The sequence below is a fragment of the Sparus aurata genome, chromosome 1 (assembly GCF_900880675.1).
Source record: "Sparus aurata chromosome 1, fSpaAur1.1, whole genome shotgun sequence".
Classification (NCBI taxonomy): Eukaryota; Metazoa; Chordata; class Actinopteri; order Spariformes; family Sparidae; genus Sparus; species Sparus aurata.
In genome coordinates, this window is record NC_044187.1 from 8436662 (window position 1) to 8725019 (window position 288358).

General features: G+C 42.2%; 13 protein-coding genes and 2 long non-coding RNA genes across 42 annotated transcripts; 4 read left to right on the forward strand and 11 right to left on the reverse strand.

Moving 5' to 3' along the window:
* Positions 1 to 206: 206 nt before the first annotated feature.
* On the reverse strand, positions 207 to 4517 carry LOC115578688 (dynein light chain 4, axonemal). 2 transcript variants are annotated; one of them, XM_030411816.1, is made up of 4 exons: positions 4396 to 4517; positions 3797 to 3876; positions 1511 to 1594; positions 207 to 1308 (listed from the first exon to the last, which is right to left on the reverse strand). In XM_030411816.1, exons 2-4 carry the CDS (start codon positions 3866 to 3868, stop codon positions 1144 to 1146), a joined length of 321 nt encoding a protein of 106 aa, XP_030267676.1. In that variant the 5' UTR covers positions 3869 to 3876; positions 4396 to 4517; the 3' UTR covers positions 207 to 1143. The 2 variants fall into 2 exon arrangements, with proteins under 2 accessions (XP_030267676.1, XP_030267759.1); XM_030411899.1 differs by having other exon boundaries at positions 4330 to 4406.
* A 6331-nt stretch (positions 4518 to 10848) lies between these two features.
* cbx6a (chromobox homolog 6a) lies at positions 10849 to 38765 on the reverse strand. Its single transcript, XM_030429843.1, has 11 exons — positions 38553 to 38765; positions 37278 to 37321; positions 37008 to 37073; positions 36370 to 36436; positions 34537 to 35814; positions 22033 to 22171; positions 21104 to 21837; positions 18089 to 18479; positions 17087 to 17328; positions 15174 to 15353; positions 10849 to 13399 (listed from the first exon to the last, which is right to left on the reverse strand). Exons 1-11 carry the CDS (start codon positions 38619 to 38621, stop codon positions 13154 to 13156), a joined length of 3456 nt encoding a protein of 1151 aa, XP_030285703.1. The 5' UTR covers positions 38622 to 38765; the 3' UTR covers positions 10849 to 13153.
* An 18224-nt stretch (positions 38766 to 56989) lies between these two features.
* LOC115570786 (circumsporozoite protein-like) lies at positions 56990 to 60391 on the forward strand. 7 transcript variants are annotated; one of them, XM_030399693.1, is made up of 5 exons: positions 56990 to 57148; positions 57369 to 57434; positions 57508 to 57597; positions 57872 to 58775; positions 58824 to 60391. In XM_030399693.1, exons 1-5 carry the CDS (start codon positions 57094 to 57096, stop codon positions 59044 to 59046), a joined length of 1338 nt encoding a protein of 445 aa, XP_030255553.1. In that variant the 5' UTR covers positions 56990 to 57093; the 3' UTR covers positions 59047 to 60391. The 7 variants fall into 7 exon arrangements, with proteins under 7 accessions (XP_030255553.1, XP_030255826.1, XP_030255915.1 ...); XM_030399966.1 differs by having other exon boundaries at positions 57872 to 58622; positions 58779 to 60391; XM_030400055.1 differs by having other exon boundaries at positions 57872 to 58622; positions 58803 to 60391.
* Positions 60392 to 62979: 2588 nt separating this feature from the next.
* On the forward strand, positions 62980 to 78960 carry pla2g6 (phospholipase A2, group VI (cytosolic, calcium-independent)). Of its 4 annotated transcripts, none has more exons than XM_030431253.1 (19): positions 62980 to 63092; positions 63733 to 63953; positions 64959 to 65168; positions 66340 to 66520; positions 67253 to 67440; positions 68221 to 68317; positions 68597 to 68779; positions 69499 to 69607; positions 71015 to 71122; positions 72077 to 72158; positions 72270 to 72433; positions 73365 to 73515; positions 73671 to 73807; positions 74051 to 74128; positions 75827 to 75981; positions 76122 to 76173; positions 76265 to 76380; positions 76586 to 76659; positions 77701 to 78960. In XM_030431253.1, exons 2-19 carry the CDS (start codon positions 63739 to 63741, stop codon positions 77843 to 77845), a joined length of 2445 nt encoding a protein of 814 aa, XP_030287113.1. In that variant the 5' UTR covers positions 62980 to 63092; positions 63733 to 63738; the 3' UTR covers positions 77846 to 78960. The 4 variants fall into 4 exon arrangements, with proteins under 4 accessions (XP_030287113.1, XP_030287137.1, XP_030287128.1 ...); XM_030431261.1 differs by lacking the exon at positions 62980 to 63092 and adding an exon at positions 63101 to 63256; XM_030431277.1 differs by lacking the exon at positions 71015 to 71122.
* Positions 78961 to 79100: 140 nt separating this feature from the next.
* LOC115586959 (B-cell receptor CD22-like) lies at positions 79101 to 87859 on the reverse strand. Its single transcript, XM_030426458.1, has 10 exons — positions 87622 to 87859; positions 87029 to 87334; positions 86715 to 86948; positions 86447 to 86551; positions 85707 to 85928; positions 82318 to 82656; positions 81750 to 82095; positions 81603 to 81660; positions 81063 to 81254; positions 79101 to 80680 (listed from the first exon to the last, which is right to left on the reverse strand). The coding sequence occupies exons 1-9, from the start codon at positions 87674 to 87676 to the stop codon at positions 81063 to 81065; spliced, it is 1857 nt and encodes a 618-aa protein (XP_030282318.1). The 5' UTR covers positions 87677 to 87859; the 3' UTR covers positions 79101 to 80680.
* LOC115586975 (platelet-derived growth factor subunit A-like) lies at positions 79378 to 214531 on the forward strand. 17 transcript variants are annotated; one of them, XR_003984939.1, is made up of 12 exons: positions 79378 to 79634; positions 80366 to 80496; positions 178363 to 179275; positions 179784 to 181360; positions 181666 to 181762; positions 186792 to 186899; positions 187479 to 187672; positions 189808 to 189934; positions 190868 to 191006; positions 205322 to 205445; positions 210896 to 211013; positions 214021 to 214531. XR_003984939.1 is itself a non-coding variant. In XM_030426531.1 (10 exons), exons 5-10 carry the CDS (start codon positions 181298 to 181300, stop codon positions 190876 to 190878), a joined length of 600 nt encoding a protein of 199 aa, XP_030282391.1. In that variant the 5' UTR covers positions 79378 to 79634; positions 80366 to 80496; positions 129517 to 129580; positions 178363 to 179275; positions 179784 to 181297; the 3' UTR covers positions 190879 to 193517. The 17 variants fall into 17 exon arrangements, 14 of the variants coding, with proteins under 14 accessions (XP_030282391.1, XP_030282379.1, XP_030282383.1 ...); XR_003984940.1 differs by lacking the exon at positions 205322 to 205445; XR_003984942.1 differs by lacking the exons at positions 205322 to 205445; positions 210896 to 211013.
* LOC115586972 (B-cell receptor CD22-like) lies at positions 90139 to 109028 on the reverse strand. Its single transcript, XM_030426485.1, has 9 exons — positions 108847 to 109028; positions 108242 to 108547; positions 107928 to 108161; positions 107659 to 107763; positions 106441 to 106662; positions 92247 to 92585; positions 91633 to 91978; positions 91482 to 91539; positions 90139 to 90457 (listed from the first exon to the last, which is right to left on the reverse strand). The coding sequence occupies exons 1-9, from the start codon at positions 108899 to 108901 to the stop codon at positions 90434 to 90436; spliced, it is 1689 nt and encodes a 562-aa protein (XP_030282345.1). The 5' UTR covers positions 108902 to 109028; the 3' UTR covers positions 90139 to 90433.
* On the reverse strand, positions 116508 to 126235 carry LOC115589151 (uncharacterized). The gene is made up of 8 exons (XM_030429884.1): positions 126100 to 126235; positions 125786 to 126019; positions 125513 to 125617; positions 124798 to 125019; positions 118289 to 118654; positions 117661 to 118006; positions 117510 to 117567; positions 116508 to 116798 (listed from the first exon to the last, which is right to left on the reverse strand). The coding sequence occupies exons 1-8, from the start codon at positions 126233 to 126235 to the stop codon at positions 116661 to 116663; spliced, it is 1605 nt and encodes a 534-aa protein (XP_030285744.1). The 3' UTR covers positions 116508 to 116660.
* LOC115586967 (B-cell receptor CD22-like) lies at positions 127636 to 134636 on the reverse strand. The gene is made up of 10 exons (XM_030426470.1): positions 134480 to 134636; positions 133894 to 134199; positions 133224 to 133457; positions 132955 to 133059; positions 132178 to 132399; positions 129909 to 130247; positions 129296 to 129641; positions 129143 to 129200; positions 128601 to 128792; positions 127636 to 128272 (listed from the first exon to the last, which is right to left on the reverse strand). The coding sequence occupies exons 1-9, from the start codon at positions 134532 to 134534 to the stop codon at positions 128601 to 128603; spliced, it is 1857 nt and encodes a 618-aa protein (XP_030282330.1). The 5' UTR covers positions 134535 to 134636; the 3' UTR covers positions 127636 to 128272.
* On the reverse strand, positions 140756 to 141364 carry LOC115587044 (uncharacterized). The gene is made up of 3 exons (XR_003984955.1): positions 141230 to 141364; positions 140962 to 141066; positions 140756 to 140829 (listed from the first exon to the last, which is right to left on the reverse strand). It is a non-coding gene; the product is annotated as an uncharacterized LOC115587044 (long non-coding RNA).
* Positions 147206 to 148743, reverse strand: LOC115589241 (uncharacterized). The gene is made up of 6 exons (XM_030430055.1): positions 148665 to 148743; positions 148092 to 148397; positions 147778 to 148011; positions 147509 to 147613; positions 147281 to 147376; positions 147206 to 147222 (listed from the first exon to the last, which is right to left on the reverse strand). Exons 1-6 carry the CDS (start codon positions 148717 to 148719, stop codon positions 147206 to 147208), a joined length of 813 nt encoding a protein of 270 aa, XP_030285915.1. The 5' UTR covers positions 148720 to 148743.
* Positions 150982 to 153366, reverse strand: LOC115589251 (B-cell receptor CD22-like). The gene is made up of 4 exons (XM_030430066.1): positions 153177 to 153366; positions 152133 to 152481; positions 151982 to 152039; positions 150982 to 151300 (listed from the first exon to the last, which is right to left on the reverse strand). Exons 1-4 carry the CDS (start codon positions 153364 to 153366, stop codon positions 151163 to 151165), a joined length of 735 nt encoding a protein of 244 aa, XP_030285926.1. The 3' UTR covers positions 150982 to 151162.
* LOC115589261 (B-cell receptor CD22-like) lies at positions 157556 to 163826 on the reverse strand. Its single transcript, XM_030430089.1, has 10 exons — positions 163772 to 163826; positions 163181 to 163486; positions 162867 to 163100; positions 162605 to 162709; positions 161827 to 162048; positions 160214 to 160558; positions 159654 to 159999; positions 159507 to 159564; positions 158965 to 159156; positions 157556 to 158648 (listed from the first exon to the last, which is right to left on the reverse strand). Exons 1-9 carry the CDS (start codon positions 163824 to 163826, stop codon positions 158965 to 158967), a joined length of 1863 nt encoding a protein of 620 aa, XP_030285949.1. The 3' UTR covers positions 157556 to 158648.
* A 1166-nt stretch (positions 214532 to 215697) lies between the features above and the next one.
* On the reverse strand, positions 215698 to 222027 carry LOC115589674 (uncharacterized). The gene is made up of 3 exons (XR_003985572.1): positions 221935 to 222027; positions 220396 to 220488; positions 215698 to 215860 (listed from the first exon to the last, which is right to left on the reverse strand). It is a non-coding gene; the product is annotated as an uncharacterized LOC115589674 (long non-coding RNA).
* Positions 222028 to 223068: 1041 nt separating this feature from the next.
* LOC115596049 (dnaJ homolog subfamily A member 3, mitochondrial-like) lies at positions 223069 to 230127 on the forward strand. 2 transcript variants are annotated; one of them, XM_030441212.1, is made up of 12 exons: positions 223069 to 223313; positions 224697 to 224833; positions 225007 to 225090; positions 225171 to 225380; positions 225490 to 225642; positions 226524 to 226671; positions 226831 to 226895; positions 227008 to 227136; positions 227342 to 227457; positions 228376 to 228470; positions 228606 to 228753; positions 229331 to 230127. In XM_030441212.1, exons 1-11 carry the CDS (start codon positions 223109 to 223111, stop codon positions 228737 to 228739), a joined length of 1476 nt encoding a protein of 491 aa, XP_030297072.1. In that variant the 5' UTR covers positions 223069 to 223108; the 3' UTR covers positions 228740 to 228753; positions 229331 to 230127. The 2 variants fall into 2 exon arrangements, with proteins under 2 accessions (XP_030297072.1, XP_030297910.1); XM_030442050.1 differs by lacking the exon at positions 228606 to 228753.
* The last annotated feature ends 58231 nt before the right edge of the window (positions 230128 to 288358 follow it).

The window sequence follows — 288358 nt, forward strand, 5'->3', positions numbered from 1 at the left end:
ACCACAGCAAACCAAATTTGCTCTTAAATTACCAGAAATCTTTTTCACACCTCGGTAGCAATTATTCTTTCCCTTGCTGGGGCTACAAAAATTACATTAGCTTGTGATAAATTTGACATAAATTGCCGCGTCAAAAATATAATGAGCGTAACTGAACACCTGTAGCGAACATTAAGTATCATGAAGAACACAGACGGCGATTAAGGTTCGTATTTCACCACATTTCAGAGTTTATTGTACAATCAGGTCAAGTCACACAAAATGATCCATTGCACTGGATCATTAAAAACTGGCATCAACATGAAAACAATCACATTGCTAATATCACCCAGCGAGGGGGGGATATTAATAGGGATTATTACAAACACCTTTACAGGGAGAAAAGGTGGATCAGGTGTAGTGTTCGCTCGGCTCAGGACACTCTTGAGCCTTTCAGTTGTAAGAAGATGACACTGGTATTTAAAAAGAAGTTTTTCAAGTCGCATCAAAATATGTACACATAAAAAATATTAAAAATCTTATTGAAAGACTAGTGCGGTTGGAGAGAGAGAGAGAGAGAGAGAGAGAGAGAGAGAGAAGAGAGAGAGAGAAAGACACGTGTGAAAAGTCACAGATGATGTGGACAGTTTACTGTTGCACAAACTGCTTTGAGGGAGGTGACGATGAAATGTTATATTCAAAAAACAGGTGTGTGTCCAGCACACACAAACATATAAACTCACTCGCACGCACACACGCTCCCTGAAGAGGAATGAGGATAAAGGACTTTGGAGACCCTGGCTGGCTGTATTGTTTGTAAAAGTTGAGCTCGCGTTCTTGCACATGCACGCTCACAAACGTTCAGGACCATGGGCGCGGCTTCAGAGACGGACGGAGAGTAGAAAACAAAGAGGAAAAAGGAAAAGTGACGGACAAGGCAGGAAGCTATTTTTTAATGCCTACCAGCCAAAGTGACTGCTGCACTCAAAGTTTACTTTCGAACTGGACAAGATCTCCAACTGATGGTTTATTATCTGCCACAGTGGCTGGCGGTGTGATCAAACTAACCCGCCGACAGAAGTGTGACCAGCATCTGGCTGGCAGCTGGTGTTCGTTCCCAGCCCAGAGACCAGGTCAGAGGGGAGGAAGGACCGCGAGGAGGTGCTACGAGCACTTCCACACACAAACAGCCAGACTCCCTCCGAAGAACATGTAGAGCAGGTTCTTCACTTCGTGCGTGACCTCGAAGCCGAAGCCTTCACCGATCACCACGTGCCACGAACTGCCAAACTTCTTGTCCATTGACTCCTTGATCATCTTCGCTGCACTCTGAGAAAGACGGCGGGGACAAAAAGGGAAAATCTTTATATGTAGGAGGTAGAGAGTGAAGCCGTGCAGTGCGAACAAAAAGCAAAAAGTCCAGGCACAACACCGCTGACAGCGTGTGATTTAATTTTCTTGCAAAAGCCATTAACTGCAGGCACAGCGTGGCAGGGAAAACAATTTCCGACCACACGAAACGTTCACTCACCTCATTGTTGGTGGCAAACTTCTCACAGGCTGTGACACAAAGCTCCATCGTCTCAACCCTCATTTCCTCCGGCATGTCCGTGTGCTGGAGACAAACACAAAGGTTAAATGTTAGACTCAAGATATTAAAAAACAGAAATCTAAATATAAGCCCGTAACACACTCTGAACATGTCATACGAGCACAGTGCGGTAGCTGGTATGTACTCATCCAGGAGGCAGATAATGAAACTGCTGCTTTTCTGACTCATGTTGGTGCTGGGAAATAGGACAATGGTGTATTCACACAAGCTGGCGTGTGTCACCATGGCGATGATGCACGTCCGGACAACATAGGTGTGTGTCGCCCTCAAGACTCAGTCAGAGAAGTCATAACTGTCTCACATCCAACTGACTCTTCTGATGGTAAAATAAACCTCCTCCACCCACAGATGTGTTCGCAAACATTTCTGAAACTTTCTGAAACGGACAATCTGACATCCACGCTCGCTTCACACCATAACTGACCAGCTGTGCAGAGGCGGGGAAAGGAGCCGGGGTTTGAACTTCTCTATCCATCTCGTGTCAACTATTTCTGTTGCTCTTCATATGTACGACCAAGTGCAACACGACGAATATCTTCCAGGAGAGAGGATCTGATGTTGCGTGCAGTTGTAGCCATATTTAAACAACATCTCCCATCTTCTACCTTTATTGTGCTTGTTCAGAATAAAAAAAACAAAAAACACAAACCTTCAGTTCCTGGTGTTGCTGCTCAACATTCCCGACAAATTATAAATTTACGTCAAAAAATTGCGAGTGATTATCAACAATGTGACAGGAATTACCTCCCCACGTTTGTTTCTTGTGTCATATTCACTCGAGATAAGCAAAGTTCACATTATCCACCGGATATGATGTCATGGCTAGATATAACATTAACATTTCCGAAGTGGAGGTTTATTTTATTCCCGCAGCAACAGTAATGATGAATTTAAGGTTTCTGCCTGCTTTCTTCACATGTTACAAGCATAAATATATATAATTGCAGCACATTTGGATCAAGTAACAGATGTTTTGCGGTTGTACTTTAATATGACAAACTTTTTGTCGCTCCTAGACTTCTCTGGCATCTCACAAATGTCGTACTTGTTCAGTAAAAATAATTTAATACGCCAAAGCAGAGAGATGCCGATTCTCACAGGACTTATATTACTTCAGGACTTTTGACTTTGGTGAAATATTGAAGGTAATTTGTGTTGGAATCTTTAGTTCACAAATTACGGTCATGGCAGAAACACACAGGATTAAGATCATGTAGCAGGTTTGCACCTTTAAAGTCGGTTTGCCAACTAGCAATAAACACAGAGAAGAAGAACAACATGCTGTTGTCGCACCTGTGTAGAGCTACATAATGTAGACAACACACACATATATTGTCGCTGGACGGTGTTTTTTTAAATTCAGAAGAAGACGACACAAATTGCACCTTGCAATACATGTTCAGCAAGTTTTTGGAGTGGATGGAAAAATCTGAGTTCATCGCAATAAATCTTATTAGAGCCATGAATACTAAATCATAAATCATCCATCTTTGCCTGCCACAGCTTCAACTTTTTACCCTCAGGGGTGCATCAACTACAGGTTCTGAACTTATTTTTAAAAATACAAAAATGTGACATTATTATCCATTTCAGCCATGAGAAGCAGGTATTTATCAGTATCGGCTGACAAAAATCCATATTGGGCATCCCATTGTAAAGCATGTGTTGTCTTGTTTGCTAGTTAAATAAACTTTTAAGGATCTTCCATCATTTAATGTGTGAGGATGTCGTCAAAGTACATAAAAGTTTTCCTGTCTTTTACGACAAGGCATGGTTTCTAATATACACTGGTTACATATTCTGTAAAAAAAAAAAAAAAAGAAACATACTCTCATGCATTGAAACTACAGATGAGTCACTATTGCATCTGCTAGTGAACTTGTTTGTGCTTTAATGGCTGAGTCAGCACACAAAGCAGCAATTTGGCCAATTGGGAAGTTGTCTGTCATTTCCAAAAGGCAATTTTAGAGAGTTGACATTTATTTTTGCAGGTACATTTCATGTCCCCGTGAAACAAACACATCTTTACTATAAATACTAAAACCCAGCAGCCTAAAATTTGGAGCCTAAAATTTGGAGCCTACACAGCACAAGACAACAATCAAAATGTGATCTGGACGCTGTCACTGCAGAACAAGCAGCTCCCAACCACAGTCAGGATGTTCTTGTCCTGTATCAAGAGGCACTGTCCCGTTTCTGTCCTACCCTGATGAGAGGGAAGCTGTGCAGTCTCTTGTAGTCGGCCTCCTCTTTCTTTCCCTCGCCAGTCCCAGCCATTCCGACTCCTGGGGAAAAAAAGACATTTCCTGAATGTTTAAAAAGAACCCACGTAGAAACAAAGTCAACAAACAGCTTGACAACATAAAGCGTTTCATCAAGGCGCGCGGACAGACTTTCACATCTGTGGCTAAACACTCTTGTAACATGACCCAGCTAGGTTCACTAGCTTAAAAAACACTTAGCCAATGCTAACTAGCTACAACAAGTATCTGTTAGTAGTTTGAGTAAAAATAAGCCGAGTCTCCTTCAGTCCGCATCGACAGATGTCGCATGTAACGGTCGGTTCGTTGACGTGACCAGGCGCCGTCAGGTTAGCATCCGTTACCAGCGAACCAGGGTTTTACTAGCTGGCTAATTAGCTTAGCTTGTTTGGTAGCAAACAGCTGATGCTACCGGTTGATGTCTCCTATCTACAAAAACGGCTTCTTTAAATCGTCAGTCGCAGTGATACGACTTACAGTGGGTCGTCGGTGGGTCATAAAGGCGGAGTGACGGAGGCGAACACACGGACGTGAGTTACTTACGAGGCCTTTGTCCAGCGAAAACTTCTGCTGTTGGACTCCCAGTTCGGTTGTTAGGGAGACATTTTAAACAACTGATGTTCAAGGGAAGCCCCGCCCACTACAGCCAGGCTTCATTCCTATTGGTTCAGAGTCTGTCAATCAAAAGAAAGACTATAAATGCATCTAGCAAAGGACTCATTATTCATTCATTTTAACTGACATATTTCACATTTTTTAAAAATATACATATATTTTTTTAAATGTAAATCTTTCCGTTTCCATTAGTTTTTTTTTTCTTTTTTCTTTTCTCTTACTCTGTTTATTGTTATGCATCAAAATACCGAGGCAAATTCCTTTTATGTGATTCTGATAATTATTGGCAAAAAAAAGTACTTTCATTATTTAATATTGTGTTTTATTGTTTAAGCTATGGATCTTTATATCTGATGCATAAACAAAAAGTGTGCCTAAATGTTGCTGATGGAAGTGGAGCTAAATTTAATGACTTGAATGGCTGGTGCAATTTTATTCTATAACAATGCAGTGTATTTGATATCGAATAGAATAGAATAGAATAGAATAGATTGTTTTGATTGATATGTTATTATTGTGTCATGTACAAATAGTGTGCCCTGCCTGAACGGCCTCACAAGGCACCATTGTCAGTAAAAAGAGCAAACAAGAATAGCACAGAATAGAATGGAATGCCTTTATTGTCGTTGTTTGCTGTGCAGTGCCTTAAATCAATAGATTTCACAGACACACACACACACCTGTCACTAAAATAAACACAAATACAAGTACAAAAAAAGCTTTAGAGCACTAATTGTTAGTTATTAAACATAAAGTACATAGAGCGTTTTGTGTGTCAAATCTTAGTCTGTAAATTTGAAAGAATTTGCCTCAGAAATGTGTGAAAGTAGAAGCCAAACAGAATAAAATTGAAGTCAACTTGAGTAAAAATCAGAATCTATGCACCATTGTTGAGTGAGTACACTCAGTAACTGTGCACCACCGTGTATCTGTCCATCTGTTCTAAAATTAAACCGCTGTCTTTTGCTCTGCCTGTGAGTAAAACCTCTTTTTCTATCCTTCCCTTCTCATCCCTCTTACTAAATCTGACCCACATTCGGCTGGAAACATCTGGGCGGGATCCCCAGGTGGAGCGTTTTGACCCAGAACTGTCAGTCAGCTCTGCACGCAAAACCACAGACATCACACCCAAAACCACGCTCAGTCCCACGCTGTCCAGGTGAGGCTCGTGTCCGTTCACCTGGTTTAATCGTGTGCATTTAGCCTCACGCGCCTGCTTGTAATGAACTGAAGCATCTGGATTAATTACAAACAATGACTCTCCTCTCGATTAGAATTGATTATCTAACACTGGAGAGACGAACGGATCACGTGGTAATCGTTCTCTTCTTCTTCTTCTGTCTCCTCTGTCCTTGTCTGTAAACTCTCTTTATGCAACCACGAGAAGGATGCGGCTAAATTTAAACCCCGTCGCTCACCTCTACTGCCTCCCTCCTCTCAGGAGTGCGTTAGCTCAGAGAAACAGGGAGCCATTAACTGATTGCACAGCGGCAGATTACGTTATGAAATGTTTTGGCCCAATTTGGTTTGGTAGCATTGGTACGCGAGCCAAGTAAATACAGTTTGACACAACAGTCCAGATTCAAGGTCCACTCACTCTTCAGCTCATCATCTGTCTGCCTTCTTGTGTCTCCTGTCTCCCTGGACGGTGTTTTGACAGAGACGTAAAGAAACAAGGAAATCATAAAGAATTTTAAAGGAAGAATTTACCAAAAGATTGACATTTTTCTTTTTTTTTTTTTTTTGTGGAAAATCAGGTAAAGTTTCATATTCCACAAGTTTCCGAAGCAGCAAAACTGCGTTACAGCAATCACATAAGCAGCTGAAGAAGTTTTTTAAAAAACAAACTAAAGTCTCCAGAAGCCCAGAGATCCAAAATGTATTTAAAAAAAAAAGTCTTCTACACCCACAAAGTGCGGTTGAGCTCATGGACCCACTTCAGAAAGCCAGAAAACCAGCTTTTTTTTTTATCAATTTGGGATCTTGGATTATGCTGGACAAGCTGTGCAAGCCGTCTACTTCAGGTGTTGACAAGAAATGTTTTGTGGACTACATCCAACTTTCCATTAGCTTGAATTTTCATCTTTGTGTGACGTGTCCCTTAAAAATGTCGTCAGTCTGCTGGTGTCGGCTACAGGCTACAGGTCGTCATCAGTGGAAGGTGGCAAGTTAACATGAACCTTGAAAATCTTGGATCAAATGAAAGTTCAGCGGCGACCATGACAATGCAGCTGACTGCGCTCGGCCGATTACCTTCGCTCGAGGCGTGAACATTACAGGCTACCAGGGCAACCTTAGAAATAGTCAACAATAGTATTCTGACAATCACACTGCATCACACAGCCTTCATCATCTTCATCATCTCCATCATCTGCATCATGGACCTTGAGTTGGAATTTGTTTGTCAAAGTATTGCCAAGGTCAAAAATAAACCTCAGTGCTCATCAGATAAATACGTTTGTATAGCTCGTCTATGCCTCATGAATGAATCACTGGGGTTTTTTTGTTCTTCTCTTTGTCCTGTTCTGAGGATGATTTGACAAGTGAATTATGTCTATTTGGCGTGAAGGACACCGCTTAAACGCTACGAGAAGAAAATCACTGTTTGGAACAGGCTGAATAACAACAGGACAGAAAAGATAACTGTAAAATGTTATTTAATATACATACTGTGTAATGCTGCTGCTACACCGTAATTTCCCAGCTTGGGATCAATAAAGTATATCTATCTATCTATCTATCCATACGTGTTTCATTTCATCTCCATGGGAACACATGTTTAACACCTTAGTTTATATTGTTATGTCAGCGGTCCCCGTCCGTCTCGATCGCGTACACAAGCCCGTGGACGTTTTGTTCAAGTTGTTTAATGTGGATTTCCCGCGACGCTCGACTGGATGCGACTTCATAAATCTTCTCCGGAGCCTCGTCTCAGTTCCTCGTCCCTGCTCCGCCAACAGAGACCAACAGTGGCTCGACGTTTGGTTTAAAAATTTGATTCCACCAACACAAATTAACGACCGGCCTCCAGCAACAACACAGAGGCTCCGCGGGGTCCCTTTAACACGCGAATCCTAATCAGAGTGCGCAGAAGGAAAAGTGAAATGGGGGTTCATTACGGCATCTGTACAAGAACAAGAAAATATCTCCCTATTGTCAACGAAACGATTTTTATTAGTTTGATTGCTACATCTCACAACAGGAGAACTGACTATATGTGATTATAGCCACTTGCGTATGTGGGTGTCTGCAGCCATCTCGGATCAAGCGCGAAACATCTTGAAATACATTGAAAGACAGCGAGCGAGCGGGCGTATGATACCCGGGTGAGAGACTTGCAAAGAGACGTGCCAGAGGGCTGGAAGCTAAGCAGAAATAACGAATGTCAAAACAAAGCAGGAGGCCGGTAGAAACGGAGACGGAGGTGTTTCTGACAGACGGCGCGGTGAAAAGTCTCAAAACTGCTGACGAGAGGTTGAAAAAAAAAGAAAGAAAAACACAGAAGAGGAGAAGAGTGGCGGCATGAAGACCTTGAGGAGAGAATTCATCAGGACGGGGAAATAATCGAAGAAACATTTTGTGGTAAATAGAAGATGAGGCTTGAGCGAGCACGCTGCCACACACGTGGGAAGACATTCAAGGTAGGAATGTTTGGATGATGGAGGAGAGGGTTTGAGGGTGAAGCGGCTCAAGGTGAAGTAGTGATCAACAGCGAAATCACAGAGCAGATATGAAGGGACGTGGACAAACTGCTTGACTGGAGAGCTCGCTGAAAAGAAGCGATGCTGTGCAAAAGAAAAAAAAAAAAACCTCTGGTAATCTGTTTGTGCAGTCAAGAGGAAGGCTGACACACACTGCCAGCATCTGCTCTGCAGGGGATGAAAACACTGGAGAGATATTACGAAAGGAATGAAGATTCGAGGTAGAAATTAATATGTGAGTCGGTGTATTTGTGTACTTGTGCATGTGCGTGAGAGAGAGCGGTGGTGGGCGGCAGCGGGGGCGAGGGTGGCGGTGGGTCACGTAAGGATTTCCATAAATTCTGCCTGCCTCAGAGAGAGGTAATTAATGTGTATCTATAATTCAACAAGCGGAGGAAGCAGATTGTCGGGGAGGGGAGCGTAAGAAGACCCCATGTGACGCCGCTAACGAGCTGTGACAGAGATCAACGGGGAGATGGAGCCGAGAATCAGCGAAGAAAAAATGTTCCCTCGCCGGATGACTCACTGACTGTAGGCCTGACTGATTACCTCACTGACTTGCAGTGTTTGATGACTCACTTACTCATGCACTCATTGATTGATTTGATTTGTAACTGATCAATGGGCCACCCAGCGTTGTTGAAATATGGAAACGACAGCCTTGCTGAATTTGAAAATATCAGAAATAAGTTCAACATCCTCAGTAAACTCTGATCCTGGCCAACATCCAAGATGCTGGCCAAGATGCTGCTGAAATGTTCTTCAAATGGGTGATAATGCTACATTTTCGCTAATAATGCTAGTTGTGCAAACTGCACCAAAGCTGGAGACCCAGACTGTACATTTATAACATAAACTTAATATGTCTTGGTTCAAAATAGGGCTCTATAAGACAGCAAGCCAGTTAGCATGCTAACTTCATAAATATCAAGCGTGTTGACAAGGAGAGCTGCAGGAATGATGTGTTTTTGTACGCTAACGCAAAAGTTAGCATCACCCCTGGGTCCCTCGACAAAAAGCCTATGAGAAATTTGAGCTGGATTTTGGATTTTTGCCTAAAATAAGTGACACAAGTTTATGATACTTACAGGTTTTGTTCAGCAAGAGAATCTTCACAAACACCAATTTCAGGGTTTCCGATGTAAAGTAATTCTCTAGCCGTAAAAAGCTAACGTTAGGCTATAAACAGGCTACGCTGCGGTCGCATGATTTAAACGCCAGAGTCTTACCACCGTTACTATGCATGTTTTCTATAAACTGATCAATCTACAGTTTGTGAAGATGGAACTGGAATCGTTTGCAGCTGAAGTCGGCCTGTAAAGATGGACGAGTGAGGAGATGAGTCTCCCTGTTCGGCATGATGATGTTTAATGTCCCTGAAAACTCTCGTAGTCTCATTTTGCCACTTTTCAAAACACGTAGGCGCTTTATAATTCACCTGTGGGACTTTTCAACGTGTTTTTATGTCGCTGAAAAAACCTTGGCAACCACACACCTCATTCAGGCCATTAAACAGACACCAATCAAAAAAACACTTGACTTTGAGACGAGGTAACCGGAGGTGCAAAACTGCTAACTGATTTCTGGGTTTTAGGACTCATTACTAACATCAAAACTCTTATTTCTTCACGTTCTGTTGTTTATTTTAGTCCATTTTTCCATGTTTCTTAAATATTGCACCTTTTAATAATGGGTAGCTATCATTTTAGAATAATGAGTGCAGAAATCTATCATTTTTATGAGTGAAGAGTACAGAAATGGAGTTACTTCCACTGGTTTTTTTAGTATTTGCTTTTTTAGCAGCAGCTGTAGTCGTGGTAGTCATGGTGGTGGGATTTCTACAAGTGGGATTGGAAAAAAAAAATACTTGGACTTTTATAACTTCAGAACTAGGCAGAGATTTTGTGCTCATACAGAAAAGTCAGGAAAATCAAGCGCAAGTGAGACAAATAACATTATGAAATGCTCGCAGTGGGAGGTTACACATCGGATCACAGTTCAGCTGAGACCATCGCCAAGAAACGGTTGTGTGGGCAGATCAGTAGTCACGAATCATCGTGGTCTTAGTTAAAACTCTGAGTCATCTATTTTGTCTACATCAAGGATCAGACTTTCTCTGATGTCTCTGCTGAAAGCTCACCTCCCTCGCCGTCCATATTAACACACAGGCACACGTGTCGGCGGCGAATTCATCCCCACGTCTGAAAGATGCAGCTAATCTGACAGCAGCTAAATGAGATTAGGCTTCATACAGTACCCGTGTGTGTGTGTGTGTGTGTGTGTGTGTGTGTGTGTGTGTTTGGGTGGGAGTACAGCTTGTGTGACAGGTCTCTTTACACCTGTCAGATCATCTGGATTACACCTCAACTAAGCAGTAGCTGGGATACTTTAAGCCGCCATGACCCTAACACACACACACACACACACACACACACACACCTATACAATCTTGTTTTCATCACTTGTGAGGTATTTACATAGACTTACATTCATTTCTTAGAGCCTTACATAACACTAACAACAGCCACTGCTTGCCTACCTGTGACCTTAACCCAAGACTTAACCCCAAAATTAAATGATGGACGTCGGGGGGTCCTGGTCCCCACAAATCTGTCGGACCCCAGATGGTGAGTCAAATTCTGTTTTTTATAGAAAAAAAAAACAAACCAGAATCCAGGAATGTTGTCATCACCATTTTATTTGTATTATTTGTATCCACCTATTTCACAATATCATAGAAGATCCATGAAGAAGCAACTAAAGACGAGCGCAACACTGTCACAGCCTTCAACAACCAAAAGCAAGAGAGAGAGAGAAAGAGAGAGTAAGACAGAGAGTAACGGAGAGGCGGAGAAGAAAGAGACGACGAAGCAGAGAACATAAAAAAAACAAAAAAACATTTCACTATTATTCCGGGCGTGAGAGCCCACGCAGGCACTTCACAACTGGGTGTCAAATCATTTGCGGGGCGGATGTCTTGAGGTAATAAGTGAACAGAAGCACTGACTGTATTTCGCTTGACTGCACAGTGTTGACTGGATAACTGCTTCAGTGTAGTTGGTCTAAGTGGGAATCGAACCCTCATCGCTGACAGTGGGTGGTCTGCACGAATCAAGAGATTACAATTCTTTTTCTGGTTATGTGTGACATGATGATCACGCAGTCGCCTGACTGAACGACAAAAGAACCAAGCTGATCCAATGACATCACAGTTCAGGGTGATGTATTTTGGTCGCTATATAACGGCTAACCAAGAAATGGTATTCTGGCTCGTTGTCCTTAATTTAACCATCGTTACTTTGGCGGGGAGACACTTTTGTAATTATTTTGGCGTTAATAATGAGCCTCAAGTAAAAAAATGCTCTAATTTCTTTCCCCCAGCTTTGCATCTTATTTCAGCTGTTAGATGTCAGGTGGAAGATCCATCAATGTCTGTGAAACACGATATGCCTTCGTGAAAACTATGACCAGAGACTTTGGATTATTTAAAAGGTCAAATATAACCGACTTTGCTGCCAATATGTCCCTGAAAATCAAAGTAACATAGGTGGCTCGCATCAGAGAAAAATCCATAATTCAGCTGACTTCACTGGTCTCATCACTATTTTTTGATCATGGCCAGATTTTTGTTTTTTTTTACCACCTTCTTCCCAGCTCTGAGTGCAACATTACACTCAAAAACCTTGAAAGCACCGACCAAAGATATCTCTCCTTTCATGTGAAGAGAGCATTAGATCTTATTTTTGGCAGCTTTGGCCACCTACATTGTTCAGGGGAATAGAGAGACGGGGAAAAAAGGCATCGAACTTGATGCTGCGATGTAAATGCATCCCGAGTTTGATCGATTTATTCACATCAGTACAACATGGCCACAGTAGAGTCAGTCCACTTCATACATCTCCGTCCCTGTCGGGTTATTCTGTCAGGATCTTAATTACCAGAGAGACATCTGTGTGCTTCAGAGTGTGGGGCAGTTCGGGGACACCAACACTGCAATTTACACATTTTGACACTGTTTTTTTTTTCTTTAGTGACAGGAAATGTGACTTTGCTCATGCAAATACACCTACATTCCATCTGGTTTACATTCAAGGATACAACACAAGTTCACCAAACTCACTCAGGTTTGTCAGTGTCTGAATGGTGCTTCGACAGACATCAAGTGTTTTTTTCCAGAGGTCGATTGAGAGCACCGCAACTTAAGTTTGTTGGATTTTAAGAGGCGTGAGAGGCTACAACAGGGGAGGGGGGGAAGCAGACTGGCACAAAGCAACATTAGCAGAGATACAATACACAATATACATTTATAAGACCACTGTTTTACCAAATCATGGTATGTAGAAAACTTAAAAGTACACAGACATTACTCGACAGGATAATTTACAGTTTGAGCTGAATAGAACTCATTTTGTTCCCAATCGAGCGCTGAAACCAGTAGAACCATGATAGCATCTCAGAATTCAGTTTTAGCATTAAGCACAACCAACCGGACACAAGATGAGAAAGGACAACACTTTGTGTCACTTTGTTGTGAAATTAACAAAACCCTAAGATATGGCATCATTTAAGGTTCATTCCATAACTGTACTCACACCCATCGAACCCATGTATGATCAACTGGTCCAACAGATTCTTACCTAAACCGGAACCAATGATACATCTATTATGGAACGCTTCCATAAGAGTCCAGTTCAGGCCATGGTTAGATCCACCCATGCAGTCTTTACTAAGGTGATTCTGTGACTAAACTTGCTGTATCTCACTGCAGAAGTAAACACATGAGCGTGGACACCAGCACTAAAAACGAAACAGATACACCGCTCTTAATGGCTTAAAAGCTCCATTACACATTTCAGTCCACCGGCAAGCTTCCCATCCCCAACAATTATACTTTGAACCCCAATGTGATACATCATTAAACATCTGCTAAATCGTCTCCTAAATCAAAGACATCCACCCGTTGGCTGACCTCTCCCAGTCACCCTTCACTGTTTGGGGCCGGAAGGGTTGGATCGCTGTGCGGCGTGACACGGATCCAGGGACTCCTTGGTGGCACCGCCGTAGACGTCCACGTCGTGGTCGGTCCAGGGGGCGATGTTTCCCAGCGCCGAGGAGCTGCACTCGGCCAGGGCGGCCACCTCTGCCGGCTTCAGCACCCGGTCCCACAGGTTGAACTGGGAGAGCTCCCCGACCAGGGCCTGGGAGGCATCAAAGTGCCCGCCCAATGTATCCTTGGGTAGAAAACAAAACACAGGGCTGTATATCAGAATGATAGCATGGAGAGCCAAAAGACCAAGCTTTGGGATAATGTCCAACAGGCAGGCATTAGGCCTTCTCCAATCCTATACATTTTTGAGGAATGTAGGAACTTCCCCCAAGAAGTCCCTGCTTTCCGACTTGACCTGGAACTACTGGGGCAAAGCTATTAATCCTGAACATTGATACCTTACCAACACGTCGAAGATTGAGACAGTAAGCATGTGGTGATCATTGTCACTCTCAAATGGAAAGAAATGTCTTTTGTTTGTTGGTGTTTAAACAAACTTCTCCAAAAAATAGTGAGATAAAGAACACAAAGAACAACTTATTACTATGTTTGATCGTTGTGAATCACGGTTCCTCAGATGCAATGAAAATATAATGAAATATCTTTCAGTTTAGTTCCTAGAGTGTTTTATTCTTTGGAATTTGCCAGTAATACATTGATAATGCCAGCTATCATTGGAGCAGGGAATGTTCCTTGGTTATATAAGATTGAAAAAGCAGCAAAAGCTTTATTCATACACAGAAATATTGTGTTTTGATGATAAGATTAAAAGTGCTTATCCCATTTGAGAAAACCCTTGAGAGGGGGATGTCCTGGGATTTTCCCCCCATAGAAATCTGGTCACCACAGCAACACACAGCAGCCCATCATTCATCAACATGGATTAATAAAGTGCTCGCTCTCCCTCTAAAAAATATCCATTAAATTAAGTCTTGTTGCATCATTGCAGAGTCTTGCAGAAGTGGACTCTCAGCTCTTTGCTTTTCATCCTTAATGAAAGGACGACGGGCTGCAGAATGAGCTTTGGGTTGTTCTTTTGACACCGGGGAGGAGGATAATGTCAGATTTCATAATGGTTACATAATGTGGGTTTCTCACTAATGAAGGAGAGGCAGCCCAGTGTGCGGATAAACACAGTTAGGTTCCATGACTGTTCATGCGTCAAAAAGCTAATGGTGGCCGCTTAAAATTGCACTCCCTATCTCACTATATCGATCCGTCCATGTATCAAACAGACGCCCATTAATTCATCCATCCATTCATCCATGTATCCATTTATCTGTCAGGCATCCCTCCATCCATGTATCCGTAAAATCAATGCATCCATCCAAACAATCTAATCATAAGGGTTGTTCGGGGTCCCAGCAGTGTTGTGGACACCTGTACGCAACTTCACAGGTTTCTAGTAGCAAATAACAAATATTCATAGTGGTTTCAGAACATCTCAACCATCCATCTTCCAATCAGTCCATCCATTCAGACATGCATCTATCTGTATGTCCATCATTCATACAATCATCCATCCATCCATCCATCAGTTTGATCAACCATCCATCAACTGTTCATGCTATCCATCAATGCATCCATGTATCTTACCATCCTCGATGCATCCCTTCATTGGAACACTTAGTCCATTCATCCACCTACCTATCCATCCAGTGGTAATACATCCACCCATCCATCCATCCAATGGTAATCCATCCATCCATCCATCCATCCAATGGTAATCCATCCATTTATCCACCAATCTATCATCCAATGGTAATCCATCCATTCATCCATTCATCAACCAATCTATCCATCCAATGGTAATCCATCCTTCCACCAATCTATCCATCCAATGATAATCCATCCATCCATCCATCCAGCTGTCCAACTATCCATTGATGCTCCCATTTTTCAATCCAGACATCCATCTATTTGTTTTATGTATGTATCCATCCATGTGTATATCTCACCTGTTCCTGCCCCAGTATGAGGACACCTCCTGGTTTGATGGGATGCCAGGCAGCCAGCCCCTCTCCCCTCCCCTTCATCTTCCCCCCCTGGTAGGCCTTCCACACGCCGTCCCTCAGGGTCCAGCTGACACAGATGTGCTGCCACTCGTCCTGTGGTAGGGTCAGAGGCAGCTGCGCCACCTGCAGGCCGGAGGACACGGTGACTGTCGTTACACTTTCTTTTTTGCAAACTGAGTGATTGATTTCAGGCCTGCTGAGCCATGACACATCAAGCTTGGTTTCTGCTTGGATACGGGACAAGTGTGGGCAGTAATCATTGCAGAATGTGGACACGCTGGTGGTTTATGTCAGCAGAACTACACTCTGTGGACACACTCAACCTCCCTTCCACTACAGTTACAGACCCCCACTCCTCTCTGCCAGGGGAACTATAAGTGTAAGCACTATGAAAGGTAAGCGTTTATCCACTATATAAAACCCTGGCTGCAAAGAGCGTCTCTGTGCCGTCTCCCTTCAATAACATATGTTTACTGTAAGCCACAGCGCTACAAATGTGAAAACACAATCTAAGAACACGGGCTTCTCTTTCTCCGAGTGCTACTTAATGGTTTTCTATCACATGAAAAACATTTGATCATTTGAATGGATATTTTCATTTTTAATGATTTTCAATATTTCTTTCTTTGCATGACTTTGAATGCGTGATGTGTTGTTCAAGGGCAACATCTGTTTTAGCCATTTTCTAAAGGGACTACATGTTTTATATCCAAATTAACGGTAAGGCTTGATGGAGGATCGACACACGCACATTCGGCACAGACCAATTTTCAGCATTTTTCCATTTACTGGTAATGGGGATTTTTCTGCCAGATTGCAGGTAAAATAAAGTCATTCAAAAATGGCTCTCATGCATCATCCTCTTACACAATGCCCCACCCACAACAATATCTGACTGGTTACATGTCACAATTAATATCCTATAAACACTAAATAATTCTAATCTATTAACTAGTAACTAAATGTATCCAAAAAATGTAGGATAAAGTAGCAGTACCTTAAATTGTACGTGTACTGTTCTTAATTGTACTTAATTTCATCACTGGTTGTTCCAGATTTTGACACTAACATTTTCATTTTTAATGCAATTGGTGTCCTTGATTTTCTTCTGTTTTTGACACTTTTTCCCTTTATTTGGTTTCCCGTCTTGACAACATTTACACAATCATCTTTAGATATTTCCTCTCATTGAGTGAACCATTTTTTAGGGAAGAAATACAAAGCAGCCATTAAAAAGGTTTCATAAATAATGTCGTACCAGTTCTCTACAGATGGGGCATCTGGAGCAGCGATTCTTGGAATTTTAAATAAGTGTTTCGTTCAAATATTTGTAAAAAAAGACCAAAGAGGAGTTCATCACAGTTAAATGTAATTCATGTCCCTGATATCTAATTATCAGTATCGCCTCCTAATGCGCACCTTAGGCTATAATAGTGCATCCAGAGACGAGACCCTAACCTTAATTTAAACTCTAATCCGCAGCATATTGACTGAAACAACAACTGGATGCTGTGACACTTTCAATTAAACTGTTTGTTTCATTTCATCACAAGAAGAAGTTGTTCTGTCACAAGAATGAACGCGTTCTCATCACTCATTTTAATAAATGAATTACCACGAGCCATCAACAGCTCGCTTGCAATGGAATGTGAAACGGCATATTAGGCTAATGATTTCCTTATCAGGCTGCTTCGGGTTGATGAATGAAAGGAGACCTTCAGGGTACAAAATACCCATTCTTTTTTACCACAAAAAGGCCATTAGTTGACACTATATAAATGAAAATTACATGAAAATTGACTTCACTTCACCTTTAAACCACTTGATTCAAAGCTCCAGGTCTGAGAAATGATTACCTTGTCGTTGATGAGCAGCTCCACGGGGTTGTGGACTCCCTGTAGCAGCACCAGCTCGTTGGGCTGCCCCGGGACCGAGTAGGAGAAGGGGGTCCCGATGCCTCCCTCTTTGGCCTTCAGCCATACGCAGGCGGTGAAGGCGTACATCTCTGTTATCTCTTTTCTCACCAGGCCGTACATGTAGTTGGTTCGCATGGGGAAGGAGAGAACGAAGCCATCGGGGAACGACGGCTCCGTCAGCGCTGTGGAGGCACAGAGGATAAAGGAGATGAACAGAGGCAGTCAGAGCGAGAAAATGGAGAAGGACGGCGCTTTAATGGCGAATTCAACGATCAGCCTCTCTAACTGGAGGCCACACTGCAGCTCTTAGGGGAGAGAGAGGATGCAGAATCCGTCTGAGAGGTCGGGAGAATGACGGGGCTAAAAAGAGAATAGAGAAGTGCTTTTTTTTTCTCTTTCCTTTTTCTAACCTTCCTCTTCGCAACCTCATGAACTCTTTAGTCGCATCCTCCAGGCTTCCACTTCTCCAGTTATCAAACATGTCTCCCTCTTTACACTCTCGGCATCACTTCTGGAGGACAGCCAGGCCCACGGTTACCTAGAAGGCTCGATATACAGGTTTCAAGTAAGAGAAGCAGATGATTTTAAGGCGATATCTTTTCTCATCTCGCTCCTTCCCTCTGTTGCATTATGTTTCCTCTCAGCTCTCGGCCCTCTCTGACATTTCACTACCTCCAACACTCATTAATCATCTTTTTTTAATCTACTGCTTATTCTCCACTGCTGTGATGACCTAGTTCACCCACAGCGCTCATTAAAGTTTCATTTGAGCCTTCTCTCGCGTTGCCCTCATGCACGTCAGTGTACTAATGCAGTTGTTTGCCTCCCTGCGTGTGCGTATTCATCCACACATCCCCCTTCTTTTTCTCTTTCATTCAGCCACCACCCCATGTCTGTACTCTCCTCCTCCTCCTCCTCTTCATCTCCCCCCAGGATACTCACTGTGTTCCAGCTCAGTGACTCGGTGGCTGACGGTGTCGATGCCCTGGTTTATCTTCTCGTGCTGGCCCTGCGTCTCCTTCCGCATCGCCTGGCGCTCCTTCTCCAACATCTTTATCTTCCTCTCCAGCTCGCCCTCCAGGTCCTCCACCCTCCAGGTGCCCTTTCCGCGCCCAGGGGAGGCCTTAGATGGGGACTTGGGGGCAGGGGAAGCAGGGGAGGCAGGGCGGCGACCCCCTGGGGCAGCCGCTGCAGGTGGGGAGGAAGCACTGCCGACAGGAGGAGCGGGAGCCTTGCCGGCGTTACCAGTCGGGCTGCTGCTGCCACCGACGCTGCCACCTGTACCAGCAGGTGTGTCGGTGAGGTTCAAGGCAGCAGGGCCGATCTCTGCCTGCAATAGAGGGAGAGAGAAACAAGGTAAAGTGGGTGTAAGTGACTCAAAGCAACACTGTGCAGTTTTTTTTTAGAAAGACAAGTGATTGCTGAGTCTCATTAAATCAAATACTAATGCTTTGGGTCGGTGGATCTGGTTCAGCACCAACCCAAAATGGCAGTATTTGATGACCTGGGAACGAAACTCAACCATCATCTTTCCCCCAAAAAAGCTGCGTACTGTTGGCTGGAATAATCCCAAAGAGGGATGAACAAAGACACAATAAAAGAACTGCTGTGGAGGGGAGAAAACAGCTCAAGGGAGAAGGAAGCAGCAAGAGTTTTAACAATGTTAGACACAAACTTTCTGTGGAATCAGGATTCTGGTATGTATTTTTTTTGAAAAGGCTTGTGGAATCACCTAACAAACACAGTGTTGTTCCGACAGCCAGTTGGTCGGTTCACAACTTTGGGTCCAGACAAAATGAATGAAATATTCATGAATGAATAAATTACAGAAACCTTAATGGAAAACACAACTTCATACGGTTTAACCGCCTTTTACCTTCCCTAGCTTCAGAAAGCGTTCTAGACTTTATTTTCCTCTGAGAACAGAACATTTATTCAGTTTTGGTAAAAAAAATAAAATATTTCTGAGTTTGTATCATTGCCTCATTAATATTGTTAATTTTAGAATTCTGAGTTTGAATTTCTTTAAGGTAATGAAGCTTAGGGTTAACAGCCCCCTTTATGCTGATAAATATTAAATTTTTTTCATCATCCACGCATTGTTCCCTCAGAAAGTAACGAAAATAACGAAAAAGATTCCCAGATCCACACCAAAATTTACTGAGCTCTATTCTGGGTCGACACCCACCCTTCAGCAAAGTTTCGTTGAAATCCACTCAGTAGTTTTTGTGTAATCGTGGTTACAAACCAACAAACAAACAAACAAACACGAGCAGAGGTGATTAATAGCTCATAAGAGGGCAGCCTCAGTCATGACATTGTTGCATCCACGGAGTCTGTTCTGCATTTTAATCTTAGGAGGTACAATTTAGAGCCACGTTTCCCATTCGTACTTGCGTTAAAAAGCATTATAAGCTCTGAGATTCCCTTGTAATTTCTCACTAATGAGGGTCTAAAGATCAAAAGCTGGGCTTCTTAATTCAACACGCGCGGCGGACCTTCTCTCAAGATTAAATGAGGAGCAGCAGTCGGCCTCGACACGCGGACATCTTGTGTGCTGCCTTCCAAAGTGTTTTATTTTCAGTGATTAAAGTCATTGATTTCTTTGAGCATAGTCTTGTGAAAGACTTCCAATGGAGAGAGCTGGCGGACCTTGCGCCGTTTGCTGAAGGCACAACATGAAAGTCTGCGTTTAAGTGGATTACGAGTTTCGACTTAATGAGAGGAAAATGCAAGAGAACAACATCTGTCGGTGCTGCTTATTTAGGGAAGTTTGGATCTTCGTCCCCGGCTGGTGGAGCCCGCAGGACTTCAAGTAAAAAAAAGATTAAAAGCTACGAGAGGAGCACGTTCTTGTCTTCCTCGTCGTGGCACAAATAGTAGCACAGTTTCACCAGTCGTTTCAGTCATAGTGTAAAAGGAAAACGCAGGAAATTGACTGAAACGACAAAGCAGCTGTGCGACGAGAGGTGTTGTGTCGATGACAGCAGGCTGCCCGGCAGTGTCAGTATTAGTATTCATGGCAGAAGTTGGCAAAATAAAGGTGTTGGGGAAGCAGCAGTAAAAAGAGAGACGCTGCTGTTGTTAAACTGGATGAGACGGCTGCGAGGGGCGATATATAATATCAGGAGAGTTGCTGAGGCAGGAGTGGATGTGGACGTCCTGGATATAAATTCACTCTGAGGGAGACAACCTTGTAACCGACTGTGCTTAGAGAGGGCTGGCAGTGATGCAGCGCTCTGTGTGTGTGTGTGTGTGTGTGTGTGTGTGTGTGTGTGGTGTCTCAATCTCAGCACACACACACACACACCACCACCACCCTCCTTCCTGTCCAGCCAGCTTCATCTTTTATTTATGTCCCTATCCTGCTGTCGGATGCGGAGGTACAGGGTGGAGGCGGCTGACACAATGTGTGTGTGTGTGTGTGTGTGTGTGTGTGTGTGGAGGGATGTGAGGGCCAGCGGGTGGTAAGATTTCCCATGGGGTCCATGGGCGAGCGCGTGTGTGCAAGACACGAGGAGCGCCTTGTGTCACGAGTCGCTTGTCAGAGGAGAGGTGAGGGGGGGATAAAAAGGGGGGAGGGAGGAAGATGAAGGCAGCTGAGATGATGAAGAAGTCACCGCACAGGCCTTTAAACCATCCCACTGACATGAAATCGTTACTGGCACTTTTCTAATCTGATTTTTTTTTTTTTTTTTCATTTTGGTAGAGAAATTCTGAGCGCATTATAAACACCTGGAGGGTCTAAACTTCACACTGGACCTCATGTTTGGACTCCTGGACCAGAATCAGGCTGAATGTGGTCACCTGAGAGCAGTGGCTCACCTGGCTGATTCATGGATCAGGTTCCAGTCCAGATACCCTGCTGTCAGACAAAACTCACACAGCCAGAACAACAGGTTTTGTTTTTGCCAAACTTTGTCTCGCCCCGTGCTCAGCAGCCATCTTTCCATTTACCTCGAGTTTCTCAATGCGGTCCTTCAGGTCCATGATGGCCCGGGCCAGCTCCTCCACGGCCCGCGCCGTCTGCAGCTGCGCCGCGGCGGAGGAGCTCACGTCGTCCCCGGCCATGACGCGCCGGTTGCCGCTCCACACGCCGATGCTCCGCTCCGGGACGTTCCTCTCGTCCTCCAGGCCGCTCTCGCACTCGCTCAGCTTCCCGGTCAGCTCCCGGATGGTCCTGTGGTCCATGAGGATCTGGTCGTTCTGCTGCAGGACCATCTGCCGGAGCTCCTCCGCGGTGGTCCGGAGGTCTTCATCCGCGGCTCCGTACAGCGGGTCGTCCGCCTGCTGGTGCTGCTGCTCCCGCCGCTGCCTCAGGTCTTTGCTCTTGCATTCCCCGACCGGGACGGGCGTGCAGATCAGCCGGCTGAAGCTGAACTGCTTCGCGGACCCTCCTCCCGTCTCCCCCCCGAGGTTGAGCTCGTTCAGAGTGGGAACCTCCAGGCCGATGCCGCCGAGCCCGTTCCCTCCACCGTAGGACTCGGAGCCGTGCAGGGCGCCCAGCGGCCCGGCGTGAGCCACCGAACCGGGCTCCAGATCCTCCAGCAGCGTCTCCGATGTCAGCGTGCCGTTGTCGCCGAGAGGCGCGGCGCGTTTCCGGGGGTAAACACTGGCGATGATGCAGATGACCGCGCCGAGGAAGGCCAGGGTGCCCGCTCCCACAAGCACCACCACGAACTTCATTGTGACTGTGGGGATCGATGCGAGAGATTAGACATGCACACAACTGCAAACAGAGAGGAGCATCACTCCGGAGGAAGAAGAAGAAGAAGAAGAAGAAGAAGAAGAAGAAGAAGACCTCTCACCAGAACACAATCACGACCCACTTAGACTCGACTCATGAACCTCCAGCTGTGGATGTAAACGTAAATGTGGTCACTTACGTTGAGGAGGTGTCTGCAGTGTTGCTCTCGCCGCCCTGTTGTGTGTGTGTGATATTGATGGCTCCGCGCTGTCTGGACCAGAGATGATGCTCCTCTCTCTCCTCCGGCTCCGTGTTGCTAAGCTGCTCTCCTCCGCGCGTTACCATGGGGACCGCGGGGAGAGGAGGAGCGAGGATGTGGGCATGCGTCAGTCAGAGCAGAGGTGAGGTGAAGCTCCAGCAGCAGCAGCAGCAGCACAACAAACAAGGCTGCGATGGATCGATGTGTGTGTGTGTGTGTGTGTGTGTGTGTGGATAGTAAGAAACCTAGAAGAAAGAGGAGATGAGTGAGGAGGATGCAGCATACAAAGGGTCTTCTTTCCCATTTCTTTTTATTCTGTATTATTTTATTTCACCTGTATTTTACCTGGAAGTCCTACTAAGATCAAAGTCTCTTTGACAAAGGGAGGGAGACCGACCCAAGCTAGCAGCCAAACAACCCCACAAATATTAAAATGCAACATATACATGTGTGATTGACAAAAAATCCACGATTAAACCACAAGTCTCTTTCACAACTTCCCAAACGATACACTTACATTCATCAACCGTATTTCACGACCAAGGTGCATCGTATAAAGTCCAAAGTTCTGTATCGTACGCAACTGGACGTGTTTCAGTTTCGATCCAAGAGGCTTCTTCAGTTCTAACTAACTGGAGGGGAGAGGCAGGTGTTTAAACCCTATGTGGGAGGGAGGGTTTAAACACCTGCCACTCCCCTCCAGTTAGTTAGAACTGAAGAACGTCCAGTTGTGTACGATACAGCTCTTAAGGCCCCCACACACCGCCCAGACTCAAACCAACGGCCAACTGCCTTTATCCGACCACTCCGTTGCCTCTCATCTGACCCGTTCAGGGAGGAAAAGTTGAATTGAAACATACCGCCTCGACTGCCAACTACACAGCAGCGTGTACGTTCTGCGCTTGCGCGAGACGCAATAAGTCTCTTTGACATCGGTTGGCGCTAGTCTCGTGCCAGTAATCCAAAACATGAAAACAGGAAATGACAGAACAGAGTGCAGACCATCGTCACTTCTGCCCCTCCTACACTACGCGCTGATTCGCTAGCACACCGCCAATCAGAGTATCTGATGGCGTCCAATCCTCAGACCGCCAACACTCTCAGACTTTGCAAGTTTAATCTGACCATACGCCATCCGCGTGGTTCCAAAAGCTTCCAACACAGCTGAGCATATCGAACAGATTTGTTCCCGAACTCGTCCGAGTCTCCCCAAGCGGTTCAGATGTCCAACGTGTGTTCCTGCCTTTAGTATTACCGTGATCTGGAGGGCTGAGAACCCTCATCAACAGGGTATGAAGTCAAAACCCGGGGTCCACCGATTGCAAGACACCGCTATCAGAGAAAAGAACAGACTGGAAACGAGAGCAACCACGTGCAGACTACAATTAGTAGCATTAGAAATAACATCAAACAACCATTCCCTTATTCTATTATCATCCTCGTCCCAAGACATTTCTGGGTGTTGAAAAGATGTTTCATCGTCATGATAAGACCAATACAGAGGAAAATGTGATTCCATTAATTCATATAATTCACACAGCTTGTTGTCCTCCTGGAAATGTTTAAATCTGCCAACATCAGGAGCCAGAGGAAGGATTCCTGCTCTCAGCCGTGCAACCAAAGACCTTTGACTCTTTGCCATACGAATGCTTGATTTGAATGTTGGTTTTAACAAAACATAGTTAAACAAAACGTCTCCAAATCTCGCCAGTACCTTTCCTCCAGTTACGCTCACGTTACAAAAGGAAATGTTACGATGCAGATATCGTAACTGAGCTTCCTTAAACATAGCAAGAGTCTTTGCAGGTGATGGAGAACTGTGCAGTTTACCCCACCCACAGTGAAACCTTTTTATTGACCCTGTTTTCAGACATCAAGCAAACGACTCCACAATCCGAACATTTCACATTTTCGGCTTATTGAACCAGGAATCCAGCCCATATCACCCTGAACGGCCAAAGAGGGGGCAAACTTATGAATATCCAAGAGGCATCGTGCAGCCCTGTGCTGCATACAGTCTGCTAAATATCCAAGTGAAATATCCAAGATCTGTAAAAAAGCAACAACTTGGAGGAGTGGTGATAACTCAGAGTAGCAAACAGAGATATATTGGAAGTCTACCTGGTATCGCTTTATGGATAAAATATGTTTCAGTGCAGTTGTCTGAGAGTGATCAATGATGTCCGACCGCCAATCATAAAGAATGCAATGGCGAGTGAGACTTTGTTTTTGTACACTGCGGGAGAAAACGGAGGAGGCTGCATGCATATAACTTCACTCTCATGAGTTTTTTTCTCAGTTTTGCGGGTCGCAAGGCCGATAAACGTCTGCAATCTGACAAAGTGTTATAGTATCGCTGCTTCCTGATTGTTCAGATCGAAAAAGACAAAGGATGGGGAGAATCTGGGGCGACTTCTGAGGCCGTATTGCAAGTGTTACGGCCAGCGCCTGGAGGGGAACCGCGGCGCAACATGAAAGCAAGCCTCGCCTCTAACCAGCTCCCAAGAGCCACCAGCTGCAAAAGGATCCTGCAGCCATTTTTAAAAGAGTTCATTTCAAAACGCAGAAACTGAGATGCCAGCAGTCTGGAGTGGAGAGCAGAGAGCCCACAGTGAACCGGGAGGAGACGGACTCACGACTGCTGGCTCGGAGGCCGGAATCAATCAGCTTCCCTCGGCAACCTCACACTCACACTCAGGCATCATCAGTAAACCAGACACACCTGCAACCAATCACACACTCACACACTCAGGTAACACAACAGAGGGATCCCAGAGGAAATAAAGCACATACATTCATAAAGATGTTTATATGACCTCCGGCGTCGTCATAATTAATTTACACCTTTCACGTCATGTGGAACACGATCAAACAGTAATGTTAGCCAAATGCTAACGTTAGCTGCTGTCTAATAGAAGCTAATGGGTTATCAAATACATATTTTACCTTGAAGTGTGTCTTTTCACTTGCTGGTGTCGAAATTATGACAATTTGTCAGATTCTTATCTTGCGGCCTGAGACGACATTTGAGCTTCCCCACCCTGAGCGTGACATCAGAGGAAAATGGCCGCCGTGCGAGTACGGCACATACGTATGTACAGTGTTGCAATCGTTAGCAAGAGCTGTCACGGAAACATCAGCGCAAAACTGTTGAAATAAATCGAAAATAAAGAAACTCAGCTCCGTGTCACAGTGCACACCCTCACCCTTACGTGCACTATTCCCATGATGCAACAGGAGACCCCCGTCAGACTCACAATAATAAGTGACAATAACATAAAACGAGGTCGGTTTAAAGTGAGACGCAGAAGAAAGTAAGATAAAGCCGTAGGAGAGGAAGGAAAACACTGAAAGCTGGGACCTTAGACACTGACACTGTTTTTTTGACTGAGTGGGAGGAAAAAGATGTTTTCCCTGAGAGACAGAAAATCTCTCCGCCAACAGAAATGTTCCGACCCTGACACCGCGGTCCTCTGTGGCTTTGTTCAACAAACGTTCTCTCTCAAAAGCTTTCTTTTCAGTGGATGGATAAACCGCTCTTAAAGGGTTCGCTTGTTGAAATGAGTACAAATTGAATAGAGCAGTGTTCCTCAAACTTTTCACAATGTGTACCACCTCAAAAACAATCATAACCGTCATTAAAGCGCAGTAGTGTACCAGCGTTTCCATTTGGTGTGATTGATGGAGGACAACTGGATCATTTCAGTTTTCACAACACGGGACAAAACATGAAGTCATTCAGTGGATAACGGAAACGGATCGCCAGGTAACCCTCCTTTTCCCGGGTTACGGCAAAAAATTGTTTGGCGATAGCAAAAGTTTATAGGGAACCACCGTAAACGCAGAAATATTCTCCTCCTGCTCCGCACCTCTCCTCCAGATGCTTCCAGTTTTTTGGCGTCATGTTTTAACATTTCATGTTACCTCAGCTTACTGCCGTGCCGTTGCAGTTTGACTTTAGCTCGAGAGCAATCACTGATGACTAGCGACATGCACGAACATGACTACAAATACAAACAAATTACAAGAAAGACATAACAAATTTTTATATTAAAGGGATATTCTGGTGTAAGTTTAATCCATGGTCTAAATCACCGTGAAGGTGTGTTAGACTCCCTCTCGAGAGATCAAGTTAGCAGACGGCTAATTTACGGAGTTTTATCAACCTCAGAAACGACCGCACGACAACAATACACTGCAGTAAATGGATCCAAATATAAACCGCCTCCAAAAAGCCACAAATAATGCTCAGAACAGCACCAAACTTCAGCAACAGTACAAATAGGGTCTCAGCACATAGTCCGGGGCATCTAACCTCCGCTAGCTTAGCTGGATTTCTATTGTGAAGCTAAAAACAGATTTCAACTCTCCTCCATCAGCTTCCGGGTCGGGGAAGTCCCGACACGACGATTACCGAGTGCGGTTAGAAATGCTCAATTCCGTTCTTTTCCCTGTCCGCTCTGGATAATAACTGTTATAAACTGGCAGGTAAGACACATATGAACTTTGATTGCTTTTCCATGGAGTCATAATCATACATTTTCATCCATGAGCCGCGGAACTCTACTGCACTCGGTAATCGACTCGTCGGGACTTCCCGTCAACAGGAAGCTGCTGCAGAAGAGAGGTAAATTTAGTCAGCTTTTCAGTAGAAATCCAGCTAAGCTAGCGGAGGTTAGATGCCCCGGACTATGTGCTGAGACCCTATTTGTACTGCTGCTGAAGTTTGGTGCTGTTCTGAGCATTATTTGTGGCTTTTTGGTGGCGGTTTATATTTGGATCCATTTACTGCAGTGTATTGTTGTCGTGCGGTCGTTTCTGAGGTTGATAAAACTCCGTAAATTAGCGGTCTGCTAACTTGATCTCTCGAGAGGGAGTCTAACACAGTTTCACGGTGATTTAGACCATGGATTAAATTTACGCCGGAATATCCCTTTAAATGGACTTGCACTCCTATGGTGCTTTTCCAGTCTACACCTCGAAGCGATTTGGGGTTCAGCGTCCTTCCGAATGCAAGATGACCCACTCTACCTCCTGAGCTACAGCCGCCCCTGTTACATTTCAGTTTAAGTATTTTAATTTCAGATTCTGCAGTGATTTTATTGTTTTTTTTGTTTTTTTTAATTAGTCGTTGGATTCCTCTGGATGCCACTAAATGGAGCTCATGTTCCTCCAGTACACAGTCGGAGAATGGTGGAAATAGAGGCCCGGCTGACTCAAGTGTTTTTCAGGCGCTGGTATGTTTTTGTTGTCCGATTGCCAATGAATTACTTTCAAAATGTAATACTTTGGCTCTGATGTAGCATTCTTCCTCTGTCTGCAGTCTCAGCTCTGTGTTATCAATCAATCTGATGGGCAACACGTCACAACTTACAGCCTGTCAACACCAAAGAATCTGAATCAGCAAAGTATCAAGTAAAATTGAACTTAAGTACAGTAAATTGCAGTAAGTCATAAGTTATATAACATATTGGTCGATACCTACATGTGACTGCACTGCATTCAGTCCTCTGAGGCGACTACATGCTGCAGAACTCTTCGTCTCTACATCTTCTCTGTTTCCTCTCTCCTCGCTTGACTCCTGCACTCCTGTAGAAGTCTACAGGGAAGATGTCGCTCCTTGATTCTGAAGGACTGATTTTTTTTAGAGAGCTCAGTTTTTCTGTTTCCTCACATGAACTAACCTCAGGAGGAAAGATTTGGTATTTTTAACCTGTCTTCTTCATCTTCTTCCTGCGAAGTGTGATCTGTAGCTACCGGCCAGGAAATAGTCAGATTGCCCCCATAAAACCATAAAAGCTGTGGTATTCACACTCTGCTTTTTGTATGGATGCAACAAACCAGATATAATGTATGTTAATTAGTGAGTGTTAGAGATGCCTGTGGGCAGATTGTGTTAGGCTGCCTCCCTGAAGTTTCCCAGCCTTAGCATCATATTGATACGTGTGGTATCGATCTTTCCATCCTAACTTTCAGCGAGAAAGCAAAATAAGAGTATTTTCCAAAAAACTTATCTTTATGCCATTGCAACAATTGAAGAAAGTCACAAAAGTGTTGCTTTGCGTCCTCGAATCAAACTCAAAAATAACAAATATCACATTGAAATGACTGGAAATGACGTTTAAACATCCACCGCAGTGAGAGGCTCAAACACCAGTACAGTCTGGCTTTCCCTGCAGAGACCAGTAGCCTAGATTGTGGATTAATCTCCAGAGGTGGCTGATGTTGCGTGCACACACACACACACACACACACACACAGATGTGGGCCGCTCGCATCTAACGACTATTTTAGTTCCATCTGGCTTCATAAGCCCGGTGTTATCCTGCCGGCGAGGGAACAGACGAGAGAGAGAAGAAGAGACGAGGTATCTACGAATCACCTCTCTGTGTCAGTCTGTCTCTTCTCTCTCTCTCTCTTTTTTTTTAAACATCCATCACAGCAGCGCGAACAGACGAAGAATGAAATAAAACGCCGCGTGTGGAGGAGATGGAAGGCGTTTGAACTAGATGTATGTCTTCATCACAGCATCAAAAACGCTCAGAGACGAACGCCGAGGCATGATGACCTCAATATCACCCCAGCCTGAAAACACACTGAGGCTCTGCGACTGGAAGCTCCACAGTGGCTCAACAGCGCCTCCGTGTGGGGCATTTGGAAACTACAGCAAAACAGTTTCTTCCTCTCCTCTCCTCTCCATTCCCTTCCCTCCCTTCCCTTCCTTTCCTCTATTTCTTTCCTTTCCTTTCCTTCCTCTCCTCTCTTGTCTATTCCGTTCCTTTCCATTCCTTCCCTTTCTCCCCTCTTTCATTCGCTTTCTTGTTGTGGTCAACTTTTAACCTCTCCTCTCTTCTCTATTCCTTTCCTTCCCTTCCTCTCCTCTCTTCTCTAATCCTTCCCTTCCTCTCCTCTCCTCTTTTCTTTTCCTTTCTTGTTGTGGTTATATTTTAACCTCTCTTCTCCCCTCTATTCCTTTCCTTTCCTTTCCTTCCTCTCTCTTCTCTATTCCTTCCCTTTCTCTCCTCTTTTCTTTTCCTTTCTTGTTGTGGTTATATTTTAACCTCTCTTCTCCCCTCTATTCCTTTCCTTTCCTTTCCTTCCTCTCTCTTCTCTATTCCTTCCCTTTCTCCCCTCTTTTCTTTCCCTTTCTTGTTGTGGTTGACTTTTAACCTCTCCTCTGTTTTCTTCCCTGTTCTTTCCTTCCCTCCCCTTCCTCTCCTCTCCTCTTTCTTTCTTTTTGTGGTTAACTTTTAACATAGATTTAAAAAGTACCTCAAACAAGTACAAGATATCACCTTAAACTAGTACTTGGGTAAAAGAGTACCCGATATTAAATGTACTTAAGTCTAAAAGTACGATCAAATGAACATTACATATATATATACTGTATATATATATATTTACATGATTATCAGGTGCAATATTCTGCAATTTTGTAATCATTGGGATCAGTGTTTTTTTTTTTTTATCTTTATCTGATTGTTGATCAAATAAACTAATTTAACTTAAATGATCAAATAAATGTAGCAACAAGTCAAATATTTGCATCCTAAATGTAGCAGAGTGGAAGTAAAAAGAGGCAGAAATACAAAGTACACACATACAAATACCTCAAACAGGCAAAGTACTTACTGTGAGTACTGTCCTCCATGTCTGGCTTTCACTCCGCTCATCAGTCTTTGCTGTAACTGCTTTATAAGTCGATAATATGTCAGTTTTGTGTTCTTTTCCTCTGCCAAAAACCCAAAAACTGCAGTTTCAACGTGGATTAAAATGTTCCAACTCCAAGGCTATTTCAAATTCAAAGCCACCCCGAGATGAAAAATTGACCCTTTGGCTTTCTTTTTATTCACTCGGCTCATTTTCCTGCCTGTTTTCACTCTTCTTTGGACGGATACGACTTGTCAAACTGGGGCAGTTCGCAGTTGTGCAAGTTTGTTTCTGACAAAGAGAGCGACTGAAAAGTTTTATCTCGCGTTAAGATTTAAAGCGCTCCATGAGATAACCTTGGTTAAAGCTTAATCGATTTGTTCATCTTTAAAATTGCGCTTCATTTCACAAATTTGTAACCTGCAGCCCACCGCCCAAACAAAAGGGGGCTTCTCCACCAACACACCGGGCTGATGAGCTTTTCTGTTGGAGATCTCAAAAGATTTAAGGACTTTTGAACGCCTCGAAACAATGAGGTGTTGAAAGATTAACAAAACCAGAATCCGCCGAGCCAAATTAAAAACTGTTGGAAAAGTTTCAAGACTGTAGTCTCTGAAGGAGCGCCGACCCGACCCGTGTCGAGGTTGGCGAAGTTCTCACTCTTATTCCTCTGTTACATTTTAGAGACTTCACAGCACTTTGTACATGATTAAAGCCACAAAATGTAACTTTCTAGAGTGGATGTTTGGGTTGAGACTCAAAAATCAACTCTCTCTCTCCAGGAAGTCTATTTTTTTTTTGCTTTAAATGCTTTGAAACGGATATGCGGATATCAGATGAGAGGTATTTAGTCTCTGTGTAAACAGTAAGAATCTCTAATCAGAATGATTTCAATCACATTAAAAGAAATAGTGTCCATGTAACCACCGATCATGGCTCCAGTTTAAGGAGGAGGTCAAATTTAGCGAAGTCAACGGAATATGAAACAGCAGAGAAGAAGAGCAAACAAAAAAACAGAGCGAGCTGCTTTTTGAAGAGCTTTTAATCAAAAGCCTTGTACAAGAAACACACAGAAAGCAACAACAGTAACAGGTAACATGACACTGAATACATAATCTGTACAATAAGGGTTTGCAAAACATGCTTCAGAAGTTCAGATACATTACAATGTCATCATTATCCTCCGCCTCCTCGTCATTACCATCAATACAATGTACATAAGTTATATAAGCATTAAACCGGACAAAACTGCAGTCTTGACACATTAAAAATCAGTCAGTTTGCCTTCTGATCAAACCCATATTGAACTATCAAAAAAATGGCATTCAAATAAACAGCATCACATTAACATTATTATGCATATTTAAAAAAAAAAAAAAAAAAGGTAATAAAGTACAGTACAAAGGGGAAAAAAGGCTTAAAAAGCACAAATTCATTGAGCATCTTTATCCATACATTTCATCAAGGATCCTTCCTTTTTTTCCAATTAGTGCCACGTAAATCTAGCACTTAAAATTACATCACATATAAACGTAAAACAATTCAAAAGTGGGGGGGGAGAAAAGCTTTAAAAAGGTCAAATAATAAAATAAAGAGCCCTATTTGGTTGAAAGATAGGCCACTAAGTTGAGTTGTGCTACCCGATATGAGAAAAGCAAAAACAGAAGAAAAACGTTGCTATCAACTGTTGGAAACATCGCCTAGCAGCCTAATACCTTACACATCTACCAACTGCAAGAGTCACTTCTATCCACCACTTAAAGATATCAAAGATATAGTAGATGAAATAAATCTATTCCAAATCATGAGATATCCATTGGGAGAAGAAAATAATCCTTCATCTGTTTCTGGGAAAATACGAAAAGGACTCGGTGTGTTTTCACTTCGTCCAACGAGGATTAGAGTTTAGTTCTGTCCTCAATCTGAATTTGAGCTGGAGACCATTTCATTTCTTCCTATAATGGATGTGTCATTTTGGAATAAATCCTTCCACATGTAACCTATGAGAGTATTGAAACAGCATCGACGACAACGAGAACCATCCAGTAACATGACAGGAGAGGAGGCGGCATCTTCCTCGTCCGCGCTAACGAAAGACATTGAGAATGCTGCGTTTGCAGCGCCGGAAAATGAGACATCAGAAACCCATCGAGGTTATTACAGTTTGTGATATTTTGAAATCTTCTTCTTTACCACTGAAGCCCCCGCTCGTACGAAAGTTTTCCTTTTCTTTTTTTACCGTGTAGGAGGCTGAGAAAGACGAGATAAACGTCGCCTGGTGTGCAGCTGGGGTTGTACGGAGCAGCTATAAGGCAACACATGCGGAAGATTTTTTTTATTTTTTTTTTTTAAATACTGTAACACACAGGTACACCAGAGTAAGAGCCACGGTCTGGGAAGGTCTACAAAGAGCGGGCAGCACCAGAAAAAAGGTTTAAAGTTTGAGTATAAAGGGCCAGGTTTCTTTTGAAGAACCTCAGGTGCACTTGAAGGTCAAAACCATTGAACACTTTCAAGCTTGCAGGAGTTTAGCTGAAAGCAACCTGCAGTGAATGAGCTCGGCAGAAGTTCACAGGCAACGGTTTGTCAAAGATCACACCTGATCAGATCAAGAAGTTCGCTTTCTTCTCTCGCCGCCAGATTACCTGACACGCGTCCTGACTGTAACATGATGCCAATGAAAGACGGCACACCTGAAGTTTCTGGAGAAAACAACCGTGCCAACATCCCATGCTTTCCTGTTAGAAAACAGCGGGTACTAAGTGGTACATTTTGGCCTCACAGCATGGGCGGTAACAAATACCGGCAGCTGGAATGCTAAAAAAAAAGCAACTGATCAATTGTAACCTGATAAAGTGGCTGCAGAGGCAGAGAGCAGATAAATTCATCAGCCACGGGCAACAGATGATTTGTCTCGAGGTGGTTTCTCGCAGCAGGAACAGAGGATGTTTTTCATGTTTGGGCCTGGTACGTCAACACACCCCTGGGTCTAATTCCTCGAAGTTCCTCTCCATGTGTCGAGAGCACTGCGTAAGGAATCACGTCAAAAGTGTAAAGCCAGAACATGGAGCTTTGCTTAAAACCTCAACAGCAAAGAACAAAAAAACAAAGAAATGCAACATGGTTTTCTCATTGCTACAGACGGGCTGAACTTCCAAAGGTGATGCATTTTTTATGAGTTCCGATATCAAGTTAGCATGCCGTTAGCTGCTGTCGACCACAACAAAAAACAAAACCTGTCAAACAGTTGTGACTGAAACCACAGAAAGTATCTGGTACAGAGAAACGCTGAAGCTGTGTCCACATGGTTTAGAAAATAACGCCTTTAAAAGGAAAGTTCTAGAGAGAATCCAGAGGTTCTAAAATCTAGTGAATTAGATTTAGTGAATTAATTGACAGAAAACAGGCCAATCTTTGTCCTCATTCATGGTTGGGTTCGATTTCTCTAGCCCTGTGGGTAGCAGGAGGCTGGACCATGCTACACGAACCACTTCTATTAAAACATGAGACCATACTAATAAAGCACTGTTAGCTTAAACACTGACCAGAAACATCCAAAGGAACAAAGCAGGGTGTAGGGCGCGTTTGCTCTACCTGCCAAAGCTCAAGGTAAACAGGCAAACTTACCAGCCTACATTGATTTTTACAAGTCTAAACCGCCTGGAAACACGTTTCACAGACTTCGAACAGCTGCCAAGTCGCTCAAAGATTCAACAACCTGCTATTTTTAGCTGCATTTGGTTGGTGGCTTCAGCCTGAAGCGTGTTCAACTCATGGACCTTCTATATACCGTGACAAGTTGAGAATCTGGCACTAAGAAAAAAGTTCTGAACTAACTTCAGGCCAGTTTAGAGTCTTGGTGGACGTCACAGAGTCATGATGAAGGTGGTGGGTTCGTGAGAAAAACAAGGCAAGCAGGGAAAAGACGGCAAGGACAGCAATAACTTAAAAACTACAGTTCTGTATATTCTTTTGCAGCTTTTAAGGTTGTGCGTGCACATAAATACTTACTCATACTGTATGTACTGTATATGCATGTGCGTTCAAGAGAGCAAGAGGAAAAGGCCTTGAAAAATTGATGAACTACATAAAATAGGTCATTTTCTCGATGCAGTCAAGTGCATTGCATTTACCTCGCTGTATTGATGCAATATATGAGTCCAACTGTGTTACGTGCAAAAACACATCACCTAATTTATTATTAACAAGCTGGACTTCCAATGAGACAAGGGGTGGTGGGGGGGGGCAGGAAATTGGCATAACACCTGAAGGCCGTCAATAACGACCTTCACAGCAGGGCCTGAATATAAAAAACGATTTGTTTCTTTCACATACAACAAGTGCGCTTGATAAACACTCAAAACACGCACCAGATGGGTGGGTGACGGGCGAGTGTTTCGCTTGTTGGAAAATTTTACACCAAACAAGCTAAAGTCAGCCTTTCTGAATGCAAGTGAAAGAAAACAAATGGCGTTTCCATCCAAGTCTGCTTCAAAGAGCCAGTGCTGTGCAAGTGGACAAAATATGGCAATTTAAGTGACAAGGAGGGCGTATTAGCTGCCCCTTCAAATTTATACAATTCTTCTTCTTTTAAAATTTTTTAAACAAAAATATGCTCCTTTCTTTACTATTCAATGACTGGGCGGTGTTATGTTACATCACATTTCATTAATTGCTACACAAATATGGACACACCTTTAAGGAAAAGGTAGGAGGGGGCTGACGTGGCAACACTGGCTTGACATTTTTTTCCTATTATCAATGGCAATCGACTTCGTAACATCTGATCTCCTATGGCTTGGCTGGAGAGGGGTCATCGGCGGTGGTGCTGGGGGGAGGGGAGGAGGCGTCTTCGGGGCTGGCGGAGGGTGAGGCAGGGCCGGAGGCAGGGGAGGGGAACTCTTTTATGGTGACGGTGACGAGGTTGGTGGTGACGTCGGTGACCACCACATCTTTGCAGCTCGGTGCCATTTCGGGGTGCCAGTCAGGGTCTCCCTCTGCAGGCACCCGTTTGGCTTCGGTCGGGGTAGCGCTCTGATCCCCAGGGGTGACAGCAGAAGGGGTGGCAGGCGGCTGGCGTTTCGCCCTGCGTTGGCGAGGATTTTTCCTGCCTCCGTCTGGGGCCACAGAACGGTCCAGGGAACCTTCCTCCCCCTCGTCTTCTAAGGAAGAAGAGGGTGAGGAGGGGAGGAAGGGAGATGCTGACGCTGCGGGGTCTGCATCTGAGGACGGGGCGGGAGCAGGTGACTTAGCGCTCTGGCTCTTCTGTGTCTCTGTATGAGGTTTAGTGGACTTTGGAGCCCCGCTGGAAGGTGAGGCTCCTGTGGAGGGCTGCGATTTAGCAGCTGAGGCGTTGGTGGAAGATTTTCCTTCGGAGCCGCTTGAGCTGGAAGGAGAAGGAGGTGACTGGTACTGGGAGGAAGAGGAGTGGGGGTCCCTGGCCCCTGTGCTGGAGCATGACTCTGGGTGGGAGTGAAAGGGCAGAGGGCCTCCACATTGCAGCCCAAATGGCTTCCCGTACATCGGAAACCCCAGCATCTTCAGAGGGGGCTGGAAAGGTCTATAAGGTGCCTCTCCCTTCTTCCCGATGATGCGATTACGGGAAGGGATGTTTTGGCGTCCGGCTGTAACATTCCTGCTGCCTGCAGCTGTGCCACCCCGGCCTGGCTTATCAATGACCTTCAGGTTGAGGATGATCCGGCCTCTCTTGACCTCCCGGGGTTTGACCCTACGGTTGAGGATGCGGACGGTCTCAGAGAAGGGGGACACGTGCACCCGGGAGGGGAAGCCCCCAGGGTTGGAGAAGGTACTTGCCAAGGGGTCTGTGCGGGGCAGAGGGCGCCTGGACATCCTGTGGCAACGGTGAATGTCTTTCTTCAGCTTGTGGGTGGCTGCAAGGGAATTGAGCTTAGGGGTGGGTGCCGCAGCTGAGGAGGAGGACGAAGAAGCTAATTGATGAGGTGAGGCGGATGAGGAAGGAGTCGCTCGGCTGGAAGTGGACGAGGAGGAGCCTGATGCAGTCTGGCGGGCGTTTAAGGCTCTGTTGCTGGGCCTTCCTTTCTGAGTGCGAGCCTGAGGGAGATGAAACAGAATTAAGAAACCATCTTTGCAGTGGGAGCTTTACTTTTGTAGAACATTTCATCACCACAATTTGTAAATGTATGTTGCAGAACACCCAATTTGTTTTCAACTTGTGCTCACAGCTGGTAACCAATTTGCATCAAGGCAACGGGTGCAAAACATTTCTCCGTGGAGCGTTTTTCAGACTGGCTTTCACTAGGTTTTCTGTCAGTTTTGTGTTGTCATGTTACTGACAAACATAAAAGAAAGATCTTGTGTTTGTCATGCTTGTAATAATTAGGCTGATATGAGTACATGTGTAAGAATTCACGTTACAAGCTTAAAAATAATCTGCTTCATGTGTTTTGACCTTATTCTTACTTAAAAAAAAAATGGAACTTCACCACTTCCTGTAACGTGCTGCTGGATGAGCACTGGTAGGTAATGTATTAATAAATCATGGCTACAATTAAAAAATATGCTCATTGGAAGGATTCTATTTCAGCTGCTGATGTGTTGAAGTGTCCACAAAATACCATTTGAACCAGTAAGTATACAAAAGTGTACCTTCAAGACAAAGTTTTTGGGTTTTGGCCCCCGTTTCTTCGGCCCATGCAATTCTCTGTCCCGTTCCCTGTGAAAAGGAAATGACAGTTACGAGAATACAGATTACAAAAGTAAAGACGGTCTAAAAAAAGAGACCGCCATGATAAAAGCAAACTTAACGAATCAAAAGAGGGGATGGTGGTGAAAACTGTGGGTGTGTGAAAGTAGAGCAGTCGAGCACAGAGAACGTTTGAAGTCTCGTTTGAAGGCAGACAGTTTCTGTCCTCACGTGGACTTGTTAGTTTCCATTTGATGCATTTTCAGCTTTTGTTCGTTTTATGGTGTCCATTTTAGTTTACTGTAAACATCTTCTCTGTGTGCAGCACAGGGCTTTTAAGTGGCTTGGCAGTAGACATAAAGGACTTAATCAGGAAGAGAAGAGGAGGAGGAATGACACAACCCTAACAGATGAGGTAAAAGCAGAAGCACTCACCAGCAAGATACACAGGAGTTAAAAAAGAAAGTAGGGGCACGCAGTATCGAAAGACACACTTTAAACATTTGAAGTAAGAGGCCCAAATCCTGCGTGTAGCAGACAATGACTGACTCCAAGCACAGACTGTGGAGACACTCATCATTCCACATGGGAGTTAACTCACTTTTGCTCAAAGCCAAGTATCAGCCTGTCGTCCAGAATATTCTCCTCTGGCTCCCAAGTGCTGTGCCTACATAAAGATGGAGCAACATTAAATTCACACATCAAAAGACAACTTTCTACCACGAGAAAATGTTGCGACGAAGTGGAATTAAGTCACATTTTCTGTTAAATTAAAAAATTGCGTAAAAAAGAACAGACAAATGCCTCGAATTAAAAAAGGAGTGAGGTTTGTAAATTTCAAATTAAAGTCAAGGTTAAGAGAAGCACTTACTTCATTGCCCATCCTTTCCATTTCACCAGGTATTCAAGCTGTCCCTGCAGGGAAGAAGGCAAATGTTGGATTAACAAAAACAGCTTGCATATGAGAACACAAACAAGTATTTAACAAATATTTCTCTATGGAGCTACTTTGCTGATTGTTTGCCGTTTTGGTCCTGAGTTTTATGTTAATCTACGTTGGAGAGTTGCTCTGCTCTTTACACACAAGAGGCCAATCCTGTATGCAACCCGTGTAAAAAAACAAAACAAAGACTTTATTAGTTTAACCATGTTTCAGCCCTGCAGACTCCATGCCTGGCTCAATAACAGTCTGGAAAATGTCATGTCATAACTTGATTAGTTTCATGGAAAAAACTGCACTTCTTGTCTTTGATTTGATTGCGGGCGCTTCACTGTTCTTATCTTAACGCGAGCTCGTCCTGGTGCTCAAAGTTAAACTGACATGAAACATCAATAACACAAACTATATTTGACATTGGGAATTGTACTATTACATAACACTGTTAATGTGATGTTTTGAAAAAGATCAGTGACTCAACATCTGTGTGATGAACTCATCTTTAACCTGAATATGATATTCCTGCTTTAACGCAAATGCAACTATGAAGCTCTGGCAGGCAAATTCAGAAGTAACTGGAGGCCTGCTGGGCCTGCTGGTAAACTATGTATACCAGCCACTTAAGATGGTACCCCACCATGATTTATGGGGTCTTTTTTTCCAAGCCTTACTACACTGATAAAACACTGAGAAAGTACCAGAAGTCCTTCATCAACTGTGGCTAATAGACTTCCTTCTTTCACATCTCAGAAGGCGAGAACTAATGTTTTGGTAACCATCTGTAGAAGAAAAGCAGTAGTCTCCAGCAGCCTTTAATGTGGCTGCTACACACACACACACCTCTTCAACATAAGACTGTGTAGCTTTAGCTGCCATTAGCTGGCAGAAAAATCAGGCCCCTCCATTTCATAGCACAGCCCTCATCTGCTCGCCTGGGCTGCCTTGTTCCGCAGCTAGCCCCTTCTTTGTGTCGCTGTTTTTATTACCCTGCTAATGCCTGAATATACGAGCCATGACTGATAGCCTCGCTAGTTAGCTTCTAGCTAGCCCTGGCTAGCAGGGTAAAAGGAGCCTGCGAGGCCTCCATAGCATAGCATAGGGCGCAAGAAGACAGCCCGGAGCCTATGGACCGGAGCAGAGCCGAGCCGAGCCGAGCCGCGGCCAAAACATCTGCGGGAAGTCAAAACACGCGGGACGGCTGTAGCTCACCTTACGGACGCGGCGTTTCAGTATGGCTTCCGCGGCGAAAACACGATCTCCCACCGCCGAGAGCTCCATCTTTCATGCCCGAACGAACGCTACCTGTGTGTGTTTTCCTCTCTCCGGACGTCAAGCACTGCTGTCTGCTCGAGCCGACCACAGCCAAACTGTGCGAGAGGCACACACACATGCGGACACATGCGGACACACAACCACACACTCACGCACACACACACACCACCGCTACAACAACAGCAGCGGCGGCGGCGCGGACAGCCCGCTATCTGTCACGTGGCCCGGGTCAGCCCCCTCAGTCGTCCTGGCAACGATGAAGACACTCACGAGGATGCGAATAACCGCGCGCTTCTTCTGCTCATCATCCCTGTTGGGTGACAGGCGGCGCCATGTTGACTCCTCCCTGAAAACACAGGACAACTCTCCCTGTCACAGTGATAGAGGTGCTAATGTTGTTGTTAATTAATCTGTTGTGTCACATAGGCAGCAGCAGTGAGAAGAAAACAAGTTTTATTTCCAAACACACCACTGTTCTGGGCCGTAGCCATCTTTTTAAAAACACAGAGGACATGAGTTTAATTTTTGTAGAACATGGTGTAATGTTTCAATACAAACATTTTGTTAGCATAACTTTCATCACTAACTTTTCATCATACATGCTATCACTGTCTCTTCCTGTCTGTATCTCTATTCCCGCTTCATGTGTTAGATATTTCCAAATGAAACGGATAAAAAAGGAAAATAGTCAGGGTCTCCTCAGACTGTGGAATAATGGCGCTGCGCCCCTGTACTGCTAGCTAAGCGCCACTATACTCATTTTCAAATTAAGGGTGTTTATTTTCTATTTTCCCTCAGGATTTTGCTAAAATCTAAATTTGAAAACAGCACCACTATACTAAAAATTTCTGGGGTTTCTTGGTATCGTAAAATATGCATGGGATTAAAGGAGTCATCACCCGGAAAACGCAATTTCTCTCGTTAAATCATGCATATTGGTGTTGGACCTCTGTTGAAACTTGCCTGAAAAGCTGGAGTTTGAAAGTGGCTTATTTTTTCGCATTGGCTCTTTTTCCGAACAGGAATAGCGCACAATAGTGTGCGTTCCTAAAAAACGAGATTTTGACTCTGCTCCTGTGGTGACGTTACCACAGGAGGCTACTTGCATATTAAGCATCGGCTCACAGCCGTCCTCAGCCAGACTTTCTGAGTGAGCACGCCGAATCTGCTTATTTCTCTGTCATTTTCACGCCATACATCGTGACCGCCAGCATTGAAACTCAGGTCTTACATGTAAAACACGAGTGTGAAAAGTAAGAAGGAAAAAACAAAGAATTTACCATTCAGAGACGTCCTGCTGTAAACGTGTCTCTCCCACCGTCTCTGCCTCTTCACTCTCCCGTTCGGATTCCGACTCCGGCTCGTACATAAATGCCTGAATTCCGTAAGGTTCGTCATGTAGTGTGTGCGCCATGACAGCGGGCTGTTTATGTTTTGGAGTCTGTGTGTGCATGCAGGATAGCCCCCCATTCCGGCTCTGTCCTTCCTGCGGCCAATCAACGCGCGCCTCATTACATATTAATACAATGCACATCCGGACCGGTCAAAACCTCGCGCATAATCTCGCGTGAGAAAGTCGCGGTATGAAAAAGGGTCAGAACAAGCTCTCTGTTTGATTTTTTAATTTTTTTTTTTTCTAATAAGTTTTAAGAATTGATCCAAAGCGATGCAAGAGGGACTGGATATGTAAAAAACCAGGTGATGACTCCTTTAAATAAATAATCTTCATCTTTGTTCCCTTTCTCTCTTTCCACAGGAACAGCAAAAACACCCAACCAGGACTGACGGACACTAGCCCCATTCACACTGCCATTTGGATGCGGGGATTCTGCGCCAATTCTCCGCCTCCGCATGAATTTGTCATCCGATAGTACTGCTAACACTCACTGGTAATGATTATGATATTCTTTTTTTCTTACATTTTGTTTTGCAGACAAGCAGACAGGGAGCTCAATACAAATTTGAGGGTGTGTGGCTTCCATTTCCCAAATGGCATGTAAAAGGGCCCATGTCTTTTCTGATGGTCCAAGACTACCCCAGCCATCCAATTCGTACATCTAGCCAGTTCCCTGACCACACCGACCACACATACTGCAAGGTGGCAGGATCCGAGACTGCAGCGGAGCCCAACCCAGAACCCAACGGAGGTGAAATGGAGGAGTCAGAGGACGTCATCTGCCAAGAGTCTAGGCCTGTCAGTGGAAACTCCATTGTCTACTCTCCTGCAGGTCTGACAGACGACGTCATAAGGATGGAGACTGGCTTACCGGATAAGGCCGTGTTCAGAAGGGTGGTGGGGCTAGTGAAGCACTTTGAGGGCTGCATCGTCTATGCAGGTGGCTGGAGGGTTGAAGGAATGGCGATGGAGTCCCAGGTGTTCATGGCGCTTATGAAGGTTCGCTAGAACTACACCAACCTGCACCTGGTCCAGCTGTTCTCCTGCAGCACTGCATCAGTAGGAAATGTGGTTTAGACTTTCATCCATTTGCTACATAACCTACTGTTCAGGACCATGATGGCAGCATACTTTCTACCCTCTGCCAGCAACTGCAGGATTGTAAATGACTGTACAGACATCCAAGTTACTGCTCCAAAAGGAATAGACAAGGCCAAAATGGTCTATTCAGGCTACAGAGGGACACACTTCTTTAAAGTGCTGACTGCTGTTGCCCCTAACGGGTGATCACATTCTGCAGCTTCCTGTTTCCGGGCTCTGTCGCTGACAAGGCCATTACAATGCAGTCAGGCTTACTTGACCACCTCAAGGCTGGCGACATGGTCCTGGCAGACAAAAGGTTCCTGATACCTGACATTGTGCCAGGGGGTGTATCTGTGAATATCCCTCCTTTCCTCAACAAAGGGAAGTTCACAGAGAGTGAGGCGAGGGCAACCAAAGAAGTGGCATGTAACCACATACATGTCGACATGGCCAGTGCCCGCATAAAAGATTTTTTAATCTTAAATATGATCCCCTCCCACCTTAGGAGTTCAGCCAATGTACTGGTGCATGTGTGCTGCGCATTGGTGAACCTGCAGCAGCCACTGATTAAGAAAATATGCAGCACCCTTTCTGTCACCTAACTGGTGACATTCCTCTCCCTCTTTTTCTCTTCTTCCCCCGCTGTCCATCTCCCTCTGTAAATAAATGTGTTCTGAGTTTTGTAACAAAAAATTGAGTCTGACTGAATCACTGAATCACTAAGTGACCACATCTTTATACCTTTATGTTACATTTAGTTGGTATAATGTACTGTAAATGTAATGTAAAGGTTAATAACTCTTTCCAATGTTTTGTATTTTTTACATATTCCAACAGATTTTAGTTTACGAGACCAATAGTTTGTGTCTCGATCATTAGCTTCATTATTAAACAGGAAAACGTGAAGGGAACGCTGATCCACTGTCTCCCAAAATGATTGGAACATGAACAAAATAACTAATTTAATATAAAAAAAATAACTATGTACGGCTTAAGTCCTCTCTACTGACTAACACTGGCAGAATGTGCTGCCGGTAGTACTCCTCAAGATGTGGTTGTCCCCACGCAGGGTCTTTGGGGATTGGGATGACCACTGCCTCCTTCGTGGTCCACACCACAAAGCAGCAGGTCTTAAGTTACATTTAGTTTGGTCCCAAATATGTACGTTCATTTACCACTTCTTTCGTCAGCTTTTTTTTTAGTTTTTTTTCCCCGTTTCTGCTACAACTACGGAAAAGTGTAAATTTAACAAGCGTTGGCTTGAACAACCAGAATTCAGTTGCTTAAAAGCCGTACTTAATAATGGATCTGAAGCGCAGTGTACGCTCTGCAAGAGAACCATAAATTTGGTGTGAAAGCACTGGTGCCACACGCAAATTCGGAAAAAACACCAGTTAGCTTCTAAAAGACTCCAGCGAAGTCACAATATCACACACTTTTGTACACTTTTGTCACCAGTTCCCGGTACAAGTTCATCCAGTTCTGCACGGCCCGAACTCTAAGCCGCCTCATAGTTAACTCAATTAAATTAAATTCCTAGTTAAAAACTAAACTAAAACTCTTAATCACTTGTTAAACTAATTAAAACTGAACTGAAATAAAAAACAAACAGAAAAACTAAATAAGTTAATTAAAAACTAATGCAAATTAAAATTTTATAATAATCCTGACACACTCACTCCATTCTTCATTGTTTGAGTTGCTCTGTAAATGGCAATAAATTGAGTTATTTCTTAAAGTAATTCTGGGAGCACATTTTTCCTTACTTTTTCGTACTTTGTGTAGGTCTTAAATTTAGTTCAAAATGGTCTTAAAAAGGTCTTAAATTTTACTTGTCCAAACCTGCAGAAACCCTGGAAATGAGATGCGCACAAAATACAAAATCTGATGATAAATGTTGAATATAATCATTGAAATCCTCACATTCATGTTTTATGATGATTTCAGCATCCTTTGGACATCTTTGATTTCACCCAGTTTCACCGGAAGTTAGGACTGTTCTCTTAAAAATCTCGGGAGATGTCTTACCGTATAGGCTCCAGAAGTCAATCTGCAGCAGCAGTGTGTCTGCTTTTAGTTTCTAACGTAAGACTGCTGAAAGGGAAGTTTGACGCTGCGAAACCACAAGAATAAGTTGAACTTCATGTCACAAACACAAGACTGACCAAAGAACTGTGTGTAATAGTTCTGCTGTGAAAACTCACGTCTCTACGCAGGACAAAGCACGTACGCTGACCACAGTGACTGTTTCTCTCTGTGCATATTAAACCACGTTCTTTTTTTTTTCTTTTCTCTCCTCACTCATCAGCCTGTCGAGACACAACAAACCCAGGTTTAACAAAATTACACTAGAACTAAAACTCAAGATGAGTGACCGAGTCACAGCTTTTCACCAGCCGGCTCAGTGTTTGATGATCGCTGTCTGAAGTCATTTAATTCACCTTACTCATTTTAAGGGTTTTTCATTTGCTCATTAACCCTCTATTTTCCTCCCAGGCAGTTCCAACCCCTGTCTGTTTATATTGATATTATATCAACCAACTTTCTTTCTCTTTATCTTATTGTATTTTTTGTTTATCCGTTTATTCTTTCTTTAGTTGTTGTTAAGTCTCTTAGTTATTGTTAAGTGTCCTTGGGTACCCTGAAAGACGCTATATAAATTAAATGTAATATTATTATTATTGTACTTCTGGTGAGTCAGTGATCTGATATCAGGGGTAAGATTATTAATATCCTGTTTAAATATGCGGGAAAAACAAAATAATAGGTTCATGATAAATCACAATAAGCAATGAGTTGGTTTGATTCATGAGCAGTTGCGATGAAACAAGCTGACCTACGTAGGAACAGTTAGACGTTACTACGTTACAGACAAATGCAATGTGATTACAGTACACACAATATGTAATTTGAATATTAAAATTTGTACTTCACTTAAAATATTTATCACAGAAGTTCAGACATGAACAACCTGATGAAAAAGGACTGAAAATGTTTAACAGCAAACAATTTCAGTGCACTGAAACTGTAAACCTCACTTGCAGTTGAATAATTATAAATCAGCGTGACGATGACGGAAAGATGCTGAATACTGTTTATTTTCAATCCTCTCCTGTGTTTTCATCCTGACCCACAGAGCTCTCTTCAAATGGTGGTCAGCCCCAGACAGAAAGGTCTCCAGCATCCCAGGCCTGTCTCCTGACACGATGCAGATCATCACAGAGTTTGCATACACCAACTCTCTCTGTGTGACGGATGAAAATATACGGGAGCTGCTGCTGATGGCCGATCGGTTCACCATAATGGACATTGTTCGAGTCTGCTGCCACTTTCCGGAGGAGCAGCTCAGCCCGCAGAACTGCATCCGCATCTGGCAATTCGTCAAACTGTGCTCCTGCTTTGAGCTGCGGGGCCTTCCAGTTTATCCTCGATCCCTTTCGAGGAGGTCGTTTCCAGTAACGAGTTCCAGAACCTCACTGTGCAAGAACTCACTCACATCCTGGAAAGAGACGACCTCCATGTGAGAAAGGAGAGTTCTGTGTTTGAGTCCATCCTTCACTGGATCAACCACAGACCGGAAGACAGGAAAGCAGTGGCGGTTTTAGACCAGTTTTAATAGGGGGGCCAGGTCGGGGCCGGCTTTTTTGTTAGGGGGCACATACAACCCGGGAAAAAAAGATAAATCCCTCATTCAGACAAAACAGTGTTTACAATTTCAGCAATTTTGATTGGGTAGTAAACTGCTGAGACACTTTATTTCAGCCTTTCCCTTCAAAACAAAATCATTGCAAGAAATCTGTCATTGTATTATTAATGCAGACTCCCTGTCAGGGGGGCCACAGGATGGTCCAGACTCAGGAGCTGTCCACACTAGCCCGGTTAATTTTGCAACCGTTAAGTTATGTTCCCGGTTTTACTGTTGTGTCCACATGCAACCGTGCTTTTGCAACACTGAAACCGTGGTTGTTTGAAACCGGGGTCCAAGGTGAGGTTTTTGGCCAGTTCGGGTTTCAGTGGTTGCGTGTGGATATGACAACCGCGAATATTTCCATTGCTTACGTCAGAGCTGAGCGCATGCTGCGCGCGTGCCTCTGTAAATATTGCACGCACAGCAATGTAAACACAGAGCAACGACAGTTAGAAGGTGGTTAGAGGTTAACTAGCTTCGCTTGATAACTTGGCATATATGAACGTGACAAAGTTGTTGTTTATTGGCTTGCTGTCAGCTGTGTTCGGCTGCCATTTCCAGCTGCTCAACCTGATGCAACAACGGCGGCACCTGGATGAGCAACGAAGGAGACTGCTCCTGTTGCTAGCAAACAAACGACGCACCCTTGCGAGTCGCCATTGTTGTTTGTGTTTTGGTATTGGCCACACTTCCCCTTTCCGGTTTTAAACTATTTTCATTGGTTAAAACAGCCTTCCTGTTTTACCTTACATCGCCACCTATTGCTGTGGCATATGTATTACACGTATATTGCATCACTTGGTGGCGGATTTACGGTTGCGTGTGTACAGAGTTATTCTCGGTTATTTTTATTACATCCCTCGTGTGGACGTGGTTTTTTATTTAACAAAACCTCGGTTGTAAAATTAACCGGGCTGATGTGGACAGGGCCTCAGAGTTACGGGGGCACTGGCCCCTGTTGGCCCCCCCCTAGAACCGCCCCTGCAGGAAAGGACATCTCCACGTTCTCTTGTCTACGGTAAGTTCTGCTATTTGCTTTAGCTTGGATTTAGCTGACAGCAAAAAAAATACTGTAAGATCACCTGGGTGCTTTCAAACCTGTAGCTCCACTACAAACAAAAAAGTCATGTTAGACCACAGACTGTATACAAAGAGGGCAGAGTTTCCACAAGGAAGAGTGAAGCCACTGCAGTTCAATTCAGATTTTCTCTTGTATTCTCCGAGTACGTCCGGCTGGCCTTGATGAGACATCAACTTGTGACAACTGTGATCTCCAATAAGCTGGTGGAGAGCAACACAGAGTGCCCTCAAATGGTGGAGGAGATCATGAAAAACAAAGGCAGCCTCATCGTAGCCCGCCTAACGCCATCCTGTTGGCCATGGGAGGCTGTAACAGAGGTCATCCAACTAACGGCATTGAGGCGTATGACGTCCGCGCTGACTGCCGGATCAACCTCACATGAACAGTACATGAATGTCAACCTCTTTAGACCAAATGTCTGTACCAAATTTGTGCTAACCTGTCTTGTAGACTGTCTCCATCTTCATTTAAACACCATTTATTCAACATTTCATCTCACAGGTCAGTGGATTCGATGGCAGCGCCCGTCTGCGCAGCGCTGAGCCTACAATCCCTTTTATGCCTCTGTAAAGAGTACATAGTAACTGTTTAGGAATTAAAACAAAAAAAATATTTATGGTATATTTTGGCGTATGACATCCGCGCTAACATTGATCTTCCTTAAAGGAGTCATCACCTGTTTTTTTACGTATCCAGTCCCCCTTGGATCGATTCTTAAAACTTATTAGAAAAAAATAAATAAAACAAAAATAAAATAGAGCTTGATTTGACACTTTTTCATACCGCGACTTTCTCGCGCGAGGTTTTGACTGGTCTGGATGTGCATTGTATTAATATGTAATGAGGCGGGAGTTGATTGACCGCAGGAAGGACAGAGCCGGAATGGGGGGCGAGCCTGCATGCACACACAGACTCCAAAACATAAACAGCCCGCTGTCATGGCGCACACACTAAATGACGAACCTTTCAGAATTCAGGCATTTATGTACGAGTCGGAGTCGGAACCCGAACGGGAGAGTGAAGAGGCAGAGACAGTGGAAGAGACACGTTAACAGCAGGACGTCTCTGAATGGTAAATTCTTTGTTTTTTCCTTCTTACTTTTCACACTCATGTTTAACATGAGAGACCTGAGTTTAATGCTGGCGGTCACGATGTATGGCGTTTTTGTAAGGGTCTTCCTAACAAATGGATTATAGGAAGTTCTTGGATTTGTCACTTTTTGAAAATTAACTGCGTATTACGTTGTTTCGGTGTCTGACTTCTTGTCTGCTCTGTGCTGAATTGAAGTCTCTGGCATCCGGCAGAAATAGAAGGCTTGCGTATCTGCTACGGAAGGGTCCAGACTGCCTGAGCTGCAACGGATACGTAACTCAGCGGAGCCAGTGGAAGTACATACGTAGACCGGAGTGAAGCCCATCAGCATCCTGGAAAAAGACAACCTCCGTGTGAGAAAAGGAGATTACTGTGTTTGAGTCCATCCTTCACTGGATCAACCTCAGACTGGAAGACTGAGAAGGACATCTCCATGTGCTCATGTCTATGGTTCTGCCACTAGCTTAGCTTGGATTTAGCCAACGGCAGAAAAGTACTGTAAGGTCACATGGATGCTTGAGAAGAAATTCTCTTAAGTTTGATTTGGATCTGACATATTTTACCTCACATAGACAATATATAAACAGCAATGTAGGAAATCTATTTGGCTTTCAGCTGATGATATTATTTCAGATTTCAGCAATGTCTGCCATTACTCACTGTATGGATATTTTCTGTATGACCATTACTTTTTTTTTTTCAAACCTCGCAGGAGTTTGGGAGGTTTTCTTTTTCTATGTAATTAAAAAAAATTTTCATTCTCATCAGAAATCTTTCAAATGTACTTCTACCACTTCTACTTACGTTGCGCTAGAGAGACCCTTTTCCGTTGTCAAAATGTTTCAGATTTTTAATCACTTTCAGCCTTGTACTTTACAGCATTTCTGACTTTTCAGCTATTTCAAAAGAACTTGACAATGGAAGTAAATAGAAAGAAGATTTTTAGTTTTCTCCTCATTCTCTCTCAAGGAAACTGCAATTTCCAGCCTGACCCAGGAATTACACTGGTGCACGCACGTTGCGGAAGGGCTTTGCTACAGATTTGCTTTCTCGCCTCTCTAGCTTTGTCTCTTTAAAAAAATTAACTGGATGTTATGTTGTTTGGTGTCTGACTTCTTGTCTGCTCTGTGCTGAATTGAAGCTCCGGCATCCAGCAGAAATAGAAGGCTTGCGTATCTGCTACGGAAGGGTCCAGACTGCCTGAGCTGCAATGGATACGTAACTCAGCGGAGCCAGTGGAAGTACATACGTAGACCGGAGTGAAGCCCATCAGCATCCTGGAAAAAGACAACCTCCGTGTGAGAAAGAAGATTACTGTGTTTGAGTCCATCCTTCACTGGATCAACCACAGACTGGAAGACTGAGAAGGACATCTCCATGTGCTCATGTCTATGGTTCTGTCAGCGGAGCCAGTGGAAGTACATACGTAGACCGGAGTGAAGCTCCACAGTTGCCAAGTCTGCTTATTATAAGCGACTTTGGGCTTGTTTTTCTGTAAAGTCGCTTATAAACATTGGTGGTTGCGGGTTTTTTGGCTTGTTGTTAAAGTGTTCCTCTTCCTATTGTATTTTATGTCATATTGTTCTGAAGTCCTGGAACTAAAACAAAAAAGGATCATTACATAAAAACAATAATAAAAACAATGATATTTCTGGATTCAGGGTAATATTTGTGTGTGTGCAAAGTGTAATTTTTTTTTTTTTTTTTTTTTTTCCACGAATGGAGAGGCCGCTTGTTTTGGGCTTGTTTTCATAGGCCTGCTTGCTTGTTTCTCTCGCAATATCTGGCAACACTGATCAGCTCCACTGCTGTGACGGCTCGGAGGCAGACAGAACAAGGATCTGTTCCTCTGTTCTGATTGGTGGACTGATGTTAAGCTCTTTCTAGTGAGTTTAATTGTTAACAAAGTCAAACCTCAATGTGTTTCAGATGACATTTACATTTCAATCGTGTCTTGCTCCGTCTCTTTTTATTTTTTTCTTTCCCTCTCCCTTAACTCTCTCTTAGGCCCTGTCCACCCCAGACCAGGTTATTTTGCAACTGAGGTTTCATTAAATAAAATTCAGCGTCCATACGAGTGGTGTAATAAAAATAACCGAGAATAACTCTGTACAAATGCAACTGTAAACTCCATTTCATCCGGGATTGAAACCAGTGAAATTAACGACGGACAGACCGCTACAGAAGATCCTGAAATCAGCACCACAGAAATGTCCGAGCAGGAGGATTCAATTCCAAAATGAGCTTTTGTTAATTATTAGTTTATGTTCTTAAATTAATTTCTTTTGTGCGTTTTACTTTATTTTTAAAATGGTTTTACTGTTCAGATATTTAAATAATTTGTTATGTTATGCTCGTGTTGTTTTGAACGTTTTATATGTTTGATAAATAAATCAATGTTCATACACAAGTGTTGAAATTGGCCAAATTATTTAATTAAATGTATTCATGGTCAGGTGCATAACAAAGCGCTGCCATACTATTACTCTCCTCAGCTCCAGAGACGGTGCCTGGGGGTGCTGCCTCCCGTCCTGGATCCTCTTCCTCTGCTGCTCCAGCCACGCTTCCTCGCCGTCCTCAGGGTCCAGCACGTCTCCCTGGCTATAGCAAATATTGTGGAGGATGGTGCAGTAGAGGATGACCTCCGGGACGAACAGGATGTCCACCTCCAGCGCCTTCAAAAATATGGCCCTCCACCTGGTCTTCAGGATCCAAAAGGCCCGCTCCAACACTACTCGGGCCTTTGTCAGCTGGCTGTTGTACGCTGCCTGCTGCTGGCTCCCGAGAGACTGATGGTAGGGGGTCATCAGGGTCATGGGGTTGGACAGGCAGGGGTACCCACCATCCCCGATGAGGCAGTAACCTGGTGGAAGACGTGCACTGACCCGGTGTACCCCACACACACATCAATAAATTTAGCCGTGTGGTCAACCACAGCCTCGAGCTGAACCGAATAAAAAAGCTTCCGGTTAAGGTAGCAGTTTGCATCTTATGCAGGTGGCTTTACTCGGACATGGCAGCCGTCAATGCTCCCAACCACCCTGTTGAAGGCCGCTGACCCTGCCATACGAGCAAATCCTGCTCCCACAGTCACCAACTCTTCCTCTGTGGGATGGTGGACTGTTTGAGCGAAAAAGGACGCAATCTTTGCACTGGTGGTGTGGATGGCACGGTGGACAGATGTTCTTGGCATGTTTAAAGTCTGGGAGAGGACACGGTAGGATGTACCACTGGCCATCCAGTACAGGAACACCAGGCAGGCAGTTCCCGGGTCCCAGCCATGATCCGCGTCGCTCCCCATGGCTTCCATTAGGGCATTAAGAGATCCCCTGGACAAACGGAAATCAACCTGCAGGTCACTCTGGCCATCAAAAAAAGCTTGAGAATTGGCACTGTAGCATTTAGCTGACAATACCGCCTGGGGTTGGGAGGCTGTAGAGAAAATGGACGTACATTTATTGATTATCATTGGTTTATTATTTAAGTCTAATTCATTTCATTCTTTATGCGTCAGGAGGAGGAGGTAACGTTGATGACGACGTCGGCGCATTCTCCACATTGCCTGCGTTAACGGAGCCATACTGCAGGATTGTAGGATTGTAATTGTTAAAAAGTTAAGTCGTAGATATCTTTTGTTCACCGTTCAAAGCAAAGAAATCTGCATACGTTTAAGTGTACTCATGGAAGTATGAATATCGGAACACGACGCTGAGGCAGAAGCAGAGAAGAGCTCTACTGCAGGTATTCATATGAAAGTTATTGCACTAAATAATCACTGTTAAAGAACTGTTAAACAATCTCAGCATACCACATTTCTCTCCTTAGTAAACACATAAGCCTACATGTCAACGTATTTCACACTGATAGGGTACACAATTGTAACAATAACATACAGTGAAATGTTGTCCTACCTGTCAAAGTAATCACCAGAGTCAGACACTGACTGTTGGATGTAAATGTGTGTGCCGTCCACCGCACCGATACATTGGGGGATGACATGGGCTTTTACAAAGGCTGCTGTCAGTTCTTGGACTTGTTCATCCGTTTTAGGCAACTGAACGTATTGGGGGCCCACACGTACGGTTATTTACGGTGGCCCTGAAAGGTCACAACGCTGCAACTTAAGAAAACACATGCAAAAAGTCAAAACACAAGCAAATTGAGAAAACATTTTTATCAATTTGACAACACATGCGCAGCATTTACAAAACGCGCTGCAAAGACCACAATACAACACATTAGAAAAACGCGCTGCAAAGACCACAACACAACACATTAGAAAAACGCGCTGCAAAGACCACAACACAACACATTAGAAAAACGCGCTGCAAAGACCACAACACAACACATTAGAAAAACGCGCTGCAAACAGACCGCAACACAACGGAAGTGTTTCCAGAGGACATTGAAAAGTGACGCACATGTCCGGACATGCTTGTTGGCTGTGTCCAAATTCAGGGGCAGCATCCTTCGGAGTGCGTATTTGAAGTGCAATTACGTCACTAGGCCGTGCAAAGCCTGTCCAAATTCGAAGTGTGCTCCAAATGCTCCCCACAAATGCCTCCTTCTTTCCCCTGTTCCTGGAGGACACACCGCTACTATCCTTCACGGCTATAAACTGCACAATATTCATTGCGCGCCTAAAGAGAAGAAATAAATATATAAATAATGGCGACCTCAAGTGGCTCAGATCTCTCATTTAAATGTAAGTATTGGGTTTATACTCAGTTTTTAGTCATTTGAGCGTTAAACGCCAGATATGTTAAACTTCAATGGACCTTAAAACCTCAAAATATCAGTTAAAATACGTTGGTAATGCTCATCTTTATGCCTTTTACTTTCAACCATTAGACGTTCAGAGGTTGACTTATATCTTACATCGTATTTTGACTATGGAGATGTTAGGCTCGTTTTACTTCATGTACAGAAATGGACCAAGATGAACAGATCTAGATCAGGCTGTGATCCGTGTAAAGTCTACTTAAACGTTGGAATAAAGAGCTATGTTTATGATTATCCTTATGATGATGATATTTTTTTAGCCGTATTAGAATTCTTTTGTCTGTTAAGATAACACAAAACATCTTTTACATTTCATCGTGTTTTAGGGAGCAAACAGAGAAGCTTCATCACTGTCCGAGGTCAGAACAACATTAGTTCACAGGGTGAAACATTCCGCCAGCTGGATGGGAGTAAGGCTATAATATATAATAATAAATAGACGATTTGTCAGTCCTGATGTCACTTTTTGTAAATCTTTGCATTGATGTGTTAATGTGATCTGATGTTTACCTTTTCTCTTGCTTCGAGGATGAAGGAGGATGGAGAGGCTCTTCTCTGCTCCAGAGGACAATCCTTACATTATTTCTGTTATTTAGTTAATTTATGAGTAATTTTTAAACTATTTGTTCATAATTGTTCATTTGATGTAATTCATGAAATAAAATATTGTTCTATTGTTACACGTTGTCTATTCCATTAAGTATTTACAGCTGTAGTGCAATTTATAACAGCAAACGACATCAAGTGCGACTTTTCAGGAACAACAAGGAGTTGAATGTTTTCTTTTATTATTAAGGTCTTAACATTTACAACTATTTACAAAATTACAGCATAAATAACTATTTACAGATTATTCACTATCAACAAGAACAATTATTATTAAAAACAATGTTAAAACAGTTACAGATGATGTACAGTAACAGGCTGAGCAGGAGATCCTGCAGTGCTGCTGGGCTGGATGGTGTCTGTGGGACATCATCTAGGTCGGTACTCAGGGTGTTTGGGGGTCCAGTCTCCTCTGTCCACCACATCGTCCATCTACTGGGTCTGCAGTTCTGACTCGATCCACGGTTGCAATGTCATTAAAGGAGAACTTCGGTCGATTTAAACATGCAGCTTCATTGCTCAAGCTACCCTTGACTTGCCAGTACCGAAGACGCGAACAAATTTGGTCCAACCATTACAGCGCTCCGTGAACGGAGACTTAGCATTGAACGCTAACAGCATGGGGTCAGAACTTTACACTTTTGTTTTAAGCGTCTTAACATGCTCCACATCTCACACCAAAAGTTATGCAACAACAGCAGACACCTTAGCACACAGCACTGTAGCGTGTATGACTCAAAATGAATAAAAAAGTAGTTAAAACAGTGTGTTTGTGCAAGCAGCTACTTACCTGTTTGTTGACATCCGTGTGTTCCGGTAGCTAGACCAAACTAGCATATCCATCGAGTGTGCACTTAACAGGCTTAACACGCTATTGTAAGGCTCATGGCTCATGACAGGCTGTAACATGGACATGTACATTATGAACATAAACACGAAAATGCTGGATTACGTTTCCGTCTCCGGCAGTGAGGGAGTAAATGCACGCTCGACGGATTGACTAGTTTGGTCTAGCTACAGGAAGACGCCGATGTCAACAAACAGGTAAGTAGCTGCTTGCACAAACACACTGTTTTAACTACTTTTTTATTCATTTTGAGTCATACACGCTACAGTGCTGTGTGCTAAGGTGTCTGCTGATGTTGCATAACTTTTGGTGTGAGATGTGGAGCATGTTAAGACGCTTAAAACACAGTGTAAAGTTCTGACCCCATGCTGTTAGCGTTCAATGCTAAATCTCCGTTCACGGAGCTCTGTAATGGCTGGACCAAATGTTTTCGCGTCTTCGGTACTGGCAAGTCAAGGGTAGCTTGAGCAATGAAGCTGCATGTTTAAATCGAAGTTCTCCTTTAAGAATGTTTTAAGAAAGAGGCAAGAATTATAATTACATACTCCAATTATAATAATCATAATAAATTACAGCAAACAAAACTATCTACCAAACATTTTAAATACAATGCCTTTAAAATCATAATAAAACCATAAGTGGCGATCAGCAGTTTACATGTCAGCATTAACGTAATGTATCGGTATGTTAATGACCCCAAACTGTTAGTTAGCTAATAATGATAATATTGATAACATTACTTATTACTTATTAAGAACAGTAAGCTATATATCGAACCTACATTTCAGATAAAATATGTTACATTAAAGTGTTTCATTCGCCCATGATGAATAAAAAAACACTCATTATAATTTTTTTTTACTGCTCCAGTGTGGAGAAATGCCAAAATAAAAGTCCCATATTTATACCTGCAGATTGCATGTTTTCTTACGTTTGATGTACTTTAAAAACACATTACTCAGTAAATTCCTGGCCATGGGTGGTACATTTGACTTCCACACATAATTGACTACAACCATACTTGATATCAAGCATTTTTACTGCACCAATGTGGAGAAATTCAACAATAAAATTCCACATTTGTACCTCAACGTGACATATTTTCTTATATTTGAGCTACTGAAAAAACACATTGCTTAATAATTCACAATAGACAATACAGCTATACTTGAAATCAAGCACTTTCACTGCACCACTGTGGAGAAATTCAACACTAAAAGTCCAATATTTATACCTGGAGATTGCATATTTGACCATATTTAAGCTACTGTAAAAGCTGTGTTGTTGTTTTCTTAAGTTGCAGTGCTTTGACCTTTCAGGGCCACCGTACGTATGTGTAGTCAAATTGATGAAAATGTTTTCTCAATTTGCTTGTGTTTTGTTTTTTTGCATGTTCAGTGCTGTGACCTTTCAGGGCCACCGTAGCTATTGCCCGACATACTTGTCGCACTATTTTCTTGACAAGCCAAATGAGTGCCCTGTCTTTCGCATCCTTCCCTCATCTGCCAGATAGAAGAGAGTGAGGGCCACTTTTTTCACTACATCGACAGGCGAACACATTACTGTGAGCTGTCCTTGGATGTGCGGGCGAAGCATCTCGCTCAACGACAGTAGCGCCGTTCGGGACATCCGAAAGTTCTCTCGCCATTCCTCTTCGATTACCACCTGGTTTTCGAAATTATCCCACCAGACAGAGGTCCGACCTGGCCTCGTCCAGAACCTCCTCTGACGCCGGGCGCCTCGCTGCTGTCTCCTTGAGAAAGTTGCTGATGGGGTTGCTAGCAAGAGGAGCAGTCTCCTTCGTTGCTCATCCAGGTGCCGCCGTTGTTGCATCAGGTTGAGCAGCTGGACATGACAGCCAAACACAGTTGACAGCAACTTTGTCACGTCCATTTTAGCCTATCAAGCGAACGTTTAATCTAGCTAGATAACAACCTCTTACCACCTTCTAACTGTCGTTACTCTTTGTGTTTACATTGTTGCGCGTGCAATATTGACAAAAGCACGGTTGCATGTGGACAGAACAGTAAAACCGGGAAAATCATTCACGGGTGCAAAATTACCCTGGCTGGTGTGGACAGGCTCTTAGACACACACTTTGTCATCCATATTCTATTTTTTTTTTCTCTCTCACTCATCAACCTGTTGAGACACTGAAGGACAACCAACCTGAGTCTAACTAAAGTAAAACTCAAGATGAGTGACAGAGGCACAGCTTTTCACCAGCCAGGCTCCGTGTTTCACCTTCGTGATGCAGTCGTCAGCATCCTGGATGGTGGGTTTCAGATCCACAAGGCGATCCTCTGTAAATGCAGCCCGTACTTTTGGTGAGTCTTTAAACTGATATCAGGATTAGGTTCTAAATTAATATCCGTTTTGTGTTCGGTAAAGTATGATAGGACATTTGTGGTGGATTTTTTTTTATTTATTTATTTATTTTTTTACATCACAAAATTAAGTACATGGCAGATTTTGATGAGATAAAGATCACAGACAAGCTCCACAATCCACCCATAGTACTAGTTCTGTGCAAATACAGCTGAAAACGTGTAACAGAGCAGGATGTTGCACAGCTTAACAGCAGACAGTTTGCCCAAAACGACATCAGTGCACTGAAACTGTAAACCTCACTCGTAATTGAATAATTATATATCAGTGTGACGATGACAGAAAGACGATGAATACTGTTTAATTTCAATCCTCTCCTGTGTTTTCATCCTGACCCACAGAGCTCTCTGCAAATTGTGGTCAGCCTCCAGACAGAAAGGTCTCCAGCATCCCAGGCCTTTCTCCTGACACGATGCAGATCATCACTGAGTTTGCATACACCAACTCTCTCTCTTTTTTGCCAGGCGAAAATATACAGGAGCTGCTGCTAATGGCCGATCGGTTCACCATAACCAGCATCTGGCAATTCGTCAAACTGTGCTCCTGCTTTGAGCTGCGGGGCCTTCCAGTTTATCCTCGATCCCTTTCGAGGAGGTCGTTTCCAGTAACGAGTTTCAGAACCTCACTGTGAAGGAACCCACTCACATCCTGGAAAGAGACGACCTCCATGTGAGAGAGGAGAGTACTGTGTTTGAGTCCATCCTTCACTGGATCAACCACAGACCGAAAGACAGGAAAGGACATCTCCACGTACTCTTGTCTACGGTTAGTTCGATATTTGCTTTAGCTTGTATTTAGCTGACACAAAAAGACTGTCAAGTATAACCTGGGTGCTTTCAAACCTGTAGCTCCACTACAAACAACCAAAAGTCTGGTGTGATACGAAAATGCGGCACGGATATGCGGACTATCTGTGCAGCAATTTTCCGCATGTAAAGCATGCACACTGAGTCCGGTGTGAAATGTTTGCATTCTTGAGTTGTAATTTTGCACCAAACGAAAAAAAAGTCGCGGTTCATTATCTGACAGGAGTGCTCAAGCTCTTCAGCACCCGCAGAGCCGGCCATTAACAACAGTCGCTTATCCTGGATGTCTTAATCCTACTTTTGTGCAATGGGCCCCAGATCAGGGCCGTCCGTTTTGTTTTTGTACTTGCCATCTTCCCTATTATGGCCTTTAAAGGCTTCCGTAGCTGTTTGAAGAGGACAGATAACTCTTTTTTTTCCCTTTCTACTGGAGCTTTATCAGTGTTTGGATCTAATGTGAGATTGAATTTATATTGTAATGTCTCACAAACATACAACCAAAACAAGGAATATGAAATTAATAAATCCAAAATGTATCACTATAAATAAATGCAAAGGAACACATGCTTGTCACAGGAGGGGCTGAATTGCAGCGCCTCTGAAGAAAGTTAATCAGAGCTGATCAGAAATAGGTGTGCCACCTGCATGAGAGGCTTTTTCAGACCCAGTGTGTGGCACAGGTAGCATTTCCTGCTGGTGACTGATGCAATGGGAGCCATGTGGGACTTCTTCATTTGTGTCTTAACTGTTTGGCTTGCCAAAGGTTTTAACATTTCATTCTATTTCAAGCTTCTGTTTTAAACAAATAAATGGAGTACAGAAACTGTGAGAGTAAGTTTACATGATTTCAGGCAAAAACTTGACATACTAGAGGATGCTTTGGCACAACTTGATATGTGAAATTTTAGTTGTGACTGGTCTGTGATATATCGTGCCCTCAAACGGCATGAACGCCTGATTAACAGCAAGTGTGCTATCCATAGGCTCTCGTTTGCCAGTTGGTGGGACAAATAAAAGAAATGAGCATGTGCTTCAGAGGAAGATGGAAGGTAAGAAGATTTGTGCCCAAATCCTTTTGTGAGCTTCTTTCTGACACTAACATAATTTCCTTTTGTTCAAAAGATTTGTCTCCCAATGAGCTCTCATTAAAGACGGCCGTTGCACTTCTCCAGTCAATGGAGTCCATGTTGGGGGAGCAAGAAGCTAAAGAAGGTGAGCAGGTTCAGCAAAATCCTACTGGTAGAATGTGTGTGGAGCCTTTTTTATTAGTCTCACAATGAGATTTTTTCAGTTTAATGCATCGTTCGGTGTTGCAACAACATGCCTAACTTTATCGCCATACAATGTCAAGCTGCTTTGACACATGGATACACTGAGGGCCAAATGTTCTCTTGGACTGGTTTTCAATTAGCTGTGAATTTTACAGCAATGTCAGTGTAGAGAACATCACCCAGTTCCTTTCACTTGAATTGTTTTTGGTAATCAGCTCTTTCAGTACAACTGGAAACCAATGATGTGGAAGGTGAGTCATCAGTTGGCCACATGAAACCTGTACAGCTCAAAACTGAGAAAGATGTCCCTGTAGGCACGGCCGTGGACCGCGGCACCTTAACCTTCACCTTCACCCTCCCCTTTGGCGGCGGCACCGTCAGCGGCACCTTTCCCGCAGGCGGCAGCGCGAGCACCAGCGGTGGCATCAGCAACAACAATGGCAGCCGCAGGGTGGCCAACGACCGCGGCGGCATCTTCGCCGGCAACGGCGGGGGCAACAGCGGCATCTTTGGCGGGAGCAACAGCGGCATCTTCGGCGGCAACGGCGGGAGCAACAGCGGCATCTTCACCGGCAACGGCGACATCTTCGCCGGCAACGGCGGGGGCAACAGCGGCATCTTCGCCGGCAACGGCGGAGGCAACAGCGGCATCGTCGCGGGCAACGGCGGGGGCAACAGAGGCATCTTCGCCGGCAACGGCGGGGGCAACAGCGGCATCGTCGCCGGCAACGGCGGGGGCAACAGAGGCATCGTCGCCGGCAACGGCGGGGGCAACAGAGGCATCTTCGCCGGCAACGGCGGGGGCAACAGCGGCATCGTCGCCGGCAACGGCGGAGGCAACAGCGGCATCGTCGCCGGCAACGGCGGGGGCAACAGCGGCATCGTCGCCGGCAACGGCGGGGGCAACAGCGGCATCGTCGCCGGCAACGGCGGGGGCAACAGCGGCATCGTCGCCGGCAACGGCGGGGGCAACAGCGGCATCTTCGCCGGCAACGGCGGGGGCAACAGCGGCATCGTCGCCGGCAACGGCGGGGGCAACAGCGGCATCGTCGCCGGCAACGGCGGGGGCAACAGCGGCATCGTCGCCGGCAACGCCGGGGGCAACTTCCTCCCACCCAGTTTGGGCAACTTCCTCCCACCCAGTTTGGGCAACTTCCTCCCACCCAGTTTGGGCAACTTCCTCCCACCCAGTTTGGGCAACTTCCTCCCACCCATTTTCGGCAACTTCGCAGGTGACAGCAGCCACGTCAACGGCAGCCACAGCGCGGGCGACGGCAGCAGCCATGTCAACGGCAGCCACAGTGCGGGCAGCGGAAGCTACGTCAACGGAAGCGCCGCCGATGGCGGCATCATCGCCGGCAACGGTGGCATCTTCGCATTCCCTTCCTGAAGTCGAAGGGAGAGGACACCTGAAAGTTGGGCAAAAGCTGCAGAACAAGGCAAAGGCGGAGTCATCCTTGCTTTAGATCTTGGGACCCCAGAACTGATCATAAACTCCTGTGACAACACCGATGAGTAGGGAATAAGTTTGTGGAATCATGCAAGAGTTAAGTTGAAGAAATTTCTGTATGTCCCAAGTTTTCTCTGCTTTAAATAAGTCTTAAATGAGATGTTTACTTATTTCTTTTCCAGATATGGGTTTTGGAATGGATTATAAAACATTACTGGGTTTTTGTGCAAAGAAAATGAAACTTGGTTTTGTTTGCGCAAACATTGAGACCTTATGGCCACGGTTATATCATTAAACGGTGTTGCCAGGGCAACTCGGACAGTTTCTTGCAGATGGATTTAATTTTTAATCACCATTTTCTCATACAAGTAATTCTATAGTTTCCCTATGCTCACATTGGAAGTGCTAAAATGCTATGAATTCCCACAAACAGTTCAAGCATTTTGTCATTAGCCGAAGTAGTGGACAACTTAACATTTTGACCTGGTCATGGCTCAAGTTTAAACGTCAACGGATCACCAGAATCCTAGTCCTGCGTAGCCACTTCTGCCAGCACTCACAGACTGGCAACGTGAATTTGCTTTGGCGAATTTGGCGTTATGTAATGGGAGGGGATGTGCTCATTATGTGAAGTAGAAACAAAATCCAGCAACTTTGCTCACAAGAGGGTCATTGTGTTTTACGCGCCCAGTCATGCCTATACAATCTGCTCATGGGTTGTAGGGTTGTAGCGCACACACGGGCAGACTGCGGCCATGCGTTCAATCCCAGTGTACGTCACCATCACCCATGAAAGGTTGATGTGTAAACACAGGTGCAGAGCAGAATACGGTTAAAAAATGTTTATTTCTGTAATTATTACTAATGGAACCATTGCAGCTATCATTGTATCGCGTACACCACAGGGTTATCTGAGGTATCATTTCTTGGTAGTAGTCTGTGTCTCTTTGCAGTTGATGTTTGATGTCAAATCCAAACCCACAGAAAGTCCCAAAAACTTTACAGGGCTTCATCAACCCATCGTTACTAATTAGTACATTGGTACAATCATTACACAAAGGCATGAACAAATTATGACCTGTGCTTACCGCTCTACATTGGCTCCCCAATAGTTGTATAATTGATTTGATCAAATCATCTCTTCCTAAAATCTTCCTTTTTGTGCAAACTTTGGGAAATGTATGATGCATGACCTTGTACTTACTGATACAGTTTATTACATCTTTGTATTTAAATTTGTATTGTTTTTACATCTTCCATGTTATTATTCTCACTTCATCTGCCATGTCTGAGTTTCTTTTCTTTTATAAAATACTAATTATGAAATGTTCCATGTAAAAACAGATCTTTCATAACAATAACGACAGCAACATGTCCTGGGGGGTATTGTTAACCCTGAGATGAGAGAAACTCTGAGTTTTCAGTTCCAGAAAGAGAGGTAACTTAAACTCTGGGTCTGTTTCTGCGGTAACTTACTCTGTGAATATAACCTGCTCACTGGCAGGTTTACCTGAAGAAACCCTGAGTCTGACGGAGCTGTCTGACAGTGGCTATCCTTCCCTTCTCAGTCCGATCGTGTTGAAGCAGAAGTGATTCACAAAGTTTTACACCTGGAGGAGAATTTAGATTCATTTAGATGAGCTCTCACTCCCTGACGAGGACTGAACCGAACAGCAGACCGCTTCTCATCAGTCCGTCATTTATATTCTCCGGCTGCACAGCGAATATCAGGCTACACGTCATCGCTGACGTGCACTCAGATCTGAACAATCCTCTTCGTTTTTTTTTTTATCACTTCACAGGTTAATCAATCACCTTCCAGTAGCCAGAAAAAGAGAAATAACTCACATTTCATTTAGCTTTCTTTATTTCCCACAGATAACTACAAAAGTAACCATCAGTATAGCCTATTTTAATCTTTTTTTTTACAACAACGTAATTTCAAAGTCTGCGTTTCTAGTTTGCTGCCACATTGAGTCTGTGGTCTAACATGACATCAAGCTTACAGCTCTTAAAGCCGTTTCACACCAGGGTGGTGACCAGAGGCTGAGGGCGTCACTCACCCCCAGGACCCAACATTAGAGGCAGACACACACTTACTGTCTACAGATTGAACTAGAAGTCATTTAATCTTATTTAAATGACTTATATATACAGCATATCCTGTGTGTGTGTGTGTGTGTGTGTGTGTGTCGGTCACTTATATGTATATAAGTCCCTTATATGTGGACCTAAATTTAGTCAGTCCTGATGGTTGTAACTCTTGCTGGTTTCAACCTCACCAAGCCTGAAGAACATTTCCTTTTCTTTGTCCAGTTCTTTCAATATCCAGAGCACCTTAATCTTGCTTTGGTCACTGCATTCATCCCATTAATTATTAACTGTTATTAACAGACTCATGTGACCGCTGGATCAGCTGATGATGTCTAGGAGCTGGACTTTTACATTCCAGATGTCTGACCTGTAAATCTTTGAGTTTAAATAGTCAACAGAATGCACTTTTAACTATTTTTCTGCTTTGATGATTAGTTTTTACAATTGAAAGCGAAATATTGTACAATGAAAAGGAAAAGGCAATAACCCCTTTTTTTTTATTTAGTTAAACAGGTTGACAGTTTGATATTCATAAATACCGCCTGCTTAAAAGTGTACTATGTAGTCTTGGGGAAGACATTATGACCAGTAAAGAAAGATCCACAATGACCTTTTTTTTTTTTTATTCCTAAACAGTTACTATGTATACATATGACACACACATTTGCAATAATGCGATCAAATAGTTCCAGATAGATATCTCGACTTGATCATAGTTGGGTTTATTTTGGGGGATGGGAATGATAGAATATGCAATGAAACATTTTACACATTTCAAGCATAATATCGATATTACTTAATAGATATTATAATATCTATTATAATGTTATTTATATTTTAATCCCATTGTTGTATATAAATGTGTTTTTCCTATAATGTGCTTGATGTATATGTCTTGATAGAATTTAATATTAAAGGAAGTTTTACTCTTGCTGTTGTAACCTAATGTTATTTATTAAGGGCTGAGGTATTGTTCTCAATGTGTTGTGTCTCAATATGTCAATACCCCCAAGTTAATTAGTGATGTTGGGATATATTAGTGACTTTAGACTTTTATTCATCCCACATCGGGGAAATTCACTTGTTACAGTAACGGTTAGACATACAATAAGTACAAGACTTAAAATATACTAAAAAAGATTTTGATAGGAGAGAAAGATACAAAATAGAAAGGACTATGTGCATTATATACAGGAAAAAGAGGCAATGTGCATTGTATACAGAGGTAAATGTGCATATTTACATTTAAATAAAGTGTAAAAGTATTGCCTTGTTGAAGGCTGGATGCATAAATAAATACAGTGTTTGAATTACAGAACAGACTTAGTTTAAGAATATGAATATGTAAGAAAAAAATGAAAATAAGAATAGTATCATAGCACAGGATAATTGCTTATGGTGTTTCACTTGATTGTTTATTCTGTAACATATCTTAATTTTTATTTTGTGCTGTGTGAATATTAATGGTCCCCCCCAAAAAATGCAATATATTTCATTTGACTCTGATTGCATATCCATTCATATCTGTACCCATATTCCATTCAACTGACTTCTGAGTTGTGCATAATGTGTTCTTTTTCATGTTCCTTAATTTTAAATGCTGAATTATCAGTTTCAACATAATGTTCCCCTTCATCACATTATAGAGCCCGGGGTCACAGGACCATCAGAGGTCTCCTCACTGCTGGTGGGACTTTCCAAAGAGAAGCAAACCAGGGCGAGGGTTGTTAGTGTTCTAAGCCCCACCCCCTTTTATCGAGCCCCTGCTGGTTCTTGAGCTCTGATTGGACCAACTCAACGTCAGTCAAGCTTTGGAGCACGTTCGGTTGCAGTGCGGCGGTTGTTGATGTCGCTGTCAGGAGTCAGCCAGCAGCACAGAGGAGAGCTAGCAGGTAAGCAGGGACACATAACGGAAAGGCTGCTTTCACACGACTTAATGCGATTAGCTCCACTTCACTGTAGCATTAACTGATAGATTTGGGATTTTTCTGTCAGAAACATGAGCTGAGGGGATTTTTGTCGACAGGGTGTGCTGCTTCTCTGCTCTTTAGCGTTGGTAAGTTAACGTCAAAGTGACTCAGTGTAACTAGAAACTGAAAGAAGCCACTTTTTCATCGTTTAAATAAAGACCAGATCCGTTTTTCTCTCCGTTAACAGGAAGTCTTCTAGTTTAATAGAAAGTGGAGAGCAGACCACTAACCCGAGCTGTGTATTAATGACGTTGCTGAGCTAGTTCTGAACTACTGAACTAGCTATAACATTGCTTTGGGCGGTGCAGGTCGTTGATAACAACAGAATACAGATTGTCAGTAGCCACAATATATAACATGTGGGGTGTTACACCTGTTGCTACCCCTGAGCCCTGTCCTTGGGATGCAATAAATGATTCATTAATGTTGAAAGTAATCCCCTTGGCTGACAAAGAGGGCAGGGCTGAACAGTTTTTGCATGTTTACATCAGTCAGACATGATAGAGACTGTTGCTGGAGATTGTCTGAGTCTTCCTTGAGCTCTCTTGTTGTTTTGCCTCAGGTGACCATGCAGTTCCTCGGCCGGCTGTTGGACACAGTGTCCTCTGTGTCAACCCTCTTCACCAACCCCTACAGGGTCAGGGATGTGCCGCTGTCAGACTACGGTGGAGGAGGCAGAGTCATGCTGAAGGAGGAGGGACGGATGGTCCTGTACAGAAACACCCAGTGTCAGTCATGGGACTGTCTGCTCATGTGCCCCGAGACGCCCACTATGACTCTGAGGTCAGTATTGATCACGCAGCGCACAGGGAGGGTGGTGTGATACGTGTCATAATCAAGCGACTGGCCTAGATTTAAATGTGCAGATATAAGCTGAAATGCTCCTGCAGATTTGGTCAATACTTGCAGCCCTCCACCTTGTGATTTATGTTAGATTACTGTCGACATACGCCACCATCTTCACTGCGTCTAAGCCTTTTATCTTGAATGACTCAGTGCCAGGGTCATTCAGTCATAGATATCAAAAGCGCTGATAAACTGTGAAGATAAGATTATTCTTTTATGGTCCAAGCAAAGTTATCATCAGCATTTTTAAAAACTCCACTGAATATTTACCACTTGTGTGCAGAGAATTGTCAAAGCTACTTTCAAAACATGACCTGCGGAGCATTTGTATTGCAGATATATAGTTACGAAAATCAATGGGGAACCAGCTACGTCTCATTACAATATGGGTAATATAAGCCACTGAACAATGTTTATCTTCCTCCATGTTGCCTGCAGCCAGAGCCACCCACTCGTTTGCTGGCTCTAGAGCCTGTTGTTCAGATTGTGCGTACGCAGTGTATTTGTGGCCATTGTTAAGATGTGGATGATTGTACTTCCACGTTTTTAGTTGGATAGAAAGAGAAATGAACTCAGATCAAACTGTCAAAAATAAGCAGTGCTGATGGAATATGAATCAAGACTGTTACTGTGTTGCCTATTTTACTTCAGTTTCTAGATAAGATTTATTGTTGATACCAAAGTTTTGAAAACTTATGAAACCTGACAAGCTTAAATCAATCATTGCCCAACTTACAGATTGTCTCCTACCAGTGGGTGTGAAAAATGGAACTATCTCTGGATTTATCTTCCTCAGTGGAGAAAATGCTGCCGATAATATTTATTTGATATGTAATTTGTACCAGTGTTACTATATTCCCAACATTTTCCTTCATTTAGATTTTTCGTTTATGACTCTTGTAAAATGTAACCAACACGTAATCATTGTGCTGTGTTAACCAGGCTGTTTCAGGTGCCGTCAGAGGAAGATGCCATGAACTGGTTCCCCCAATATGCCCTCAAGCTTCGCCCCTTCTATGAGACGCTTCCTCTGAAGGCAGAGACCGCCCAGCCTATTGTGGACTGCATCCGAAGCCACCCGGACTGGAGTTCGGCCCACATTGCTGTGGAGACGGGCCTGAGAGATTGTCTCAAACACAACTATGTCCAGAGGTAAGCGGAAAGGTGCTGATTTTGATTTCTGCTTGAGAAAGTTCTCATGGTTGTGGCAGTTCTCTTGAGTCCAAAATTATATTTGATCATTTCGGCGTCAAAAGAAACAAAGATATCAACAAGGATTCTTACAGTTCATTATCAACATTATTTCTGGCAGTGGACTAATCATTTCAGCACTAGCTTCTGGCTCAGGGGCCGCTTCAGGATAAAGCTGAATGAAAAGAGGATTATAATGTGTAAAGTTATTCTACAGAGGCATTAAATGTGAGGCAGTCAATGTGAAGCTGCCGGCTAAATGCATACAGTGCAACACATGGTATTAAATATTTATCATTAGATCATAACAACAGGACTTTGAAACCCTTCCAGGTCAGTTTATACCACACATTTGCCTTGCTGCAACTGATTTTCATTCATTTCAGGACAGCATGATAATCAACTTGTATTTACTTGAAAGCTACTTGAGACAGTAAATATTACAACACAATAGAAACATTTATTTGCAATATTTTTGCCTTTAGTTGACAAGATATGCAAGATGTGTCTGTCTTCTAAAAAGCATTCACAAACATTGTTGTCGAAGAATTTAATGTCAAAGACACAATAAGGCAACAAGAACAACATGAAAAAGACATTTGAAGAGAAGACCGATCTTATCTTGTAATGAAGAACGAGTGATTTGCAGCCAAATCCCAGATCTGGGATGTTGTAGTTAATTGAAAACATGCTACAAATATTTTTAACTGGTTATGAAAGTTTTATAACGATGCCTCTATATCAGCTACGTAAGCAAACAAGACCATTAGCAGGAAGACTGGCTATTTCTGTATAGTTAATATAGTTGTTATTAATGCCTGTCAGCAGTTGAAATTCCAACTTGTTAAGGTTATGTAAATCATAAAATTTAAAAGTCTTACAGCCTGAGAAAAAAGCTGCTCTGCTCTATAAAAAATAGTTAGTTGTAGTAGCAATACTTAACCCCACTGTAGTGGTTATCCTGTAAATCTCAAACAACTCTGAAGTCACTTCACCTCCATGCTGTACGACTGGAAAACAGTGGCTGTCTGGACGTAGAGAGGTCAATCCAAACCAGCTGTATACCAAATATTCACTTTAGTGGCTAAGCCTTGCTAATCGACCTGTTTGGTCATCTGGTTTCTGTCTCCAGTCAGATCAATGCCCGGGATGCATCAGGTCAGACACCGCTGCACCGGGCATGTGAGCGAGGCGACTCGGCGTGTGTGAAGGAGCTGTTGGAGGAAAGCCAGGCTCGCACCGACATCAAGGACCACAACGGAGAGACACCCCTGCACTTTGCTGCTAAGCAGGATTCTCCTGCCATCATCCAGGTGAGACTCAGCAGGAGTGAAGTCTAGGGCTGGGTATCACCAGGTACCTCGCGATACGATACTATCACGATATTTTGCCCACGATAACGATAATATCACGATACAGCGATTCTGCGATAATCGATATATTGCAAGGAATTTCATCCACTATACATCACGATATCTGTGTCACTGAAGAAATTCAGAATTTATTGACTGCACTGAATCCATTTCACAGGAATTACAAAACATTGTGAATCAGTTTCACATGAATGACAGCCAAGTAAACAAAGAGTTTATTGCACAGTGTCTCTTCTTAACACACACTGACTACAACTATCATTAAATAACTATATGTGTGGGTTTCAGAACTACTTAAACCATTTTTTTTATTTTATTTGGTTGTATACCTTTGTTTGAATAAAGATACAGCTGTCCTCCGAAAAGGGGTGGTGGGCCAAAAAAAAAAAGAAATTTTAAATATCGATATTTGGCACCAGTGTATCGATAATGTACCTCAAGACGAAATGTCGCGATATATCGTAGTATCGATATTTTGGCACACCCCTAGTGAAGTCACAGTCACATTTCCATCTGATGACATTTTGCCCACTGCGTTTCTATGCTCTAAATATTGTTTGCCCAAAGTAGGTAGGTTAATATTTCAGGTCCAGAATCTTAAATTATTTAACCCGTCATGTCCTCTAAACAGTAACAAGCCGCCGTCCATCATTTTCTCCTTTCCTCATTCAGGTCATGTGTTCGCGGTTGTGCTCGGGGGTGAATGAGCTGAACAAAGACGGGGAGACGCCTCTTCACGTCTCCTGCCGCCTTGGACGCATTGAGTCCGTCAAAGCTCTGTTGGGGGGTGGAGCAAAGTGTGATGTCGTCGGTGGAGCTGGCTATGCCATCCACAGTGCCATGAAGTACAGTGAGAAAGGGTGAGTACTGCTGGCACATCACATTTAAAAAAAAAAAAAAAAAAAAGGTTTCTGTTGGCTGCTATCAAGCCAGGACAATCATATTGTGTGATTTGTGTTCAGATTATTATTATAAAGGTCATAAATTGATACAAAGTTCCAAGTAAACCCTCTCCCCAAACAAATCAATTAAAGATCTTTGGCACTTTTATCAGTTTTATTCGATTTAGTTCATCCCCCGTGAGTAAAGCCTCGTCTCAAAGCCATCAATGAAGCTTCTCTGAAACATCTCAGATGCTGTTGGAGTTTTCTCTGGACTCAGTTATGCAGTGTCCAAAGTTACTGTCTTCAGTGACACAAAAGAGCATATGGTTTTGTAGTAATGGTTTCCCTGGTGATCCTGCTGCTGTGCCTCTCTTTTAAAAAGACTTTCAGCTGCAGATACAGTAAATGCTTTTACTCTTTTGCAATATGCCTCCAGTATCTGGGTTTATTTACCCTGAATAAGGCAGCACATGAAAGTGAAAATGAGTACCTCTAAGACAACTACATTAACTCATACAAGTAATATTGTGTCTCTGAATCATCATTTCTGTTTAGGTTACTAAATTCTTTTCCAAAAGAGTCGGTACAGTTTATTTAAGAAATGAAATCTGTACAAAAATTGCAAACCGGAGACAAATTGTGGAGCCTCTTTGATTTGTTGCCACTCAAAATAAAACAGCATGGATTATATGTAAGTGATGTCCTTGAGTTAATCCATAGTAAATATCCCTCCTTTCGTTTGTGTTTGACTGTCAGCTGTGTGGAGGAGATCCTCAAAGCCGACCCAGGCCAGCTCCAGGCTGAGGACTCTCTGTATGGAGGGACGCCTCTGCACTGGGCCAAAACTGCTGAGGTGAAGAATGTTTCATTTTGTGTGGTTGGATATCCATAATGAGCCGTTTGAATTACAGCACATGTTTGAATCTCAGTGGTACACATCCACAGGAATTAATGTATTAGAATGGGATGTTACAATGAATTTGTGACTTTGTAACTTTTACAAAACAGTAATTCTGTTGCTGTGCATTCTCTGGGCTACCAAACCCCCCCAAAAAAAATCATGTTAGGAATTAGAAATGTGTCAAGAGGATTTCATACAGATGTTTAAAAAGATCTTCCCTCTCCCTGCCAGATGTGCCGTATACTGTTGGAACACGGCTGTGCAGTCAACTACCTCAGTAAGACCGGAGAGAGCCCGCTCCATATTCTGACCAAGAAGGGCCGCTTTGAGGCGGCCATGGTGCTGCTCACCCACGGAGCGAATGCCAACCTGAAGGGCCAGGACGGAAACACAGCTCTGCACTTAGCTATGAAGGTCCGTGTGCAATATATCATGTTTCCTTTCCTCTTATTTTCCTGATGAGAACAATAATCTCTCACTGATGATCAAAATCGTCATAAAAAGGGACGGAAAAGTGAAGAAATGATTTTGCAATGTGGTTGCAACACAGGCCCCTTTCACACTGGGCAACAATCCACACTAACACCCACCAACATCTGGCATTTGTCTTCACTGGGGAAGGGTACAATAATCACTCAGTCTGTTAATACGTATTTTTCCTTCTTTTCCGTCCATCTTATTGAAGCAGCGCTTGGACGTCATTCAGATGGCGTTGAGTTTGAAAGAGAGACTGAACGAAGATTTTAAAAAAGTAACAATAGACTGTACGTCACTGTGGTATCCTTGTTCAGAAGCCTGATTCATACTGCGCATGTGCAACTCAACAGAGATGAGAAAGATGTGAGGTGTCCATCTTCGGCTACATCCATCATCAGCTTAAAAAAACCCAATATGTCTGAGTCGATCTAGATTTTAACTTCTTCTAGATACAGATGAGGTATATGATCTGCTGTTAATGCTGCGACACATTCATGACACCAAAGACGAAGTACCAGGAAAAAAAACACATACACGCAAAGGCAAACTCATCCACTGGCCGTGTGAGAGGAGTAAGTCACCTTTTATAAGCTTGTTAGATTGTAACCTCTTAAAAAATATTACTGCACCATTTAATGTGCCTCTCTTTTCTTTAGATGGACCACATGGACTTGATCAAAGCACTGATTGTGTTCGGGGCTGATGTGGAGATCCACAACGACCTGGGAGAAACACCTGGACTCATCGCTGCTCGCACCAGCAAAGGTAAGAAAGAGAGAAAGAGAAGAAGATCAGGGAGGCAAAGAGGTGTACAGTGGAGGATGGATGAACGGAAGAGAGAAAGGAGGGAAGTAAGGAATTGTGAGGGGTTGACTGAACTTCGATTGCATGACCTAACTGGTCCGTTTGAATGTTATAATAACATCTTAACACGTGTCTCCTTTTAAACGCCTGTGAAACGGTAAAGCTGCATGAAAAGGGCTGAGTATGTAACGATAGAGTCACAAAATTAGAAACTTTGCCTTGTGTCAATATGTTAAATCTTGTTTTACAGCTCCTTGCAATAGGCAAGATTATTCTGCCACTGAGTAAAATGGGATAATAAGAAAGAAAACAAACAGGAAGGACACAAATAAAGAATTGTTCATAATAAAACTAGTTGTCTGGTCAGTAAAAAACTGTTGTTAGTCTCCTCTACCCACTACTCTTGTGTTCACCTTCAGAACAGTAGAGGGCAGTACTACATTAAAAATAAAAATCTTTGTTCTTACACTTTTGTTAGTATTTGAACTGCCCTTCAATTTCTTAAACTGGCATTTTAACTACACTAAGCCAATTTTGCCTACTCGGCACGAAATCTGTCAGGAAAATGAAGGCTGACTGATGATCCAGTCAGACATCAATGCCATCTTTCTTTGTGCGTCATGTTCCGTTAAATACTGAATGAATAAATTAACACGTGTGTTATCCTGTGTGGCTGGCGGCGGAAGCAATCTATTTGTCTTTGTGACAGTGACATTTATGACACAGTCACCTTGTAGTTGTGAAATTCAGAAGCAGCTGAGTTGCTTTCTCGACACATCAACTCTGTAGTGGATGTTAGCACGATTGCGCCAGAGATAAGTGTTATTTTTGCACTTCCTAGCAGCTGATAGAAATCAGTGACTGAATGTATTTTAATAATTGTATGAGATATTTCATTTTGATGGAGGCTTCTGCCTGTTAAATGGCAGTGTTAGTTCACGGGGGAATGTTGGGTCTGCTCTAAATAAAAGGTGTCATGAGATAAACTTTGTTAATTGGTGCTATATGAAAAAAACAAAAAACTGGGAAAATTCACAGATTGGAATATTGTCACTCCTGAATTTGTGTTTCTAATTAAAAAGAACATTATTGTACAATCATATTTGTTGTTTGCATGCAGAGATGGATGATCATGAAACCACTCACTTGATGCTCTGAGGCAGAAGTGATGGGCTTTATTGATACATTCATTGATTTTTCATTGAATGCATGATAATTGCTAACAGCTCGCTCTTGTTTTTGCTCTCTCTCTCTCTCTCTCTCTCTCTCTCTCTCTCTCTTCCTCTGTCTTTCTCTCTGCTCATTATTGTGTGTGTGTGTGTGTGCATGTCTAACATGTTGCCTGCTTGTGTGTGTGTAACATAAAAGGTCCTAATAGAAAGATACTGCTGGACATGCTGTGTAATGTGGGGGTCCAGCGGTGCCTCCCACCCTCCCCTGGCAGTCCTCCCCCCATCTCCAAGCCTGGAGGCATAGGTAACGCCACCAGACGTCCTTCTTCCCTCCCTCCACTGTGCTGTTACGGCCTTCATTTAAATGTCTCCCTTTGGTATTATGCGTCATATTTGATATTTAACTTCTGTGGAAAAATGTATTTACAAATTCATATTTACCTTTAGATTGTTTCGGTGTGATTTGCCAAGTTTGGAAATAAGTTCTCTCCAATGTAATAGAACTGGATGGCACTCGGCTCGTGCTTTGTTATCAGCAGTTTCATGTGGAAACTATTATCTTTGCATAGAAGTACACTTAGCACCCAGATCGCTGCCCACAGGGAAGCATCTACTCATGATGTAATCATTAATGAGTCCCCCCCGGCCGAGCTACAGCCTTAGCTTGCTTTGTTGTCTTAATTAGCCAACCTCTTGTCCATAAGTAAATGCGCTCTTCTTTCTGCTAAGTGATACGGAAAATAATAGATCTTAAATGAAACTGCTCATAACAAGGTCTGTGGATTATCTTAAGGAGCCAGGTCATGTATTTTTTGGCACTTTGAGCACCACAAGTCGAGTGCCGTCTAGTTCTGTTGTATTTTAGAGAAGGCAAATATCACGACGATCGTTTTCTTCAAAAATGAACACCTCACTCCAAAACAATCTAGATGGATAAACAGCTCTACAGTTAAGAGGATAAATCTGTGTCTTTAATTGGAAATGTCCCTTTAAATCATGACCTATGCTACGTTAAAGACCCAACAAGATCTGAGTTTTCTGTGAAACTAGAGCCACAAGTGTTCATGTTTGTTTGGCAAGTCAGATCACTCTGGTCCCTTCTTTAGCCAACATACTGTCGCAGAGAGTCGCTGTGCTAATAATGTTATGATAGTTTGGTAGCTTGTAGAAAGCACAGAAGCCCCTTTTACTTTTGGTATCCCTTACGTGTGAGTTTGATGCTATGTGTTTGATGCTAGCTGTTGTAATTGGCTGACAGGGTTTGAGGACATCATGTATGTGGGAGCTGCAATCGGTGCAATGAGCAGAGGCAAGTCTGAAGTGGACGGCCCCAAAATGAAGTGAGTTAAAAAACGTCTGCTCAGTTGTATTTTTTAATGAGCACTTTCAAATGTTTAACTTGAGAAAATTGCAGTTCTGGAAACAGCAAAACCGTCTCCTCTTCTCTGCAGGATGGACCGGCTCCTGTGTCTGGATGGTGGAGGCATTAAAGGCCTGGTGTTGATCCAGATGTTGATCGCTCTGGAGAGAGAGGCCGGTCGGCCCACCAGAGAGCTCTTCGACTGGGTGGCTGGCACCAGCACTGGGGGCATTTTGGCCCTCGCTATAATCCATGGTGTGTATATGTTGTTTTCACTTTTTTTAATAATGTAGCATTAAAAATAACATTGATGTGTATTTTAATGTAGATTAGTAGGGTTGTCACGATACTAAAATTTTCAACTCGATACCGACACTCAGGGAAAATATTCGATACTCAATACCATTTTCGATACCACAAGGATAAAAAAAGACCCCAAAATTTACAAGAAATATTTTTATTAACAAGAAAAATGCAAAATAACCTGTAACATGTAACAATTAACAGAACCACATGTTAAATATTTAGAATAAAAAACAGTTGTGCAAAAAGAAACTGCAACTATGATAACAAGTTTCAGGTCTGAGGTAGAGCAAAAAATAAATAAATAAAATAAACAATAACAATTAGAACAATATTTTGAGGTTGTATGCTGTGCACATCTAAATATTAGGCAAGCCTGGTAAAAACTAAATTAACTTAAGTGTTCCTTCCTTGGCTTCCTTGGTATCGATACTTTTGAAAATGAGTATCGTATCCGGATACAACATTTTAGTACCGATACTTTTTTGAGTTTCGATACTTTTGACAACCCTATAGCAGGGTTCGTACGGGTGCTTGAAATCCTTGAAAGTGCTTGAATTTTAATGTTGTGTTTTCAAGGTCTGAAAAGTACTTGGATTTTAGTTAAAGTGCTTGACATTATAACTCTGTCTTCCACAAAATTGGGATCAGACTGGATAATTAATTTCTGAAGTTTTCGCTATTATGAAACATAATTTTAGATGTTTACAGCATAATACAATGTACATAATTGTAATAAGAAAAAATCATGAGTATATATATTCCTGTAGATACGTATTTTACCCCAGCAAAAAGGTGCAGGAAAATCTTGAAAATGACCCTTAAAAGTGCTTGAAAAGTGCTTGAATTTGACCTTGAAAAATCTGTACGAACCCTGCTATAGGTAAGTCCATGGAGTACCTGCGCTGCCTGTACTTCAGGATGAAGGAGCAGGTGTTCAGAGGTTCACGGCCTTATGAATCAGCACCGCTGGAGGACTTCCTGAAGAAAGAGTTTGGAGAGAACACCAAGATGGCAGATGTCCGATACCCCAGGTAACTATTCATGTTGAATGTCTCCATTGCCAGATTATAAACAGTATTACATTTTTGTTTAATTTGTTCCCTTTGCTGATTTTCAGGCTTTAAAGAGAAGTCAAATGTCTTTCTTTTTCTATTCTCCTTCCACTCATTTACTTGTTTGTGTGCAGGGTGATGGTGACCAGTGTTCTAGCAGACAGACATCCAGGCGAGCTGCACATCTTCAGGAACTATGACCTCCCCTCCGTCCACAGAGAGCCTCCGTATGCCACCACTGCCACATTCAAACCCCTCACCATCCCACAAGGTACTTGAGGACAGGGAGTCAGTTATGTTGGTTGTCTCATTGCTCCGGTGCTCTCATGTTGCAGTGCATTTATACTACCACTGGGTGGTGTCAAGGTAAACGGCTTTCAAACCCCACACTGGGTGGCTTTACATCCTGGGATTGGGTAACAATAAAGCTACATCTGAGTATGTGTGTTGTCATGTTCCTGAACAAGCTCAGTTCTGCCGTGTTGTCTGAGTGCCAGCCATGTTGTTGTTCCAGGATGGGAGGATGAGGATGTGTTGATAGTAGGATACACAGACGAGCCACCCAGAAAGCGTAGGAAGGTGACAGACGAAGGTGTGTGTCTGTGTGAGTGAGAGACTGAAGAAACAGTTCAACCCCAAGTCATTTTCTGTCTGCCTCATGCTGACGGACAGTTGGGTGAAGTTTCGCAGTCCAGGAAACAACCATGTGACGTTGTTTTGCTGTGAAGCTCCTGAAACGTTTTCTGGATTATGAAACTTAACTTGACTTTCTGTCGGCATCGGGGCATGACAGGATTTTCTTTTTTTGGTGAACTGTTTCTTGAAGTATTTTAAAGAAACAGATTCACAAAGATTTTCATTTGTCAGTCACACCATGTCAAGTGGCAACGCTCCACAAATTCCCATATTTCCATGTGTAGAGGAATAGTTTGACATTTGGGAAATCATCTTATTCTCCTTCTTGCAGAGTTTAATGATAAATTGATACCATTCTCATGTCTGTAATGATATACGTAAGGGATAATGCCGGACGAGTTGTCCATAATCAGGAATTAATGGACGACGCAGAGGCCTTTAATTCCTGATTATGGACACCTCGTCCGGCATTATCCCGCTTATACCATGGCCCCTGCAAAAGAAAAGAAATTAAGACCAATAATTTATATTTTCATGCGTTTTATGATCAAAATATAAAGTTTTTCACAAGCCATAACTAAGTTTCCCCGCTAACGCCTGAGGGTTTGACTAATACCTGGAACAATCATTACTCTCCCGTAAGATTCTTATGCAACGGAAACATTGTTCACTCATCCAGTAAATAGGACGGACCATAGATACGACTTGGCAACGGGAGATATTCTAGTCTGCTCAGCGATGAGCCAGAAAGCTAACGCTATGCTAGCAAGATTGAAGGTCAATAACATTGCGTACGGTTGACAAACAGTAAATATAATTTGACAGTATGTTTAACAACAAGACTAGCTAGCTAACCAGTCATGTCATTGTCCTAAAATCAATATCAAGATTTTCTTGAACAAATGATCGCCGTGTGTGACATTACTGTGGCCGCAGCCTGAGAGCTGAACAGCGAACGTGAGATTACTGCGTATCAGTAAGTTTAGAGGGGAAGTGAACTTTCTGCAGCTTGTGTGTTACAGTCGCCACCCTGTGGTGTTCAGAGGATAAGACACTGAAGGACTGACGGTCTGCACTCAGTGTTGGAAATAAAATATTCAGATTAGATACGCCAGCTAGCGCATTGATTTAGAGCGGTGAACAGTCAATTTGACTGGAACTACTTAGTAGGTGTCCATATATCAGGGATTAATGGACACCCTGCAGCCAATCAGAATCGAGTATTCCCCCAGACCATGGTATAATACATGTTAACAAGCTGTAGATGTTTTCCCTGTTTCCAGTTTATAAGCCAGTTTAAGTTAGCCGACTGCTAACTTCTGATTGCTTCCTGTAGCTTCATCATTCTGTGCACACATGAGAGTAGCGTCAGTCTTCTCATCTAGCTCTCAGCACAGAAGCGAATAAAAGTGTTTCCCAAAATGTCAAACTTTTGAATGTGATGTCATACAAAACACATGCTTTTAATAGCATGACAGCAAAAAAAACATATGTCAGCCCTTTGGCCTTTTCAGCATGAATGAAAGTGAATGCTACGTGAGCGCTAACATGCTTTCTCTGCAAACTGGTTATAAAGTCTGCACCCAGAATCAAAGGATCTGATTCATTGTTTCACGCCTTTTTAAAAAATTTAATATATATGTTTTTGCACCAGAACAACTTGTTTGGCGAGCTGCCCGCTCAAGCGGCGCTGCACCCACCTACTTCCGACCAATGGGACGCTTTCTGGATGGAGGGCTGCTGGCTAATAACCCGACGCTAGACGCCATGTCAGAAATCCATCAGTACAATAAAGCCTTAAAAGCAGAGGTAGGCAACCTGACAGCTGCATACTATTTTTGCTAGTATTAGTTCACTTTCAAACACTAACGTTTACGGACTTTTTCATTTGATTATTTATTTGTCTCCTTTTTTTTTGTTTAACTCCTCTTAACCCTCCTTCCTCTCAGGGCCACGGGAACCAAACCAAGAAGTTGGGCATAGTGGTCTCTCTTGGTACAGGTACGCCACTTCACTGCGTCTTGTGTGCTGTTTATCCAAGGTGCCGTATACCGCTCTGAATTCCCACACCGTGCTCCTGTGTATCCTCCAGGTAAACCCCCTCAGGTGGTGGTGAGCTCTGTGGATGTTTTCCGACCCTCCAACCCTCTGGAGCTGGCGAAGAGCATCGTAAGCGCCAAGGAACTCGGAAAGATGCTGGTGGACTGCGTGAGTACAGCCTGCTCATGGTCACATTTGTCCTTGGTTAAATCAGTGACTGATAGATACTCACAGTGTACTGTTTTTCTGTTTTCCACCTTCACTTGTGGAGCTTTCTAATGTGTCTGATATTTTGGGTGCAATAATTGGTAACAGTAGCATTTCAGACACTGTCTTCTTGTTTCTAATTCTACAAATGTCTCTGAATGTGAAGTGTACAGACTCTGATGGCTGTGCGGTGGACAGAGCCAGAGCGTGGTGTGAAATGATTGATACCATCTACCACAGGTCAGCTGACTGTGAATCTGCTTTATTTTGGTTCTCATTTCCAGCTAACTCTGCTTGCAGTGGTGACCCTTATTTTACCTTCCCATCTTCCGTTTTTCTGACTAAACCTCTTAATCACACCATCTCCCCACCTACAATTGTCTCTCAACCTCTCACACACTTCCTCTGCATTGTTTTATACCATCAAAGAGACAAGTTAAGCAATGTCCTGTGTTTACTGACACGGATCAGATAGATATGTGTCAGTCAAGAACATACACCACTAAGACACAAACATAAAGAACAAAGGGCCTCATTCACCGATATCTTCTTAAGAATCTTCTTAGATTCTTTCTTAAGTTGTTCTTAAGAGGTTCCTTAAGAAAACCCAAAATGACCAAGAAAGAAATGACCAAAAATATGAAATAAATAAATAAATGAATAAATATGACAGAATTATCACTGTAATATTGCATTTTATTGAACTACACAAGAGAAGAAAACACAACCATGCCAACATTTCGGCACTGAAATGTGCGTAAGAGTACTCCTGAGTGTTCGTAGGATTTGTTCTTGCCTAAGAAAAAATCCTAGATAAGAAAAAATTCATGAATGCCACAATCTTCGTAAAATCTTCGTAAGTGGGACTTAAGAACAAATTTCTTCGTAAGAACGGTTCATGAATGAGGCCCAAAGTTAGCTATTGAAGCCCTCACTCTCAGTTTCTTTTTTAACCATTACTTTTATTAGTTTGGATGATTACCGTTTACTAACAGTCTAAATTGTGTAGATATGGAAAGTCAACAGAAAGATGACACATGTGGTTAACCCTTAACAGTAATCTTTCCTACCAGTCCAGTTGAATTACTTATTTAAACTACCTATATTGGTATGGAAACTATGGACAACTATGGATGAAGCTATGTTCAACACTATATTCAAACACAATTAGGCAGGCGTTCTTGTTTCCAGTTATTTGTGATTCCCACACAAGCTTTTATTTCACTTCATTATCTCTTAAGTACTCGATTCAAATCACTGTGTTTGTTGTCTTTTGTGCAGATTAAGTCCCCAGTTGTCTCAGGAGGTGTTGTTGGATGAGGTGAGTGACTCGGTCCTGGTGGACATGATGTGGGAAACACAGATGTACCTGTTTCAGAAGAGGGAAACCCTCCAGTCCCTGGCAAAGCAGCTACTGGACAATTAAAGGTGCGAGGAAATCACAAGGAGCGGCTTCGAAGATGGGACCATGAGAGTAGATGTGTTGGAGAATACGAGAGCAAAGGGCAGTCCCACGAGTGCCTGGACGAGGGACAAAGATTAGCGAGCCATGTGTCTGATTTAAGACTGTAGTGTCTGTGTTGGTGTGCTCTTCCTTTCAAACATCCTTGAGATGACGTGACCACAACGACTATCCTTTTCCAGCTGAGATGTCAGAACACGGTTGCAAGTATGTGAAACAAGACTGACACTTCACGTAGCCTATTGAAGGCAAGTTATGTAGCATCATGTGTCCTTAACCCTGACCTAATCACCATCATGGTGAAGTGAGTTTACTCTTTGTGTGTAAACCAGTGGAGGAGAGTGTGGAGTGTTTCCCTCGTTTGGTATGTGGATAACAAGGGAAGCGTAGGAGGAAGTGTCGCAACCAAATAAAACTGGAAGTGGCACAGACTGACTGTGATGATGTCAGCTAACTGTCAACCTCCCATGGTCTATTATGTGGGTTACAAATTGAGTCAGAGCATAACTCATGGAGATAAATCTCCTTACTCCCACTTATACTCATGTTCGTCTTTTTCTTTTTTTTAACCAAAGTAGCCGCACTGACAATAAATAAACTGACATTTCCCATGAGGCCATATCATCAACAGGACCCTGTAGTCCTTCTGTAGCACAGCTTGGATAATGGTGATGATGAAATCTGCCTTGTGTGTCTGGGACCCAAACTTGTACCTTTCTTTTTCTCCACAACACACTTTCATGCCTTTACTCTGTAAGTTATTTATTCGTCTTGGCTTTTAACACAATATTTAACTTATTGAACAACCACTGATAGCTTGCAAACTGTATACACTCATGAATCCTCTTTGTCTAATGTGAAAGTGACTTGAGCACATGTTTAACATGCACTGTTACAACTGGACTTGAAATTAAAACTTGAATTTTCAATTAATGGAAGGAGGAGGATAAAAAAGTATCACTGCTACTTGCACAACATAAACGAGAGGTTACACATTTCCTATGTTTGGTTTTTTTTGTATTCAGAATAATTATTGAAGTGTATACAGCTCTGGTAATAAAACATTAATGTGGACCAAATCTTGTGCATGAATTGTTGAGTTCTTTGTTGTAGCATTTACTGCTGCTTTTTTTTTTTAATCGGAGCTAGATCTGACAACATGTTAATAAGTGAGGCTATACAAACAGTTAAGAGAACAAGGAGGAGACAGGTGAGTCAATTTTATTTAAACCTACAACCTTTAATCAATTCACCAAAAGTCAAAACACATTATTGGGTCTTGTGATCTACTTTATTGATGAATAATTGAGCAGAGTGGCTGTAAGACAACTAAAACTTAAAGCTTGATACTGTTTTAGTAGAACAAAAGCAGTAAAATGGCTTACATTTACAGCAGAAACAAAAACATTTGTGAAAGATTGCAATATAGGTAAATAGATAAATACATAGGTTATTTACATCGTTAAAAAAAAAGATCCACGCGGGGTTGAACGTTCATATAAATGTAGCTCGTGTAGCTTTGGCACACATACAGACCTCCGGCGGCCATTTTAGGGCACCAACGGTCAAGTCGACAACAGTTTGCCGTGCAGTCAGGTAGGGTTGTTGAAAGGCTGCTGTTTAAAACGACATGGAAAGCAAGTAAAGGAAAACATGGCAGGTGAAAGACGACCTGGCAATTATTGGCAGCAAAAAAAATCATCAACGTCTTCACAATGGACTCTGTTAAACCGCATACATACTTTTATTTTGGGTGAGTAAGTTATTTCATTATTAACTTTATTTCTGTTACTAACAAATGTTATCATAGTAACACAAGTTTAATTAAGTTTAAATACATGACATTTCATTGACAGAAGTATGCTAGTTGGTGCTATCGAAGCTATAGTTAGCTCACTTAACTGGTGTTAGCATACGGTAACCATTGATACCATGTATAGTAGACAACCGTTAGTTGACGTCGCCGCCATATTGGATGTAGCCGGTTTATCCGGTAAACGAATCGAAAAGTAGAAGTGAAAACTGTTTTCTGAATAAAAACTACCAACGTAAACATTTTACTGATTTTGATTAACTGTTTTTATATTCAGAGATTTATGTTAATTTCCGTACGGTACTAATAATGACAATCATTGAGACATAAAATTAAAGTCTGCAAATCAAAATAACACACTGCAACTGGCAGGGAGGCTGTTTTCTATTCTTTCAGCAGTGAAGTGATGTACTCCATGGCAGAGAATTATACACTACTCATAAATATAAAATGTAAGGAACATGTTTGAATTGTGGATGAGTCTTGTAAGAATCATCCAGGTAATGTGGATGATATTGACCAGTCTTTCAGCTGCTGACGTTACTTGTTTGTTGTAACTTTCTTAAGTTTCATAGAAATTGTAAGCAGTTTTTAAAAATATAGTTGTTGCTGTACATTGGAAAGTACCAGTGTCTACTTCTCGTATTAAACACAGCTATATGGTTTAACAGACTGGACCAGGGGTTAATCGGACCAACTCAAAGATCCTGGTTTGACTTCCTAAAACAGGCAGCTGGTGTTCCATCATCGCTCTGAAGTGTGCCCCTGAAATAGATGCTGGGTGTCTACCTGCTCATTCACGGTAAGCCTGTATAGAGAAGCTCATCAACTGAAGTCTCTAAATGCAAATACAATGCAGAGTAAATGAACAGAACAGTATCAAAGTTCTGTACATCACAGAGGCAGGTGTGTTGTTACATTCATTTGCTTTATGTTTTGTTTGTTGTGTTGTACACTGGTAGGAATCCTCTGCCTGGCCATGATGCCTGAAAGTAAAGAGAATAATGTATTACTGTCTTGTGGGTTACAACATCGAACAGCAGTTTTGTCCGTTTTTTGTTTTTTTTTAATAGGATTACATTTAGATTACAAGGGCACCTTTTAAAGTAAGCAAGTTTACTTTTCAACTTTTCATTAAAATCAGATTAGTTATGTGTTTATTGACAATGGGCGTTAATATCCTTGAATTTTACTTTTGATGATCATCCTAACATGGAGGTCTTGATGTGATATCAGGACCGCAGTGTTTAAAAAGTAATTTCCTACAAGTTTTGTCAAAATAGTACAATACACCCAACCTGTAATAAGCTATATCATTTTTACATTGTGTCCCTCAAGAGAGACGATGTTATAACAAGAGGTGCTCACTCAGGGGGCTTTGTTGGATTTAAAGTGGACAACAGCATAGGGGACGTGCTCTTGTTCTCGGGCCTGATGTGGCTGGAGGGTGCTGTAGACAGCATCTGTGTGTTTCTGATGGAAGTGGACACTGCTGTAGTGAAGATCATCCTGCTCTGTTGGTTGAGCTGAGATTTCGTCATACACAGGACCAGGGTTTAACTGATTGTAAGACAAGAGAAATGATATTATTTTATGATACACTGTATGTACAAAGCAAGCTCTTAGGTACCTTTTGCTTTTACAGTTAGTGAGTAAACATCATGTCTGTGATGAGTAACAGGATAAGTAGATAACTAATGTTTTACAAGACTGATGAGCCTGATACGGACTGCAGTAAACGTTTCTGTGTCAACAGACTAAATGTGTTAAGTTAAGAAATAAGAAATTGAGAGAATGATTGTAACATGATTTGTGAGTTTGAGCTGCTGTTCTGGCTCAGATGAAAGAGAAATTCTTTCCACAGTTTCTCTATTAATGTAGCAGAATTGTTCAAATTATTTTCTTTACCTGCTCCAAGTTGTTTGAGGTTTCACTCCGTGGAGATTGGCTGGGTGTCTTCTTTTTTCTTGTTGGTGACATTAGTGAATATAAGAATTAATTGGTGATACCATGTTAGTGTGTCACTGCTTAGAAACAGAGATCAGTGTTGCTTACCTAATCCAGCAAAAGACAGCGAGAAGTATTAAAACCAGGAGAGCAGCACACACTCCTGCAGCTGCTGCTGATGTTTGTTCCTGTTCAACATTTTGGACAGTCAGAGTTTTTTCACTTGAGCCAATGGTTCTTCTGCCAGTTTTGACCATACAGGAGTACCTTCCTTCATGCTGACTGCTGACTGGGTCTAGAACCAGGTGTTTGTTTTGGCTCTCTGGCAGGTTCAGAGGTCGACTGTTGAAGGTCCAGATGTAGTCTGTGTTCAGAGGACAGCTGGTGTTGCAGGTCAGTGTGACTCTCTGACCCTCTGTCACCACTGCAGAGGGAGTGAACGTCACTTTAAGACCTGAAAGATAGTTTGATCAGCAAATATGAAAGAGACATACTATCTCACAAGGTCTCATAACTATTCATCAAAATAAATTGTTTGTCAGTGTCTTCTAAAACAAGCCATAGTTAAAGGAGCATTGAACCTGCCTTTCAGTGTGCTGACTGCTGAGAGTACATCACATGGTTTGGAATCAATAATTCACTATTCAAAAATAATGTATTCAATCTGAAGAATTACCTGTTACAACCAACGTCACTCCAGAAAAATCTGACTGTTTCCATCCGTCTTGTGTCTGGATCTTGAATTTGTATTCTGCTGAGTCATTCCTCGTCAGGTCTTTAATTGACAGGGTGTGATGATTGTTCATGTTTCCATGGTACTCAACGCGACCTGCAACCTCACTCAGCTTTTCAGGATCCTTCTTACCACTTCTGATTATTTTATACCATAATTTAGACTGGGGCTGCTGGTTGTCAGGATGAGAATATTCACTTGAAATGTCCACTGAGGAGCCGTGAGCAGCACAGATTCTCCTGCTGACATAATTCACACTCCAACAGTTCTTATCCTCAGCACCTGAAATATAGATGAAGGACAAGAGACAGTTTGCTTTAAATGTGCTACAAGAAACTTTTTACCAGTTATGAACAATTCTAAATTTAATATTGATGCCACTATATGACGTATATAAACAAATGAGACCATAAGCAAGAAGATGAGCTTTTTTTGTAACTGATATGATTATTCTTCATGTCTGTCACTGGGTCAGATTCAGGCTTATTAGGGATAGATCAATTACGAAAATAGAACTATGAAGGATGAATTAAGGAGTCTCACTGCTGACACACTGTTGGTATGTCGCTAAAATAACGTTTTTTTCCCGTTTGTCTACGAGAATCCTTGGAGTAGCTTTAAATATTATTTAAACTAAAATTCCTCTGTTGAAGATGATGTCAACTTTTTAATAAATATATTTGTATACATTTTAGTAATACAGGCCTATAAGTCTCAATTTTGTATGCTATATGTAAGGGATAATACCCGGTGAGGTGTCCATAAACAGGAGTTAATGGACAACGCGGAGGCCTAAGAACCGTCGCTGCGCTTCGGACGGTTGCCTCTGCGAAGTCCATTAACTCCTGTTTATGGACACCTCGAAGGGCATTATCCCGCTTATACCATGGTCACTTGCCAAAGAAAAGAAATTCGGACCATTGATTTACATTTTCATGCGTTTTACAATCAAAATATAAAGTTTTTCACAAGCCATAACTTAGTTTCCCTGGTAACGCCTGAGGATTTGACTGATACCAGGAACAATCATTACTCTCCCGTAAGATTCTTATGCAACGGAGACGTTGTTCACTCCTCCAGTAAATAGGACGGACCATAGATACGACTTGGCAACGGGTGATATTCTAGTCCGCTCAGCGATGAGCCAGAAAGATAACGCTATGCTAGCAAGATTCAAACTCAATAACATTGCATACGGTTGACAAACAGTAAACATAATTTGACAGTATGCTAGCTAACACGATTAGCTAACTTACCAGTAATGTCATTGTCCCCAAATCAATAGCAAGATTTTCATGAACAAATGATTGGCTGTGTGTAACGTTACTGTGGCCGCAGCCTGAAGCAGAGAGTTGAACAGTGAACGGGATGAGAGATTATTCGCATATCAGTAAATTTAGAGGGGAAGTGAACTTTCTGCAGCTTGTGTGTTACAATCGCCACCCTGTGGTGTTCAGAGGATAAGACACTGAAGGACTGACGGACTGAACTCAGTGCTGGAAATAAAATATTCAGATTTCATACGCCAGCTAGCGCATTGATTTACAGCGGTGAACAGTCACTTTGACTGGAACTACTTAGTAGGTGTCCATATATCAGGGGTTAATGGACACCCTGCAGCCAATCCGAATCGAATATTCCCCCAGACCATGGTATAAGAATAATTATTACACACATATTTCTCTTTATTTCATGTCTAACAAAAATGATCATAAGACTGATGCAAAGAAATTTTTGTCGAGTCTCAACATCACATTGTGTGTGGTGTTATTAGCTCGGGGCAACACACCACTGCCCAAACTACTTAGAAAAGAAGACAGAACAAGAAGAGAGCGAGCTGTTTGCAGATACAGACACCACCACAGACACACACTTTTAGTGGATCAAATGATGATTGAGAGGAATAAACCTTGTATGAGTCCATACATGTTAATTTTCATCATCCTTTAAGAAAATGAACAAAGTCTTTGGGATCTAACTGTGAAAACGTATTTACAATTCACAATTAAGTTTTCAACAATTATAACTGTGTAATGATGCTGCATGTCAGAAAACCGAACCTCTAGACAAATACCAGTTAGCAGTATGTGTCAACTCAGTCTCTCTCTCAATCCCTGTACAATTTTTGCTCCCATATTAGCTCATACACTTATACCGTATTGACTCGAATATAGGACAAGGTTTTTTTCGATGAAAATTATGTGGAAAAAGTGGGGTCGTCTTATAATCGGGGTCTAACCGTTGACACATGCTGATAGTTGTCTGGGTCGCTACACGACCGCAACAGCAGAGGGCGCCAGCTTATTGTAGAGACGTCACTGACACTGTGGCTGCGGTTATCTGTCAATCACAGCGGAGAAGAAGTGACAGGAGATGAAAAATGGAGAGACGCGGTGATCTTACGGAGCAAAGTGGATTAAGTGTGGCAAGTTAACAGACATCTGAGGCGGAGCTATGATGCTGATTTTAAGATAATGAGATCAACGCAGCGGAGGGGCCAAACAATTGTCAGCCAGCCAAGAAATATAGAGTTATGGAGTGTAACGTCCGAAGATGGCAGGTCCAAAAAGACCGTCTGAAAACACTAACAGTTAGAGAAAAGCTTAACAGTAAGAGAAAAGCTTATCCTCAGAGTCTTTTTCTGAAGTCTTGAAAAGAGGGGTCGTCTTATAATCAGGGTCGTCCTATATTCGGGTCAATACGGTATATAAGAATGCAGGTTTCTTTTTTTTCAAACATAAACCTGATAAAAGTTGGCAGTTGGTTCTATCCTTATTGCCAGTTTGCAGGTTTACCTTTTTTGTTGTTGTTTTTGCATGTGTGCCACATTCAACGTCAACAACGCATTGTCACCGTGGTGACTTTTTGTATCTGTTAAATTCAATCTCTCTCAAACTCAGCGTTGATTGAAAAATCATTGAGTGCTGCTTGAATGGAGATGGATGGGGAAAAACGTTTCCATCCATCATAGCATCATAACAGGGGTCATGTTTACATCTTTGCCAACGGGAGCTGGAGCCGATAAATACCATGACCTGATAATACATGCCCTTTGTATACTGAAGTCCAATCAATTGTCTAGTGTGGAAGAGGTAACAGTGACTGACAGACATTTAACAAGATATTAATGCTGCAACTGCAGCCTAGAAGTGAAAAGTTAAGTTTACACTTCTGTCTGTCTGTGTGGTCCTCAGGAAGTGCTCTTGAGAGAATGTCACGTATTTCTACCCTCTAAAGTTGATATCTAGATTCTCACCCCTGCTTGTTGCAGACAGATGATTCAAAGACCCCATTCTATAAGTTACAACAGACCATGTTTGGTTTATACTCACAGACTGCAGCAGAGTGTAGATGTTTGAGGCCTTTTACGGCACAGGAGAAGCTTTCAGGAGATGAGATGGGAACTACATTCTTTATTACCTCATTCTGTCCCTCTGAGTTACTGCTCTTGTACACTCTCAAGGCAGTCTGAAGATCAGTCTGAGGACAGTTGGTGTTACAGGTCAGTCTGACATGGAATGGTGCAGCTGCAGGAGTGTTTTGAACATGCACTTCTGTTGGGAGAAGATGAAATATGTTTTACATTGATTCACTTGTTCTATGTCTATTATATAAATTACAGCTGTAACAAGCTGATTACATAAATTATGAAATACACCCTCACAACATGATTAGTTAAAAAGACAGAACATGATGAACTGTAGTTATTATGCCATCAACAAAGTAAAAACTAGATAAAAAGAAAGCAAAGACATGACAGTGTGCAGCGACACACACAGACATTTTGAGGGGGTTTTGCTGTACCCTTGTGGGAAAACAACTCTACAACAACTCTAACCCTGTTGCCTATATGTGAGCCAGCTTGGTTAATGTGATAGCATAACAAAAGACAATAATTCATGACATGATAAAACATGACATAGCATGTGTGGAGTTGTTTGGTTTGTTCTGTACAGTTTGATGACTATTTCGACATATCTCTAGATATAATGATCTCTAATGATAAAATACCAGTTTAAAGGAATTAGAGGCAGGGATGGAGGAGGATGATCCATGTCAGTGGAAACTACACCTGTTGGATATATGATGGAGCAGGGCTCATCCACTGATGTCTGCTTATAAGAACACATTTTCCCTTTAGCATAGGTCACACTGAAGCAGGCTGATGTGACAGAATCTGGACAAAAAGAAATTGTGTCAGTTTTTAGTGAATTTAGTTGATTTTTCATTTTGTGTCATAAGTGTTATAGTTTAATTTTCTGGTGCAGGAATATTTCTTATTAACACATTTAGTCAGTTTAGTTTTCTAACATGATAAGGAGTTACTGGTTGTCACTCACCCACTGAGACTTGAGGGGCTCTGAGATCCTCGTAGCCTTTGATAGCACAGGAGTATGTGACTGCTTCCTCACTGCTGACCAGCTGTTGGTACCAGGGAGACCAGTCCTCATAGAGAAACTCTCTGTTCTTGTACCAGATGTAGGCTGCAGGGTTTTCAGTCAGAGGGCAGCTGGTGCTGCACATCAGTGTTACTGTGTGTCCCTCTGTGGAGGGAATCACCTTCACCTGCAGGTCTGAGGGGATGAGGAGGAAAAGTAAGAATTCATATATTTATGTCAGACTTAAAGTAATTCATTACTGACGGTCACCGTACCTGCAACACGGAGCTCAATCATGCCTTGCTCACTCTGTCTGGATGTTCCTGCATCCTCTTTGCTGCTGCAGCAGTAAAGCTTTGCATCTCTCTCTGTCAGATCTTTGATTGTTAGATTGAAGTTGTTCTCTCCCAACATGTACTTAACATGACTGTCATCTGCAGGGAGGTTCTTCAGATTAAATGTAGATCCAATCAGCTGTACTTTGTACCATTTCATGCTTGTAGGTGGATGTTCAGCTGAGCAGGGCAGATCCACTGATGAACCTTTTAAAGCACAGATGCTGTTTGCTCGTCCCTGAACCCCTTTAACAGAAGATTATATCATCAGATATCTGGACACTTTTTGAAGTCTTGTATCAGTTCATATTCTCTGCAATAAGTCCATAATAGTCTGATTGTGAGGGATCATACTCTTATTCTGTAATGCATAAAAAAGCTAATAACAAGAAGAATTGGTGAAAATCCTGCCAGCTAACATTGATTCTATTGTTGCCTTATATCTTACTTTCACTCGTACACTCCTGAAAAACTTTAATCTATTTTTTTCAGTTAAATATTGTTATATAAGGAGTAAAAATGATTATTCCTACCTGAGAAACACAGCATGAAACCCATAAACACACATCCAGCTTCTGCCAACAACATGGCTGTCGTAGTCTTCAGCTTCTCATCAGAAAGTTGACTGTATTGAATTAACTTGTAGCAGCTGCTGTGTTTAGTAAAACGGATAAAACACAAAGAATATAAATAATGTTTAAAATCAGCAGCAGTCTTCTTACAGAGACAGAATGAACTGTTGTTCAGTGTAAGAGCGGCAAACACACACAGCTCTGCAGCCAGAACGTCACTTCCTTCCTTATTATCATTCTTACTACAAAAGAGACCTCTAATGAAAAATCTATGTACTGCAGTACTTATTTGATATCATTACTTGAGGTTATAGTTTCTATCTGTATTTTATCACATTATATATTTTTCTTTGATAATTCAGCAACGTGAAGCTAGAGTAAACTTTCTGTAGTTTTAAAGTTGGCACAATGAGAGCAGAGAGATGTGAAGCTCTCTGTGGTTGGTTTGTGGTGGAAAATTCATAATCACTGAAGGAAACTGAAAGTCTATGATCTATTTTATTGACTTCATTACATGCAGATCATCAAGTATTTTGACTGGACAAATAATTTGACAAAGAACATTAAGAGCACTGGAAACAGTCAGAAAGTGTGTCATGAGTCTTTCTGTCAAAGTTATCTGTGCTTTACATTACCTATGGGCCAGCACTGAGAGTAAAAGGAAACGTGGCTTTTAAGATCCACATCATCATAAAATGGACACTTAAAGACACACGTCCATTAAGAAGCAATTGATTTCTTGCCTTTAATTTTATCACGTTTGGCTCCAGCAACTCAGTCAAGTTTCTTCCATTTTTGTTTCACAATCATTTTTAAATCCTCGCGTGTGTTCTGTTCTGACAGATTAGAGAGACAGTTCAACACAACATTACATCACTAACACAGTCTTCATATATTCTTTGATTTCAAGGTTGAAAATTGAAATGATGAATTTATCTCTAGTTGTGATACTGATTCACCTACCACTGATAGGGCCTTCAAACGGTCTAATTTCAACAGATAAAAGGTCGTCAAAGAATCTGATCTGTGGCCTCTTTGCTTTATAAAATGATAAGTCTTTCTTCAAAACAATTTAGGAGTTTTCATGCAGTGTTACATGTTGTATTTTACTCACTAGTTGCTCTTCACCTGCTAGTCCACTTGCATCCTGCACACAGACACCTCCTGTTTGAGGATGTCGTCTAAAGAGCTCTTAGTATGCCCTACTTCTGCTTGTGAGTTTCAGTACGTTTGGTAAACTGGTGGTCCACATTAGCATGTAGTGGACTGAAAAGGTGCTGGAGATTAGACGGCTGGAAGAGTGAAAGTAAATTCTGGGATGTCAGGAAGGAAATTTTCTAGGGATACACGACATATATCAGATTGAGAAATTATTGACCCGATAATGAAAAAAAATGACATTATCTGTTATAGGCAGATCATGAGATTATAGCCTATAAATTCAACCAAAGCTAGAGCTATGAAGAACAAGTCATCCATCTTTGCCTGCTACATCCTAGCCTCTTTACCCTCAGGGCTGCATAATGTACAGGTTATAAACTTCTTTTTAAAATAATACTATTATTGGTTATCATTGTTTGCAAAGAGCATTGAAATTAGTAAGTCACAAAGTGCTGTAATGAGACTTTCTATCATAGTAATCCAAACTATTGATTAGCTGTGGGCAGCCACTGAGAGTAAAAAGATATAAAACTGTATGATTTAAGAGCCACATCATCATAAAACCCACCAACATTTTTATTAAGATGCAGCAGTTTTTTTTCTTGGATGTAGGTAAAACTATACTCAGTTTATTTTCTTCCATTATTTGTTAAATTCTGTCTTGTAATCTGTGTTATGACTAAAAGATTAGTAAATACACATCAATGGAACATTCACCAACAACTTAATCTTTAGAAATTTGATGATTTTATAGTTATTGAAATGGCTCATTTATTTGTAATTGATACACTGATTCATGTGCCAGTAATGGGTCTTTCAAACTTTGGTGTGACAGGTCAGTCTGACATCAGTCAAAAGAGGAATCTTTCCAACAGTAATGGGGCTTTCAAACTGTCAAATTTCAATAGTGAAAAGGTCGTGGGGCGCCGTTTAGCTCAGCCCGGGTTCGACTCCCGGCCCAGGTCCCTTTGCTGAGCATCACTCCCCCTCTCTCTCTCCCTGTTTCCTGTCATATCTTCAGCTGACCTATCAATAAAGCAAAAAAGGCCAAAAAAATATTTAGAAAAAAAAGAAAAGGTCGTCAAAGAATCTGACCTGTGGCCTGTTTGCTTGTAAAATATGGAATCTATTCTTACAACATCTATTCTCTGTTCTCACACAGTGTTGCATGCTGCGCTGTCTTTACTTAAAGTTTGGATATCAAACACTTCTGACAAAGATATGCAATGAAGATGAGGGCAGGATATTTTAAAGTTTAACTATCAACTTTATTGTTAAAGATTACAAGAGTGCACCATCACATTAAACAACACTTAATCATGAATCACACCAGGGCCTTTTATTCTGCATTATGTTGCGTAGAAAGTTTTGTAATGGACATTTTGGATAACATATAGGTGGATATCAATATATCCCAGATATATCCATGATAGGTTAATATCGACTGATATATTGGTCAGGCTCTAACTGCAAAATACAATGACAACAAACTGTAGTTCAGTTGGAAGCTGCTTGATGGATGGTGGAGTAGAGATCATCTGTGTGGTTCTGAGAGAAGTGGAGTCTCATGTAGTGATGGTCATCCTGCTCTGCTGATGGAGCTGAGATGTTTTCATACACAAGAATCAGGGTTTGGCTGAGGAGACGAGAAAAATCTTTTTTTTTTAGAACTCAATGGATGAATGTTGTCTGAAGAATTTTCAGGTATATTTTGCAAATGTTTGGTGTCTTGAGTCGATAGCCACATAAAGACATACTTCTGTTACACTCCTTGACATCTGCTTGTTGTGTGAGCAATCTTGGACATAAACTTTTGTTAACTACAATTCAGATGCACTGACTACCACAAATAAACGTTTATACAATATATTAAGAGGGCTGTCAAGCGATTAATTTTTTTAATTGCGATTAATCACATTTTGTCCACAGTTAACTCGCGATTAATCGCATATTAATCGCACATTTTTTGGCACATTTGTTTCTGTTCTAAATGTACCTTAATGTATTTTGTTCATGTTCTTAATACTTTTAACAACATAAGAAAGGGCAAATATGCTTGCTTTATGAAAATGTTTATTCAACACTTCAAATTATGCAGGAAAATAAAAGGCTCCAAAAATATCCCCTCACCCTAAATGGGATCAAAACATGGACCGAACCATCTGGCAGTGTTTTGAAAGTGAATTTGCCGTTCATAAGTCCTTTCTCCATTTCCTTTCACTTTCGCTTTTCAGTCCACCGTGTTTTTCCCGAATGCCAACCCTGCTTCTTCTTCCTCTGATTCCCTTTCTTATTCTTCTGCCGCCCTCTGGATCAAGACTACAGGTGCCACTGATGGCCGTAAATCAAACAATGCGCGTTTCTTTTTTTTAAATACTGAGCATTAATCACGCGTTAAAATTTTTTATATAAATTATATAAAAATCTGAGGGAAAGCATAGAACAGTTTATTAGGAACATGACCAGGTGCAAGTGAAGAGAAAAACTAAAGAGAGGCTACATGATTAATAGAAGATGATTCAGGTGCTCACACCTGACACGGCTCGCTAGAAGCTACTGCTGAGCTGTCACTTTCTGCCACCTTTTTGACTGTGCCAAAAAAAATGTCATCACTGTATACAAACACAACTCTTGTCTATAGTTTAGATTGTTTTCTCTACCTCCTCCGAGTTGTCTGAGGGTTCAGTTCGAGGAGATTGGGTGGATGTTCTCTTCTTTCTGGTTAGTGACACAAGAGAATATACAAATTAATTAGTGATTCCGGGATTGTGTGTAAATGTCATTAGTCAGGAACAGCACAGTGTTGCTCACCTCATCCACCAGAGGACAGTGAGAAGTAGTAAAACCAGGAGAGCAGCACACACTCCTGCAGCTGCTGCTGATGTTTGTTTCCCTTTAGTATTTTGGACAGTCAGAGTTTTTTCAGCTGAGCCAATGGTTCTTCTGCCAGTTTTGACCTTACAGGAGTACCTTCCTTCATGCTGACTGCTGACTGGGTCTAGAACCAGGTGTTTGTTTTGGCTCTCTGGCAGGTTCAGAGGTCGACTGTTGAAGGTCCAGATGTAGTCTGTGTTCAGAGGACAGCTGGTGCGGCAGGTCAGTGTGACTCTCTGACCCTCTGTCACCACTGCAGAGGGAGTGAACGTCACTTTAAGATCTGAAAGATAGTTTGATCAGCAAATGTGAAAGAGACATACTATCTCACAAGGTCCCTTAACTATCCATCAACTAGATTGTTTGTCAGTGTCTTCTAAAAAAGCCATAAAGCCAAAGTCAGTACATTTATTTTGATAAATACATGAACTGAATTGAGTGAAAGGAGCATTGAACCAGCCTTTCAGTGTGCTGACTGCTGATAGTACATCACATGGGTTGGAATCAATAATTCCGTATTCAAAAATAATATATTAAATCTAAAGAACTACCTGTGACAACCAACGTCACTCCAGAAAAATCTGACTGTTTCCATCCGTCCTGTGTCTGGATCTTGAATTTGTATTCTGCTGAGTCATTCCTCGTCAGGTCTTTAATTGACAGGATGTGATGATTGTTCATGTTTTCATGGTACTCAACAGGACCTGCAACTTCAATAGGCTTTTCAGTCTCCTTCTTACCACTTCTGATTATTTTATACCATAATTTAGACTGGGGCTGCTGGTTGTCAGTATGAGAATATTCACTTGAAATGTTCACTGAGGAGCCGTGAACAGCACAGATTCTCCTGCTGACATAATTCACACTCCAACAGTTCTTATCCTCAGCACCTGAAATATAGATGAAAGACAAGAGACAGTTTGCTTTAAATGTACTACAAGAAACTTTACCAGTTATGAAAAAGTCTCAATTTAAGATTGATGCCACCATATGACGTATATAAACAAATGAGACCATAAGCAAGAAGATTAACTGTTTCTGTAATTGATTTGATTATTCTTCATGCCTGTCGAGGGGTCGATTTCCAGCTTAAATGGATGGTTTAATCATACAAATCAAACTATAAAACATGACTTAAGGAGTTTCACAGCCTAGGGAACGTAGTAGCTTTTGAATCTGTTGGTACATAGCTCAAAAAGAGTTTGTTTCTTTTTGTCCACAGGGGCCGCCAGCATCCTTGTAGTAGCTTTAAGTAACATCAAGTTTCTTTAAATTGTATTTACACTAAATTCATCTGTTGAAGAAGATGTTAACTATTTAGTTTTTCTATGTGTCCACATTTTAGACAAACATACCTGGCAGTCTCAAACTTGTATGTTTTATAAATCTTTTTTAAACAAATATTTATCTTTATTTCATGTCTAACAAAAATGATATAAGATTGATTGGATCTATACAGAAACACAGACCTGCAGGTCTTTCTACATCTGGTTGCTACATTATTACTCAAGCATTTTTACTATGTAATCATGCTGCATGTCATAAAACTGAACCTCTAATACCAGTTTGCAGTATGTGTCAACTAAGTCTCTCTCAATCCCCGTAACATTTTGCACCAAAATTAGCTCATACACTTATATGCAGGTTTCTTTTTTCTTTAATATTTTTAATAATTATTATTTTTTTAATTTAACCCTGATAAAAGTAGGCAGTTTGTTCCTTCCTGATTGTAAGTTGGCAGGTTTGCCTTTCTTTTTTGTGTTGTTTTTGCCTTTGTACTGCATTTATGGCCAAGAATGTGTTGAAAAATGTTCGAGTGCTGCTTGAATGGGGAAAAAAAGCACTTCCATCCATCATGGCATCGTCACAGGGGTCATGTTTACATCTTTGCCGATGGGAGCTGGAGCCAATAAATACCTTGACCCAAGAATACATGCTCTTTGTACACTTCCCCGCGAAAGTCCAATCAAGATGTTCGCGGGTGTTAGTGGGTTTTTTGTCTATTGTGGAAGAGCTAACACTGACTGACAGACAGACATATAAGATATTTATGCTACAACTGCAGCCTAGAAATGAAAATCAGATTAAGATGACATGTCTGACTGTCTCAAAATCAAAAATGACTTCTCACAGCTGGTGCTTAGTGCATAACAACTGTATTACACTGTAGTCAGTTTCTGTTTGGCGTTAATCCCAGGAGGGACTGGAGGAACATGATCCGACTAATCTGGGAAAAATATGATTTGTACCCCCCAATATATTTCTGAAAACACAACATGTAATTTCAATATTATTATTAACTGACAATAAATGCATCATGTGCCACTATAGCCCTCAGCAGTGGCACATGATGCAGGTAGACCCAAAGTGCATGTTGGGGAATCTGAGCCTGTCGTTGGTGCTTGACCACCAGTGACTGGACAAACAAAAGATATGTTAGACAGAATTGTGCTAGTGTGCCACACTAACATTAACTAATAGATTAGATCTGCAATACTGGAAGTGGCCACTGGGACAGATTAGAATCAAGGGTGAGCAGTAGGGGTGGGAATCTCTTGGCACCTCACGATCCGCTTCAGAGGTCAACGATTCGATTCTAAATCGATTCTCGATGCATCTCGATGCAACATTTTTTTCATGCACATTTCCATGCATGATTTAAAAAGATTAATGATAATTAAAGTTTGCTAATCACTTCATACTTTTTTTCACTGTGTGACTACTTGGTACTTTGAAGGCAAAGTATTTTTAATGATCCATACTTAATTTACTTACAATATATTTAATTAATAAAACAAATTAAAGAAATGTGGCAAGTCAACTGGAAGGTTACATTTGCTAGCAACATCCAGTTTAACAAAGAACCAAAAGGAAAAGAAAAGTGTTCCTGTAGCAGCATACATGTCGTACATTAATACAGCTGCAGCTGGTCGACGGTCGCTCCAGGTGTTTGTATCACAGGTTGATCTTGACGTCTCACGCTTTGCCACAACTGACTGACCTCACGCTGAGTTCGGGCCGGATCTCAACATACTGTGTTGGCTGTATGACAGTGTACAGTTTTCACATTGACTTGGATTCAGCTTATTAACGATGTATGTGGCTGGGAACGATGGCTTTAAGTAACCATTTGAACGCACCGCGGAGTGACGGAAATTCCTCGATAGTTACAGGTGTTACAAGTTAACCCGGACACTGTGCACTCAACGCCACAGCTAACAGCCAACAGCGGTCTCCACGCTGCTCACGAGCTGCTCGGCTTGAACAAATGCCACGGACTGTTCCACCCATGAGTTGTTTGTTAGTACAGACATTCACGACATTCCCATGTTTTTTGTTGTGTGCACGCCGGCGATTGTCCAGGCGCTGCACTTCTGCACTGCCTAGTTCCGCCTCTTGTGTTCCGTCAACATTACGTTGTCAATTAGCATGTAGAAAATCTATTTCTGACATTTGTGAATCGATTCGGAATCACCCACATCCGACTCGTGATTAATCTAAGAATCGATTGTTTTTCCCTCCCCTAGTGAGCAGCACCTTCCAGGGGCATTAACCAGTAATGGCAGTAACAAATGTAGCACTGTAGTTTTACTTTTTTCCTGACTCAAAGATCACATTCTATAAGTTACATTATACAACAAGTAGTTTTGACCAAGCAATCTGATTGGTCAACAAGACATTTTGACCGTGCTCAAATCAGCATGACAGCACGCCTGACTCATTACTCAAAATATTACTCCGCCATGTCTGTGTATCCATCTCCATGGCAACATAGTTATTGTCAGAGCTGGAGCAAAAAAAATAAAAAGTACGGCTTGAAATTCAAACTTTCTGCCGTAAAATATGCAGAGGAAAAGTCGGGAGAAGCAGCCGCCGTTTCTCTGTCGACCCCAAGAGAGTGAGAGATTGGCGATAAAATAAAACGGAGCTGTCCGAGGAGGACAGCAACACGGCCAGGCTGCCTGCTGGAGGGAGGACGAAGGCGAGCGAGAAGCCTGAGATAAACATGCGGGAATAAGTTATCAGCAAACGGGCATGCCACGAGAGAGTGTCCCGCAAAATTATCAGGGGGATGGAGAAACAAATGTACGCCACCGTGAGTGACAGCAGCGATGAGGAGTTTGCCGCGAGTGCTGATAGAGAAACTCTCTGTTCTTGTACCAGATGTAGGCTGCAGGGTTTTCAGTCAGAGGACAGCTGCTGCTGCACATCAGTGTTACTGTGTGTCCCTCTGTGGAGGGAATCACCTTCACCTGCAGGTCTGAGATGATGAGGAGGAAAAGTAAGAATTCATATATTTATATCAGACTAAAAGTAATTCATTACTGACGGTCACCGTACCTGCAACACGGAGCTCAATCATGCCTTGCTCACTCTGTCTGGGTTTTTCTGCATCCTCTTTGCTGCTGCAGCAGTAAAGCTTTGCATCTCTCTCTGTCAGATCTTTGATTGTTAGATTGAAGTTACTGTCTCCCAACATGTACTTAACGTGGCTGTCATCTGCAGGGAGGTTCTTCAGATTAAATGTAGATCCAGTCGGTTGTACAGTGTACCATTTCATGGTTGTAGGTGGATGTTCAGCTGAGCAGGGCAGATCCACTGATGAACCTTTTAAAGCACAGATGCTATTTGCTCGTCCCTGAACCCCTTTAACAGAAGATTAAATTATCAGATATCTGGACACAGTTATATGTATATATGTCTTTTTTTTATGGTTTACTCGTACTTCTACAATCCTGGACAATTTTAATCTACAGTTTTCACTTAAATATAGTTATATAAGGAGTAAAAACAATTATTCCTACCTGAGAAACACAGCATGAAACCCACAAACACACATCCAGCTTCTGCCAGCAACATGGCTGTCGCGGTCTTCAGCTTCTCATCAGATCTGCTATGTCTATGAAAACTAACAAAACAGACAGCAGTCTTCTTACAAGAACAGAATAATCTGTTGGTCAGTTTGAGGAAGGTAACTGCATGCAGCTCTAACATCAGAACGTCACTTCCTTTCTCCAGTACTCTTAGTACAAAGAGACCTCTAATGAAGAATCTATGTAATACAGCAGTTATTTGCCTTTATATTTCGTTTTAATTTAACTTGAGGGTATTGTTTCTGTCTGTATTTCATCACAATCATCATAATAGTTTGTTTTTCCTGTACCCATGAGCAGCTGGACATTTTTTAATTATGTTTTCAACAAAATGTTTTTATGGAGTTTGCCGCGTGAGAACAGAGTGATGCGAAGCTGTCTGTGGTAGGTTCATGGAAAGGTCATCACTGAAGAGGAAGTTGCAGTCACAGTGACTATGAGCTTTTTGATGACTGCAGTCAAACAGTCACATAGTGCTGCAATGAGTCTTTCTGTCATAGTAGCTATTGCTATTGATTACCTGTGGCCAGCCAATGAGAGTAAAAAAATATAGATGTAAAAAGCACACTTACACAAACTTTTTCACTAAGAAGCAAAAGATTTCTTTCGTTATTATTTTCTTACACTCAGCTCGAACTATGTTACTGTTTCGACAGACAGTAGTAAAGACATTTCAACGCAACATTACATTACAGACACAGTCTGCTTAGATTCTATAATTTTAATGTTGAAAGCTTAAATGGTTAATTTATTGGTTGGAATTTTCGTCATTTTAGTAAAAAACACAGCACCTTCAGTATTTTTATTTTTTTTTCTTTCTTAGGGCCATCAAGGCCAGATGACAGGGCTCAAAGGCCATCCATCCATACATTGTCTGTAATCGCTTTATCCCTTTCATGGGGTCGCTGGGCTTTTTGCTGAGGCCAATCCCAGCTGTCTCTGGGTGAGGGCAGGGTACACCTTGGACAAGACGCCAGCTCATCGCAGGGCCCTCACTGATGGCAGAGGCTGCCATGCAAGGTGCCAACTGCACGTCAGGAGCAATTTGGGGTTCAGTATCTTGCTCAAGGACACTCCGACATGCAGCTCAGCTCAGCCCAGAGCTGGGATTTAAACCAGCAACCTTCCGATCACTAGCTGACTTGCTCTACCCACTGAGCTACAGCCGCCCCGGCACAAAGGCCATTGAGTAAAATTCAATGGTTTTTACCTTTCAGATTGAAACCATAATGTCCTAATTTATAATAAGACATGGACTATGTATTAAAACATTTTTTAATACCAACATCAAGTTAATGTTACATTAGAAAACATTTTTTTTTTTAAAGTAGAGTTAGGGTTAGTAGGGCTGGGTATCACCAGGTACTTCGCGATACGATACTATCGATAACGATAATATCACGCAACAAATTTCATCCATGATACATCACGATATTTGTGTCACTGAAGAAACTCAGAATTTATTGACTGCACTGAATCCATTTCACAGCAATTACAAAATATTGTCAATTTCACATGAATGACAGCCAAGTAAAACAAAGTGTATACTGCACAGTGACTCTTCTAAACACACACACACACACGCACATATCGCGATATATCGTAGTCAATATAAATATTTTGGTACACCCCTAAGGGTTAGGGTTAGGTGATTTTGGTGACTGTTACAGCCCGGGCCTAGGGGAAACCCTGGTGCAACAAAAGTGTGAGACTCCCCCTCTTCCCGTCCCGTGATTTTGTTGACATTACACTGAATAATACTGAAGTTACTGAATATTCTTTGTAGTATCTCTTTTCGGTGTTTCACTTTGTTGACCGCCCCTGCGCTCTGGTCTCACAGACGGCTGACCATAGAGACCAGTGTTATTTGTCCAGCCTGGAGGAGCGCTTGTTTTGTTGAAAATACGGTTGTAGCTCGTTGTCTACCTTACTACGGTAGGAAAGAGTCATTGTTTGTGTTTTAAAAATGTTTCGCTTATGTGTTATTGATCTGGGAATTTCCAATCTGTGAATATATTTCCAACTTTACCGAACTAAATCCTACCACATAGCTCGCTTGCTGTGCTGTTAGTGTCGTTCTTCTGTTTTGAGATGCTGCTGCTGTTTAAGAGACTCATGCTTACATGTGAGATCATCGATGTGATGATGAGACTCCACCTGTACGAACTGCCCCATGGCCACTGTGGCCGCCATGAAATTTTCACCCTGGTTGAGACACTGATTCACCTGCCACTGATGGGGCTTAAACTGTCCAGTCCAATCAACAGTGGAAAGGTCATCAAAGAATCTGATCTGTGACATGATCAGTGAGGAACATATGTGTTGCCTTTTTTGCTTCAGATCATGGAATGTGTCTATAAAACAATTTGTTGCATACTGCTGCTGCTTTTTGCGTTCCAGCTGCTAGAATTCTCGAATCTGATGAGGAGATGCATAAGATCTCTTTTTAAAGATTCATCATAAAGAGCTTGACAGGATACATGATTCAAAATTCCATCAACATTTTCAGCTTCTTTTTTTTAAGTTAAGTCTGACAAAATAACGCGCCTTGTCCTGCAACAATCCACAAAACATCTAAAATCCAGGGGACGTTAAAAGTAGTCCTCGTGCATCTCTTAGAACATTGCAGCTAAAAGTTAACATAAAGTGCAAAATCATGCCACGCAGTAACTGAATACAGCTGTTAAGAATGTTAATGTATAAACCATGCATACAGACGAAAAATGTACTTACGCCACTTTCCACGCAGATTTCCAAATATATAAAAACCCACATGACTGTGCTTCCTGGTACACACATCTTTGACACCACAATGACTGTGCAACAGTGTGTTCAGTCTGATCTGATGTTGGATGTTGTGAGTTGGCAAAAAAGTAAAGGAAAAGTGTGAATTTCTGTCTCATTTTATTTCGATTTACATTGTGTCAGGATTACACCGGTAGTTTAAAAAAAGCATCACTATGAAAAACTATAAAAAGCTACACCACCTTTATATAGATACAGATTATTCTCCTGTGTTATTGGGGAGTAAAACACCTTCAGGTTTAAACGGCACTATATAAAAGCTGTAGCCTAAATAATGGCTTTGCTGCTTGATACAATAATTGTGTTGACATTGCCAGAGGACATTGCCAATTCACAATTTAAGAGAAAGCTAGTTTTTTTAGGGCCTGTACTGATGTTCTGGCCCATGCTCTCACAATGACCTCTGACCTCACAGCGTCCTGACAGTGTCACTGAGGCAGCATTTTACACATGTGTCTTTGCTGTATGTTTTTTTATGGTCTTCAGAAACACTCTGCTTTTTGATGAGCTTTTGCTTGTGATGCTCAACACTTTCAGGGCATCCAGACCTGCAGTAGTAAAAAGTCTGGCTCATCAAGCAGAAACGGTGCTCACAACACATCGCTGTGGTTGTACCATTGACTAAGATGAAGAAAGGCACTCAGTAGATCCTGAAGCAGCTGTGATACTAAGAGGTGCTCACTCAGGGGTCGTGTTGGATCTGAAGTTGACAACAGCATAAGTGGTGTTCTCCTGTTCTTTGGGCTGATGTGGTTGGATGGTGGAGTACAGAGGAACTGTCTCAGAGAGGTGTACTGGACTGCTATAGTGAAGATCCTCCTGCTCTGCTGGTTGAGCTGAGACGTTTCCATACAAAGGATCAGGGTTTAGCTGAAGAGGAGACAAGACGCAAAATATTAGTTTACACTTTGTGGCACAAAGATGGCACTGCAAACTGGATTGATGTCATCTTTTTGGAGGCAGAGCAGTGTTGAAACAGAGCTTTTCAGTGGTGAATGACATGGCCTTTAAGTTTATTGTAAAACCAGCCCAGTCAGATTTTGTCTTAAAAAAGTATTTTTCCATTTGTTGCATTTGCCGTTTCTGTGCGTACTTTGAAATTGAATCCTGGCGGCGCCACTGGCTGGTGTGACAGGTCAGTCTGACATCAGTCAAAAGAGGAATCTTTCCAACAGTAATGGGGCTTTCAAACTGTCAAATTTCAATAGTGAAAAGGTCGTCTAAGAATCTGACCCGTGGCCTGTTTGCTTGTAACATATGGAATCTATTCTTACAACATCTATTCTCTATTCTCAATAAATAGACACTTAATCATGAATCACACCAGGGCCTTTTATTTTGTATTATGTTGCGTGAAAAGCTTCCTAATGGACATTTTGGTTAACATATAGTAGGGGTGGTTAATCGGCCCAATTTCCCGATTCGATTCGATTCCGATTATTGAAGTCTCGATTCGATTACAAATCGATTTTCGATTATTAACGATTATCGATTCGATTTTCAATTATTAACGATTATTGATCTTCCATTTAACATCAGTCAGCTGCTGAATTATTTTACTTATCTTTTGAGTAACACCTCACAGCACCTTCAATATTGTATAGTGTAACTGTAATATCAAAATTATTATTTTTTAATTTGTGTTAAATGTAGTCTTTCACTGTTAAAAGAAAGCTGCCAAGCTCAGCAGCCGGACTCATGTTAGAAGCATTGTTGGTGACGAGAACCAGGGCGTGTTTCTCTATTCCCCACTCGTCTGCCATTGCTTTGAGAAACTCACACATATTTGTTCTTGTGTGGCTATCATCCATAGCTTTCGTCTGAAGTACGTAGGACATTAGCTTCCATTAACTGCTGACATAATGAGCTGTAACGGTCACGCAGACTGTTGCTCTGGATGTCCAGGCATCACACGTTATTGCTACCCTGTGAGCAGAGTTGAGGGACACTTGCACGGAAAGGTTTGTCTCCTTGTAAAGATTTGGAATCGATTTAAGTGTGAAAAAGCTCCGGGATGGAATAACATATCTTGGCTCCAGACTGTGGACCATGTAGCGGAAGCCAGTAAGAGGAGGACGCCAGTTTGTATTACTATTTTAAAAAAAAAAAAATTTTTTTTTTTTTTTTATCGATTTTTGGAAATTTAATAATCGAATCATAATCGTCAATATCATAATCGCGATTAATCAATAATCGACTTTTTTCACCACCCCTAACATATAGGTGGATATCAATATATTCCAGATATATCTATGATGGGATAATATTGACCGATATATTGGTCAGGCTCTAATCGCAAAATACAATTTCAGCCAACATTAATTCAGTTGGAAGCTGCTTGATGGAGGGTGGAGTAGAGATCTTCTGTGTGGTTCTTAGAGAAGTGGAGTCTCATGTAGTGATGGTCATCCTGCTCTGCTGATGGAGGTGAGATGTTTTCATACACGGAATCAGGGTTTGGCTGAGGAGACGAGAAAAATCATTTTACTTACATCATACTGATTGAAAATGTTTGGCTGATTCTCCTATCAGATGATTATAAAATGCAACTAGAACTCAATTGATGAATGTTGTCTGAGGCATTTTCTGGTATATTTGCAAATATTTGGTGTCTTGTAAATGTTTTACCCTCAAGGTTTTTTTTGTTCTAAGTTTTATTTTAATTGTGCAAACAAAATACTCTAACCAACATGTTAACTTCTGTTAATATTGAAGGTCATGACTGGTCAATGAATTACAAGAGCCTGATATTATCTTAATATATTGTATAAATGTTTATTTATTGTAATCAGTGAATCTGGTTTGTAGTTAACAAAAGTTTATGTCCAAGATTGCTCACACAACAAGCAGATGTCATAGAGTGTAATAGCAGTATGTCTTTATGTGGCGATCGAGTAAAGATAAAATTATATAAAAATCTGAGGGAAAGCATGGAACAGTTTATTAGGAACATGAGCAGGTGCAAGTGAAGAGAAAAGCTAAAGAGAGGCACTTGATTAATAGAAGATGATTCAGGTGCTCACACCTGACACGGCTAGCTAGAAGCTACTGCTGAGCGTTCACTTTCTGCCACCATTTTGACTCTGCCAAAAAAGGTCATCGCTGTATACAAACACAACACTGGTCTATAGTTTAGATTGTTATCTCTACCTGCTCCCAGTTGTCTGAGGGTTCAGCTCGAGGAGATTGGCTGGATGTTCTCTTCTTTCTGGTTAGTGACACAAGAGAATATACAAATTAATTAGTGATTCCAGGTTTGTGTGTAAATGTCATTAGTCAGGAAGAGCAGAGTGTTGCTCACCTCATCCACCAGAGGACAGTGAGAAGTATTAAAACCAGGAGAGCAGCACACAGTCCTGCAGCTGCTGCTGATGTTTGTTCCTGTTCAACATTTTGGACAGTCAGAGTTTTTTCACTTGAGCCAATGGTTCTTTTGCCAGTTTTGACCATACAGGAGTACCTTCCTTCATGCTGACTGCTGACTGGGTCTAGAACCAGGTGTTTGTTTTGGTTCTCTGGCAGGTTCAGAGGTCGACTGTTGAAGGTCCAGATGTAGTCTGTGTTCAGAGGACAGCTGGTGCTGCAGGTCAGTGTGACTCTCTGACCCTCTGTCACCACTGCAGAAGGAGTGAACGTCACTTTAAGACCTGAAAGATAGTTTGATCAGCAAATATTAAAGAGACATACTATCTCACAAGGTCTCATAACTAAACATCAAATTAGATTGTTTGTCAGTGTCTTCTAAAAGATGCAATAAAGCCAAAGTCAGTACATTTATTTTGAGTAATAGATCAGTTGAATTGAGTGAAAGGAGCATTGAACCTGCCTTTCAGTGTGCTGACTGCTGATAGTACATCACATGGTTTGGAAACCATTATTCACTATTCAAAAATAATGTATTTAATCTAAAGAACTACCTGTGGCAACCAATGTCACTCCAGAAAAATCTGACTGTTTCCATTCGTCGTGTGTCTGGATCTTGAATTTGTATTCTGCTGAGTCATTCCTCGTCAGGTCTTTAATTGACAGGATGTGATGATTGTTCATGTTTTCATACTCATACTCAACACGACCTGCAACTTCAATAGGCTTTTCAGTCTCCTTTGTACCACTTCTGATTATTTTATACCATAATTTAGACTGGGGCTGCTGGTTGTCAGGATGAGAATATTCACTTGAAATGTTCACTGAGGAGCCGTGAACAGCACAGATTCTCCTGCTGACATAATTCACACTCCAACATTTCTTATCTTCAGCACCTGAAATATAGATGAAAGACAAGAGACAGTTCACTTAAGACGTACTACAAGAAACTTTTTACCAGTTTTGAAAACGTCTCAATTTAATATTGATGCCACTATATGACGTATATAAACAAATGAGACCATAAGCAAGAAAATGAGTGATATGATTATTCTTAATATCTGTCAAGTGGTCGAATCCCAGCTTAATTGGGATGGTTTAATCATACAAATCAAACTATAAAACATGAATTAAGGAGTCTCACAGCCTAGCGAACGTAGTAGGTTGTCAGTCTGTTGGTACATCACAAAAAAGAAAAGTGTGTTTCTTTTTGTCCACAGGGGCTGCCAGCATCCTTGTGGTAGCTTTAAGTAACATCAAGTTTCTTTACATTTGTTGAAGATGTCAACTATTTATTAATTCTATGTGTTTACATTTTAGAAAAACATAGCTGGTATTCTCAAACTAGTATGCATTTCTACACAGATATTTATCTTTATTTCATATCAAACGAAAATGATATAAGATTGATTGGATCTATACAGAGACTCAGACCTGCAGGTCTTTCTACATCTGGTTGCTACATTTTTATCGAGTCTCAACATCACATTGTGTGTGGTGTTATTAGCTCGGGCCAACACACCACTGCCCAAACTACTAAGAAAAGAACAGAACAGGAAGAGAGCGAGCTCTTTGCAAATACAGACACCACCACAGACACACACTTTTAGTGGGTCAAGTGATGATTGAGAGGAATAACTCTTGTTTGAGTCCATACATTGTTTTTTGGGAGAATTCCTGCAGCTGCTAATTTCCATAATCCTTTGATAAAATGAACAAAGTCTTCGTGATCTAAGGATGATAACGTATTTTTACAATTAGCAATTACATTCTCAAGCATTATAACTATGTAATCATGCTGCATGTCATAAAACTCAACCTCTAGACAAATACCAGTTAGCAGTATGTGTCAACTAAGTCTTTCTCTCAATCTCTGTAAAATGTTGTACTAAAATTAGCTCATACACTTATATGCAGGTTTCTTTCTTTTTATTAAAATTTAACCCTGATAAAAATAGGCAGTTGATTCCTTCCTCAGTGCCAGTTGGCAGGTTTGCCTTTCTTTTTTGTTGATGTTTTTGCATGTGTACTGCATTTATGGCAAAGAATGCATTGTTACCGTGGGGACTTTTTTGTATCTTTTAAATTCAGTCTCTTTTTAAAACTTTGTGCTAGGGATGCACATGGTTAACCGTTTAACCGTTAACTGTTAACCGATAACAGGAACTTTGACCGATCAATAGATTAATACTATCGGTAAAACATTTTCGTAGCTACTTGTCAATCAACTCATGGGAGCGTGTCGACGCGCGCCACACGTGCAACACGTGCCTTTACGTGCTTTTCGCCACAGCCCACTTCACAGCAAAAATGAAGCGAGCAAAAAGGAGTTCTGTGTGGGACAATTTCGACCGAAAAGGAGATGAGGTTATTTGCAAACTATGCGGTACAGCACTGAAATATTCAAGCAGTACCAGTACAATGCAGTGCCACTTGCGAAGCAAACATCCAGGATCAGATGATGGAGGACCATCACAGCAAACTTTGCCCTCCATGATGGCAGGGAGAAGATGCGATGCGCGGCGGTCTGAGGAGATCACACTGAAAATTTGTTCAATGGTGGAAAAAGACAAGTCCCGACAGGACGAACCGGACCCCGACGTGAAGCGGAGGGGTCTGATCCGTCCTGAAGGGACTTATTTTCCCGATAATGACCGCCGTTCTATAACAGTTATACGAAAAACTGAGTTATACGAAAATAACTGACTGTCGAACGTTGGGAAGCCCCATTCAAGTGAATGGAGCTTTCTGCAGCATTAAGAAGAGCCGTGTAATAACGGTTATTAATCGGTTAATGAGCGTTGGTTATCACTCATAAAAAAATTTAAAATGTGCATCCCTACTTTGTGCTGCTTGAATGGAGGTGTATGGGGAAAAAAAGTGTTTCCATCCATCATGGCATCGTCACAGGGGTCATGTTTACATCTTTGCCGATGGGAGCTGGAGCCAATAAATACCTTGACCCAAAAATACATGCTCTTTGTACACTTCCCCACTGAAGTACAAACGAGATGTTTGTGGGTGTTAGTGGGTTTTTTGTCTATTGTGGAAGAGCTTACAGTGACTGACAGACATTTAACAAGATATTAATGCTACAACTGCAGCCTAGTAATGAAAATCAGATTAAGATTACATGTCTGACTGTCTCATAATCAAACATGACTTTCTCACGGTTGGTATTTAGTGCATAACAACTGTATTACACTGTAGTAAGTTTCTGTTTGGCGTTAATCCCAGGAGGGACTGGAGGAACATGATCCGACTAATCTGGGAAAAATATGATTTGTACCCCCCAATATATTTCTGAAAATACAACTATGTAATTTCAATAATATTATTAACCAACAATAAAAGCACTTGTGCCACTATAGCCCTCAGCAGTGGCACATGATGCAGGTAGACCCAAAGTACATGCTGGGGAATCTGAGCCTGTTGTTGGTGCCTGACCACCAGTAACTGGGCAAACAAAAGATATGTTTGACAAAAATGTGCTAGCGTGCCACAGTAACATGAACTCATAGATAAGATCTGCAATACTGCGAGTGGTCACCAGGTCAGATTAGAAGTAAAGTGAGCAGCACCTTCCACAGGCATTAACCAGTGATGGCAGTAACAAATGTTGCACTGTAGTTTTACTTTAGTTTTACTGACTTAAAAATCCCATTCAATAAATTACAACCGACCATATTTGGTTTATACTCACAGACTGCAGCAGAGTGTAGATCCTTGAGGCCTTTTACAGCACAGGAGAAGCTTTCCGGAGATGAGTAGTGAACTATATTGTTTATTAGCCCATACTGTCCCTCTGAGTTACTGCTTTCGTACACTCTCAAGGCAGTCTGAAGATCAGTCTGAGGACAGCTGGTGTTACAGGTCAGACTGACATGGAATGGTTCAGCTGCAGGAGTGTTTTGAACATGCACTTCTGTTGGGAGAAGATTTAATATGTTTTACATTAATTAGCTTGTTCCGTGTCTATTATATAGATCACAGTTGTAACAAATTGATTACATAGATTATGAAATAAACCCTCACACCATGATGAGTTAAAAAGACAGAACATGAGGAACTGTAGTTATTATGGCATAAACAAAGTAAAAACTAGATAAAAAGAAAGCAAAGACATGACAGTGTGCAGCGACACACACAGACATGTTTAGGTTGTTTTGCTCTGACCTAAAAAAACATAACTGTAACCCTGCTGCCTAAACAGTATATGAGCCAGTCAGCTAGTTAAGACTTTTTCACGTGATGACATGATAAAGACAATAATTTATGAAATGATAAAACGCAACATTTGGATGCTGCAGTGTCACATAACAGGGAGCATAACAATCACTTTGCGTTATGTTTTTTGTTATTTTTTTAATCCTCCTGGACAGCCCTATTTCTTGTTCTGGAAAGCATTGTGAATTTGATTGTAATAAGAGTTTGGATGATAGGGCAATTTAATTTGGTCAGACTTTAGAAATTGTTGGCTATTCATGCAGGCACTAAAAATAAAACATTTTTGTCCCTCAAGGAGGGCAAATGTGCTGGTGCTCAGGCAACTTTAACAGGGTCTTCTGCAGGTCCTCCACAGTGTGAACACAAAGTATACATTAAATATAGTGATGGGATCAAACCAGGTGCGACACATTTCAACATGTTCACCTTCTGACCCATGACTACTCTGAATTCATTACTATATTATTACATGAGTACTCAGTAGTTAAAGCTGCATTATTACATTACATACATCTTAGAATTTGACCATCATTTGATCTCAACTACACACCTGTACAGTTTGCTGACTGTGTCTTTCACAGTTGTAACTGGTAATGATCTATTTTGGCATATCTCTAGATATAATGATCTCTATTGATAAAATACCACTTTAAAGGAATTACAGGTAGGGATGGAGGAGGATGGTCAGTGTCACCTGTTGGATATGTGATGGAGCAGGGCTCATCCTCTGATGTCTGCTTATAAGAACACATTCTCCCTTTAGCATAGGTCACACTGAAGCAGGCTGATGTGACAGAATCTGGACAAAAAGAAATTGTGTCAGTTTTTAGTGAATTTAGTTGACTTTTCATCATGTGTCATAAATGTTATAGTTTAAGTTTCTGGTGCAGGAATATTTCTTATTAACACATTTGGTCAGTTTAGTTTTGGTAACATGGTAAGGAGTTACTGGTTGTCACTCACCCACTGAGACTTGAGGGGCTCTGAGATCCTCGTAGCCTTTGATAGCACAGGAGTATGTGACTGCTTCCTCACTGCTGACCAGCTGTTGGTACCAGGGAGACCAGTCCTCATAGAGAAACTCTCTGTTCTTGTACCAGATGTAGGCTGCAGGGTTTTCAGTCAGAGGACAGCTGCTGCTGCACATCAGTGTTACTGTGTGTCCCTCTGTGGAGGGAATCACCTTCACCTGCAGGTCTGAGATGATGAGGAAGAAAAGTAAGAATTCATATATTTATATCAGACTTAAAGTAATTCATTACTGACAGTCACCATACCTGCAACATGGAGCTCAATCATGCCTTGCTCACTCTGTCTGGATGTTCCTGCATCCTCTTTGCTGCTGCAGCAGTAAAGTTTTGCATCTCTCTCTGTCAGATCTTTGATTGTTAGATTGAAGTTGTTCTCTCCCAACATGTACTTAACATGGCTGTCATCTGCAGGGAGGTTCTTCAGATTAAATGTAGATCCAATTGGCTGTACTTTGTACCATTTCATGGTTGTAGGTGGATGTTCAGCTGAGCAGGGCAGATCCACTGATGAACCTTTTAAAGCACAGATGCTGTTTGCTCTTCCTTGAACCCCTTTAACAGAAGATTATATCATCAGATATCTGGACACTTTTTGAAGTCTTGTATCAGTTCATATTCTCTGCAATAAGTCCAGAATAGTCTGATTGTGAGGGATCATACCATTATTCTGTAATGCATAAAAAAGCTAATAACAAGAAGAATTTGTGAAAATCCTGCCAGCTGACATTGATTCTGTTGTTGCCTTCTATCTTACTTTCACTTGTACACTCCTGAAAAACTTTCATCTATTTCTTTCACTTAGATATTGTTTTTTAAGGAAAAATGATAAAAAAAAAAATAATAATTATTACCTGAGAAACACAGCATGAAACCCATAAACACACATCCAGCTTCTGCCAACAACATGGCTGTCGTAGTCTTCAGCTTCTCATCAGAAAGTTGACTGTATTGAATTAACTTGTTGCAGCTGCTGTGTTTAGTAAAACGGATAAGACACAAAGAATATAAATAATGTTTAAAATCAGCAGCAGTCTTCTCGCAGAGACTGAAGTAACTGTTGGTCAGTGTGAAAGCAGAAAACACACACAGCTCTGCAGCCAGAACGTCACTTCCTTCCTTATTGTAATTCTTAGTAGAAAAGAAGACCTGTTATGTACTGCAGTAGTTATTTGACATCATTACTTGAAGGTATAGTTTCTATCTGTATTTTATCACAATTATATATTTTTCTTCTTTGATAATTCAGTAATGTGATACAGAAGTAAACTCTCTGTAGTTTTAAAGTTGGCAGTGAGAGCAGAGAGATGTGAAGCTCTCTGTGGTTGGTTTGTGGTGGAAACTTCTTCATTACTGAAGAAGGAAACTGAAAGTCTATGATCTTTGTGTTGACTTCATTACATGCAGATCATCAAGTATTTTGACAGGACAAATAATTTGACAACGAACATTAAGAGCACTGGAAACAGTCAGAGCACAGTTATCTGTACTTTACATTACCTATGGGCCAGCACTGAGAGTAAAAATAAATATGGCTCTTTAAGATCCACTTCATCTTAAAATGGACACTTAAACACACACGTCCATTAAGTAGCAACAGATTTGTTGTCTTTAATTTTCTCACGTTTGGCTCCAACAACTCAGTCAAGTTTCTTCCATTTGTATTTCACAATCATTTTAAAATCCTAGCGTGTGTTCTGTTTTGACGGATCAGAGAGACAGTTCAACACAACATTACATCACTAACACAGTCTTCATAGATTCTTTGATTTTAATGTTGAAAATTGAAATGATGAATTTATCTCTAGTTGTGATACTGATTCACCTACCACTGATAGGGCCTTCAAACTGTCTAATTTCAACAGTGAAAAGGTCGTCAAAGAATCTGATCTGTGGCCTCTTTGCTTTAGAAATCATCAGTCTTTTCAAAACAATTTAGGATTTTTCACGCAGTGTTACATGTTGCGTTCTACTCACTTGACCTGTTAGTCCACTTGCATCCTGCACACAAACACCTCCTGTTTGAGGATGTGGGCTTAACAGCTCGTGTTAGTTGGCCCTACTTCTGCTTCTGAGTCTCAGTACGTTTGTGGAAACTTGTGGTCCACTTTAGCATGTAGTGGAAAGAAAAGGAACTGGAGATGAACCTGGAAGAGTGAAAGTAAAGTCTGGGATGTCAGGAAGGAAAGTTTCTAGGGATACACGATATATTTCGGATCGAGAAAATATTGGCCCGATAAGAGAGGTGGGGGACTCAAGTCGCAAATTTGAGGACTGGAGACTTACTTGACTAACACCGATGAACGACTCGACTTGACTTTGACTTGGCGTTCATTACTTGAGACTTGACTCAGACTTGACACAGATGACTCGAAAGTCTTGGCTTTTCTTTCTTCCTTTTCCTAGTTTCGTTTTTGATACTATGCTCTCTGCCACTGTATGACGCGGTGCGTGCCAGAGTGGCACTTTGGCGGACAGGATCAGAGGAGGAGAGGCAGCATGAAGGGAGCTCCAAAAATCATCACATTTGGATTCAAAGATTATTTCATGCCTGGGGGATTTGGCCGCCGTCTTGGTTAAAGCGCGTGTGTATGTTTCAGATATAGTATCTTCAGTGCGCTCAAAGCCATTATTTTAAATGTAGGCTTGCATTATGCGCGCTCACAACCCAACACGACACCGTATCGGCACACATTTGGTGCACTTGTCTTTTTGTGCACGTCCGCGACGGACCATCTTCTCTCTCAGGTGTTGTTTCTGTGTCTCTACTACTGTTACCCACGGAGCTCTGCCCCCGAGATGTAGAATGTGTTTTATAGAAGAGAAACACAAATTTCAGGACAGAACAGACATGTCCTGTGTTTTCAGCCTCCTTTTATAGAGGGGGAGGGGGAACAATACCTGAGAGTAATATTCTCAGCTGTCAGGATGTGCAGTATGGTGCAGTTCCAGGGTTGATATTAATCTAATCTTATTCTTGTATTCATGGGTTTGAAAAAAAATTACTGTGTCTACAGATATGAAGAATACATTCATACGAACTTCTTGTGACTTGTTTTACCTTAGCCATGACTGGACTTGACTTGCTTGAGAAATAGCAATGACTTGACTTGACTTACTTGATTTTCATCACAGTAACTTGGGACTTGCTTGATACCACAGTCTTGAAAAGAATACAGGTTCCAGACTTACACAAGCATAAATATAAATATGCCAATGGACTTCCTGTGGTCAATAAACATAAAAAAGACACCACATCCTCATTTGTAGCGCATTTGGTAAAAAATTTGTAGCCAAAACCCTTTTTCGGACAGTGGCCATATTGAATTTTGGGAATTTGGGGGGTCCTGATATACCCAATCATAAATGTAAGTATTCCAATGGGTTTCCTTTGGTCAAAACAGGTAAAATAGACATCAAGTTTGTATTTGTATCTCATCTGACTCAAAAGCTATGGCCAAATCCCTTTCAGGCGGTGGCCATATTGGATTTGGCCGCCATCTTGGGCCCAAGACCAGGGACCATTGGCTCGGGCACCCTGGCTAAATGATTTCAGTATGCCCTCAGCTACATCTGTGCCAAATCTGGTGCTGGAAGATGAATTGGCGCAAACAATGCGGTGTAAGGCCCATACTATAAATATATAATTTCCCAGTCTGGGATCATTAAAGTAATTCTATCTATCTATCTATCTATAGCCAAAACTGCTTTTTTGGACAGCGGCCATATTGGAATTGGAGGATTAAGGGGTCCAGATGCACTGGGTCATAAATATTGACATTCCTATGTGTTTCCCATGATCAATTAAGCTGAAAAAGACATCAAGTTAATCAACGCGTTAATTAGATTAATTAATTACACAGCAAATTAACGCATTATGAAAATTAACGCAATTAATTCTGAGATTCTGAGTGGCAATTCAATGCGCGAGCATTTTAAATTTGGCCCATTGAATGATCCGTAGGCTACTTGGCAGTGGCATGTTATGGTAGCCATAGACATATGTCTTAGAGCTTAGATCGGGCCCAAAATATCAAGCCTGACCCGACACGAGCCCGTGCACATTGTGTCTGAGCCGGGCCTGGCCCGGCCCATTAACTGTAATTATGAGCCCGAGCCCGATTTAAACCCGACATTTTTTTAATACGTGGGTTGTTATAGCTGACGTTCTCAAGCCCCTTGTTGCACTTACAATCAGTGACGCTGGTAACGCGTTACTCTAACCTGACCACCTATTTCAGTAATGAGTAATCTAACGCGGTGATATTTCCAAACCAGTAATCAGATTAAAGTAACTAATTCAAGTCACTGTGCGTTACTATTATTTTTGTAGTAAAAATATATATTTTGCTTTCTTCTTGCGTCTCGAGGAGTGACGTCTCGTGCGCGAGAAGTCACGTTTTCAGCACGAGGACACTCACTCATGTGTAACACCATGCAGCGACACAAGCATCTTGGAAGGAGGAGAGAGATGCGCGTTTTCTAGCTGGAAATACAGTCATTATTTTGAGTTATTAGAAAAACACACACACAAATGCTTGATCAAGGGCCCGGCCCGAGGACAGTGACGGGAAATATCGGCAGGGTCGGGCTCGGGCAGAGAATCTAAACTCTAATATGTCTATGACGGTAGCACCAAGGAACTTGTCTGGACGTATTCGTCACTTCCCACCTGCGTCGCTAGTCAAAGCAGGGTGACAACAGACACCCTGGACGCGACTCAGGGGAGCGAGGCAAGCACATCGTTGCTAGGGCCTTTGAACGGCAAGTTTATTTATAAAAAGAACGAAGACGGGACTATCAACAAGAACGCGGTGATTTGTAGCTTTTGTAAAAAAGAATTCTCCTGTCACCGAAGCTGCTCCAGCTTGACTTATCATTTAAACGCTAAACACGTCGGGATTAAGAGTCTGCTTAAGTGCCTATTTGAGATTCAGCCTTAATTTATTTCTGAATTTTATTTATATAAGTGTATTTGTATTGCATTTTTGAATAATGCACCTTGCCTAATTGGTTTGCTGGGATGTGCTTGACCATTTTCTTTTAAATTTCATTTATGAAACGCACTTCACAAATAAAAATGTGGATTTCAGATCTTCTCTTCTTAGTGTATTCAATTGATTAGTCATGCAATACAATTTTGTAATGTCCTAGAATTCGAATTCTTTATTTGGGTACCTTTAGCAGATATGAGATTAAAATGCGATTAATTAGATTAATTAATTACAAATCCTGTAATTAATTAGATTGATTTTTTTAATCGCCTGACAGCCCTAGTCAGAACCCTTTTCGGGCAGCGGCCATATTGGATTTGGCTGCCATCTTGGCCCCAAGGGTCACTTGCTCTGGCGCCCTAGCTAAATCATTTCAGTATGACCTGAGCTACATCTGTGCCAAATTTGGTGCTTTTAGATGAATTTGCGCAAAAATGTGCTTAAGGCCCCCAACTTGAAGGTTAAGACTTGAGACTTGCTTATGACTTTCACGTATGTTACTTACTCCCACCTCTGCCTGATAATGAAAATGACATTATCGGTTAACGGCAGATAATGAGATTATAGCCTATAAATTCAACCAAAGCTAGAGCTATGAATTGCAAGTCATCCATCTTTGCCTGCTACATCTTAGCCTCTTTACCCTCAGGGCTGCATAATTTACAGGTTATGAATTTATCGTTGTCGTTGTTTGCAAAGAGCATTAACAATAATTACAGTCACAAAGTGCTGTAATGGGACTTTTATCATAGTAATCCAAGCTATTGATTACCTGTGGCCAGCAACTGAGAGTTAAAAAATATAAAACTGTATGATTTAAGAGCCACATCATCATAATACACACCAGCATTTTTATTAAGATGCAACAGTATTTATTTTTATATTTTCTTGAATGTAGCTTAAACTACTCAGAAAAACTTCTTCCAATCATTTGTTGCTTGTAATCTGTTATGAGATTAGTCAAAGATACAGATCAGTGGAACATTCACCAATGACTTAATCTTAAGAAATGCTACGATTTTATTGTTATTAACATGGCTCATTTATCTGTAATTGATACAGTGCTTCACTTGCCAGTAACGGGGCTTTCAAACTGTCAAATTTGAATAGTGAAAAGGTCGTCAAAGAATCTGACCTGTGGCCTGTTTGCTTGTAAAATACGGAATGTATTCTTACAACATCTATTCTCTGTTCTCACACAGTGTTGCATGCTGTGCTGTCTTCACTTAAAGTTTGGATATCACTTATGACAAAGATATGCAATGAAGATGAGGGCAGGATATTTTACACTTTAACTATCAAGTTTATTGTTAAAAATTACATGAGTGGAGTTAATAGAGGAAATCTATGTAATGGAAAAATTGAAACATCGCTTAAGATGCAAAAAAAACACAGCTAGAGGACAAATGGCTGAAATTGAATTTTTTCAGGACAGTGACAAAGACTAGGACGAAACTGAGAGAACTAACGAATGAACAAGAAAGAATGCAACTCCCAACAGGACTGTATTTTTGTTTTTATTTTTCTGTTGTGGCTTTGTTTGGTTTCTTTATTGTCTGATGTGGTGTGTATGCATCGGTGGATGCTCATACAAAATGTGAAAAATCAATAAAAACTTAAGTGATGAGTGCATGCACAATAAACAACACTTAAAGGGATATTCTGGTATAAATTTAATCCATTGTCTAAATCACCGTGAAACTGTGTTAGACTCCCTCTTGAGAGAGTAAGTTAGCAGACCGCAAATTTACGGAGTTTTATCAACCTCTGAAACGACCGCACGACAACAATACACTGCAGTAAATGGATCCAAATGTAAACTGCCACCAAAAGCCACAAGTAATGCTCAGAACAGCACCAAACTTCAGCAACAGTACAAATAGGGTCTCAGCACCATCTAACCTCAGCTAGCTTAGCTAGGGAAGTTATTGGGATGCTAAAAACAGAGTTCAACTCTCCTCCATCAGCTTCCGGGTCGGGGAAGTCCCGACGCGACGATTACCGAGTGCGGTTAGAAATGCTCAATTCCGTTCTTTTCCCTGTCCGCTCTCGATAATAACTGTTATAAACTGGCAGGTAAGACACATATGAACTTTGATTGCTTTTCCATGGAGTCATAATCACACATTTTCATCCATGAGTCGCGGAACTCTACTGCACTCGGTAATCGACTCATCGGGACTTCCCGTCAACAGGAAGCTGCTGCAGAAGAGTGGTAAATTTAGTCAGCTTTTCAGTAGAAATCCAGCTAAGCTAGCGGAGGTTAGATGCCCCGGACTATGTGCTGAGACCCTATTTGTACTGTTGCTGAAGTTTGGTGCTGTTCTGAGTAGGGGTGTCAACGTTTACAATTTGTTCTACACGTGTAAACGGGGCTTCTAACCGACGTGTACACGGTTACACGTCGGAGATTTATGATCTCTTTCTATCGCAGTTGTGGTAGCACCGATGCCAGCAGCAGTCTCTCCCTCCAAATTGTTCGGGTGTTTCCATCACAGGTGGTTTAGCATGGATCCCGTGCTGTTGTTGTAAGCCTGACATAGCCTACACTCAACTTGATTTCCACTGGCAGTTTGTTCAAAAAACACACAGTGCTCCGCTTGTTGACCTGCCGCCATCGTGTCCCCTAGTCAACTTGAAGTGACGTGACGCGACACTGGCTGTGGCTGCAGGTTTTTTTTTTTTTTTTATATCAACGTAACATTGTGCCCCATTCATCTATTATGTATGCGGATAACTGCACTAGTGGGAACATTTAAGTGTATAGTTAGTTAATGTTATTATCTGAAGCTTTCAGGTAACATTATCTTACTTTCACTTTTCAAAATTGCGTCCGTCCAATTTTCCTTCGGGCGTCGGTATCAATTTATAGCGGGTCGGCTCTGGTACGGAATGTAATCTGTGCTACTGTCGGATAACGGGTCGGATGCGGTGACCAGTGCAGGACTCTGGTCTAAGTGACCATTTTAATCCTCTAGCCAATTATCAAGCTAAATATCCAACATGCTAGTTAACGTCAAAGACTGCGGTGGAAGACAACGGTAAAATATTTCCACTGGATTTATTTATGCCTGAATTTTTAAGGTGTGGCGGCTTTTATTTTTTGCCGTGGCGGTGCGCCACAGTCAATTACATGTAGGGGAAACCCTGAATACTATATATATTGATGAGAAATGAACGAGGAGGAGGAGGAGGAAGAAAAAAAGACTTGTAAACGGTTATTGATTTTTCTAAACGGTTATGATTTGTTATCCGTGTATCCGTTTACACGTGTAGACGTTGACACCCCTAGTTCTGAGCATTATTTGTGGCTTTTTGGTGTCGGTTTATATTTGGACCCATTTACTGCAGTGTATTGTTGTCGTGCGGTCGTTTCTGAGGCTGATAAAACTCCGTAAATTAGCGGTCTGCTAACTTGATCTCTCGAGAGGGAGTGTAACACAGTTTCACGGTGATTTAGACCATGGATTAAACTTACACCGGAATATCCCTTTAATCATGAATTACACCAGGGCCTTTTATTCTGCATTATGTTGCTTGAAAATTTGTAATGGACATTTTGGGTAACATATAGGTGGATATCAATATATCCCAGATATATCTATGATTCGTTAATATCGAACAATATATTGGTCAGGCTCTAATGGCAGAATACAATGACAACAAACTGTAGTTCAGTTGGAAGCTGGTTGATGGAGGGTGGAGTAGAGATCTTCTGTGTGGTTCTTAGAGAAGTGGAGTCTCATGTAGTGATGGTCATCCTGCTCTGCTGATGGAGCTGAGATGTTTTCATACACAGAATCAGGGTTTGGCTGAGGAGACAACGCAAGTAATTTTACTTACATCATACTGACTGAAAATGTTTGGCTGATTCTCCTATCAGATGATTATTAAATGCAACTAGAACTCAATTGATGAATGTTTTCTGATAATTTTCGGGTATATTTTGCAAATGTTTGGTGTCTTGAAGATTTTTACCCTCAAGGTTATTTTAGTGTACGTTTTATTTTAATTTTGCCAATAAAATACTCTAACCAACACAGGTCAACTCACACAGGGTGAGATTTCTATTAATGTTGAACATCATGACTGGTCGGTGAATTACAAGAGCCTGATATTATCTTAATATATTGTATAAACGTTTATTTATGTAGTCAGTGAATCTGGATTGTACTAAACAAAGGTTTATGTTCAAGATTGCTCACACAACAAACAGATGTCAAAGAGTGTAATAGCAGTATGTCTTTATATGGCTATCGAGTGAAGATAAAATTGTATTTATTTATCATATAAAAATCTGAGGGAAAGCCTGGAACAGTTTAGCAGGAATATGAGCAGGTGCAAGTGAAGAGAAAAACTAAAGAGAACTACATGATTAATAGAAGATGATTCAGTTGCTTACGTCTGACACGGCTAGCTAGAAGCTACTGCTGAGCTGTCACTTTCTGCCACCATTTTGACTCTGCCAAGTCATCGCTGTATACAAACACAACACTGGTCTCTGATTAGATTGTTTTCTCTACCTGCTCCGAGTTGTCTGAGGGTTCAGTTCCAGGAGATTGGCTGGATGTTCTCTGCTTTCTGGTTAGTGACACAAGAGAATATACAAATTAATTTGTGATTCCAGGTTTGTGTGTAAATGTCATTAGTCAGGAACAGCAGAGTGTTGCTCACCTCATCCACCAGAGGACAGTGAGAGATAATATAACCAGGAGAGCAGCACACAGTCCTGCAGCTGCTGCTGATGTTTGTTTCCCTTTAGTATTTTGGACAGTCAGAGTTTCTTCACTTGAGCCAATGGTTCTTCTGCCAGTTTTGACCATACAGGAGTACCTTCCTTCATGCTGACTGCTGACTGGGTCTAGAACCAGGTGTTTGTTTTGGTTCTCTGGCAGGTTCAGAGGTCGACTGTTGAAGGTCCAGGTGTAGTCTGTGTTCAGAGGACAGCTGGTGCTGCAGGTCAGTGTGACTCTCTGACCCTCTGTCACCACTGCAGAGGGAGTGAACGTCACTTTAAGACCTGAAAGATAGTTTGATCAGCAAATGTTTAAGAGACATACTATCTCACAAGGTCTCATAACTACCACAAAGTTGAGTGTTTGTTAGTGTCTTCTAAAAGAAGCCATAAAGCCACAAGCCAAAATTTATTGATTGATTTGTTCTGATAAATACATTAATTGATTTGAGTGAAAGGAGCATTGAACCTGCCTTCCAGTGTGTGCTGACTGCTGATAGTACATCACATGGTTTGGAATCAATAATTCAATATTAAAAAATAATGTTTTTTAATCTAAAGAATTACCTGTGACAACCAACATCACTCCAGAAAAATCTGACTGTTTCCATCTGTCGTGTATCTTGAATTTGTATTCTGCTGAGTCATTCCTCGTCAGGTCTTTAATTGACAGGATGTGATGATTCTTCATGTTTTCATAGTACTCAACACGACCTGCAACTTCAATAGGCTTTTCAGTATCCTTCTTACCACTTCTGATTATTCTGTACCATAATTTAGACTGGGGCTGCTGGTTGTCAGGATGAGAATATTCACTTGAAATGTTCACTGAGGAGCCGTGAACAGCACAGATTCTCCTGCTGACATAATTCACACTCCAACATTTCTTATCCTCAGCACCTGAAATATAGATGAAAGACAAGAGACAGTTTGCTTTAAATGTACTACAAGAAACTTTTTACCAGTTTTAAAAACATCTCAATTTAATATTGATGCCACTATATGAGGTATATAAAGAAATGAGACCATAAGCAAGAAAATTAGTGATACGATTATTCCTAATGTGTGTCACGTGGTCGAATCCCAGCTTAATTGGGATGGTTTAATCATACAAATCAAACTATAAAACATGAATAAAGGAGTCTCACAGCCTAGGGAACGTAGTAGCTTTTCAGTCTGTTGGTATTAGGGGTGGTTAATCAGCCCAATTTCCTGATTCGATTCGATTCCGATTACTGAAGTCTCGATTCGATTACAAATCGATTTTCGATTATTAACGATTATCGATTAGATTTTCAATTATTAACTATTATTGATCTTCCATTTAACATCATTCAGCTGCTGAATTATTTTACTTCTCTTTTGAGTAACACCTCACAGCACCTTCAATATTGTATAGTGTAACTGTAATATCCAAATTATTTTTAAATGTAGTCTTTCATTGTTAAAAGAAAGCTGCCAAGCTCAGCAGCCGGACTCATGTTAGAAGCATTGTCGGTGACGAGAACCAGGTCGTGTTTCTCTGTTCCCCTCTCGTCTGCCATTGCTTTGAGAAACTCACACATATTTGCGCTTGTGTGGCTATCATCCATAGATCTCGTCTGTAGTACATAGGACACTAGCTTCCATTAACTGCTGACATAATGAGCTGTAACGGTCATGTATGAGACTGTAGCTCTGGATGTCCAGGCATAGTACGTTATTGCTACCCTGTGAGCAGAGTTGAGGGACACTTGCACGGAAAGGTTTGTCTCCTTGTAAAGATTTGGAATCAATTTATGTGTGAAATAGCTCTGGGATGGAATAACATATCTTGGCTCCAGACTGTGGACCATGTAGCGGAAGCCAGTAAGAGGAGGACTCCAGTTTGTATTACAAAAAAAGATTTAAAAAAAATTAAATCGATCTTTGGAAATGTAATATTCAATTCATAATCGTCAATATTATAATCGCTATTAATCGATTATCGATTTTTTTCACCACTCCTAGTTGGTACATCACTAAAAAAAAAGTGTGTTTCTTTTTGTCCACAGGGGCCACCAGCATCCTTGTGGTAGCTTTAAAGGGATATTCCGGTGTAAGTTTAATCCATGGTCTAACACACCGTGGAACTGTGTTAGACTCCCTCTCGAGAGATCAAGTTAGCAGACCGCTAATTTACGGAGTTTTATCAACCTCAGAAATGGCCGCACGACAACAATACACTGCAGTAAATGGATCCAAATATAAACCGCCACCAAAAAGCCACAAATAATGCTCAGAACAGCACCAAACTTCAGCAACAGTACAAATAGGGCCTCAGCACGTAGTCCGGGGCATTAAAACTCCGCTAGCTTAGCTGAATTTCTACTGAAAAGCTGACTAAATTTACCACTCTTCAGTAGCAGCTTCCTGTTGACGGGAAATTCCGACGAGTCGATAACTGAGTGCAGTAGAGTTCCGCGGCTCATGGATGAAAATTTATGATTATAACTCCATGGAAAAGAAATCAAAGTTCATATGTGTCTTACCTGCCAGTTTATAACAGTTATTATCGAGAGCGGACAGGGAAAAGAACGGAATTGAGCATTTCTAACCGCACTCGGTAATCGTCGCGTCGGGACTTCCCTGACCCGGAAGCTGATGGAGGAGAGTTGAAATCTGTTTTTAGCTTCAGTATAGAAATCCAGCTAAGCTAGCGAGGTTAGATGCCCCGGACTATGTGCTGAGACCCTATTTGTACTGTTGCTGAAGTTTGGTGCTGTTCTGAGCATTATTTGTGGCTTTTTGATGGCAGTTTATAGTTGGATCCATTTACTGCAGTGTATTGTTGTCGTGGAACCGTTTCTGAGGATGTTAAAGCTACGTGAGCTAGCGCTCTGCAAACTTTATTTCTCGAGGGGGGGTCTTACTTGGTGTCACGGTGTGTTAGAACATGGATTAAATTTACACCGGAATATCCCTTTAAGTAACATAAAGTTTCTTTGAATTTGTTGAAGAAGATGTCAATTATTTATTAAATCTGTGTGTTTACATTTTAGAAAAAACCCATCTGGTAGTGTCAAACTTGTATGCTTTATAAATCTTTTTTACACAAATATTTATCTTTATTTTATGTCTAACAAAAATTGAATAAGATTGATTCGATCTATGCAGAGACACAGACCTGCAGGTCTTTCTACATCTGGTTGCTACATTTTTATCGAGTCTCAACATCACATCCTGTGTGTTGTAACTAGCTTGGTACAACATAACACTGCCCAAACTACTTAGAAAAGATGACAGAACAGGAAGAGAGAGAGCTCATTGCAGATACAGACACCACCACAGCCACACACTTTTAGTGGGTCAAGTGATGATTGAGAGGAAGAACTCTCGTATTTCCTGCAGCTGCTAATAGTCATAGAAAATTAACAAAATCTTTTTGATCTAACATATGATGATGTACTTACAATTCGCAATTCATTTCTCAAGCATTTTAACTGTGTAATCATGCTGCACGTCATGAAACTGAACCTCTAGACAAATACCAGTTAGCACTATGTGTCAACTCAGTCTCTCTTTCAATTCCCTGTAACATATGAATACAGTTGTTGTTTTTTTTCCAAACATAAACCTGATAAAAGTTGGCAGTTGGTTCCTTCCCCATTGCCAGTTGGCAGGTTTGCCTTTCTTTTTTGGTTGTTGATTTTAAATGTTTGCCACATTCAATGTCAAGAATGCGTTGTTACCATGGTGACTTTTTTGTGTCTTTTAAATTCAGTGTCTCTTTCATACTCAGTGTTGACTGAAAATGTTCGAGTGCTGCTTGACTGGAGATGAATGGAAAAGTTTTTTTTCTCATCTATCATAGCGTCATGGCATCGTCACAGGGGCCATGTTTACATCTTAGTTGACGGGAGCTAGAGCCAATAAATAACTTGAACCAAGAATACATGCCTGTTAAGGGGGTACACACAATGATAATCGGGCTGAGTTTTACCCCTTCCTGACCACGGAAGATTATCTTCTGTCTTATAAGATTATCCTATACGATTATCCTGTGGTCTGTGGTGTGTTAAGAGTCAATTTGTCACCTATAATTTGCTCGGAAACGGGTCGCGGCCGACAATCGTAAATGTTAAACTTGTTCAATATTTACGACGAAAAATCTTCATGCGTGTGGGGAAAGCCGACGACTCCTGAGTCACTACTCCGTGAAATGCAATGTAGCCAACCAGCTGACTGAGGAACATGGAAGCGGCCGGAAATAAAAACAGAGGTGAGATCTAACTTTTCCTATGGGAAAAATAAACAGTAAATCTACTTACCACTAGCTCGCTCAGTAGACTATAAAGTCCTTGTTCCCGCTGTCTCCAGGATTTTTTCCACCCTCTTCTCTTTTTTTCTACTGATTTTTCGGACAGCAATAGTCTGAGGAACACCATCATTCCTCTATGTTTTTCATGTATTAAAACGTTTATTTACTCTTTTTTATATACAGTCTATGCTCTTTTCCGTTTATGAAGAGCCCGTTGACGCTAGGGTTGTTGCCATTGGTTTCTGTAGATCACGTTTGATCACGCGATATTTCTGGCTCGGAGGACTAGATCCTAGATTGGCCGTGAGACAGATGAACTTTATGGGTGTGGTGTCTTGTACTGAGAACATCGGAGCACACCACACACAGTACGATCAAAGCTGATATTTTAATCTTCATGTGTGGGGGCTGGCTCTACAGATAAAAAAATCTCTTAAAGGAGTCATCACCTGGTTTTTTACTTATCCAGTCCCCCTTGGATCGCTTTGGATCAATTTTTAAAACTTATTAGAATGTTTTTTTTTTTTTTAAATCAAACATAGAGCTTGTTCTGACACGTTTTCATACCGCGACTTTCTCACGCGAATTTATGCGCAAGGTTCTGACTGGTCCGGATATGCATTGTATTAATTTGTAAAGAGGCGCGCGTTCATTGGCCGCAGGAAGGACAGAGCCGGAATGGGGGGCTAGCCTGCATGCACACAGACTCCAAAACATAAACAGCCCCCTGTCATGGCGCACACACTAAATGACGAACCTTACGGAATTCAGGCATTTATGTATGAGCCGGAGTCGGAACCCGAACCGGAGAGTGAAGAGGCAGAGACGGTGGAAGAGACACGTTTACAGCAGGATGTCTCTGAATAGTAAATTCTTTGTTTTTTTTTTTTTCCTTCTTACTTTTCACACTCGTGTTTTACATGTAAGACCTGAGTTTTAATGCTGGTGGTCACGATGTATGGCGTGAAAATGACAGAGAAATAGGCAGATCCGGCGTGCTCACTCAGGAAGTCTGGCTGAGGACGGCTGTGAGCCGATGCTTTTGCGAGCTTATGCAAGTAGCCTCCTGTGGTAACGTCACCACAGGAGCAGAGTCAAAATCTCGTGCTTTAGGAATGCGCACCCTTGTGCACTATTCCTGTTCGGAAAAAGAGCCAAAGCGAAAAAAATTAGCCACTTTCAATCTCCAGCTTTTCAGGCAAGTTTCAACTGAACCAATGCACCAATATGCATGTTTTAACAAGAGAAATTGCGATTTCCGGGTGATGACTCCTTTAGACACTTTCCCACTAAAGTCCAAACAAGATGTTCACGGGTGTTAGTGGGTTTCTTTGTCTATTGTTTTTTGTCTACTGACAGACAGACATATAAGATATTAATGCTACAACTGCAGCCTAGAAATGAAATCAGATTAAGATTACATGTCTGACTGTCTCAAAATCAAACATGACTTCTCACAGCTGGTGTTTAGTGCATAACAACTGTATTACACTGTAATAAGTTTCTGTTTGGCGTTAAACCCAGGAGGGGCTGGGGGAACATGATCCAACTAATATGGGAAAAAATATGATTTGTACCCCCCAATATATTTCTGAAAACACAACTGTGTAATTTCAATATTAATACCCCACAATAAAAGCACTTGTGCCACTATAGCCCTCAGCAGTGGCACATGATGCAGGTAGACCCAAAGTGGAAACATGGAAACTGAGTGTGCCATTGGTCAAACGAAAGATATGTTAGACCGAAATTTGCATGTGTGCCACAGTAACATTAACTCATAGATTAGATCTGCAACACTGCAAGCACCTAGGGGTGGTGAAAAAAATCGATTATTGATTAATCGCTATTATAATATTGACGATTATGATTCGGTTATCAAATTTCCAAAAATCGATTTAAAACCCCCCCCCCCCCTTTTTTTTTTTTTCTTTGAAATAGTAATACAAACTGAAGTATTCCTCTTACTGGCTTCCGCTACATGGTCCACAGTCTGGAGCCAAGATATGTTATTCCATCCCGGAGCTTTTTCACACTTAAATCGATTCCAAATCTTTACAAGGAGACAAAGCTTTCCGTGCAAGTGTCCCTCAACTCTGCTCACAGGTTAGCAATAACGTGCTATGCCTGGATATCCAGAGCTACAGTCTCATATGTGACCGTTACAGCTCATTATGTCAGCAGTTAATGGAAGCTAGTGTCCTACGTACTTCAGACGAGATCTATGGATGATAGCCACACAAGCGCAAATATGTGTGAGTTTCTCAAAGCAATGGCAGGCGAGTGGGGAATAGAGAAACACGACCTGGTTCTCGTCACTGACAATGCTTCTAACATGAGTCCAGCTGCTGAGCTTGGCAGCTTTCTTTTAACAGTGAAAGACTACATTTAAAACAAAGTAAAAAATAATAATTTGGATATTACAGTTACACTATAAAATATTGAAGGTGCTGTGAGGTGTTACTCAAAAGAGAAGTAAAATAATTCAGCAGCTGACTGATGTTAAATGGAAGATCAATAATCGTTAATAATTGAAAATCGAATCAATAATCGTTAATAATTGAAAATTGATTTGTAATCGAATCGAGACTTCGATAATCCGAATCGAATCGAATCGGCCGATGAACCACCCCTACAAGCAACCACTGGGCCGGAGTAGAATCAAGGGTCAGCAGCACCTCCCACAGGCATTAACCAGTGATGGCAGTAACACATGTAGCACTGTAGTTTTACTTTCTTCCTGACATAAAGATCTCATTCTATAAGTTACAACAGACTGTAGTTGGTTTATACTCACAGACTGCAGCAGAGTGTAGGTGCTTGAGGCCTTTTACAGCACAGGAGAAGCTTTCAGGAGATAAGGTGGGAACTATAACCTTTATTTCACCATTCTGTCCCTCTGAGTTACTGCTCTCGTACACTTTAAAGGCAGTCTGAAGATCAGTATGAGGACAGCTGGTGTTACAGGTCAGTTTGACATGGCCTGGTGCAGCTACAGGAGTGTTTTGAACATGCACTTCTGTTTGGAGGTGATGAAATATGGTTTTCATAAATTAACTTGTTCCATGTCTGTTATATCAATTACAGTTGTATCAAATTGATTACATAGATTATGAAATAAACCCTCACAGCATGATTAGTTAAAAAGACAGAAAATGATGAACTGTAGTTATTATACCATCAGCATGTTCACCTTCCAACCTATGACTACTCTGAATTAATTTCTACATTACTATATGTGTACTCAGTAGTTAAAACTGCACTATTACATTAGTATTTAATACTCATGAGTTGGACCACACACATCTTCGAATCATTTCGAAGATGTGTGTGTTTTTTTGATCTCAACTACACATCTGTACAGTTTGATGACTGTATCTTAAACAGTTGTAACTGTTAATGATCTATGTTGACATATCTCTAGATATAATGATCTCTATTGATAAAATACCATTTTAAATGAATTACAGGTAGGGATGGAGGAGGATGATCAATGTCAGTGGAAACTCTACCTGTTGGATATGTGATGGAGCAGGGCTCATCCACTGATGTCTGCTTATAAGAACACCTTCTCCCTTTAGCATAGGTCACACTGAAGCAGGCTGATGTGACAGAATCTGGACAAAAAGAAATTGTGTCAGTTTTTAGTGAATTTAGTTTATTTTTCATCGTGTGTCATAAGTGTTATAGATTAATGTTCTGGTGCATGCATAATTCTAATTAACATATTTAGTGAGTTTAGTTTTCTAACATATAACGATAAGGAGTTACTGGTTGTCACTCACCCACTGAGACTTGAGGGGCTCTGAGATCCTCGTAGCCTTTGATAGCACAGGAGTATGTGACTGCTTCCTCACTGCTGACCAGCTGTTGGTACCAGGGAGACCAGTCCTCATAGAGAAACTCTCTGTTCTTGTACCAGATGTAGGCTGCAGGGTTTTCAGTCAGAGGACAGCTGCTGCTGCACATCAGTGTTACTGTGTGTCCCTCTGTGGAGGGAATCACCTTCACCTGCAGGTCTGAGGGGATGAGGAGGAAAAGTAAGAATTCATATATTTATGTCAGACTAAAAGTAATTCATTACTGACGGTCACCGTACCTGCAACACGGAGCTCAATCATGCCTTGCTCACTCTGTCTGGATGTTCCTGCATCCTCTTTGCTGCTGCAGCAGTAAAGCTTTTCATCACTCTCTGTCAGATCTTTGATTGTTAGATTGAAGTTGTTCTCTTTCATTATGTACTTAACATGACTGTCATCTGCAGGGAGTTTCTTCTGCTTAATTGTAGATCCAACTTGTTGTACAGTGTACCATTTCATGGTTGTATTGGGATGTTCAGCTGAGCAGGGCAGATCCACTGATGAACCTTTTAAAGCACAGATGCTGTTTGTTCGTCCCTGAACCCCTTTAACAGAAGAGTGTATCATCAGATATCTGGACACATTTATAAGTATATGAAAGTCTTCCTTTTTTTCTATAATAAATTTCGTCAACGATGATTGTATGATATTGTAAAGGATCATACTTTCATTCTGTAATGACAATCCTGCCAGCTAACATGACATCTTTTTTTGATATAGTTTACTCTTACTTCTACACTCCAGGAAAACTTAAATTTACAGTTTTTAGTAAAATATTGTCATATAAGGAGTAAAAACAATTATTCCTACCTGAGAAACACAGCATGAATCCCATAAACACACATCCAGCTTCTGCCAACAACATGGCTGTCGTAGTCTTCAGCTTCTCATCAGAAAGTTGACTATATGATTGAATTAACTTGTAAAAACTGCTGTGTTTATTAAAAGTAACAAATCAAGAAGTAAGTCAACAGCAGTCTTCTTACAGAGACAGAATTATCTGTTGGTCAGATTGATGACAGTAACTGCATGCGGCTGTAACATCAGAACGTCACTTCCTTCCTTCAATATTCTTAGCAAAAAGAGACCTCTAATGAAGAAGCTATGTGCTACAGTATTTGATTGATGTCATATGTTGTCACTTCAAAGGTTGGATTTAACTTGACGGTGTTGTTTCTGTCTGTATATTATCACAATAATCATTATAGTTTGTTTTTCCTGTCCTCATGTGCAGCTGGAAATGTTTTATTACATTTTTAACAAAATTATGTTATGGAGTTGGCAGCGTGAGAACAGAGTGATGTGAAGCTGTCTGTGGTTGATTTATAGAAGAGTCATCACTGAAAAGGAAGTTGCAGTCACAGTGACTATGAGCTTTTTGATGACTGCAGTCCAACAGTCACAAAGAGCTGCAGTGAGTCTTTCTATCATAGTAATCCAAGCTATTGATTAGCTGTGGCCAGCCACTGAGAGGAAAAAGATATAGAACTGAATGATTTAAGAGCCACATCATCATTAAATGCACACACATTTTTATTAACATGCAGCAGTTTTTTTTCTCTTTTTGAATGTAGCTAAAACTACTCAGTTTAACTTCTTCCTGTAATTTTTACATTTTGGTTTGTAATCTGTGTTATGACTGAAAGATTACTAAATACACATCAATGGAACATTCACCAATGACTTAATCTTTAGAAATTCTACGATTTTATAGCTATTAAAATGGCTAATTTAGATATTTTGCACGAAGATATGCAATGAAGATGAGGGCAGGATATTTTACTGTTTAACTATCAACTTTATTGTTAAAAATTACAAGAGTCCACCATCACAATAAACAACACTTAATCATGAATCACACCAGGGCCTTTTATCCTGCATTATGTTGCGTAAAAAGTTTAGTAATGGACATTTTGGATAACATATAGGTGGATATCGATATCAATATATCCCAGATATATCTATGATGTTTAATTTCTAACAAGATATTGGTCAGGCTCTAAGCTCTAAATACAATGACAACGTGGTGATTATGAAACCTGCCTTATGTGTCTGGGACCCAAACTTGTACCTTTCTTTTTCTCCACAACACACCTTCATGCCTTTACTCTCTAAGTTATTTATTCGTCAGCAGAAACAAAAAAATTGTGAAAGATTGCAATGTACAGGAAGTATATTAATACATAGGTTATTTACATCGTTAACACAGGGTTGACCCTTCATAAAAATGTAGCTGGAGTAGCATTTAGAACACACTGCTTGAGAGGCATCATATAGAGCTCCGGCGGCCATTTTAGGGCACCAACAGTAAACGCAACAACAGTTTGCTGTTCCGTCTTGTAGGTTTAACATGTTTATGTTTTGTTTGCTGTGTTGTACAATTTTTAGGAATCCTCTGCCTGGCCATGGTGCCTGAAAGTAAAGAAAATAATACATTACATGTGGGTTACAACATAGAACAGCAGTTTATCACCCTTACTTGTCATGAAAGTCAGATTTGTGATGTATTCAGCGACAATGGGCGTAAATATCCTTGAATTTTACTTTTGATGATTATCCCAACATGGAAGTCAATGTGATATCAACACCTCAGTGTTTAAAAAGAAATTTCCTACAATGTTTGTCAAAATAGTACTTGTTAGTTCTAACACACCATATAACCCACCCAACCTGTAATCAGCTACATCATTTTTACATTGTGTCCCTCAAGAGAGACGATGTTATAACAAGAGGTGCTCACTCAGGGGGCTTTGTTGGATTTAAAGTGGACCACAGCGTAGGGGACGTGCTCTTGTTCTCGGGCCTGATGTGGCTGGACGGTGCTGTAGACAGGACCTGTGTGTTTCTGATGGAAGTGGACACTGCTGTAGTGAAGATCATCCTGCTCTGTTGGTTGAGCTGAGATTTCATCATACACAGGACCAGGGTTTAACTGATTGTAAGACAAGAGAAATTATATTGTTTTATGATACACTGTATGTACAAAGCGAGCTCTTAGGTACCTTTTGCTTTTAAAGTTAGCAAGTAAACATCATATCTGTGATGAGCAACAGGATAAGTAGATAACTAATGTCATACAAAGGACTGATGAGCCTAATATGGACTGCAGTAAACGTTTCTGTGTCAACAGACTAAATGTGTTAAGTTAAGAAATAAGAAATTGAGAGAATAATTGTAACATTATTTGTGAGTTTAAGCTGCTGTTCTGGCTCAGATGAAAGAGAATTTCTTACAGCAGTTTCGCTATTAATGTAGCAGAATTGTTCAAATTATTTTCTTTACCTGCACCAAGTTGTTTGAGGTTTCACTTCGAGGGGATTGGCTGGGCGTCTTCTTTTTTCTGGTTAGTGACATTAGTGAATATAAGAATTAATTGGTGATACCATGTTAGTGTGTGAGTGTCACTGCTTAGAAACAGAGATCAGTGTTGCTTACCTAATCCAGCAAAAGACAGCGAGAAGTATTAAAACCAGGAGAGCAGCACACACTCCTGCAGCTGCTGCTGATGTTTGTTTCCCTTTAATATGTTGGACAGTCAGAGTTTTTTCACTTGAGCCAATGGTTCTTCTGCCAGTTTTGACCATACAGGAGTACCTTCCTTCATGCTGACTGCTGACTGGGTCTAGAACCAGGTGTTTGTTTTGGTTCTCTGGTAGGTTCAGAGGTCGACTGTTGAAGATCCAGGTGTAGTCTGTGTTCAGAGGACAGCTGGTGCTGCAGGTCAGTGTGACTCTCTGACCCTCTGTCACCACTGCAGAAGGAGTGAACGTCACTTTAAGACCTGAAAGATAGTTTGATCAGCAAATGTGAAAGAGACATACTATCTCACAAGGTCTCATAACTAAACAAAGTAGATTGTTTGTCAGTGTCTTCTAAAACAAGCCATGAAGCCAAAGTCAGTACATTTATTTTGATTAATAAATTAGTTGAATTGAGTGAAAGGAGCATTGAACCTGCCTTTCAGTGTGCTGACTGCTGATGGTACATCACATGGGTTGGAATCAATAATTCACTATACAAAAATAATGTATTTAATCTAAAGAACTACCTGTGACAACCAACGTCACTCCAGAAAAATGTGACTGTTTCCATCCGTTGTGTGTCTGGATCTTGAATTTGTATTCTGCTGAGTCATTCCTCGTCAGATTTTTAATTGACAGGATGTGATGATTGTTCATGTTTTCATGGTACTCAACACGACCTGCAACTTCAATAGGCTTTTCAGTCTCCTTTGTACCACTTCTGATTATTTTATACCATAATTTAGACTGGGGCTGCTTGTAGACAGTATGAGAATATTCACTTGAAATGTTCACTGAGGAGCCGTGAACAGCACAGATTCTCCTGCTGACATAATTCACACTCCAACAGTTCTTATCCTCAGCACCTGAAATATAGATGAAAGACAAGAGACAGTTCACTTTGAATGTACTACAAGAAACTTTTTACCAGTTTTAAAAAAGTCTCAATTTAATACTGATGCCACTATATGACGTATATAAACAAATCAGACCATAAGCCAGAAGATTAGTGATATTTGATTATTCTTCATGTCTGTCAAGGGGTTGAATCCCAGTTTAACTGTGATGGTTTAATCATACAAATCAAACTATAAAACATGAATTAAGGAGTCTCACATTTCATGTCTAACAAAAATGATATAAGATTGATTGGATCTATACAGAGACACAGACCTGCAGGTCTTTCTACGTCTGGTTGCTACATTTTTCTCAACATCACATCCTGTGTGTTGTAATTAGCTTGGTACAACATCACACTGTCCAAACTACTAAGAAAAGAAGACAGAACAGGAAGAGAGCGGACTCTTTGCAGATACAGACACCACCACAGACACACACTTTTAGTGGGTCAAGTGATGATTGAGAGGAATAACTCTTGGATGAGTCCATACATTGTTTTTTGGAGGTTCCTGCAGACTTTAGTTTTCATCGTCTTTTGAGAAAATGAACAAAGTTTTCATGATCTAATGATGATTATGTATTTACATTTTTCAATGAATTTTTCGACTATTTTAACTGTGAAATCATGCTGCATGTCATAAAACAGAACCTATAGACAAATATCAGTTAGCAGTATGTGTCAACTCAGTCTCTGCCTTAACCCCTGTAACATTTTTGCACCAAAATTAGCTCATACACTTACATGCAGGTTTCTTTTTTTTATTTTTATTTAAATTAAAGTAGGCAGTTGGTTCCTTCCTCATTGCCAGTTGGCAGGTTTGCATGTGTAGACGCATTCATGGTCAAGAATGCGTTGTTACTGTGGTGATTTTTTGTATCTTTTGAATTCAGTCTCTCTTTCAAACTCGTTCGACCCGCTGGCTGAAACAATTTGAGTGCTGCTTGAATAGAGATGATGGAAAAAAACGTTTCCATCCATCATAACATCATAACAGGGGTCATGTTTACATGTTTGTGGACGGGAGCTGGAGCCAATAGATACTTTGACCCAAGAATACATGCCCTTTGTACCCTGAAGTCCAATCAAGATGTCTTGTCTAGTGTGGAAGAACTAACATGGACTGACAGACATTTAACATGATATTAATGCTACAACTGCAGCCTAGAAATGAAAATCGTATCAAGATTACATGTCTGACTGTCTCAAAATCAAACATGACTTCTCACAGCTGGTGCTTAGTGCATAACAACTGCATTACACTGTAGTAAGTTTCTGTTTGGTGTTAATCCTAGGATGGACTGGAGGAACATGATCCAACCAATCTGGGAAAAATATTATTTGTACCCCCCAACATATTTCTGAAAACACAACTACGTAATTTCAATAATGTTAATACCCCACAATAAAAGCACTTGTGCCACTATAGCCCTCAGCAGTGGCACATGATGCAGGTAGACCCAAAGTACATGTTGGGGAATCTGAGCCTGTCGTTGGTGCCTGACCACCAGTGACTGGGCAAACAAAAGATGTGTAAGACAGAAGTTTGCTAGTGTGCCACAGTAACATTAACTAATAGATTAGATCTGCAATACTGCAAGTGGCCACTGGGCCGGAGTAGAAGCAACGCTGAGCGGCACCTTCTGGGGGCATTAACCAGTGACGGCAGTAACAAATGTGGCACTGTAGTTTTAATTAGCTAGCAGGGTGATGCAGAGTTCGTTAATAGAGTTACAGAAATGATTTGGGTGCCCCCTCAAGAAGTGCTCTCAAGAAAATTTCAGGTAGTTCTCCCCTCCAAAGTTGTTATGTAGATTCTCACCCATGCATATTGCAGACAAATGACTCAAAGATCCCATTCTATAAGTTACAATAGACCGTAGTTGGTTTATACTCACAGACTGCAGCAGAGTGTAGATGTTTGAGGCCTTTTACAGCACAGGAGAAGTTTTCATTAGATATGTGGGGAAATACATCCTTTATTGTCCCATACTGTCCCTCTGAGATACTGCTCCTGTACACTCTTAAGGCAGTCTGAAGATCAGTCTGAGGACAGCTGGTGTTACAAGTCAGTCTGACATGGCCTGGTGCAGCTACAGGAGTCTTTTGAACATGCACTTCTGTTGGGAGGTGATGAAATACATTTTTCATTAATTAACCTGTTCCATGTCTATTATATCAATTACAGTTGTACAAATTGATTACAAAAATTATGAAAAAACCCTCACAACATGATTAGTTAAAAAGACAGAACATGATGAACTGTAGTTATTATACCTTCAACAATGTGTAAGTTGGAAATAAAAGAACGCAAAGACATGACAGTGTGCAGCAACATGCACAGACATTTTGAGGTTGTTTTGCTGGAACCTAAAAAAAAACACAACTCTTACCATGCTGCCTACACAGTATATGAGCCAGCTCGCTTGTTAAGATTGGTTCATGTGATAGCATAACAAGAAAATAGTTCATGACATGATAAAACATGACATAGCGTATGTGGAGATGTTTGGTTTGTTCTGAACAGTTTGATGACTGTATCTTAAACAGTTGTAACTGTTAATGACCCATTTTGACATATCTCTAGATATAATGATCTCTGTTGATAAAATACCAGTTTTAAGGAATTAGAGGCAGGGATGGAGGATGATGATCAATGTCTGTGGAAACTACACCTGTTGGATATGTGATGGAGCAGGGCTCATCCTCTGATGTCTGCTTATAAGAACACATTCTCCCTTTAGCATAGGTCACACTGAAGCAGGCTGATGTGACAGAATCTGGACAAAAAGAAATTGTGTCAGTTTTTAGTGAATTTGGCTGATTTTTCATTGTGTGTCATAAGTGTTATAGTTTAATGTTCTGGTGCAGGAATATTTCTTATTGACACATTTAGTCAGTTTAGTTTTGGTAACATGATAAGGAGTTACTGGTTGTCACTCACCCACTGAGACTTGAGGGGCTCTGAGATCCTCGTAGCCTTTGATAGCACAGGAGTATGTGACTGCTTCCTCACTGCTGACCAGCTGTTGGTACCAGGGAGACCAGTCCTCATAGAGAAACTCTCTGTTCTTGTACCAGATGTAGGCTGCAGGGTTTTCAGTCAGAGGGCAGCTGGTGCTGCACATCAGTGTTACTGTGTGTCCCTCTGTGGAGGGAATCACCTTCACCTGCAGGTCTGAGATGATGAGGAAGAAAAGTAAGAATTCATATATTTATGTCAGACTTAAAGTAATTCATTACTGACTGTTACGACCAGGGCCTAGGGGAAACCCTGGCGAAACAGGAGTGTGAGACTCCCCTCTTCCTGTTCCCCAAACACCACCAGCAGCGAACATTTTAACATAGTTTTATTCAAAACAAAGCGTGTACACAGTCACACAACTGACAGCAGAGGAGAGCCCCCTGGAACTGGGAGGAGCCGTCCTTTAAACTTATGGCTCCAGGAAAGCAGCCAATCAGCTCCACAGGGCAACCTACAATCAGACACACCTGCAACCAGTCTCACACACTCATACTCACAGGTAAAAGAGGGACATTAAAAAGAGACAAATAGAAACATTTATGACCTCTAGGGTCACACAGGGTCACACCAACACTGACGGTCACCGTACCTGCAACACGGAGCTCAATCATGCCTTGCTCACTCTGTCTGGATGTTCCTGCATCCTCTTTGCTGCTGCAGCAGTAAAGCTTTGCATCACTCTCTGTCAGATCTTTGATTGTTAGATTGAAGTTATTCTCTTCCAACATGTACTTAACATGACTGTCATCTGCAGTGAGATTGCTCAGATTAAATGTAGATCCAATCGGCTGTACTTTGTACCATTTCATGGTTGTATTGGGATGTTCAGCTGAGCAGGGCAGATCCACTGATGAACCTTTTAAAGCACAGATGCTGTTTGCTCGTCCCTGAACCCCTTTAACAGAAGATTATATCATCAGTTATCTGGACACTTTTATAAGTCTTGTATCACTTAATATTATATATAATAAATCCATCATAGTCTGATTGTGAAGGATCATACTTTCATTCTGTAATGTATACAAACGCTCATAATAAGAAGAGTTAATAAAAATCCTGCCAGCTAACTCACTGTTTTGTTGTCTTATAACTTACTTTCACTTGTACACTCCTGAAAAACTTTACAGATTTCAGTTAAATATTGTTAAATAAGGAGTAAAAACGATTATTCCTACCTGAGAAACACAGCATGAAACCCATAAACACACATCCAGCTTCTGCCAACAACATGGCTGTCGTAGTCTTCAGCTTCTCATCAGAAAGTTGATTGTATTGAATTAACTTGTAGCAGCTGCTGTGTTTGTTAAAACAGATAAAACACAAAGAATATAAATAATGTTTAAAATCAGCAGCAGTCTTCTCACAGAGACAGAATGAACTGTTGGTCAGTGTGAGAGCGGCAAACACACACAGCTCTGCAGCCAGAACGTCACTTCCTTCCTTTAACATTCTTAGTACAAAGAGACCTCTAATAAAGAATCTATATACTACAGTAGTTATTTGATTTCATATTTTGTTTAATTTTAACTTGAGTTTATTGTTTATGTCTGTATTTTATCACAATCATTATTATAGTTTGTTTTTCCTGCCCTCTGTGCAGCTGGACATTTTTTTATTATATTTTCAACAAAATGTTTTTATGGAGTTGGCAGTGTGAGAACAGAGTGATGTGAAGCTGTCTGTGGTTGGTTCATGGAAATGTCGTCACTGAAGAGGAAGTTGCAGTCACAGTGACTGTGAGCTTTTTTTAAAGTATTTTTTTGGCCTTTGTAAGGATTTATTGATAGTACAGCTGAAGACGTGACAGCTGCTGTTTCTTTCCTTATTGTTTTCTCACACTAAGCTTCAACCATGTAACTGTTTCGACAGACGTATTGGTAAAGACATTTCAACACAACATTACATTACAGACACAGTCTGCATAGATTCTGTGATTTTAGTGTTGAAAGCTGAAATGGTCCATTTGTCTGTAGTTGAGACACTGATTCACCTGCCACTGATGGGGCTTTTAAACTGTCCAGTCCAATTCAACAGTGTAAAGGTCATCAAAGAATCTGATCTGTGACATGATCAGTGAGGAACATAATGTGTTGCCTTTTTCACTGCACATCATGGAATGTGTCTGTAAAACAATTTGTTGCATACTGCTGCTGCTTTTTGCATTCCAGCTGCTAGACTTCTTGATTCTGATGAGGAGATGCATAAGATCTCTTTTTAAAGATTCATCATAAAGAGCTTAACATTAACATTTTCAGCTTCTTTTTTAGAAGTCAAGTCTGGCCAACAACAATACACAAAACATCTCAAATCCAGGGGGTGTTATAAGTAGTCCTAGTTACTCTCTTAAAACATTGCAGCTAAAAGTTAACATAAAGTGCAAAATCATGCCACGCAGTAACTGAATACAGCTGTTAAGAATGCTAATGTATAAACCATGCATACAGACGGAAAATGTACTGAGGCCACTATTTCCAAATATTTAAAAACCCACATTGGGTGAGACTGCTTCCTGGTACACACATCTTTGACACCACAATGACCGTGCAACAGTGTGTTCAGTCTGATCAGTGTGATGTTGGATGTTGTGAGTTGGCAAAAAAGGATAACAAAAGTGTGAATTTCGGTCTCATTTTATTTCGAGCTACATTGTGTCAGGATCACATCGGTAGTTTAAAAAAAGCCTCACTTATTAACTTATTAACTATAAAAAGCTACATGACCTTTATATAAATACAGATTATTCTCCTGTATTATTCAGGAGTAAAGATACCTTTCTGGCCCATGATGATGACTCCTCATCAAGCTGAGAGAGCTCTGGGATTCCCTCTCCTCCTCCAGGAGCTCTCACAATGACCTCTGACCTCACGGTGTCCTGACAGTGTCACTGAGGCAGCGTTTTACACATTTGTCTTTGCTGTATGTTTTTTTTATGGTCTTCAGAAACACTCTGCTCTTTGTTGAACTTTTGCTTGTGATGCTCAACACTTTCAGTGGATCCAGATCCGCAGTAGTAAAAAGTCTGTCTCATCAAGCAGAAACGTTGCTCACAACACATTGCTGTGGTTGTACCATTGATTAAGATGACGAAGGGCACTCAGTAGATCCTGAAGCAGCTGTGATACTAAGAGGTGCTCACTCAGGGGTCGTGTTGGATCTGAAGTTGACAACAGCATAAGTGGTGTTCTCCTGTTCTTTGGGCTGATGTGGTTGGATGGTGGAGTACAGAGGAACTGTCTCAGAGAGGTGTACTGGACTGCTATAGTGAAGATCCTCCTGCTCTGCTGGTTGAGCTGAGACATTTCCATACAAAGGATCAGGGTTTAGCTGGAAAGGAGACAAGACTCAAAATATTAGTTTACACTTTGTGGCACAAAGATGGCACTGCAAACTGGATTGATGTCATCTTTTTGGAGGCAGAGCGGTGTTGAAACAGAGCTTTTCAGTGGTGAATGACATGGCCTTTAAGTTTATTGTAAAACCAACCCAGTCACCAAAATAAAATGCTGGCACTATGTTTCATGATACCCTCATGTTGATCAGTGGTTAAAGAAGCATCTGTACATATTCTTTTTCCCTGTAGTAATGATGAGGAATCCCCTCTAATAAAGCTCCGCTTATATGATGATAAACACCTCTTATCTCCAATAAGTCATTCACAATAAAAGTCCCCTGTTATGTAGTCATTAAAAAGCTTTTATTATGAAGCTGTAAAATCAGGAAGTGTTGGGTTTTCACCAGCAGCAACTTTACACGACTCCTGAAACAACTGAATGTGAAATGTGAGTTACCAGTTGCGAGCCAGGCTGAGACGTCAGCTGCTTTCAGTTTAAATGTTAACATTTTGATAACCCTCTGCAATCAGTGTGGAGTTTGAAGTAGTCTGGATAAGTTGCTCACACGACAACTGCAGTGGCCAATATCAGGGGCCAAGCAATTGATTAGGGACATATTTAATATATTTTTTGGGTCCTTTTCAGCCAAGAGTTTGAAACCCTACAGCCATGTTTTAAAGACCTAACTGTTGTACAAGAACTTTGTTGAAATGTCAGATTTTTACCTGCTCTGTGTTGTCTGTTGCTCCAGATTCAGCAGATTGACCTGAAGTCCTCCTTCTTCTAGTTAGTAAAACAGAACATGAATAAACATGAACAAGTGATTTTACATAAACATTGAATACCATTGATTAGGGCTGGGCGATATGGCCTAAAAATTGAATCTCCGATTATTAAAAGCATTGCATTTATTTTAAATGCTATGATTCTAAACAAATTTGCCACACTGTTGTAAAGAGTGCAGCTTCAAACTCATTTGAAAAAATAAATAAAACTGCATCCATTTGAAAAGAATGTGTCCCTTTTTGATAAAAAATGCTTTTGTAAACATATTTAACATGTCAGATTGCTTGCTATTATAAAAACAGATCAGTCTCCATATTGGTATTGATAAAGTGTTAACATAACTTTTATGAAATACTTTATTTTGCAAAAGGTGCCTTTTGTTTCCAAATAGTATTTTATATCCCTGTAGATATGTAAACTAAATCAAACATCTGCATGCATTGCATAGTAAACACTGCATGTTGGTAGATGTACAGGACATCAGGTGTGTGCTGGCTGTCTTTTTAAAACATTTTTGGCCAGGATGACGAGCCTGTCTGCTTCCTCTGGCTTGAGACATCATGCCCCGTTGTGGCTTTGTAGCACAAACCTGGGGGTCGAACATTTTCTGCATGTGGATGAACCTCCGGCGTTTCCACTGTAAATACGGGCACCATATCTTTAGCGATATGCAACGTGACTGCATCCGTAACAACTGTCCACCAGGACCCTTTCTTCTCATACGGGACACAGTGATTAAATGATTCTGCTAATGTTGGTTGCTTTATAGCAGGTATTTGTGGGCTGCCGCGGTCTTCTCGTAGTAACAAGTGTCCCACTGTGATACATGCGTCTGTTTGAGAGGCTGAAATAAATGTCGGTCCGCTGCCTTTAGTAACAACAGCCTTTGAACAAACTTTGCAGCGGACGGTGGTTTGTTCGAGGACCGACGCTACAAAACCAAACTACTAACGAGACGGTGCCGTGTTAGGAACGAGCTCGCTGCATGTTGTTGTGTTTGTTTCTCAGTGGAAAGTCAATGCGGGGAGCGGAGTCACTATGAACTATGGGAGCCCATGAGGAGCGGCAGCGGAGCAAGTTAAATAAAAACTCGATTTTCATTTTTTACAATCGTCCTAAACCAAAAACTCGAATTAATCGATTTTGCCGATTTATCGCCCAGCCCTACCATTGATCAACAACAGAGCACAGTGTTGCTCACCTAATCCAGAAGAAGACAGTGAGAGCTATGATGACCAGGAGAAAAGCACTGACTCCTGCAGCTGCTGCTGTTAGTTTCCCTTCAATATTTTGGACAGTCAAAGTTTTTTCACTTGAAGTAATGGGGGTTTCACCAGTTTTGACAGCACAGAAGTAGTTTCCTGCATGATGACTGCCAACTGGATCCAGAACCAGGTGTTTGTTTTGGTGCTCTGGCAGGTTCAGAGGTCGACTGTTGAAGGTCCAGATGTAGTCTGTGTTCAGAGGACAGCTGGTGCTGCAGGTCAGTGTGACTCTCTGACCCTCTGTCACCACTGCAGAGGGAGTGAACATCACTTTAAGACCTGAAAGACAGTTTAACATGTGATCAAACATAAAAAAGTCCCCTGTGCATATAATAGCTAATATATCAGTGCCCTAAAAAACCCTGTTCCGTAATTTTTCCTAAAGTGACTCATGAACTTTTCTGTTCTTGCACACTGAGGAGTCAATTCATACTAATTAAGGCTTTAGCTTTCAGCAAAAAAGCTAGTTTATAACACCAATCCATGCATCCATCCATCCATGATTTTCTGAAATTATATAAGAACATCTCACTAGTTCTGTTACACATTTGATCCTGTAAGAGGGCAGGTGTTTATTACCAAGGAAGAACAACATTTACTTTACTCCATGGAGCATCAACCAGCCTCAAAGGTCCAGCGTGAAGGATTTAGTGACATCTAGTGGTGAGTTTTCAGATTGCAATCAACAAAATAACTTCACCCTCCCCTCTGATGGCTGCTAAAAACTTGAAAGACTCTCTGGAGCCAGTGTTTTCTTGTTCAGTTCTAGGCTTCTGTAAAAAAAAAAAAAATGCAGTGGAAGAGGACCTGCTCGCTCTGTAGATATGAAAGTTTAACTTGAAGGTAACCAGGACAAAACAATTCTTAAATTCAGGTGATTATACACTAATAATATACAGTATTTATTAGTCGTGAATTCCATTCCTGCCAGTAGATCCATCAGAATCCTTCTAAAGCCTTCACACTGGACCTTTAAAATGCTAGAAACAGGCTCCTGAAGATGTCAGCATTTGTGAGTAAAGCTGAAGACTTTGGAACAATGATACCATCTGCATTGTATTTACAGAATTACCTGTGACAACCAAAGTTACTCCAGGAGAGTCAGATATGTTCCATTTTCCATTTTGTCGTTTGAGGATGAATTTGTATTCTGCGGAGTCATTCTTCTTCAGGTTATTGATTCTCAGGATGTGGTGTTTCTCCATGATGTCATGATGCTCCACACGGCCTGCAGCCTCAATCAGCTCCTCAGCTTCTTTCATCCCACTTCTCTTTATTTTATACCATGACTTATCCTTTGGTGGCTCGCTGTCAGGATGTGAGTATTTACTTGAAATGTTCACAGAGGAATCTTCCAGTGCACAGATTCTCCTGCTGATATAATTCACACTCCAACAGTTCTTATCCTTAGTACCTGAAATAAAGACAAAATAAAGAAACAGCAGCTTTTTAGCTTGAATGTCCTTTCTCAGTGGTTTTTTTTTACTTCAGTCACTTTGCAAAATAGGAACCAAACCCCCCAAAACACCTATCAGTTTTAAATTTTTTAGATTTTTGTGGGCATCAAAAGTAGTTATTTTTTTCTGATCTCAAGGTGGATAATGAAACAAACAATAAACCAGAACAAAAAATAAGCCTTATTTCTCTTTTTCTCAGTGTGAACACCCTCAGTCAGTCATGTTCTGCTCCTCATGGGTAAAACATGTCCAGAAAGTTTCTGCACGATGTCCAATGCAAAATGTTTTCATTTGTCAAATTTCTAGTTTAATGAAGAGACGGCGCTCCTTTTTTCCCTGACCGACTCTAATTCAACAGCGGCATCTCGTGGCCACAAGTTGTCGTCATATTGTTTTCATATTTCTTGCTGCTTAGATCTGGTTAGATTTATGACCTCAATGTTAAAACACACTACGCAGTATGTCGGTGGCTCATACTCACAGACTTCAGCAGACATCAGCTCCTTGAAGCCGTTTACAACACAGGAGAAACCTTCAACATTGAAGATGTTAGTTAGATACTGCTGAATCTCAAGGTATCTAACTCCACCTCTGTACCACCTGTAGGCAGTTTTGGAGAGAGGACAGCTGGTGTGACAGGTCAGTCTGACACCAGTCAGAAGAGGACTCTGTCTAACATGTACTGCTGTTAGGAGATAATAAATATATTTACATCAGTTATTGTAGCATGATACAGAGTATGAATTAATGAATCTGTTAATTAAAAGGATTTGATGTCTGAGGTGGAGCAATTTGTAAATATTTACAGAAACTACACCTGTTGGATATGTGATGGAGCAGGGCTCATCCTCTGATGTCTGCTTATAAGAACACATTCTCCCTTTAGCATAGGTCACACTGAAGCAGGCTGATGTGACAGAATCTGGACAAAAAGAAATTGTGTCAGTTTTTAGTGAATTTAGTTTATTTTTCATTGTGTGTCATAAGTGTTATAGTTTAATGTTCTGGTGCAGGAATATTTCTTATTAACACATTTAGTCAGTTTAGTTTTCTAACATGATAAGGAGTTACTGGTTGTCACTCACCCACTGAGACTTGAGGGGCTCTGAGATCCTCGTAGCCTTTGATAGCACAGGAGTATGTGACTGCTTCCTCACTGCTGACCAGCTGTTGGTACCAGGGAGACCAGTCCTCATAGAGAAACTCTCTGTTCTTGTACCAGATGGCTGCAGGGTTTTCAGTCAGAGGGCAGCTGCTGCTGCACATCAGTGTTACTGTGTGTCCCTCTGTGGAGGGAATCACCTTCACCTGCAGGTCTGAGATGATGAGGAAGAAAAGTAAGAATTCATATATTTATGTCAGACTTAAAGTAATTCATTACTGACAGTCACCGTACCTGCAACATGGAGCTCAATCATGCCTTGCTCACTCTGTCTGGATGTTCCTGCATCCTCTTTGCTGCTGCAGCAGTAAAGCTTTTCATCACTCTCTGTCAGATCTTTGATTGTTAGATTGAAGTTGTTCTCTTCCAACATGTACTTAACATGACTGCCATCTGCAGTGAGATTGCTCAGAATAAATGTAGATCCAATTGGCTGTACTTTGTACCATTTCATGGTTGTAGGTGGATGTTCAGCTGAGCAGGGCAGATCCACTGATGAACCTTTTAAAGCACAGATGCTGTTTGCTCGTCCCTGAACCCCTTTAACAGAAGATTAAATCATCAGATATCTGGACACTTTTTTGAAGTCTTGTATCAATTCATATTCTCTATAATAGTTAAGGATCATACTTTCATTCTGTGATGCATAAACAAAAGCTCATTACAAGAAGAATTGGTGAAAATCCTGCCAGCTAACATTGATTCCATTGTTGCCTTATATCTTACTTACACTCGTACACTCCTGAAAACGTTTTCTCACTTAAATATTGTTATATACGGAGTGAAAACAATTATTCCTACCTGAGAAACACAGCATGAAACCCATAAACACACATCCAGCTTCTGCTAACAACATGGCTGTCGTAGTCTTCAGCTTCTCATCAGAAAGTTGACTGTATTGAATTAACTTGTAGTAGCTGTTGGGTTTAGTAAAATGGATAAAACACAAAGAATATAAATAATGTTTAAAATCAGCAGCAGTCTTCTTACAGAGACAGAATGAACTGTTGTTCAGTGTGAGAGCGGCAAACACACACAGCTCTGCAGCCAGAACGTCGCTTCCTTCCTTATTGTAATTCTTAGTACATAAGAGACCTCTTATAAAAAATCTGCATTCTACAGTAGTTATTTGATTTAACTTGAGTGTATTGTTTCTGTCTGCATTTTATCACAATCATCATTATAGTTTGTTTTTCCTGTCCTCATTCGCAGCTGGAAATCTTTGCATTAATTTTCAACACAATGTTTTTATAGAGTTGGCAGTGTGAGAACAGAGTGATGTGAAGCTGTTTGTGGTTGGTTCGTGGAAAAGTCATCACTGAAGAGGAAGCTGCAGTCACAGTGACTGTGTTTTTTTTTTTATAAGTATTTTTTTGGCCTTTGTAAGGCTTTATTGATACTACAGCTGAAGATGTGACAGGAAACAGGATGAGAGAGAGGGGGAGTGACACACAGCAACGGGCCCCATGCCAGGAATCAAACCCGGGGCCACTGCAGCGAGGACAAAGCCTCTGTACATGGGACGCCTAATCTACCCACTGAGCTAAACGGCGGCCCAGACTATGAGCTTTTTGATGACTGCAGTCAAACAGTCACAAAGAGCTGCAATGAGTCTCTTTATCGTAGCAATCCAAGCTATTGAGCCTCAATATCATAAAAGCACACTTGCACAAACATTTTCACTAGAAAGCACAGTCATTATTTTCTTACACTAAGCTTCAATTATGTAACTGTTTCGACAGACGTATAAGTAAAGACATTTCAATACAACATTACATTACAGACAGAGATTCTGTGATTTTAGCGTTAAAGCTGAAATGGTTCATTTATCTGGAGTTGAGACACTGATTCACCTGCTACTGATGGGGCTTTTAAACTGTCCAGTCCAATTAAACAGTGAAAAGGTCATCAAAGAATCTGATGTGTGGCCTGATCAGTGAGGAGCATAATGTGTTGCCTTTGTTGCTGCACATCATGGAATGTGTCTGTAAAACGATTTTCAAACAATGTTGCATACTGCTGCTGCTTTTCGCATTCCAGTTGCTAAAATTCTCAAATCTGATGAGGAGATGCATAAGATCTCTTCTTAAAGATTCAGAGTTTGACAGGGTACATGATTCAAAGTTCCATTAACTTTTTCATTTTCTTTTATAGAAGTTAAGTCTGTCCAAATAACGTACCTTGTCCGGCAACAATCCACAAAATATCTAAAATCCAGGGGATGTTATAAGTCCTCATTCCTCTCTTCGAACATTGCATCAAACAAAGCATCACTATGAAAAACTATAAAAAGCTACACCACCTTTATATAGATACAGATTATTCTCCTGTGTTATTGGGGAGTAAAACACCTTCAGGTTTAAACGGCACTATATAAAAGCTGTAGCCTAAATAATGGCTTTGCTGCTTGATACAATAATTGTGTTGACGTTGCCAGAGGACATTGCCAATTCACAATTTAAGAGAAAGCACTTTTTTTTTGGGCCTGTACTGATGTTCTGGCCCATGCTCTCACAATGACCTCTGACCTCATGGTGTCCTGACAGTGTCACTGAGGCAGCATTTTACACATTTGTCTTTGCTGTATGTTTTTTTATGGTCTTCAGAAACACTCTGCTTTTTGATGAGCTTTTGCTTGTGATGCTCAACACTTTCAGTGGATCCAGATCCGCAGTAGTAAAAAGTCTGTCTCATCAAGCAGAAACGGTGCTCACAACACATCGCTGTGGTTGTACCATTGACTAAGATGAAGAAAGGCACTCAGTCGATCCTGAAGCAGCTGTGATACTAAGAGGTGCTCACTCAGGGGTCGTGTTGGATCTGAAGTTGACAACAGCATAAGTGGTGTTCTCCTGTTCTTTGGGCTGATGTGGTTGGATGGTGGAGTACAGAGGAACTGTCTCAGAGAGGTGTACTGGACTGCTATAGTGAAGATCCTCCTGCTCTGCTGGTTGAGCTGAGACATTTCCATACAAAGGATCAGGGTTTAGCTGAAGAGGAGACAAGACGCAAAATATTAGTTTACACTTTGTGGCACAAAGATGGCACTGCAAACTGGATTGATGTCATCTTTGTGGAGGCAGAGCGGTGTTGAAACAGAGCTTTTCAGTGGTGAATGACATGGCCTTTAAGTTTATTGTAAAACCAGCCCAGTCACCAAAATAAAATGCTGGCACTATATGTTTCATGATTTCCTTATGTTGAGCAGTGGTTAAAGAAGCATCTGTACATATTCTTTTTCCCTGTAGTATTGATGAGGAATCCCCTCTAATAAAGTTCCTCTGATATGACTATAAACACCTTTTATTTCTAATAAATCCTTCACAATAAAAGTCCCCTGTTATGTAGTCATTAAAAAGCTTTTATTATGAAGCTGTAAAATCAGGAAGTGTTGGGTTTTCACCAGCAGCAACTTTACACGACTCTTGAAACAACTGAATGTGAAATGTGAGTTACCAGTTGCGAGCCAGGCTGAGACGTCAGCTGCTTTCAGTTTAAATGTTAACGTTTTGATAACCCTCTGCAATCAGTGTGGTGTCTGAAGTAGTCAGGATAAGTTGTTCACAAGACAACTGCAGTGGCCAATATGGGGCCAAGCAATTGATTAGGGACATATTTGATATATTTTTCAGGTCCTTTTCAGCCGAGAGTTTGAAACCCTACAGCCTTGTTTTAAAGACCTAATTGTTGTACAAGAAGTTTGTTGAAATGTCAGATTTTTACCTGCTCTGTGTTGTCTGTTGCTCCAGATATAGCAGATTGACCTGAAGTCCTCCTTCTTCTGGTTAGTGAAACGGAACATCAATAAACACGAACAAGTGATTTTACATGAACATTGAATACCATTGATCAACAACAGAGCACAGTGTTGCTCACCTAATCCAGAAGAAGACAGTGAGAGCTATAATAACCAGGAGAAAAGCACTGACTCCTGCAGCTGCTGCTGTTAGTTTCCCTTCAATGTATTGGACAGTCAAAGTTTTTTCACTTGAAGTAATGGGGGTTTCACCAGTTCTGGCAGCACAGGTGTAGTTTCCTGCATGATGACTGCCAACTGGATCCAGAACCAGGTGTTTGTTTTGGTGCTCTGGCAGGTTCAGAGGTCGACTGTTGAAGGTCCAGGTGTAGTCTGTGTTCAGAGGACAGCTGGTGCTGCAGGACAGTGTGACTCTCTGACCCTCTGTCACCACTGCAGAGGGAGTGAACGTCACTTTAAGACCTGAAAGACAGTTTAACATGTGATCAAACATAAAAAAGTCCCCTGTTCATGTAATAGCTAATATATCAGTGCCCTAAAAAACCCTGTTCCGTAATTTTTCCTAAAGTGACTCATGAACTTTCTGTTCTTGCACACTGAGGAGTCAATTCATACTAATTAAGGCTTTAGCTTTCAGCAAAAAAGCTAGTTTATAACACCAATCCATCCATCCATCCATGATTTTCTGAAATTATATAAGAACATCTCACTAGTTCTGTTACACATTTGATCCTGTAAGAGGGCAGGTGTTTATTACCAAGGAAGAACAACATTTACTCCATGAAGCATCAACCAGCCTCAAAGGTCCAGCGTGTAGGATTAAGTGACATCTAGTGGTGAGTTTTCAGATTGCAATCAACAAAATAACTTCACCCTCCCCTCTGATGGCTGCTAAAAACTTGAAAGACTCTCTGGAGCCAGTGTTTCCTTGTTCAGTTCTAGGCTTCTGTAAAAAAAAAAAAAAATGCAGTGGAAGAGGACCTGCTCGCTCTGTAGATATGAAAGTTTAACTTGTAGGTAACCAGGACAAAACAATTCTTAAATCCAGGTGATTATACATTAATAATATACAGGATTTATTAGTCGTGAATTCCATTCCTGCCAGCAGATCCATCAGAATCCTTCTAAAGCCTTCACACTGGACCTTTAAAATGCTGGAAACAGGCTCCTGAAGATGTCAGCATTTGTGAGTAAAGCTGAAGACTTTGGAACAATGGTACCATCTGCATTGTATTTACAGATTTACCTGTGACAACCAAAGTTACTCCAGGAGAGTCAGATATGTTCCATTTTCCATTTTGTCGTTTGAGGATGAATTTGTATTCTGCGGAGTCATTCTTCTTCAGGTTATTGATTCTCAGGATGTGGTGTTTCTCCATGATGTCATGATGCTCCACACGGCCTGCAGCCTCAATCAGCTCCTCAGCTTCTTTCATCCCACTTCTCTTTATTTTATACCATGACTTATCCTTTGGTGGCTCGTTGTCAGGATGTGAGTATTTACTTGAAATGTTCACAGAGGAATCTTCCAGTGCACAGATTCTCCTGTTGATATAATTCACACTCCAACAGTTCTTATCCTTGGTACCTGAAATAAAGACAAAATAAAGAAACAGCAGCTTTTTAGCTTGAATGTCCTTTCTCAGTGTTTTTTTTACTTCAGTCACTTTGCAAAATAGGAACCAAACCCCCCAAAACACCTATCAGTTTTACATTTTCTAGATTTTGTGGGCATCAAAAGTAGTTATTTTTTTCTGATCTCAAGGTGGATAATGAAACAAACAATAAACCAGAACAAAAAATAAGCCTTATTTCTCTTTTTCTCAGTGTGAACACCCTCAGTCAGTCATGTTCTGCTCCTCATGGGTAAAACATGTCCAGAAAGTTACTGCACGATGTCCAATGCAAAATGTTTTCATTTGTCAAATTTCTAGTTTAATGAAGAGACGGCGCTCCTTTTTTCTCTGACCGACTCTAATTCAACAGCGGCATCTCGTGGCCACAAGTTGTCGTCATATTGTTTTCATATTTCTTGCTGCTTAGATCCGTTTAGATTTGTGACTTCAATGTTAAAACACACTACGCAGTATGTCGGTGGCTCATACTCACAGACTTCAGCAGACATCAGGTCCTTGAAGCTGTTTACAACACAGGAGAAACTTTCAACATTGAAGATGGAAGTTAAATACTGCTGATTCTCAAGGTATCTAACTCCACCTCTGTACCACCTGTAGGCAGTTTTGGAGAGAGGACAGCTGGTGTGACAGGTCAGTCTGACATCAGTCAGAAGAGGACTCTGTCTAACATGTACTGCTGTTAGGAGATAATAAATATATTTACGTCAGTTATTGTAGCATGATACAGAGTATGAATTAATTAATCTGTTAATTAAAAGGATTTGATGTCTGAGGTGGAGCAATTTGTAAATATTTACAGAAACTACACCTGTTGGATATGTGATGGAGCAGGGCTCATCCTCTGATGTCTGCTTATAAGAACACATTTTCCCTTTAGCATAGGTCACACTGAAGCAGGCTGATGTGACAGAATCTGGACAAAAAGAAATTGTGTCAGTTTTTAGTGAATTTAGTTGATTTTTCATCGTGTGTCATAAGTGTTATAGTTTAATGTTCTGGTGCAGGAATATTTCTTATTAACACATTTAGTCAGTTTAGTTTTGGTAACATGGTAAGGAGTTACTGGTTGTCACTCACCCACTGAGACTTGAGGGGCTCTGAGATCCTCGTAGCCTTTGATAGCACAGGAGTATGTGACTGCTTCCTCACTGCTGACCAGCTGTTGGTACCAGGGAGACCAGTCCTCATAGAGAAACTCTCTGTTCTTGTACCAGATGTAGGCTGCAGGGTTTTCAGTCAGAGGACAGCTGCTGCTGCACATCAGTGTTACTGTGTGTCCCTCTGTGGAGGGAATCACCTTCACCTGCAGGTCTAAGATGATGAGGAAGAAAAGTAAGAATTCATATATTTATGTCAGACTTAAAGTAATTCATTACTGACGGTCACTGTACCTGCAACATGGAGCTCAATTATGCCTTGCTCACTCTGTCTGGATGTTCCTGCATCCTCTTTGCTGCTGCAGCAGTAAAGCTTTGCATCACTCTCTGTCAGATCTTTGATTGTTAGATTGAAGTTATTCTCTTCCAACATGTACTTAACGTGGCTGTCATCTGCAGGGAGGTTCTTCAGATTAAATGTAGATCCAATCAGCTGTACTTTGTACCATTTCATGGTTGTAGGTGGATGTTCAGCTGAGCAGGGCAGATCCACTGATGAACCTTTTAAAGCACAGATGCTGTTTGTTCGTCCTTGAACCCCTTTAACAGAAGATTATATCATCAGATATCTGGACACATTTATAAGTCCTGTATCACTGTATATTCTCTATAATAAGTAAGTTATAATATTATCATATTGTAAAGGATCATACTGTTATTCTGTAATGCATAAAAAAGCTAATAACAAGAAGAATTAGTGAAAATCCTGCCAGCTAACATTGATTCTATTGTTGCCTTATATCTTACTTTCATCTATTTTTTTCAGTTTAATATTGTTATATGAAGAGTAAAAACGATTATTCCTACCTGAGAAACACAGCATGAAACCCATAAACACACATCCAGCTTCTGCCAACAACATGGCTGTCGTAGTCTTCAGCTTCTCATCAGAAAGTTGACTGTATGATTGAATGAACTTGTAGCAGCTGCTGTGTTTATAAAAAAGGTTAAAACACAACGGAAATAAATAATGTTTAAAATCAGCAGCAGTCTTCTTGCAAAGACTGTTGAATTAACTGTTGTTTGGTGTGAGAGCAGCAAACACACACAGCTCTGCAGCCAGAACGTCACTCCCCTCTAACACCAGATCAGATCACTTCCTTCCTTATTGTCACTCTAACTACAAAAGAGACCTCGAATAAAAAATAGGTGTACTCATGTATTTATGAATCTATGTAGTTATCTGATATCATTACTTGGAGGTATAGTTTCTATCTGTATTTTATCACACTTACATATTTTTCTCCTTTGATAATTCAGCAACGTGCAGCTGGAGTAAACTTTCTGTAGTTTTAAAGTTGGCAGAATGAGAGCAGAGAGATGTAAAGCTCTCTGTGGTTGGTTTGTGGTTGAAATTTCATAATCACTGAAGAAGGAAACTGAGAGTCCATGATCTATTTTATTGACTTCATTACATGCAGATCATCAAGTATTTTGACTGGACAAACAATTTGACAAAGAACATTAAGAGCACTGGAAACAGTCAGAAAGTGTGTCAGAGTCTTTCTGTCAAAGTTATCTGTGGGCCAGCACTGAGAGTAAAAAGAAATATGGCTTTTATGATCCACATCATCATAAAATGGACACTTAAACACACATTTCCATTGAGAAGCAACAGATTTTTTTCCTTTAATTTTCTCTTGTTTAGCTCCAACAACTCAGTGGAATTTCTTCCATTTGTATTTCACAATCATTTTAAAATCCTAGCGTGTGTTCTGTTCTGACAGATCAGAGAGACAGTTCAACACAACATTACATCACTAACACAGTCTTCATAGATTCTTTGGTTTTAATGTGGAAAATTGAAATGATGAATTTATCTCTAGTTGTGATACTGATTCACCTACCACTGATGGGGCCTTCAAACTGTCTAATTTCAAAAGTGACAAGGTCGTCAAAGAATCTGATCTGTGGCCTCTTTGCTTTAAAAAAAAATCTGTCTTTTTTCAAAACAATTTAGGATTTTTCACGCAGTGTTACATGTTGCGTTCTACTCACTTGTAACTCTTCACCTGCTAGTCCACTTGCATCCTGCACACAGACACCTCCTGTTTGAGGATGTGGTCTAAACAGCTCGTGTTAGTTGGCCCTACCTCTGCATGTGAGTCTCAGTACGTTTGTGGAAACTTGTGGTCCACATCAGCATGTAGTGGACTGAAAAGGAGCTGGAGATTAGACGGCTGGAAGAGTGAAATTAAAGTCTGGGATGTCAGGAAGGAAATTTTCTAGGGATACACGACATATATCAGATCGAGAAATTATTGACCCGATAATGAAAAAAAATGACATTATCTGTTATAGGCAGATAATGAGATTATAGTCTATAAATTCAACCAAAGCTAGAGCTATGAAGAACAAGTCATCCATCTTTGCCTGCTACATCTTAGCCTCTTTACCCTCAGGGCTGCATAATGTACAGGTTATGAACTTCTTTTTAAAATAATATTATTATTGGTTATCGTTGTTTGCAAAGAGTATTAACAATAATTACAGTCACAAAGTGCAGCAATGAGTCTTTTTATCATAGTAATCCAAGCTAGCCACTGAAGATAGAAAGATATAAATCTTTATAATTTAAAAGCCACATCATCATAAAACCCACCAACATTTTGATTAAGATGCAGCAGTTTGTTTTTTTTTCTTGAATGTAGCTAAAACTATACTCAGTTTAACTTCTTCCTATAATTCTTAAATTCTGGTTTGTAATCTGTGTTATGACTAAAAGATTAGTAAATACACATCAATGGAACATTCACCAACAACTTAATCTTTAGAAATTCGACGATTTTATAGTTATTAAAATGGCTCATTTATCTGTAATTGATACAGTGCTTCACTTGCCAGTAACGGGGCTTTCAAACTGTCACATTTCAATAGTGAAAAGGTCGTCAAAGAATCTGACCTGTGGCCTGTTTGCTTGTAAAATATGGAATGTATTCTTACAACATCTATTCTCTGTTCTCACACAGTGTTGCATGCTGCGCTGTCTTCACTTAAAGTTTGGATATCAAACACTTCTGACAAAGATATGCAATGAAGATGAGGGCAGCATATTTTACAGTTTAACTATCAAGTTTATTGTTAAAGATTACAAGAGTGCACCGTCACATTAAACAACACTTAATCATGAATCACACCAGGGCCTTTTATTCTGCATTATGTTGCGTAAAAAGATTTGTATTGGACATTTTTGGTTAACATATAAGTGGATATCAATATATCCCAGTTATATCTATGATTCGTTAGTATCGACTGATATATTGGTCAGGCTCTAATTGCAGTATACAATGACAACAAACTGTAGTTCAGTTGGAAGCTGCTTGATGGATGGTGGAGTAGAGATCTTCTGTGTGGTTCTTAGAGAAGTGGAGTCTCATGTAGTGATGGTCATCCTGCTCTGCTGATGGAGCTGAGATGTTTTCATACATGGAATCAGGGTTTGGCTGAGGAGACAACGCAAATAATTTTACTTACATCATACTGATTGAAAATGTTTGGCTGATTCTCCTATCGGACGGTTATACAATGCAAATAGAACTCACTTGATGAATGTTTTCTGAAGAATTTTCAGGTATATTTTGCAAGTATCAACCCTCAAGGTTATTATAGAACAAGTTTTATATTAATTGTGCAGATAAAATACTCTAACCAACATAGGTCAACTCACACAGGGTGAGATTTCTGTTAATGTTGAACATCATGACTGGTCGGTGAATTACAAGAGCCTGATATTATCTTAATATATTGTATAAACGTTTATTTATGTAGCCAGTGAATCTGGATTGTAGTTAACGAAGTTTATGTCCAAGATTGCTCACACAACAAACAGATGTCATAGAGTGTAATAGCAGTATGTCTTTATGTGGTGATCGAGTGAAGATAAAATTATATAAAAATCTCAGAGAAAGCCTGGAACAGTTTATCAGGAACATGAGCAGGTGCAAGTGAAGAGAAAAACTAAAGAGAGGCTACACGGTTAATAGAAGATGATTCAGGTGCTCACACCTGACACGGCTAGCTAGAAGCTACTGCTGAGCTGTCACTTTCTGCCACCATTTTGACTCTGCCAAGTCATCGCTGTATACAAACACAACACTGGTCTTTGATTAGATTGTTTTCTCTACCTGCTCCGAGTTGTCTGAGGGTTCAGTTCGAGGAGATTGGGTGGATGTTCTCTTCTTTCTGGTTAGTGACACAAGAGAATATACAAATTAATTAGTGATTCCGGGATTGTGTGTAAATGTCATTAGTCAGGAACAGCAGAGTGTTGCTCACCTCATCCACCAGAGGACAGTGAGAAGTATTAAAACCAGGAGAGCAGCACACACTCCTGCAGCTGCTGCTGATGTTTGATGTTTCCCTTTAGTATTTTGGACAGTCAGAGTTTTTTCACTTGAGCCAATGGTTCTTCTGCCAGTTTTGACCATACAGGAGTACCTTCCTTCATGCTGACTGCTGACTGGGTCTAGAACCAGGTGTTTGTTTTGGTTCTCTGGCAGGTTCAGAGGTCGACTGTTGAAGGTCCAGGTGTAGTCTGTGTTCAGAGGACAGCTGGTGCTGCAGGTCAGTGTGACTCTCTGACCCTCTGTCACCACTGCAGAGGGAGTGAACGTCACTTTAAGACCTGAAAGATATTTTAACATGTAATCAAACATAAAAAAATCCCTTTTACATGTGTACATGTACTAGCTAATATTTCAGTGCCCTAAAAAACCCTGTTCTAAGATTTTTCCAAAAGTGACTCATAAACTTTTCTGTTCTTGCACACTGAGGAGTCAATTCATACTAAGTGAGACTTTAGCTTTCAGCAAAAAAAGCTAGTTTATAACACGATCCATCGACATGACTTTCTGAAATTATATAAGAACATCTCACTAGTTCTGTTACACATTTGATCCTGTAAGAGGACAAATGTTTATTACCAAGGAGGAAACACATTTACTTTACTCCATGAAGCATCAACCAGCCTCAAAGATCCAGTGTGTAGGATTTAGTGACATCTAGTGGTGAGTTTTCAGATTGCAATCAACACAATAACTTCACCCTCCCCTCTGATGGCTGCTAAAAATCAGTTCTGGGCTACTGTAGAAAAAAAATGCGGTGGAAGAGGACCCGCTCGCTCTGTAGATCTGAAAGTTTAACTTGAAGGTAACAAGAACAAAACAGTTCTTAAATTCAGGTGATTATACATTAATAATATACAGTATTTATTAGTTGTGAATTCCATTCCTGCCAGTAGATCCATCAGAATCCTTCTAAAGCCTTCACACTGGACCTTTTGGAACAATGGTACCATCTGCATTGTATTTACAGAATTACCTGTGACAACCAAAGTTACTCCAGGAGAGTCAGATATGTTCCATTTTCCATTTTGTCGTTTGTGGCTGAATTTGTATTCTGCGGAGTCGTTCTTCTTCAGGTTATTGATTCTCAGGATGTGGTGTTTCTCCATGATGTCATGATGCTCCACATAGCCTGCAGCCTCAATCAGCTCCTCAGCTTCTTTCATCCCACTTCTCTTTATTTTATACCATAACTTATCCTTTGGTGGCTCGCTGTCAGGATGTGAGTATTTACTTGAAATGTTCACAGAGGAATCTTCCAGTGCACAGATTCTCCTGTTGATATAATTCACACCCCAACAGTTCTTATCCTTGGTACCTGAAATAAAGAAACAGTAGTTTTTTTAGCTTGAATGTCCTTCCTCAGAGTGTTTGAGTCTAACTGTTTTTTCACATCAGTCAATTTGCAAAATAGGAAACAAACCAAAAAGAAAAAAAAACAAACCAAAAAACCCCCCATAAATTTCCCTTTTTCTAATCTCAAGGTGGATATATTATAAACAATAAGTTCTATATTTTGGATTTATGCTGCTTAGATCTGTTTAGATTTATGACCTCAATGTTAAAACACACTATGCAGTATGTCAGTGGCTCATACTCACAGACTTCAGCAGACATCAGGTCCTTGAAGCCGTTTACAACACAGGAGAAACCTTCAACATTGAAGATGGAAGTTAAATACTGCTGATTCTCAAGGTATCTAACTCCACCTCTGTACCACCTGTAGGCAGTTTGGGAGAGAGGACAGCTGGTGTGACAGGTCAGTCTGACACCAGTCAGAAGAGGACTCTGTCTAACATGTACTGCTGTTAGGAGATAATAAATATATTTACATCAGTTATTGTAGCATGATACAGAGTATGAATTAATTAATCTGTTAATTAAAAGGATTTGATGTCTGAGGTGGAGCAATTTGTAAATATTTACAGAAACTACACCTGTTGGATATGTGATGGAGCAGGGCTCATCCTCTGATGTCTGCTTATAAGAACACCTTCTCCCTTTAGCATAGGTCACACTGAAGCAGGCTGATGTGACAGAATCTGGACAAAAAGAAATTGTGTCAGTTTTTAGTGAATTTAGTTTATTTTTCATTGTGTGTCATAAGTGTTATAGTTTAAGTTTCTGGTGCAGGAATATTTCTTATTAACACATTTAGTCAGTTTAGTTTTGGTAACATGGTAAGGAGTTACTGGTTGTCACTCACCCACTGAGACTTGAGGGGCTCTGAGATCCTCGTAGCCTTTGATAGCACAGGAGTATGTGACTGCTTCCTCACTGCTGACCAGCTGTTGGTACCAGGGAGACCAGTCCTCATAGAGAAACTCTCTGTTCTTGTACCAGATGGCTGCAGGGTTTTCAGTCAGAGGGCAGCTGCTGCTGCACATCAGTGTTACTGTGTGTCCCTCTGTGGAGGGAATCACCTTCACCTGCAGGTCTGAGATGATGAGGAGGAAAAGTAAGAATTCATATATTTATATCAGACTTAAAGTAATTCATTACTGACGGTCACCGTACCTGCAACACGGAGCTCAATCATGCCTTGCTCACTCTGTCTGGGTGTTCCTGCATCCTCTTTGCTGCTGCAGCAGTAAAGCTTTGCATCACTCTCTGTCAGATCTTTGATTGTTAGATTGAAGTTATTCTCTTCCAACATGTACTTAACATGCATGTCATCTGCAGGGAGTTTCTTCAGATTAAATGTAGATCTAGTCGGTTGTACTTTGTACCATTTCATGGTTGTAGGTGGATGTTCAGCTGAGCAGGGCAGATCCACTGATGAACCTTTTAAAGCACAGATGCTGTTTGCTCGTCCTTGAACCCCTTTGACAGAAGATTATATCATCAGATATCTGGACACTTTTTGAATTCTTGTATCAGTTCATATTCTCTGCAATAAGTCTATAATAGTCTGATTGTGAGGGATCATACTGTTATTCTGTAATGCATAAAAAAGCTAATAACAAGAAGAATTTGTGAAAATCCTGCCAGCTAACATTGATTCTATTGTTGTCTTATATCTTACTTTCATCTATTTTTTTTCAGTTTAATATTGTTATATGAAGAGTAAAAATGATTATTCCTACCTGAGAAACACAGCATGAAACCCATAAACACACATCCAGCTTCTGCCAACAACATGGCTGTCGTAGTCTTCAGCTTCTCATCAGAAAGTTGACTGTATGATTGAATGAACTTGTAGCAGCTGCTGGGTTTAGTAAAACAGATAAAACACAACGAAAATAAATAATGTTTAAAATCAGCAGCAGTCTTCTTGCAAAGACTGAATTAACTGTTGTTTGGTGTGAGAGCAGCAAACACACACAGCTCTGCAGCCAGAACGTCACTCCCCTCTAACACCAGATCAGATCACTTCCTTCCTTATTGTCACTCTAACTACAAAAGAGACCTTGAATGAAAAATCTGTGTACTCATGTATGTATGAATCTATGTAGTTATTTGATATCATTACTTGAGGGTATAGTTTCTATCTGTATTTTATCACACTTACATATTTTTCTCCTTTGATAATTCAGCAACGTGAAGCTAGAGTTAACTTTCTGTAGTTTTAAAGTTGGCAGAATGAGAGCAGAGAGATGTAAAGCTCTCTGTGGTTGGTTTGTGGTGGAAATTTCATAATCACTGAAGAAGGAAACTGAGAGTCTATGATCTATTTTATTGACTTCATATCATGCAGATCATCAAGTATTTTGACAGGACAAACAATTTGACAAAGAACATTAAGAGCACTGGAAACAGTCAGAAAGTGTGTCTTTCTGTTAAAGTTATCTGTGGGCCAGCACTGAGAGTAAAAAGAAATATGGCTTTTATGATCCACATCATCATAAAATGGACACATTTCCATTGAGAAGCAACAGATTTTTTGCCTTTAATTTTCTCACGTTTGGCTCCAACAACTCAGTCAAGTTTCTTCCATTTTTGTTTCACAAGCATTTTAAAATCCTCTCGTGTGTTCTGTTCTGACAGATTAGAGAGACAGTTCAACACAACATTACATCACTAACACAGTCTTCATATATTCTTTGATTTTAATGTTGAAAATTGAAATGATGAATTTATCTCTAGTTGTGATACTGATTCACCTACCACTGATAGGGCCTTCAAACTGTCTAATTTCAACAGATAAAAGGTCGTCAAAGAATCTGATCTGTGGCCTCTTTGCTTTAAAAAAAAATCTGTCTTTTTTCAAAACAATTTAGGAGTTTTCACACAGTGTTACATGTTGCGTTCTACTCACTTGTAACTCTTCACCTGCTAGTCCACTTGCATCCTGCACACAGACACCTCCTGTATGAGGATGTGGTCTAAACAGCTCGTGTTAGTTGGCCTGCCTCTGCATGTGAGTCTCAGTACGTTTGTGGAAACTGGTGGTCCACATTAGCATGTAGTGGACTGAAAAGGAGCTGGAGATTAGACGGCTGGAAGAGTGAAAGTAAAGTTGAGGATGTCAAGAAGGACATTTTCTAGGGATACACGATATATTTCGGATCGAGAAATTATTAGCCTGATAATGAAAACAATGACAATCGGTTATCAGCAGATAATGAGATTATAGCCTATAAATTCAACCAAAGCTAGAGCTATGAGTAACAAGTCATCCATCTTTGCCTCTTTACCCTCAGGGCTGCATAATGTACAGGTTATAAACTTCTTTAAAAAAAAATATTATTATTGGTTATCGTTGTTTGCAAAGAGCATTAACAATAATTACAGTCACAAAGTGCAGCAATGAGTCTTTTTATCATAGTAATCCAAGCTATTGATTAGCTGTGGCCAGCCACTGAGAGTAAAAAGATATAGAACTGTATGATTTAAGAGCCACATCATCATAAAACCCACCAACATTTTTGTTAAGATGCAGCAGTTTTTTTTCTTGAATGTAGCTAAAACGATGCTCAGTTTAACTTTTTCCAATATTTGTTAAATTCTGGCTTGTAATCTGTGTTATGACTGAAAGATTACTGAATACACATCAGTGGAACATTCACCAATGACTTAATCTTTAGAAATTTTACGATTTTATAGCTATTAAAATTGCTCATTTATCTGTAATTGATACACTGATTCACGTGCCAGTAATGGGGCTTTCAAACTGTCAAATTTCAAGAGTGAAAAGGTCGTCAAAGAATCTGACCTGTGGCCTGTTTGCTTGTAAAATATGGAATCTATTCTTACAACATCTATTCTCTGTTCTCACACAGTGTTGCATGCTGCGCTGTCTTCACTTAAAGCTTGGATATCAAACACTTCTGACAAAGATATGCAATGAAGATGAGGGCAGGATATTTTACTGTTCAACTTTCAACTTTATTGTTAAAAATGACACGAGTGCACCGTCACAATAAACAACATCTAATCATGAATCACACCAGGGCCTTTTATCCTGCATTATGTTGTGTAAAAAGATTTTTAATGGACATTTTGGCTAACATTTAGGTGGATATCAATATATCCCAGATATATCTATGATAGGTTAATATCGAACAAGATATTGGTCAGGCTCTAACTGCAAAATACAATGACAACATGGTGATGATGAAACCTGCCTTATTGTGTCTTGGACCCAAAGTTGTACCTTTCTTTTTCTCCACAACACACCTTCATGCCTTTACTCTCTAAGTTATTTATTCGTCAGCAGAAACAAAACATTTGTAAAAGATTGCAATGTACAGGAACTATATTAATACATAGGTTATTTACATCGTTAAAAAAATAAACACAGGGTTGACCCTTCATAAAATTGTAGCTTGAGTAGCATCTAAAACACACTGCTTTGCCGTGTTCCAATATCCATACTTCCCGTACTTACTATACTTAGTTTGAGTACTTACTACTTAGGGTGTTCCGATATCGATCGCGGCGAAAAGAAGTGTACCTAAAGGACCCGGATGTTGCCCTCATGATGGCAAAAACGTTGAGTGTGCAACGATGTACACTTTACGCACTCAACAGCCGCCATCTTGTCTACGTAGCGGAAGAAGTGAAGCCAGGCAGAGGTGCTCAGCTCGGATTTTTTTTTTTTAAATAGCTACCGAGACAACAGCGCCTGCAGCGGAGCCAGATTGCAGGATTGTAATTGTTAAAAAGTAAAGTCATAAATGTCGTTTGTTCACCGTTTAAAGTGGGATGTTTTTGGCAGGTGACGGCTGTTGCGATCGTAATTCCCAGTAAGGGCACCACGGAGTATTAGATTTGGAACAACACTCACCTGCTGAAATCTGCGTACTTAGTAAGTGCGGATACTGTACTACGTTTAAGTGTACTCATGGAAGTATGGATATCGGAACACAGCACACGAGAGGCATCATATAGAGCTCCGGCAGCCATTTTAGGGCAACAACAGTTTAATGTGCCGTCTTGTAGGTTTAACATGTTTATGTTTGCTGTGTTGTACAATTTTTAGGAATCCACTACCTGGCCATGGTGTCTGAAAGTAAAGAAAATAAGGCATTACATGTGGGTTACAACATAGAACAGAAGTTTATCGCCCTTACTTGTCGTGAAAGTCAGATTTGTGATGTTTTCAGTGACAATGGGCGTAAATATCCTTGAATTTTACTTTTGATGATTATCCCAACATGGAAGTCAATGTGATATCAACACCTCAGTGTTTAAAAAGAAAGTTTTGTCAAAATAGTACTCGTTAGTTCTAACACACCATATAACCCACCCAACCTGTAATCAGCTACATCATTTTTACATTGTGTCCCTCAAGAGAGCCGATGTAATAAAGAGGTGCTCACTCAGGGGGCTTTGTTGGATTTAAAGTGGACCACAGCGTAGGGGACGTGCTCTTGTTCTCTGGCCTGATGTGGCTGGACGGTGCTGTAGACGGGATCTGTGTGTTTCTGATGGAAGTGGACACTGCTGTAGTGAAGATCATCCTGCTCTGTTGGTTGAGCTGAGATTTCGTCATACACAGGACCAGGGTTTAGCTGATTGTAAGACAAGAGAAATGATATTATTTTATGATACACTGTATGTCTAAAGTGAGCTCTTAGGTACCTTTTGCTTTTAAAGTTAGCGAGTAAACATCATATCTGTGATGAACAACAGGATACGTAGATAACTAATGTTATACAAAAGACTGATGAGCCTGATACGGACTGCAGTAGACATTTCTGTGTCAACAGACTAAATGTGTTTATTTAAGAAATAAGAAATTGAGAGGATAATTGTAAGATTATTTGTGAGTTTGAGCTGCTGTTCTGGCTCAGATGAAAGAGAAATTCTTTCCACAGTTTCTCTATTAATGTAGCAGAATTGTTCAAATTCTTTTCTTTACCTGCCCCAAGTTGTTTGAGGTTTCACTTCGAGGAGATTGGCTGGGTGTCTTCTTTTTTCTGGTTGGTGACATTAGTGAATATAAGAATTAATTGGTGATACCATGTTAGTGTGTCACTGCTTAGAAACAGAGATCAGTGTTGCTTACCTAATCCAGCAAAAGACAGCGAGAAGTATTAAAACCAGGAGAGCAGCACACAGTCCTGCAGCTGCTGCTGATGTTTGTTTCCCTTTAATATGTTGGACAGTCAGAGTTTTTTCACTTGAGCCAATGGTTCTTCTGCCAGTTTTGACCATACAGGAGTACCTTCCTTCATGCTGACTGCTGACTGGGTCTAGAACCAGGTGTTTGTTTTGGTTCTCTGTCAGGTTCAGAGGTCGACTGTTGAAGATCCAGGTGTAGTCTTTGTTCAGAGGACAGCTGGTGCTGCAGGTCAGTGTGACTCTCTGACCCTCTGTCACCACTGCAGAGGGAGTGAACGTCACTTTAAGACCTGAAAGACAGTTTGATTAGCAAATGTGAAAGAGACATACTATCTCACAAGGTCTCATAACTAAACAAAGTAGATTGTTTGTCAGTGTCTTCTAAAACAAGCCATAGTTAAAGGAGCATTGAACCTGCCTTTCAGTGTGCAGACTGCTGATAGTTCATCACATGAGTTGGAATCAATAATTCACTATTCAAAAGAATTACAATTAAAGAATTACCTGTGACAACCAACGTCACTCCAGAAAAATGTGACTGTTTCCATTCGTCGTGTATCTGGATCTTGAATTTGTATTCTGCTGAGTCATTCCTCGTCAGGTTTTTAATTGACAGGATGTGATGATTGTTCATGTTTTCATGGTACTTAACACGGCGTGCAACTTCAATAGGCTTTACAGTCTCCTTCTTACCACTTCTGATTATTTTATACCATAATTTAGACTGGGGCTGCTGGTTGTTGTTGTCAGGATGAGAATATTCACTTGAAATGTTCACTGAGGAGCCGTGAACAGCACAGATTCTCCTGCTGACATAATTCACACTCCAACATTTCTTATCTTCAGCACCTGAAATATAGATGAAAGACAAGAGACAGTTTGCTTTAAATGTACTACAAGAAACTTTTTTACCAGTTATGAAAAAGTCTCAATTTAATACTGATCCCACTATATGACATGGATAAACAAATGAGACCATAAGCAAGAAGATTAACTGTTTCTGTAATTGATGTGATTATTCTTCATGTCTGTCACTGGGTCAGATTCAGGCTTATTTGGGATGGATCAATCATGAAACTAAAACTGAATGATGAATCGAGGAGCCTCACAGCTGTAGGAGAGAAGCTGCTTTACAGTCTGTTGGTATGTCGCTAAAATAAAGTTTTATAAAGAAGACAAAACAGGAAGAGAGCGAGCTCTTTGCAGATACAGACACCACCACAGACACACACTGTTAGTGGGTCAAGTGATGATTGAGAGGAAGAACTCTTGTATGAGTTCATACGTTGTGTTTTTGGAGGTTCCTGCAGACATTTTCACCATTAGATCGCAAAGACTTTGTTCATTTTCTCAAAGGCTGATGAAAATTAACACATTTACAATTCGCAATTCATTTTTCAACAATTATATCTGTGTAATCATGCTGCATGTCATAAAACAGAATATCAGTTAGCAGTTATGTGTCAACTCAGTCTCTGCCTCAACCCCTGTAACATTTTTGCACCCATATTAGCTCATACACTTCTATGCAGGTTTCTTTTTGTCAAACATAAACCTGATAAAAGAAGGCAGTTGGTTCCTTTTTTGTTGTTGTTTCTGTATGTGTGCCACATTCAGTGTCACAAGTGCGTTGTTACTGTGGTGACTTTTTGTATCTTGTAAATTCAGTCTCTATTTCAAACTCAGTGTTGATTGAAAAATGATTGAGTGCTGCTTGAATTGAGATGGATGGGGAAAAAAAAAAATGTTTACATCCATCACAGCATCGTCACAGGGGTCGTGTTTACATCTTTGCCAACGGGAGCCGGAGCCGATAATACGAGCCCTTTGTACACTGAAGTCCAATCAGGATGCATTGTCTATTGTGGAAGAACTAACATGGACCGACAGACATTTAATAAGATATTAATGCTACAACTGCAGCCTAGAAATGAAAATCACATTAAGTTTATACTTCTGACTGTCTGTGCACCCCTCAGGAAGTGCTCTTGAGAGAATGTCACGTATTTTTCCCCTCTAAAGTTGTTATCTAGATTCTCACCCCTGCTTGTTGCAGACAGATGACTCAAAGATCTCATTCTATAAGTTACAACAGACCATGTTTGGTTTATACTCACAGACTGCAGCAGAGTGTAGATGCTTGAGGCCTTTTACGGCACAGGAGAAGCTTTCAGGAGATGAGGTGGGAACTACATTGTTTATTAACCCATTCTGTCCCTCTGAGTTACTGCTCCTGTACACTCTGAAGGCAGTCTGAAGATCAGTCTGAGGACAGCTGGTGTTACAGGTCAGACTGACATGGAATTGTGCAGCTGGAGGAGTGTTTTGAACATGCACTTCTGTTGGGAGAAGATGAAATATGTTTTTTTATAAATTAACTTGTTCCATGTCTATTATATAAACTAAAGTTGTACAAATTGATTACATAAATTATGAAATAAACCCTCACAACATGATGAGTTAAAAAGACAGAACATGATGAACTGTAGTTATTATACCATCAACAATGTGTAAGTTAGAAATAAAAGAACGCAAAGACATGACAGTGTGCAGCAACATGCACAGACATTTTGAGGTTGTTTTGCTGGAACCTAAAAAAACCCACAACTCTAACCCTGCTGCCTACACAGTATATGAGCCAGGTAACTAGTTAAGATTAGTTCATGTGATAACATAACAAAAGAATAGTTCATGACATGATAAAACATGACATAGCATATGTGGAGATGTTTGGTTTGTTCTGAACAGTTTGATGACTGTATCTTAAACAGTTGTAAGTGTAATGATCTATGTTGACATATCTCTTGATATAATGATCTATGTTGATAAAATACCACTTTAAATGAATAAGAGGTAGTGATGGAGGAGGATGATCAGTCTCAGTGGGAACTACACCTGTTGGATATGTGATGGAGCAGGGCTCATCCTCTGATGTCTGCTTATAAGAACACATTTTCCCTTTAGCATAGGTCACACTGAAGCAGGCTGATGTGACAGAATCTGGACAAAAATATATGTGAGACATTATTTTGGCTAGTTAACAAAGTCACACAGTCAAAAAGTTTATAGTTAAGACTCCAGTGCATGATCAATAAAGGTTTTTTTTTAATTTATTAATTTTTTTAACCATGATAAGGAGATACTGGTTGTCACTCACCCACTGAGACTTGAGGGGCTCTGAGATCCTCGTAGCCTTTGATAGCACAGGAGTATGTGACTGCTTCCTCACTGCTGACCAGCTGTTGGTACCAGGGAGACCAGTCCTCATAGAGAAACTCTCTGTTCTTGTACCAGATGTAGGCTGCAGGGTTTTCAGTCAGAGGACAGCTGCTGCTGCACATCAGTGTTACTGTGTGTCCCTCTGTGGAGGGAATCACCTTCACCTGCAGGTCTGAGATGATGAGGAAGAAAAGTAAGAATTCATATATTTATATCAGACTTAAAGTAATTCATTACTGACAGTCACCGTACCTGCAACACGGAGCTCAATCATGCCTTGCTCACTCTGTCTGGATGTTCCTGCATCCTCTTTGCTGCTGCAGCAGTAAAGCTTTGCATCACTCTCTGTCAGATCTTTGATTGTTAGATTGAAGTTATTCTCTTCCAACATGTACTTAACGTGACTGTCATCTGCAGTGAGGTTCTTCAGATTAAATGTAGATCCAATCAGCTGTACTTTGTACCATTTCATGGTTGTATTAGGATGTTCAGCTGAGCAGGGCAGATCCACTGATGAACCTTTTAAAGCACAGATGCTGTTTGCTCGTCCCTGAACCACTTTAACAGAAGATTAAATCATCAGATATCTGGACACATTATAAGTCTTGTATCACTTCATATTGTCTCGAATAAGTGAATGATAATAGAATGATATTGTAAAGGATCATACTTGCATTCTGTAATGCATACAAACGCTCATAATAATAAGAATTATTGAAAATCCTCCCAGCTAACTCACTCTTCTGTTGTCTTATAACTTACTTTCACTTGTATACTCCTTAAAAAACTTTAGAGATTTCAGTTAAATATTGTTATATAAGGAGTAAAAACAATTATTCCTACCTGAGAAACACAGCATGAAACCCATAAACACACATCCAGCTTCTGCTAACAACATGGCTGTCGTAGTCTTCAGCTTCTCATCAGAAAGTTGATTGTATAATTGAATTAACTTGTAGCAGCTGTTGTGTTTATTAAAACGGATAAAACACCAAGAATATAAATAATGTTTAAAATCAGCAGCAGTCTTCTTACAGAGACAGAATGAACTGTTGTTCAGTGTAAGAGCGGCAAACACACACAGCTCTGCAGCCAGAACGTCACTTCCTTCCTCATTATTATTCTTAGTACATAAGAGACCTCTAATGAAGAATCTATATTCTACAGTAGTTATTTGATTTAACTTGAGTGTATTGTTTCTGTCTGTATTTTATCGCAATCATCATTATAGTGTGTTTTTCCTGTCCTCGTGTGCAGCTGGAAATCTTTTTATTATATTTTCAACAAAATGTTTTCATAGAGTTGGCAGTGTGAGAACAGAGTGATGTGAAGCTGTCTGTGGTTGTTCGTGGAAAAGTCATCACTGAAGAGGAAGTTGCAGTCACAGTGACTGAGGTTTTTTTTATAATACGTATTTTTATATACATACAGGGTTCTCCCCAGAAATTTTTAGTGTGGCGGCGCACCGTCTGTCCGGGGGGTGGGCGAACGCTCGTCAACGTCATTCTGGGGGGGGGGAGACACGGACGGACAGACGGTCATCTACTCCGTCAGCCGGGGGACGGACGGACACTCATCGCCGTCAGCCAGGAGCTCCTAGCCGTCAACCGGGGGACGGACGGACGGACGCTCGTCACTGTCATGCGCGGAGTATAGCGGCACTGACCTAGCGGTATAGTGGCGCAGCGCCGCTGTTCAACCATCTGGGGAGAACCCTGACATATTTTTTGGGCCTTTTATAAGGCTTTATTGATAGTACAGCTGGAAACAGGATGAGAGAGAAGGGGAGTGACACACAGCAAAGGGCTCCAGGCCGGGACTCAAACCCGGGGCCACTGCAGCGAGGACAAATCCTCTGTACATGGGACGTCTAATCTACACACTGAGCTAAACGGTGCCTCAGACTATGAGCGGGGGGGGCGTTATTATCGGCGTCAGAGGGGGGGTGGCGCTGGGCTTGCAGTATAGCGGCGCAGCGCCGCTGTTCCACCGTCTGGGGAGGAACCCTGGTGTAAACAGCACTATATGAAAGCTGTAGCCTAAATAATGGCTTTGCCGCTTGATACAATAACTGTGTTGACATTGTGAAAGGACATTGCTAATGCGCAATTTAAGAGAAAGCGAGTTTTTCAGGTACTGATGTTCTGGCCCATGATGATGACCGCTTATCAAGCTGAGAGAGCTCGGGGATCCCCTCTCCTCCTCCAGGAGCTCGATATGTCTGTGTGCAGAGATGCGCCTCTTGCATATTGCTTGAAATTGGACCTCCTCCAATGTCCGAGAATCTGACCTCACGGTGTCCCGACAGTGTCAGTGAGGCGGCGTTTTACACATTTGTCTTTGCTGTATGTTTTTTTCAACAGATATCCGGACACATTTATACTCCTTTTAACATTCCTTAGTATGTCTGATTATTAGTCAGTGATGACAGTATGATATTGTGATGGACCATACTAAATTAAATAGTGAAAATCATGGCTGCTAACATTGAATCATTGTGTTTTTATATCTTTATTACAATCCGACACATCAGAAAATTAAGAAGGCATCCATAGTGAGTAAAAAAAATAATTCCTACCCGAGAAGCACAGCATGAAACCCATAAACACACATCGAGCTTCTGCCAACATCATGGCTGTCAAAGCTTCTCATCAGAAAGTTGACTGTATCATTTAATGACTTTATTACAACCACTGTGCTGATGAAAATGTATAAAACATCAAGAATATAAATAAATGGTTAACAGCAGTCTTCTTATGCAGACTTAAAGGACTGGGGTCAGTTTGACGGCGGCTGAAAGCAGCTTTCACACCCATCACTTCCTTCCTGATTACTTACCTCAATAAAAATAGCCGTGCAGTCTACAATCTATGTAGCGCAGCAGTTAGTTGATGTCATATTTTACAACTGAAAACTGAGTTTAATTCAGTGAATTTTTTTCTCTCACTCTGTATTTTATCAAAATTGTTCCTTCTTTTCAAATTGTACACAAGAAGTCAGTTGCATTATATTTCTTTAACAAAAGTTGTTGCAGTGGCCAGAATGAGAGCAGAGGGGTGTGTGATGTCTGTGGTTGAATTGATGTCCTCTTTTTAAGAGACAGAGATAGACTTTTAGAGATGTTTTTTTCTTTTTAGAAATCACTCTTTTATATACATAGCACTGAGTACGGATGATAGTCTAGAAATCAATGGCATCAAGAGGACATTAGATCTTAACATTAGATTAGACTTGAGATGTTACATGTATAATCACCTTAAACGTCTTTCAAAATTTGTACTAAATATCATTTAGTTTAATTCTATAACAGAACGCATTACCAATTATTCATACCTGAGATGTAAAGGATGGAACCCATGCCTCTATGATATCAGATATTTATGAGATATATCTGAAGATCAGACGTCTGTCAGCACAATCAGTCCTGATTGGTGCATGACAGGACATGAATCACATTTTGAGCGCAACCCACTTAGAACCAGGGAGAACAAGAAATATCCAAACTTGGCCTGGCATGTCGTCTCATTCCACTGAAGTGTTTCTAACTGTATGAAATCACACTGACTAATTCACACGTCTGAAAGCGTCGCTGTCATGTGACCGACAGTGTGACAGTCAAACATCAGATGAACTCAAAGATCAAAAAACCTTAAAGCTGCTGTTGTGCATCTACACCACATCTATAAAATCCATGTGTTTGATAAAAATGACATTGAAATGAAAACTTTAAACAAACATGTTCCTTTTTGTGACAAACTCAGTGGCAGCTCCTTGTTGACTTCAATTATATTTCATTATTTATTTCTATATTGATCATATTTGTCTTTAATACTTAATGGAAATGAAATCAAACAAACATAAATAAAAGCACAGAAGAGGAGATTCAGTTTGACATGTTTAGATTTTTTGTTTATTTACAGCTGAACATCAGAAGACTGAATGCACACTGAGTGTCCAGCAGGGGGCAGCACAGGGTTGAACAGGGCACAGGAGGGGTGTGATGGGGTTTCACAGGTTATCAGGTGGGATCAGAGGGTGTTTACAAGGCATAGAAAGATATCTGATGGTTTTAGCGGGAATGTTTGGGGGTATGGGGATCGGATCAGACTCAAAGAGGGGTATCAGAGAACCAGAGGACAGGACTGGGAGGCCAGCTGCTCCCACTTCCTGCTCTCCTCTCTCCACTGAAGCATCTATTTCTGTGTTCAGTGTGATTTTAAATGAAACTTAAAATACTACCCTCTGCCTCTTGGAGAGCCTTGTGCACACCACTGCCCTGTCTGTCAGCCTCTTGATAATGAATGACATCAGTCCTTGTCGTAAGAAAAATTGCAGATTATACCTGACGTAGGCCCTACTTTTAATTGTCTGGTTGTCACCTGATACGTAGGATGCAAGAGTAAAGTAGACTACAAGCTTTGTGGTGCCGAAAATGTTTAGATAGCAAAAAGGAGATACACAGGAAAATTATGACCCCAACTAGGAGAATACAATCAGAAATTGAAAGTCTTTATGGGACAATTGGGAGAGTTGACAATCATGACAGCAGTAAACTGTCACAGAGTGACATCTGGAGAGGATAGAGTGGATTGTTTGTTAATGTTTGAGTGGTTCATGCAGCATACATCTCTGAAAATAGAATCAAGCTTCCTTCCTCCTATCAACGCTCCCTCGCCTCTCAACCAGGTTTTTAAACCAGACAAAACACTTTTAAACTCATCAACACATTACCAACAGTATTCACTCTGGCAGATTCCACTCGTTCAGGAGAGGCTTGTGATTCCTTATTCTGGTCTTCAGCAGGTGGTAGTGTGTCCTGCAGAGGGCGCCATCATCACATGATCTGAAGAGGAGATCGTGCAGTCAGAGACACAAGTACTGCTGCTGAGGTATCTGTCACTTTTTCTCACCAACTTCATGTGGTAAATCACACAGGTAATGTCAGAAAATGTCAGTGTACAAGAATCTACACTCATGCATGTTGGTTGATAGTTAACAGCCAACCATGGTTGATGCCTAGACCTCAACAGTTCCCAGCCACATCATAGTGAAGATACGGGAAGCCACTGCTAAATGAGACAAGGCCATGGTGTGTGTGTGTGTGTGTGTGTGTGTGTGTGTGTGTGTGTGTGTGTGTGTGTGTGTAAAGCCTCTCATTTATAGGTCAGTTTAATCATAATAATACAACGCAATTTAACTGGTGTGTAAAAAAAACAAAAAACAAGCGTATTAATCACTTTTGTTTTACTAGCTTCATGTCAGTAACATTTCAGTGTAGAAAACAGAGGAGAGATTTGTCTGAGAATGAAAACATGAGACCAAGGAAAATGGATCACAGCTCTTAATGCAGCTAAGCAGCTGAGCAGCGTCATGTATGACCAGCTAGCCACTATAAGACTGCTACTGTTTTGACTTGACTCAAGTGTTTTAGCTCCAGTAAAACCCATTAGCACGCTTGACCACCTCTAACAATACTGAGCTGGGACAAACAGCAGGAGGTGAATGATAGTTCTCATGTTGCTCTGTCTGAAAAGATCCTTAGTAAACATGTATTTTTAATTATCCTGACATGTTCAAACTTGTCTAGTAATCATGAAGTATCTGTACAATTTTCAAGTGATCATCGAGGTTTGGACACTTCATGGCACTCCATCAGGGGAGACATCAAACTTTGATTAATTACCGACTTTACATATTTCTTGATTAAAACAAAATTAAAAACTAAACTATGACAGCAACAGTTTGATTCACCAAGCACAGTTAGAACAATTCACATTAATTCTGGCTGATTTTCATTGAAGTGCATTATTGTCAACCATGCTGAGCTCAGAGCCACAAGGCCGCACCAGGTAAATAAAACTGCACACCTGCAGCTGTTCATACACTTTATCAGTAGTTCAAGGTGAACCTTTATATCAAGAAGCTAAAGGATAATTTCCCAGAAGCCTTTCATGTTAGATCTTCAGGCATACATATTTACATATTTACACATAATATTATTTGACTTTATACTGTCAACTTTTGAAAGCTTTCTGTATTTATACCACAATGACTCTTCATGCATCTATATTTTCTTTGGCAACGTGAGAGAGATGGAAGAAGCTGTAAACACAACATACCTTAACACCTTATAAAGCTGATATGAGCAAACTGGTTTATTTACACATGAAGCAGATGTGGAGCAACATTAACATTAATGTAAAGTTGTGTAAGGTCAATATTCAATCTTCTTTTCGCTTTGTTTTGCTTTCCACCGCTAAATTCCAATTTGTCATGCTGAAAACACGCCAGTTATTCCAGTTACTGTCTGTTGACAGGTGACTCATGGTCAGGTGACCTTCTTCGTCATGGTAATAAAAATAAAATAGTCAAAATTTGGTTTGATTTAAGCAACAACAACCGTTGGTCAGGTTTAAGAAAAGATCGCCTAAAAATGCAACAGTTGGTCAGGTTTAAGAAAAGATCACCTAAAAATGGCAGTTTAGTCATCATCTTCTCAACCTCAAGCCGATGAAAAGTCGGGTGAAGTTTCTTAGTGCACAAAACATTTCTGGAACTTCACAGCAAAAAGGAATTGCAGCGTTCTCCCAAACAGCCGGAGTAGCTGGGGACATGAAATGATCCCATGCAGCTCGTCTGGCTCAATCCAAGTCTCTGGAAGCTCCCAGATCCTAAATTGAAATGAAAAGACGTTATTTACCCGTTGTTTATCTTTTAAGCCAAAATCTTCATTATAAAAACTGCACTGGACTTCCCATCAGCACGTCGCATCCGCTAACATAACTTACGGACTCAAGTTAGACCAAATTAATGTTGACTTTTAGTTTCATACGGGACACGAGCACTGGTAAAAGTCCTGGTTGTCTACTTTTATACGTCACCTAATGTTTTTTATGTGTCGTATTAGGTTTTCCAGAGAAGTTAATGGGAAGTATTGGCACATCTACCTGGACGCTAATTGGATTTTGGTGTATGCACTGCACGCTATTTGAAAATCTCAAATTGTATTATGTGTACACAGGCTGAAGTGACTGGGATGAAACCAAAACAGTGAAGTAAAGGAAATAGCTGAACATATTGATATATTGTTAATATAAAGAATTGATCATAAGGTTTATTGGTTCATGTGTAGAAAAACAACACAACTACAAGCCATTCCTACGTTCACGTGTTTCTAACAGTTCATTTGAAGACGTGATTCTTTTTCTTTAACAATTTCTTTTGAGTAGGTGTCGCTCTAGTCCATCATCAAGCTTTTACTAAAGGCAGCTCTACCCTAAAAACACGACCAGACAGATTAATAAGACAGACCGGTGAGTTGTGCCTCTTCATACCAAGGCTCATCAGGGTTTTATAACTTTTCCCTCTGCGGTTCAGCATCCTCCCACTCAAGCCCGAGCTCCCCTCCAGCTCGGGCTTGTTGAGCTTGTGTCTCTGTCTTCAGGACTTTTAATGACTTCTCTGGAGAGATATAGAGGATGATAATGAGGGCTGATGAAAAGGAGAGCAGCGCCAGGCTACTTCATGTCTCAACACAAGTGAGAATCTCTTGTCTTGCCGCCATCACCTGCTGGCGAGTTGGAAAGCAGATAATAACAACACCGTATAATTAACTCATAAACACACAAAAGTATGCTTCAGTTTTGCCGGCTTTGCCAAAAAATGCAGTCAAAGTCACACCGTCTCGAGCGCTGCATTCCAGTGAAAACTTTGGCATCTGATTTTGAAAAGACTTGTGAACTTTATACCGGATTGAAAGCTTTGGATCAAAGACATTTTGTTAACTGTGCCTACACATACCTGTGCAACAAACTGGCTCTCACTGCTGACAGGAACATTTTTCTCTTGCTTTGTGTCTCTTTCCCTGCTAACTGAATCAAATGAGACATGTGTCTGCCTGTCAGAGTAAGAGTCCAGTTACACAGCATGTAATTACTGTTATTAACTCACTTGACCAATCAGGGAAGTGTTAAAACAGAATAAAAGACATTGTTTTTACCAGAGCTGATGATGGAGGGGAGTGAGAGAGTCTTGCATCCCTCTCCTCTCTGTTGACAGTCGCACACTTGCAACACGGATCAGGCACACATGAGGATATAACTGCAGGTGAGGATGTTTATGAGCTGAAGGGCAAGAAAACACTTCTATTATTCTGGAAACGAGAGTTTAGTTGAGTGACGTTAATGGATGTGACCGATACTCCAGACTATGTGTTGCACAATTTGACACAGGTCTGAGATTAAGCAACACAAGAAGATAAACAATATACGATTAAACATGACACCTTACTTTATTCTGCTAATAAATAAAAGAGTTTGTGCAGGGGCATTTAAAAATGACTTTGGGTAAGTGAATTTCTGACCCAGTAAAACAAACAAAACAAAAAAACATTGACACTACATAACTGATTTCACTTAAATATATCAGCTTGTTCATGAGCACATAGATTCATTCTTCATCTTGATGAAATGGATTTGTAATGAATATTCTTCTCACATCGAGCTGTTGATGAAACGTTTGACCATATCCAATAATCTTCTTCAGCAAAAGGACCTCGTACACCTGCACTCACCAGTCAGATGGAGAAGTAGGTACTGTAAGTAAATGGACCTCCTGTTTACATTATTTAACACAGGAGGAAACTTGTGCTTTTGGTACAGATAAATCAGTAGTACTACCATGTGGCCATTTTTAAAGCACTTATTTTCACTCATAACCCCAGTCATTGTTGAATGTGATGTCGTTGTGTCCGTTGGTGGTGCTACAGCAACATATTCCATTAAAAATACATTTGGAGTGTATTTTAAACCAAATCTGGCTCAAGATGCAATTTAACCACTACAGATGTCTCAGTAGAGTAAATCCCCTTCTGTCAGCATTACAGTACCTCATATTCAGGGTTCGTACGGGTGCTTGAAATCCTTGAAAGTGCTTGAATTTCAATGTTGTGTTTTCAAGGTCTGAAAAGTGCTTGGATTTTAGTTTAAGTGCTTGAAAGTGCTTGACATTATAACTCTGTCTTTTACAAAATTGGGATCAGACTGGATAATCAATTTCTGAAGTTTTTGCTATTATAGAATATAATTTTAGATGTTTACAGCATAATACAATGTACATAATTGTGATAAAAAGTGAAGAAAAAAATCACAAGTATATGTATTCCTTTAGATACGTATTTTACCCCAGCAGTAAGGTGCTGGAAAATCTTAAAAATGACTCTTCAAAGTGCTTGAAAAGTGCTTGAATTTTACGTTGAAAAATGTGTACGAACCCTGTATATTGCTCTTGATGTAAATACACAGTATGTAATAAAGCGGCCACTGGAGGTTTCAATAGAACAAAACCAAATACTTAAGTAGTGTGGGAGTTGTTGTCTTCATTTTTAAGCAACCACCGTGGCAGATGAAAATCACTCTACGTGACTGAGGCGGAAATGTTATGTCATGACTCTCCTCCTGCAGTCAGAACAACGAGTGACCTTGAACAAAATTAGGATGTTTCAAAAATCTGGTTTTAATTAGAGATTTTAAGGCAATAATGTTACATATTATACCCTTTAAATGTAAAACCAACTTGTGAATACAAAAGAAAAACATGTCTGCTCTGTTGAAAGGCATCATGGGAAATGCAGGAAATCTGTAACCAAAGTGAAAAGTCAAAAACTCAGCGTGAACTGAACGTATATATAAGCATATAAATAGTAGCGGTGGTGCCTTGAACACACTAATTCAGGAAGCGGCCTCCCTCCCTGTTCCACTCAGGCTCTCCTGGTGCTCATTACAATCACACAAAGCGTCTGTGTCATCGTCCTGATTTGGAGTTAATACGATGCTTCCTCCTTCATCCAGCGTGGCTTTCAGAGTGATGCCATGATGTCACCTCACTGTGTGTGTGTGTGTGTGTGTGTATCGCATGTGAGCACACACAGGGTAAACACTACCTCCACTACTTCCCTCCATTACCCCTCTTTAGACAGCGTTGCATTGTTTCCGAGCCAAAATTACCACATCAGCAGCCCTCCAAATACACCCCACATCCTTCGCTCTCAACGCGGCGACAATGAGGGAGAAATCCTTCTTTTGGAAGAGCAGAGAGGGGGATTTCTTCTCCCTCCAGTTCCCAGCGTGGTAATAACTGCCGTGAGAGCTTTACTAATTGGCCTCCTAATCTTTTGAAACGGCAGAGAGGGTGAGAGAGGCTGGAAATGAGAGTGATATGAAGAGAGAGAGAGAGAGAGAGGTTTACCCACCGTGGTTATCTGTGTGTGTGTGTGTGTGTGTGTGTGTGTGTGTGTGTGTGTGTGTGTGTGTGTGAGCAAGCATACATGTGCATTCGTGGTCTCTGGGAGTGTGTATGTGTTGTATTGCACACTGGGGGTTCATGTTAACATACTTGTGTTTGTCTGCTGAAATGTTAGCTATGCATGTGGTTACAGTTAGTGTGTGTGTGTGTGTGTGTGTGTGTGTGTGTGTGTGGTCAGCAGGGTTCACCAACACTTCCTGATGATTCATCAATGGAAAACACAATTAACTCCCTCACTGGCTCCTAATTATTTCCGCAGAGGAGATTAAACTCTCCCAACTGAAACGATGAACAATTGGTGAAGGACGAACGTTTGAATCAAATGTTCCACCGGCCAAATGACCCGGCGGTGCCTGTTTTCACACTCTGCAGTCATTAATTCCCTAACAGCTGTCAGCTGGGAAAACTTTGTGCGAATCCTAATAAGACGGGTTTATGTTTTCTTGTTTTTTTAAATGCATTCACTCACTCCGTCCCAGCTGTGTCGATCACAGTCATGTTGATCATCACCTTATCGCATAAATCAATTGGCAGACATCGGAGGGAGAGGTGATAGAATTGGAGGAAGAGGAAAAGGGAAGAGGTGTTAACCTTCTGCTGCAGCTGGCTGGAAGTGGGTCAGGCCCCGGGACGTACGAGAAGACAATTCAAATCCAAACACATTTTATAAATGTTTTGATTTATCACACGCAGATCTTTGTGTTCCTCGTTTGAAAATGAGGTAAAGGCGCTACATCGCACTTGTCATGACATAAATGATTGTGTTGTAGAGTCCGTATTGTCACAGATCTCGGTGACGAACGTGATCCGGCATTGAGCCCATCAGGGGGAAAAAAAACTAAGCTGTGTCTGGAAATGTATTGTCAATTTTCAAAGTTGCAGACATCATTGAAAATGTGAATAAAACAAAGATGCATTAGCTGAGGATGAAGGCTGTTTTTAAAGGAATATTCTGCACAACGATCACACAGCGTCACACCTGGGAGGTGATCAGAGCACAGTCTGATCTGTTTGCTCCTGGGAAGCTCTAGGGAAGATTGGATTTGGTAACAATGGATGGGCGAGTGCGTGCTTCATCACCCAGACTGGCAGTTTTCAGTGAACACAGCTGGAAGGAGATGGAACAAGACAGCCCTCTGATAAGAAGGAGGCCAGTTTGACAGAGAAATACACTACCAACGTGGTTTTCCTGTCAGGTTGGCTCCGGGGTCAGCAAATAGGACTGCGAGCTGCACGGCTACAAGTTAAATACTGGTTACTTTAGCAACAACGCGACCCGTGTCTGTCCATCGGGATCTCCTGAGCACTGTTTTCCTGGCCTCCATCCCTCTCAGAGGCTGCGTCCAGCCAGTCCAGAGGTGTTCATCTGGAGGCTGAGGGTTAGCAGTACTGAGCTTTCCTTTTTTAGCTAAAGTAACTGCTATCTGTACAGAATTAAGGAAGAGCAGCCAGTTACACGTTCGAAAATACCTTAAATATTACCTGCAAAACAACTTCAAAGCCATAGTTGGACAGGATACCGGCTTACAGCTGAGTTACAGAGTAAGACATATGACATCAATTTGGACTTCAGGGACTCTTTAATGGAGTGTTAAATTTGTTGTGCGAGGGTCATTGCCTTGTTGCCTTGTTGAGCTGCTTCCACATGTCTGATGATTCAGCAGACAAGGAAGTAAAGCAGCTCTTTGTCTTCACCATCTGAACTCATAGAGGCGGATTACAGATAATAACAGCAGGACAGGAAGTACTCTGGCAGAATCTGTGCTGTGATGTTTTTGTCTCAACGCTCAGATAAGAAAGCAGAGGTCTGTTCCAAACATTCCTCTGTTTACTTGACGTATTGAGGGTTTATCTAAATGGAAATTGTTGTATTATTTGTGTTCCTGTATTGTGATATACAAGTATGACAAAGAAAATGTATGCAACTTTATACATTTCTTCTCCACTGAATCCCAGATGTTAATTTGTACTTTTTACTGTGCTACATTTGCGTGACAGCTTTAGTTACTGGTTGCTTTTCAAATTACATTCTTGCCCAGTGAAAACCATGAATGTTTCTGATAAACTGATGGATGAGGTTCCTTTATGGGTTGAGAGAATTCTCCTACTTCTTAGGCTAAATAAACTATGTGAAAAGTTTTGGATTAGTTGAAAACGAGTAACACAAGTTGACTTTTTAGAGATGCGCGGTTCTCGCAGGACAGCAACGCTACAAACAAACGATGATCTTATAGAATATTTATACATTGGTGTACATTAAACTAGTTAAGATTATTTCAACCTATGCACCAGAAGAATGTCACAGCCCTAGTTTATTAAAAGAAAAAGAAAATAACTGCGCCGCCTCCCGCTGCCTGTGTCTCGGCCTTAAAAGCCGCACTTGAACCTGCAGAGACCGCAGCAGAAGAAGCACTGGCTTGTATCTTCTGCACCTGCGTGAGAGGAAATAACACTCCGTCAACAAGGGTTAGACTCGTGTTAACTCTGCAGGACACACCACAAAAACTAGGGCCACATGTGCTCACTAACGGCTGTTGGTCTGGTGTGTCAGGGCCCCAAACAGGGACGATTTCTCAGCATAATGAGGAGCATAATTCTACTTTTCATACTTGAAAATTACTTTCCTAAGTACCTCTTGCTGTAATTTACTTAGTAATCAAGTAAGTAAGGGTTTAAATCCAAGACTTTTACTTGGAGGTGTGATATTATTACTTATATTAAGCATTTTGTGGGGGGGTGTGAGCTCTTTGAGTGCGTTCCAGTTCAGTCTTTAATGTGGACTAAATCTGATTCAGAGTGGTGGGAGGTCCAGCACTTACTGTATGCCCCCCCCCCTCCAGTTAAGCTCGCTCTCTGTCTTCATGACTATGAGTTCACACAGTACAAGGGCCCTGTGTTTTCACTTTCCCAAACAGACCTAAATAAAGCATTCTCTCAGAGCCTTGTGGCCTGTGATGAACAGACGGGTGGGGTAGTTGGTGGGGGTGGTGGTGGTGGTGGTGGGGTAGTATTACATGTAGGTAAATGCCGGCATATTTGAGATGGTAATCCTGGATAAGTCTCCAGTTGGCCGATGACCAAACATTCATGCGTCGCACAATAGGCTCTGGCAGGCGTCCAATCGTGGACTTACTCTGGGTTTAACAGTGAAATCCATTCTGACTTTTTTTTTTTTTTTTTTTTGGAAAGGGCTTAAATAATTGATGTCGAATGGAGTGAAGAGAGACGGAGTGGAAAAATGTGTATAAAGGTTTTTTTTTTTTCCACCATGTGCTCGGTTTTGTGAATAAATTTGGGGATAGCCCTTCGCCCCCACCCTGCTCGTAAAACGTTTTATCCCCTGCTGGATTAACTTTTACTGGCTCTCTCTTCTTCTTTTTTTTTTTTTTGTTGCTGCTCATGCCTCCAACACCCTCCTCCCCAAATCTTATATTTTCATCTTAATCTTTTTCTCATTGGCGGTATTGTCCTTTCCCACAGGACGGCAGTCTGGGTGGGAGGGCAGTTTGTATTGTGTGCACCAAACAGTGCTGGAGTGCTCCTGAGCAAGGTCACACAAAAAAAAACCCAAATATGGTGTACGCTATTTGCGTCAGTCTGCTCGTAGGAAAAGAACTGGAAAAGTTATAAAAAGAAAATAAGTGATATGAGGTTTTCTCTGGTTTGTTATAAATAAACTCTCTAACATGCCTGCTCAATTGGAAAGTTATGTGGGGGGAAAAGAAGACGGAGGAGATCGTAAAAGAGTTAATTCAGCGCTCTGCTCTTGTTGTTCGACGGTCTTATTGTGTTTTTAAATGTAAGTAGAGGTCTTTAAAACAAGTTTCCCTGCAGGAGGTTTATACAGCTTTAAATTTTGTGCAAGTAAACAAAATAAGGTACAAATTTCCAATGTTATAAACACCAAAGGTTTTTGGGCAATGATAGACAGTATCTGATAGAAGACACATTTATAACATAAAGTAGACTCTTTGCTGTAGCGACTAGCTGCCAGTAGCAAGTAGCTCAGGTAGTTGGGGAACTAATGCCGCTTTTCCAACAAAATTAGGTGGTTTACACTGTTTTTTTTAAACATGGGTCAACCAGCTAAAAATTGTGTATCGACCCCATTCCCACTTCCTGCAGGCGAGGCTGCCGGTATGTGTTTTTTATCTGCAGCTTCACGTTGTTGTTTCACGTCACGACTATGCCGGAAAAAGGCAACAACACCGGTTAAAGTGAACACGAGCAAGCAGTCGGCAGCATGGAGGCGAGTGACGATGCCACGTTGATCCAAGTTGTACATTTTACTCAGTGGCGGTTCTAGACCAGTTTTAATAGGGGGGCCAGGTGGGGCCCGCCTTTTTGGTTAGGGGGCACATACAACCCGGGAAAAAAGATAAATCCCTCACTCAGACAAAACAGTGTTTACAATTTCAGCAATTTTGATTGGGTAGTAAACTGCTGAGACACTTTATTTCTGCCTTTCCCCTCAAAACAAAATCATCACAAGAAATCTGTCATTGTATTATTGATGCAGACTCCCTGTCGGGGGGCCACAGGGGGGTCCAGACTCGGAGTTACGGGGGCACTGGCCCCTGTTGGCCCCCCCCCCCTAGAACCGCCCCTGATTTTACTACAGGATGATTTTGATAACCCGTCATCACTTTGCAAGGTGGGGAATATGTATAAATTAGCGTGTTCACTCGGGTCTTACGTTTAGATAAAAGCTGAGTCGCGGTGATAAAAACCTGTGTCTACTGCAGACTCAATTCACCCGGGTGTAAATGCAGAGTTTACACGTTCCCACTGCACACAAAAGCCCAATCTTGGCAGGGTTAAGTGGGATTTTTGACCGGTGGAAAAGGGGTTTAAGTGGTCTTGTTAGCTGACCGGAGTCTGCCCGCAGCGCAACCCTGAATGACGGGGTGACTTACCGTGGGACAGGAGAGGTATGAGGCATCAGTAGGGGGTGAAAACATCATGTTAGCAGGGAATGAGTTAACCAGAGTCACTTGGACTCAGCAAAAAACTTGCAGATCATTTACTCGACCAGGCCCTTAAAGCCAAACTATGATTATACAAGCGACTGTTACCACACTACATGTTCTAAAGTTGGACTTAAAGTTTGTGCTCCTCTCTGTCTGCAACAGCAGGGAGGACGCAGGCAGCTCGACCGTCCCAGAGAGAGACAACGGGCAGCGGAAGAGACAGAATAAAGGAGAAGACAGAACAGAACAAGTGGGACGCATCAAAGCTGCTGCCAGGAGGAAGTGACGGCGTCACGGCACGGGCGTGTCGCCATTCAAGATCCGAATCGGTTCTGACCCATTTCCTCTCCATCATTCCGGTCCTTTGTCTGTGTGTGTGCGTCGGTGTATGGGTGTGTGTGTGTGTGTGTCGGGTGCACTGAAGCCATTCAAGGGGAGATGGAGGGAGAGAGACAGAGGTGGACTTCTGTTGTGATGGAATTAGCCGCAGTCAGGCTAAATGGGCTTTAATTGGTGGAGTGTTTGTCCCAACACAGCTTGGATTTTCTACTGACACACACACACACACACACACACACACACACACACCCATCTGTCGGTCTTCTTTGATCCAAGTAGGATTCATCTTGGTATCAACAAGCTTTTTATCTTCCCCATTCTTTCCCTCAACCTCTTCCAGTTTTCCATCCTCCATCCTCTTTTCTGACTTTCTTCTCCTCTCCTGGTCTCTCTCCTTTGTCTTCACAGGAACCTGTAAGACTGAGTCGGATTAAATGTTGTATTTTTAAACGGCTTGTGTGTGTGCTGGGATGAAGGACATTGGGTAAATTGCTGAGCACGTGTCCGTATGTGCATGGGAAAGTGAGAGAGACACAAAGGGGAGAGTAAATGTGTACGTGCATGTTTGAGTGCTCGAGGCTGGATTTCCAGATTCCAGTGCTGCTTTACGAAGCTTTAGCTCTGGAAAGTCTTTAACATTCCCTCAACAATGTCCTTCTCTAACCCAAAGAAACGGGTAAATGCAAAGTGCTTTTCACGTCCTGGTCTCTCAGTCGGATGGATGTTACAGGACCAGGTTAGTGTTGCTGTAGTGTTCACGCTCACTGATTATTCATCACACATAATTAATAATATGTCCAGTTATTACCGTCCAAACAACACCAGAAGTAGCTGCATGTAATCTGATAAATTGCATCCAGTGATGTCGCTCAGTGGTAGTTGCATTGTGGGTAAAGTAGGCGCCAGGAAGAAGAAGAATATGTGGAATTTAAAACGCGATATCTCTGGTTCTGCTGTATCAGTTTCGATCATTAGTTTTTAAACTGTCCAGCCGTGTCATAGGAGTGCAGTGCCTACATTACCCACAATGCAGTTCAGCCACTGAGTGCACTGGATGCAAGTGATCAGACCTGTTAACACATTTGTACTCTAATTTAATCATTAAACGTAACTATTATTCAATGATTTAACGGACTACACTTTAAATTGATGATCATTGATCCGTGTCTCAAACTGTGCCATGTGGAATTTTACGGAACTTGGCCTGGAAACTCCTTGAAAAGTCCTTGAATTTGATGTTTAAGGAGGTGTGGGAACCGTGGTGCAAGGAAGAAAAGCAGAAGACAAAGCAAACAGGATCAATCCGGTTACAGGTTTTTGGAGGACAGGTCAGATGACGAGAGTGAAAGCATGAAGGTGGAGCCGCTGCAGACTCCCCAGTATTTTATATTCAACCTTAATTTTTACCTGATATTCCTGTCAGCACAACTCGTGGGAATCTCCTCCAGCTCGAGTGCGGCTGACCCCCTGACCTTGTAGCTCCACCATCAGGCCAAGAGGTTCTCCTCCTCCCGTAAAGGGGATGATCTGGACACTCATTAATCAGCTTTATTACACAGCAATTAAACACTAACACAGTCACTGACTCTCTCACAGAGGGAGTCAGGCAGGAGGATAATTTGAGATGGGCACGGGACCACTGTCCTCCAGAGCAACTGATTAACAAGTGGTTTTAGGTAAAGGTTAAAGACGTGGAGACAGTTTGTTCTCACAGGGAAGTTTGGTCTTTGTGATGTACAAGATTACAGTTTATCACCAATAACTGTCCAACATTCAGAGCAGCTTCATTTATCATGGAAAGCAAAGATGAAGTCCGGATGTAACTGGATCATAAAACATAAAAGAAACAAACTGAACACACACTTGTTGGATATATCGGGGAAAAATATGTGTGAAGCTGTAAAACAGATGGGATCAAATGTCCCAGCTGTGACACTGTAGTTGGGAGTTAACGCTCCTGCCATGTCCTCTAGTCAATTATGCAAAGCGCGCTCCAGTTCAGTGCCACGGGGACGCGCGCGGCTATATCCTGTGACTGAAAGCATCCCGACTCCATTCACCCCGGAGATCACAGGACGGCTGGGAACTGATACCAGACTGCTCCGGGCTGCAGAGTGGAGAGGGGTTTTTTTCTTTCTTTTCTTTTTTTTTATTGATGCCACTTGCCTTTTCCCTCCCTCGTGTTCACGACACGGCTGCTTCTCCCAGGAACTTTCAACTCAACTAGTTTGAAAAGATTTCGTGCACATGCGAAGTGCCAAGATGCCCAGCTGCTGCAGGACGCACAGATGTGTGATTTTGACGGGATTACACTGAGGACACGATGGTGGAACGTAAAAGAAAAGTCTTCACATTTCCACGGGACACCTGTTCATCCGAGGCCAAAACCAGGAGCCGCTGAACACCAACCTGCCCTCAGTTAGATCCTTTCGCTGCGTTAAAAAGAAACTTAAACATGCTTTGCGATCACTTTTCTGTTTTAGAAGTCAGCCCTCCTCTCACCTACAGTGACTTCCACTGACTGCAGGAGCGGAACAAGCTTGCCTGTCCACTGTCTCCACGCATTTTCATTCAGGAGTTTTAAACATCATCTGAAGTTTTCTCGACGCTCCTGGCTCGCTCTTTCACTGAGTATCGTGGTTGTTGCCAGTTCTCCCGAGGGGATGTTTGTGGGCTCCCGACACCAGGGAGCGACCGCCCGGCTCCTGCAGTGGACCCTCGCCTCGTCCTGGTGCCTACGCAGCGGATCTGAGAGGAGATGAGAGCTGCGGTGTACCACCTCCTCGCCGGCTGCCTCTGCCTGTTACGCACCGCTGCTGAGGTGAGCCGCGCGGAAGTATGATGTGGTTGAGATTTTGTTTCACGTGTTGCAACTCATACAGAAATGCTTGAAAGTAACCGCAGCGCACGCAGCAGGTTAAATTCATTGTGCGTAATTACGCACGCATGTTGACGCTGTCTTTTGGCGTAAATTGGCAAAAAAAAAGAAATGCAGCAAGTTATCCGCCAGTGAGTTTTGCAGGTTAGTCATGCTTGCACGCTTTTGCGCCCTTTACGCGCCAGCGGGCTCAGCTTTGTGTCTCCATCCCCAGTAAAGCGGCTCACGGACTGACTTTGTTCCCACAGGAGTCCCCTCTCCCCCGGGAGCTGTTGGAGCGCCTCTCCCGCAGCGAGATCCGCAGCATCAGCGACCTCCAGCGGCTGCTAGAGATAGACTCCGTAGGTAAAGCGCTTCATTATAATACACATCTCTCACTCATAACTACAAGATGGATTAGCAAGCCTTAAAGCAACATGAGGTTATTCAGCAGAAAACTCATGTTCATGTGTTTGTGATAAGAGCACCATAATGCACAAGTACCCGCTCAGCTGTTTTTCAAGGTGAAGGATTATTATGCAGTGTTGTGAAAAGTACTCAAAAATGATACTCTAGTAAAAGTAAAGACAGAAACACGACTTTCAACGAATAGTAAAGTGACAGTAAATGTGCCCAAGAATCAAAAGTGCAATTAAAAGCACGTGCTCGTCGATTGATCCGCCTGACAGGTTATCAGATTGGATGTTGAGCATGTCTCTGATCACTGGAATCAGTGTTTTGTCTTTTTTTAAAATCTGATCGCTGACAAAATAAGAACAGATCAAACACTGATGTCCCTGTAGCCTGGAGAGATCCTGAGCGGGTCCAACTTCACCACAGAGTAACTGCTGACACACATCAGCCCACCGGTGGCCTCCGTGTGCCGGGCGGAGCGGCTGCTTCCCTCTCCGTTGGTGCCCTGAAAGATTAGTTGCATCTGGTTCAGTGCACAGTGAGAGGATGCTGTCCTCTCGTCTCATTACTGGAATACCTCACCAGATGTTGCCTGGAGACCGGTGGCCCGTCTCGCTCTTTACACCCGCCGTGAACTCAGAGGCAGAGCTAACTTACCAGCCAGAGGTAGACGTGTAAAGAAAATGTATGTTTAAAGGGGCATACCGTCATTTTTACACCTTAAAAATCAATGTGTGGGCCAGGAAAACAGTTAAATATCTGCTGTCCTGTGGAGGAGCTTTAGCCTTGTTTCAACCAAAGAACTTTACTTATGGTACCACTGGAACCACACAGACAGTTCTCTTAAATGTAGACGGGGTTGGTACAGGCTGATCTTCGGGTCTGCAGTGTTTCTAGTTCCACCTATTACTTTCGGATCAGTGCGCTCGATGCCTCAACAGGCAGGTAACGATGAAACAGGATGGCAGGGAGAGGTTCTTTTGGTACCATCCACCTCTTTCCATAATCAAAATGCAAAAATAACTGTTCTGTAACGTGTAACTGGACTGAACTTTGTGTCTTTGTGATGTCTGAGGTGTTCTGATGTCACAGTGATGTGAGCCAGGTGATCTTACCTTCAACCTGAAGGCTAAAAGTTATTAATGGGAAGCCTCAGAAACAGCACAGGGTGTGGAGTTTTAAAGATGTGAGCACTGACCAGGCATAGGGGGCTTAATGAAGAGACAGCTGCATTATGGGAATCATTGTGTTTTTGGTGCTCCATACTAAGGATTTAAACGTGGGATTTCTCAACTTCTGCTCCACGAGAGCCCCCAAAAACTGAAGTTTGTGCTGATAGTTTTGACGGTCGCTCTGTCTACCAAACTTTAATATTTAGATAAATATGCAGAACCCATCTCCTGCTTTTAACTTCCTCAAGGTCAAGAAAGAAATTTTCAGGAAGCTGCTTCAGAGAAACTTTCCTTATCAATGTATGTAGACAAATATCAGTTTCCATGTCAAACAGTTGCGCTCATAAGAGGAAATCTGTGTAATAATAATACTTGTTAAAACATTTTTCCTCGTAAAAAAAAACTTCATGGTGACCTCTGACATCCGTCACGTGGCATCTTTCTGGCCGAGCGGTTAAATTCAGCAGAAATGTGTGTAAAGAGAAAAAAAAGTGTTTTGTGTGTTTTAAAAAGAAGGTAAACAAAAAAACTTGGCCACAGCTCATTAGCAATATTCACCTTCAGTAAACACAGCAGATGCCAGTTCTCATTATCCAGGTAATGAACCCGAGCTGCGTGAACCAGTGAGGTGAGACAGGAGGAAATAACCGTGGCATAAAACTGGCTTTATTCCATCTTCACCCCGGGTCAGAGTCCAGATTCACCGCCACACAAACTTTCCCTCCGCTCTGAACTTCTGGTCGTCTGTGAGAAATAGTCGATTCATTTTTTAATGTCTGCCGCTGCGAGCGGTGCCACCATTAATCCTGGCATCATTGAGATGCAAATGTCGAGTGTGACGGCTCCCCCGGCTCGGTGGGGGTCAAGTGGCTCACTTCATTATGCTGTTGTCATGCTGCCCATTATTGGTTGGAGAGCAGGGCCCGCTGGAAGGCTGCTGTGTTGCCATGTATAATTCATGCTCAAATTCCTGCATGTCAGGGCGAGAGAGAGGGCGAGAGACAGAGACACAGAGAGAGAGAGAGAGAGAGAGAGGGAGGAGAGAGGGAGAGAGAGAGGGAGTTGAAGGTGGACTTTGTTGTGTTTTAGAAGTGCATTGTGTATACAGGCGGGCGTGTGTGCGTGACTGCTTGCACACACACATGGCAGGGAGCTCTGCATGACGGGTACGCACACACACACACACACACACACACACACACACAAAGAAGTGTGAGGTTTGGTATTCAGAATCAAATTAAAACAGTCCTGCCCAGACATCATTTATGTTGATTTCTGGGAATTTTTCTCTCCCCCTCTTGCACACGCACACACACACGCACACACACACACACACACACACACACACAGAGGTTCACACTGCACAGACAAACTCCTAATTTATTGGCTATGATCGTGTCTGTGGATATCCTGTGGTTTGGCACTGCTGAGTGTTGAAATGGTTTGATGGATCTGTGAACACTTCAGAAACACTTGACTGACTTTTACAGCATCTCATGTTAAACACACACACACACACACACGCACGCACACACGCAAGCACACACACACACACACACACAGAGGCAGAGCTCCCTTGTTTAGGTTTTAAATCCTCACTAAACTAAAGATAAACATCAGCTTGGATTTTTCCACGATTCAAGATTTATTTATGTATTTTTTGTTTATGGTTAAATAAAAGCCATTTAACAGCCGTGAAAACAGACGAGAAGCTTCACTAGAAACATACGCAGATGTTTTACGATGCTATGAAATAAATGCACTCACTGCTTACATTTAATCTCCGATAACCGAGTCGGAACATGAATATAATAGATGATGAGATCGGAGGTGATTTCCCACAACGTTGCTTATTATTAGACCTCCTACAGTCAGAACACAGTCGTAAAGCTGCAGTCTGTTGACTGCTTATGTGAAAACAACCTTTATTCATCAGTTCAGGCCCAGTTAATGTGCATTAAGGCTTACAGGTAAACATTTCTGGTTTGCCTGCATGTTGAAGCAAACTGTTAAATGTTCACAGTGAGTCAACTTATTATCTTTTGTTGTGTTATGTGTTTGTTTTTTGTCATTTGTTATGTTTTATGCCTTCTTTGTGCAGCTAAAACTCCTTGGGGACAAAATGTTAAAGTTGACACAGGTTGAACGTACAATTCAGAAGGAAGTATGTGTAAATATAACAGCTACAACAACAACAGATTCTCACTGTGGCGGCTTCACAAGTCTTCAGTTGAACAAGTAATAGTGAGGACTGATTTCAATAAAATGACTGTCCCACAAAGAAGAGGAGAGCATCACCAACCTGTTCACATTCTCAGTCACCACATACCGATGTTTTGTCACGCTCCTCCGGGTCTTAAACAGACGCACAAAGCACCTTTAGGTGTCTGTATGAAACCACAGAGAGCCTCTTTAACATGTTTTAAATGTGATATGGTCACAGTTTGCTCAGGTTTAGGCTCCAAACGTAGTTGGTTAGGTTTAAAAAAAGGATGTGTGGATTAAAATACGTTTGTCACATGCTTCTTTTTGGTTTCGTACTCACAGGACATGAACAGTCTCCTCGGTGAATATCCATCCGCCCTGACTTACTGAGTCGGGCAGCGTGGTGCATCTCTTAAAGACACTAAAGTGAACCTTCTTACAGAGGAGACCAACCACTCAGAGCGTTTTGATCAGAAAAGTATGAGAAACGTCTCAAACTCTTGTAGATGGCGGGTGTATGACACGCATCTAGGCTTTTAGATCGGGGAGTGTGAAACGCTGAGGTTTGTGACACAACATCTGTGGGACAGAATCATCTGTAGAGTTGACAGTTTGCTTGAGCAGAAGTGCTTTCTGAAGTATAATTCCAACATTTTCTTTTACTTTCCGTAACAACTACCTGAACTTCTCACCCACTTCATGCTGTGATTGGCCAGCTATGCAGAGAAACGAGAGAAAGGAGGGGTTTGAGCTCTCTCTTTTTTTCAATCTTTCAATCTGTCACTGGTCTTGTATACAAAACAAGTGAAACTCTCTGATGCCCTCTAGGAAAGACTGTTTCAAAACATGCACCATTAACCCCAATGTTAAAACAATCACTGCATCTTTCTGCCTTCACGCTCAGAGACCACACTGAGTCATTCAGAGAAGCTACCAACACTTTTGTCGACATCCGACTGTAACGCATCGTGTTATAGTCGACGTTCAGTCAGTTTGGCCCGCGGCTTCTCCGCCGCAGAGTTGTGACGACCCGTCAGTGAACTCTGGACGAATTCGATTTAAAATGTATCTGATATACGCACTGACGGGCTGTGTTTCTCACTGGCCGCGTTTACATGCGGAGAACTCAGTAACCTGGGATATAAACATCATAACTCAGTTAGTAATAACCTCGTTTAGCTTGCGCTCTGATCGTGAGAGACTTGATAAAGACGTCTGTAATAAACAACTCGCTGCAGCATGTAAACATCCCCCTGTTTTCACAGTCGGTCAGTCGGTCAGTCATTGAGGCATTTTGCGTGGATATTCATGGTCCCCAGAGGAGGAGTTTGAATGTTTTGACCTTTTTTTAGTCCATCGTGTACAAAAGAACAATCGTCCACAGAGGAAAATAGCCATAATATTAACTAACAACATTCAGGCTTCCCAGAAGAAAAACCCATCACACACACACACACTTTATCCCTCAAAGAAGAGAGTGTGTGTGTGTGTTTCGGCGTCTTGGTATGCGTGTTTGACAGGGATCTGGGAATAATTATGAACGGTGTCGTTAAGGGCGAGCGTGTGACGTCTGACTGTGCGCGTGTTGTTTTGTCTCCATCCAGAGAACGAGGTGATCGAGGAGACCAAACACAGCTACCACAAGGACTTCTCTCACAGCCTGCCCGACCTGAAGAGAGCACACACACACACCAGACGCAGGAGGAGCACCGGTGAGACGCACACACACACACACACACACACACACACACACACACACACACACACACACCAGCAAGGTCTTGGAAACTGAAACACACTGGTGAAAGGCATATAAATCACAGTCATTATGGAGTGAAAATTGTCTTATTTTTCAGATTCAGACAGTGTAAAATATATTGAAATATATTCAGATTCTGTAACGTAGTCCTGCATTTAAAGCCCGACTTATGTAAGAGTAAAAAAAGTGCTGACAGGTAAATGTAAAAAGTACTAAAAGTGTTTGTTTTACAAAATATGCCATCTATACCCTATTACTGGTGAATGTTAATGTATCAGGTGTGTTACGTTGCTGTTATAGATGGTTGAGGTTCAGCTACTTTTATTATTATTTAAAGCAAATAGGAGTTATTCTTAACAACAGAACTTTTTCTAAATGACCACTATGACCAAAAACATCATCACACATTAACTCTTCATAGTATTTAAAGTCTGAAAGTGTTCTATGGTGCCGGTGTCCCGCGTATAGAACAGACCGGCTCTGTGCTCTTTCCTGCTCGCTGTCTGTAACCTGTGTTGTTTCTCCCCTGCAGTGGTGGAGGAGGCCTTGCCAGCGGTGTGTAAGGTGCGGACGGCCATCTATGAGATCCCCAGGAGCCAGGTGGATCCCACCTCCGCCAACTTCATCATCTGGCCGCCCTGCGTCGAGGTGAAGCGCTGCACCGGCTGCTGCAACACCAGCAACATGAGATGCCAGGCGGCTCGCAAGCACCACCGCATGGTCAAGGTACAGACACGTTTCTACTGTATATTATGTCTTGAGACACGCACACTGGTGAACCAAACGTGGTCCAAAGAAAATAGGAATTCCTCGACCAGTTGTGATAATAATTCCCTCTTACAGACACCTGTCAGGTACGATTTGTTGCTGCTCAGGGAAACCAGCAGAAGAGAAGATTTAAATAATTCAAGATGAACTCTCTGCCCGCTTCCGATAAAAAAATTGCCGAACAAAAACAAACAAAGACGCAGCAGAGGAGGCTAAAAATGTTACTTTCATTCTCACCATTCCAACACGTAGGCACACTTATCGTAAACGCCGGTAATTGCTCTGCAAACATTTTGTGAGAGGCTTCTGTTATTTGTCTTTTAGTGGCACTGAAAAACTAATGACGGCACAGGGAATGTAAACACACCAGCACGCAGACATTTACTGGAGGTATACACTCTACACCGGCCAAAAACAATTACTCTACCCCAGCTTGACCATTTTGTGTGTGTGTGTGTGTGTGTGTGTGTGTGTGTGTGTGTGTGTTATTGAGAGTCTGGCAGTGAGTTAGTTCAAGAACATAATAGCTTCCTTTTGATCTCTGCCAGAGCTGGAAATAAGACTCAGTAAACCCCGATCGTTTCACACAATCTGCCAACTGGGAGCTGTCCCAAGGTGTGTGTGTGTGTGTCTGTGTTTGTGTGTGTGTGTGTGTGTAGGTGTGTGTGTGTGTGTGCGTGTGTGTGTGTGTGTGTAAAGGGATCTAAGGCGCAGTTTTAATCATCAGAATAACATTATTAATATTGATATTGACTGTGAATAAGAGCATGTATGTTTACAGCACGTTGCATATTCGTTGATATAAGTGTGCGTCCATGTTGAATGTGTGTATGTAACATCCAAAGATAAAAATGTAAACAAATAAAGACGATTACGAATCTGAGAGCGAGCGATGGACGAATAAGAGAAGGTATTTGTGTGCGTTGCCAGAAGTCGAGAGGGAAAAAGCTGAGGGAGGAAAAAAGAGAGGGCGAGTTTGATTCTCTGCGCTTTATCCTGCTGATACCCAATCTGAGATGAAAGGAGCGGTCCTCCGTCTGCTCACAGAGGAAATCAAAAATAAAGTCACTCACATGTGCAGAGATCCAGCGTTCAGAGGACGAACGGTCACGAGGGCAAGGCGCACTCGCACACAGCCGGAGGGGGATTGGCCGGGGCTGAGGTTCAGGTGGTGCGTCCATGTGTGTGACCAACGGGGAGGCAGACAGAAAGACAGTGTTAGCGTTAGCATCTTAACCGCGCTGCTGTCACCTCGAGGGTGAGAGGGAAGTTTAAGTACCTCTTGGATTTGTTTAAGAATGAGGGCGAGCTGGAGCACGTGATCTACAGGTGCATTAGTGTAGCGTCGGCAGTGACGTGGGCGCTCTACTGGACTGTTGTTGTGGTGCTGGTCACCAAGACGACACACGTCAGGTTTCTGAAGACGTGAAGCCCAAAGTGGGTGTTACCTGTGGTCGCCATCTTGGTAGCACCTGACTCCATCTAACTCCCGGCTAATCAGAAATGTGCAAAGAGGAGCCTGGGTATTGAAACACATCCACCTTGCTGGAAGCTACCAAGCTCCTACCTGTAGAGCTATTTATCCATCTAGATTGTTTTGGGTTGAGTTGCTGAGTTTTGGAGGTATCGGCTGTAGAGATGTCTCTCTTCTCTTGAATAAAATGGAACTAATGCCGTATTTCCATCACATCTTCTCCGGCCTAGCTCTACTCAGTTTGACTCGGCGCGGCTAAAGGTGCTAGTGGAACAGCGGCGTAAATGTGTCTTTCCAGAACTCGTGACCCGGTTACTCAGGATAATCCGCAGATCTTGTTGTGAGCAGTTTCATGGAGGAACTATAGAGTTAGGTCGTCAGCTGGGCCGCCTCACGTAACACTGAAGCAAACAAGCGCACCGTGATGGACTGTGACCAGGCGACTGCTAAATTGAGAGTTTAGCAGCAATTTTGACGATTTCCAGTGATTTTAGATTTAAACAAAAGCTGAAATAAAAGTGTTTCCTTTGCAGTATAGTTGATAAATTCTTTCTTTTTATGTCTGACATTATGTAATCTCTCTCTCCCTCTGTCTCTCTCTCGCACTCTGTCTCTCCAGGTGGCGAAGGTGGAGTACGTGCGGAGGCGTCCCAAACTGAGGGAGGTGCAGGTGAGGCTGGAGGATCACCTGGAGTGCATGTGCACCAACAAACGCCACATCAGCCCAAACTCAGACACAGACAATGGTGAGCATACAGCTGTGTGTGTGTGTGTGTGTGTGGGTGTGTGTGTGTGTGTGTGTGTTTACTTATGCACTGGCTCATGTCTCATGTGAAGGCTGCTCCTGTCTGAATGTGTCTACTGACACCAAAAGCAGCTGATAAGAGATCTGAGGTATTTACTGTGTTTTTCCTCCCTGCTTGAATTAGTCCTCCCTCAGGGCAGCACCCCCTCACACACACACACACACACACACACACACTGTCCAAAATGTTCTCCTGAATTAGAGCCAACTACAGACAGCAGCACTGATAAAAATGCTCTCTCACAGTCGCAACACGCATTAAAATCGTGCTGAATGGAGATGGAATCATAAATTACATGCAGAGCTATAATTATGTTATTGTAGCGTCTCATCTGTCACATTAAATATAAAACAGCCCTCTCATTGTGAGTCACCGTGAACAAAATGGGTTGTAAAATTGATTCCTCCATTTAAAATTGACTGTAAATCACTGGATGAATGTCGGTGGATCAGATTATATCACACCGGAGAGCTCGCAGTCGAAACCATCCCGTAATTAAAACGTCACAGGGTCAATCCCTGCAGCGGCCATGTGACTTCCTGCCGACACACCTACCTGCTGACGTCCTGCAGGTCACAGCGTCATCAGCTGGATGTAAAAAAAAAAAAAATGGATATCTAGGCCCTTTCAAACATGCACCTAGTTATTTAGAGCAATGTTCATCAATGTTTTCCAAGTGTGCATGTTTAAATCAACTAATAAATAACTAGATGACATCTTTTCTGTTTTTGTCACCCTCAGTTGTAAACAGTTTTAACCGAGCGCAGTTAGAGTTCAGTAAATATGTACGTTTTTGTATGAGACGGCAGTAATTTGCCATCTTGTCAACGCTGAAGGAGTTCTCTCATCTTCTCTCGACTCTTTTCCCAACAGGCATCAGGTGAACAGAGACGGACAGGCGGAGGAGAGGAGGACAGGAAGAGGGCGGGCGACGACCTGAACCAGACAACAAGGACGAGCACCTTCAGCCTCCAACACCTCCACCACCACCTGCCATCAAGGGACTGTGAAGGTTTGACGGAGTGTATTTTGAACCTTTTTGGGAGGTTTAAACGGAGGATGACTGACTCACACGGACCTCGACTGTACTTTGAAACATTTGTCGAAATAAACCGAGAGCGAGAAATCACAGAAGCGAATAAGAAGCAGACTGACGGTTTCCCCCCCCGCTTGTGATTCCTCGACGGAGAAAAGAAGCGATTAGACGATGAACGCGCCTTGAACGCTGGCACGGTGGAGGTGCATTCTGGGATATCGAAAGACTTATTGTCCGCCTCTTGTTCCTCCTCCAGAGTATAAACCGCTCAGCGACTCGGATTATAAACTGGGTGGAATCCTTTCTAGAAACAGTGACTGGGATTAGGTTTTTGTACTCCAAGATTTACTCTTCCTCAGCAGAACACACACACACACACACACACACACACACACACACACGTATATCCTCTTATTTTTATAACCTCTTGTTTTCTATCGCTGTCTGTTTCTACTTCTGCTATGTTATCCACATAAAGAATGCGGGGGGGGGGAAGAAAAACCTCCTGACACGTTACTGATACTAATAAACTATTTATATGAAAACAAAGTGAGCGTGGTGATCGGAAAACAGCTTTTAGAGAAACGGGTTTCGCTTCCCGGAGTGACTGAAGGACTTAAGAATGTATTTAAGCCTGAAAGAGGACCCGAGCAGGCTTCTGTACGGGTGTGTGAGAGAGATTATCTGGAGGATCATAATACTGAAGCTAAAACCCCTGTGAATTTGTAACTGAGAGTCTCACACACACACACACACACAGACATTAAACCCCACCAGTGGAGAGAATAGATAAAGGCATGTGTGGGCTGTTAACACAGTGAAATAAGCCACAGCCAGCAGGTGATTATTCACTGTTGTTACAGGCCGACTGTTGTTATTTCAAGGTCAAACTGAGGAAATGACAATTAACTCGGTGAAGAGGAAGGAAAATGTTTTCAGGAGTGACTTCATCTCATGACACAGAGGAGAAGGTGACATCATACGTCACCCCTAGAGTCCCTTTCCATTATGATGAGGAACTATTCTCCGTCTTTCTGTTCCTTACACTGTGTTTATAAAGAAAAAAAACACACAGCACTCGTACGCACATCCATTTTAAAAACTTCAACACGGGCAAAACGACATGTAGTGATGCACAGCGGACCGGCCGTGGTGTCGCTGATGTAACTCCTGTGATAACAGCGCCAAAGACTTTCCATCAACATGTACTGCATTAGGAAAGGTTGATGGAAAAGAGAGAGGAGTTAATGCGCTTAATGAGAGACGGAAACACATTCAGCTCATTATCCTAAAAATACGACGTTTTTTTAAGAACTTCCTAGAATCCAGTGCCCTCCGCCGTAATACGTCTAAAAGGTGCAATGTGTGAGAATTGGAAACCTGTTGAGTTCACACTCACAACAAAGACACGACTCGCTGCTGCTAGCTGTAGCTGTTAGCTCAGTTAGCTCAGCTGGCCAGGCAGCGAGTAGTCTCGAATGGGAGCCCGCAGGACGAGACGGGGCTAGCTGGTTAGCATGCTAACTTCAGTAAACATCTCTACAACACACTACAAAGAAGTCAGAAAGTCAAAACGGTTATATTTCACAAGCTGTTGACGATTTATTACATTTTGTTTTCACCCCAAAAATCATACATATTAAAAACCATTGTGAAAACTGAGCAACTACTTACAGAACCAGGCGTGATTTAGACTGTCGACCAGCGATTGAAACACAAGTGTCACTGCTGCTGTGTGGCATCAGTGTCATCAAAACTGGAGCGTACATCTCGTTGAAAGAAGAGTAAAGAACGTCGCTGAAGACTTTTCATGATGGGAAACATGTTTTTGCTCTTCTCTCAACTGGTTTTGGTCTGAATTAGATTTACCAACAGGCTCCACTGGTGGTAGCGCTCAGCTACTGTTGATCAGACTGGTTGAAGTTAGCCCGTGATAGACGGATGGTTCGTCCAATCACCCGCAAAGTGTTCTTGTAAAAGGGCCTAACCCTCTGCGAAACAGTTTCTTGTGATGACTTTCCAGATCGTTGCTGTGTCACCAACCCTCTGGCCCATCAGGTTACCCTCACTGGTGAAACTGTTTCTTTTAAGAGAGACTTAAGAAGGTTTATATGCGTCGTTGGTCATTTCGTATCTCACTGATGTCACTCCCGTTATCTGATGCCGATGTAGTGACTGAGTTTCTGTGCTTTTGTGGTTGAAAAAGAGCTCCTGCATTTACTTTTCTGGTGCTCTAGACATAAATATACATATACAGTATACAGAGATTCATTATCATAACTCACTGCTAGCTTTTCTGCTGAGCTTTCAACTGTATCCCCAACACGGAGCCGCGATATAAACCTCAGCTGCCGCTGTCACATGTTGACTCAGGAACCATCACTGCTTTGTTTCATTCTGCAATACTAAACTCACTTTTATGTAACAACTGCCCTGGTTTAGGAAAAGCAGCCAATGAGTAAACTGCAAAATAAAGAGAAGACTGTAGGGTTTTGGTTTTTTTCTCTTTTTTTTTTTTTTGGTGGTGAAGACATGATGTTTTTTCTTCCCTCGTCCAAAACCTGAAGCCGAGGAGCCGAGCCCTGTGCCCACGAGGCCGTTCCAACCCCTGCTGGCACCCCACAGACCTGCTGTTTGGACCAGCGTGCGGTTCCGCGCAGCCTCAAACAGCTCTTTATGTTTCAGACGACGAACACTTATTGGGACATGCTTCAACAGCTGACTGCATTTACAACAGACGGAGGAACAAAACAAATGTTTGTCGGTCGCGGCGGTGGCGAGAAGCAGACGAGGCAGACAGTCGGGTGACTTCATGCGAGTTTGAGGTTGCTTTTGCGTAACTCACTCTGCTGCTGGCATATTTCTCTTGGAGGAGCTGGTGTAAACCATGTGTAGACATTGGCCAACACTGTAACCAGAGTGGGTAGTCAGTGTAAATACATAAAATTCATAATTGAGTGGTTCTTGTTTGAGCTGCACAAAGGCGACACTGTGCGTCGAGACTTTTGGGTTTCTTCGGTTCCAATCCGTCAGATGTGCGGCGGCGGGAAACATCCTGCAGTTCATCAGCTAAATACCCCGACATGTCAACGTATGAGAGAGAAAATGTTGTGAATATAAAGCGGTGAAAACCAGCTGTTTGTGCTGGAGGGAACAAAGAGAAAGAAGGGACAGATGGGGATAAGACTGTGTGTAACAGGGTCTGAAAGGTGAGAGGGAGGAAATGAAAACAGACAGGATGGAGCACACTGAGACTCTGTGTGTGTGTGTGTGTGTGTGTGTGTGTGTGTGTGTGTGTGTGTGTGTGTGTGTGTGACAGTGAAAGTGTGTCTTTGTGTGTGAGAACGAATGAAAGTGGGTTTGGGTGTGTGTGTGTGTGTGTGAAACAGAGAGAGAGAGAGAGAGAAACTCCATCCCTCTAAAGCTCAGTTAAGCAGATTAACAACATGCTAGCTAAAATGCTGAACGCTCTCGCAGGTCAAGTACAACCTGATATAAGCCGATGGAAGTTGGACCCTTCAGTCACAGATCTCAGATCAGATTTCCAAACCCTCTGCGTTCCTGCACTCGGCCCATTATGAAGCTGAAAGTAAACCTGATTCTGGGTCGGTGGGTTTCTTTTCTGGACAAACGCCTCCAGGTTCTGCAGCTCCTGCCCTCAGTCTGCCTCCGTTATATTGATATTTTAGTAATTTTTTGTTTGGTAAGAACCATGTAGACTTCCTTTAGACTCCAGACTGCAGATTTACCAACCGCTGTATTGGTTGTTTCTCTTTTTTTTTTACACCGCCCTCGTTGTTACAGCCACGTCTCATCGAGAACGTATCTGGTGTTTTGATTGTGGAAGAACAAAAGCAGACGCGGTGGTGAAAAATCGGGAAGGGAACGCACTGAAGGGGTAAAATCATGGATACTGCAGCAAAGGCTCATGGGGCTTTCCCTTTCTTTTTCAGTTCTTCTTCCCATGCACCAATTCGCTCAGCTGACGAGCCAATCAGAGGGACTTTATCACACTGGCAATGAACAGCGTGAAGGCCGACCTCCAAAGTATGAATTTAACACTTAATGAGCGTCCTCACGTCTTCCTCCTGTCTGTCTGTCTTCACTGCAGTGATGTCAAACTTGATTTATTCATCAGCTCTTCTCCCTGATCTCCTCCTCCTCCTCCTCCTCCTCCTCCTCCTCTCCACGTGTCACACAGAGCTACTTTCACGAACCCTCGCCAGATAAATGCGACCGCCTCCCGGCGTCGGGCTTGTTTCCCACCGCTGGATACAGCAGAGACAGAGGACTTTGAGGTTTGGCACCATTAGCTCAGGATTTACTGCTGTGCGGTGGAGGCCGATGTGTAGAGGTTGGATTTATTTCCAGTGGATGTGATCTCGGAACCCCGAAAACTAAAAAACGTTGACATCCAGAGAGAGAGGGGAAGGAATGTCACGCTGTTCAGTGATGCTAATTTTTTAAAATGTCCATATCCAGCCGGCCAGTGGTGGGAGAAGTGATCAGATCGTTTACTTTCACATACTTTCAATACCTCAAAACTGTATAAAGAAGAAGAAAACAGTAAAGTACAATACTTTCCCCCGCTGCAGCTGGAGTCACTTCAGTTATTAAATTGTTTCGACACCCTGCAGGTTTGACAGTACGCTCAACAAATCTTCATGGCGGTCAGAACTTTTTCCTTTTCTTCGTGATTCTCCTCTTTCTTGTTTTCCCCAATAAGGACTTTGCCCGGACAGATGATAGGTGGATATTTTATTTTTATATTTCATTAAAACTACAATAATGCAGATGTGAGGAAGCAACAGTTGACGACAAACACAAAAGTTTACAAGAGCTTGTGAAAGGATCCTCCCACTGTTTCCTAGCAAACTCAGCATTTTGATTTCTGGTCTAAAGGGACAGTTCAACCCAAAAATTAAGTCATTTCCTCTTGTAGTTTTTGAGGATTGCTTCGGTGTGAGTCGGTGAGTTTTTGACATATCAGTCGTAGAGTTGCTTGCTGTCTCTCCACTGTGACGGAACAAGATCTCACCCTGATACAGAAAGAAACTGCTCGACATCTGTAGATAATCTTGATTAACAAGGTCATCGTTTCTGGAAAAAGACGTCGCTTTTGAGTTTTTCAGATGTAAATCTTCTGCAGCTGATTTGCAAAACTCTACAACTCTTCCAAAACAATCCTGATTGATAAATATCACCCGAGATAAGAGGAAATGCTTTTTTAAGAGGAAGAGGAAGAGGAAGCTATTTTAAGGTAGCTGTAGGATTTGCTGCAGTTTCGACTTTCTGTAGCAGGTCTTTGGCTTCCCGTGTGACTGCAGTAGATTATGCAGCCAGATGGTTTGGAGTAAAAGTGGATTCAGCTCACGCGGGGCCGCGGCAGACGGAGGCCGTCAGTTTGGAGCTCAGCAATTACACAACAAGATGAGTTCCTCCAGCTTCTTCGGCCGTTCGGGAGAATGCTGCGGCGCTGAAGCTTCAGAAATGTGTTGTGGACGGGGGCGAAAAGACGATGATGACGGTCATTTTCATTTTTTGGGGGGGTGTTAACTGTCCCACAAACGCGGCTGTGAAACGGACCCAACATCGCAAACGAGCCGCCGCCGTGCCGCCCTCCTCTCATCAGATCATAAACATGTGATATGACTTTAATCTGAGGCGTTTTGAGAAATGTCGCTATGCCACAAAACACATTTAAACGCGTCCGCCGACATTTTAATTCTGGTGTTTTCAAGATAAAGAAATTCAAGCACGCGACAATAATATTCCTGCAGCTAATTCAAGAAACAGACAGAGTCACCTTCCCTGAAATCAAACGACTTTGTGTTTGTTCCTTCATGAAGCATTAACCAGGTAGCAGCCTGAGGGCCAACAGCTGCCTGATCGCTATCAAACACCGCTGAAAACCCCTTCACCTCCTCACCACACACCTCCTGCTCCGCTACTCACTCTTTGACTTCGGCACGGCTTCTTTTATTTTTTTTTGAAAGTCATAAGCCTCTTCCACACACACACACACACAAACACAACAAAAAAAGGTCCGTCCTGCTGTCGGCCACTCCACAAATCACTCAACAAAATAAACCCCCTCCTCCTCCTCCTCCTCCTCCCCCCCTCGTCGTCGTCTCCATCTCCTGCAGCTCCGCCATTGTCTTTGGGCCGGGCTGAGCAACAGGCCTGCTGCTGCCGCTGAGTGTTTGTCGAGGCACAAAGAGAAAAAGCGGCAGCGTGGCTGAACAGGGGGAATAAAAAAAAAAACAAGAGAGGTGAAGAGGAGGAGGAGGAGGAGGAGGAGATGGGGGGTGAGCTCGGGAGGGGTTAAGTGCTTTTTGATGGACTCGCTGGAGGAGGGAGTTAAAGGAAAAAAGGTGTGTGTGAGTGTGTACGCCCCCCAAAAACCCCCCGTTAACAGATCTGTGACTTCCCTCCGACATCATTTTGCAGGAGCGCGGCCGTGCGAGGAGATTAAGCCCCGATGTCACATGTAGCTGTAAGCAAAGTCCGTCCATCGTAGTTATTTTTACAGTCGGTCTAACGTGTTCTCTCTCTTTAATCCCTCCGTGGTTCTCATTTACCGCAAAGCCATTAAGAGCCATTGTGATACCGGAGGGAGGAGAGCGAGAGCGACCGGCACGGCACATGATATTCAGATCCCCCCTGGAATATTTATATATTTTTGTGGATGATGTTACTGTACATGAGAGACCTGTAGCACTCTTGATCCCCGTCATATGCAGGGCGGTAAAGCCTGGACATCTACTAAACAACTTTATGTTTTATTACACACTGTGGGTTCATTTATTTAACAGAGAAATGGAATTAAAATAGAGTAATCCTGCCTCCCTCCCAAAATATATATGAAGTAAATTTGATAAACGACCTCCTGTGGGAGTTCTCCGCTCTCAAGTTGAAAGTGTGACAATAAAAAAAAGAAGAAACTTTGACGCTGAATCAGAAAAACAAGCGAGAATCAAACATCGAACAGCCGATTCCGTCTGATCGAACGCTTTCCTGCGTGTTCTGGAGTGAAAGCGGAGGAGAGAGGAGGAGAAGTCTCTCCCAGCGTCATAAATCATGAAATCCATTTGCTGCTGTAACAAGAGGATTAGCTGCAGTTTGCATGCAGTAATGAGGTCAGCGTATAGACTCGGCCGGGCTCATGAGATGATAATCTTGGGAATTACGGCGGGGAAGGCGGGAGACGTGAAGTTGACAGTAAGTTTGAAAGAGGGGAGACGTCCGGGGGAGAAACCGTCGGTGCAGATTCATCGATGAATGACTCAAATAAATGATCCAGTAATCGTTCGGTTGACAGATTTTTATGCTGCACCCAAAAAAATCAAATGATGTTGTGCAGCAGCTAAAGACGCTAATGTGTCCGATCCATACTGAGCTCCACTGCAGACTTCCACTTGAATCGGCCCTCATGTGAGTTATGGAGCTTCCTGAGTAGATACTTAAACTCAGCGGTGAGAAAAGAGAGAAAGACGTGAATAGGCTGAAAGAGGGAGAAGGGGCTCGTGAAGAGGTGGATGTACAGACGGAGGAGGGGAGGGGAGGGAGGGGTTGATAGTAAATCTGGTTTTATTATTGAATGAACATTAAGGGAACAGGCACATGCTTCAGTGAATGGAGCAGCAGGCACAGCTTAAAAAAAAAAAAAAAACCAGGCTGACAGTTTGATGATTTGCCACGCCGCTAACAGGCGGGTTAATCATTTTTCTCCTCGTTCGGTCCCACTTAGATCCAGAATCTGATCTTCAAAGAAAAGAAGCCAAGTCGGCAAACATGAATTCATTCACGGCAGTATTTCAACACAGTACAGAGGGGGTTTTTCTGACAAAGCGCCGCGGGAGGACGGATGTGAGGACAGCGGCTCGTGTTGAGTTGACTCCGGAGGACGTGTAACTAAACATGAAAGAAACTGAATAACCGTCACATGACTGGAGACGGTAAATGTGCTTCATTCAAGTCCTGCGTAAAGGGGGGTCTGACTTCAGAGGGAAGGCCACACAGGGACCCATCGGAGACTACAATGACGCCCCTCTTTATTACCCATAAACCATCCCTTTCAGTCCTCTGAATGCGGAGCGCAGGACTCCTCCTGCACGTGAACCGTCACGTGGTGCTCAAACAACTTAGAAAAACTGAACAAAATGTAAAAGACGTTTGTGCGTCGATGTTTGTTCATTGATTCATCTTGTTGAATATTGACATATGAGAGAATTTGACTGTTGCAAAAACTTAATTTCAGTGTCTTTGTGCTCACTTGTTTTAGTGATTTTATATATTTTATAAAACCATTAAAATATATAGCAGCTACAGTAGCTACAGTATTAATACTTTATCAACAGGTAGCATATTAAAACACTTACCAACAGCGCCACCATGTGGTCAGTTACTACCTGTTTTTGCACAGCGTGTTCCTCGGATGAAGCAGATTCAACAGATTCAGGCCACGCCCATTTGGATGCTAAAACCTGTCCACCATTTTGGATTTTTTTGGCATGTTCTTCGTCTGTTGGCACACACTTCACCCAGTCTTCACCATATTTGGATGAATCTGAACAAAAGTTATGAGACTTTTCTGTTATCATTCACCGTTTGTCTTTAATTGGCCATCTTAATCTTGGAGGCGTGGCCTGATGCCTCAAACAGTCCGTTAATCTTCAATGCCACGTGCAGCCACGTCGCACAAATGTGGAAATAAATATTCCAAGTTTTTTCCACCAGGAGGCCAAATTTAAAACACATTTCCATATTTCTGGTGACTTCGATAAAATGCAACTTGTTCAACAAGTTCTCCATTTGCATGTGCATGACATTTCTAAGCATGGCAGAAATAGAGCCAGTATGTCTCTCAACACCACCAAAGTACCTACTAGCTGTTAAATTTCATATTTCATTGGAACAAGTAGTACAGACGGCGATACTGAACAAATCTGTTGCATGTCAGCTAACAGCTAACAGTTATCACTCACATTTTCTTTATGAAATGATCATTGTTGGTCTTATTTTTGACAACATCCCTTCAAAACTTGTGACAGTAGCACCAGTTGTCGGCCTATTTTTTTTGTTTAATGCTACTTAGCTAATGTTACCAAAGCCGCTGTAAGCGATGACGTAAGTTCAGCTAACTTCCTGTCCGCTTTGCCGCTTACTTTTCTTGTAAAAAAAACAAAATCAGCTTCAACACACCAAACCAAGAAGAGGATGATGATCATGGCACATATACCTGCATGTTAGCATCATCAATATGAGCATGTTAGCATGCTGACGTTAGCATTCAGGCCCGAGCACTGTTCTATACATGTGTCCGTGAGCACAGCCTCATAGAGCCGTTAGAAAAAAGTCTGCGGACTCTTCACAGAAATGTAACTGAATTATTTTAATCCAGGCGCGGCTGCATCAATCAGCCAAAGAGAGAAAGAAGCAGCTGCTCTCCGGCCTCCCGAGGAGCCGGACAGCTAATAAGAAGGAGACTACATGATCTAAGGTGATGCGCCGCTCTTTCTCCGGCCTCCACATCAGGCCTCCGCTCCCGACCTTTGACTCACAACCTCCTGACCTCGGCTTTGTCCGGCCGTCAGGTGCCATCTTGCCCTCCATAGGGATCGGGATTCCTTCAAGATGCTCTCACCCGAGGGGGTTCAGTATTGTCTCTCCCGGACAAAGAAAGAAAAATCACCACTCACACCCCGATGTTTTTTTTTTGTGTGTGTGTGTGTGCATGTTTCTCTTCATGTTCTCACCCGTCTCCCATCACGTTTCACTCCTCTCCCCCGGCACGGTGAGGCGATCGCCGGAGAATTTCAAACACGCTCGGGACAAAGACATCAAAACTGTTCGGAGGAAAAAAAATATGAAATCTTTTTTTTTCCGCCTCCCTCGTTCCCTCCGCTTTGATTTGTAACATGTTGTGGGCATCGTGTCAGCGGCTCCTCGCCGGGATCAAAGCGCTGCCTCTCTCATGCAGAGATATCATTCTTTATGAACATCTTGCAGCTTCCACCACAAATCACTTTTGCCCACTGGCTTTGATACGGCTGTCCTCCCCAACAGGAATTCATATCATGCATCCCTCCTCCTCCTCCTCCTCCTGCTTCTGTTCTTCATCCCTCTCTCATCGTGATACATAATAACAGCATCAAAACTTCAGTCCAGGGGTTGAGTCCAATCATCCCTGACTTCAAAACAAAAGATATCCATCTTGGCAAAGGTGCGTTTACGTCTTCGCATTGGCAAAGTCACAGCACACGCTCCCAGCCTTCTCCCTTTTCTTTGTTCTCTGTCCCCTCCGCCCGCCGTCTCTTTGCTTTCTCCACCTTGCTCTCTCTCAGCCGGTCCATGCTGACCGGAGGAGCACAATATGTGGGATCAAACGGCGGGGAAGCGAGGAGCAAAGTGTCTCTCTGTCTCCTAAGCCGGGAGAGGATTAAGGCCGGGAGACTTCTGAGGAACGGTCATAAAGTGTGTTCACTGCCCGCCGGCTGCAAAGAGCCGGAGAGAGAGAGAGAGAGGGAGCTGGAGGAGGAGAGCCGGACAGTGAGGTTAGGAAACAGAGACACAAGGAAGAGAAGAGTTCAGAGGCGTCGATGACTTTTGATGACGAACAAATCACCAGAATAAGTGTGAGCCGAGGACGTTTCTGCAAAGCCGGAGACGCGTTAAACCTGGATGTGTCTCTGTGTTGCAGCGCTACGTTTGTACAGCTTCAGTTGTCTAGATTTCTCTCGTCACAACGCTCCGTTTAGGTTTAGACACAAAACCGCTTGGTAAGAGTGAGGAAGGCATTATAGTTTGGCTTTAAATATCTGCTTTGGTGGTGGTGATGATCCGACTTCACGTGAAAAATCGCCAGGTTTTGTTTGCCGTAAAAAACTAAAAATGGAATTGTCCAAAGCTCTCCTTAAAAAAACATCCAGTTTTGATGCCGTAAATGTCGTTTGAAATATCCACAGCTCTCCTCCTCCACTTGTTTGGCAGCCTTGTTGGCTTGTAATAACTCCAACAGTTTATTTTGAGTCGTGTACTTCCTTTATCGCTAAACACCAGATGATACGATGACTCCATCGCTGATTTTCACATCTATGGTCGTGACATCGGCGTCAAAATAACCTTTAATGCACGTGTAATTTCTGCTGCTGGTGTCTCTTGTTCAAAAACATGACCACAAAAAGACATGGTTTGATGGTGAGGTACCGCGGGATCATGGGAGTTGTAGTCTTCAGCGTTCAACAACCACCGAGATGATCTACCTACGTGAATCAGACAGAGAGTTTTATTCTGGCTTATCAACTGAAGCTGGAATAAAACAATTTGTTTCTAATCCGTTGTGGTGCTGAAGGTGGAGACGAGGTAACGTTACCAGCAGCGTCCCTTGTCAAAGTTTTCTTTACCTGTACGTCCAGCCTCACCTCCTCCTCCTCCTCCTCTCTGTGATCTTAGTGGCTCTATAACAACGCCACCTAACTCTGAACTAGAGACTCCTCTCCGACTCCCCATTCTTCTTCTTCCTCCTCTGCAGACCGAGGTGGCAGGTCGGCCTGCAGGTGAGAGAGTAAATCAGTCTCTGGCGGGTCACGGAGGAGGGCGGCTGTCGTCACATCGATCATGATCGCCGGAGAAAGCGAACTTCAGGGGCCGGGCGATACGGCTCTGACCTCTACTACGAGGAGCACATGTGGAGAGTGATGTCCACATTCATCAGAGGACAGATTAGAGACCGGGCTTCGTTTATTCTACTGGCTAATTTTTATGGATCTGATAGTATTTGGGGTTTCCTCAGCTCAGACGGCAACATGCCTTCCTTGAACTACAGAGTGTGAGTTGATGATTACCGTGATCTTCATGGTCTCCAGCTTCACCCCGCTGTGATGTTTCCCTCCCCGTCCTTTCATCCAACGAGTCGGATCGTGATCCTCGTATCTCCTCCTCCTTTCAGAACCGCCCTTCATCTTTTTATTCTCCTCGTAATTCCTCTCTCATCTCCTCTCGCCGTCGTCTCCTTCAAACATCTGTGTCCATTTTTAAGAGGCGGTGCCCCTGACAGTCTGAATTTATTACATTCATTCATTACATCAGGAGAACATTTCAACTACATTCCTCTGCTGAGCCGATTTAGGCCAGGAGGCTCGACAGTTCACCTGCTGACACCACAGAGAATAGTTTCGTACGTTATTTCTAAGACGATAAAGATATTTTTCATGGTCACGTTTGCAGATTGTTACTCGCTTGTTCTTCAACCCAACGAGCAGAATACATTTTGGTGATTTATGTTCCTGTAAACCACCAATATTTTCAAACTTTACATTACTTTAGGTTCAATTTTCATCTGGTCCAGTGGTGTTTTATAGGTTTAGGCACAAAAACTGTTGGGTTAGTGTTCAGAAAAGGTCGCGTTTTGGTTGACCTGGTTCCGTTGCCTCAAACATTGCTGGTAATCGTCCCTTATGTATCGTCAAAACCAACCAATCGCTGTGTCTGATAACTGGTTAAATGATGTTCTAAGATATCCACACTGATGGACTGATAGCGGAAGTCGATACCACGTCAACAAACAGTCGGTGTTCCGGTGGTTTCACTCTTACAAGTGTCGAAATCCTGTCTTTAAAAGTGTCGTCACGTACAGTAAACACACTGCGTTTGCTCGACACCCTGCTTTTTCTCATTTTCTTCAACTTTCCAGTGGTTTCACTCTAACAAAACTGGAAGTGCGGCTTCCTGCTCACAAATGATGAAATGCCATCATTAGGAATCACACACTTAGTATATTTCCAGTAGTTTAGCACTTTAGTTGAAGCGCCCTCATTAGAAATTTGCTGCGGCTTCATGCTTACAGATGTTGGAGTCCCACCTCTGGCTACTGTGAGTGAACAAGCTCCATTTATAGCATCTGAAAGCTTCGCCGCGTCTTCTCTTGACTTTCCATCAGAGTGGCTTCAATTCCGTAACAGAGGAGGCTGATGAGGTTCATGGCGGAAATCCTCTTTTAGTGGAATTACTAAATAAGGACAGTCTGGACCAGATTTGTAAATGTCTTCAGCTGCTTCGTTGCTCTGATTTTAAAAGCTGCTCGTTCTCTTCTCATCGTCTCACTTGGTCGGACGGGAGGAATTATGGGTCACCTGAACAATTCAGGCCGACGGGGGGAAAGTGTTGTCACATCAGCACACAGTCCTTTTCTTTTATCCCCTCAAGTTTCCGTTCCTCGCGGTGGCCGGGGAGCGGCGAGAGGAAACAATACGAGTCAAGTGTGCAATCACATCTTCACCTGTTGACACAACAGCTCAGAGAAAGTAACATCCTGCCAAGTCTGGTGTTTTCAACCGTGCTCGCCCTCCCACCTTCCTCCCCGCCCCTCGCCACACATCTTTCATCCCTTCGCTTAATGGAGTCTCGCTCGATTCGGTTTGGAGACTTGAGTGAACTCGTCAAAGTCGGACGCCTCCGCCGAAGATGAAAAGGAGCTTCGGTGGTCTCCGCTGGGAGACGGAGGAGGAGAGAAGACGAGAAGGGAAGAGGAGGCAAAGACAACACTGATAACCAGAGAACACTTTCATAACTCAGCCCTTTCGTAATTTGACTTTCTGTAGAGTTTTCCGCTCTGTCCGCTGTCAACAGGTATCTGTCATGACATGCGTGACCTCTTCCCGTCAGCAGCGAGGTGGTCATTGACCAATCGCCAGAGGCTGCGCTCAGGTGGGCCGCTGCCCTGCACGGTTCAACCGTCACCTGAGGGGGAAAGGGGGAGGTCAGAGAACGACAGGATGGACCGAGGCCACAAAGCCCCAGGCTGCAGCAGGGAGCTTTGGTGTGACCGACCAGCAGGACTCTTTGTCGGAGAGCTGATGGGGGCAGGTAGAGACTTCCTGGGAAATGGATGTTCAGAAGTACGGGAGTCGTCTCGTACAAATTAGAGAAGGTGGTAGTCGTTGACCCTCAGAGAAAGGCTGATGGCCGCAGCGACTCAGGAGGAAGCGGGTCAAGATAACATGCAGGACTCTGCTGGATCCAGATCAGATAATAACAGGGTCGTGCTACACAGTCCTCTATGTAGATTCAAGATGAAGACTGAGATGTATTGTTCAAGAAACACTCAAACAACACGCAAACAACACAGAAACAATTAAAACACTGAACCCCCCAAAAACCCCTGAACATGATAGACAACAACTCCCATGATCCCACGCTTCTTACATCCTCTGTTTTATTTTGACACCTAGCGACAGAAATGACGTCCGTAAAGAGAAATGTTCTTTACTGTTTCTTCCTGTTTCTTACAGACAAGACAGATGCAGTCAGAGACAAGAATACTGCAGCTCGTCGTCTTTCTCCTCTTGCACTGGTGATCAGTCCGGTTGCAGTGACTGTCTTCTGTTCCAGGAGCTTCAAAGACGTGATCAAGTGGTATAAAATTTGTATCTGCATTTCTTGAAGTCAGGTAACTTACGGTAGTAAAGATCTACTTTTTTTTTAACCACTTTCCCTCTGAAAAATGCAGAATATCAGCTGGAATAAAGCCCTCATCTTCTGCTGTGCTTCTACTTTCTCTCCAACACAGTCGCCAGACTAAATGTTGGCATCGAGCTTGTCTGCAAACCTCGGACATGTTGCAACTTTACCTTTCTCAAGGTTCAATTTTATGTTGCAACTATGTTGTGGGACGGGTTTAGTGGCACTCAGTGAGGATGAGGAAAAGATCACGTTGTGGCCCAAAATTCCTGGTTTTGTTGCCACGCAGACGGCTGGAAAAATATCCCGACGTCTCCTTAACATTTCCAGCAGTTTCATAAATGTTGAAACGCTCCCGTTTAAAAATATCCAGTGGTTTCACGCTAACAAATGTGGAACAGCAGCCGCTGGCTTGGCGGGCTTTTCGACTCCACGTACCACAATCCCTCCTCTGCAAGACACGAGAGTCGACTCACATACATGTAACGTGAATGTGTGTTGTAGAAATGTCGATATTGAACGTATCTGTCCGATTCCACGAACTTAAAACGGCAACATTTTACTCTGGCAAATGGCCGTCTTGCGTGTGTTGCAGCTCACACAGGACTGATCTTATATTCTCATTGTATAGTTCTTATAAAATGTGTTGTATGAAGGTAAAGTTTACATGTAGAGGCAAAGAAAAGGGGAACAGAAGCCCCAGCAGAGCGTCGGGATGAGGACTGAGTGTACTGCAGCGCCATGATGTGAAAAAAAAAAAGAAAGAAGCATGAATATGGAGCAGGCTGGTTCTGGAAACAAACACGCTGCCAACATCATTTTTCTGAACATAACGTTTTAAAAGTATTTGATTAAGTGCGTAACTAACTGTTGGGAGTCGTTATGAAAGCAGCTCGAGAAAGCACATTAGTGTTCATTAGTGCAGGTACAGCATGTTCCCAGGATCAGGATGGAGCCGTCCAAATTGGCCGGGGTAAGTTTGGCCTGGGTAAGAGTCCTGGGAACGGCCCAGTCCACAGTTTTTCTGAGTGGGTGGCCTGTTCCAGATCTGCTCGTAGTTTCTTATGCCACGCATCTCCCTTTACGCGTGAACGTACACTGACAGGCAACACACACACACACGTACACAAGAAATATGTAAGAGAAAAAGACAGCGTGTTCCACTCACTGAGAGCTTTTTATCAGCTAATATGAAAATGTTTTCCCTGTGGAAACCACCAATCGGCTCACCACAAAAATTCTCCTCAAACTGGAAGCCCGACTGGCAAACGCTTTGAACGATCGACCGCAAGACGTCACGGCGGCGTTTACGGGGCTCCGAGATCCAGAGAGGGATAATGTTCGGTGGAGCGATAGAGGGATAAAAACAGAAACAAGGAAGAAGTGAGATTACAGAGCAGAGAGACAATGATTTTCCGTGAAGACGCCACAAATGATCCCATTCATCGTCGTCTGCGAGCTATTTTTATTTAAAGTTGACCCAAAAATTGAAGTAAATGTGTTATTTGGAAAGTAAAGTTTTGTGGTCCGTAAAACAGCAGCAGAGCAGCCTATCAGCGTTCTCCTGAACAACTGAAAAAGCCGAATAGCCAAAAGTAAAATAAACATAGAACGTCTCCATACGATGTCATCCAAGTTATTGACGTCGTTTTTAAAGCCGATAGCTTCATCGCAGCTGCGAAGCTAACTGTGTTAGCAGGTCTGAAGTGAGCGGGATGAACTTGACCGTTCAGTCAAATCAACTCAAACGAAAGTCTTGAGATCCCAAAGTAATTTGAACAGACGTGATTAACACCCTCGCACAACTTCCTCCTTCCTCTTCAGCCACGGTGCATGCTAACACTTTTAGCTCAGCAGCCATAGTGAAGATTTCGGCTTTAAAAAGGATGTACGTTTTTTCCTTTTCAAACAATCTGAGATTACTCAGAGCTTGTGATGACTTGGATTACGCTGGATGAGCTGTACGGAGTAAGTTTTACAAGTCCTCAGCCACTTCAGTTGTTTGGGAGAACGCTGCGACGCTGTTTTGCTGCGACGCTGTTTTGCTGCGACGCTGTTTTGCTGCGAAGCTCCGCGATTGTTTAGCGAACCACGAAAACTTCAGATAAACTTTCCATCAGGGTCGGGGTTGAGTACAAAACAGCTGCTTTTTTGTGTGAACTGTGCCTTTAGAGGATTATTATCTCACTTCAAGTAAATTCTGTTCACATACTCGAACAACTCATATTTCATTTTATGACGAATTAAGCGCTCGCTCTCGAGGAACATGGTTCCTGGCAAATGAAGCATGTTTAAAAGCGTCCATAATGAAATATTAATTAAAACGGATCTCGGCATCTCTCGGCTCATTGTTCGGCTTTTTTCCAGCTGGCACTTTCGCTGTTTTGTTCATTCGCTCTGCTCCCATCAGCATCGTTTTTAATCTGCAGCTGTTTCCAGTGAAAAAGTAATACTGCCTCAGTGTACTGGTGGCAATAATTTGCTGTGGGCCCAAACCCCAAAGTCCTACCGCTGGAGAGACCCTCTCATTTGAAGCAGCAGATATCCATCAGTTACACACACACACACACACACTCGTCGGCTTGGGAAGAAGAGAATTAGAGGAAACCACAAAGACATTTACGAGCAGCCCCATGGCAGCCATCACCCAAACAGGGCCGCTGCCACAGAACCGCAGGGGCAGAGAAACCCTCTGTCTGTTGACTCTGCAGATTAGTGACTTAATATAACCACACAAAGACTGCCTTTCTCTCCGCTGCACTCTGTGAATATGCCGGAGAAGGAGCCACGGCGGTTATATAATCTATTTTCTTTTACTACCGATCTCGGCGAAGCAGCTACACTGTAGTTTGTTCAGCTTTCACAATGGACATGAAAGAGTCGGCAAAGTAAACGTGCTGCGGAGAGGACCTGTGTGAAAACCAAACCTCCCGACTGTGTTGATCTGCGGTAGAGGCCAGAGAAGACACCGGCCTGCTCTCACCGTTCTCCATGTGGTTCTCAAAACTTGTGAAATCAAGAGCAGAGCCGTTCGTTTGCACACTTTGTAACCTCGAGGGCAAAGAGTTCGTTTTGTGGTCTGTCAGAATTAAAACATGCTGCACAATCTAATCAGGAATACCAAGTTAAATGCTTCTGGCTATCTTGCCTTCATTACCCTCTTTTATAAAACCCCTGGTGAGTAAATCACTGCTTGTTGTTGGCTGTTAAAGGGGCAATACGTAAGATATCGCCTGAATTTTAGTCAAAACATCCAAAAGAATGAACTAACATCATCAACCGGATGACACGAAACAGCAATGTTGTTGTGATGTCGAAGGACGTCTTTGTACTGTGTTGCAGAGATGTCAGCTGGAGTTAGCATGCTAACCAGCTAGCCCCAGCACGTCCTGTCTGGTAATACCGCTTTGTACCACAAGAGGCAATAATCCGTCATCTCCTTGACCTTCAACTTGGAGCTCGCCACATTTCAATACAACCATACGCTTACTACCAAACTTTATTGCCTCGTTAACTCGTCATCAAACACTCGTCGTTTTAACTGGACATTAATGGTATAAAATTCAATAAAACAATCTTGGTTCGCGTTTCCACGTTCACCTCCAGTTTGGTTCGAGATGAATCGTCGATTTGAAGCGCGGGATGTAAAAATACTCGGCTCCACGTGCTGCCTTCAGTCTTATACTTCCCAAGACAAAACTTTATGGAGTGTCCTGTTCCCTCCTGGATGCCTCTATGGTAGATGAAACATTATAAAGTGCTCTTCCGGTTCACTTTAAATGTATCACGACTTTCTGCTGGTGCCCCGTTTTCTCCACCGCTGTCTCAAGACCTCAGCAGTGAAACCCAAAACCAGTCCAACAGCCATTGTCCTGCAACCTCGAGGCTTCAAATCCTGAGTGGAAAAACAGGGATGGCGGCCAACAGCCACGGCTACGACAAAGCCATCAGTTGCCGTTGTTCCAAAAACGACTGGAACAACTCCATCATTCATGGCAACCGTACCGACGGAGGGACAAAACATCTCGCATATAAGCCCCAATTTTTCACAGCGTGTTTGCTTTCTCGTGCCTGACCTCCACACGTCCTGCAATTTGATGTGTTATGATTCGACACATGAGGTCATCGCCGCTTGATTGGCGTTTTATGCTTTGGCTTTAGGGGGCAGCCGGATGAAGACGACGCGATGTCGGAGGAGGAAAGACAGAGTTCTGGAGACGCGGGGGCAGCGCAATCCGAGTCCTCCCACGGGAAATGGACTCATATTAGTCGATGTGTTATCTAATGAAGGAGGGAGACCACCTACGATACACCGCCTCATCCAGCGGCTAACATACAACATGTTCAGGGGAAATTAGCAGCACAGAAGTAAAGAAACAATGTAATGAAGCGCGAGATACGAGTGCGGTGTTGGTGACAGACACAGAGACACCAGTCATTGGCTGCAGGGGAGCAGACGTACACACCAACACAAAGAGATACTGCGAGGCCATTCAGTAATCCAGTAGCACGGTCTGTAACCACAACAGCAGCATCATCTCCATAACAGAGGGGGAGTGCGGAGTGTCATGCCGGACACGGTTTGACTCCTGCTCGCTCTCCCTCGTCTGCTGATAGTCGCTCGCTCGCTCGCTCTGCCCTTCAGAGATAACAGCAGCAAAAAAATGCATGTGAGATGTTCGGCCTCTCCTCCGGCTGGGAGATCATTTTGTTTACAAAAAAAATCTCTTAATGTGTGTGAAACATCTCCTCGAGTGCTCTCTCTCTCTCTCTGTGTCTGCATCTCGTGACAAGAAAGGTCGAGTGGCCGTGGAGGGGGGAGAGGATGGGACGTCTCAGGGGGGCAAATCTCATGATCCCCCCCACCTCTCTAGTCAAAACAGCTATGAGAAAGGACGGAGTGGAAGAAGGCTGAAGGGAAATTACGTGACAGTGTCTTAAGTGTGTTTTAGGTGACACATAAAGTGCGTGTGACATACAGACTCCTGGAAGGACATGGACAGAAAAGTTCTCTGAGGCGATTTAACAACGCATGGCAAGTTTTAGTACCTTTAAGAGTCAATGAAAGGGCGAGAAAGGCTTTAAATGACATTAAGAATCACATAAACTCATGGAAAAATAAATAAAACACACTAAAGCTGGGTATAAATTTTATATAAGTCAACAACTGTCAACGTTGTGAATTATTTGCCTTTTGGTGCAGGATTATTTCTCTCACTTTCTCTAACTCTGCAGGATGGGGTGTTCAGTGACATTTTTCTTATTTTTTCAGGGAATAATACAGAGATCTTGATGAAAAAATAAGCCAAGCGTATTTAGGTGGCTGGTCCCCAAATAAAAATCCAGATGGAGCAGATTTAAGTTGGTCTTGTTTGATATTGGACTCTTGGTCTGTTGCGTTAAAGGAGACAACGCAATTCTGGTTGGAAAGGCAAATATACAGACAGGAAATAACACAGAGAGGGATAAATGTGACAAAGCTCCCCGCCAGATGCTCCAGAAAAGACTTCTTACAATTGGCAGGTAAGACAAACATGAATTAATAAATATTTACCCTCCAAATGAACATTTCATGACTCTGACAGAGATTATCCCGAAACAATTATCAACAACAGAGGCTGAGATATGCTGATGTTTTTTACCTTGTGTTGCTCAAGCTTAAAAAAACAGGTTGGGACGATGGCACGCCGCCCAGTTCGTAACACGGCTTTATAGTAGCTAATGAGAAAATTACTTTACTTATCACTTGGTTTATAACTACAGCAAACACTTCCCTGACGAGTTTATGATTTCAAGTCTTCTCAGACGCAGCATGATGTTCATTTTGTCATGAATAAATAGACAATATAGCAGTGTTGTGCTTTAGGACGAAAACAAACCCCGAGGCTTCACAGTGGTAAACCAGTGGGTGATGTCACTGTGGGTTTATACTTGGTTGCTGCATGCAGAGTAATTTATTAATTTATTTTATTGATTACACAACTCTCAGTTGTTATCTATGAAGTTTAGAACAGCAGATAAACACCCGTGTCATCGGTAGCCACTTGTGCGATTAATCAGAGTCGAGAATCTTAATAAAAACGACGGTGTAGCTGTTATCAGCCCAGATGACAGGAGACACAATTGTGAGTCTGTTCGAGCTCCATGGAGCAATCTGGGTCAGCCGTGTTGTTTTTCCTCGGCGTGTCTGCGTTTCAGCCTGAGGTATGAAGTCGCCGAGCTGCCTTCCTGACAGTGGGGCTGATATATGGAGCTCTATTACCATCATTCATAACCCCAGCACGCTAATTACAACCACAGGCTTGCAATGAGCGCTGCTGCTTTGAACCAGGCACTTTCTGACAGCATGACGGGATCTGGTGTGTGTGTGTTTGTGTGCATAAGTAGCTGAGTGAAGATTGACACCCTCTGCCCCACCTCCCACCGGTCGGATGACTTGACCTCAGACCCTCCATCTCCATACCGGGAGGGATTAAAAAGCAAAAGAAATGACCACAGGAGGAGGAGAAGCAGTGGCTCAAACAATTCAGTCACACGTGATGAGGCAAATATCCTCAACAGAACAGAACAGACGCCCCATCGTTTAGCATATTTGGTGCGTCAGCGTCCTTGTGCACACATCATTTTTAAAACTGAACATAAAGGGAGACTTAATGTGTGAAGTCAGAGCGTCTGCACTGAGATAATAATCGATGCTCACACAGATATTTACATTGCTGAGTGGCGATTGTCAGAAATCCTCCTCCGGTCACACATTCCACGCAGCCACACGCAGCTGGGATGCTGTTTTGCAGGTCGCCTTGGAGACGGCGGGGAATGGGAGAGGGATGGCGGGGAAGAGGGCGGGGGAAACGGCGAGGGGAGTGTGAGCTTCTCTTTCATCAGGTCACACACACACTGACAGCCATTCAGCATGTTCGCCTCCAAACCATGAAAACATGAAAATCTTGATCTTTCTACTCAGCTTTTGTCTCTCATACCGTCCTGCTGTCGGTGACAGAGGACAGTCGCTCTTTGTTAAGTAAATATGGGAGAAATGTTTATGGGTTTCTACCATAATGTCAGTGTAACTTTGAGAAATGAAACCTTATACCCACTGCAATGTTCACCTGAACTTCTCTTATGTTCTTTTTTAACTTCTAATATGTTGCATCTGCTCTTTGTTTTTTATAATTTGTTCAGTTTAAAAATTTAATTTGAATTTGTTGGGTCAAACTTGTAGTCTGCTAGTTGTGCATGAACTTAAAATTCGACTTGACCAAAGAAATATCTTGTTTTTGTCATTAAATTTGTATTGTTCATTACTAACACATAGAAAACACACATCTGACCCGGTCTTGACACCTAGATGATGCAGAGGGACATTGTTCTTGCCCCACCGCCCTTTCAGTGACCTTTGAACCCTCACCCTGGGACACAAGAGTCAATGTCTCACCACTGTTTTCAGATAGTTAGAATCTGACTGTTGCTGTGCCAGGGAGCAAAATGATCCCTGGAATATGTTATATTTTTGTCGTTGTGGTTATCCTATAATCATTTATAAGCACTGATCAAATACAAATCAGTTTTCAGTGAGCTGGTGCAATAAACTTTAGTGTCTGTCATTCACAGCTCTGTGGTGCCATCTAGTGCTTTTATGTTGCATTAGCAAGGGGTTTTAAAAAAAATGTGTGGCAGCAGTTCAATATGATATATAAATATATTTAAGTCTGTTAATAATATGACTATTTCAGTGAGATCATTGTTTCATCAAACATATTTTATGATAATGAAGGGAAGGAAAACTTTTAACCTCATCTCAACTGCTGCAGGTTATTTTTGTATGTACTTTCATGAAACAGTGCATGAAAAAACAGTATATTCTCAAAAGGCGACTTAAAAATATTCATTACTTTTTCCCTGTTCTGCATGAACTTTGACCCCCATGCCAAGGTGACGAAGAGATTGTGCTATTGAGCTCTCAAGTGTGAAGTATGACCTGATTGTCTTGATCTCAGACTAAAAACATGGAGGCTGAACAGTACGGAAGCCTGAAGTGGTCATGGTCGAACATATTATTTACTCCGTTATTTTTTTCTGTGATAAAGAGTTACATTTAGATTAGGATCTAGAGAACGATAGTAAATGTTAAACGAAAAATGTCAAACTCGTTCTAATGTGAAAACGCAACCAAAAAATTTGACCCACGGTTGTTCAGGGCTTCCGTAGAAGTAACGTATCCTCAGTTTCACCTACGGTTGCCACCCTGGATTTGTGGAAAAAAAGGACACTCGACTAGCTGACAGACTAATATTGCCGTTCATAGTCGTACTAGCCTGGATAAAGTCTAAGGTATTTGTCTCAAGACTGTTAATGTTTAAAAGTGTACTTATGGCTGATATAAACAAACAAATCTCAATATTGGTACTGGCCTCAAAAGTCCAGTTCTGGTCAGGCTATAATCATAGAGATTTAAACAACATTTCCAAAATTGTTTGTTTACATCAGCAGCTTATTCTCAACCATCTCTGTTCTCGTTTGTGTCCTTTAGCTGCACGAAACAGAAAGTGGGCCTTGGAGGACCATAAAGTCAAAGACCCGTCCATGGAGGAGGCTGTTGGAAAGACCCCCACCCAACAAATGGTTCAGTCCATCCCCACCTGACCACAACAGCTCCAAGGGGAAATGCTTTTTGACCAGACAAGTCTACAAAACCTTTTTGCCAAGCTCTTTGGACTGGGAGGATTTGCCTTTCTCTGAAAGTCTTACTGAGTTTTTGTGTGAGGAAAACAAAAGATGTAGACATTGTTTGTGAAACAAAGCCACATCTAAACGTGCAAAATCATAAAGAAACAGCAAAAACAACCTGGAAATCAAATCACAAGACAAGAACTTACCAATTACCTCAACTCCTGTTTGTCAAACTAACAGAGATAACTTTTTGCTGCAAGTGTCATTTTCTCTTCCCCTGACTGCTCTCCACTTGATCAGCTGTAACGTAAGTTTGTTAGTGATTGGGTACTGCTGCTACATCCAAGGACCAAATTAAACTATCAAATTGACAGACTTTCATTTATTTTTTGTATTATTAGGGCCCGAGCACTATCTGTGCCAGGACCATATTGTTTCTGTAAGTTCAAATTGTTCATAGAGTAAAACCACAAGCCGCACACACTTTTTCCTTTGCTGTGATCACATTAAAAACATGAACATTATTATTTAAAGTTCAGAGAGCATATTTAGGCTCAGACTGAATCAGCTGAAAACAAACAGGTGAAGTGAGTGTGGAAAAAGAGCATTCAGAGAAAAATCGGTCCATTACTGGTGCAGCTGAGGAGCCTGTAAACTATCCTGACTAAAAGGCCTTTTGGATTTATTTCAGGTCCTGTTTTCTATTTTATATTAATAAGTACTTGGTTTAAAACAAGGCTGACATGTAAAAACCTTCAGTCAAATAAAGCCTCATTCAGAGATCCATTCAGAGACATAGAAAGTAATCAAAACTAAAACATTAAGACATTAAAACAGCATCTGAAAGACAGAATGGAAAAAAAAGCTAATATAATAAGCTACAGATAAAAAAATGCATTAAATGAATGTACTTATTTGAAATACACAGTGAACAGTTATGAATTAGATGAGTAGACAGTTTTACTTCAATTACATTACTCACTATTTTTAAATAAGTAACTGTATCAGAACAAACGTTTTAAATAACCCTCCTGATCCCCGTACAAGTAAACCAAATGTGTTCAGTCCTGAGAACATTTAGTGCTTTACAGACCAGTAATGTGATTTTAAAGTGCAGATAACAATGAGGCTGCATAATGATCATATAAACTACTGTAGCTGCTCAACATGACCTTTTATCTGTCTGCTTGGTGATATCACAGGCAGAACTTCAGGTATATTTCATATCAGCTGCTGGTTAAAAATGTTATAAACCTCTCACAGAGCTGCTGTTAGCTTCATTCATGTGATAAGAGATGGAGAGAGGCTAACTTACTCAGACATTATTAAACAACACATGGTTTCTAAATCAGTCATTCCCAGAATAGGAATAGATAATGAAGGTAATGGAAGCCCTGCTCTCCATTACAGACAGAAAATGTATACATCAAATATAGTTAAAGCTTTGAAAATGCCACTGAGAGGAGACATTGGACTCCATCAAAAGCCTCAACATGTTCTTTGAAAATCTATAAAAACCACAATAGAGTGTAATTCAAAAAAAAGGTTTTATTATGTAAATAACCAGCAAAGACAACAGTGCTCACTGTCTGAGCAGGTGAAACCAGAGTCAACAAACAACTGCACGACCTGAAGGAGTTTCATCAGAAGACGGATACTCAGTTTTCCTGCTTCAGGTCCTGTGGTGGTTCGTCCGTCACCTGCAGGAAGAGAAAGAAGAGCAGTGGTAGTTTGATGTCTCTTTGTGGAGGTTTTGTGTTTGTTTGTTTTTAGAGGTTTTGTTTGTTTTTAGGGATTTTGTGTGTTTATTTTTAGAGGTTTCTTGTTTGTTTTGGGGGGTTTTGTGTGTTTGTTTTTAGGGTTTTTTGTTTGTTTTTAGGGGTTTTGTGTTTGTTTTTAGGGGCTTTTGTTTGTTTTTAGGGATTTTGTTTGTTTGTTTTTAGAGGTTTTGTGTTTGTTTTTTGTTTTTAGGGTTTTTGTGTGTTTGTTTTTAGGGTTTTTTGTTTGTTTTAGGGTTTTTTGTTTGTTTTTAGGGATTTTGTGTGTTTGTTTTTAGAGGTTTTGTGTTTGTTTTTAGGGTTTTTTGTTTTTAGGGGTTTTGTGTGTTTGTTTTTAGGGTTTTTTGTTTGTTTTTAGGGGTTTGTGTTTGTTTTTGGAGGTTTTGTGTTTGTTTTTAGGGGTTTTTGAGTGTTGGTTTTTTGGAGGTTTCTGTGTCTGTGCAGGTTTTTATTATTTTTGGAGGTTTTGTTTGTGTGTGGAGGTTTTGTTTTTGTGGTAGTTGTTTGTCCTCCACAAAGAGACCTGGGTCTATTTTTGATGAGTTTTGAGTCTCCTTTTGGAGGTTTGAGTCCCTAACTCAGCTGTATTTAACCTGAAATCACTTTTCATAATTTATTTACATGGAGTTTTAATTTAATTTGGAAGTAAATTTGAACATTTACAGGTTTTGTTTTACCGAGAAGAAATATAAACAAGTCTGGTTACATTGCCTAAATGCATTTATTTGATCTAATACATAAAGCATTCAACATGTCTATACACTGAGAGCCACATCATTAGAACCAGTGACAGGTGAAATAAATAACATGGATCATTTTGTTCCAATGCCATGTTCGGCTGTGAAACCATGAGTCCTAGCATTCATGTGGATGTCTCTTTGACAAACACCAGTCACCCAACACAGCTGCAGACCGAGTACACCCCCTCATGGCAGCAGCACTCCTTGATGGCAGTGCCCCCCCAGCAGGACAACACGCCTGCAACGCTGCAAAAACTGCTCAGGAACGACCCGAGGAACGTGGGAAAGAGCTCAAGGTGTCAACCTGGCCTCCAGATTCCTCAGATCTCAATCCAACTGAGCTTCCACTGGATGCAGTCTGAGCCAAGAACGATCCACGGGGGCCCCAACGTGGATAGGGAGTTGGTTCTGGCGCATCCAATAGATGCTCAACTGGATTGGGATCTGGAGAATGAGGAGGCCAGTTTGACACCTTGGGTTCTTTGCCATGAGGGAGTGTAGTTGGTCTGAACGGTGTTTGGGTGGGTGGTGTTCGTCAAAGAGGCTCCACAGAAATGACAGAAGTCAAAGTTTCCAAGCAGAACATTTGATTGTAACAAGATGATCAATGATCACTTCACTTCTCAGTTGTTTTAATGTTGTGGCTGAACAGTGTAGATGTTAAATATTTTTCATATTTTGCAAAAATGGAGTTTTTAACTATATTATTCATACTTTAACTGCACTTTGTCTAACAGCTTTAGTTACTAGTTACTTTGCAGATTCATATAACAATATTAAATATTCGCTGATCAAACATGATGTATTATTATAGATTAAGTTATCCAGCATTAAAAGCAAAAAGTTGAGAGCCAGTGTGCTGCATATGGAGGACAATTATTAATCAATTGATTCATTGGGTGATGTTGGTATACTTATAAAGCAATTCTGTAGAAAGACAGCTGATTTTTTAGTCTCATTCTCAGGTCGTCAAATAAAGCACTTTGTGGCCTATTAACAGGACTCAGAGAGTTGAGTTGTTAAAAGTGAGAAGACTTGTATTTTCATACACATTTTATTTCAAGATATGTATTTTTTTATATCCAGTAGCTGTAAAAACATTCCTTGAATCCTGTGGGTTTTGAGGTGGGGCCTAAGTCTGCTCTGGTTGGTCGGTTCACACAAGCCTAATAACCAGGTTTGCCTAGCAGACTACTAAGAACTGGATTGCTGTTACTGAACTTTTGTGCCTAGAACTCTATAGTGGTGAACTGGTTGTTGTAGCTTACTGCACTCAACATTGTTTATTTAACACTGTTAGCCTGAAAAGCTTTATACCGCAATGTTTCTCAAGCAAAACAACTTTCAAGGCTTCATAAAGCTTATCAAGCACTCTCTGAATGCACATTTGTGCGCTCGAGTGAAGATGTACCTGAACTGAAAACAAACCTTCAATACACTCAGAAGAAAGCAGACAAACTAACAACAGCTCAAGCTGTTTGAAGCTATCAGTTCGCTGCACCTTTACCATGAACATAACCACAACAACTGCTTCCAAACTAAAAATGTCACCACAACACAATCGGATCGTTATTAGTGGTCTGCTGGGCAGTGAGGCCAAGGGCCCTGTAACAGCTTTGTAATGATCTCTGCATGGTGTTATCAAGCAGGATGCTGTTGCAAACAGTTGCAAGGAAAATTAATTCCTGCAATTGTTTTCATTTTGTTTTATCACAGAGGTTCAACATTATCTTCAAGCAAAGGCATCGCGCCCATACACACTGAGCTCGCGAGTGAAATCGGCATGGACAGATGAGGGCAGAGACCTGGGCCGCTTCCGGGGCGTCAGGCTAGCTTTTACCGTGGCCCTGAGCATGTCCCTAGCCAGGCACGAGGCCCAACTAAACACGCACACTTTGTGTACGATTCTACCAACCATAGGTGTGTAACAACAGGGGCCTGTAAGTTGGCGGGATGGCACAAGGGCTCGTAGGATACGGTATTACCAATACCAGCAGCTGATCAAAGGCCTGACTACTGCCATTCATAGAAAACACAGCTATCAGCTCCGATGGACAGCACTCGGGCATTTGCCATTGAAGATAGCTGAAGTCCGGTCAAGTTAACCTTTAACTTACAATGATAACACCAGGTTTGCCTGGCAGACCACTAACAACTGGATTACTGTCACTGAACTTTTGTCCCTAGAAAGCTCTTTACCACGAGGACTCAAAAACAACATGTCTCTGCTCAGTTCTGATGGTGTTGTAGCACTTAATTCACTGCACTTCTACCACGAATAAGAACGCCAATGTTAACACCAGGCTCTGCAAAACATAGTTTATACACTCAAAGGACGCAGACAAACTAACAACTGCTCAAGCAAAACCTTACACAGGCTGACAGAATTTAACATGTTTCTGGTCATTCTGCTGGTGTTTGGAGCTCAGTTTGCTGCATCTCTACCATGAATGAGACCACAAGAACCGCTTCTAACCCAAAAACTTCACCACCGCACAGTTGCACGTCAGAAATACGATCCTTATTAGTGGCCTGCTGGTCGAATAGGGCCGAGGCTTATGTTAATGTTGAACCTACATAAATGAAGCTTCCCATTTGAAATGTTTAAGTCTTAGCTCAAAACCCACAGGGTTCAAAGGAAGAGGAAGCCATTTAAACAGGTTTTGTTTTACTTAGAGGAAATATAAACAGGTCTGGTTACAGTGCCCAAATGCATTTATTTGATCTAATTCATAAAGTATTTAACATGTGTATACACTGAGAGCGACAACATTAGAACGAGTCACAGGTGAAATAAATAACATGGATCATTGTGTTCCAATGCCATGTTCGGCTGTGAAACCATGAGTCCTAGCATTCATGTGGATGTCTCTTTGACAAACACCAGTCACCCAACACAGCTGCAGACCGAGTACACCCCCTCATGGCAGCAGCACTCCTTGATGGCAGTGCCCCCCCAGCAGGACAACACGCCTGCAACGCTGCAAAAACTGCTCAGGAACGACCCGAGGAACGTGGGAAAGAGCTCAAGGTGTCAACCTGGCCTCCTGATTCCCCAGATCTCAATCCAACTGAGCTTCCACTGGATGCAGTCTGAGCCAAGAACAATCCACGGGGGCCCCAACGTGGATGGGAGTTGGTTCTGGCGCATCCAATAGATGCTCAACTGGATTGGGATCTGGAGAATGAGGAGGCCAGTTTGATACCTTGGATTCTTTGCCATGAGGGGGTGTAGTTGATCTGAACGGTGTTTGGGTGGGTGGTGTTTGTCAAAGAGGCTCCACAGAAATGACAGAACTCAAAGTTTCCCAGCAGAACATTTGATTGTAACAAAATGATCAATGCTCACCTCACTTGTAAGTTGTTTTAATATTGTGGCTGAACAGTGGAGATATACATGTTAAATAAAATACAATTATATAATTTCTATTTATATATAAATGAGATCAAATAAATGCAGGCGTTCTGAACAGACAGACTGTTTATATTCCCTCTCAGTAAACAAAAAACATTTAAAATACTACTAAATTTAAAGAGTAGTGTCCCAACAGAGACACTATAGTGGCTTCTACCAACCCAAACTGTCGGTATTCAACGACTTGTGAATGAGACTCGACTACCCTCTAGAATCATTTACTGATCCTAGAGTATTAATGAACAGCAACTGACACATCTCACACTTTCTGCCTTTAATTTTTGCGCCTATACTGCACTGACCTTGTTGGACCAGGTGTCTCTCCTCTCCGGGTCTGATCACCATAAACGTCAGAGCTGTTCCACCTGAAGCTGAAGACAAGTCCCACTGTTCACCTGGAGAGAGGAGGAAGCACTTTAATATAACATGATGACTACATGCATATGTGTGTGTGTTTGCATATATATACTCTGATTATAGTAGTATAAAAGAAGATGTAATCAGATTACAGACAAAAAGGGGATTTCTTACAGGATTATAATTTCATAATAAAGAATGATATAGCAGTCTGTAACCATGTGCATGACATCAGTTCAGGAGTCTCACATCACTCTGCACTATAAAATCTGCTATAATCTGATTTAATAAATGTGTTTTTAAAGGTAAACCAAAAATAAACCAAATGTATTAAATCCTGAGAACATTTAGTGATTTATAGATGAGTAATATGATTTTAAAGTCTATCTTTTGACAGACATGGAGTCAGTGCAGTGATTTAAACAACACGTTAAACCAGAACTGAGACAAACACACTAAATACATTCTGTGCAGCTACAATGAGGCTGCATATTGTGTGTATAAACTACTTTAGCTGCTCACAATGACCTTCTAGATGCTGACATACTAACATACTGAGACATTATTAAACACAACAGGTGGAGCCTGTTAGCTAACTGTGCTGTACTCAGATATTCAGCTGTAATGATGCTAGTATTAACAAGCTAACATTACACAGCAGGATAAAGCCTTCATGCTAACACTCTCCAACAGACACACACGTTAGCTAACATGCAAACCTGTCTGTAAAAACACGACGATTAAATGACTCAGACGTCTTTATAAGTTCGTTATAGTATCAGTACCCGTTAATAAAGGCAGCTGAGCCGCTGCTAACGTGTTTCCCAAACCTGCAGTGCATCTGCAACAGCTTTAAAGTCAGCTAGCTAACATAGCATTACCACGCACTTACACTGACCAGCTAACGTTAGCTAAACAGCTTTATGCCGTTCTAAATAATAATAAATAAATAAAAACTTCATGCCGACTTTATCGAAACTACCGTCTTGTATGTAGATAGTGACCAAAGTTTAGTCAACTGTGCATTATTCATGTAATTAACATGGCAGAGATAAAACTGACCAAAATCACTATGGAGTTTGGTGCATGGAACAAAACACAACGTCCATCACGGATTTAATTGGATATTATTACAGGATTATGTTCCAGCCGAATTTACCTCAACAATTAACAGTTAAATGAGACGTCTTCAGCTTCAGTTCAGAGTTATTTCAGAAACATTTGAGGCAAAAAGAAATCTCACGGACATGAAAATGAGGCTGGCTCCCTTTTAACCCGCACGTAAGTAACTTGCTGTGCTCAAACAGCGCATGAAGGTAGTTAATATGTGGAGCTGCTGATATATGAAGGAACATCACCTGAGTTTATTACCTGAGATCAGTAAGTATCAACTATCTGTACACCTCCCACACAGACATGAATACACCTGTACTGAGCAGGTAACTGGACACATAAAGCAGATTCGTACAGAACAGTTTACTCACCGTGTTCGTGTCCTCAGAGAAGAGCCGCTCCAAACAGAGTGACGATAAGTCAGCCATTATTTATACACATCTGAGGTTTTGGAGGGAAATGCGCTACTTTCGCGCGGGAAACGAGTGAGACCGCCCCTTTTGGCTCGCTCCACCTGGATTTGTCAGAAAATCTGTGGGCTGGACTTAGTTGACGTGGTTTACGTCATTCTAACCAGAGAACTCTCTAACAAGTCAAAGTTGTTTAGCTCAGTTGGTAAAGTAGGAGTTCTGTGTGCACAGATTTACTTTTATCCTGAGTTCGAGTCCCTGCCGGAGAAACTCAACTGCATCATATTTACTGTAACTTCTCTTGTCAAAAGTTAAGATAAAAATTAATGGAACAAACACTGATGAACACAGGATACACAAAAAGTTACTTTCTTATTGATATTTCTCTGGTCTTCATTTGTTATTAATCCAAAACTAACTGAATGTAATCAAGTTACATTACTTTAATATTGTAATCCGGTGCATTCAGGTAATTTGGACACCTCAGCTCAAGTGTTACTGATTTCTGTTCTGTACTTTTACCATAAAATTAATTAAATTAAATGTGAACGATGACTTCATGGGGATGATGTCACAGAAAGGGGCGGGGTACACATTATGTATCAATCTATTTCTTACCTTTTTATTATATATTGTTTATTTTGTACTTTTATTAATGTTTATTGATTAGGCTGTTGTGACACGCAGATATCCCCCTTTGCAGGACCAATAAAGGAATTCTGATCATGGGAATTGTATGAGGAGGTCAGTGACGTGATATTCTGATCAGTCATAAATAATTAAATGTTTCTAATATCTGATCATGTTGTGTTTGTTGTGGAGCTGTTGAAAAAAGAGATTCTGGGAAAAACGGGACAGATGGCATCTCTAGTTTCACCATAAAGTTACATTTTTGCCGAATAATGAATCCACCTCTTCAGTTTCTTAACAGACTCTTCAGGGTGAATCATCGCTCTGCACTGTTATGACTAAATAATAATAATTTCATAAATCTAGCACTTCTAAGCGGAAACAGCAGACTAACTCGAGCCTCGGCAGTTAATAACCGTCAGTACATCCCAACTGGAACTTTATTTCAGAGGATCAACCCGCACATGCGCAGACCGCCGCCGCTGACACCGGTAGTGACGTTAAAATGGCGTCCTCCGCTGCCCGGCTTACGACACGCTGGTTGTCAGCATCAGTTTCTTCTGGACACCGTAGCGGTCTCTTTCTCAATGTCTCCTCCAGACACAGAGGGGTTTATTCGGGGACGGTATCGCAGACGCACCGGGGAGGGGTAGCGGTTAGCCTGAGCTCCTCGACGCACCGGAGTGACATGACATTGAGGGGACTGACAGGTGAGACAGCTAGCTAACTGTTAGCATAACATCTTGAAAGTTTGTTACATCAGCTGCTCTCTGTCACTGTTCATGACACAACCACAGTCTGTTGAAGGGAATAAAGCTCAGCGGTGTTCAACATCAGAGTGTACAACTAGCTGCATGCTATCATAGTTAGCCTCGGTCTGATCCAGCTGCTCTGTCTAACTGTTTTGCAGTATTACATGAGTAACTGCATCAACAGTGACCTTGTCATCACAGCACCTTCATGCTAGCACCATTTGTTTGTCTTGCCATGTTGTTGTTGGGTTTTTAGTTTGCATGTAGTGTAGATTCTGCCTCAATCATGTAGCTGCAGGATTTAATAAACGTGTAACAGTCTTGAACGAATGTAACGTTTCTGTCAGGGGATTGTAAAGCAAAACCACATGTCTGAAGCCCTGACTTTACTTTCCCTCCTTTACATTTACCAGAGAAAGACTGCACTCATTGTTCCTCTCAAATATTTGCTTGGTTCTTTGTAGGATGTGTCTTCATGTGCAAAATAGTGGGTCGTGATAATAAACATCTGATGCATTCCTGCTCAAAAGAAATGTGCAACACTAAATTGAGCCATTCTTCTAAGACAATTCATTTTAGAAAGTCTGTGTCAAGTAGAGAAGATAAAGGGAACTATTAGAGTAATTTATCCTTTGTAGTTTGCTGTAAACACTAGTCAGTGATGCTGTACTGGAAAGACAGCTTGGTGCAGTCGGTACAGGGTTCTTTGCGAGAAGTATATTGTTTATATCTACACTCAGGGACTTTTATATACCCAAACTACCTTACATTTAGTATGCCAAGAAAACACCAGGATGTCCTACTACATCTGTTGGCAAGCCAGCATGCTTCTCTGGCTGTACTGACCCACAATCCTCTGCGCAGTGGAAGACAGGTCACATATGTCACGGTGCGTCACGCAAATTTAAACAAGGCAGAGATTGCAGAGATCACATGGCAGCTTACTGACAGATGACAGATGGAAGCACATTTAAGTGTAAGCTACCATGTTCTTTGTACTCCAAAATGTTGTGCGAAGTATTCAGGAGCAGGAGGGTCAAAGGTCACGGTGCACTGTCACGTCTCCACACTGTGTGCGTACTGTCGGCAACAGTGTGTACTTTGTAAGTGCAGCTGCAGCACGTACTGAAGATACAAATAAATAGTATGCAATTTGGAACATGCGCATAATTTTGTATTTCTTGACGACATGTTGGGAGACTTGTTGATGATGACAGTGAATGCTACATATGCTTATATGTTGCACAAAAACCCTCATTATTAAATACTGTAGATGTGTCATCGGCATCTTAACGTACTGTAATAATTTAATAGTCCTGTTCTGATTCTTTTTCTCTGCAGGCACAAAATGTCCCAATGCCACGACCTGCCACTCTTTCCACACCAGCAGCAGGTCTGCAAACAAGCAGGACTTCTATGGAGTCCTGGGTGTCTCCCGCACCGCCACACAGAAGGACATCAAGAAAGCTTACTACCAGGTCAGCGCGGCATTTCTCTGTATGAAGCTGTTGTGAAGAAATACCTGCAATGCCTGTTTACCTGGAACTTTTATACTTGTTTGGACACCTTTTTAAGAAAAAGGGTTTTAAATCAGATGCTTCCTCGTTCTCTGCCCTCATCTTTTTATTCCTACTATTTGTTTTACCTCCAGTTGGCAAAGAAGTACCACCCAGACACCAGCCCAGATGACCCAGACGCCAAAGAGAAGTTTGCCAAGCTGGCCGAAGCCTATGAGGTACAAAACCGATGACGTAGAAGTGTCAGAGATGATTTAGTCCCCTCTCCAGCTGTTGTTAAAGGAGTGTGTGTGTGAAGGTGCTGAGTGACGAGGTGAAGAGGAAGCAGTATGACACGTACGGAGCGGCAGGATTCGACCCAAACCGCGCCGGGCAGAACCAGCAGCAGTACTACAGGACAGGAGGGACCAGTATCGACCCCGAGGAGCTCTTCAGGAAGATCTTTGGAGAATTTACCGGAGGAATGCACTTTGGAAACATGCACAACATGTTTGAACAGAGGCCCGAGGTCAGAACTCCCATCGCTGTAGCAACAACACTTACATTAAGAATGAGCTTAACAGACATGCACAGAATGTGTCGTTGAGGTTTGAGTGACATATCTGTTTCCCCTACAGTTTGTGATGGAGCTTTCGTTTTCTGAGGCAGCGAAGGGCGTAAGTAAGGAGCTGAGTGTGAATATTGAAGACGACTGCCCGAGGTGTGAAGGGAAGGGCAGCGAGCCGGGCACCAAGGTGTCCCAGTGTAGCTACTGCAACGGAACTGGCATGGTGAGTTTCACGCTGGCAGGAAGAAGCAGGGCACTTAAAGGGATAGTTCGGGTTTTTTTGAAGTGGGGTCATATAAAGTACATATCTATAGTCGATCTGTTTCCTACCGTAATCACCGATCAGCGCAGCCTCAGTTTGGAGAAGTAGAGAGCCGCTCCAGCCCAGACGCTCAGCTTTGTACTGCAGTGAACGGGGTCCAGCAAAAAAGAGAAATTAACCACCTAAAACAAGACTCACCTAAAAAATCTATACAAGTTCAAGTGTATGTTGTATAGGTAAAATTCACACCGCTTTACATCGCCGTCAGACCGCGCTTTCTTTTGGCACTACATTTTCTCAACCGCAGAACCTCCGTATCCCTACGCATGAGCGTAACTGGGCAACAGCTGATCTGCGAGCGGCAGCTGGACGAGAGGTTTACTTTAGATAAAAACTAAACTTAACTCTCCGTATCCTTCCGCATCAGCGCTCATGCGTAGGGATACGGGGGTTCTGCGGTTGAGAAAATGTAGTGCCAAAAGAAAGCGCGGTCTGACGGCAATGTAAAGCGGTGTGAATTTTACCTGTACAACATACACTTGAACTGATGTAAAAAACATTTTACGTGAGTCTTGTTTTAGGTGGTTAATTTCGCTTTTTCTCTGGACCCCGTTCACTGCAGTACAAAGCTGAGCGTCTGGGCTGGAGCGGCTCTCTACTCCTCCAAACTGAGGCTGCGCTGATCGGTGATTACGGTAGGAAACAGATCGACTATAGATATGTACTTTATATGACCCCACTTCAAAAAACCCGAATTATCCCTTTAAACCTGTGGTGCTGTTGTCAAGCTTGGGTGGTTTTCTGATAGTCAGCCACATTACTGACTGCGTCGCTCCCCGCAGGAGACTCTCAACACGGGTCCTTTCATGATGCGCAGCACCTGCCGACGCTGCGGCGGGAAGGGATCGATCATCATCACGGCCTGCATCATGTGTCGAGGTTCAGGTCAGACCAAGAAGAGGCAGACGGTCACTGTACCTGTACCTGCTGGTAGGTGATGAAGGATGACTCAAATTCAGATCTGTTTGGACAAGAGCAATATAAAGATCCCTGGCATGTCTCAGTGTATTTGAACTAGGCCTTAATCTCGTGTCAGATGCATTGTGACCTGCAGGCATGAATACTGACTTCTGTGACGTTCTCTCACAGGAGTGGAAAACGGTCAGACGGTGCGCATGTCGGTAGGAAGTAGAGAAATCCTCATTACATTCAGGGTGAGTTTTTATTTGTTTGTTTTTGAAGCATTTAAGGAGTTACTGAATTCTACTGATGTGCTGGAGTGATATTAGACTTTGAAACGTTGTAATCTGTCGTGTCTCTGAACAGGTCCAGAGAAGCCCGGTGTTCCGGCGAGATGGACTCAACATCCACTCGGATGTGTTCATCTCGATAGCTCAGGCCATCCTGGGGGGCACAGCCACAGGACAGGGCCTCTATGAAACCATCAGTATGGTGGTGAGTATGAAGAAGAGCAGCCAAGTATAGACAACATTCAGCCTCACGCCTCAGTTTCACCTCACAGCTGGTGTTGACACTGTTTTCTGAACTCTAAAGCAACTAAATACTATTGATAAAAAATGGTTCTCAAGTTTAAATTCCGGTTTCAGGAGAGAAGATTCCTGTTGTCTGTCCTGTGTTTCAAAGTCCTCTGTGTTTTCAGATTCCTCCCAGCTGCCAGCCTGATCAGGTGATCCGGCTGCAGGGGAAAGGCATCCGGAGGATGAACAGCTACAGCTACGGAGATCACTACGTTCACATCAAGATCCGAGTGCCAAAGTAAGACCTGCAGAGATACTCTATGAACGTATGTCAAGACTACTCTGCCTAGCTAGATAATGTTGCTGTAATAGAAGCTGTCATCTCATTTTTTATGTCTTCATGTTTTACTACTCTTCATGTGAAACTATATACACTTATATACAGGGTTCGTACGGGTGCTTGAAAGCCTGGAAAGTGCTTGAATTTTAATGTTGCATTTTCAAGGTCTGAAAAGTACTTGGATTTTAGTTTGAGTGCTTGAAAGTGCTTGACATTATAACTCTGTGTCTTGGCAACATTGGGATCAGACTGGATAATTTGCTTATTGCAAGGAGAAATAAAATCAGTGTGTGTGTGTGTGTGTGTGTGTGTGTGTGTGTGTGTGTGTATCATCACACATGCAGCCTGGTAACAATAGAGAAGGATGGCTGAGAAAAGGGTGAATTTGATGCAATTTGAACTGATGACATGTTCAGTATTAATAAACTTTGATGAATAAGCGACAGCTTGAAAAAGTTTATGTCAAAAAAGAAAATTACAGGGTGATCTCAGGTCTCTCTTTGTCTCGGTGCGAGTGTGCCTGAAGAACGCCAAGTGGCTTCCCTTCTTTTGGATAAAACTTTGTGTTCTCCTTTAATTTCTAAAGTTTTTGCTATTATGAAACATCATTTTAGATGTTTACAGCATATTACAATGTGCATAATTGTGATAAAAAATGAAAATAATAATCATGAGTATATATATTCCTGAAGATATGTAGCGATAAGGTGCTGGAAAAGTTCGAAAATGACCCTTAAATGTGCTTGAAAAGTGCTTGAATTTGGCCTTGAGAAATGTGTACGAACCCTGTATATATCTTCACACTATCGGGTAGGAAGAGTTATACATGATTCAGTTTTTCATTATTAAATGGTTTCTGGTGTGTTGTTCCTGCAGGAAGTTAACACGTAGGCAGCGCTCTCTGTTGCTGACATACGCAGAAGAGGAGACGGATGTTCAGGGGACGGTCACCGGTGTCAGTCCCTCTGCAGGTGAGAGTTACACACACACAGTTCAACATTACTTCAGTGTAGTATGCAGACAGACACGTAGAAACACATAGTCAGTGCCGGTTGCGCCGCAGCGGTGTCAGTAGTTGAGCTAATGCAATGTGCATTTGTGTCCAGGAGGGGGCAGCAGCACTTCAGGTTCTGGTTCGAAGTCGAGAAGCTCAGAGGAGAGACAGGACAAGCAGCAGCAGCAGGAGGAGGAGAAGGAAGAAGGAGGCTTCTTCTCTAAACTAAAGAAATTATTCAGCTGACACTCAGGCTGCAGGTGGGAGCTTCAAACAGCCGCAGAACCTCTGTCGTCTTTCCCAACACACTGATATGTGGAAAACATAACATTACATTCAGCAGCACTGTGCAATTAATGAATTCAGCTCAATTAATCTCTGCTCAAGTAATTTACTTTCAGAGCACATTTAAAAACAAATGTTAGGGTTGGTTAGTGTTCCTGCAGAGCTCTGTAGCTACACTAAGTTATCTCCTTGATACTGTTACAGGGACTTTCTAGTGTTTTATTGTACAAATTCTTCATATTCTGCTTCATGTTGAGCCTGGCTCATTTATTGATTAGAATCCAAATCTTTACATTTGACCATTTTCAGCCAGGAAAGTCTTCCTCCACCAATACTGAATTCCTGACTGTAGAGAGATTTAGTTTGCCTGACACACATTAAAGCAGTTCCACTGATGTTAAAGATATCAGGAAAGTGACATTTACTATTTGATTCAACATTACTTGTTGGATGCTGGACTGACAGACTGTCCTCTTGACCTGGCTGCAGTCCTTCCTCCCCATGAGAAACCTGCGCTAGTCACATACTTAACTTGCTCTCTTCCCTCTCCAGGTGGAAAATGACGGTAAACATGCTGAAGCGCGAAAAGAAAACCGCTGACTGGGCCTCCATGCTGTCTCCTCATGCTGTGGATGGATTGAGCTCGGAGGAGGAGGAGGAGGAAGAAGAAGAAGAGAGGCAGAGTGGCGTTTGTGTTGACACAGTCGCACATTGTTGAAGCTGCGGTTGGCAAACAGGCCGCGACGACGCCAGGTCCACCCACACACGTTCTGACCCGACACCACAGGCAGGTGCTGAGCTGAGAGACTCCGGGACTTCTGGATGAGGAACACCATGACGGCTACGGAGGATTGTTGTTACTGTGGTGCAATAACTCTGCTGCCTGCGTCCCGTGTCTGAAACCACACTCCTCATTGAGTCACAAAGTGCTCCACAGACAGTTACGCTATATTTAATGAAACCAAGAAACAAAAAAGTCGTACAAGAAACATTACAAGGTCAACTTACAAAAACAAAAAGAAAGGATGACGACCCTGTAGCACCCAGTAATGTAGTAGTATTGTGAAAATGTAATAAAATTTGCACGTAACCGGATCTGAAAATGTAATAAAACCCAAAAATGTTTAAAAATGTTATCACTGTATCATCTGAATGGGACGCTGTCAGTTTAATGAATAAAACAGACACATTGGATGATAACTGAAACAAAGTTAAATGGGTTTTAGGAAAATTTACTACTAACAATTTAGTGTTTGTGCTCAAATTTAAGACTCACTGCACATTAAAACTTCCACAATCTGTTCCTGTTAAATGTTACGGCCAAAAATAAAGTGAATCTGTCTCACTGATGCTTTGTTGTTGTTGTGTGTGACAACAAAACTGTACAAAAATAACATTTCTGAAGCATTTTCATTTCTGTTGTGACGCTACAAGTCAACAATAGGTGGCGGTGTGAGTCAGTAATGAGTCATGATTTGCTGGATCGGTGCGTCTGACACTTTCCTCAAAGCTCACACTCTCTGACCGTCTGACCGTCGCCCTCTTCATCACTTTGTGAGGGTCGTGGAGAGCGCCGGGCTGCAGACGGGGGGGTTTCCAGCTGTGCCCAGACTCGGAGTGGTCAGTCTGCACAAACAGCACTCGTGGGGCCTCACAGGGGAGAGCTATGATTTAATATGAAGTCAGTGTTACATATGGAACAGGGGCTGTGTCGTGCATGCATTACTGTTACATAATCCAAAACTTTTAAATCACGTAACCATAATTACATAACGACATTATGTTCATGGACCCTCTGCTGCCTGATAGTTGTTAAGATCATCCGGTTGATGCTGCGTTCTGACAGAAGCCTCCATGTGTTGTATATCACATCAGAGGAACGGAGAAGGTCCTGTTAATCTTCATGTGTGCTTCAGCTCAGTTTTCTATAATCTCAACATCTCTTAGATTCACTATACTTTTTATTTACGTGTTTGAAGGAAGGCGAACAGGATCCGTATGTTCAGAACAGCTTTTAGTTTATAATTACATTAAGGACATCATGTTTATGTCTTTGGTAGGAGAGGGTACAATCTGTTCCAGGGTCACATCAACATCTTTCATTGGGTTCTCTGTGAACATCGCTCTGTCTGAACACAATTTTGAAGTAAGACTGAAGTAAAAGATATAAAGAAGTAAAGACTGATACTTGCCAACTCTCCTGAGTTTCCCAGGACACTCCTCTCCTCTCCCAGTTTCCTCTTGCTGTCACAATTCTCCCTTATTTCTCCAAATTTATGACATTTCTTTAAACCTTTTTTCCCCCTTTAAGTTTTCACAGCCTGTTGCTGACAGAGTTCAGTCTGCTGTCCTGTTGCACCTCGTCCTCCTCAAATGAAGAAGGGAGCGAATAATTAAACACATTTCAGACGCCCCGGAGAGAAGAATTCCCGTTTCTTTCTTCTTAAAGCGAAACTCTAGCCAGAAAGCAACCGAGGCTTTATTTGCGATTGAATATGAGTCAAACGTTCGTGTAAAAGCAAAGAGGCACTTTTAGGATTTACCGTAGTTTTGTTTTCGGGCAAGCTAATTTTCAGTGGGAAAGGGGGCGCTGGTACGCTAGCTTTTTGTCTGCCATGATGGTGGCGTTCCGGAGATGCTACTGCTAACGTGAGTGGTCCAAAAACTCTCTTTTTAGTAAACTCTGTGTACACAAACAATGTTCTCAATGCTCGTGTTCATGTGTAGAGACCCTGGTGATACTACGAGCAAAGTTTCATGTTGTGTCGAGCCTTCTTACTGTTTTAACAATAGAGATTTTGACGCTAGCGTACGCTTGAAAATTAGCTTGCCCAAAAACGAAACTACTGTAAATCTTAAAAGTGCCTCTTTCGTTGCAATTATGCTTACACACGAAAGTTTGACTCGTATTCAGTCACAAATGAAGCCTCGGTTGCTTTCTGGCGAGAGTTTCACTTTAAGTTTTAAAGTCGGGGGGGTGTAACGTCTGCCTCGTTGAATGTTCTTCCAGTCACGAGGACAGCGCCATGAATGAATGAATGAACAATTGAGAATTATTCTGCTTAGAATAGAAATGGTGTTGCATTTCACTTATTGTTTTGTTAATTTCCATCCTCAAATGTCACCAAATGCAGGAAACACAGTCCTTACATCTCAATTTTTGGTTATGAAACCCTCCTTATTTTCAAGGTCCCAAGGTTGGGAAATCTAAATGTTACACACCAGACATAGAAAACAGAAAAAGCAATTGAGTTCACGTGTCAGTCGCCTATTTTTAGATGTCTCACCCATGTTTACATACATGCTAACTTTGGTGCAGGATGATATTGTACAGGCTGCCTTCATTTTTCAGTGGGAATGACTTCAATTAGATTTTTTTCATTCTTTTTCTTAATCTCGGTGAAGCCTCGTCTCTACTCTCTTCACCTCTTTAACACAATTTTCATGTTTTTCAGTTGTGTTTTTAATCACCTTTTCATGGGCTGACTGTCATATCAGGAAGTGGAGGGTAATGTGGTGGTGTTTGAGCATTTGTAAGCATGAAACCACTTCATTTTTTAACATCCGGACATTTCCAAACATGATCTTTCCCAAACCCTAACGAGTGTTCATCTTTCATTAACCTAATATGACCATTAGCACATTGAAAGAGACAAACAGTTCAGATATTATTTGTATATATTTGTGCGATTGGGTTGTTTTTCCTGACCTCTCAGTCTGACTCTTGTGCTTTTGTAACATGTTTATTTTACCCTGGAGATCAATAAAGTATCATACTTACTGAATTAATTGATTGATTGGTGAACTCTGCCGGATTTATTTGATATTTCAGAACTTTATACACAACATTAAACATCTCTGAACATAAAGTCTTAGAGTGGAGTAACTTAGAGTAACTGACCACATCTTCCTCTGAGGGTACAAATAACCTTAAACCTTTTTTTGGAGGGGCTGGTGAGACACTTTCAAAACCAAGGTTGGCACCAAGCTGAATAAGAACAACTTCCTGAGAGAGTCAGGAGACGCGGGGCTTTCACTCAACGACTCTCTACAGAAACACAGAGCTGTACATTATGTTGAACGTTGAATGGGAGCAGACAGACGACAAAAAAAGCCTTTACAGCGTGATTAAGTGACAGATTTCGACCCGGGCGGCCAGACTTCATCAAAGTCAATAGACGGCAATTAAATGTTGGACAGAAACACACCGACTTCCAGACATTATTTGACCTCGCCGGGCCATAAAGGCAGAAACACATATAGACTCTCGGTTATACAAACACATAAAAGCTCCCGTCTGCCAATCAACGTGTGACTGGCAGCTGGTTGCTGGGAGTAACTGGGAAAAAGTCGGCAGGCATCATGGGAAGTGATAATGGACTTTACCCCCCTTTTAGCGCCACAATACCAACGGCCTCGCATCTTCAGAGTGGTGGAGGGTAATTGGACTCGTTGGGGGCTCTTGTGTTACTATTGCAGGCTGGATGGATGATTATATTTCGCAGCTCAGGAATGCCGTCTGTGTGGGCAGGAGACGGTGATTGACGGAAGCCTGAAGAGCACATTTAGAGAGGATGAATGTATGGAAGTCTCACAGCTGGTGACAGACAGCGTGAGAGATTTAAGGCCCTCTCCACGCCTGGAAGCATCCCGTCCTAAAGCCTGCTTTACCAGGATGCTGCCGGTCGCTCCTCTGGGAACACGGCTTTGTTTTATGCGGAGAGAGCTAAGCCTGGGATTTGTCCGCTATCTTCCCACTGGGGTCGGCCGAGTCTCGAGGAGGACACTTGAGGTTATATATGTGGAGGCCTGCAGCTCCTAGCGAGACCTGGATGGCGTGTAATCCTTTTATTTAACAAGTGAATCACACACAGGAACCAGAAACTGTGGATGTACAGAACACAACCACAAATCACCAGGGTTTTATCTCCGTTATGAGCTCTGACGCCCTTCGACTCGGTTCTTCGCCGGCGTGTTTTCATCTACAGTATCACGATTCACAGCCAGGGTTAAAGGTTCGACTCCTGCAGGGGCCACACACATTTACAAACCAGTGAACAGATGAAACACCGACCTCGCTCTCTCTCCTGGCACTTACCGCCTCACATGTTGAGGATCTGGATGGTCGCTCTTTTCTGTTTTACTGTCTCCTGTACATCTGTAAAATCTAAATCTTGTGGATCAGGCACCACCTGTCGCTGCCTTTTACCTGCTCCGTCGTCCTCTTGTATAATGTTCTTGTAAATGTTATTCTGCCAATTAAAATCTGTGAACTACATCAAATGTCACGTCTGTATTTCTTTATTTTCCTCACTTGAATGGAGGGCCTGAGGATGTTGCTCGCCGTACAGACTGTAAAGCTCACTGAGGCAATGTGATTGTGATTTCGGGGCAACATAAATAAAAGTTTTATTTGAATTTATTTGACATGGTTCTGGAAGTTATCTTGGATGTTTTTCACATGACATTCATTTTGGTACATTTAATTAAAACAAAAAAACCCTAATTGCCTGCATGGAGCTCCACTTCTGTGAGCCTGTGCGCTGACCCTGCATGACACAGAGAAAATGAAATTAAAGAAATGATGCTTTTTTAATGACAACATAAATTCCAAGTAGTTAGAAAGCTTTCACACAAGTTCAGTGTGTGTTCGGTGTGCGTTCGGTGTGAGTTCAGTGTGCGTTCGGTGTGAGTTCGGTGTGTGTTCGGTGTGTGTTCGGTGTCACAGAGACTTCAAGTATCTTCTAATGACGACCTGAGAATATTACTGAAGAGACGCAGGTGGATCAGTGCAGGTGAAATGTTTTTTGCTGCAGGAGTCAGAACTTTAAAATCTGTTTTAGTAAAAATCTCCGGTATAAACTTAAAGGAGCACTACGTAGTTTTGGGGAAGAAATCCTTATCGGAAGAGAAACATCTTCGCTGACAAACTAAGTCAACAATCTGTCTTTGTTTTTGTGTTTGAATAAACAAACTGAACTTAAAGTACAACAAAGTTTCATACCATTTTACTTTGTTCATATGTGGCGGACCCTGCCACCTCTCTAGCTTCAAACAGTGTTCTGGGACCTTATTTTTCTTATAAGAACAGCTTATTTATTCACTTACGGAAAAAAAAAAATGTTATTGCCACATTTATATTGCAAATACTTAAATTCTGAGTTTGAAATTCTTCTAAAAAACTACATACTGTCTCTTTAATATGTATGACAGAAGTTTAAGCAACACAATCTCAGGCGTGTCGACACTCTTGTAAGACACCATTGTATGTTACTTTTAAACTATTCCTGTTTCTTTTGAATGTTTTGTAAATTGTGATTTAATCAGCACATCTTCATCAGATTAAAACAACCTTATAGGTCGCACTCTCTCCCATGATTTCCCTGGATGAGGTGAGTGGAAAGGTCAAGAGAGGCGTAAATGAAATTAAACCAGCGTCGCCACTTGCCTGGACTGCCCAGCAGGATAAATAAAGACAGAAAAATAGGGGTTAAAACACAACAATGCACTAAGATAAGGGATTTATTGACGTGAGTGTGAGAAATCTGCAGCTCTACACGAGGAAGACACTTTATTATGTTATTATGAAAACACTGTGGCTGTGGCTGAGGCTGTAACATATGCCGAATTTACATGAAGGCCTAAGTGGTTAAGAATTATTCAGAAAAAGCACTTCACAAAGATTATAAAGTGTCTCCTAACTCAACAACGCACTAAATTGAGCTATTTTCTAAGGGAGTCTGGGGGATTTCTCTCCCTCCTTCGTCTCCTTGCTGTTGTTGACTGTAGCTGATGTTCCTGCTGTGAACTACAACATCTGCTGCGCTGCAAAACGTTCTCAAAAAGATGAATGCTGTGCTTCCTTGACCATGATGTCATCATACAGACTGACACCTCAGCATCTCCAACTGTGACTGACTTCCTGCATGTTGTTGTCGTCGGCCTCCGTCTTTATGATTCAATCCTAAGATTTTTCATGTTAACCTTCGGTGGAGTTTGTGTTGTTGGGTTTGAGGACAGGCCGGTCTGTTTCAAACGCCAGGGCCTTGATTTGATCCGTCTGACCTCCTTATTTTTCGTAATTCCTCTCGAATAAAAGTGTCAGCTCCTTAATTCTATAAAAGGTTTCAGATCTGGCCTTGTGTGCTGCTTTGTGGCCGCGCAGCACAGAGAGAAAAAGGCAAGAGTGAGTAATCCAAATCAGATTAGTCAGTGATTCATTCTGTAATCACAGCCTTCCAAACTCACATTTTTTTCTTCGGGCCCAACGGATATTGGCAACCGGGGACTGGAGGCCGTAATCACAGGGGATATATCTGAACCAAGCAGTGGGCCAACTGGGAGATATTTCATTACTGATCCAGTAACCATCATTCAGCTGCAGTTTGTGTGTGTGTGTGTGTGTGTGTGTACGAGTGTGTGTGTGTAAGGCTAAAGGGTAACATTGGTTGTGGCCTGTTTCCCATTTCCCCTCAATCAGAGGAACCTCTGGTCCAATTTCACCCTCCCCTTCCTTCCACCACCCCCATCTTCAGCTAATTAGGGTTCCAGATCACTGCCACATGCATGTGGGAGCGACAGCAGTGTGTGTGTGTGTGTGTGTGTGTGTGCGTGTGCATGCACGTATATTTACGTCCATCTCAAGGGGGTCAAGGAGATGTTCCCTGCCTCACCGCTATTAAAAGGCCCGACCCCTGATTTGGTATCAGATTACCAGATTGCCAAATGTTTTCCACATGGTCTTTTTTTTTTCCATATCAATCCTGAGCTCAGTGGCTGATGTTGTGGCCTGGCCTCGGTCCTCCCGCTCTCACCAAACGGCAGGAACACACTGACATATAGCACACAAACCGGTGACCTCATGCCCGGTAATGTTTCTCAGACATCTTCCTCGGATTTGTAACGCTGGCTGAGAAAAGCCGGTTCACTTTTAACCCAGCTACCAATTTGCCCGCCTGAAAAAACATACATTTTGGGTTTTTTTTTTTTGTTGGTTGATTCATAGTCCTGCTGTGAGAGAAGAAATATCAGGGTGAAATCACGGTTTGCGGCGGGATAATTAGGCTATTATATAAAACCAGGCAGCCTTTTGGGAGACCGTCAGTTTAGCCAAAAAAACTAAATGTGCTGAAATGATTTGGAACTCGACTGGGGCAGCTGTGTGTGTGTGTGTGTGTGTGTGTGTGTTTTATAAATTGTACTGTATGTTCATTACATCCAGAGTTTTATACCTGTAATTTATTCTAAATATATAAAAAAAAATGATGTAGCTGTATTCTACCAGTGTCGGAGCAAGTCTCGGCTCTTCAACCACAACGTCTGATCACTGAGAAACGAATGGTTGCCTGGAAATTCGATCAAGAAGTCGACCGTCGTATGCACGTCACGTTGGTTCAAGGCTGTCGGGAAATCGCATAAATGAAAAGGGGATTTTTTTTTTTTAAAGGTAACGTTTCGACCCATCAGGATCCAGGTGGGATCGAAACGTTGCCTTTATTTAACATCTGTGCAGGCGTTAGCATCTTTTCAGGTGGATTTATTAGTTACATGTTGATTTAAATGTTTCTATGTGCACCACTGCATGTGTCAGGACCTCGATGTCTTCAGTCCCAGAGAGAAGCTGACCACACACACACACACACACACACACACACACACACACACACACAGAGAAATGTCCCCCGCTGACGGTCCCACCCACTCGTTCCCCCTGGCCAGTCTCCTCTGGTGGGTTTTTGTCAGCCTTACAGCAAATAGCCCCGGCCATAAATCACACAGTGTTTTAGCGGCGCGGCCTGCAACAAGCACAGCGTGCATTATTATTACTAACTGCAGCCACTTAGGGTAAATCTGACTGCTGTTTGAAGGAGGGATGGAGGGAGTGTGTGGATGAATGTGTGTGTGGAGAAGAAAGGCAGAGGAGAAACGGGAGGCAGGTTCAATTTTGTTCATAGAGCAGCGACTGAATGGATGTTGAAGGCACAGATTGACCAAGAGAAGATCAATACTTTCTTACAAACACTTCCATAGTTTACTAACTAACATGATATATGTGCTTTATTGAAGCCTGGAAAGTAGAAATACAACATTTTTTGGTTTCAGAGACGGGTCATGTGCAGGACGATCTCTTTTCTTTTAAACCACGAGATATGATTTGTTTTCTCGGGATTTCTCGTGGTGATGGTGGTAACTGATCCTCGTCAGATAAAGCACGCAGCTTATTACGACTCTTGGTACCCTCTAACGGCCATGTTGTTTTGAGAATTGTCATAAGTTGTAGTTTTCGGCAATTGATGAGATGTTTGATGGTAGGCACATTTTTTTTTTTCCTTTCTACAGAGCCACGCTAGCAGTTTCCCCCTGATTCCAGTGCTTATGCTAAGCTAAGCTAAACTTAGCTTCTTCTGGTGAACTCTCGTCAAGAAAGCTAATAATTAAAATGTTCCTTTTTAAAAGTCTTTCAGTACTGTTCATTCATTTTTTAGGGAAAACTCTTTTAAATGAAAACTTTCACGTGGCTTTGTCAATTGTGCAAATTTAGAACCTATGCATCTAAACCAGCCAATCAAAACGGAGCATTCCAGCGCAGCCACCATGTCATTCTTTTGAAATGTAATTTATATCCGTAGAATTTCTCAGCTGTCATTAAGAATCAAAGATAATCTTGTTTATTGCTCCGGCTGCGTTAACGTGTCATCGTTCTCGCAGATAGACAATGTAATCACACAGTTACAACACGGCGCAGACGAGACGTCCTGGCAGCGTCTCTCCGGCAGTCGAAAAGGGAAAGACAGACTGCAGAGAGAAGTCGTAGCTGACCGGGGAGGGGAGGGCTGTGTTTGATTTATTGTCCCTTCACCGAGCCAGAACTGTTCTGTCGGGTCAGGAATGCAACCCAACCCGTCTGATTGTTCCCATGCTGCAGGTGTGGTTCTGGACTTTCTTTTTAAAGGGTTTATTCAACCTTTATTTAACCAAGACATTCAATTAGGATCTGATTATTTATAATGACAGTCTGGCTGGAGTTATCGGGGGAAGGAAGGCTAAGAAAACAGACAAAGGGTATGAGCTGGCAGACGTTCGTCTGATTGAAGCTTGAAAGATACACTTTGGGATTTTCAGGCAGGAAAATCCCAGAACGTGGCAGTAAACTTTTTAAAATCGGAAAAGCAGCGTACACTCACAGGGACCTTCATCACTTGTTAATGGACTTTACTTGACTGGAGGAAGAGGCTGAAAACAGTCCTGTTTGTCAAATCAAGAGCTGGTTTTGATTGAACAATCAATTCTGAATTTAATCTTAGAGAAAGATAGTTGATTTTTAGGTCTCATGATTGCCAGGTTGTCAAATACTGACGCTTTGGGTTCGAAGTTGTGGCCGAATACCGACACAAAGCGTCAGTATTAAAGGGAAATTCTAGCCAAAATGCAACCGAGGCTTTCTTGTGAATGTATATGAGTCAAACATTCGTTTAAAAGCATAATTACGACGAAAGAGGCACTTTTAAGATTTAGCATATTTTCATTTTTGGGTCAAACTCATTTTCAATGGGAGTGCTACGGGCACTTTAGCGATAGCATCAAAATCTCTATTTTTGAAACACTAAGAAGTCTCGACACAACATGAAACTTTGCTGGTAGTATCACCACGGTCTCTACACATGAACACGAGCATTGAGAACATTGTTTGTGTACACAGAGTTTACTAAAAAGAAGGTTTTTGAACAACTCACGTTAGCATTAGCTTGTTCCACTTGCTGCTGTCCTGCCAGTCGAGAAGTATCGATCTCATAATGTGACGTAACCTGAAGGACAGTTAAGGTGGACTGCTACTGTTTTCCAGCAACAACTATCAATGGAATATCTCACGTGACTTTTCCGGCTTTTTATTTTAGTATTGTTTCTTATATGAGGCTCCTTTTTCAACTTAATGGTCGATATTGTTTTTCGCTAACAACAAAACAATGAATTATATTCCATTTATATGGAACTAAGCTTTAGGAGCGTTCCACCTTAACTGTCCTCCAGGTTACGTCACATTCAGAGCTCAACACTTCTCCACTGGCAGGACGGCGGCGAGCGGAACAAGCTAATGCTAACGTGAGTTGTTCAAAAACCTTCTTTTTAGTAAACTCTGTGTACACAAACAATGTTCTCAATGCTCGTGTTCATGTGTAGAGACCCTGGTGATACTACGAGCAAAGTTTCATGTTGTGTCGAGTCTTCTTAGTGTTTTGAAAATAGCGGTTTTGATGCTATCGCTAAAATGCCCGTAGCACTCCCATTGAAATAAGTTTGACCCGAAAATGAAAATATGGTAAATCTTAAAAGTGCCTCTTTCATCGTAATTATGCTTTTAAATGAAGGTTTGACTCATATACATGAGTTTCACTTTAACAACTATCTTTCCCCAGTTTCACCTTCCCTACCTTGTAATTATTGACAGAGTCTTGGAAACTACGAATTCTCCGAGTGATGGACAGCCTAGGAAACTTTGGCAAAGGAAAATGACTTCTTGATTTAGCTCTTTAAGCAAGACTTCAGCTTGGATTTGGATGGCAGACCTCAATGAGAAGCCCGGGAATTCTCCACAACGGCACCAATAACGCTCAAAAGAAACACTCTGGATAAATAAAGACACAAAAACAAGACATGTTTTTCAGGAAAAGAAAGTTGTATCCGTCTATTCTAGTAACTGCGTTGGGCTTCCCTCCACTTTCAAGTGATAATTACTGGATTCAGAACGAAGCAATGTGCCAGTCTAACCAACGCTTCGCTGCCTCCCCTTCAGAATGGATGGGAATCTTCCTCATTTTCACCACAATTTGTCTTTAATTAAAGGAGCACGCAAGTGCAAAGACACGACGGTCTCTAATTACTTGGAAATGTAAATAGATTCCCTTTGTGTTATTCTGAATAGATTATTTAAGACAAAGGTGTCAGAATGCCCAGAGAAAATACAGTCCTGCTTTCTCATTTTGGGATCTGACCCCTTCATTTGGTGGTCAGGCATGTGTAAATGTTTAAGTTGCTCACAGGGTTGAACCTTTCAGCACGGGGCATTGAAGTTCGTAATTACGAGGTTTGTATGTTTCTTGTTTAGTCCCAGTGATTCATGTCGTGTAGAATCTTCTTTTTCCGTCGCAGAATGATGTCAGAGGTCACAAAATCTCCAGAAAACTGCCATCAGAGTCTCGTGCTGGTTGAAGGATGTTATCAATCAGACCACACGTGCCGCTCCATCACGTAGGAAGTTGTTTTGATGTTTTGAATCCAGTTTTTCTCAACAACTGAACATTTTTAAGTACATTTGGGATAAACACAGCGGCTCCGAGCGTGGGAACCACACTAGCTGTACAGGGAGATGTGGCTTTGGACAACCTTGTTACCCTCGAAATGACCTTTAACCTCTGACTCAATGCGTCCTGAGTCATCGTACATCACCGGGTTATAGTTAGTGAGGAAAGAAAGCTCTCCAACACACATCCATCACATCATCAAACTTTAAAACAATATTTTAACTAGACTCACACACACAGGAGAGACTTTAATGCTGTACCAACAAAACTCCAGTGGATGCTTCAGGTGGTGTGACATGAACTTGGACCTCACAGCCAGCATTATGTATTTTTAATGAGGACTAACTGTCAGATAGATTAAGTAAGGGATAATGTATAGCACCCACCAGTGAAATAAGTCTGGTTCGGCCTGTCGGGACTTATTTTCCCGATAGTGACCGCCGTTCTATACATTATCCCGCTTATTACACGGTTACTTGCCAACACGAAAGAAAACTTGACACAGTGTGTCTTTTTACATTTTATTTGTTACCGTTCACAGTGTTTTTCAGCAGAGAAATATAGTTCGACAAACCGACGCCGTTTCGCTTCTCCCTCTTCGCTGCTTTCCTCTATTTTTTTTTTCTTGACCGGTGACGACAACTCAGCCTTTTGCCAAGAGTTGAAATCACCGTATTTTCCAAGAACATTAAAGTTAATGTGGAACTCATCCATACTAGTGAACTAGGAGTATGCGAAGACGCTGGGGTGAAAAGTGACCTGACTACTTGCGGAGCAAAGATTTTAGAGCGCGGAGTGCTACGAAATACGTGAATCAGAGGCAGAAAGGCCACTTTCCTTGACAACAGTCAAATATGCTTAGCAACGGTCAATTATACGAAAATAATTGACCGCTGAACGTTGGGAAGGTCCATTCAAGTGAATGGAGCATTCTACAGCATTAAGAAGAGCCGTGTAATAATAAAGGTTAATAAAGTTTTATGTTAAATCAAACTTCTTTATGATCTTTCCTTTACTTTAATAACGTGTGTGTATCACATCCTGTCTTATTGTTTCCTGCAGACTGGCTGCTGTTGAACCTCACAGCAGAACAATCTGAAAAGTCAACGTTCTCCTCACTTGTCTCCATGAATGGTAATGCTCGAGACTGACTGATATATTTAGATGCTCCATCCACTTTTCTCTGACAACATGGATTTTGATTCCAAAATACTTCAGGGTCAAATTATCCATTTTGGGGCCTAAGGTTCCTTTTTTCATATTGATTCAAGAGAAAAACATATTTCTTTGTTAAATCACTTCGGAGCGTTCAAAGGAATGACCTTGAATAGGTTGTGATGCACAATCATACTGCTTTTTATTCTTTGTTTTGCCTTATTTGGCCTGAGAGCTAAACGTACTGCGGTGCAGCTGTCCCTGAAGGCACCGTCCTCCCTTTTTTCATCCCAAATGAATGTTTGTTTTACAGGAAATCTTAGTTGTTCTGTGCTGAATGTTACGGCCATCTTTAACCTCCTCTGAACACGCACAGTGTACAAATGTTCACTTATATGTACTTCAGCTGCGTGATGCTTTACATTTACTTTCTGAAAATAGCCACCAAACTACAGACTGTCGGTAAACGCTGAAACACAGTCGGACTCTCGGTGTATTGGAGGTTTAATGACTGACTCTGCGTCCTCCTCTGCCTCTCTGACCGTCATGTTTAGACTGTGGTGTGACTACCAGTCCACGCCGGCCTCTCCAGTCACTATGGCACAGAGCACACAAACACTCTGAGCACTTGTGGTTCCACTGTTTACCATTTAGTGTGTACAGGATCGTGTGGGCGCCTTTGTGTGTGTGTGTGTTTCCTCCTGAAGACTCCTCTGAAAGTCTCTGACAGTGTAAATGGAGGGTGTGAGTGTTTCAGGCTTGCGGGCTTCCCGCTGTAGGCCCGATCAAAGTGTATGAGTCTATAGCAGCGGTTTGATTCGGGGTTAAGAGGGTCCTGCTCCATCTCTCCCCTCCTGTCAGCTGTACAGAGGACGCCTGCCTTCATCTGGGCTCGGCGGGGCTTTTGTTTGGGGGGAATGTACACAGATGTTGACACCGCAGTGTAAACACAAGCGGACCGGGGGTCCAGACGAGCGGGGGTCGCGTCAGGGAGGTGGGATGTGCGAGACTGCAGCCGCTGCAGAACAAGCCGCCTGAACTCTGACGGTGTCTTTTCCCAGAGACGTCATATTTTACATTTACAGTTTGACACCTGGGAGCTTCTGCGGGTCAGCCGCTCCACCGGACCAGCCGGAGGTCAAGTGTCTTGCTCAAAGGCGACCCGGTAGTCGCTGTTGAGGGATCGCAGAGGGAGATTGAATCACTCGATCGCTTTTTTTTCAAGTCAGACTGCTCTCGGATGCATTATTTCTGACGAGGGTGGCAAAAGTACACACGTTGTTCAGACACTGGTGTAAAAAAAAGTACTGATTCAACTTCTTTATTCAAGTAAAAGTCAAAAGTTTCCCTCTGAAGGACATTTCTCTCTGCCATTTCTGTGCAAGGCAAACTGAACCTCCCGTCATATTAATTTAACTCAAAGACGATTAAACTTAAATGTGGAATCAGTAAGATTTGTCCGAGCTGTCTGTAAACTCACCAGAAAGACAGTTGATTGTCGATTCTCATTCCCGATACTGACACTTTGGATACGTAAAGCGCCCGAGCACAGCAGCAAACTGAAGCACAATAACAGCAGGTCTGATCCAACTCCTGCAGGCTCACAGCTCCAGTATTTGTGATTTAGTGGAATCAGGTAATCCAACCACCTGGACGCCCTCGTCTGGAGCCAGTGTTTGGTTTGTCTGTTCACCATATATTCCATTTCTGCCAGTAAATCCCCCTGAATCACTGAACATTTAACACTTTTCCGTTTGCTGCTGCCTTTTGTGAAATACGTTCAGGACTATTTTATTCATACGTGCCTCTACACTGTAATTTCATCCTCATTTCTTATCTAACAGTTCGTCTAAATTTGTAGTTTTATGTTGTGTTTCTTTATTCAATGCCTTTTATGTCTTCATGTGAAGCGCTGAATGGCCTCTTTGTTGAGAGGGCCGTACACATAAAACTTGCCTTTTTCTTTGCCTGATGGCTATTTTACAGTTGTGGAAAGACAAACCAAGAATACAAGAAAAAAAAAAAACAACCCAGAGAGTAATGACTGTGGTACTGATGATGTGGAAACAGGCGAACAAGAATGCCTGAAGTGTCTTCCAAGTGGATAAAATAAGCAGTCGAGTTGCAGAGAAGCCTTTTTTTCTGCACGACTCAAAACGAAACCGTCGTCCGCACCAGACATCCGTAAAAATGTTACTGTTTTACTAAAGCAGCCTGCGCGATGTGGAAATCATTCGGCTTATTTTTAAACAAATGTCAGTCACATGTTTATTATTTTCTTACATCTGTAATTCTGTTGTTGTGTTGATGTGACCGTGATGGAGACGAGTCGTAGATCTTTTATGATGCAAGTTCATCCTCGATACAATCACGTCTCTTCCTGTCACACGGACAAAGATCCTCGTTTCCCTCTTCCTCCTCGATGATATTACCTCAACATGTGACACTGAAGTCTTACTTTCTGAAGTTCTGACTGTCAGGAACACCAACGTGCTCTCCAGACTGAATTCTGAAGTTTTAAACGAGGCAAAAAAGTTTTAAACGGGTCAGATTATGACACAAAATGCACATGAGCTATAAACCCTCACTGTAGTTTACAGACTGACTTCCTGTTCAGCTTTGGTTCTAACTTTTCTGTACATTTGAGGAATTATCACCCACATTTAAACTGCGCCAACTTCCCTCTAAATGAAGTGTTTTTCATTTCCGCCAGCTTGTTTATAACTTTATTGTTTGACTGCTCCTGTTGTTCTCTCGGGACAGATGCCGACACAACCGGAAGAAAACCGACCAAAGCAGAAATAAAGAGGAAGTTTTTTGTTTCACGTCATTCATCCAACCTGTCACGCTCATGTTAGCTCGTGTTAGCTCATGTTAACTCATGTTAGCTTGTGTTAGCTCATGTTAACTAATGTTAGCTCATGTTAGCTTGTGTCAGCTCATGTTAGCTAGTGTTAGCCTGTGTTAGCTCATGTTAGCTCATGTTAGCTCATGTTAGCTCGTGTCGTGTTGGTTTATTTGCCTCAGCCAATAGTGAGTGATTACTGTCTGTCGTATCAATGCTTGGCTCATGTTTCTGTGACTGTTTTAATGGATGTTGGACAGCTGCTGGGAAGCTAACGAGCTAATTATGAGTGAAGATCAGGTGCAGTCCTGTAACCCCGTCCACAAAGCTCCGGTTGGACCATATAGCTGAAATGGATGAATCTCTGAGCAAGTCATTCAGATGAGACTCAGAGATTTGAGAACATCCTGTACTGTCATAAAGCAGGAATCTCATTTAGCCTCATTTGTTTGTGGAAAAGAAGCAGATGTCTCAGATTTAATGTGGTGAAGTCTATTGTTCTCAGTTTTCCTCTTCAGCCGGTTAGTAAACAGTTTGTCTCAGGTGTCTGCAGACTTTTCCTTTTCAAGCTGATTTAACATGAGCGGATTTCTTTTCTCGCCTCGCCCTTTTTCTTCTCTAAATGCTCTAATGAGTGGAATTATCAGCAGAGTGTCGTTGTAAAGCTGCCAGCTCTCCGGCCTCAGCATCGAGTCTTTTTGTCCGCCTCTCTCTCTCTGTCCGGTTCTCCACTGGACGCCCACGATCTGTGCTCTCTCTCCCCAGGCTTCGGCCGGTCCTGTTGGGCTGTGAGGGTCCAGACGTGCAGCCTGTCTTGACCGGAGAAGGTGAACTCGGAGCAGCGCTGTTTCACCAGGGGAGGAGGACGACGGCGTGCGTCTGTCGTGTGTGTGTGTGCGCGCGCTTGTCATCACATGAAATGACCACAAATTACCCTGTACGTTCATGCCCGTGTCATGGAGCACCTAATTAGCTGCAGGGTGATTGCGCATGTGTTTGGATTACCCCGGCTAGAACGGCGCTGTTATTCTGCGTTGGCAGCCCTCCACAGGGCCTGCGGTGGAGGTGGGAGGAGGGGAGGCGCTCGGGGAATAAGCTCTGAAACCTGGCCCGGCATTTCGACATTTCTCCGCCGCCTCTGCTGCTCCGCTTTTGGGGCTTGTTAAGTGAAACAGAAGAAGGTGGAGCTGGGGGTCAGAAAAAGAGAACGAGGCAGAGAGAGCGAGTGGGAGTGCAGGAGCGACCGGTTGAGTAACTGAGTGAGAAGAGTGAGTGAAAGAGCTGGAAAGTGTCGGTGCGGTGTCAGAACAGAGCGCCGGTTCTGATTACAACACCGGCCTCCATTTCCCTCACAGAACGGGACAGAAGAGAAAACACTCACACATCACAGTGAGAGGTCGTGTAGCAGACAGGCACACCAGGTGTGATCGTCACAAAAATAGACATTTTCTGGTAGGTTACGTAAATAATTTCCTGTCAAAACGGTTGATTGTAAAATGTATTTTCAATTAATGTATTTGCTTAGAGTTATAGGAGAAGATAAATATAAAGGTTAGTCTAAAGATAATACAACTGACCTGCTTTTACTTCTAAAGCTCAGTAGTCAACATTTTCTCGGGTCTCATTCCAAACTCCTCAAATACTCTCACCTTGGGATTACAGGTGGCGTTGGTCGCCATATTTGATGAATTGGGAATGGGACTCAAAAATCATCTTTTCTTACAAATCAGGCCTTCTCTCCTTTGTAAACTTGTCTTTTGTTGCCTCCTTTGCTGATGCAGAACTGAGAAAACTAGCAACTTGTCCTGAACAGATAATCAATCACCCTTCCAGGCAAGTCTCACCACTCACCAGCCATCTTGGAAATGCATCAGAGAAGTTATTTGGGGCTGACAAGAAAAAGTCCCTGGAAATAAATGAGGAGAGAGCCATAACTTTACCTTAAATGGTGACCGGGGCATAAAAACTGCATGTATAGATAGAATCGCTGGTAAAGTTTGATAAAATTGCCTAAAACATTTGGTGACTATGACACCTGCTCGATTCAGAGGGACATGACAAGCAGTGGCGTGCACAGACTTTTTGAAGGGCAGGGGCAAAAATAAGGGCACTTTAGCACGCGTTTTTGCCACCAAAGAGGGCACTTTATCGCGCATTTTTGCCACCAAAGAGGGCACTTTAGCGCACGGTTTTGCCACCAAAGAGGGCACTTTAGCGCACGTTTTTGCCACCAAAGAGGGCACTTTAGCGCACGTTTTTGCCACCAAAGAGGGCACTTTAGCATGCATTTTGGCTCCCACGAGGGCACTTTAGTGCACATTTTGGCTCCCACGAGGGCACTTTATCGTGTGTTTTTCAACAATTGGACCACTGATGACAAGATTTTACAAGAGTTTAACAAATGCTCCAAACTAAAAGAGTCTAAAATTTAAATAACCTCAATCCTGTGCGTTACCATACCATCCTCCTCCATGCTTACTCAAAGATCCTACACACCCGCACCACGATATGTTTCCTGGTTCGGCTGATGTGAAGCAGACATTTGGCTTTTTGACACTGAATGAAAAAAATCTGAAAAAGGGTAAAAGCTCATTTAGGATTAGGCCATGACAATCTTCCCTTAAACATCTCTTATTACCACAATAAACCTTTAACTGACCTCTGGGAAGAAAATATGCATATGGAACAAAAACAAACGTCTTGAACAGATGCAGAAGTAAGTAATATGTAGATGTGGAGATGCAAGATGGAGAGAAAAGGACGACGGAGGATCAGAGGGTGAAAACGTGCTGCATGCTGAACACAGAGGGGGTTATTTCTCTCTTCTGTTGTAACAGCTGTGGACGTGCAGAGAGAGAGAGAGAGAGAGTCATCAGCACGTATTAACAAATCACTGCACCGGGCCTTTATATGGTACAAGTGCTGATTATCATGATTGCACACACACACACACACACACACACACGCTGTAATTTGATGTTTACACAGTGCACATTCCACTAATTCCCAGCCGTGGAGGGTTCTGGCTCTGTGAAAGGAGACTACATATTAATTACTCACCGCAATCCAAAATAAGGTGCTCAGAAAATAAGAAAGAAGCAGAATCAACTCCCTCAGCTCGCTCTGGTAACAGGCCGACGAGGCTCTCTCACCTCTTTCGTCCTGAGGGTCGAACAACATTTATTGTTGGGTCGGTCTGCAGGAGCTGCAGCCAAGTTCTGCCTCCGATCCGCTTGGATGAAGGTTTTCGCTGCTGCAATCAAGGGGATGTGAATGTAAGATTCAGTTGGACTCTCGTCTGAAGTCATAACACAGATCTTTGGACATGAAGAACCTTTCCACTTTTGGAAAGCAGCAGGAGATTTGGCCTGGAACGTCTATTTTTTTATTTTTTTTTCCCCCCTAACATACTTAACGCTGGCTCTGCTGGATCCGGCAGCTCCAAACCTCCGGCTGCTTCATGCATCATTGCACTTACAAGACCCAGTTCATCATCTTCTGTAATGAGAAACATTTGTGTGTGATGGAGGCTGTAAAAATAGTCTCTGTTTTTACACTTTTACCCCTCAACTTTTGAGAAATGCAAGGCCCTCGAACACAAGTTACCCATAATTCTGCTGTGACAGCACCAAGAGATGGATTAGTGTGAACCGGCGCTCAGAACTCAGCCAGATGGATGTTCAACATGTCTGAACCGAGATGTTTTTCATTTTACTCATATTCCTATTTAAAAATAACACAACATAACAGTTCATATGTGTCAGATTTTGGCACTGTTGTGTAATCTGACCGTTCAGCTCAATCAAGAAGGCGGACGAAATGTCTCCAACAGAAATATCTCCAGCGATGGAGTGTAACTAAGTACATCCCCAAGGACATTTTGGAGGCCCATATTGTACTTAAGTTACTTGTTCCTTGTCAGATTGCTGCACCAGAACTAAAGTAGAGACATTTGAGCGAAATTTATTTTACTCTCACTAAAAAAATAGAAAAGAAAATACTGATTCCAATTAGGAGAAAAAGAAAAATATTGAAGGTTATTGTTGGTAATACTTTGACCTCTAGTAGACCTATAAGTATATACACACATATAGATATATATATAATGTACTTTTACATATACTTTTTGAAGTATATTAAACATCAGATACTTATTGACTTTTACTCAGTTGATGTTTGTTTTGACGACCTTCACGTCAGTCAAGATAATATTTTAGTACGTCAGCTTTTCTTCTAATCAAGTGTGACTCTTCAGTACTTTTTTTTACAACACTGGATCCCTCAGCAGTGCTTGTTGCCATAGCAACCCAATCACCAGAATAAGTGTCGGCAATGTGAATTTCAGAAACTCACGGGTGTGTTTTACAGTTTTACAATTCCTTATGTTGCAACTTTAGATTCAGATTTAATTTTTCTGATGTGGCAACGCTCTGCTTCGTGGTCTTGTTAGGTTTAGACACAAATTGTTAGGATTCTGAAAAAGATCCTGTTTTGGCTGATCAGGTTCTGTCGGATACTTAACATGTATTGAAAAACATGGCTTTTAAATGTCCCTACATCCAAACGTCTTGTCAAATACTACCTGCTTTTGTTGCCATCAATATGACTGGTAAATGTGCAGACATCTCCTTAAAAATATCCAAAATATCCATTTGTTTCACCCCGACATACAAGTCAGCTCATATACTTGTAATGTGATAATAGAACATGTATTGCAGAAACATTGACACGTACATTTGAACGTATCTGTGGTTGTCCTATAGCGATCAAACCAAACAGATGTCCAGCTCACCTCGTCCTCCTGTTTGAGAGATGAACGTCTGTCGTTCCTCTTTCCAGTCGGCTATAAACACCAGGAAACAGCAGTTCTCACACCTTTTTAACAAGAGCACTGAAGGGTTTACGACACTCCTCCTCCTGCTAAACAAGCCCTCCTTTTGTTTGCCTAACTCACATAATCCAGCTTTCATTGGATGCCGGACCACACACAGGTAAGATTGTCTATCTCAGGTGTTTGCTGATGACGTTTTATGATTCCCCCTCAGTGGATTTGCAGGTGTTTCGGTCTTTGGTGTGTGACAGGCGCAGACCCGAGGCAGGCTGACGGTCCATGAACAGGTGGGACTGTCTGAAAGAGGAAGAAGCTTCTGTAGTTCACTGTGAGGTGAAATGAGCTCAACGTGTTCAAAACTGTCCGAGCTGTATGTTTGCTCTGGCCTTTGTTGCAGTTGCGGTCGCTGCGTCTATAAAGTAGGCGGGGATTGTATCTGTCTTTACATGGCAAATGATTATAGAAATGATTTTCTATTAACAGAATAGCGACACATATATACAAACAACCAAGATTTTATATTTCATGACTAATCTGTGTACTTTTGTCTAATGGAAAATAGTGTTTTGGGGTTAAATCATCATGTTCTTATAGATATTATATTAAAGCTTTCCTTTGTTTTTGATAAGATGTGTATTAGAGTATCATAAACCGTGTAAAATCAGTCGTTACTCAAAGTAGTGGTGCGTTTACTTTGGAGGAATAAATCAGGTCCAGTAGGTCCGGCTTTGGGCTGCCCAATAAATCGAATTGTCATCGTCATCGCGATATGAACATGTGCGATAAACACATCGCAAAAGACTGCCTGACACGCGATGAATAAGAAAAATCATTTTGTTTACATGCGCCATGGATGGACCTCGAGCATGCCAACATTTAGCCTATCAGAGCGAGCCCTGGATACAAGGGCCAATCAGATGAAGCCCCAGCTAGCCGTTAGCTACCCTGACAAAATGAATCGGCGTGGTTATGATGGCTGAGGGAGGAGAGAAAAGCAATGAAAATGTGGTCGATGAAGACCTGGTGGTGAAAAGAAACTGACTTATTTTGGATTCAGGAGAGACGACGTGTTACAAACACAGCCACTGTGTAAAACATGCCGAGCAGGAAACACAACCAACCTCCATCACCACCTGCAATACAACCATGAAAACCTACACCAACAATTCAAAACTAACGTTAGCCATCATTAACTGTATAGTTAATAACATGCAAACTTCAATATTTGTTTATTTATTTGTTTGCAGGCCTAGTCCGGCTCTGATCCTCGACTCCATCCTCCTGAGCTGGTCGGCTCCAAGCAGAGACTTCAGAGACCATGGCAACCAGTGTCGGCATCATTAGCGTTGGTAGCGATAGCGATCAGCAACTTAACCCAGTACAGAACCAGTTAGCTGAAGAGCCCTGTGGGAGCCGCTGCCCAACAACAGACCCTGAGAAAATATTTTCTGATGTTCGCTTTATTTTTGTCCTCATCGGTCATTGATGTACAGGGTTTTTCTGGCAGATAAATGTCTTTACATCTGCCAGTTAGCTCTGTTAGCCGTTCAGCTAGCGGTCCTACAAGTTCACTGTTGATGTTTCGAGATGACCTGTGAGCTGTGTGGGTTTCCAAACCGCAGCGGTATCTGGGAGGAAATCTGACTCTCATGAAATCTAGATTATTTAGATGTGATGAAACGATGTCAGCCGTAAATCATGGGAGCCTTTGATTTCAGTGTAGTGAAGAGCCGAAACAAGGTGTTACAGGACACGTTTTACAACCCGGAGCTGAAGTTACGGGGTAAAAAGGATCTGAATGTAAGTGAAGGAGTTAAAGTGCATGTCACATTTTTTTTTTTTTTTTTTTTTTTAATGTGGGGTGAATTAACTTTATAACAGAATCTTTCTTGTGGCTTCAGGCCTTTACACACCAATGAAATCCAAAACAGGAACAATCAAACAACGATCAGGGAACCCGCTGGAGCTCGGAGTTTGAAAAATCCCTTTGTTTTCTATCCTGGCATTTATTGTAAGTGGCAACTAATTCAGAGGTCGCTTTAAATGTTTCCTGGAAATATACGAGGACTTGACCCCTGTCTCTCTCTGTGAACTCCCGCCGAACCGCAAAAAAAAAAAAAAAACTGCAGGGGAAGCTCTTCAAACATACCGGACCAGAAGCTGAACGTTACAGTTACAGCGAGCTTTAGTCGTTGTAATTGAGTTTGGATTGAATATAGGTCGACTGTAGGTCGCAGTGCGGTGTGGCCAAATGTCAAAGTGTGTGTGTGCGTCAGAATATTTTGGAGAAGAGAGGACAATATGCAAGGATGTGTGTATATGTGTGTATGTGTGTGTGTAGGACCTCCTGTCGGCGCATCCATTCCGCTCTCGAACACTAACTCTGGCCAGATGTGACCCGCTGCCCTTCTCCGCTGTTCGTCTCATTCTTTTCTTCCACTCTGCCCATATTTCTTGCCTTCTTTGGTAAACCGTCCTCCACTTTCACTCTCTCATCACCTTCTCCTCGCGTTAACCTCGCCCCCGCCGAGTTCAATCGGTCTCGCACGGCTCATGACGGACGTACGAAGAGCGCCGAAGAAAACGATCACAGCTCGGTTGCCGGGGTAAATGAGAAGAGTGTGTGTCGGCGACCCAGCTGAAAACCTCTGGGATCAGATGTTGATTACAGGCCGAGAATGTGTGTCATGTGCGTGTGTGTGTGTTTACACTGGGCGTTCACGTGGTAACAGGCCCTTGTTGCTACGACTAATCCAGCTCATTTCCTCTCCACAAAGACTCATCATCTGTCATCTGACGGGCGTGGGCCTATTGTGTGCGTCTGCTGTAAACATGCGGTCCGTGTGGGTGTGCGCGTGTTTATACGCGACGTCAATATCTATATGCGTGCAGTACGTACCTGTCCTGTTTGTGGGAGCTGCGCGGGGTCACGACCGTCAGCGCGGTGAAGTGAAAGGCTTCGCTATTTAAGAGAGGAATGAGTTTTAATTTGAAACAGATTTTCAGTGCGTTATGTGCTTCTTTCATGGTTAATTAGCAAATGAAAGCTTTAGTAAACATCACAAAACATCAGGTTTGGATATGACAAATAAAACCCGGGTCCCATAAAGTTCAGCACCGGAGCATCGCGGTTGAACGTGAACGTCGGGGGAAGTTCTCCTCGACTGTCCACCAGAATCAGTGTCTGAATTAAACCGCAATGTGATTTATATCCCTGAAATCAGGCTTTAGAGGGTTTTGTGGTTCAGAAGTTTCCACAAGGGGTTTAAGTCCATGTCGATGCGTAGAGCGGTTGCAGCTCGCTGATTGGTCGGCCTCCGGCTGTTGGCCTCAAATCGATTCTCAGTGGGTGTTTTCCAGATTGAAACACGTGATGGCGAAACATTGCTCAGTCTGCTGGTGTTGATGTGTGTGCGCGTGTGTGTGTGTGTGTGTGAACGTTGCTTGTTGGTGTGTGTGAATTCTCTGGAAGGCCCTTGATTGGAGGGAGTTGTCCAATGAAATACCCGGTGCTTTTTTGGGATATGTACAATAATCCTCGTTAATCAGCGTGGAATTTTCCCTTACCTGCACCGGGAACTCCCTCTGTGGTTTTTGTTTTAGGTTTTAGTTCAACACTTGAAAACACTTGTCTGTAATCCTACACAGAGTAAGTGGAAGTTGCGCTACTTCAATGCACAATGAACACAGTTACGGTGATCAACCACTCAGACTGTACGGACCGTAACGCTTGGGACAGAATCATTTCTATACAGTCTCTGCGTAAATCAAAGATATGTAGAAACTGGCATGTGAGTGCAGCACTGCTGTCATAAATACAAATCCCAGGACTGTAACAGTTTGTCAGATGTAACGCAGGTGCTAACAATGGACCAATAACTGGTTGAGGTGGGGAGCGAGTAAACTATCAAATAAAAGACTTGCGATGTACCAATTGCCTAAATAATCCCCGGTTATGGATGAAGCCAACGAAGTCCACAAGCTGCAAAATGTCGGTGGTACATTAAAGGCGTTTCTTAGACACAACTGTTGCTGGAGATTTGACCTTTTCAGACTACCAGTGGCGGTTCTGGACCAGTTTCAACAGGGGGGCCAGGTTCGGGCCGGCTTTTTTTGTTAGAGAGGTGCATACATCCCGGGAAAAAAAGACAAATACCTCATCAGACAAGAGATAAATGAGACTAAAAACAGTGTTTACAATTTCAATTGGGTAGTAAACTGGTGAGACACTTTATTTCCAACTTTCTCATCCGTACAAAATCATTGCAAAAAATCTGTCATTTTATTATCAATGCAGACTCTTCATTCGGGGGGCCACAGGGGGGTCCGGACTCAGACTCTGTTGGCCCCCCTAGAACCGCCACTGACCCCTACAAATCATCAAATTACTGTCATCAGTATGTTTTCTTTTTTCGCCCTCATCACATTGACTTGAAGTTGTACACAGAAAGGAAAAAAAAAAACATTTGCATATGAAAATAATAAAGTGTGGAAATGTCGATGATGACAGCTGACGTGACTTCCTGCCCACACGTCAGCACCAGTTTCCCCAATCGCTCATTAGAGGAAATGAATTGAGCTCCGGTGACTTGTTGATCATCCCGATCACACAGTCGGACTCGGGGAGACTTTCTGCGCCGGGGATGACGACAGCCGGAGTGTGTGAGATAAATAAATCTGTCTGTTTCTCCGTGCAGCTCCCAGGAGTCAAAGCGCGTACGAAGAACTGCACGAGCGCCACATGAACTGCACTGGGAACGTTTGTGCTCTCTCAGCTGGAAACACACAATCTCCTTGATGGGTAAAAGGTTAAAGGCATCCGGCTAGCGTGGTTCACTTGGTGGTTTCATCCAGACGATGTCAACAGATCAGCGAGTCCTGTTTGTACGCCATTGTCACGTAATGAACAGCGAGCCAGCAGTGCTGTTTACATCCCTCAGTGGTGGTCAGTGGTCTCCTTCACAAAGAGCTGAAAGACTTCTAATGACTTGGATTCATGTCAGTGCCCATTTGGATCTGGTTGAGGTCATGTTTGGAGGTTTTCAAACATCAGACCAGCCTTTTTCTCACTTCAGCTCCTAATTAGTTTCACTCTTTCCAGGCCTGTTTTCTCCCTTTTTTCTCGGATTTTTTAAATGTTTCCCTCTGGTTTTTCTGATGTTGTTTTGGGGGGAGGGGGGGGAGAAGTAGATTGATGAAGTGTAACTTTTCACATTAACATCAAAGACAGAAGAGAGCTGAATAATGAATAGTGAGAGGCGGAGGAGGGAGCGAGACTCTGTGGCGTTATCGCTATTTAAAACCAAACTCTCGCCAACGTACCCGAGTCAAACCTTCGTGTAAAAGCATAATTACGACGAAAGAGGCACTTTTAAGATTTACCCTATTTTCGTTTGCGGGTCAAACTCATTTTCAGTGCGAGTGCTACGGGCACTTTCGCGATAGCATCAACAACGCTTCTAAAGCTTAGTTCCATATAAATGCAGGATAATTCGTTGTTTTGTCGTTAGCGAAAAACAACATTGAGCTTGAAGTTGAAAAAGGAGACTCATATAAGATACATTAGTAAAATAAAAAGCCAGAAAAGTCACGTGGATAGTTGTTGCCAGAAGACAGTAACGTTCCACCTTAACTGTCCTCCAGGTTACGTCGCATTCAGAGATCGACACTTCTCAACTGGCAGGACGGCGGCTAGCAGAACAAGCTACTGCTAACGTGAGTTGTTCAAAAACCTTCTTTTTAGTAAACTCTGTGTACACAAACAATGTTCTCAATGCTCGTGTTCATGTGTAGAGACCCTGGTGATACTACGAGCAAAGTTTCATGTTGTGTCGAGTCTTCTAGTGTTTTAAAAATAGAGATTTTGATGCTATCGCTAAAGTGCCCGTAGCACTCCCATTGAAAAATTAGTTTGACCCGAAAACGATAATACGGTAAATCTTAAAAGTGCCTCTTTCGTCGTAATTATGCTTTTATACGAAGGTTTGACTCGGGTACATTCACAAAAAAAGCCTAGGTTGCATTTTGGCGAGAGTTTCACTTTAAAGTGACACACACACGTAGGGATGGAAAGATCCAACTATCGCATGAAACATCTGAACACATGGGATCAATAAGTAACTGTTATTGATCCCATGTGTTCAGATGTTTCATGCGATAGTTGGATCGTTGAAGTTATTTTGATGCCTCGTATTTTCGTTTTTGTAGAATAGTTTGACATCTGGTGCTGGTGTTCCTGCACATAAGAGCTTTTATATTGTTTCTAAATGTCTGTCATCATTGTTTTCTGCGTTCTGTTTCTCTGCTGGTTTTTCATACTTTCTCAGTGTTTTTACAGCAGATCTGCTTTGTAATCCAAAGAGATCTCCCACTTCCTGCAGCATCATCATCGCAAATTAGGGGAAACAGCGATGATTCTCCAGGATTAAAGAAAGGCTGGAGCTTGAATTTAAAGGATAAATCATTATCATCCCCATGACGCTCCACTCAGCAAAACATTACTGAAACTTCACAGCAAAACCGTGTTGCAGATGTGGACTTGTTTTATAATGTAACATAACTGCAGCGCGTACAGCGCAATCCAAATCTCCAGAAGCCCCGAGGCCTCAGAAATGATCTGAAAAAAGACTTTATTTACGAGCGTACGCAGCCACTTCAGACACTTCTCAGCTACAGTGCAGATTTTAGTTTGAAATAGGGTGTTTATCACGTCGTTTCAAATTGTTTCGAGATCCTGGTGCTTCAGGAAACTTGGCTTTTTGCGGACAAGTTGAATGGAAACGTTTCGGAGAATGCTGCAACGTTGTTTTGCTCCAGATCGCCGAGGGGCTGAGTAGTTAAATATGGGAGCTTTGACTGAATTTGCACCCAACTACACCTAATTACACCTCTCCAAAGCATCATAAAAACATTAATGTAACTACTAAACTATAAAAACTAAAAGGCAGCAATTTGTAAGCAATGAAAATCTTTATCTCCAGTGACACATTTTGGTTTCTACCAAACATTTGAGTGTAAAATAAGAAACACTTTGCAAGTATTTATTTATTTTTGCGAATAAATCAAAAGAGAAAAAAGGTTATTGGATCCTGTGTGAGTCTGTGTGTGTGCATGTGTGTGTGTGTGTGTGAATCTTTAGAGAAAGACATTGAGCAGTCAGGCGAGCTGAGCGAGGTGAGATCCAGGCTGCATTTCCTCCTAAGCTGCTAAAAATACCTGTTCGTATGAGAGCGGGCGGTCCGGCGGAGGCGGGTGGTCTGCGCTGCTGATACGGCGGCCGCGCCAGAGCGGCTTTCTCACCGGTGTTGTCTTTCAGCAGCTGGCACGGAGCCTCCGAGCAGACCGCCGATCTCATACTGCTGAATCACTGCAGGGCGGCCGGGAGCCTCTGGTTTCCACTCCGACCGCGGTGAGCGAGGGAGCGACTGGAAGCATCATCTTCTCCTGAGCTAAGCTAACCAAACCCTCTGCTGCCTGCGGCCGTGTTTACTGTGTAAATACTCGAGTCCGACCATTTTTACTCATCTAAATCTCAGCAGGATATTCATCTAAAGGTGATTATTTCCCCCTCACTTTCTTTCATACTTTTTGTGTCAAATCGCAAAATGTTCTTTGAGCTTTCCACTTGCATACAACCAGATGTGTGGGATTTACAGCAGGAGCTCTACAGTGCAGATAGCATCAGGTAGGCAGGCATTCAGAGACGCGTCCACCGGACTCGCACTGAGCCACTCTTTCTCTCCCCTTCTCCTTTTCCAACAATAACAAGGCCTTGACTCACTCCTTCCTGCCTCCTACTCCTCCTCTCTTCATCTCCACCTTTCGGGACTTTCCCCCTCATCCTCCTCCTCCTTCGTTCCAAAAAACGCCGTCCCGGTTTATGATAAATCTCCTCTCTGGATCTGGACGCCACTTTCCACCCACGCAACCCCCCTTTTTCATTATTTCCCCCCCCTCACAGGTCATTCAGTGTCGGTGGGTTGGAGCTATAAACAGCATTAATAGATGCATCAATCTGACTCGAGCGTGATAGACGTGTGTTTTACAACTGATGCCGGCTGCTACCGAACTGTAGTGTTTTCAAACGCAAACAGTTGTGTTTCTTCATTTCCGACGTGTACAGCACAGTCAGTCAACTACAATACAATCCGTTTCCATGCGTCCCCACCCAACATGTGTTTGAAAATAAAGTGTCATCTCAGGCCCTGGCAGGAATGAGTCAAATCCACTCGCACTACTTATGAGATGTTACTGACTGAGACCACAGAGCAGTAAATCAGCCCACAGGTCTTTATTCTTCCAGGAGCAACACGTTGTGGGGAACATTTAGTCAGTTTCCTAGTGGTTTGCGTCTCAGCCCACTTAGTCAGAGCGACTTTCAGCTACTGGACGACGAGAAGCACTTAACCTGCCTTGCCTCAGTAAATATCCCAGTGTTTCCTCGGTGGACTCTAGCACAACAAGAGGAAGTTGAAAGTCACCCCGAGGTCTGCACAAATGCAAATAAACTCAGGCTCGACTCGATTTTTTTTTCCCGCGACAAGATTGTCCGGCACCTTGTTAGACAGCCGAGGTGTTACTGTATCAGGAATCAGAGCTGAATTGACAGATGATTTTGATTAAATCGCGCTGATTGATCTGACTTTTTTCCTCCTGGTCCACACAGGGAATCTGGGTTTGACGCTGTCCTTCAAGATTCATCGTATTTATCTTTTTACAAGCAGGACTGTATTACAAAATGACGGCTGTCCCTTTAAGCTCACAAAACAAAAAATTATATGAAAGTGAAGTTAAATATTAATGCAAAGAGATGTCTGATTAATACCACAAGGAATATTTAGGTAGTCATGTGTGAATGAAAAGAAACATCGAATTAATGGATACGTTAACAACCCTCCTGTTGTCTTCACATTCTGTACACACCCCTCGTCCTCCGGGTCAAAAATGACCCACTGAAGATCTAAAATAAAGCAATTTCATTTCATTTTAATGCCTAAATCTATTTAGCATGAATACACAACCTGTCATTCATCAGAAACTGTGTGAATATCAGAGTTTTACCTTTTTTACAGCGAAGACAGACATTCTGCAGTCATTCAGTGGACACCACTCACTTTTATTTCAACACAACTCTCACATATGTTTTCTTTACTAAACTAGATTTGTATTATTATTGTTATTCCTAAAGGTTCTGCAAAGGTGGTAAACAATATTTTTGATGAAGAGATAGTACTTGTATAGCCCAAGAAAGTATCACAAATGTGCAGAAAGTAGTTTTGAATGCAGTTTACTGAAGGAAAAGTCATAAAATTTCAAGTTGAAAAAACAACATTTAAGGCGTTTTCTCTGCTGTTAAACACAGTTTTTGAGGAGGGTTAAGTCAGTAATGTCACATTATTTAGTGTCTTGATCGGCTTTAATCTGTGCAGTGAGCAGTGAGGTATATGGTGCAGTGGGTAGTGAAGTGGGTGCAGCCACAGAGTTTGAAATATCACATAGCTAATGTTCATTTTTGTTGATATAAACAACTCAATGACACAAAGTGAGGTAACAACAGTCTACTGTAGAAACTGTACATTTTCACACTTTCATATTTAAGGTAAAAATGATGATTAACAATAATATGTTCTGTGGGAGGAACAGCTGGATGTTGCTCCTAGTAGACCAAAGACAAACCCCAAAGTCCACTTAAACTCTGATTGACTTTTAGATTTATAACCGAGGACACTCAACGCTGGCAAACTGAAATAAACTGGGTTTAAGGGACCTTTGCTTTTCAGCTGTTTGTGTCTTTTCCTAAATAACCGACACTTCTTTAGCTTTTCGTGAGATGTTAAAAGTTCCTTAGTCTAAACAAGCTTGTTGATTTTACAAGACACATATTTACACTTGGCCTCTTAAGAGATAGGAATGAGAATGAAATGTAGATTGTTGACAGCGACCTTCAGTACATCTATTAATTCATTCATTTAAAACCACTTGTTGGACGTTTTAAGTGTTTAAAATTAATGTGTTGTATCATGTTGTGTCATCACTGTGTCTCCACTGCAGTAGTTATGTCACATATTACATCATTTACTATGTTAGTTTTTCATGGAATTTGTCCTTTAATCCAGTAACACCCCTTTTTTTTTTTTTGTCATCCCAGCTGAAACGTTATCAGTCATAATTGTCGTCGGGGTGAAGAGGTGATGAGATGGAGCCAGTTAGAACTTGGCTCTGAGACGAATGTGTGAAGCCACTGGCTTACTGTCAGTGTCGGGGGGGTTACAAGTGTGTGTGTGTGTGTGTGTGTGTGTGTGTGTGTGTGTGTGTGTGTGTGTGTGTGTGCCTCCTGGCTCCATCCCAGATAGATCGTGGGAAGATCCCCCCGCCTGCACACAAAATAAACAGATAAATAAAATGAGATAGAGTAAATAAACCGATTCAAAACACTCAACAGGAAAAATGGCTCCAATCAGCGGCGACTCTATATTTAGAGACAGATAAGGAAAGAAGACCCCCTCTCTCCCTCTCCTTCTCCCTCTCTCCCTCTCTCTCTCTCTCCCTCTCTCCTCTCTCACAGTGGATGTATTTTAGTGTTTGTGAGGATTTCTTCGGGTCACTAGATGAGATTCGCTGCTGTTTATCCAAAGTCCCGTTACACAAACATAGTTAATACAAATTCTCAGCACCAGCGTTTGGAAAAGTAAGTCACTGAGTATGTGAAAGTAAAAACATGCACAGTATGTGATTTTAAAAGATTGTAGTTTGATGACACCAACTTAGGATCATGGGAGTTGTGGTCTTCGTTGTTAAAAACGCCAACATGGAAATCTTTCGTTTAAAGTGATGCTTTAAAGTTACATGTTAGGTTCAGTCGCCGACTTCCTCACTGGCTCATGTAGCATCTTAGTTTCTCCGAAAGTCAGAGCAACAGGTGACCAAACCAAACGCACCATCAGTTGAATAAAATTAGGTTTCTCTGGGTTTGTGGGCAGAGTTTGAGAACTAAACTACCTATATAACAAAGGGTGAGTGAGCACAGAAATGTTGTATATTGTATCTCAGCTCTATGATCAGTGTTCTCTTCACAAACAAGACATCCCAGGATGTGACCCATCCAAGGGTGACCTGACTGGGAGCGTGTCTATGTTCCCACATTTCCTTTTTCATAAATGTGTATCAGATTTTATCCCCCTTTTCTCCCAATTTGGTAACCAATTACACCCCTAACCCTAGCCCAAAAAATCTTGCGGAATCAAGGGCTTAAATTGAAGGGAAATGTAGGAACACAAGACCTAATTTTGAAAATGTCCTAGAAATGTGGGAACATAGGGATGACCCCACTTGACTCTGTTTGATACTGCTGCATTAGAGGGGTACCTACAGCCTCAAACGTAGACGCGTAGGGTCGATGACCAGGCTGCTGTATTCGACACGCTGGGAGTGAGGTGTCAAGATACAAGATACTCTAAAAATACCATAGAAAAACTCATATTTATCACGAAAGAGCCACTGAGAAACTGGAATTAAACAAAACAGAAGAGCCAAATTATATGAAAATTCAGACTTTATAGTCTCAATCAACTATTCATCTTAATACTGAGCACATTCCATTCATATATATACATATATTTATAAGGGTCAGCCCTATTTTCCCACAGCCCAATGGTCCCGCATTTCTAAAGGGTTACAAAAAACACAAAAAATGTATTAATTTAAGGGTTAGGCTAACCCAAACCCCAACCCTAAGGAAATGTGGGAACATAGGGCCTAATTTTGGAATAAATCTTAGAAATGTGGGAACATAGGCACGCTCCTCATTTATAGACATTTGTGCTGTGTTGAGAACCTTTTTGACAACCCCAAACAACTTTGAAAAGATCTTTTATCTTCGTAAAATGTGTTCTATACGCTCACACGGCAAAATTATGTCACCTCTGAGTCGCCTTATTAGTCCTAAAAGAAAGATGTGATTCCACCATAAGACAGTAAATGAATAGAGTGAAGATAACTCCCAGGGGTTAAAACGAGAGCACTCATACAGTTTGACATAATCTTTGGATATTTTTAGAAATAGCGTGAGCGGTCACAGTCATCCAACCTCTTCTCACAGACACTCAAACAGAGGAACGTCCTACAGTATTACCACCCACGGTGTTTGATTGACACGCGGTCGGCTGAAGGGAAGTGCAGCGTGAACACAAGCAGAGTTTGGCACGAAAAGACGCGGACGGAATAACAGGAAAAAAAAAACCGAGCCACTTTAAAAAACAGATTTGAATTTGAAAGACAACTTCCTGTTGGAGCCCCTCGGCTCCCCGTCTCCATCGCCGCTCATCCACAGTGGTGAATCACAGGGAGAGGTGGCCGAGAGGAGCGAGCTCACTAACGAGAGACAAATGGTGTTTATGATGTGCGAGTGTGAGCGCGGAGGGTTTTTCTGTGGGGAAAGCGTGGGCGTCGTAGCCCGAGGGGGAGCGGGACGACTTTCCAGGGGAGTGTACCGGAGTTTTAGTGGGAGCAGAAGAAGAAAACGAGGGCAAAAGTGAAGGAATACGAGGACGCGGAGAGGAGAGGAGAGGAGCGGGGAGGGATCGAAGCCCGGAGAGGGATTAGGGAGGTGAGGGGGGAGAAACCGTCTCCGTGGGTCCAAGAGTAAACATTGAGCCAGCGTATGAACGTGTGCGGGGGCGCCGGGGTGAAACTGAGCACGATAAGGAGGATGGAGGGAAGGAAGGAAGCCGAGAAAGAAAGTTAGGAAAGTTTATTTTACAAACACGCTTTGTCCTCATTTTCTCTCTATTACCCTCACACACACACACACACACACACACACACACACTGGGGAGGTAGAAAAATGATAACACGGTTATGAAAGTTAACACAAGCCTCGCTTTGTACTCCTCTGGACTCTCTCTCTCTCTCTCTCGCTCTCTCCTCCGCACACATTTTCATGCCACACGCCTCCTCTCAGCGGGCCACACACACAACCACATGCTGGGCCCACATGGGCCGAGAGAATCCAGAACTCGAGGCACACAAACACACCGACACACTCGCACAAACACGCAGAATAAAATACTCGCAAATACCTCGACCGCGAAAGCCGGCACCTAAATACACACGCCGGCAGCCAAGCTCAACAGGCACATGCCGGCCTCACGCGCGCACACACACGCACGCACACACACACACACACACACACACACACACACACACACATACTGTACGTTTGTGTCCATATGTACACATTCAGAGGCCCGGGACTGAGAACGAGGGGATTTCCAGCCTGATGCTCCACAGCTGCGGGACGGCACCCAGCGCGCCGCCAAACCTGACGCAGAGTGATGACCTCATCAGATGGGAGTAACTGAGCAAACAAACCGCACACGGCCAGAAGCAGAACTTTGACTTTTGTGCTTTATTCTGACGAAGATACCGAGGGAGAGGCAGTGATGCAACGTTTCCATTGTAAAGTGCTGTGAAGGGAGGAGAGGGTTTGTGTTCAGAAGCACTTTTCCTCCGCGCGGTGCAACGCTGCTAATCTGCTCTTTTCTGATGACACAAACAGCTTGTCTTCATAATAACCTCATGATTTTATAGTGTACAGCCCTTTTTGTGTTCCTGGACTAACAGGACGGTACTTAATGTTGCATCAATAACGTTTAACGGACCATCAACTGTGATGAACTGCAGGGAGGGTTTCTGTGCTGTCTGCAGCCTGCTGCTCATCTCTGAGGAACAACTACATAAAAACACCATCACAAACAGCAGTGTTACCTTTGAATAGATACGCTGAGGCGATATATATAAAGCCTGAAACACACCGCGCCAACCGTTGGCCATTTGAAGCGTTTGGGGAGACTCGGACGAGTTCGGGAACAAATCTGTTTGGTGTGTTCAGTTGCGTTGGAAGCTTTTGGAACAGTGTGGACAGCGTCTGCTCCGATTCAACTTGCGAAGTCTGAGAACCTTGGCTGTTGGCCATCATTGGATACTCTGATTGGTTGTGCGCTAGCTGTATGACCATTCTGATTGGTTGTGCGCTAGCTGTATGACCATTCTGATTGGCAGTGTGCTATCGAATCAGCACGGTGTGTGGGAGGGGCAGAATTCTGTGCGCGCCGCTGAACTCTATGATGTAAGCTTTGTTTTTGTACGCACTCTGTTCTGTCATTTCCTGTTTTCCTGTTTTGGATTTGTTATGTTAAGGAGACTTATTGCATCTCGAGCAAACTGTGGAGTCTGCAGCCGTCAAAGCGGTATATTCAATGCAACTTTTCTGCCGAACGGGTCAGACAAGAGGCAACGGAGTGGTCGGATAAAGGCAGTCGGCTGTTGGTTTGAGTCTGGGCGGTGTGCGGGGGCCTTAACAGATACAACCCCCATTGGTTAACATGGGGGGCAGCGCTTTGGTGCTCCCATGGAGCTTCCGTCTCCTATGTCTGAGTACCGAAAGGTTGTGAGAAGTGTTGTTACCCAAGAAAAAGTCTCGGTGTGCTAAAGAATAAAATGTAAAAGTGCCGGTACTGGAGACAGTCAGAACCAGCCCATTCAAAGAACTGGTGTTGAAGGATTGAGAGGACTTTCAATCTGCCTCCAGGAGAAACAGCTGGTCAATCGTGTGTATTAAAAGTTAAGTTAACAGGGTTTTCAAAATATGTTGATGGAAACATGGCTATTGTATAACCTCATCAGACATCCAAGGAATAAAACTGTTAAAGACTACAAATCAATCTGTGAGAGCCTCATTTGAAGAACAGTCTGCAAGCAGCTTTGTGGGATCCATATTTAAGCTTTAAGTTATCTTTGAGTAATTATGTTGGGAGCAATGGAGGAAATTAGGCGATAGGAGCACCAAAGTCCACAAACAGAAGAGGATGGGGTCGGTGGTTTGGACAATCAAGCAAAGGATTTTAACTCAAACATCATTAATGACTTCTTTTACTTCTTTTACGTTACAAACTCACTTATTTGAACTCAAACCACGACAGTCTTTTCCTGAATCTAACGTGAAGAATAACGATCAGTCCAGTTCACCTCACGTTGTAGTTTCCGTGTCGTCATGAGAACAATCATATAAGTTGTTTACTCATGAGGACATGCTGCCCTTTATCACTTTGGAGGCTTGCAATTGATATCTCCCTCCCTTTTCAAAACACTGCAGTCTCTGAACACCTCCCCTGCAAACTTTCCCAGGTCAATAAAGACAAAATACTGTGTTGTGAAAGGGGGAACGCTGTGCTCAGAATTATTGCTGAAATGGGAGAATGGGAATTACAAGTTGCCTCCCCTGCTGGCCTTTTATCCTTTACTGCAGAGTCTTCTCTTGGTGGTTGTGATGATTCTTACCTCCCCTGTCAGCAGGGAACCACTCAGCTGACCAATAAACAGCTAGCTGTGTAATATTTTAACCCAACGCAGGACTAAATCTGCTTTGAATATAGTTTCCTTCGATGTAGAGGAGACTGTCCTCCACAGTTTATCACGATGAGGAAAACAAGAGTGTATTTTAAAGCATCTTTAGGTCATTATAAGTCATAAATCCTCCTGGGACAAAGAGCGCCTGTGCTATAATTCGTGGCGATCCATCTAATAGTCGTTAAATATCTCAAGTGTTGAAATGACAGAATTTCTAACCCAATAGTGCCAAGTTAGAAAATGTCCCTGCTGACTGCTGGAACCGACCCTGAAAGTGTTGAGAGCTGACGTCCATCCACAGCAGAGCTCCACGCCCTCGCAGCGCTGCACGAACGTCATACTACTTCCTGAAGAGTCGGGTAAGACACGAGATGCAGTTTGACACATTTCTCCACCGGCGGCACAACTTGGCGGAGAAAAGTGTGATGACAAAAGGAGTCTTGGAGAGTTTATGGAAACGTCTACAGAGGACTGAGTTGAAAATGTGCTGAGTGTCGGAGGGAGTGGAGGATAAGACGGATGGACTGGGTGTAGCCTGTAGAGATGAAGAGAGAAAGAGGGCACTGTGAGGAGAAAGCCTCTGCATCACTTCGCCCATGTTATTAAAGCAAATAAGAACCAGTTGAGTTCCAGCGAAAATAAAAAAAACCCTCTTTGCTCAGTTTGCACTCGATCGTTCAGTCCCTCTTGTCATTTCTCATCTTTTACGAGCCAGCGCTCCTCGGACTTACTCAGCACTTTATTAGATGAAGTGTCCTTCGCTCACTCTCGCTCGGCTCTGTTTTTGTTTTTCTCTTTAAAAGAGCTGCCAGAAGCAGTTTAAACTACTCGCATGTGTCCAGCGCTGGCTCGAGATGTCCACCTCTCACTGTGGGGTTGCTCAACAGTTTCACATTGCGTGCAGTCCGAGATTGATCAACATCTGTGTGTGAAGGCTCTTTCACCAGGCTCCTCCAAGAAACACACGCTACTGATTAACAGTTTACAGATCTTCTCAAAGGTAGACAAACAAAAAAAGAGTGTGTTCAAGAGTTCGCTGGAAGATGGAGGAAATCACGAAGACGAAGATGGCTGGAAAGTGGCTCCGCATCGAAGGTTAATCACACAAAGTCTTTAATGATATATGATGCTCAGAGAGTCTCCAGTGGCGGAGTGTCGCCTTTAACCTCCAGTTTCTCCAGGGAAAAGTTGGTGGGGAAACTGTGGTGCGCTGGGCTGCTTCCAATTGTCCAAGACTTTATGTAGCAATGCTCAAAACAAGCGCGCACATAGCAGATCGTGTTCCTGGAAAAAGTCAGGCCGAAAAACAGGACATGGTTACAACACCACAGTTTCTCCATCCAGCGGAGTTGGTACTCCGCTTCTGCAAGGATCAAACCGTCGGCCCGACGCCAAAAGTTTTTCCGCGCCACAGCATTTAGTAGCCATTAAGACCGGGGCCCTCGCAATGATCAAAGTGGCGATTTGGGAAGCTTGCGGGGCCCGCTGTTGTCTTTGGCCAGTGGTTTCACAGCACATTGAGAATAATGCTCAGGCTGGAGAAGCCATTACCAGTCAGCATCAACAACCTCAGGACACAGAGTCCGGCTGGAAGTGAGCGTTGCAGAGACGGAGCTGAGTCAGAAAAATATACCAGGTTTGTTGATGGAGACGGAGGGAGATAAGAAGGGGAGACAGTGACAAAGAACACAGAGGGAAGAATAATATGTGAAAAGGTTGGAGGCAGGGAGAAAAGGGCGGAAAACACAAGAAGAGAACAAACGAAGCTTTAACAAGTTCGATTTCACGGTCAGATTGAGATTTTTGCTGTTCTGGCGTGTGGTCTTTTGTGTTCTTCAGTTTCCAGCAGAATTACTTTCTTATAAAATGAATAAAGACCCAGAGCAGCTTTTCTCACCATGTCTGACTTCCCAAAAAACAGATGGTTTACTCGTTCTCTAATGAGCTGCAATCATGACAATTAGTTTAGTTGAACGATTTGAGCATGTTGTGGCTCCTTTTATCTAAACGACTGGGCGAACTTGCCTCCACATCGAGCTAAATGCTACAAAGAGAACGAACACGAACACGCAGCGGAATAATTATCAACAGGAGAGCGTGAAGGGTACACGTAAAGAGATGGATGAGAATTCTGTGAGGTTTTCGAGAATGTGTGCCCTGTTTTCTTCCCCCACATGATCTATTAACTTTAAAATGTCTCCATTACGTACTCCGTGAGGTTTACATAGCCTGGTTTATGGAGATGTACGTGCACATTTGTATTCGCCCGCCAACATAGAATTCATACATAAATCTTTTAGAAGGACTTATTTTGGTCATGGGTTTCATAAACTTCTAAAATGGAAAATCTGAAAATGGAATTCTTACCAGATGTGGACTAAGCTGTTTGTCAAACGTTTTCACATCAAGGACCCCTAAAATGGCATAATTAAGACCAAACACAGATTAAGAGTATGTTTTAAAATGTTTTAATAACCTGTTTTTCAGGCTGTCGACTTTAGAGAAAGTTTATTGTGAAGTCTCATTCCCAGCTCGTCAAATACAGATGCTTTTTGTTGGTGTTTGGTCCGAATTTAAGCCTAAAGCATCGGTTTTTGACGAACTGTGTATGAGCCTCAACAGTCACACACTCACACAGTCCTGCTGAACCTCTGACCTGAGGTGTTAACCAATTTACCTGAGCCATTTCGTATTTGATGATCTGGGAATGAGGCTCAGTCCTGTGAAGAACTGGTGATCTGCCCAGTGTGTAGACCCACCGCTCATCCAGTGTTGGCCTGGATCAGCTCCAGCGCCCACGTGAACCTTTAAACGGATGTTCAACCACATTTTCAGGGGCCCATTTCTCGAAGTTGCAATGAGTTTGTTGACTGCCTCCAGACCTTTTCATCAGTCCACTCCACCAAACTGACTGATGCGTCCAGCATCAAGACATGAAACTCTGGTTTCCTGTCTAAAAAAGCAGACAATACTAACTAATGTTTAGTCAATAATTTCCCTTTTAAGGGTTGTCAAGCTGTGTGCTGGTACCGAGGAGGAGTAGTAACAACTATGGTTGCCCTCCGAAGACCAGATGCTGCTTTTAAGTAATCAAACACTCAGACCTTCAAGATTTTATGTGTGTTTTTCATACTTATGCAGTGTGAAGTGTGTGCGGTTGTTTCAAGTTGTGGACAATCCGGTGCAATGTGGTGTTATCAAAAAAATGTGAATCTATTGAGAACCATCTGTGCTTCACACAAAACCCACAGGCCTCCAGATTTCCCAGAGAAAACATCTTTTCAACAAATGTGAACCTCTGGCTGTCGTATTGTCTCCCTGTCACTGTGTACTTGTCAGCATCCTGTTAGCGAGTAACTCACACAAATGGGAAAATCTTTTGCAGCTTGTGAGACAAATCCAGTGGATATTTTCTTCAGGAGGGACAAACACGAACGTGTTGGAGTGCGTGTCCCGCTTTGTTAAAGGTTCTGTCACATTGAAAGGGAGCCAAGTTAAACAGCATTGGTGGTCTCTGTAGTTTGCCCTGTATGTGGGGGAAAAACATACTTGTTCGTTCCAGTGCCGAGATGAAAGAAACTCGACCTACTGCGATGCCCCGAGGCTGCAATTTATTTACACATCTCTGTATAGAAGAAATAGAACACAGAGACGATGGTGACAGATAACATTTATCTAATGTCAGTGTGGCGAAGCGCGTCATCCAGGCCGCACAAAGGAAACTGTTTATTCTCATCGGCATCTCGGATACTCTGGTATCAAACCTGTAAAGTTCAAAGCATTCCAGTTGTTCTGGGGATGAGGATTGGACTTTTTCTTGGATCTTCTTTCAGGTTTCCTGTAGTTCTCTGCTTCAGTCAGCGTTCTTCCACAATTCGCATAATCAGTCTGCCAGCACAATCACCAGAATGAATGTTGGCAATGCATGCTTCATTTCAGCACACCGCAGAAATGTTGGAACTTAATGTGGCACAAAAACCACTCGGCAGCGGCGACGCATGCAGATGCGCCGGCCGGAAGCTCCTTCAATTTTAGCTACATTTCTGTTTCTTAAACTGGTATTTGCTTCAGCTTGATTGCTGCAACAAGTATTACCTGTGACAGAAAAGCATTCATCAGCATTGGAGGAGAAAGCATCGGTTTTGGATTAAGAACAGCAGACTTGGAGATGATCACGGCACAGAACATCCTTCGATAATCCGGACCTGACCAGCTGCTGCTGTCTGACATCTGGTTGTGTGAAAATGAAATGGATTTAATGTCACTCAGGCCGCCCAAGCAACGGGAAATCAGAGACCGTTGTGCCGACATCTTTACAGACACCTGTCTCCAACCTGACATTCTGGATCAAGCTGTTGCACCCAACAAGCGGACTGTGGTCCAAGCCGACACAGCGCTGGACTACACTGAGACTTGGGGAGGTGGACTCTGTGTTTACGTCATTGATGCTTGGTGCTCACACACAGCCTAAGCTGATGGACAGTGTTAACCTGACGTCGAACTTTTTGATGTGAATCTTTCGACCACATTATTATCTTGTTGTCTGGTTTCCATGCTGAAAATTCAAAAGATGCGCTCCAGAATTATTTCCTGGGTGTTACGTTTTTGTGTTTGTGTTGCATGAAGGAGTTAATCACCTTGAACCTTGTCGGGGTTAGAAAAAGATCATGTTTCGTCTTTCCTGGTTCCGTCACCACAAACATGGCCGCAGATTGTCCCATTATCTCGTTTTAAAATATCCAGGGGTTTCAGGTTTACGCGTTTTAAAATAGCGTCTGAAACTGCGGTCGGCCATCAAAGACATCCAGAGTTTTGGTGCTTAAAAATGTTGAAACATCATCTTGACCAGTGGTCTCTGGCTTGGCAGCTGTCTTTACTTGCATGCACACTAACCCACAGTGAATACACATGCATATAAACACTTTTTGAAGTCACTCCAAACAGTCAGGGGAATATTTTACTTTGCACTTTTAAGAGAAATCTAATATTTTCCAGTCCTGTCATGTGGTTACAATATGTCCGATCGCTGTCTCATCCCCCTTCCCGTTATCTCAATCTTCCTCTTCCTTCCATATCTAATCTTTTCATTGTCTTTGCTTTCTGCTTCTTATTCCAGTGGCATAAAAAAATGTCATACACAATGTGAAATCATCCTCTTCCCATTTTTCTTTAGCTTTGTTCTCGGCTTCTCCGTTCCGGCCCTTCGACCACGACTCACTCATCCATCTCGTTGTTGCTCGTCTCTTTATCGTTCCCATTCATACGTAGAGTTAAAAACTCTGTCTCCGTGCCATCCTTGAATGCCTGTGGCATCGCGTTGAAGCGTCCTGTCAGCTCGAATCCATAAATGAACAGATAAAGGATGACGGGAAGAAGAGATGAAACAAAAAGCTGTCATCGGCCGCCCCGTTATTCCCGTATTCTCTTCAGCGTGTCTGTCTCGTCATCAGAAACGCTAATAAACTAAAGCTGTTGTGGAGACGTCTGTTCTGTCTCCTCTGGGACGTACTGAAGGTGTCACTGCCATGTCTTCACTTGCATTGATTTTTTATTCGATGACCTGATTTCTGCGCCAGTGAAAGACGTCGAACCCCACAGCAAGATCAACGCATCAGCCGGTTACAGAGAACCAGTTGTACCCCGCGTCACGCTCAAGAGCACTTCCGCAGAGTCAGGCGGACTCAAACCTCTTAAAAACCACTTGTTTAATCAGATATCTGGTAGCATTGGTCAACATTCTTGGGGATAACACCACCGCTACGAAAAACCCACAACATAATTACTTTTTAATACTCGTCATCTGTTAATGGTTATTTAATATACTTGACATATATTATATTTCACATCCTGGAGACTTTAACACATGAGTCTTCCATGGTGACACGGTGATGATTACAGGAATAATTTGAAATATATGAAGCCTTGAAAACTTGTTGGCTTTCTTTTCTGAGAGTACAATGGAAACAGTGCTGTAGAAATGTGAAGCTGCATCCAGCAAAGGTTTGGCAAGCTTAGCATAAAAACTGAGAGCAGGGGGGAAACGGGTGCCAAGCTTGACCAAAGGTATCGAAATCTACCTCCAGAGTTCAGGACTTAAAAGCACAACTAGCGGCAACCTAGGCAGCAATGTCAAGTGATGGGATGTAAAGAGCGACAAAGTGTGCATAAGATGGAGGTTGGAGCGGATAGTTGGGTTAAACAAACTATCATCGACCTGTGTGAAACCAAAAGTCAATTATTTTAACCCAAACCATAATCTTCTCCTAAACCTAACAGGGTTGGGCCATCGTTGTCCACTGCCACTGATCCCTGCACCATCACAACATCATGAGTTAGAATTAGAGCACAGAAAAGTGGTGCGTGTCCCAAACAACAATGTCATCGTCCGTTATGGTCCAACCCTAAAACATAACCAAGCAGTTTTAGTGCCTAAACACAACCAAGCTGCTGCTGTACGATGAACGACCGGCGTGTTTTACACTGGTGTGCTGCAGCGTTCATGTTGTTGTGGTAAGAGTGATAAATGTTTTGGGAGTCATGACGTCGGGATTGTGTTAACTTCTACCTGTATTTATGCTATGCTAAGCTAAGCTAACTGGCTGCTGGCAGGACTTTGTTTATTTGCGTCATACTTAGCTGTCGAGATGTAAGTGGTTTCACTCTTATCGTCTCTCAGCAAGGAAGTGAATAATGTCCCCAAACTATTTCTGTAGGGAGAACATTGCGTACAGTGTGTTACCATTACTTGTCAAAAGAAACTTTCCTTGTCATCAGTCTTTAATGTTTTTGCTCCTTGCTGTGAAAGCTGAGCCATGTCTCCATTTCCAGCTCCTCGAGTAACGTGAAGGCTACACATCAAAACAAATCTGTTCGGACACCAACTGCAAATTCATTGCTGTCGTTAAGTAATTTTAGCCCCGACTATTTCTCCCAAATTGTCCTAATTTTAGGGGCCATTGCTGTAATGTTGCCAATTTAAGGGGCTGTGTTGTTTTTGCAGCAGTGCGGCAGATGAGATCAGACGATTGGTTGGGGAGTATGAAGGTTGACGGGTCTGTCAGATTGATGTTTTCTTTAAGCGATTTTCCAAGAAAACAGTTCCGTCAGGCTCACGCAGCCTCTGCAGCTTGTTTTAAAAGATAAAAATAGTGGGCCGTTTGTTTCTTCCTGATCATTCCACATGTGGAGAGGACGGCTACCCTCCTCACCTTTTGATCCTTTTCTTTTAGAATAGCCCACAAATACCACAAGGACGACCCTGCAGGTGGCGTGGCCTCGACCTCTCAGCTGTTGGTGGCAGTGGGAAAAGGCTTATGGAAAAGATTATAGATGGTTTGGTGCTTTGCCAGTTTACAGCTCATGTTTTCTCTAATAATAAGTTGCGCTTTTACTTTTGAGTTGATAAGAGAAACGTCGTTTCCAGCGTCCTGATTTAACATTTCTTGAAAAAGTACCGAGGTAAAGTGTGTGTGTGTGTGTGTGTGAGCACTTCTCTCTGCCACATATCTTCTTAAATTACAGCAATAAAAGAAAAAATACAAATCACAGAAATATGCTCAAAGTCTAAGAAACCACTGTCATCGCATGTAATAAATTTCACAACGTGGTTTCGAACAGTTTCGAGCATGAAAGAGAAAATTACTATTTTGCAGATATGTGTGTGTTTTCCGCAAACGCAGTGATGTTCAGCGCGATGCCTGTGGAGCTGAGGACGACTCTTTTCCACCATCCGCCACGGAGAGTTACCTCAAAGTGTTTGGAGAAGTCACACAGACAATCAGCCATTTGTGTTCAGGGATGGCTCCGCCAGAGAGAGAAGAAGAAGAAGAAAAACAACTTCAATGTGTTCTTAATCAAGGCTGCATGCTGACTTGGCAAGAAATGCGTCTGAAATGATTAACTCGCAAAGTTTTTTATAGAGCGAGGGTCTCACTTTGAGTTTGAGGGACGAGGTGCTGAAGCGTATGTCTTGTGCGAGCTCAAGGCAGATAAAGAAGCAGAGAAAGTAGAGAAAATATTTGTTTTTCCATCGCTGCCGCCACACAGTGTCGGAGGCTGCAGTACTTGCAGTATAAATCTTGTTTGTAGTTCAGATGAATAGAGAGATGAAGACGAGGAGACCGATCCAAAAATGAAATCTGAGGACGATTTATTAGTTTTCACAGAACACATGACTCAAATTTCCTGTTCTGTGATTCCCTTGCATTCTGTCTGCACAAACAGAACCATCAGCAAAGTCCTCCTGGACCTTCACTCTCACACCAGACCCGAGTCAAAACACCGACAGACCTTTTTAATGCCTAGTAGATCCAGCTGGGTGGGGCTGAATGCCTGGAGCACCTCACAATATCATTACTCAACGACAAAGGCACTCTACCTGCTGGTTGTGATACTGATGATGTGTTGCTGATCCTCCTGTAGCAGATTTTCCACATCTTGGAGTTTAATGCTCGTGTAATGCTAACGTGAAGCTCTTAATAGAATCTATGCAGCCACAGCAGCAGCTCCAAGGTTGTACGTCGAGTAAAATGCAGCAGTTTGAGCTAAATGCTAATGTTGACATGCTGACGTTTCGTACTGCTGAGTTTGATGGGAATGTGTTTCCCAGAAAAAGTGCTGGAAAAAGTGAAACTGATAAATCACCAAAGTTACATCAGTTGTTTTAAGGGGGGCACGACTGTCTGTGCCAAACCATCCGATACATGGTGCCAAACCAACCTCCTGGTGGTGCCAGAGGAAAAGTCAGGGGATCGCCAAAGTCTTCAGGACTCGTCGTCTACAGCTCAGTTTGTAAAAAAATGGGATCTCAGTCTATCGTGATGTTTCAGTCTGGACCAAGTGGTGGATAGACAGGCCAACGGACCAATCAGACGTCCTCATTGGAAAAAACACCATACAGGCAGCAAACGAGGAAGTCAGGTGATGTGTTTTAGGAAGACAAAATACACCTCGGAAGGAGTCGAGAGGCCACTGTTGGTATTCTGGGTGAAACCAAAAGTCAACAGTAAGTTATTTTAACTTTTGTAAGGTAGGCAACTTATGACATGTGGCCTACATAACATAACAAAAATGATGAATGTGTAACCAAGTAGTTTTCTTGCCTTAACCTAACCGTACAGTGAAGGTCATGCATGCAGCCGGTACGCCACAATGGTCAAGTTGTGTTAAAAATGGTAGCAAAAGCCATTTTGGGAGTCATTTGCAATCGACCCTATTAGTCGTTCTGGAAGGAGGAAGTGTTGGACTGAGAGACGTTGCCATCTCTAGACCCACCTTGGTAACATAACTAAAAATACATATTTATGTTGCAAGCTCCACACTGACGCTATCCAAGCATTTAATAGACGCGTTAACTTGGAACGACATGGTCAGTGTGTCACTGATGTAGCAGAAACACATCACAGTCGGTACTTGATGCTGCCAAAGTTACAATGAGTAGTTTGATGTTACAAGCATGTAGAAAGATTTTAACGGTATAAAAACATCGCATGAAGGAGACGCACACAAACAGCAGGGCGGAGGAGTGTTAGCTGTCTGTAATGACGCAGGTTTGAACTCCTGCAACATTTATATAAATCATACTTTCCTTACGCCAGTAATCCACAAGGATCCAGAAAAACTTGAATTACGTGACTGTATTGGCCCATTGATTAGTGTGAGTAAACCATGTTCTCAGCGCTGGCCTTCACATGAGAGGAAGAGATTCGAGATAAAGGGGATGTTGCACCAGAACAAGTTGACTCATGGTTCAGCTGTGAATGCTGCTAAACTTTGTTTACGGTTGTGTGTTGCCTTGAAGACTTTAGACATGGAAGTCATGCTGAAGATCTTGGAGGAGTCGGGCCGAGCTTTGATCATCTATACCAGGAGAGCTGCTGCCCTCCGACTTAGAGCACCTGTTCACCACGTCTCATCATTCTGTTGATGTACTTCATAGCAATAAGCACACACTGTGTTCTTTGTCTTTGCATGAGTTCTCTTTCCCAGCACCTGTTATGTGACTAATTATTGTTGTTGTCTTGTCTGATGATGATGTCGTCGGTTAGCGTTCTGTCTCGCTGCGTAACAAATTTCCCCTGGCGGGACGATAATGATAACCTTGAACCTTGTGGGTACAGACCAGTTTCTTGTAAATCAGCCACACAGGCATTTCTTGTCAGTTTATAGAGGGAGCGCTTGTTATGATTGGCTTCAGTTTTGACAGAGGTAGGTGATTAATGGAAAGGTGTTGCTTTAAAGATAAAAAAAAACAAAAACAGTCTCACCGAAAGGGGATCTTTTGGCGGACGCTCATATATTAATAGTGACTGTAACTAACTGCGCGATGACACTGGTGATTGAAGTGGTTTTGGTGTCTGTGTGTGTTTAGGAGGGTGAGAGACCTGTGACCCAGTCTGTGTGGGAAGGGGGGGCGTGTTACCGTCTCACTGCAGTTAAGTCACATTCTGAGCTGCAGACGAGGCATGACGGGACTGACAGCGGTGGGAGTCTTCGTTATTAACAGCAGCCAATAAAATGTGAAGTTTATTTTCTTTTCTTGTCAGCTACCCAGCAGGCTCTGCATTCACACCTTCACATGCCCATATATATGACATCCAATTCATAATTCAAATACACGTGTTTCTATAATACGCGGACTGTTCTTCGTGTGTGTGTGTGTGTTTTAACTAGTTTTCCACATCACATCACCAGGATTGAGAACAGCCTTGGTTTCAAACTTATCTGAAAAATGCAATTAAATCAGTCGTATCTGTCAGAATACATGTTGCGTTTGATTCAGATATTTTTAAAAAAACAGGTAGAGAAAGCAAAATGAAGTTAATAGCATCACTGCGTCCAGAGTTTGCCTCTGTCTTGATGTCTGGCTACCATGACAAACCGAACTGATACGATACGATACGACACGATACAATACGATACGATACGACACGATACAATACGATACGATACGACACGATATGACACGATACGATACGATACGATACGACACGATACGATACGATACGACACGATACGATACGATACGACACGATACGACACGACACGATACGATACGATATGATACGATAAAATACGACACGATACGACACGATACAATACGACACGACACGATACGATACGATATGATACGACACGATAAAATACGACACGATACGACACGATACAATACGACACGACACGATACGATACGATATGATACGACACGATACGACACGATACGATACGATACGACACGATACAATGCGATACAATACGATACAATACAATACGACACGACACGATACGACACGACATGATACGATACGATACGATATGCCATGCCACGATACAACTTTATTGTCAGTCTACATCTTATCTTATTTAGCAGCACACTGATTTTGGAATAGCAGCAGTATAAGACAATTTAAACAGAGCTAACCCAGGACGCGGTTCACAGCTCAGCAGCGCACCAGAAGCTGCCATCTCTTGTATTGAAGAGTAGGAACAACTTTTAACAAGTCAAGCATGCAGGATTATTGCCTTCTGGGCTGAGAAAAAGGCCCTTCTCCTCTAACCTTGGATAATGTAAACACTGTTAATCTCTATTTTTTATTGCAGATTATACATTTTACAAGTGAAGTGACATTCCTTCTGGCACCATACTTCATGCACAGACGTGAAAGTGCTCCATATATCAATAAACCATATTCACAAGGTGGCCAAGGATAATATCATATTGCTTTTTTACAGGTTGTATGTCCTTTAAACATGATATTTCACCACCTCCTGATTGATCAACTGAAAAGACAATGGATGGTGCTGAGTCATCAGGCAACATTGTCAAAGTAAACCAACGTGTTGTCAGCTAAAGTTAGCATTTAACCATTTTTTAAACTTTGGCAAGACTTTAATTAATTCTGAAATATCAACTCACATCGGATTAATTTTACTGGAGCAATATTACAATGTTCCATATGCACAGACTGTATCCTTATATAAACACATGCTTGACATCCTCTAAACAACTTACTCCGATGTGAAAGGTGGGTGGCCGAGTGCGGGGGTCCTGTCAGAAACCTGGGGGTCGAGGTGCCGCTGGTGGTGAGGGGTGGCTGTTCGTCACACCGCCTGTCTGGTTCAGGTTGTCAGGGTCATGTGACGGCTTGACCCGGCTGTTTGCCTTCGCAGGGTTGACTGGGACTCGACTCCGCTTCACGGATTGAAATCGATCCACAGGTCTGGAATCAGTGCTCGGCAGAACAACGGACACACCCCATACTCAGTATTTTCTCCATATTAAATACATATATTTAAACCTTTTTTCAAGTTTTGTGTTGACAAAAACAACAGTAACTGTGCATTTGAATAAAATTGGAGGTAATGTGATTACTTACAGTACACGAGAAGCCACGTCGGGTCACTGATGTAACACATAACATGACAAAATAACCCTGGAAAAGGGAAAAATCATATTTAGTAGTTTTTCCTCCTTGTTTGTTCTGCAGCTTTGTTCTCTTGGTCTCAGTTTAAATCACAGACAGATGACGTCTCTGGCCTCAGGCGCTAACAGTGGCGAGCCATGAAGAGAGCTGTTTATGTTTATATATACAGTAAAACTGCAAATACACACACATGAACTCATATTCAGAGTCAGTGGCTGAAGTGTTCTCATCTTTTTTTTCCCCCCACTCGCTTTTTTTAAACACAGTGAACATGAGTTACAGGAAGCCCTCCAAACCTGAATGGTTGCCACGAGGTTTAGGAGGGAAAAACTGAGGAAAAAAAAGAAAATAATCCAACAGGGAAAAGTGCCCAACCCCAAAGCGGCCGTAAAAAAACGTATGGATATGAAGTCGAAGGAAACAGAAATATGAGTTTTAGATTATGGGGTATAAATTTAACAGGAATCGTCTGCGGACCCAGGAATTGTTTCGTCATCGCTGAATAAAACCTTCATTCAGACGAACAAATTACGACATGAGCCTTGGATCGCCGGGCAGCGCGGCTGTAAATCCATCAGCGTTTACACCTTGGATTTACGGCAGGAATACTCAGTGGAAAACCGCTTCACTCCATCAAACACGGCGGCTCAGTTCGCTCCGCTCTTTTCATTTTTATTAATCCCAGAAACATTCCTGTATGGTTTTAACTGCTTCTACTGTTTTGCCACTGCTTTTTACACAGTTTACACAGTTGTTTTTTTTTTTTAGATGCCCTGTATTGAATGTCCATATCTGTCTGAATCTAGCAGAGCCTTAACTGAATAAAAAGAATATTAAATCTAAGTAGAAACACTCGCTCACAGGCATTTTCACATGCCAGACGTGGGTCTTCATCATCAGGCGAGCGGCTACATGAGAAAAGCTTACTCGGAGTAAAATTCAATTTGTGGGCGTCCTCGTTTCCCGGTTTGGTATCAGATACATCCTGCACAGACTCTGGACACCACCGTCCTCATACTTGTGGTCTGTTTTCGGTTCGGTGCTTCAGGAGTCAAGTCTTCCCATTTTCCATTTTCTCTGATCGTCTTCAGGCGACAACACAGAGTTTAAAAGTGAAGTTCAACATGATTCCCCTGTTCGCTTTCTTCCAAAGAGTTGAATGAGTAGACTGATAATCTCTCGTGTCCGTCTGCTAAAAATCATCAGCAGCAGCTCAGCCAGTTTGCTCTAACATAAAACCCTCCATTAATTTGCAGTTTTGACACTTTTCTAATGAAACAAGTGAGTTAACATTTTAATAGCTGAGCTCCAGAGTTGCTGTCAGGCAGATGATTTATTTTTTTCTGGCTCATACGCTCCAAAAGTTTTTTCCCAGCTTCATGTTTCCCTTCTTGGTTACGCGGCCCACTAAATGTGCACAGTCTCTCCTGCAGGGCCCCGACCACAAGTTCCCACTCTGCCCACACACTTTAGACTGTGATGACACACTAGTAAGCACAAATAATATAAGAGAGGAGGATATTAACAGTGAGTAGTGTAACAATATTCATACAATATTTACATTTTGGTGTCATAAGATGCTGAGCGGCCTGCCACTAAAATGGTCAAGTGAATTTAAGTTAGTTTGGCAGAGCATGCTCTTGTGTCTTGGGCTTTTATTGTGAAAGGTATGTAAGCAGAATACAAGTTACAATAGTGCTTTTGCAATCTACAGACTGTTCAAAGTGCTTTACAACCCTTATCACATTCACACGTTCATACACTGATGCATGCAAGGTGCAAACTGCTCATCGGGAGCAATTTGGGGTTCAGCCTCTTGCTCAAGGGCACTTCGACATGCAGCTGAGGGAGCCGGGGATTCAAACCAGCGACCTTCCGATCACCAGGCGACCTTTTCTACCTCCTGAGCTACAGCTGTTGTTTTGGTTCAGACGACTGAGACTTGTGTTATAAGTATATGCACAATATTTACAACACAAGGTTTTGTTTTTGGCAACTTGTGACCCAACAAGATAAATTAATCTACTCTTTTTTCCCCCAAAATGTTGAACTATTCCTTTTAAAGTCTGAGGTTAAGACAGAAACCTTCAGTGCTTTCGTGGTCTGGACCTCGTTGGCAGCTCTGTTCACCGTCAGCTTCTTGATGAGGACGAGTAAGAAGATAATTTCCCCTCATGAAGCTCGACGTTCTCCATGACACCAGCGTTTTCTGTGTGATTCTGTTTCTTCTACAGCTCGTTTCCTTCAGCGCAGGTTCTAACTTGTTTGTCTGCGGTTGGTTTGAAAATCAAACAGTTATGATCTGAATCCCAAAACAGAAACATTTATAACCCCGAATACCAGAAATAAACACCGACAGAGTCCTTCAGTGACTTTAATGGCTACGACACATGGAGACACGGATGGTTTCAGACGAGATGACAGAAAATAACTTGTCACTTAGTTTGCATTTTATTCGCTTTGTCCCTTTGAAAGGTAATTTAGGAGTACACTCAACTGTATTTTCTCCTTCGCTGTCTTGGAGAACGAGCTTCATTCGTCATCTGCTAAGAACGCATCATCCATCCGTCTACACACTCTCCTACCTGTTCCAGCCTCCTGTATTTTCTCTCTTGGCAACTCTCTTTATTGCCTCAGCCTTCTCCCATGAAACCCCCCTCTCTCCCCTTCCCTTTTGCATTAATTAAGACCTGCGTGGACGTCTGACGCCCACGGGATGACGGCTGATCCTCTCCTGGAGAGTTGGAAAGCTGAACTGAGCCGACGAGCTCAGGGAGAAAAAAAGGGGGGGAGAGGGAATGAAAGAGCAGTGGGGGGAGAGACTTATAATGTAAGTTTCAAATAGGAGTTTGATTTCATCCTGCAGGTATTTGGAGGGAGAGCTCCGGGGATCAGGCTCTCCTTTATGTAAACTTTCCACTGCATGAAAAAATATCAACAAAGGGGGGAGAGAAAAAAAAAAGAAAGGACTGCTTTAATTTCTGTGAAGAGAAATTCTGGAGGAGGCTGGGGTGGAACGTCGGGGGGCAAATGGCGAGCGTGGTTTTGATTAAACGTTAAGAGGCGCTGCGGGGACGGCTGCCAGAGCTTTTGCACGTTCCTAATTCCGGCCGTCAGTCAGCACTCGGTCTGCTCGTGTGCCTCCAGAGGAAGGAAAAGACCCCAGAATGAGAAAACCAGATAACAGGGACGTTACTCAGTCCAGTGTTTTAACCTCATTGGTGGACTTAAACCACGCCGGGTGGAACGGAGAGCTGTTCTAGAGCAGTTAACAGCAGCTCATAATGTTATAATAGGTCGGATAAAACAATCTCACAAGGTCCATAAGTACTGGAGCTGTTCTGGAGCTTTCTGATGTATCACATGTTGGTCCTCAGCAGATGGAGTTTGGCCCAGATGTCATCGAACTGTAGGTTTTTTAAGCTTTAAGGATCAGTAATTCATCAATCTACCTGAAAATATTTGCTTTTCTTTTTCTTTCATGATGACAAACGTTGCACATTTGTATTTCTTTAAAACATTTTTGAGAGGGTTTCCTCTGCTTCATCGCTGCGACCCCATCTACACCAGTTATTAACAGGTGATCGTTATCTGGATGAGGAAATATCATCATAACAGGAGCAAATACAAGAAGAATTCATTAGAATCGTAAGGTCGAGATTAGTAGGAACACATTTCAAGGTCGGTCCGGCTCACGTCGTGATCGGATCTGTAACTCCAAACAACAGCACAGCCTCTCTTTGTTTCACTGTGTTCACTGGCAAGTTCACCAGCTCTGTTGACCTACTCTGCATGGTGAGATCGGACCACAATGTGAGATAAGGAAACACTTAAACCTTTACACCTGGAATTTAAAGTGCATCTATCTATTGTAGTATAACATAACCACAGTTTGTAAATAGTGACTAATGATAACTGATAATAACTCTTGTAATAATATAAGTAAGAAATGAGAGGTAATACATGTGAAAGAGTTGCTGAAACATCCTACTGGGCACCAGCTGACTGAAAAATGCATCTACTGATTAAAGCTGCTGTAGCCTGATGATGTAAAGTCTGAAAATATGAAGAATATGAAGAATTAAATCATATAACTAAATATTTAACACTTTGATTATGTTCACAAGTGCAGTGCAAAGAGTGATCAGATGTAATGGGATACATGAAGAGAGGGACTGAAGGCCGGAGTTTTTAAGAGCCGGTGAAATGGACAGCGGGAAAGCACCTATTTGAAAAAAACAAAACAAAGTGAGGCGAAGAGCAACTGGTCGATGTGCAGTTCTGCACGTACGCCAATCTTCACGCAGGTGCAGAAGGTAGAACGGGGTATTTTCTATAGGAAAATAGCAGTGTCAGCAGAAATAAAGTAGAATAGGGATTGGTTGAGGTCATGACGCCCGAGAGGACACTCCCAGTTTTCTGTTTAAAGGCCCCCACACACCGCCCAGACTCAAACCAGCGGCCAACTGAAAAGTTGCATTGAACACACCGCTTCGGCTACTGCCAACTCCACAGTACCGTGTACAAGGTCGTGTGGCGCTAGTCTCATGCCAGTAATCCAAAACATGAGAACAGGAAATGATGGAACGGAGCTGTGATGTGCACAAGGGGGGGGCAGTCGCCCCCCTCGCTGCCCAATTGTTGAAAAACGCGCGCTAAAGTGCCCTCCTGAGAGCCAAAACGGACGCTAAAGTGCCCTCCTGAGAGCCAAAACACGCGCTAAATTGGCCTCCTGAGAGCCAAAAAAGCATGCTAAAGTGCCCTCTTGGTTGGTAAAACACACTAAACTGCCCCCTTGGCTGGTTAAAACATGATTAACTGCCCTCTGGGAGCCAAAACACGCGCTAAAGTGTCCTCTTGGGAGCCAGAATGTGCGCTTAAGTGCCCTTCTTTTCGCCCCTGCCCTTCAAAAAGTCTGCGCACGCCACTGGAACGGAGTGCATAGAAAAACAAAGCACACACCATAGAGTTCAGTGGCGCACACAGTATTCTGCCCCTCCCACACACAGCGCTGATTCGCTAGCACACCGCCAATCAGAATGGTCATACAGCTAGCACACAACCAATCAGAGTATCCAATGGCTCAGACGGCCAACAGCCAACGTTCTCAGACTTCGCATGCTAAATCAGAGCAGACGCTTTCCACGCGGTCACAAAAGCTTCCAACACAGCTGAACACACCAAACAGATTCGTTCCCGAACTCGTCCGATTCTCCCCAAACGCTTCAGATGTCAAACGGTTGGCCCGGTGTGTTTCAGGCTTAAAAGATGATGCTCAATGCTGTGAACCTTTGGTCAGTTTGTTGTTTTTTTTTCACAGATTTTCTTGCTCTTTTTTTGCCGGCAAATAAAGTCCAACTGCACTCAGCATTGAAGACTCCTGGTGACTTTTTTGATCTTTGAAATCTTTTGGGCCAACTGAGGAAAGTGAAGTTGATTTACGACAGTATCTGGATATTATATTTAGGAGAAAAAAATCATCACTCTTCGCCTTTTCATACTAGATTAAGCTGTAAGTTTGAGAAATAGGCAGCAAGTCTGTAATTACTTTTCTCGACCCATGATGGATGTTTGTCCACAAGCCCTGAGTTGCACATTGAGATGAGAATAGAATAACGTCACATTGAGGCTGCTGTTGTGTTCGGTTGCAGGAGCTTCTGGACACAAAGACAGTGGACCGGACTTCAGCAGTCGAAACAGAAGGAATTAGAGGCGAGAAGGAGACGTTAGTCCAGTGAGTCAAATTAGTTTTATGTCTCATTTTCACTAACAGTCCTCTGCAAACTCATGAGATTGCATCATGGGAGTCGGTGCAGCAGCAGCAGTGGTTCTGATTATCTCGCCTTGTGCAACACGGGCTCGTGCTCCTCAGTCGGCGCTATAATCCGTCTATTTATAATGCAGTTTCCTAACATCATTAAAATGTTGCATAACACATCTTTTAACTATTATACGGCGGTGGCAGACGATCTCTCTGAGGCCACATTTAACAGTGGCGGGACTTCAGGACTGTCGTGGTGAGAACAGTCGGTTACTGGTCCAGAAACCCTGGAGGATGCGAGCAGAATGTGGTGTCAGCGGATGATAAGTGTTCGAGTTAAGCGACCAAACCACCAGAAATCAAAATTTACAGCCGTTTTAGGTCCAATTTACTCATCACGAGGAGTTTTACTCAGCCTGTAGGAACAGTATGATGTGTTCGTGTCTCTGGGGAAGCTTTCTCAAGGGTTATTGTGTAAAAATAATAAAAAATAATATTTGTTTTGAGACTTGAAAGCCAAAGACAACCTGCATTAGTGGGGTTTGAAAGAAATTGAATCCAGGCTCGTGTGTTTTTTCTGGAGCTCGGCCGTGTTTGAGAGTAAAAGTCAGGATGTCTCGACCTTTATTAACAAATTGTTTCTTTGCAAGTCCCCCAGCTTTATGGGCATGCAGCACCAAACTGCTTAAAGGCTGCAAAGTGCGTTTACCTATCAGCCGATACAGTTACGTAATACAGGAGATCATAGCGAACAAGGCACTGAGGGTTTGCAGCACCTTTTTTTTTTTTACTTTTTCTCCTCATTTCACATTTTATTCCTTTCGTTATTTCTGTTTTCTCTTTATTGTTGCAGAATCTTCACAATCTTAATCATATTCTTAATCATATACATTGTTTTATTCATTTTCAAACTGAGTCACGACTAATCCAGCCAGCCTGGTTTACACAATTCAACAGGCGATTCCAGTGACGTAAAGGTTTGCAGTGCAGAATCAGATCATCAGATTAATCCGAGAAATCCACAGTGAACTGAGACACATGTGGCAAAATCGTCTGTTTACATTCTTTATATTTTGCACGTTATGAAACGCAGATTTCCAAACGAGCTAATACAGAACAAATCCAGAGAGTCTCTTTGTAGCGAAGTCCAGAGACTTTGTCTTGGCACCAAAACAAAAGAAGGGTTTTCACAGACGCCGCGTTGGATTTGAAGCGTCACGATCGTGTGCGCTGCGTGTGTCTTCACGTGCGTTGAAATCGCTGCCAAACGGTTTTGAAGCGGGTGATTCGCCACAGGACCTGAGATTAGGCCGTCCTGTAGATCCTGTTTGTTGGAACAGACTTCTGTTTTTCCTGTTCGACTGCCTCGACGTTTCTTCAACTGTCTGTCGGAGCCGAACCAAACAGGTTTACAGCGGATGATCAGCGCTGGTTTTACCTTTAGATGTTTTACTATGATGCTGGCAGGAAGCTGGAGAGGAAATTAATTGAAAAGGTCAAACGAATATAGAAACCCACATGTGAGTTTAAGATGTAAGTCGTATGAGGTTTATTGAAATTGCAGAGAGGTTTAGATGGAGTTTCATCCAAAGTTGAACCCAAATATAAAGGGAAAATGTGTCGTATACCGGCAGATGTTGGCATAAAGGAACACGTGAATCTAATATTCGAACAAACACACTCCTCTCCTCATCTGTTTCATTGCTGTCCTCGCAGATTTTCCCTCCCTGACGACCCGTCATCACCACACACAGTCCTCACCGACACATCGGGAGGCCCCGGCTGTTTCTCAACACAACACTCCCTCATATCTCCTCTCAGCGGGCTCCACACGGCCTGCTGCTGAGTTTTAATATTCAATCTCCCACCTGCCAGCTTTTCAGCGTCCACACAGCTCGCCGCTGATCCCACACAGTCCTAATCTCCCCGTGTGTCGGGAGGGAGAGTGAAGCAGTGTGATTAGTTTGACCAGGGAGGGTTTGTTTTGGTGTGTGGGACAATGTGCTCAGACAGAAGTTCAGAATTAAAGGGATATTCCGGTGTAAATTTAATCCATGGTCTAAATCACCGTGAAACTGTGTTAGACTCCCTCTCGAGAGATCAAGGTAGCAGACCGCTAATTTACAGAGTTTTATCAACCTCAGAAACGACTGCACGACAACAATACACTGCAGTAAATGGATCCAAATATAAACCGCCACCAAAAAGCCACAAATAATGCTCAGAACAGCACCAAACTTCAGCAACAGTACAAATAGGGTCTCAGCACATAGTCCGGGGCATCTAACCTCCGCTAGCTTAGCTGGATTTCTACTGAAAAGCTGACTAAATGTACTTCTCTTCTGCAGTAATCGTCGCGTCGGGACTTCCCCGACCTGGAAGCTGATGGAGGAGAGTTGAAATCTGTTTTTAGCTTCACGATAGAAATCCAGCTAAGCTAGCGGAGGTTAGATGCCCCGACTATGTGCTGAGACCCTATTTGTACTGTTGCTGAAGTTTGGTGCTGTTCTGAGCATTATTTGTGGCTTTTTGGTGGCGGTTTATATTTGGATCCATTTACTGCAGTGTATTGTTGTCATGCGGTCGTTTCTGAGGTTGATAAAACTCCGTAAATTAGCGGTCTGCTAACTTGATCTCTCGAGAGGGAGTCTAACACAGTCTCACGGTGTGTTAGACCATGGATTAAATTTACACTGGCATGTTTACTCTCTGGCTTTACTTGTACAAGTATGTATTCGCCACAACCTCAATATTGTTATTGATGATTTTGTGGTGATCAAAAATCAGGATAGAAACTTTATTTGAAGAGGTGTGCATGAGACTGACGTGACACCTGAAGAGGCTCTGAGGAACTTCTGTGTCGTGTTGTTAATTTGTGTTAGCGGACTTCATTTCCTGGCTAAAGTTAGCTGCTGTTGCTCTCTGCGCTCACATATGACCAATAAAAAAGTGATAAGTACATGAAAATTGCTACAAATGTGTTACATAGAGCTCCATTTATTGTCATGCAGTCAGTTAATCCTCAACCATCACTCAAAATTACAAAATTGAGCAAATGACACTAAACATGCAAAAGAAATATGTTCATCACAGGTGATGTCGTGGTTGTGGACAGCCTTGAAAATAAAGCTGTACCAAAATTTGCCCTGAATGTAAAACACTGTTTTCTCTTGTGACACCACAGTAAACACATACTCAGGTCATTTTAATGGAGATATTTCTTATATCTTTCTGTATTTCTTCTTTTCCTCTTGATGGACATCTTTTGTATTTTGCAAACACAAGCATGAAAGGTGCATGAAGGGATTCTGATGCTTTCTGATCGGTGTTTAAACATCATTCAGAGAGCTGCTACGAGTAGTCGTCCAAAATGAAATGAACTGCCGACTATTTTGACCGTTGATTAATGTTTTAACTATGGTTTGAACTTCTCAAATGTAAGAATTGGCTTTCCTTTGTCATGAACAATCGTAAGGAAGAGCCTTTTTTTCTGGTTTTTGGACTTTTGGTTGGACAAAATAAGTCATCTTAAGACGTCACTCTGGGAAATTGCGATTCACAGCTTTTTTATAGATGAAACGATGATCAGGCAATCAAGAAATTAATAAGAAGATTAAGAAGATTATAAGTCTTAATAATTTGTAGGAGAGAAGGTTTAAAAACTCCTTCTGGGCTTTCTCCTCTTTTTATGTAACAGTCAGTGGAAACTTACCTGCTACATTCTTTTTCCTGACTTGAATGTCCATTTTCTGTGTCTCTACATGGGAACACAAATGAGCACATAGCCACAGAGAAGAGCGTAAATATGTATGTGTGAGCATTCGTGTGTGTTGTGTGTGTGTGTGTCTCTCTCACAATGGGAGCATAGCCGACCTCGTCTCTCTGGTCTCCGAGGTGAAATCATTGTGCCCCTCGCTTGGCGCCGCACCTGCTAACCGAGTCTGCTCCGCACAGAGTCTCACGAGATTAAACATTTCATCGCACCCGGTCGCTTCAATACAGACGCACACAATGTCTTTTGTTTGAGGAGGGAAAACTCATAACTGAGAGTGGAGGTCACTCGTTTGTTCGGAGGCTCTCTCGGGGGGGGGGTTATCTTTGTGGAAGGAAATGAGCTGCTGTATGTCACTCAGCAGGCTCGGAGCAGCCTCACATGACACAAGTGCAGATGTAAAATAAAAAAGAATAAAGAATGTATATAAAGGAAATTAACCTGTCTCCGGATAGTTGAGACATCCTGAATTTGGCTCCGTCTCAACGTAAAGTAAAACATGAGAGGATGTAATGCAGGAAGGAGCTCTTCGTCCCCCAGTGGAGAATTAAAAACTATTTTAAATTTAATGTGGAGGAGTAAAAAAAAAAAAAGAAAAAAGGCACAGTATGCTTGTAAAAAGTGCCGGGAACAATATGTGTCTTATGAAATATTGGAGACACGAGACGAACACCACCCAACACGAAACCTTACATTTCCTGAGTTAAAGTCGGCATGCACAGAACGGCCCTCTGATGTATGATTCATCCACTGAACTTTTATTCCACTGAATTTAGCAAATTGTCACTCATTCGGTTTCCATTTTTTCTCCTCACCTCCTCGAAACAACCGCTCGCCAGAGCCACGGACAGACGGCACCGGACCAGCTCCATGACAGGAAACAGTGAATCTTGAGAAGACGGGAACAAAATTTGGTTGCGCAAACCACACTGAAAAAACACGATCCTCCCCGAGTTCAAAAACAAATAGAGATTATGACGGCCGCCTCGTCTCAGAAGCCGCTGGAAAAGTCCAAAGTGTGTAAAACAACCTGACAGGAGTCCCATGAGAATGAGACGACTCACATTTACTCTCATTCTGCTCTTCTCTT

Coding starts and splice junctions, on each gene's coding strand:
- LOC115586972 (XM_030426485.1), bottom strand. CDS start 108,901: ATGTTGTTGGCAGAAGCTGGATGTGTGTTTATGGGTTTCATGCTGTGT. Junction 91,979..92,246: donor AGTGACGTTGGTTGTCACAG/GTAGTTCTTTAG, acceptor ACTATCTTTCAG/ATCTTAAAGTGACGTTCACT. Junction 91,540..91,632: donor ACTGTCCTCTGGTGGATGAG/GTGAGCAACACT, acceptor GTCACTAACCAG/AAAGAAGAGAACATCCACCC.
- cbx6a (XM_030429843.1), bottom strand. CDS start 38,621: ATGGAGCTCTCGGCGGTGGGAGATCGTGTTTTCGCCGCGGAAGCCATA. Junction 22,172..34,536: donor ACCCCTCTCCAGCCAAGCCA/TAGGAGATCAGA, acceptor TCCCCATGGTAA/CGCGCGGAGGAGAGCAGCTT. Junction 17,329..18,088: donor AGTCACTGAGCTGGAACACA/GTGAGTATCCTG, acceptor GTGCCTCCACAG/CGCTGACGGAGCCGTCGTTC.
- pla2g6 (XM_030431253.1), top strand. CDS start 63,739: ATGCAGTTCCTCGGCCGGCTGTTGGACACAGTGTCCTCTGTGTCAACC. Junction 74,129..75,826: donor TAGGAAGGTGACAGACGAAG/GTGTGTGTCTGT, acceptor TTTTTGCACCAG/AACAACTTGTTTGGCGAGCT. Junction 76,660..77,700: donor ATTGATACCATCTACCACAG/GTCAGCTGACTG, acceptor TCTTTTGTGCAG/ATTAAGTCCCCAGTTGTCTC.
- LOC115589241 (XM_030430055.1), bottom strand. CDS start 148,719: ATGTTGTTGGCAGAAGCTGGATGTGTGTTTATGGGTTTCATGCTGTGT. Junction 148,012..148,091: donor AATTGAGCTCCATGTTGCAG/GTACAGTGACCG, acceptor TCATCATCTTAG/ACCTGCAGGTGAAGGTGATT. Junction 147,614..147,777: donor AGCCCCTCAAGTCTCAGTGG/GTGAGTGACAAC, acceptor CTTTTTGTCCAG/ATTCTGTCACATCAGCCTGC.
- LOC115578688 (XM_030411816.1), bottom strand. CDS start 3,868: ATGGCTGGGACTGGCGAGGGAAAGAAAGAGGAGGCCGACTACAAGAGA. Junction 1,595..3,796: donor ACAGCTTCCCTCTCATCAGG/GTAGGACAGAAA, acceptor GTTTGTCTCCAG/CACACGGACATGCCGGAGGA. Junction 1,309..1,510: donor AGTTTGCCACCAACAATGAG/GTGAGTGAACGT, acceptor CGTCTTTCTCAG/AGTGCAGCGAAGATGATCAA.
- LOC115586967 (XM_030426470.1), bottom strand. CDS start 134,534: ATGTTGTTGGCAGAAGCTGGATGTGTGTTTATGGGTTTCATGCTGTGT. Junction 129,642..129,908: donor AGTGACGTTGGTTGTCACAG/GTAGTTCTTTAG, acceptor ACTATCTTTCAG/GTCTTAAAGTGACGTTCACT. Junction 129,201..129,295: donor GCTGTCTTTTGCTGGATTAG/GTAAGCAACACT, acceptor GTCACTAACCAG/AAAAAAGAAGACGCCCAGCC.
- LOC115586975 (XM_030426531.1), top strand. CDS start 181,298: ATGAGAGCTGCGGTGTACCACCTCCTCGCCGGCTGCCTCTGCCTGTTA. Junction 181,361..181,665: donor TGTTACGCACCGCTGCTGAG/GTGAGCCGCGCG, acceptor TTGTTCCCACAG/GAGTCCCCTCTCCCCCGGGA. Junction 181,763..186,791: donor GCTAGAGATAGACTCCGTAG/GTAAAGCGCTTC, acceptor GTCTCCATCCAG/AGAACGAGGTGATCGAGGAG.
- LOC115586959 (XM_030426458.1), bottom strand. CDS start 87,676: ATGTTGTTGGCAGAAGCTGGATGTGTGTTTATGGGTTTCATGCTGTGT. Junction 87,335..87,621: donor TTTCATGCTGTGTTTCTCAG/GTAGGAATAATC, acceptor CTTCTGTTAAAG/GGGTTCAGGGACGAGCAAAC. Junction 82,657..85,706: donor TCTACACTCTGCTGCAGTCT/GTGAGTATAAAC, acceptor TCTATATTTCAG/GTGCTGAGGATAAGAACTGT.
- LOC115589151 (XM_030429884.1), bottom strand. CDS start 126,235: ATGAAAGAGAACAACTTCAATCTAACAATCAAAGATCTGACAGAGAGT. Junction 126,020..126,099: donor GATTGAGCTCCGTGTTGCAG/GTACGGTGACCG, acceptor TCATCCCCTCAG/ACCTGCAGGTGAAGGTGATT. Junction 118,007..118,288: donor AGTGATGTTGGTTGTCACAG/GTAATTCTTTAG, acceptor ACTATCTTTCAG/GTCTTAAAGTGACGTTCACT.
- LOC115596049 (XM_030441212.1), top strand. CDS start 223,109: ATGGCGTCCTCCGCTGCCCGGCTTACGACACGCTGGTTGTCAGCATCA. Junction 225,091..225,170: donor AGCTGGCCGAAGCCTATGAG/GTACAAAACCGA, acceptor GTGTGTGTGAAG/GTGCTGAGTGACGAGGTGAA. Junction 225,643..226,523: donor ACTGCAACGGAACTGGCATG/GTGAGTTTCACG, acceptor CGCTCCCCGCAG/GAGACTCTCAACACGGGTCC.
- LOC115589261 (XM_030430089.1), bottom strand. CDS start 163,826: ATGTTGTTAGCAGAAGCTGGATGTGTGTTTATGGGTTTCATGCTGTGT. Junction 159,565..159,653: donor GCTGTCTTTTGCTGGATTAG/GTAAGCAACACT, acceptor GTCACCAACCAG/AAAAAAGAAGACACCCAGCC. Junction 159,157..159,506: donor CCTCAAACAACTTGGGGCAG/GTAAAGAAAAGA, acceptor TCTTACAATCAG/CTAAACCCTGGTCCTGTGTA.
- LOC115589251 (XM_030430066.1), bottom strand. CDS start 153,366: ATGAAAGAAGCTGAGGAGCTGATTGAGGCTGCAGGCTATGTGGAGCAT. Junction 152,040..152,132: donor ACTGTCCTCTGGTGGATGAG/GTGAGCAACACT, acceptor GTCACTAACCAG/AAAGAAGAGAACATCCACCC. Junction 151,301..151,981: donor CCTCAGACAACTCGGAGCAG/GTAGAGAAAACA, acceptor TTGTCTCCTCAG/CCAAACCCTGATTCCATGTA.
- LOC115570786 (XM_030399558.1), top strand. CDS start 57,094: ATGGGAGCCATGTGGGACTTCTTCATTTGTGTCTTAACTGTTTGGCTT. Junction 57,435..57,507: donor GCTTCAGAGGAAGATGGAAG/GTAAGAAGATTT, acceptor TTTGTTCAAAAG/ATTTGTCTCCCAATGAGCTC. Junction 57,598..57,871: donor GGAGCAAGAAGCTAAAGAAG/GTGAGCAGGTTC, acceptor TTTGGTAATCAG/CTCTTTCAGTACAACTGGAA.